At 37.8% G+C, this 240,908-nt stretch overlaps 1 protein-coding gene across 1 annotated transcript; it reads left to right on the forward strand.

Moving 5' to 3' along the window:
* Positions 1 to 34,250: 34,250 nt before the first annotated feature.
* LOC112992380 (fibrillin-2) lies at positions 34,251 to 215,372 on the forward strand. Its single transcript, XM_026115394.2, has 65 exons — positions 34,251 to 35,202; positions 36,250 to 36,332; positions 40,091 to 40,189; positions 40,454 to 40,549; positions 43,085 to 43,180; positions 74,567 to 74,764; positions 83,501 to 83,626; positions 95,536 to 95,661; positions 99,579 to 99,731; positions 100,499 to 100,732; positions 102,789 to 102,926; positions 110,351 to 110,470; positions 111,061 to 111,186; positions 111,851 to 111,973; positions 113,030 to 113,152; positions 119,369 to 119,521; positions 120,373 to 120,426; positions 123,698 to 123,823; positions 126,705 to 126,830; positions 135,860 to 135,979; positions 141,251 to 141,388; positions 142,727 to 142,777; positions 143,259 to 143,384; positions 147,418 to 147,645; positions 149,083 to 149,208; positions 151,392 to 151,520; positions 155,302 to 155,427; positions 156,167 to 156,292; positions 157,108 to 157,230; positions 157,365 to 157,490; positions 161,472 to 161,597; positions 162,469 to 162,591; positions 163,925 to 164,047; positions 165,804 to 165,929; positions 168,823 to 168,945; positions 169,333 to 169,455; positions 173,741 to 173,902; positions 174,949 to 175,017; positions 175,607 to 175,732; positions 176,932 to 177,057; positions 177,723 to 177,875; positions 182,158 to 182,226; positions 182,768 to 182,893; positions 183,848 to 183,973; positions 184,401 to 184,526; positions 186,186 to 186,302; positions 188,327 to 188,455; positions 188,745 to 188,864; positions 192,205 to 192,330; positions 192,719 to 192,871; positions 193,533 to 193,598; positions 193,887 to 194,012; positions 194,112 to 194,231; positions 195,080 to 195,202; positions 195,627 to 195,758; positions 197,146 to 197,271; positions 200,527 to 200,733; positions 201,517 to 201,642; positions 202,251 to 202,373; positions 202,524 to 202,640; positions 203,306 to 203,434; positions 205,167 to 205,286; positions 209,649 to 209,880; positions 210,572 to 210,743; positions 213,401 to 215,372. The coding sequence occupies exons 1-65, from the start codon at positions 34,976 to 34,978 to the stop codon at positions 213,773 to 213,775; spliced, it is 8,712 nt and encodes a 2,903-aa protein (XP_025971179.2). The 5' UTR covers positions 34,251 to 34,975; the 3' UTR covers positions 213,776 to 215,372.
* The last annotated feature ends 25,536 nt before the right edge of the window (positions 215,373 to 240,908 follow it).

Raw genomic sequence — 240,908 nt, forward strand, 5'->3', positions numbered from 1 at the left:
TTTGATGCAAACTAAGCCTGTCTTCCCATGATGTTGGAGTGACAGAATTCCCAGAGCAGTGTTCTGAAGAGTGTGTCTGTCCAAATTCACCACATCCTGCCTCTCTGCAGCATTAGCGCATCTTGTTCATCTAGTGAACAATGATGCTTTGCTGTCCAAGGCAGGTTTTGGAATAGAAACTACAACACGCAGTTGGGAAAGAGTACCTCTGTATTAGTAGCTAAGATGCAAAAATAATTATGTTAAGCAGCTGAATGAAAGAGAATCAGAAAACAGTAGTTTGTTAACTTAATAGTAGAAAGACAGCTTTAAGAATTTCTTTTTGAAGAGATACAAGTAAAGCAATATAAAAGATCAAGAGTTAATAACATTGATCTATTGTGATCTTTAGCACAGATCTTAAAATAGTTAATGGAGTTGGAAACTGTAGGTGTCAAGCTTCATGGTGGGAGGGAGATAAGAAAGGGAAATTTACTTGAAAATGGGAAGTGAGTACTACCAAAGCTAGAAATCCAAATTCTTTACCTCTGTAAAGAATACTTTTAACACTTAGAGGTTTTTTTTTTAAGCTTCTCTTGTGGCCTGACATTAGGTTTTTGTCCATTCTAGCCTCAAACTGGCACTGAATGAGTCTGTTCAAGAATGAGATGCAGTTTACTTGCATCACCAACTGCTTTCATGACTTGAGTTTGTGTCTGCATGATTCAATACTGCACTGTGTGGACGAAGTGGCCAAAGCCAGAACTAACTCTGTCTCTGCACTGTACTACACATAATGTAAATGTGCCCTTGGAGTGAAAAGCAAATTGCAAGTTATAAATCAAAGTAGTTAGAGATTCAGAGTTTGTGAATGTATAGTGCAGTATAGATTTTTACTATGCCTCTTGAGAATGAAAGAACACTTGTAATTTTATGTTCCATAAGGCTAAATTAAGTTTTATTACTCATTTCTTGTGAGAGATCCTGTTACATATTTTGCTATAATAAAACATATTTAGTGATATAATATTATCACTATTTTATTGCAGCAGAATGTGTAGCTGGACACTCTGGGGAGCAAGTAACACAAAAGCTTAATGAAATTTTAGCATAAGCTATAAAGGCTCCTTCAGAAAGAGCCAGGCCCAGTGTTTTGTTACTATGCTGTAGACCCAAAGCAAACTGGGTGTTGTAGTTTCCAGAGGGACTAATGAACTTGTAAGCCAGAAGTTCTGCTCGTTGGCAAGGGGAAATACTAAAAAGGAGACAACTAAATAAATAGTAGGATTTCAGTCCTTTGTAATTACAGACTAAAAAATTTATAGTTTTGACAGCCAAACTGGTGTGGCAACATTTTACTTTATTGAAAGTTGATGATCATCCACCTTTTCTTTTTCCTAGATTTTTAACAGGTCATCAGATGTGTAATGAATGAACATTAACGCTTTTAGACTATGGAAAAACATAAGATTTTCTTCTGTATGCACCCTACATTGTACATTAACATTGATTACTAACAGTATTTACAATGGTAGAGGTCACTGATAGCAAAAGTTTGCTAAGGATTAGGTTGCGTTAGTGAAAAGCAGTCACAATCACCTCTTACGTGAAACCGGATATCATACCAATGCTTTTTAATTTGATGGAAATGAATTAATGTAAACATTTTCAGCTTGTGGAAGGTTGCTCAGCAAGAAAAAAACAGGTGCTGTAACAATATTTGCAGCTGACCATACTCAAAAATGCAAGCTGAAACTGGGAATTAGCAGTGTGTCCTGTATTCAGTCGTAATTCCATTCCATACCGAAGCGAGGTGACTGAAAGGTGAGCTGCAAAGTCATTTAGGGTGCGAGGAAGAGGAGAGACTTCTGTGTTGTGATGTCAGAGAGGGATTTGCCTCTTCTGTAAAACACACTGGCCTCTAGCTATGCAGTAAGGACAGAGATAGGTACCGTTCTTTGCCCTAGGCCTTTGGAGTCCCTGTTTTCCTTCTCCACTTTTCTCACAGAATGGCTCTGTGTGTTTCATGGATAACCCTAGTTGTAGTTGCTGCTACAAAGTCTTTACCTCAGACCTTGCCAGATGGTGAGGGGATTTGGATAAGGTAATCGAGCAAGTAGATTTGTTTCCTTGACTCTATGCTTTACAGTAGCAGGGTACTATTAAAATCAATTTTAGAGTAATAAAAGTAATAATAACCAATAAATTGTATAAAAATAAATTTATATAATTTGCTTGGATTTTTATGGTTTCTTTCAATAAATGTAATGCTATTGTGAATCATATCAACCTCAGCCTGAAGTCTTTGACAACTTTAATGTAGCACCAGAAGTTTAACAATCCAGCATCTTGCAGACTAGAGGAAGCACTTTCCAGGATGGAAGGTTTTGTTGGCAGCTATTTATGAATGAGTGTCCTCTCTGGGCTGTTAGAAACAGCCTTGTCTGGCCCAAGAAAAGAGGAGTCTTTACACCGTCTATGACTTGAACCATTCAAAGCTTTAAACTGAGCGCAATACCTTCTGTTTAATGATGGTGACCACACCATGTAATCCAAGAAATAAGGGTGTGTGTGTGACAACTAATATGGTTCTGTGACAACTAATATTATTTATTGCTATATTATCAAAGATGCTGCTTGATGGCTGGTAATTTTTGCAATTCTTCTCTATGCAATTAAAGCTGAGGGTAGTTGAGTTTTATTTAAATTTGTTTGCTGATAATTAATATAAGGAAATCTAGTTGCTATGGTTGTTATATACTTAAGTTTTGAGGGTTTGGGTGTTCTTTTTTTTTTTGGGGGGGGGGGGACTGCATTAGTAATTGCTTCCTCTACACATAATATTACAGTTGGGAAGCATATTAGTAAATAAGTAACCTTAGCTGACTCAGCAAGATTTACCCAGAGACACTCATTTTTCTGTTACTGAGGGGGAAAAAATGCATTTCCTTCACCTGAAATTGCAAAAAGTCTTTAAATAGAAACTTCTCATACATAGTAAAGCTATTGCAAGTAGTAGATTGGTTCAGATCACCTTATTTTTGCTGCAGAGCTGTCCAGCTAGAAGCAAAGTCTTTCGGAGATGGAGCGGGAAATCGTTGTCATTACTCTGTTGGTCCATTCTGCCAGAACCATTTTCTTTTATGTTATAGCTGATATTATATGACTGACTTTGTGCAGGCAATTTGTACATCTTAAAAAAAAAAAAAAATCAGATTTGAGGCAAGATGTGCTGCTTGTCTGTGGTACCTATATCCTTAGGTCTGTCTCTGGGACAAGCAAACTGGCATATCAGTGTAAAAATGAGGCAAAGGGAGTATACCAGACCATTACAGCATTCATATATCTGCCGTATTGACTGGTCCCAACAAGTTGGTTCTGCTCAGAGTTTCTTGGATCTGTAACTCTAGATTGTCTCTATTGGATAATATGTATGAAAGGTGCAGGATCTCAGGAGTACCCTACGGCTCACACCAGTGTCAGAGCGAAACAGTTGTGTCTCTGTCTAAATCAGTCTCTATGTAGTGACCTTAGTGATATGATAAAAAGACGCTTATGATATCAAGGAATTTGGCTTTCTACAGGAGAAATATGGAAAGTAACACGTTTTGCAACTCTGTAAAAGAGTTTTTCCTGAAATGCAACCTCAAGAGATTAACGTAACCTAAAAGTTTTAGGGGTGCTCATTTGTTGTGACCACATAAGCTTAGGCAACTGTCATAGTTGGTGGAGCAAAAAGCTTCTATATTCCCATCATTTGCCTTTCTGAGGGAAATGAAGAAACACATGACATGTTTACTGGCTTGTGGTTAAAGTGGTTGCCTAATTTACAAGCAAAGTCCAAATCTGTTACGAAGGTCTTTCTGGATGAGTTCCACCTTATCCTGCTGCGTATTTTGTACGAAAGAAACTAATTCAGGAATATTCTATGGAGTTCATTTAAAAACACTGGTGCTTTTCCTTCCTCCTTTCCTTCCACCTAGGAAGGGAAGCTGCCTTAGTTGTCATGAGTGCGAGCCCATAAAAGTGCTGACCCCTTTTAAAGTAACACGAGATAATTTACTTGTAAGAATGAGTTACTTAATGTCTATCAGTAGTCATCTTTGTTTAGAAGTAACTACATATATGTCTGAAAGGGACCTTCTTTTCCTAATGAGGCAAAGTTTCCTCTTCTGGCTCTGCAAAACTGTGAGTTGAGAAACGTTCCTGTCAGGATGTCTGTTTTAACTGACAACTGTTTAAGCTCTTTATGGGTTTCAAAGCTTGTTATCTGTCACCGGGGAGATGGCCTAATGGGAACAAAATAAGCAAAACAGCTACACAGCAAAACTATCAAATGGTTTCATGTATGACTGCAGGTAACAGCTGTGTAGTAATTTGTGTGTACCTCATAGTTTGCCTGCAAACATATCCAAGGAACATACCTTTTATTTATTTTAGGAGATGGAAAAAAGGCAGCACTTTTTCAGATTCTAGCCATGTGGGGTTCTAAACTCATGCTAATGAAGGCTTCAAGAGTACAGCTCTCCTAGAGTGCCATTCAAACGTATGTTTGAGCTCAGGCTTGGTTGCTGAAATGTGGACTGTCTTGGCTACAAAAAAGAGTAACTCTACAGCAGCCCTGTGGGTACCAAAAGTTGTTGGTGTGGTGACACTATATTGTAAGGATATTGATTGTTTCTTTTTACTTGTTTCAGCAGCAGGAAAATTTTGACAAATAGTTGTCATTTTGTGCTTTGGAATTTGAATATTTTCTCAGCAGTAGCAAGAGTAATGTTGTATGCCTAGATATTAGTATATCCTCTGTACCTAAAGCTTGACCTCTGCTAGTAAGTGACATGTAGTGCAGTGTTATTGTGTGGTGAATGTACAAAGTGTACATGTAGCCATCTCTTCAAAGCTTCAGCTGTTATTTTCTCAGTCATGTAAGAGAGAAGCATGTCTGTTAAGGTTAGCTACCTTGCCATCAGCTTTGCCCTTTTATGCATACAATTCCTTGGGTAATCTTGAAAAACAACTTTCTTGGAAAATGTGGCCAACTAATTTATAGAAATATCCTTTCTCTTTGTTCATTAACCAAAAAAAAGTTAACTTTAGTATGACTTGTCACTATCAAGGAAGTTTGATAGGGTACTTAGATGAAGATGTCAGCAGTCAGAACACATGTAAGGTATTAAAAACTTGGATGTTTTACAAACTACTTTTATGGATAAACAGCTATAACTTCCTAGTAAGTAAAAATAATAATAATAAAAAACCTGCCTCATGCCCGATAGCGTATTTGGAATTAATTTTAGCTTTTCCCAGGAGTTTGAAAAGTTAGCAAGACTTTTCTTAGAAAACATAAGAAATAACTTATATTGTGTATGAATTAACGTTATATTTGCAAAAGGCAGCAGTCTCTTAGGGTTTCAAGTACTAGTGGGAATGCAGGTCACTTCTCAGAAAGCATAGCCAAACTTGGGGAGTTTCTTAGATTTCCAGACCCCAATGTTTGCAAATTCCACAAGTTTATTTGGAGTTCATGAACTATTTTGTGTATTATAATTAAAGGCATTGTTAGAAAGGTAGCTAGTTTGCTGGTTATTGTTTTGAAGTTATATACCATTAAATTGTTGAATTGTTCATCAGCTGTTGAAATAGCAACTTAACATAATATCTATATTCTTAAGATTGGAAATTTAGCTTATTGCTGGAATTCCATGGGAGGATAGTATGAATTTTTTAATTTCTTGTCGATCTCCTATGTATATATCCTTGCCTTGATTGTATCAAAACTCTCTGCTAATGGCTTCTCTATTTGGGCTAACTATTATGAACTGCATTTGAACACTATGACAATGGGAGAAAAGAAACCATAGGAGACTTTCATTTAATATATTATATTGTCAAAATTAATTGAGGGTGCACATATATCTGCATAACTTCATTTTGTGAAAGAGAGAAGGAGCCTGCCCCCAATACATTCAGTTAGAATCGTTTACTTGCTTTATCTCTCTTCTTGTTTCTCTAAATATATTTTTCTTGTTTTCATCTGGTCCTGATTATTCCTCCTTTGTCTGAAGAGGCGCGGTGCACTCTTTGCAGTTTCATTCCCGGATACCTCTTCCTGAAATCTTTACAAGTCTTCCAACGAGGTCAGAATCTGGAGCTTCAGATAAAGTTCCCAGTCAGTATGCTAAGGACTCTCTCTCATTACGGGAGTGGGAGATACTTGCTCTCTGAAGTCCCTGCTTCGACTGACCTGCAGCTTCTTACCTCTCTTATGGTGATGCCAGGAGGAAGGGATGCTGTAGATAGACTGACTGTGTCTCTTCTTCGCACACAGCATGTTGCCCAGCTTTAGTGGGGTCTGACTAGTGGAGACCGGGAAACTCTGAGCCCGTAGCCATGGTATGGCATTTTACACCCCCATCATGCAGGGGATTGTGGTCCTCTTGTGCATTCTGCTGTACAGTATTGTCGCTATCAACAAATCAGGGTTATAAATTATATTTAGAAGAGTAACTGAAGGGCATTTAAGATGCTGTGCTTCATTCCAGAATAAATTCTTGTGAGGGAATTTATTAGGAGTACTTTGTCATCATCTTCACTCCTTTGTGAATGTACAGAAGACTTTTTCTGGCTCATTTCGTAGGCTGTAAATGTTGATACTATAAACAAAGTTTCTTTAAGACAGATGTCTGAGGGACTCCACAGAAAAAGAAAAAAAACCCCTCAGATTCCTCAAGTACGTCTTAGCAGCTGCAGTAGTTGGCACTGACTATGAGAGCTGTGCAACATTAAATTTTATGGGTTTCTAAGCATTTCAGGTACCATTTCATACCATTCCATTGTATCAAGCTTTCCATTATTTTTGGCAGTACATCCTAAGGAATGTCTGCTTCATTCAAAAGTCGTGCTTGTGCCAGCCTCAAACTGGGGTGAAAAAAGGAAGACTGAGGGGGAGATGCATAAAAGGGACATCACATTCACCAGTCGTCCTTTATTTAAGGAGATGGTGATTCTTATGGCATGTTGAAATCACTTGGGAAATTCACTGACTCTATTTGCAAAAATTAAAGGCTTTTCAGAAAACTTCATTCACGTAATTGTGTGTGTGTGTGTTTTTTTTTCTTGGCTAAAATACTCATATGAATCTACACAGCACTTAGAGACGGAAAACTGGCTTCACTCAGTTTACAGAAAGAAGACAAAGTCAGCTTTGAATATCTCTATTACTGAAGCACCTGTTTTGGGCAAAGTTGCATAGTATAAGATTTTGGCTTAATATGTTTTGTAACCAGCTAAGCTGTGTTGGCTTGGATGATGTTCAAAGAACTCCTTTAAAGATGTTTCTTAGTTGTATGTCTAGACTTCAGCTCTGAGGTCACTAAGCAGCTGTATTTAGTAGCTATTGGCACACTTTGGTACTTTAGGCTGAAGTCTGAATAAGGATACCGGAAGGTAATGTACTGCTGACACTGCTCTAAACAGCATTCCTTTGACCAAACAAAGGGTTAATTGTGAAAGGGTTGTAGCTTGTTGCTGCAATCCTGCAGCAAGGTATGAAAATCCTTCTTCAGCTTAATTATACCATTGCCCTGCTAGGGGAGAGGGGGTACTGAATCCAAGCTCCTCTGGTTCTGGTGCATTAATTCTCCTGGGAGTAACTAGAAGTCACATATGCTTTGCCACATTCAGAGTTTAGGAGGCCATTAAAAGGTATGATTGAGTGGTGAATGGACAGGAGGGTGATGCATAGTTGAGGTCACAAAGTGGTGGCTTTTACTACCCAGAAAGGTTTGTATCTTGCCACTCTTCCTCCTGCTAACTATTAGCATATTCCAGGAGTAATCCTGTTGAAATCATTATGACTCTTCATATGATTATATGTCAGATTGTGTCGGTATGCCAGCACCTGGCCTGAAGGAAACAGAAAAACGTCAATGAGACACTTTTCATTCCAGTAATGAGGAAGAAAAAGGGTGGGTCTTGCTGTTAGAATAGCACAAGGACTGCCAGTAAAGTATTAAAATAATAATAATAATAGTAATAAAATTCTCTTTTTTCCTGATGAGGGCTGAGTCCTTGTCTCGTGCAATGGACCGGACAGACCCTAAGCAAGTATCAGAGGGAACAGATGCTATTCTTTCTTAAACCAGTTTTCCTTGCTTTATTAAAGTTGTGGTGGCATGAGGGGAAAATACATTATAATTTGTTCTCTTTTAAAAATCTCCAACATCTAGTTGTTATGTGCAAACAAATATTATTACTAATTTGAAAAATGCTAAGTGGATTTGTCAGAAGCAAAAATCTTACTGTCCTTACCTGTGTTTGTTCTATTCATAATTGATATTCACTTTATTTATTGGGTTTTAGAATCTCAAATAAAGGCATCCAGGAGGTTGTCTGTTTTAATTTAGTTTTTGAAATGATTATATTGGGGCAATTTCATATATCTTCAATACTTAAGTTATTTTAAATGTGTCAAGTTTTACTTATTTCTCATCTAAATGGATATATTTTAAGGAACCGTGGTTTTTGACGTATTGACGTGTTTTGCATGGTCAGTCCTTCCAAAGTATAGAAGCATTCAAGGAAGGTAACTTAGTTTTATTCAAAACTTTTCCCTTCAAAAAATTATATGTATGAAAATTAAAAATTCAGAAGATATTTGATTGTTACTGGAAAAAAACTGATACTTTCTATTAAAATAATAATCCAGATGCACTGATTTAGAAATACTGGCATGTTATCTTGTAAAGGAAGGATGTAGTCCCTCATTTCATGTGTCTGTTTTGCTTTTTATTATGAGTCCTTGGTGTAGATGTGGCTATATATCAGCCACATGTGCTATGTTATGGCCAGGGCCTTTGATGTCAGCTTTCCTATTCAGGAGTACAGAGGGACAAGATGAGTATTGAAATATTGCATAATATCCAGTTGAAATAATTTGGGTGTAACAAACTGTTTGGTATTTTAATTTCTGCCAAAAATTTGAACTTGCCAGTAAAGAAAAATAGGGGCGTAATTTGTAAATAAAACTTCCTGTAGGACAAAAAATGAGAATACTCTTTTTACCAGCTCTATTACAGTTAGTTGAGAAAGTGGAATTCCCAGAAGTCATAATGCTGTGCTAATGTGCATCTTATGCTTCAGTTGGTTACTGCAGGTGAGCTGCAGTGCATTAATATTAAGCATATAGAAAAGAATTTTCTTGATGCGAGAGCTTGTATGTGGTCAATATTTGATAGCTGCCTATTAAAATGATATATCCAGGATGGTTAGAGATGTGAAATTACTTCGGTCTATGATATCTATATGCATAACTTACCTGTTTTAGTAAGTGTTTTTATTTAAAACTTTTGCCAAAAGCATCTATAGAAAGCAATGGTACATATCTGAGGCTATGCAAGTATTCTGTAGTGTGTTGTTGTGCATAGAAATAACAAATGTTGTACAGAAATACCTTCTTACAGGTACAAACTCTTCAACTGAACAGTTTTGTGTGGCCAAGTTTCTGTGCTGGAAACGGCTAAGTGAATTCCTGTTATTTTTACCTATCTGTGAAAGCAAGGTAGTAGGGAGTAAAGAACCTGAAGAAGTGAATATTTGGATCCAATTACGTTGTATCTGAATTTCTCTATTTTGATCAGAATTTTAATCTCCTTTTGTAAAACAAAGTTTTTAAAAAGGAGAAAGACAAAAATTGCTATAGGTAAGAGGTGTAACAAAATGAATGAAGTTTGGAGATTTTAACCATAAAAGGCGGAATGTGTCTAAAATGTAAATCCATGTGTGTGTACAAGATGCAAATTGCACAAATTCTATTTGCACAAAAACAGAGGATCTGCATTTGCCCTGTATCCTGATGTCACTAAAGCCTGATCAGATCCCCTCTTTTTAGTAGGGAGATTTTGTCCAATTTCAAAACTGAACTCTCATGAAGTGATCCAAAACAAAGTTCAAGACTAGTCCATAAATTCTTTTTTAATAAATTTCTGAATAATATGCTTCTTGCAGGGCAATGCTTATGGAACTAAAATGTTGTAGTATTAATTATATGCAGTCACTCTTCAGATTTATTAGCCAAAGGTACTGTAACTTCGCTTAAGCTGGATCGTTAACTTAGTTGCTGGACCAGTGGCTCTCAAATACTTCGCACCAAAATCATTCTTAAACCTCAACATTTTCTATGCATCACTCTCCAACTTTGCTACAACACATCGGTTAAGTCCTGTATGTTTTACTGTTTAAAATAGGTTTGCAGGCCAGTTGCAAACTAGCTGCCATGGCCTCACAGATCAAATTTGGGAATCGCAGTTCTAGACCAACCTAGATTTTAATTCTTATTGTATTCTGCATCGTATTCTTATTGATGATATTCAAGAATATTGTATTCTTATAACTGCATTCTTTCATTATTGCAAAAGCCTTTACCTAAAATCATACTCCACCTACAAGCTAGGTAATGCCATGTAAGAAGTATTTATATCACAAACAATGTGCAGTCACCTCTTCGATCCAGAGCAAGTGCTACATTGGAATGTTTCTTTGAGTTGCTTCAATACTCCCTTTCTATACAACACTATGATATATAAACTTGTGCTTATGTCAAAGTGGGTAAACCTGCCTGCCCTCATGGAAAGCCAGTTCTCTTCCCTCAAACTGTGTAGCTGTGGAAGGGATGGACAGAACCTATTCCAAAAGAATGTAATGAGAACAAATGTGCTGTACTTGTAGTACAACAATATACTTTGTCTGAATTATTTCCTTTTAGATTAAAGAAAAAAATTGCAAAGTCACTGTGAAAGTGAAATATTTCTCTTCCCGAATAACATACTGAATCAGCTCAGTAGGTTCACTTCAACGATTAAACGAGACAGAAATTAGTGGAAAATTTTCTCTTCGTGTGACTTGGCTTTATAGAATTTATCTTCTGGATCTACATTAGAAATGTTGAGATGAAGCATATAGAAAATAAAACAATGTTCATTCTTTATGCAATATTTAGTCATAGATAACAATTGATACATATCAATCTATTAATACAGGAGATTAAATTATGGTCTTGTTGAATTCAATTGGGGAAAATTCCCCAGGCTTTTCTGGAAACAGAGCTTCACTTAAATCAGTGCATCATCAATTTAATCTTGTAATAGGCTGATTTTGAACTTACATACATGATGAAGTTTTCCATCCACCGATAATATGTTTGGCAACACCTGTAGCAACATAATCGGTGCTTTTCACATGCATGCAAGCTCTTTTCACTGGAAGACTCAGAACAAATAGCATGTAATGAGGGACAAAGAGGTAACAGTGACCAAACATGAGCTGGAATGGGGAATGCATTCTTAAGGAGCTTTGCTTAGTGGCATTAAGTGAAGCATGATTTCCAGATGCTTCTTTTAGTCCATGTTCCTAGTGAGCCAGGTTCTGATTTGTCTAACAGAAGGCAGTCTTTCTGCCTGCCTGACTTTTATAATTCTCTCAGCTGCAAGTTCAGGAATTGGTATAACTTGTTCTTTGAGATAAATACTTTCCTGCTCCAGAATTCTCAGATAATGCTCAGGACAAATTGCTAATAATTCTTTTCAAAACCTTTTTCAGACTATTACTTTATCTGTCTTTGTCAGAGCATTTCTGCCAAGCAGCTGTAGAAACAGCATGATTTGTCTGCATGACTGCAAATGTAACACAAAGAAATATAGAATGAAATGTCGGGGAGAGCTTTAGGGTTTTTTTTTTTTTTTTTTCCAGTTAAGATTTAATTGCCAAATGTGTAAGTGTCCAGTTGTGCCACCATAAATTCACAGGCCACTGTTAGCTATATCCATTTTCACTCTATAGCAATTGGTATTTTGATATAGGATAGAAATACTTATGTTTTGTAACAGAGGCTTAGCTGGCATTTGTACATACCAGACTTGAAGGAAGGCATAAGAATATTAGGGAAGGTGGCAAGGTAAAAGTATTGGTGGATTCTAGTTGCCTTTTGCTGATGATCTGTTTCCTTCTGTCCTAATGTTTATGCCAGTTTAGTGTGACTTTGATTGCCTAGTTTGGCAACTTTAATATGTGAGATCTGTAATTGGTTGCAAAACTGGCTTGAATATCTGCTACGATGTGTGCATTTCATCCATGCCAGAGGTTCCAGTTGTCCTTGTTCATAGTGTATTTCTCAGTGTCCAGCAGTGCATTCCCATGCACTTAGAATATGTGAGCATGATGGAAAGTACTGAATGTTGCTGACTCTAGAATACTTGAAATGCTGTTTTCAATGGAGTCAGCAAGAGCAACAGTTACATTGCACATATCCATTAATTTCTTTTAAACATGTCAAATTTTCAGAATTTTTACCCGTGAGGGGAAAATGTGGGTTTGTATGACCCTGTGTTCTTTGCTTGCTTTTCTTGTTTTTTGAAACTAAAGGAACAAATGGAAGACAATGTCATATGGGTTTGCAGTAAAAGTACACAGAACTTACAATAAATATTTCATATCTCACTTTCTACCATTTGGGAACAAAATTTATTTGTAGGTGTGGGGAAGAAATAGCAGATGGCTAATGGCTAGCCTAAAGAACACTTTTACTGGCTGGGTTCTTATTTCTTGCCAGAAGGGAGAAACTGAGTCTTTGGTTTGCAACAAACGAGCAAATAAATCGGTCCTCTCCAGAATCTGCCACAGTCTTTTTAAGCTCTGTTCCTTCAAATAAAAGAGGAATTTGATTGAAAATTCCTGACCACATGTTGAAGTTGGTAATTGATGGTTAAATAAATCTGCAACCTTTAAATGTATGATATATCTTACCCTAGCCATTGGGGGGATGTAAGCTACATCTCTAACTGAATGCATTTCAGTAACTTCTAGGTATGTAGATTCTTCTAAACAAATAAGTTGCAAATCTCTAAGTTCAGTTGTTTCAGTCTCTTCTGAATTCTGTGATATTCTTCCATCACTTTAATCTAGTGGCCAGTGGGTCCCACACTTACTGCATATCCCTGTCTTCTGGCCCACTTCATAGCTTTCCCGTTTGATGTCTCTAGGATGGTTGTGTACCTCTTTCTCATAGGTTGTCTTTCATATCTTACCTTTATGGAAGCTATGTGGAAGCTGCAGTCTGTCAGCTAAAATTTTTTCTCTTGCTTCAACAGCAAGCTGAACAATGTTGAGCCTTTGAAAATATCTGAAGATTCCTTTCAGGCAGATGAAGAAAATCTTGAAATAGGATTTTCATTCTGATTTTGATGAGTGCTCTTAATGTAGTGACAAGTCAGATCAATTTGAAAGTGGCTTATTAACTAAAAAAGGTATACAATTAGATGATCTTGGAGATACTGTCAAAAAAGCAACTTAGATACGAACCCAAGATGGTAAAAACTGGGTCCTTCTGAATTCATGTGATGACTCAGTGCAAGTTATGTTGTTCCTCATTCAAAGTGCAGTGGATCAAAAATAGCTTTTGTCATAGTCAGTTAAGAGGCTGAAGCATTTTGATTCCAGACTAAGTACCCAGCCCATACATACACAATATGGGCACTTGTTTAGTAAAAGGACCTGTCTGACCTAATGCAGGGCAAATATCAAAAATATCTTGCTACAATGGGACAAAGAATTGCTTATTGCAGTTGGAATAGGAAAGTGGAATTCATGAAGAAAGACTGAAAAAAGAGGTTGAATTAGTGAATTCCTGAAGAATAAATGGTGGAATTAGGGAGTTAGCCGAAATGCTGTCTAGGGAGCTATTAACTTGTGTATGGATTGTGGATTCATTTAAACTCATCAGTGATAAAGCATTCTTTAAGTTTTTGTTAGTTCTTATTTCACAAGGAATATTGAGGAATTCTTTGTTTTCGCTGTATATCATCTACAGTGTGGGTGGTGAGCTTGTTCGAAGTTAGATTGGGCCTGTTTGGTCAGTGCTGTGAAGCCATGCTGAACCCAGGAAAGCAATTTGGGAATGCTTCATCTTTTGCAGAATATTTTCCTCTCATCTGCTAGTACTCCTTTAAAAGGTGCTGTTTCTCTCCTGCTTTGTGCTGGATGTTAAACTCATGAATAGAGAGGATAAGAGGATGGGGGAGAATGAACAAAGTAATCCCTGCATTTCTCAAGGGCAGGTAGTGTGGGTATGTGACAACAGAGCTGTTTAGCCTCCTGCTGTGCCTGTGCAGCGTTTCCAGCTCTACTTACACAGCACTGCCATGTGCAATAGAGAAACATTCAGTATTTTAACTAGACCACAAAACTTCATGCATCTTTCCCAGCTTGTTTCATGTCCATTTAACCAGGTTTCATCTAACCATCAAAAAGAGGGCCTGCAAAATAGCGAATTTCCTGTATAGAAAATAATGTGCCCTTAAAACAAGCTAGGAGTGGAGATATATGACAGGAAGTTAAGATATATATCACAGTGCAAATAAGGAAAAAAACTGATGCAGAAGTCAGTATATTTTTCAATAACTTTCGCTTAAGCAAGAGACTGCAGTTTTCACAGCAGTTATTTCCTTCTTCCATTTTAAGCACATACATTGGGTTTTTTTCACTTTTTTGAACATTTTGTTTTGTTCTTCATCAACCACTTCTTCAGTTTTTTTAAATTCAGTTTTCTTTTACTAATTTCTTCATTCTCCTCACTCTATGCTGTTTCTAGTCTTTATTTTCCTTTGCATCCGTTTGGTGATGAGTCCATGCCGTAGGTGAAGCAAAAGGAAACAGACTATCCCAAGCATGGTGCAGTACTGTTATGCAGGTTCTTAAAGAGAAAGTCAAGGTATTTATAATTCTACAGTTTTAATACTACTTTTCTAAATGTTGAACATAAAATAATGAAATCTTGCCTTTTAAAAGGTTCAATGGTGAATGAATTACCATAAGTAGTTCATTACAGCAAGGTAAATAAATCAGCCCAGTTGCAGGTTTAAGATGGAAAAAGCTGTTCATCTTTGAGATGGATAATCAGTATGTGACAGAAAAATGAATGGTTTAAATAAATCTGATAGATTTTTGACTCTGTTAAATAGGTGCTGCCTTTTAGGGCTTTTCCATAAATAGTTTTCTTCTGGAAAGACTGGAAATATTTTTGTTTTTATTTGTAGGTTGCTTCTGCTCAAAGATGCATGTTTTTCTGGTTTATTGTAGCAGAATGGCATATTACTTTATCTGTTTGCATGAGATTATATCCCTTCAAAGTCTCATGTTGTGATCTCTCACCTTACTTCATTAGAAAGGACAAAAAGTATCAATGTAGTACTTCTCGCTTTCCCCCCACCCCCCCTCCAGTCACAGTAGAAAGGAGTAATTGTATTGCTTTCTGTATCTGCCTGTCTTGCAAGTAGAGATAGTGAACTGTGCTGGAGAGAACTTTCCTCTTAGCAGCTGGCATAAGCAAAGTATGGGGTTTTTTGGGGGGCGTATGTGGGGGGTTTGACTGTTTCAAGATACTGATGCTTCTTATAGGAAGAGCAAACTTTCAGTAACCCTTAAGAATATTGTAGTAATAGCCTCTTAAACAAGGGCTGAATATGCATATCTGCAGTGTAGCCATAGCTTTGTCTAGGCTCTTTTTTCTGCATAAGTACTAAATGCTGTATATCTGGGTGTGCTGAAGTTGGTACACAAGATCCTTTCTTAGCAGGATTTAAATTTGGCAACGGAGTGGATACAATGCCAGTTTTGATTATGGCTAGCAGAACTCACAGAAAACCCTAGCCAGTAATAATATCTGCCTCAAAGTGAGGGAAGAGGGGAAGGTACGATATGCATACAGAACCTAACACACTGTTCCCTAACGAGGTCTTTAAACTATGCTTTTTCTCTGATGTAATGTGTTGTAGTCCATTGTTCACAGAACACAGAAAACTACCACCAGATCTGGCATTAATACACCCTCATGTTTGCAGTCACAGTGGAAATACCAAAGAATCAAGACATGAAAACCAGACTTCACAAAGTAGTAGAAAATAGTAAGGAGCAATTCTACATTGGCAGTAGAATGGAGTAGGTGACCTATTTTTTTTTCCCCCATCATTACTTCTCTAATTTTTGAATGGGACTGAGCTACTTTCTCACTACCAAAAATGGTTCCTCTAGAAGAAGGCTGAGTCATATGAACAAACTCCTGTGCAGAAACTTGCCATTGCTCAGGCTAAACGATGGACTTCAATCTCCAGAGCTGTCATCTTGACCCTTTACATGCACAGATAAAAATTAGGTGATACCGTAAGTTAACAGCATGCAACTGTGTGGTAATATGCAGAATGAATACTTTTGTAGCTTGCACTTAATTTAAAATTCCCTGCTATAGAAATAGCTTTTGTATTTTGAAATTAAGTGTGTAGATCATAGGCCAGCAGTAATGCATAATTGTTCCCATCAGTGGTCACAGGCCAGTTGTGGAGTGCACCATCGGTACAGGAAATGAAGGTGCTCAGCACCATCCTAAGTCAGACCATAACGCAGTGTTACCCTATCACCCTCACTCCCAACTGCTCACAAAAGTTCACTCTCTCACACTTTGACTCTTTCTATGTCTTCAAAATTGTAGCTGACTGAGCCTCAAGAAAACATACTCTATGATTCTGGAGGACAGAACTGACAATGTTATACAGGGCTATCTCTCTAAAGCAGAAGTCAAACTATCGGGGATTTTAACACCCAGTAGACATAAGAGATTAAAAATTTATGAATGTTTAGTTTAATGTAACAAGTAACTTGCTGCTATTAGAAATTACTGCTCAGAAAGAACCCCCCCACAACTGTTTTGAGTAAAACTGAAGGTTTGGGATTCTCCTCTGTGTATGCATATTTCTCTACTTAAGTTTATATATTCAGGACAGTTATTCATAGTTCCTGAATTCAGTTACTGGAGACAGAATGCACTAATGAAATCTCATCTGAACTGGCTGTGCACTCACTATCTTAGATGATTTTGGGGTCAGTAAGACAGAAGTGATAAATGAGTTACAATGATTCAAAAGCAATAAATCCTGAGGTCCAGATGGGTTTTATCCAAGGTTGTTAAAAGATACTAAGAAGGAAGAATGTAGACTGGTGGCAGTAATCCTGGAAAATAAGATTATTGTGAAGAGGTTTTGGAAGCTACAGGAGGAGTAAGACTGACACACAAAAATGTAGTAAGCAAAATAATACAAAGTTACTTAAAATGCATGCAAAATAAATGCAAGCAATTTGCATTCGATATAAAAACGCCTACTGAAAACACAGTTGGGTAATAAATAAACCCTTCCAGAAGATTAGACTTAGGTAAGGGCATTCAATGGCAGATTTCCCACTTTGAAAAGGAGACTCCCTCCTCATCCTTACCCCCAATTTCAGCCAAGATCATCAACAAGCACTTCAAGAATGGTCAGTTAAACCCTGTTGCTGAGTCTGAAAGCGAGGTAACTGGGACCTTTCAGGATATTTCAATGAAAACACATGAATAGAAAGAAAGAAAAGGACCTTTGCACTGCTGTTTGATTTCTCTCTCAGTTGTACTGGTGTTCTAGCAAAGAGCATGCTTAACAGTTCTAGGAAACTGTATGTAGTGTCTTTAAATGAAGCATAGCAAAATCATAGACAAAGCAAAAATACAGGGATATTATTTGAAAAATCACAAAAGAAAATGGCAGAGATTCAGGAGTAGCTGTAATGTCTGAAATTAATACATTTTTGAAAAATGAATTTAAGTCTCAACAAAAGAATGCAACTATCTAAATCTTTTAGTATAGACAAAATGTGAGAACAGGTGGAGAGTGGATGATGCATCAATTAAAAAAAAAATGCAGTCTGAGCATGAGTAGATCTGTATTCCCCCACTAGAAGTCTGAAAAAAACTTGCTCTTTCTCATAGTTAGAACATGATTCTGAATCCATCTAGCTGTTGATCAGCGGCACCCCTCTGGTTCTTGGGAAAGCTTTGACAGGCTAAAAGGACCTTGCCTTCCCCAGCAAACAAAGCTTATTTCCCATGAAATATCCCAGGTCATTGTTAGTAGGTGATTAAGAAGTAAATAGGAAAAAGTGATAGGCATATCTTACTATAAAAATGAACATCATCTCCTGCTACAGAACTAATCAAAGGCGAAGCCACTGTTACCAAATTAATCTTAAATTTGCATATAACCAATTCAGAGTGATGTTAGCTCTAAGAATTTTTACCAAGAGGATCAGTAGATTGCTTTGAGGATGCTCACATGGGAACAAAGTCTCTCCTTTGCAAACTTTAGAAAGTAGAGACTGTTGGGAAATAAAACCCCAAAGGTATAAAAATATGCAGAGCGCTATCAAAATTCTCTATGTAATATTTAAAGACACAAAGAAAAATTCAAAAATAAGCAAAGACATTTACTAAAGAAATAATAGTAATTTTTTAATAAAAATAGCTGTAACTTCTTTATGTAATATCTGTAGAATCATAGGACTGTTCAGGTTGGGAGGGACCTCAGGAGGTCTTCAGTCCAACCTCATCCTCGAAGCAGGGTCAGCAGTTATATCAGACTAGATTGTTCAGGGCTTTATCCACTTGGGTCTGGAAACATCGAAGGAGGAGCCAGGCAACCCCTCTTGGCTGCCTGCTCCACTGCTTGACTGCCCCCAAAAATGATTTTCCTTGTATGCATGTCAGAGGTCAAAGCACTGTTGTACTAGTAAACTGAACAGAGATAATCTCTGGTCTGGAGAGCTCTCATGGCCTGTTATTAGCAATGAGAAGATGATTCTTAAATGAACTATGAGCCTTCAAGGGAAGATAACAGTAGGGAACTGAAGTTTTTAGGAGGATATGGTGTGAGCCAGGAAGAAGTTCCTGCCTGTGTTTTGCAGAGAACTCAGATATTTAAGAAAGCAGATTGCTGTGGATCTCCTTAATTCTCCTTAGTGAATGGCCTCCAAACAGGACAGTTCATCAGAAGCAATCCCTGCCCACCTCTCTGTTTCAATTTATGCCTATCACCTCTTGTTCTGCAAGCATAAAGGCCTTTTTCTTTAAGAGGTTGATACTAAGTTTTGTCTTTCCATTTGCAGTCAGGATTTTCAGTATTACTCTCTGGACAAATACAAAAAAATCTTCTACCCAGATGCAGCTCCTCAGCTTGTTACTCGTAAGGCTAAAAGAGTTTGGTTTGGGTTGGGTTGGCCTAGCTTACAGATATTTCAGTTTATGTATTGATCACTTATTAAGAATCTTAACTAATAGTTTATTCTTCAGTTTTATTTTGATTACGGTGATAAAAATGACTGAAAGAGCTGCCTGTCCTTTTTCAAATACTTAATCATGGCTCCATCAGAACACCTCTTACTGCCCTGTGTCTTTACTACTACTTCTGTGCATGATGAACAGCATCTTAGGCATCACTGTGTTTTCGGTTGCCTTCCTATTAATTTTAGCAATCTGAGTTCAAGTTGGATATAGAGTAGGGAATTGTGAATCCACAATACTGAACTTATTATTTAATTAGTTTAATAATTCTGTATAACAAATATTTCAGTGAGCCTGTCTGAGATGGGACATGATGAGAGTAGAAGACAGTAGCTGCAGTATCTAAAACAGGATTTCTGTGTAGCATTGATTCTCTACCTTTGATATATGGATCTGGTATCTGATTTGCATCTTAAAGACCTAAAATTAAGATAGGTTATTTTATGAATGTGCTGTTACCAGCAACATGATGAAATCTACCAGAAGTATAGTAGACCATATTCACAGCTGCTAACATTGCTTCTTTGAATTACATGAGCTGAGAGACTTCCCTGCAAGTCCACTCAAAGCCAAATCATTAATAGATAAATCTTGCTTTCTCAACTTTCAAACAAAATGTATTATTCGATCATGACTGTATCATAATGAATGGGTGTACTTTTTGGTTTGTAGGCCAGGAATACTATTCTGTAAGCCCTCACCTAGACACAGCTGCATGGCTTTCATATGTTATTTTCACCAGTAGGATCTGCTTATTTCTATGATTCAGTCTTCATAAAATATTCTCTTTGTGTACTTTGACTGAATATATTTCCTTAATGTTAGGGGAAGACTGTAACATGGTAAAGGCATGTAAAGTTAGGAAGAAAAACAAATAAACAAAAAAACCACCCCTCACTATTGTGACTAATCCCTGAAAGTTGTGTAGCAAGTGTTTTGGACAAACAGTGTCTTAAGTGGGATGAATCGCTTTCTGAATGTGCCCATCTCTTTCCTTTAACTGCAGAGGTATGGGGCCTCAATAACTTGATGAGACTAATCATCTAGCTTTTGGACAGTTAGAATAAGTGGGGAGAATCCCACCTAAATTCTGTAAAATGCTAGACGTTTACATTCTAATGAAAATCCCATATACTTTTATGGAAACAAATTCATCTTGGTTTCACACATTATTCTTCTGAAAACCATTGTTGCCAGGAATGAATTATTTACCCTGCTCCCTAATGCAGTTTAAATGTAAAAGTCTTTATCTTTACCCAGAAAAAATAGGGGTTTTACCCAAGGGGAAAACTAAGGAAAAGATTGGATACATGTGTGTTCTCATGATGTTAGCTATTTCAGAACAGTTTAATCTTAGCTAATAATTACATTTGCAATGGTTAGAAAAACAATTTTTGTACCTAGTTTATGTTGCTATGTTGTCAATGACATAGGGAATGATAATATTAGGGTAAGGGCATGAGGAAGCTTGGATTTGGGTGTCATTACATCAGCAAATGAAAAAGGCTTTAAACTACTTTTCCTTGACTCAGTGTAGATTAAATAATTCCATTAATGTTAATGAGAAGTAAGCCCATGCAATGACATGAGCCAATTTCTGCTCTCAGTTTTTCCAAGGTTGAAACTTAGAGTAACTCTAGTATTAAAGACAGTTTTTGTTTTCTAGATAAAACAATTTATAGCTCATCCACACTGTCTTTTTCCAGTTAATACAAATTCAATATGTATTGACTTCTCCAGTGTATTGTATGTACGTATGCCCCCCCCAGCAGTACGGATACTGCTGACAAGTTTAACCAAAAAACCAAAAACAACAACAACAACAACAACAAAAGAGAGAAAGTTGAGTTAGCTGGATTTGTGCTCCTTTAACTGAGTGGGGCTCTGGGGTAGCTGAATTTTTTAGTCATTTTAATTTTGAGTGTGTGTAGAAAGAAATTTAATGTTCTTTGTGCAAAGTATGATTTAATGGATTTAACATTTAATGGGAAATACATCCACTTTTAATAGTGGGAAGTCCAAATTCTGGCTATTTTCCTCCTCTTCATTTCAAACCAGTGGTTCAAAGAGAGCGTTCTGAATGAAAACCCTCCTCTACCAAAAAGTCTCATGCAGCCAGTTTCACTGGTAAGCTGTAAGCACAGTATAGCTAACACCTTCTGTGGTAGGTCATTATAACATCTAATTTTGGAGATCAATGCAAATTTGCCAGCCAAACTGTGTTCATGACTGTGGGCTGTTTATTGTTTTTGCATTAGCATTTAGCTGCTGCTTGGTGAAGTAAAGCATTTGCTCTCCGAAGTTTCATATTACAGATTTTAAGTACGCCACACTTGAGGGAATTCAGTAGGTGCTGGCATCATGCTTTTAAATCATCAGAAAAACCTGGAAATGGAATTAATGAAGTCTTCCAAAGAAACATGTCATATTGCAGTTGTGAAAAGAAATGAAATTAATTTATCCTTTCTTGCTCATTTAATCAAATGTTTGAAGAGTAAACCTTAAATTAGAGATTCTTCCCAAATGAATGAAAAAATATGAGGTGATGTTTTACAATTGTTTGATACTTGCATGCCAAGGAAGACAAGTTTATGCCATAGCCATATATTTATGAATGCAATCCTATGGATGGAAAACTTGTATTTGTTCTAAGTTAGCCAGTAGAGAGAGGCAAAGGGGGAGATGTACTTTCCTAAGAGAAGTATCTAAGATTAGTGCCATGACTTTGTTTCCTGAGGAATCTGTTTCTGATGAGCTGAAGAGACCCTAAAGGACTAGCTTAAACTGGGTACCTGACTCTTAGCCAGATAGCTAAATTTAGAATAGAAATATGCATTGTATATTATCCCTCAAGTATCTTCTATTACTGAAGCTCAGTTATAGACTGTAACTTTTCAGTAACAGCTGAAAGCTCTGTTTCTTTCCTAATGTTAGTTTTCTAATACTGTTGTCAGAGCGCTACAAAAGAAATCTGGTGTTATACTGGTCCAACTGAGAATATGTTGAAATGCCAGACATGGCAAATGCCAAATATTCTAGTCATGAGAATAACTTGTTCCTAGCTGTAGAGAGTTGGCCACAGGAAATGGTCAGGAGTCATTTCTTACAGTCTTGAGATTGTTCAAAAGTTTTAGGTTTCCTTTACCAAAAAAAAAAAAACAAAAACAAAAAACCCTTGGAAAAAGATTGGCAAAGATGAATCTTAAATGTTCTATGATAAGAAGGAAAATGTCACACTCTAAGCCCTCCAACTTTATGTAAAGACCTCTGTTTCTGGGTCTCTTATTGCTCCTTTCTATGCTTTGTCTATAGACTCTCTCTTCTCCAAAGAAATGTAGCCATCATTTCCCTCTTAGTTCTAGTCTCCTCATTTCACGTAAGTCTCTGTTCTTTAACTCAAGTCTGGTCTGTTTCTCTGACTTCCTGTTTCGGAGGTCAGGCTGTTAGTGCGAAGTCAGCAAGGGTAAAGGAAAACTTAACTGCCTCTTTCTCCCACTTCCCTTCTCCAAGCATTTTAAATAGGAGGGCTGCCGTGCCTGTTCAGGCACATGCACTCATCGTCACTTGCAGTTTGTTGCTGGCACTGTATATGACGTTCCATCTGTATGGCTAAAACTCTTGTTAAGGCTGTCAGCTCCTGTTTCAATTATGACATCACCTTTTTTATCTAGCGCTTTGAAATGCAATATACATCCAGAATGCTCATAAAAAGATAAAGATCTTGCATTGCTTCACTGGTTCCATATCCTGTGTTATATCAAATACAGGTTACATGGTCTTCATTTTCTAAAATCGTTGCAGTCTCACCTCTTCCTACTTACTATCTCTCACTGGGATCAAGAGACTGACTGTTGTCTGGCCTGTGGTCCAAACCTTCATTAACAAGCATGTTTGAAAACTTACTATGTTCCTCTATCTCTTGCTTGCTGTCTTCTTTGGAAAAATATTCCTGTAGATATCTGCAAAATATTCATTTTTTTTGTCATTCATTGCTCTTTATAATAGATAAGTAGCTATGCCACTTGCATAACCAATCCACCTGTCAAGCTTACCAATATTTCTTCTGTATAGTCTCTCCTAGACAACCCATGCCTCTTATATCGGTTGTAATGTTTTTGAGGTCAGAACTTTGAATGCAGGTATTCATACCAAGCTTGCAGAACAGAGTCTTCATCCATTAATAAAGCCCCTAGATGTCACTATAATAATAGTAATAATATCAAAACCAAAAATAATTGTAATAGTTTACAATTAAGATATTTAATGAGTCTCAAGTAACTTGATAAACAGATATCAATCAACAGATTAAGGAGAAAAAAAGATGTTTTGTAAGTTGTTTTCTGAGAATACATAGGGACTGTGTTCTTTCTGCCTTTGGCATTACCTTGATATGAATATTTGCTGTCTGAGACCCAAAAAAAAGATTCTAGAAAACATTTCCACAATTGCAGTGCTTCAGTAAAGGTAACTGAACTACAAATCAGTAAAATATTTTACAGCAGTGTGAGTTAGACTATAAAGACAAAGAATCTGTTGCATGAGAAGGTGGCCTTCCTGACCACAACCACAGTCTAAGTGATCGAAACATCCTCATGGTTTCAAGTACAAATTTTGTTTGACCTTTAATTAAAGACCACTTCTGTTTGGCAACTGACTTTTGCGAGTCCCCTGAGTAGTGACTTGAGAGGTTTGTCTGCACTCTGTTTACAAACAGGGAATCATATTACCAACTGTTGAAGCACAGACATCGCTAGCGAGATCCAGTACACAACATGGAAGGATGAGCATTTTGAACAAAGAAACTGTGTTGAAATCTTCATTCTTTCAAAAGTGGAATGTGATGTGCAAAGATAACTTCAGCTTGAAAAGTTTGTACCAGGTTCACCCAACCCAGCATATCTTGCCATTCTTCTATTATAGCCGTTTCCTTCTCTGGCCAGGTCTATGAATTTTCTCAGACTGAGATGATGGATATTGGATGTTTTCTACTGTCTCATCCACATATATTTTCCACCACTGAAAGTCTTTCTAAGGTCTGTGCCAATGGAAATCGGTGGAGGATGTGGCTTGGTTTTAGCTGCTGGTCTGAAAAACTCTTACATGGTAGTCTTAAAAGTCTTTGCCCTTACTCTGTGTAAAGCAGTTCCTAGGCTAAGGTAAGTATTATTACATTCTCTTCGCTCAGTCTTCTCAGTCCTAACTGAGAGGTTGATACTAAGTCCTTGTTTAAAAAAAAAAAAAGTGTGTGTGTGTGTGTGTGTATATATATTTATACATGCATAAAAACTAAACATGGTTTCTTCCAAAGCAAAGGAGAACATTTAAGAGAATAAAGCTGTTCATATTTCAGTATCCATGTTTTTTTTAAAAAAGAGGCCCAAGGGCTAGTTTTCTAGATTGTTTAAAATATATATATAATAGATATGAACCTGCATATTTGCCAATTCAAGTATTTTCATTTTAAAATGTCAGTGGCATGTTAAAAACAGAGCATCTCAGCAGAGATCCATGATCTTTTTTTTCTTTGAATGCAAAACACACATACAATCTGTGAAACGTTCTACCGTAGGCTGTAGAGGAAAGGGGTGTAACTAGCATTTCCTTTTCAGTCTGAAAATTTACAGGAATGCAATAGCACATCTGTATGGAATTAGCATGGCTTCTCTCCCTAATACATTTAGATTCATGTGACTGCACAGCTAGAGTCTATAATTTTGAGTCCAGATTTGTTTTACCTAATAACAATATCAGGACTGATTGTACCTAAGGGTCTAATAATTAAAAAGGCTAAAATTATGTTCTTAAGAAAAAAAATACAAAAGCAGAGACCGTTTCATAGTATTTTCCAGCCCTTGCATCTTTAGATATGCGTTTCAGAGATGTTGTTTAGCAGGCTATGTACCGAACCAAGTACTTATAATTGCAGAGGCTACAGATGGATTTGAGACCATCAATGTGCTTAACAATATCCTTAACTTTTTTTGTAAATCACATCAGAAAAATTTCTGCCAACTGTCAGCTTTCTTCTAGAATTTGCACTGGTGTAAGACTCATTGTTTTTTCTTCCACTGCTGCATGTGAAGAGTATGCCATGTATAATAAAAGATGTCATAATTACAATATACTGGCATAGTCCTCTGAAATTATTTTTATGTAATAATTGAATTGGTCTTGTTATGTATAGTGCCATTACAAATTACTGAAGCATTCCATAATGATTGGAAAAGTATAGTATATATTTATTTCCTGTATGTGTTTTGAGCACAGACCTTTTAAAATTGCCTAACCAATGATGGGAGTTATATGTATCACAATGTTGCTGATTTGAACCCCACATAAATTTGGCATCTGTCTGTTTAAATTTACAGAAGCGAGCAAAAGTTACCAGCTTAGTTTTTCATAGGTATGTGCCTATATAAAGGAACTGCCATGGTAGCAGTTGGCCAACTTTTTAAATTGTCTTACAGCTATCAAAGTTTACTTTTATTTATATTCCATAAACCTATTTGAATTTAGTAAAAATAAAGTAAAATTTGCTTTTAACATGCAAAAACAATGATCTCATGTCCATCAGAAAAGAGAAATGCACAAAAAATACAACAGAGAACCTACTGTCTTTTTTTTTGTTGTTGTTTAGAACAATTTTTGTTTCTCTAACACTACTGCTTAGTTTGGGGCTTACCAGAGATCCTTGAGACTGATGCCAAGATTGCTTCACTTTTGTGATTCCTCAGATGCAGTAACATTTATTAAAAAGAGAGAACATAGGGTTTAAGGAGTAATACAGCTACAATAACAGTTAGTACAAAATGGCATTATTTACAAGAACAGTGGAATTCAGATGGACTGTTTCTAGGCTGCACTCTTCAGCATTCTCCCAATTCATTTAACATCAGGTATACAGAATTTCATGTGTTGTCTTCAGTTAAAATTTTCTTTGCCTTTATAAGGGCATGCAGATGCCCTGAAGTGTAGACTGGATCCCATTAGACAAGATCTGTCTTTTCAGATTCCTAATTTGTGGTGCAATAGTCATGCTTGTAGCAACAACTCCTAGAACTTTACCACTGATTGAAAGGAAGAAAACTGTGCCTCAGTGCACAAAATAACTGTGGAGCAGGTCTTAAAATGCTGCGTATGTATGTATGTATACTTTTAGGTAGATAAACAGCGAGAAGAATGTAGATTAGAATATATGGCGTCATTTCAGTGAGATTTAGAATACTCAAATCTTTCCTTTTTGAAGACATTAAAGAGAAGCTGAGTCAGAAAATAGTGCTTAAAGAAACCTATAAAAGAACAGCTATTTTAAATCATAGAGCTATAAGATTATTAAAGTATTTAAATAATTAAAACCATGCAGTCCAGGGTTTAGTGCCAGATGAAACTTCTCTTGAATAACTGAGCCCTTTTATGTGCTCCACCTACAGACTCCCCAGGGTAGAGGAGTTTCTAGAATGAAGACAAATCAAAATAACTAGAACTATAGACCCCTTCCTGGATTCTGGGAAGTACTGCATCAGCTATGAGCTTTTCTCTAGACAAAACAGAATATCCAAGAATATCCTTTGTTTCTTTAGATTTTATTTAACTGGACTCATTTTAAAACAGTCACCAAAATGTTTGAGCTCTAGGAAGGGATGACTTCAACCTCCTGCTTCATTTAAGACATACGTAAAGATCTTATTTCCACTGCTTATTTTTTTGCACATAAAATCTGGTTAACTTTTTCTGCATCCAGAGAAAAAGAAGAACTGCTTCACTTTATTTTTTTCCCCCTCCCTCAGATGGATTTCAGAGTTTAAAGTAGGATTTCATTTCTGATAGCTGAGATTTCTAAATTAGGAACACTTCACTTTTCTTTTTCACTTAAAAATAAGTGCTGAGAGAGTCACCTCACACCTTCCCTTCTAAAAAAGAAATAGAATGGGATTTCATAGGCAAAACTATCTAGTTGGTCTGTGCTGAAGGGATATGCTAAGATATTCTCCCTTGTTTACATTCTCATCTGTATTGTAAAGGTAAAATGGCTGCCATGTTAAAGTTACGAATAATGTTCTCAAGAATCAGAGACTGCAAAACTAGATTTTCTTTTTGTAGCACGGAATCATTTCTTGTTTATTTGCATGGAACAGTTCTCTTTCTGAAGCACTTCATTCCTTAGTACAGTTATGACTTTTTGGTTTGGTTCAAGTTGATATCTTTTCTCTTAAATATCTTCCTGTTTTTATTTTATCCCCATTTAGTGTTTTGATTTAACCTTTTCAATAAGCTTTAGATAATATATACTACTTTTTTTGGTTTGGTTTGGTTTTTTTACATCTGCAGTGAAAGCATTAGCTCAAAACCACTGCTGAAACCATTTTTAATTTTATGAATAGTTAACCCTGCAGTTCTGCAGGATGACTGACGTATATGTGAGGGACATCTTCCTTTTGACTAACACTGTCAGAGTCCTAACTATAGAGCAACTATAAGCAAATTAATCATAAATGTGAATCAGAATTACATCTTAGATGGCAATAATATCCTTTATATGCAGTGAAATTTTATGGATGAACATAGCTATGGAAGAGATCATTACTACTTACTAGACTTTTGTTTTTCATTGAGAGTAAATTCAGATTTAGAATTACTTAGTATTCTCTCTTTTCTTCCTGGGCTTTTGTTGTTTACCAAATTACAGGCAAATCTAGTGATCGTATTTAAAAGAGGAAAAAAAGTTAGGCTGACCAGGCTGTAATCCCCTGGCTTCTCAATTCCTGGACAAAAATGCTGAAAAAGAAATTATTTAACTCTGAGCAAGTTTTTATGTGAAAACAAGATCAAAAACAACTGAGATGGACTTGTCAGGACCAGTTTGCTCAAAAACCAAACTAATTTTATGTTTTAGATACCAGGGCAGACAAATACAAAAAGAAAGACTTAATCTTCCTGATTCTAGTAATGTTTTTGATACTCTTTTATCTAACGTTCTCCCAAGAAAGCAAAAAAATCAGTCTAGATTAAATTATCATACAGCAGGTATATAACTGGTTAAAGAAAACCTATTGGAGTAGCAATTGATAGTTCATTGCCAAGAAGGAAATATATGTGTGCGTTTTCAGACAGATGCCTTCAACCCACTACTTTTCTATATATATATATATTTATATCTTTTTTTAAAGAGTGGATGATAGACAATGTATTCCATTTGCAAACTAATGCCAACCTGGAGGGAGTACAACTATCCTGAAGAACAGGATTAGAATACAAAATGGTTTGATAAGTTAGATAAGTGGCCTTTTTAAAAAAAGAAAAAAAGGGGGGTGAGTAGAATACAGTTCAATAAAGGGAAATGCAGGTTTTTGGTAGCAGTTTTATAGCAAATGATCTAAGTATTATGGAATACTATAAGCTAAAGTGATGCAATAACATCAGTACTGTTTTGGGGGTGAGAGGGAAGACAAGCACCCCGTATAGGTTTTAGAGTGGAAGATAAATGTATTGATTCCCTCCTTTGTGATCAACTTTGGCACAGTCTCAGCTAGAGAACTGTGAGCTTTAAGCACTTCCCTTGACTAAAGAGGTAGGCCCAAGAGAAGGATAAGAACAGCAAGAATGAGTAAAGATCTAGAAAAGCCTGGAAAAAGGAAAGGACTGGTTTAGTCTAGAGAAGTCCAAAAAGAGACAAACGGATAATCTTCAAATATGTAAAAAGATGCTGGAAAGAGAAAGCGAATCAAAGGGATGGGAGGTGGAGGTTAAAATATAGAAAGTCAGATTCAGATTGAATGTTAGTGTGTTTTTCTGGTATTTTTTGTGGGTTTTTTGTGTTGTTGTTAGGCAGCGGAACACTGGGACAGATTGCCCACAGCATTGTGGACTTCCCATACCTGAAGCACAGGTTAGATCTAGATGGCCTATTTGTATGAAATGGATCAAGTTGGTTGGGTTTTTTTTGGTTTTTTGGGTTTTTTTGTTTTGTTTTGTTTTGTTTTGTTTTTTTGCTTTACAGCAGAGAGGACTGATTAGAGGACTCTTCAAGGTCTTTTCCAGAAATCATTTAATTGTTTCTATGGTAAGGATACCAAAGAAAGACACCAGTTGAAGATTTGCTCCTGCCTGAAAAAAATGACTTGTCTTCCCCTTATTTTCATGTTTGTTTGCTTCATAGTTTTCAGTTCTTTTCTCAACTTCTGTTTCTTTACTTGTCTTCTGCCAATACATTCTTTCCTCTTTCTATTTTTATAATTTTTATTTGAGTCTTACAAGACCATTGCAGAAGAACAAAATTTGAGAAAGGTGAGAGGGATAAATAGCACACATTGGATGTGGTGGGGAAGAGGGAACAGCTGAAAGGAGTCAAATGGAAGGCTTCTGTAGTTAGAGATAATGTCAGTAGTGTTTTGAACAGATGTATGTAAAGTAAGGCCAGAGAGAATGAGATTGCAATAATGTAGATGTGAAATTATACCTGCAGAATCAGTTTTATCTTTGTAGATACTACAGCTTGAATATGAGATTCTGAAGGGAGAGAGGGAGCTAAGTCAAAGATGATATGGTCACAGAAGTGAGAACAGAAAGTTTACAAGAAGCTTTTTGTTTTGTTTTGGGCTTTTTCCATTGAAAAAGAGGAGGACAGTCTGCGCAGAACAATTTCAAAAACTCAGTACTCTATTTTGGCAATGTTTATTTTAATATGACAACTAAATGTTCACAGGGAAATGTCATAAAGGCAGAATGATATGTTAGACTGATTGGTGAGGGGAGGGGGGGGAAAAAACACGTCATCAGAAATGAGCAGTGTTTGTGAGTCAACAGCATACAAATAGTAGTCCAAAGGCCTGTCTTGTATACTTAGGTGTCTTAGTTCTTCCAGAATTTGAGTACCACTATGAAACATTTTCAGTGTGTTGTAGAACCTGGGAGCCTAGAATTTATTGAGAATCAATAGATATTTCATAATTTGCTTTATTTAAAAGTGGACACAGACCAACAGAAAGAGGAAAGAATATTTCACAGGCATTCCGCTCATCATGTTTATGATTTTACGATTTACTGTTTTCCAGTGTTTTCCTATTTCTCAATGTGCTCTGCCATGTTTAAAAAATGTTTGGTTAGAATAGTCCAAAACACCAGTGGTAAGAAGTAAGGTAAGAATATTTGCACTTCCGTCAAAATAAGGTATACTGAAATACTATTGAAAAGATTAATTTGTTTCACATGCAAGGAATCTGTTTTACACATCAAGTCAGTTATGTAGGTGGAACTTGAGATGTAATTAGAAAAGGAGGAAGAAAAAGCAAAATACTTGCATGTTCTTGAATGACTTGAATTTCTTAGTTGATGCTGGTCCCTTCCATCCAATTTTTATCATTTGAACCAATTTTTTATCTAGAACAAAAACAGACCATCTTGAAAGAGTAATTTGAGCACTTTTTCCTTGGAGGAAGTAGGAATGATTGCTTATGATGCCTAAAAATGAATGCCTCCAATTGTGTGTGATACGGCCAGGCACTCAGATCTGTCAGTTGCTACCAGTATATCCATGTGGAAGTACAGGCTGAACCAATCCTGCACCTTCACATACCGAAGTGCTTAGATCTGTAGGCTGGTGACTGTACCATACCACATGCTAAGGTCCTAAAACTAGTGTCCGGCCCTTAGCTGCTATAATATACAGAGCTTGTTATATCACTTTTACTGTAATGTCTTACCCATGCAAAAAGATGCTGTATTTTTTATCCTGTTGAAAAATCCTGTTAGTGAAGTAAATTCTTTCATGTGAAATATGTATTGTAATTTATATGACTTACACTTCCAATATACGGTCTTGGACAAAAAGATGGGCCCAATGCTGTAGTCTTTCCTTCGTTGATTTAAGAGAAACTTTTCTGTAGGATATGGCCAATCTACATTAATTCAGCTCTGTGAAAATAACATCACAGTAGTTTGGTTAGCAGCACGTAGAAGCAAAATTTGTTTCCTTAATCCTTACAGTCTATCACTGTAATTTTAGTACTTGTACCGATCTATTTAGGCATTTGTCATTGTTTGCTTTTAATGATTCAGGGGGATGAACAGGAGAGAATGTTTTTAACTGACAAATCAAATGTGGCCATTGAGAGACATCTACTTTTAAGACTGAAAGAAATGATTGTACAGCCAAGGAGTCTAGTTTACTTGGATCCTGTTTTAGCAAAGTGAAGTGTGACAATCCACATTTTTACTTTGTTTCCAAATACCAAAATAGTAGGAGTGCCCTCACTTAAAAATAACTCCCGCCCTTCTTTGGGAAGAAAAAAAGCCAACTACATGGGAAAAATGTGGATTCTAAAATAATCAGCATTAAAATAATAATTTTTCTCTGGGAATATTTTCTGTATGTAAATGTACACTTACATGTTACACTAAATATAACATTAGGAACTATTTTTATCAGAATTGGTGAGACTTGAAGTAGAACTTCAGCTAGAGCAAGTTAGATATCATTCATCTTTCTGTATCAGTTACAGTGTCAATATATTATGAAAGAATGAAAGAAAGAAGCTTCCATGAAAGCCTCCATGAAAGCAGCTTTTCTTTCTTAGCTGGGATGTAGGATGGGTGGAAAGTTCTGGGATCATCAAAATCAAACCCTTATTAACACTTGGCAAACACACGCTATGAGAACTTTTCTAAAGTAATCCAATTTCATCTTAGAAGTACTTTCAGTTTTACATTCTGCTGTTTCTAATGAAGAGCTGTATCCCTGTCTTATCCAAGAAACTATTTTAATTGTAGCACTAATCTATACTTGTAATATTTATTTTCCCTTGCTAATCCTTTTTTTTCTTGAGAACTGCTGCTAGTTAAAGAAGCCAAACTCTTTCACCAGTAGTTCTCTTCCCTTGACTACTAATGCCCTTTATCTGCAACTGTTCCAATTTTAATACATCTTATTCTAACATGGATGATCAGAGCATAAGCACTGTTTCAGATGCTGTCTCATTAGTGTCTTGCATTTATAAAAAATATTAATGCTTTCCTTTCTGATGAAAACAGCTCTCTTGGTAAGTATTTGATTTCTACCTATATTTACATGGTCCTTTTATATCACAACCTTACCAGAATTATTAAGACTCCTTGCAATTGAATATTGTGTAGTTCCATGTGCTAGTTCCTCTCAAATTTTGAGAAAGGTGTCATCTAGTCCTCCTCTGGTTTGACTGCACGCAGGTCTTTGAGTCTCATTTGCACCTTAATTGTGGTAGTTTCTGTTTTGATACCTTCAATCCTACTGACCAGCTGCCTTTATTCCTCTGCTCAATATCTTCAGTTTCATACTACAAACTAAAATACCCTAACTTTGGACCGTACTTATTTTTTCCCTAATTGCTAACTCATCTGTACTGCGTAACTGGTTCAAATTTTTTCCTCCATTGTTCTCTCCTCATTTTTTTGCTAAAGGTCTTTTGTGTGTGTGTTGGTTTCCTTTTCAAGGCTCTGTTTAACTTGTGGGAATTCTTTAATTTCTGTGCTTCCTGATACCTAAGGCCCTAAGCTTATCTCTGATCAGTCCTTTCTTTTTTTATTCTTTATAGGCTGTCTGCTTATTCATTGTGTTCTTGTTGAGATAGTTATTCATCCAAATATGCTCGGAATCCTTCTGCCTCTCCCTATCTCTGTTAGGAGCATCTTGTTCACAACAGCTTTTATGGCTTCTGATCTGAAGAAATGCCAGACCTCACAGATATTCATGAGTTTCCTGAACTCTTCAATCCAGTTGTCTTCGTTAAATAGTTCCTTCATTATAGAGTTCCCTTAATTTCTCAGGGTTTTATGTTTAAAGATTGAGATCCTCATGTCCAGTCTTGCTTTTGTTCATCCTTCCAAATTTAAACAAAATCAAATTCTGATCAGTTGGAATAGAGATATCTAAAGAGAGCCTCTGCTAGGGCCACTGGACCATCAAAGTAGGACAGTGAATTAAATAAGAGAATGGTTTCCTGACCTCTTAGCTAGTGGGGTTTATTACAGAGATGATAAAACTTGGCTCTTGCTTCTCATTCCAAAATTAGAAGTGCCAGATAATATGCATGCAAAGCTTTAAAATTTTTTTTTTAATTTTTTTAAGCTACTTGAAAAAAAAGTCTCATGGTTGCCACAGTACAGTGAGATGCTCAACAGTACGGTTGTAATTCAAAGTGATAAATCTTCTTAGATGATGCAAACAGATTGTAGTTCCACGGTGTTATCAGAATGACTGCAGGGAGCACTCTGGGACTTTCAGTTACTGAGGTGTCTTCATTGCTTTCGTTTTGCTTTGGTACCAGTACCTAATTATTCCTCACATCCAGGTAAATGCATTGGATTGAATTGGAGCCAAAAAAGTAAGGATGAAATTAGCCAAACTACTTTACTTTTTTTTTTCATTGATTCTTAAGATATGTATAGTCAGAGAGAAAAGGCAAAACAAAAACAAGCAAAACTTTTAAGGGTATGAACTGTTTAAAACAACCTGGTTAGCGGGCTGCAACCAACTACAGTTCAAATTCTGAGCTCTTGGTGTTACCTAGGTGTTTTGAAGAAAGTGGCCACTGTGCTGATAAATATCAGTGCAGGGGGTGAAATGATTAAAGAAAAAAAAACGCAAACCAACCCCCCCCCCCCCCCCAAACAGCACTGACTTTCTGCTTTACGCGCCCCAGCTTGGCGTTGGCGTGTGGGTCCGCAGTGAGGACCCGCGTCCCTCCTGCCTGCCCCGAGCCCCAGCAAGGGCGGCCGCGGGGCCCCGCCGCCCCTCACCCTCGGCGCGGGCCAGGCTGCCTCCGCAGGGCGGCAGCCCGCCGGCCGGGCCTCGCTCCCGGCCTTTTCTTCTGAACCCCAGCTGCCTCCGTGCGCCTTTCGCGGGAGGGGCGGCATGGGGCAGGCGGGCTGAAAAGGCGGGTCTTTCCTGTCGGTCATTGCACGGCTCCAAAGCGCGGCGAGAGCGGGCAGGAAAGGGCCGCCCTCCCCCTGGGGCCAGCTCTACCTGCGTGTGCTCCGCGCCCCCCGGCCCGCCGCCGCCGTCTCCCCCGGCAGCCGCCCGCCCGCCCGCGCGCCTCGCCTCGCCTCGCCTCCCCTCCACCGCCCCCTCCTCCCGCCCCACGTGTGCGGCGGCAGCGGCGCCCGCTCCGCTGCGCCCGGCTCGGCTCGGCTCGGCGCGGCCCCGCGGTGACAGAAGCGGCGGCGGCGCCGCCTCGCGTCCTTCGCCCCCTCCCCCCGACTCCCGGGGCGGCCGCGGCACCGGCCAGGAGGCACCGGCCCACCTCCGCCTGCTCGCTTCTCCCGCACGGCGAGCCAGCTGTAAAACCGCCGCCTCGTACTTGGCAGGAATTTTTGCTCTCCTCTTAGTCTATCTCGGCACGTTTCGTTTTTTGGCCTTAGTTATTGTTAATTAGTAATTATTTTATTCTTATTTTATTTTTTATCGGGAAATTCAACGTGGTCCTGTTGGATTTCCTTTTTCGGAAGGGGGAGAAAATCCCAGACCAACTTTTCTTTTCTTTTTTTCTCCCCTCTTTGGCGAGAGAGGAGGGGGGGATGCAACGTGGACCCCGCTGTTGGTATCACCGTGTCCTGCTGAAGGCTTTCGCGGCAGGGCCGGCTGGGGAAGAGAGAAGAAAGAGTTTCGTCTGCTGAAGCCTTCCCAAGAAGAGGGAGCGGAGCAGAGGGACGGCCGCCCCCAGCCCCCGGCCGCTGAGCGTTGCTTGCAGAAGGCGGTGCAGGAGTGGCAGCCCTTTTCCCTTCTCCCCGTCCACCTCCCCCTCCTCGTCCTCCGTTTTCCATCTGGCCAGCTGCAGGATGGGGAGACGGCGGTGGCTTTGCGTGCAGCCCTATTTCCTATGGCTGGGCTGCGTAGCGCTCTGGGCGCAGGGAGCAGCCGGGCAACAAAAGCAGCAGCAGCAGGTCCGCCCTGCGGGAGGAGCGGGCGGCATCTACCCTGCCGCGGAGTACCGGGAGGAAGGGGCAGGCAGCCCCGCCGCCGCCGGCCGCGTCCGCCGGCGAGGACAGCAGGATGTGCTCCGGGGGTAGGAACGCACCGCGCTGCGCTCACACCCCCACGCAGCCCGCAGCCGCCTCCCGGCGCGCTCCGCGGAGGCACCGCCGCCGGCCGTAGCACCCTCTGTGCCATTCCCAGTCAGCTTTAAACCACGTTAACTCTGCCCACGGCTACTTCCACGCAGCCCTTCCAGGCTGGCGGTCCCCAGGCACCCATCCTGGGCACCTCCGCCGAGTGCGCTCCCCAGCCATGCAATCTCTTGGCAGCAACTTTCGTGCAACCACGTAACGTCTCCACCCCAAAACTGTACCCGTGGTTTTCAGTTTTGTCTTGTGTATATGTTGTCTTTTCAGGCAGTTTATGATGAAGGAAATGTAATCGGTTAAATTCTATGTTTTGTCCGCAGCTATGAAACACAGTCTTATAGATAGTGTGACTATAGTAAAAGCAGTCATTTGTTTGCATATAGCAGAGTATGGGCATAAATTGCAAATAACAAATACTGCACATCAGTTTCTTATTCGAGGATATTAGAATATGAAGAGTTTGATGTAGACTTTACTTTGCATTTTAAGTGTTGTGCTGAATTGTTTTGTGCTGAGAAACTATGCAGAAAACTTGTTTTCCTAATGGTTTGGCGAGTTCTGGGTGATTTAAGTTAGTTTATTCATCTCTATGGCCAGTCATCCCTCTTGTCCTGTGTCACAGCAGCATAAAGCTAATTTTTATAGTAAGACTTTTAAGACTATATATGAATGTGGAGCCAAACTCAACCCTTGTGAATCTTCATTAGTTCCACCAGGGATGAATGTGGCCTATTGTTGCCTATTCTGCCTCCCCTCGTTATACTAAACATTTGAACTAATATAAAATAAAAGGGCTTAGAACTTCTTATAGTAGAGGAAGATTTTGTTCCTTTGGGGAGGAGAGTTTTTTTAGGCATCTTTGCAATACCATTTTTGTTTGTTTCATGTGGCCAGTAGATTTCTTCCCTTGTGTCTACTTAAAACTTTGGATTCTGTTTACATTGATTTATGTTTTTGTATACGTATTTATTCATGTGTCTGTGTGACAGGCCAAATGTGTGTGGCTCTAGATTCCATTCGTACTGTTGCCCTGGATGGAAAACGCTCCCTGGAGGAAATCAGTGTATTGTTCGTAAGTGTCTGACTTTAAGTTTTTACTGCCCTGGGCGTTATAATAAAAGTAAATATTCTTCTTTGAGTTCCTGCTCTGTTTAGGATGAGAAAAGAGAATTCATCTTGTAATTAATTTGGCCAGTTCAGTCTTTTGGCTTATGGTTTTTTTTTAAAAAAAAAAGAAAAGAAAGAAAAAAGTGATAGATTTACTGGGCCACATTTCCTGTAATTGAAAGATTGGCAAATTGTTGTATTTTGTTCGGTGTGTTCACAAGAGGCATGTTTCCATTTAGTTAAAAAGGGGGGGGGAATAAAAAACCTTCCATAAATCAAATAATCAACACCAATAACAGGAAAAAAAGCTAAAACATCCTCATATAAAGCAAATGAGATCTGAAGTTTCATAAAACTTCTGTGGTAGGCTTGGAACTACAATCAAATGGAAAACTTTTCTACATCTGGGGTGCTTAGTATCTTGCCTGTCATTTTTAGTTGTATTTTAATAGGTATAAAGCATGTAGATTGTTGATTACTGCCTGGTCATAATAAATACTGTGCTGACAGATCTGGCTGTTGACATGGCTTGGCAAGAAAGGGAAATCTACTGAATACCCTGCTTAGGAAACTTTGTCTACCTAGAAAGGAAATAGAAAATTAAGTAAGAGTTTCTGCCTGTTAGATAAAAGCTGTTATCAGATGCATGCTTTTTATATTCTTTGAATTTTAGTGCAAAACTGTACCTATTTATCTTACCATCTCCTCATTTGTTTTCTAGTAAGTATGTTCAATTTGGGAATTTAGATTCTAGGTTATGTTGCCCTTCGCGTAAGCAGTTAAGTTCTTTGCAGTTTGTTTGATGGAGTATTACTGACGTCCAGGACTAAACTAGGGAAGGAACGGGAGAAAAAACAAGATTTATTTAACCTAAAGGTGCTTATTGGCCTGTTTATATCTCTTCCTTTTACATGGCAAAATAAGTCTTGCTAATATTCCTTTTAACTGTGTTAGGTATCACTGATTTTCATCTAAGATTGACCTTAGTATTTCCATGCAAAGTTTAGCTATGTAATTTGGAGTGAGGAAAATGGCAATATCAGACCTACTGTGGACTAGTAGGAAATCCTCAGAATGTTCAACTTGGTATTTAACATCTTTTACATATTGACTGACTTTAATGTAAAGCTGAGTTTTTAAATGGATTTATGTTGCCTAAATATGCCATTAGCATGTAATGGGATTTTCAAATTCAGCGGATATCTAACTTGACTGAAATCAGGGAGAGAGAGTGATTTAGGTACTTTTGAAAATCCTATTTATCATCTTTAAATAGTGTCTCATAATGCTTATTAAAGATCTTGGGCTCAGGTTGCTTCTCATCCAGAATAACCTTTGACTTGCTATTAGTTTGTGTGCCCAAAGGACACCATCTAGCTCCCTTTTGACACAGTGGAGTTTAATAGTGGTTCTCTAAACTGCTTGAAGGGTGAGTAATTTGGCCAGGCCAGCAGTGAGATTGGCTTAGGCACTTTTGAATTTGTGTTTCTGGTGAAGGTTTAAGAGCATGAAATTCTACACTCATGTGAAACTTTTTTTGTGATGATGGTTCCTCTAGCTAGAGCCATTTCACTAGATAAAGCCTCCTGCGCAGGGGGAGGGACAAGTTAGGAAACTTCTTAGTGGAGATGAGTTGATTTTAATTAGTACAGATTGTAACTGGTGATTTTGAAGTAGTATTTTGTGGAGTGAGGTCTAAGAACTAGTAGTAAGTCAACAGGGAGCTATTCTGACTTCACAGTGTTTTCAGTTGATAAGGTGATAATGATTGCAGGTGGTCTGTGAGATGTTTATGATTAAAAGTAATCAGTTATGTAAAAAACCAAGGTCTGTCTGGATTTACTTTTTCCTTAAACAAAGTAAATTGTATTGAAGGAAGCATGTTTTAAGTGTACATCTGTTGTAGGACTTTCCGTTGATAAAGAGTTATGCCCCAACAGATAATAAACTGACAAAAGTGTCTAATGTAGACCTTGCATAAATCAGGAGATTGAGCAATCTTAAAATGGTCTGAATAGTGATTTAGGGAAAAAACCACTGATTCCTTGTGCTTGTCTAGTGCTCTAAATCAGATTCCAGCTTCTCGCTTTTAAGTCAACTAATGGAAAAAGCATTTCACATCAGTCAGTGTTATGTCTCTAATTCCAGCTAAATAGTGAAGCCACGCAAACTTTCACCTCTCTTGCCTTCACGTTTAGGACGTAGTTGTAGAGAAATTTAATGACAAATGTAGGTGATCCACATTGCATCTTTTTGATGCCCATTAGAATTCCCAGAAGAGTGATGTCAGTGGACCGCTAACACAGGTTTGTCTGCTTCTCTTTGGTAAAGAAAATGTGACACTCAGTTTCAGGGAGGACACAAGTTTACAAAATTTTGTCTAGTTTTATCATGTTCATCGTCGATACAGAGCTTCTGGTTTGGTGAGAAAAGGGTAAAAGGGAGCATGTAAATTTTTCAGGAAGCATATTTAAACTTCTGTAATGGAGCAATAGAATGGTTGTTTCCCTGTGAGAAGTGGATCTCATTTACTTATGTTTTACTAAATCAGAAGTGGGGTGCAGGCATTATGGGAATGGTGTTGTCTCTGCTTGTTTAATGTACATGGACAAATATTTTAGGCACTCAGCATTTTCTTGGCAACTTTTCTACAGGAGGAATTTGTTCCTCTTGTGACCCCCCCCCAGAACTTGAGATGTGCTTCAAGATTATTTAATTCTCTCAAAACTCCAGAGTTATTTACAAAGGAACTGTGCTTCTTGCTTGCCCGTTTGCTTTTCAAGGTGTCTCCTGCAAGATGCATACCTTAAAGACTCCCCTGTGCTGTACTGGCTCTTAATGTTCTCAGGCTCTCTTTCTGTGTGTTTGCTAATCCACCAGATTACTTAGACGTGTTCATTTGGATCTCATTCAAAATCTGGATTTAGCCCTTAACTCTTTCCTGGTCCTGTAGTTGCTTTGTGCAATGGAACTCCCTTGGCAGGTGAGCAGGTAGGGAAGGTGCGACTGATGCATCAGAGGGGTAGCAGAACGGCAGGCACATTGTGCACACGTTACACAGTGTAGAGAGGCTTCCCTGAGAACTTGATAAAATTAGCATCTATATTATAACGTGGAAATATTTGAGTACAGACAACCGTTTTTAGGGAAACTACACAAAATCTGGCAAACCCTGCATTTGGACATTGACTTAACACAAGAAAGCTTTATGTAAAAGATGGATAATCTTACAAAAAAGAGACCTTAAAATGCTTCTAAAATAGCAATTAAAAAAAGGCTATGCTGTAAACTGGGATTTATGAGCCATGCTGTTTATATGCATTCAAAACTCATATTTTTGCTAATTTTTTCTACGGGTCTTGTGGTCTAAAATCTGTAATTTTAATACTTTTACATTGCCTGTTTAATAGCTGACGTTTCTAATCAGGAATGAAGTTGATTATCTGTTTTTAGTGGTCAGACCACCATTTGAATAGGCCGTATTCTGTTTGTCCTTAAATGTATCACAGATAACTGAACTTTGGTACAATTGGTTTCCTTTACCTAACTTAATACTTCTGCATGTATCTATTAGATGGCTCGGTGAACTGAGAATTGTTTTGTTTTGAGTTGTATATTCTTTTTTTCAAAGAGAAGCTGTTAACGTGTTTTGGTATTTTTTTCCTGTAAATTATGATTAAGGTCATTGTTAATCACTGTGTTTTTAAATGTGTTCTTCCTCAGCGATTTGTAGAAATAGCTGTGGTGACGGATTTTGTTCCCGGCCTAACATGTGCACTTGTGCAAGTGGACAAATATCACCTACTTGCGGATCAAAATCTAGTAAGGCTTACTATGTTCATTTTCATGGGAGATTTCTTTTTAAGTAACTTTCCTTACGTTGCCACTTAAAAATAACTACTATGTAAAAACCTTCAAAAATAACTTGTCATTATTGCATACATATATGTAATCTATAAGGAAATAAGCGTGTTTAAATATAAATATGTATGGTAATAACTTATGTATGGTTTTTATCCCTATTTGTTTCCTGGTATGTTATTAACACTTTAACACGTGTATCTGTCTCTCTGGGTTCCACCATAGTGCAGCAGTGCAGTATCAGGTGCATGAATGGTGGTACTTGCTCAGATGATCAGTGTCAGTGCCAGAAGGGCTACATTGGAACTTACTGTGGACAGCGTAAGTAACTTCCTTGTTGCATGTCAAGTTAATAAATGTGTAAATCCTGCAAGTTAGCTTTGTTATTTTAGATAGGGTAGAAAGGTAAAAAAGCTAATATGCAGAAACATAATAAAATGAGAGAGATTTAGTGCTATTTTGGGGCACTGTGTTTAGCTGAAAGTCAGTTCATGTAAAAAGTGCATTTGGATTCTTCAAAATTCAAGTTAGGGATTGAATTCACCAAATAACTTTGGCTGGAAAAATCCTTTGGGGGCAATGGCAGTATACATCCCACTCTTTTTTTTCCCAGAAGCTCAGTAATTTTTCATTTGCTTTGCGGAATAGCTTTTTCATGTCAGAAGAGCAGCCTAACGACTAGCTCATAGCATGTTTTTCTGTTTTCTATTTGAATGAAGAAAAAAATGCGGTTCAGTTCAAGCTTTTGGATGCTTTTTTGGTATGGCAAGCAAGCTAAGAAGTCAGTTATTTGCACAGCTCTGCCTATCACAGGACAGTGTTGACAAGGTATGCAAATTTAGTGACCAATAACAATGACTAAAAGTTATGGAGATGAAGAAAGACTCAAAGACCTAGTGTATTCTGAGGGCAGCTGATTACTAATTAGCACACAAAGAGCACCTACGGAATAGACTGTGTAGAACATCCTTTCGTCTGAGTCATTTTCACAGACATTGGAGAGAGAGCAGTCTTGTTTGGGCTTTATTGCTGTCTGGATGAAATTCTCTGAAATTTTAAGTAATAATTGTAATCCTAAAATGTGGCTCCAGTGACAATCAGATTTACTTTTAAGTGTTGCTAGCCTCTTCCTGCTCATTTTAAAGTGTAAGGTCAAAACCGGAATGTTCTCAGCCAGGGCATACTTCCAGTGAATAAATGAACAGAGGTTTGAATCTTTAAACATTGACTCTAAAGTGATCCTGAAAATCTGCTCAAACTGTGGTGATTGGTCTCAGTGTATAGGATAGTTAAAATTTCAAGTAAGATTGAGAGTTTTACTTCTAGACACAGTATGGATTTGAACATCTGAAAAAATGTAAATATATTTTTATTGATTTTACTAAAATGTATTCTTTTGTTAAATCTACTGTTGCTAATGCTTTAAAAAATTTAAGTGTCACTGTGCATTAATTCAGTAATGTAACGCATGCACAGAAGTATTTTCATTTTTCATATATAAGACTTGCATTCTTGGAAAAAAGTAGTTCAGTCTTATAGTTCTTGATAAGAAGTGAAGCTTTATTGTGTTTCCAGATAACAGTACATTTTTATGTTTCCCATTGCCCTTTGTGGAGGCATGTGTGCATTTTTTTCCAGGTTGAAAGATTTGCTGTCTCTAGATTCCTGAGTTTCTTTCACACTGGGTACTCAAATACTTTATAAACCCCATCTTTAATCTGAGGAGACCTGAGCAGGAAGGCCTAGAAACTTTTAGACCAAAATCTCTCTTTGCTGTTGTTCAGGCCCACTTAAAGACAGTGGAACCATCTTTTAGGTGAAACATGTTGATTTGGAATGTGTGCTAATTCTGAACAAAGTTATGTATCCTGGAAGCAAAGAGCCCGAAAATAGATAGAATTGATTAAAGAACTTTTAATGATATTTTTCGAAGTAGCTGATGAAATGTCTTCCTCTGTCTTTCCTGGAGGCTCCGTGAAAGTACTTTTTGAAATAAAAAGTGAAATTTTGCTTAAAGAAATAGCTACATGCCTGCAATATCATCTCAATTTTGCAAGGAAAGTAGGAATCCTGTTAATAGTATATAAATTCAGAAGATTTCAGTGGTTTGGAAGGAGACTTCGTGCTTAATTCACACCACTGATAAATAGTGTGTGTTGGTGCACAGAACCATAAGAGACAAGGATATTCTTCCATGTGTATATATTGTGCATTTTTACCAAGAAAAAAGTAGTTTTAGTTTTGGTTGGTATCTTTTAGGAACGATGGTTCTTGAAGGTCCTTAAAGATATGTTAAACTGGTGATTCTTTTCCCTTGCTCTAAGCACCCTTTCTTCTGACCAGCAGTATCTATTCTGAGAGCTGAATTGTGTCTTCCTGCCTGTTGTTTGTAAGGGAATTCCTGTACCTTATGCCATTTTCATTCTCCCTTCTTGAATGGTTTGACGCTGTTGTGACTGAGTAGCTTTGACATAAATTAATGTATGCCAGGCACGAAATACTTGAGTTTATATTTGCTGACTTCAGTGATAGTACAAGTGCTTATGATTGTGAGTAGTGGCGTACAACTGTCTAATCTTTATTGCAAGCAGCTGTTTCATTCATCATATACACCAAAGCCTCTTAGCAGATGCTTAACTTAAGTGTATTTTTAAACAGGTGCAAATGCTACTGGAATTTGACCTGAAGAATCATTTCTATTGCTGATGGGTATTGGTGCTGGATAAGGAGATCAGTTTAGTCTTAAGGTCCAGAAAGAGTTAGAGCAGTTGAGGAAAAAAATTGATTTGTGAATACCACATGTGGGAATCTTTGAAATGTCATTAATTCCTTCTCCCCCCCCACCCCGCCCTCCAGCTGTCTGTGAAAATGGCTGCCAGAATGGAGGACGGTGTATTGGACCTAATCGCTGTGCATGTGTCTACGGATTTACCGGTCCTCAGTGTGAAAGAGGTAAGAGAAATATAAAGAAAGGAAATTATAAATAGGTATATGGTACAATAGTGCGTATTCCACATAGGTATTTTGTGTAGTGTATTTTCCAGCTGGGCCAGTAAGCTTCCAGCAAGCCATTTATTATTTAAAATTTTAGATAGTGTCTTCCTTTGGAGCCTGGCAGCAATGGTTCAGATTGACAAGTAAAGAGATGTCACAGTTGATAGGAACTTGAACTAATTTAGGCTGTGTATTCTGTTCGTATGATAGGTAATGTGTGTAAAAATGAGCTACATTTTGCTCTCAGCTATGTGAAATAATGTTAGGGCAAAATTACCAATTGTGCCAGAATTGCATAAGTGTAACTAAATGAAGAATTGTTTTTTCACATAATGCTGCTTCCTCAGGAGAATCTTGAGAAGTTATTTGTTCTGGTTAATTGTATCATAGGGGGAGGAGGTAAGGGGGGGAGGGGGAACCCAATTACCATAATATCTGAGATCAGTTCCTAAAACCGTTCCTATTAATGAAAAAATCTTAAACATGGCCTAACTTAAACTGCTTTTATGAACTGGGGGCTAAGGTAGTATATGATTTTAAAATTGTATTGAGAAATCTGTCAGCCGCCTTTATTATGGGCATAGAGATACTGACAGGGCCAGTTTTAATGATTCTAAACAATTTTTTTTTTTTGATAGTGATATGTGGCTAGCATACCAATATTTAAGGTACTAAGTCCGTATGTAATCATTTAGAATAAATCTGATTTCACTCTCAAAAAATGTTTTTGCTTGTTGCTTTCTAATAAATGGGAACACTGTTCATAGTTTGAAACCAAGAAGACTTCAGAAAAATAGTAATGTGGAACTGGTTAACTTTAGATATAATTACAGAATATATTCTATGTGCATCAGACAAACAAATATAACCCAAATTACTGTCTAATTAGAATGGATTTTTAATGAATGGATATACTATGGTTTGCTTTTCAAAACAATAATAAGAATTGTACCTCCTTTAATGTGAAGCTGTCAACCATAATCAAAGCTGATTCTGAAGAGTTTAGCAGAAATAGTGCTCTTTGTCTCTCTCCAGCTTGGCATGTTTGCAAGTATGAATTCTCATCAAAAGGGATTCTGAAGAACTGAGTGACAGGGGTGTGAAATGCAGAATACAAGAATATATTGTTATCTTACTGCATTAAAATATTCAAAAGATTGTCAAAATTTAGAAAATGTGGCTCATTTACATTAATAGAAGATAGAAAATGTAGGATCCTCATCTAACATCACATTCTTATTCACATCAGCGGTAGAAAAGATATCCACTCAGAGCAGAGAGAGACTTGTTAGAATCATAGAATAATTTAGGAAGGGACCTCCAGAGACCATCTAGTCCAACCCCTGCTCAAAGCAGGTCTAGTCAGATCAGGTTGCTCAGGGCCGTCTGCAGTTGAGTCTTGAACCACTCCACGGATGGAGATTCCACAACCTCCCTGGGCAACGTGTTCCAGCATTTGACCACCCTCACAGTAAAACTTTTTCCCTGATATCTAATCAGAATCTTGCATGTTCAAACTTGTGTCTGTTGTCTCTTGTCCTGTTGTTGTGAACCTCCAAGAAGAATCTGTCTCCATTTTCCATAGTTGTAGAGAGCAAAAAGGTCACCTCTTCTTAAGGCCAGACAAACCCAGTTCCGTCAGCTTCTCATAGGTCAACTGCTCTAGTCCCCTGACCAGCCCGGTGGCCCTCCCCTAGACTTATTTCAGTATGTCCATGTCTTTTTTTTGACCGGGGAGTCCAAAACTGGACACTGTACTCAAGATGTAGTCTTGAAAGTGCCAATTGGAGAGGAAGGATTATTTCTCTGGACCTGCTGCCTGCACTCTTCCGATTCAGTTCAGGGTGCAGTTGGCTGCCTTTGCTGCCAGGGCGCACTGCTGAGTTGTGTTCAGCTTGTTGTCTCTGAAGACCACCGTAATCCTTTCCTGCAGAACTGCTTCCTAGGTGGTAGGCTCCCAGCCTATATTGTTGCATGGGGTTATCCCATTCCAGATGCAAGACTTTGCATTTGCTTTTGTTAAACCTTATGAGGGTCCTGTCAGCCCATTTCTGTAACTTACCTCGGTTCCTCTGAATAGCAGCCCTGCCTTCCAGTGTATTGACTGCTACCCCCAATTTGGTGTCCTCTTGCTGAGAGTGCACTCTGTCCCATCATCCAGATTGTTAATGAAGACAAACAGTCATTGGCACTGGTCTTAATCTCTGAGGGACTGCACTAGCTGGACTTCGCACCGCTGCTCACGACTCTTTGAGCCCAGCAGTCTAGCCGATTTTCCACCCACCTTATTGTTCACTTATCCAGCCCATATTTCACCAATCACAGTCTCTCTATGTGAGACTGTGTCAAAAGCCTTGTTAAAGTCAAGGTATTTGACATCCACTGCTCTCTCCTTGTTAACCTCGCTGCTTTCTATCCTGAGGTGACTTGTGCTGTGGACAAGGCATGATTTGCTGTTGGTAATCCCATGGTGGCTGCTCCCAAACACTTTCTTGTCCTTATGTGTTTAGAAATGGCTTCTGAAGTGAATCCCATGTAATTTCTGTGTTTCAAATTCAGCTCAGAGACAGTGTTCAAAATAACATACAAATTGTGAAAGTATCTTGCACCATTTTAGACATTTGTTGACTGTGAAAATGGAAACAGATTTCCATGGTGATGAAGGAACTAAGTAAGTTAACCAACCCCTGGGAAAGCAGGAATTCCTATTTGCTATTTCAGGCTTGTTTTGCATACCCACTAGATGTCACAAGCAACAGAGAAATGTAAAAGATGAATTTGATTCTTTGTCTCTAATTGCTTGTTGCTTTCATTCTTAAAGCCAGATTTAAATTTCTATTCATGACTATTAGGTTAGTTATTGTTGTTATATCATCCAGCCTATCCTTTGTAGTACCTTCTTGTAAGCTGAACTCAGGGGTCAATTCTGGTATGTTTTGGTTAGTGTGGAAAGTAAGAAATATCAGTCTGTTAAGAACTTCAGTAATATTTGCAGCTGTTTTGAGAAATCTCTGTCTTCTTGGTAAAATGTGTATCTGCCTTCTAACTGAAATATAACACCACCAGGTCTGTGTATCTAGGATGGATTTTTAGAGGATTCTGAAGGGGTTGGATAGTGTTAGGCTGCTTTACAGCTTGAACCTTAGTTCAGATGGAGACAGACTCTGGCTGTGATGGTGGTTCAGAGTTTTTAGTAAGGATGGTTATACTTGAAATATTTCTCTTTCTTTAAAAGATTCTAGTACTTGTGGGTACTGCAGCTGCATTTGTGCTGTGTTACAGCATTGCAGTCTTTCTTGCAATTCATTGTGAAACTTCAGGCAGGAGAATTCAAACCACATAACGGATTTGAACACCTGTATTTTGACATCCATATTTCTTAGTACTCTTTGAAAGTCTTAGACTTAGTTTACAGAAACGTGATGTATAAAGTCTTATAGTAATATGAGATTTAAGTTACATTATATGATTATTTGGAAATTGAATTATTTTAATTAGAAGTCTCAAGTTCAGTTCTTGAAAATGGAGGTAGTAGGCCAGATTTGCTTCTGTTACCATCACAGAAATACAGCTGCTCTTACATCAGTGGACGGAACTAAGTAAAGTTTTGCCTAGTCTTTTATGCTACATGTTGTATAGACTCTCTCAGCTTGATCCTGATATCAGGATAATAAAGCTGTATCAAATGAATGAAGAAGGATGTATGAGGTCAGTAAAGTTCTGGCTTTGTGATCCTTATACAGCTTCAGTTACATGGTCATAATTCTTGCCTGCTCTGCAATAAAACATCATGACATGAATTGGTAATGTACAGTGGCAAATTGTTCATGTGTGGTTTTAGCTCATTAGACATTTTTAAAATAATGAAGAAGCCAATTGTGGGTAAGGTTTTATGATTTATTTTGAATAATGCATGCATATTAAATAGTGTGCTTGTCAGGTTAAATGGAAAAAGTGTACCTCATTGGGACATTGGTGCTACAATATGATAATCTAGTAGTGAGGGATTAACTTCTCCACTAACGAAAATATTTTCAAAACAAATAAGCAGCTTCTCTGTTTTTTACAGATCCCTAAGTCCCAGGTTTTTTTGTTGTGGAAATTGCTCAGTAGACAGATTCTAACCCATCAGATTACAAGAATTTATAAGGCTTCACTTTATTTTCCTTATGGCTAGTCTCTGTTGCTTCAATTTGCTTACTGCCTTTTTATGGAGGTGACTGCCAGCTTGAATGTTTTCTATATCTTTCCAAATATAAATGGCAAGCCATAAATATTCAAGAAAAAAAAAGTTATGAGTTCATATATATCTTTGTAAAACATTTCTTTTATAATGATTGGGAATGTTAATTTTATATGCTTTACATGAGCTGAAGTACATGAAAAATCTGTAAAAACAAACAAACAAACTAAAAAACTTAAAAGCCTGTTCTGTTCAATAGTAGTTTGTAATTTACACTTTTAGCCTAGTAAGATTGTTTTACAACAAGATGCAAAAGGCATTGATTTCTTCATCTATGGATAGCAATAGATGCCTCATTATACTTGACAGTAAAAAGGGCCTCTATAGTTCAATTTTAAAGTGAGTTTAGCAACGGCTCATAACTTTTTAATTAAAATTTTATAGTTAAAGGTTACATGAACTTCCCTTGCAAGCCACATAACAGTTATAAGAGATTTTGTTTTGTTTTGTTTTGTTTTTTTACATTGCTGTGTTTTAAATGCATACTTTTTATTGTTCTGTAAATTAAGTTCTTTTAAATTAGGTATTTTCTCCCTAATATAGAACATATGTAGCTTTCCTTCAGATTGGCCTCCCAGACTCAGTTATATGATAAAACGTGACTGCTTGTTCAGCTATCTGGGCTCCTAGCAGACTAATTTCCGGGCTGGAGACAGGAGGCTGAGCAGTAACTAATGACTGGCATGATTACAGTATTTAACTTGAGACTTGCTGCTGCTTTAACAAGAAAGCAGAACCTGTTTTGGAATGCCTGCCTTACTTTTTGTTTTTTATATATATATATAGAATTTATAGAATATATAAAGAATATATATTTTTTTATATATATATAAAAATATAAAAAAGACCTCTTATATTTCTTATCAAAACCTGGTCTTGTGGTCAGCTTCTCATCTTTGATTTGTAAACACACAAGATGCAAGCATTTGATTTTGTCTATTTTGTTTAAAAGAAGGAAAATTTAAATGCTGAAATGTTTCCCTCTTATGCACTAAAAAATAATTGTTAAAAAAAAGAAAAAGATTGATTGTAAAGAGCCCTCATCCTCTACCTGTGTGTAAAGGTAGTCTTTTCTAACATGACCTGTTCCTTTGACTTTCTCAAGACTGTCTGTATGAGCAAATTATGTTTGTATTTCTGCACACGGCCTGTCGTTTTTCTTTTTTAACTGATGATCTGTAGAGCTATGTAGCAGGAACAGAGTTTGTGGGGAAAAGCAAAGGTGTTTGCTTCACTCTTTATCATGGGTTAAAGGGAGGAAGAAGCAGGGGGTAAGGAGAATCCTACCACTATTTTAAATTTGCCTTCATCCCATGTAGGAGGAGGAGGAACAGTGCTGCTTGCTCTATGCCAGAGCATTTGGTGGGCTCGCTTATAATATGGTGGGAAGCAAAGGGTTTGGACTGAGTAGAAATGCATGCAGAGTTCGGGAGGAGCATCCTTTAGAAGAAGGGAAAAGACTAATGTACAAGTTTGGGCAGGTAAGAAAAGAGGAAGAAATAGAAATACAATAGTTGAGTAAAAGGCAAGAATTTTTGAAAGGGGGGAGCTTTTAGGCTGTTCTCAGGAAAACAGCTGTTAATCTATCTTGCCCCAACATTTTTGTCGGTATTCCCAGTAAAAGAGTTTGGATGTTTTCTCTGGGCTGTCAGAATTTTGGCATTTCTGTCTATCAAAGGAGCTGAGCGCCTCTACCTCATAATAGATGAAGAAAATCAGTGGTCGGGGTAACTGCCTCTCTATGGGTTCTCGCTGGGTTGATAGGTAAGAATCTCTGCAGGTGCAGTTAACTACTCAGTAGTGACCCTTCTCTGTACAAGGCAGTATTTCTTGTGCCTGCTCTGCAGTGCCTGCAGGAACTCGGCCTGTGCAATTTAAACGTTCCTAGGAGAGACCCCGACAGAGTAAGTGGAGGGGCCCTGTGGCTGGAGGAACAGGATGTTGTAGAGGATAGTGAATGTGGAGAGAATCCTGACATGACAAGGTGAGGGGCAGAGGACGTAACTGAAATAGAGGTTCATTATGTGGCGTAGAAAAATATACACGCGGCATCACCTTACATTCAAGATCAGTTGCCTTCATCTGACCCTCCCCTTACAGGCAAAATATCAGTGATCCTATGTCTAAGTTCAATAGAGGAGAAAAGAAAAAAAAAGATTTTCTTCAAGACTATAAGAGGATGGAGAAGTTAATCAGTGGAAAAGAGAAAGAGCTAGGAGAAGCAAAAAGCATATTCATGATAAGTGTTAAGATGTACAGTAGGTGAGGTAAAACAGAAAATAAAGAAATAGAACACTGTAGTAGAGGTTTGTTATGTGGGATTGGATGAGTGTGTGCGGGGGCGTGTATGTGCATGTGGGTCCCTGCTCTGAAGAGCTAACTAGACAAAGGAAGTATTATTACTCTCTTTTCCCTGGCCCCTGAAAGGCTGAGGCACAGCAAGATTGTTGCTTGTTGAAGGCTGAGCAGGAAAGCTTCTGCAGACTTAGCAGTCACCCAAATTTCCTGAGTCTCAGTCTGATGTTTTAACTAGGGGGTCATCCTTCTCGCTTTATTTAGGTAGTGTAAGACTGTGAAGATTTGCGTACTTCAAGAGTAAGGATAACTGAAAATATATGACATTTTATGAGAAGGCAGGAAGAAAAGTAAGTCAATAGGAAAAGTTTTTTTTAAATTTTTGCTGAACACTGCCGTCACATTATCCATCCAAGCCAAATATCAACCAGCATTGCTCTTTCCTTCTTGCCACAGGGCCATAATAAATTTTGATGTCCTGGTGTTTTGTTTGTTTGTTTGGAAGTGCAGTGCATTTCAGTGCACAATAAGTGGAATATTTACCTGCTGAACATGATTTTCATTCATTTTCAGTCTGCTTTTAAGCACTGGGAAGTGGAACATGTGATGTTGAGTTTCTGCAAATCTGTGAAGCTGTCGCTGGGGATCTGTTGATTAAAGAAAAGAATATTAGTTCACTGGCATAGCATGACTACAGAAGTCTGTGCAGGTCACAGGAGGTGTTGGTCACTGCTAAGATAAACACAGAGTTACACTGTCAACTTGAAATCTAGTCAACTATAAACATAAGTTAAAGGTGGTTTAAAGCGCAACAAAAATGCAAGTTTTCCATCAATTTCTGATTTTTAACTAAGTTTTCCTACCTCATTTTCTAAATTTTAAAAAACATGTTTGTCAGCTTTTCCCACACAGAATCGAAGGTTGATTGTAAGCAAAATGCCACAATGGTTGTGTTATAAAAAAGCTTCAATTTAAGAGAAAAATTAAAAACAACAACAACAAAACCCTCTAATTTCCTTTGGAGAGAGTAATAGAGAATACATTACAAACACTTGTGGTAATGAGAGGTTAAAACATTTTCTGACAGAAACATGACAATTATATATATCTTTTGAAGTTGTCCCCATGCCTGGAAGAGCAGAAAGATAGGTATCTGAATCAAGGAAATAGGTCAGACTGTCTGTGTTATAAGAACCTGCTAGTTACTTTAATTATTTGTTTGGGACTAAAGGTATCCTCAGAGCTTTAGAATACATGCAATTAAGTACAATCCCTGTTCAGAAAACTTGTTTTCATTCTGCAGGTTCAATCCTGAAGATAAATGCATACATGAAAAGTTTCTAGTGTTATATCACCTGGTTTAGCCATCCATTTTTATCTCCAATTTTATTTCCTTCTCTCCCATTTCACAAGTTGACAAATAGCTGCCTAAAGCAGTAAAATCCCCATAAGATGTCTACAGAGTATGTCTTTATTTCTTGTTGGCAGGTAGCTGAAAATTTCTCTCTTTTGGCTATGCAGAAGATTGAACGTTTTGCAGTTTTAAAAAAAGAGGTGGGCAATGCTGAACATAGTGTTAGCAGTAATGATTAAGAAAGTAGCATAAGCCCAGTATCTTCCTCCTGCTTCCCTCTTTTCCTTTCTTTGGTGACATCAAACTTTGATAGCTGGTATTTCTTCCCTCTCCCTACTCCCTTCTCCTCTGGTTATATTATCACTAATACTTTTGATCACAGTCAGCAATCTGTTAGATAAGTATCTGGAGCAATGGGTACAGCAGACAAAGTCACTTTGTCCCCTAATGCCGTTAATATTTAGCATATACTTTTAAGTTGCATTATAATTCTCATAGTGAGTTTAATGCATGTTGTCTCTGAATGCAAAAGACCAAAGCTGGTTATGCCGTTGTGGATCAAAAATGGTAGCAGACTCAGTGAGTCTGAACTCACAGTTCTCCCAGATGTAATGTGAGCACAGTCCCTTAAATAAGAGCTAAAGTTACTAGGAATGAGAGGAGGGATGCTTAAATTGATTATGAGCCTTCAAGGGAAGATAACAGTAGAGGAGCTGTACCTTTTAAAAGGATGTGCTGTGAGCCAGGAAGGAGTTCCTGCCTGCGTTTTGCAGAGAACTCAGATATTTAAGAAAGCATATTGCTGTGGATCTCCTTAGTTCTGAATGAAATGACTTATGAACAAAATTTTTCAGAAGTAACCACTGCCTACCTTCTCATTCAAAAATCCCTGAGAAACTGTTGTGAGCAGTTACAAGTTCCTCCAAAGCTGAAATGGCGGGGAGGAATACCTAAAACTTGAATTACTGTGTATCTATCTACAAGTAAAAAGGACAAAAATCCTTCGATAAAGCAGATTTTTGTTTGTTGTGGGTATCTTTTTTTCCATAGCTGGTTTTGAAGCACTTGATATCTTTAATAGTTTTCTTCTAGTTTACACATATGACAGGTTACTATTTAAGTGTTATAGATGTAGGGTTATTGCACTTCATTAGAAATAAGGCTGGAAATCATATACCTTTAATCTGGGTCTACAAAAGGAAGATGAAAACATAGATTTGAATAACCTCTTCCAGCTAATAGGAGAATTTTCACCGGAGAGTAATATAGAGCTCTTCTGCAACTTGAACCCCAGGAAAATTTTGTCACTTGAAGTCCAGGATCTAAAGGGGAAATGCCGTAGCCATACTGCTTCAAATTATGAAATAAATGAGTGAAAGAACTAGCAGAGTTGTTATACCCTGTGCTTATGGTGAAAAGGTACAATATTTTGATCTTATGTAGTTTTTATGTGTGTTTGTATATATATGTATATATATAAAATAAATATATGAAAATTAGCATTTTCCATTACCCGTAAGAGGAACAAGTCTAGGAGAGTACAAAATATTTTTTGTTTGATGCGTCAGTGGGACTTTGGCAGATGCACTTTAAAATAGACTACCATGTTCAGCATCTAGAGATGTTTCACTGAAACATAAAATGAAGGGCTGGTAGTAGAGAGCAACAGTCCAAAAAAAAAAAAAAAAAAGGGCAGGGAATGTGCTGTGGAGGAGAGGGAAGGTGACGACTTAGGAAAATTCTGTCATGTCTTTCATTCCTCTTCGTCAGATGCGTTAGATTATGAGTTTTCTTTTGAGTTAGTTGGAGCATGGGACTACAGGAGCTCAGCATAGCTGCAGATTGCTTTTTTGGAGCATCAGAAAAAAATCTTCAGAAAAATTTGAGGAAAAATTATTAATTCTAATAAAATATTTATTTAAAAATATCTCCAGAAAGTCAATCTTATTGGAGTTAGAGACTGCAGTTTCTAATTTTAGTTGAGACTGGGACGAGTGATAAGAAAAATGTATGCAAAATGTGGATGTGAAAGGCATTGTCTGGGAGTAGAGTGTGGGAAAGGCAATGTAAAATGTTTGGAAACTGCTGTTACAGAGGATATGAAGGGCTCTAAGTAGATCAGTTTGGGAGGTAGGGAAGAACGTCAGTTCCTAAGCAGCTTTGTAAGGAGAACTTTCCAACTGAAAAAAGAAACTAATTCATCTAACGGCAACTGCGTACCTAGGAGAGAGAGAAAATGAACATGTACAGCTAGATCACTACAAAATTGAGGCAATTGCCAACAGGGACAGTCTGTAACAGAAAAGGCGCAAAACCCCTTGAAATACTCAAGTGAACAGAAAAACTTTCATCTAATCTAGCAAGTGCTATGGTTTAGTATTGTTTATATGCACAGTGTATGCAGATTTAAGAACAGGAAAAACTGCAATATTTAATTTAAAGAACCCAGTTCTGAAGTACTGCAAAAATGAATACAAAAATAAGTTCTTAGCAGTTTTGTGTGTAGGATGTATTAGGACAAATTAAGACAAAGGGATGTACTGATAAATTTACAAATAGTGTGTCAGAGGAGGCTTGAGAGATCCACTGGGGAACTTGGGAACCTTGGAAGTTGCTTATTTATTTGCTATAGTGGTTACGAATGTTTGGAATTGATGTTTATATTGCCTATCAGTAGTTATGTTTAGCTTGGGAGAAAAACGAGAAAAACCCTACTTTTAGAGAGTTCCAGTTGAGAAATAATCTGAAACACTTTTTATGTTGTATACAGGTTTATGTTATGTAAGAACATCAGATGAGTGAAAAGAAGCTCTTGAAGATGACTGGACAGGAAGACATAGCAGGCGTGAGAATTGTCAGACAGAGTCAGACCAAAGCGCAGTCTAGCCTCGGATCCTGTTACTGGCAGCAGCCAACAGTAGGTGTTTAGCAGGAGAAGTAGTTAGTGATATTTCCCCAGAATGCTTTCCCAGAGTCAGTTAGTTTTGTGTTTCAGGATCTTTTGGAGCAAGTGGTAGTTTACTTGTTTTTAATACTTTGTTATTCATTTTTCTCCCGTGATTGCCATGAGCCTGGTTTGTCCCTTGCCCCATTTTCTAAGCCATTAAGGAAGATGTTAAACAGCATGGGTTCCCACACAGATTGCCATAGAACTCCATTCAATTCCTTCCAATGTGAAAACTAATCATAGACTCCTTATTCTTGTTTCCGGTTACTTACCCACAGAAGGAACTTCCTTCTTGTTTCACGTGGCTGTGTTCTCTTGAAGAACCTTGGCTGAGATCCATTTGGAATCCAGGTAGACTGTGTCAGCCTCCTTCTTTATAGGCTTGTTGATTCATTAAAGGACTTCAGTAGGTATGTAGGGTGTGATTTTCTTTTACAAGGGATATTATAGTCCTGCATCAGGTAAAAACCTGGCTGTTGAAAAAAGCAGACTTAGGGCTGGCTTCTTGACTCTGACTTTTTTTTTTTTTTTTTTTAATACAAATGGGTGTATGGGGGGAATAAAAGGGAAGGTACAGGAATTCTGTATTTTCTTGCATATCTTTTGCATATCAAATATATGAATTTTGGTGAACTCAATGTGATCTGACTCGGGGGGGGGAGGGGGAGCAGGCTATGTCTTCCTGTAACCTTCTGACTTCATCTGCTTTGTCAGGCTGTATTAATCTTCTTGTTTGTAAATTGCAGTAATGGAGTGTTTATATAGAAATAAATAATATTGGGGGGGGGAAGTGGCACCTCCTACAGCTCTTCTCAATGAACATGCTTTTACTGTTATTTTTATTGTTAATACCACATTTTTAAGGGATGTTTTTGTTTTTAGATGGAAACCTTTTATTTCTCCTTAGAATACAGCATGGAACTACCAGAAGATGATTTTCAGTATTTTCCAATCTATGTTTTATTAGAAGTCTTGACTGGATAAATCAAAAAGTAATTTATTCTCCCATCCTTAATTAGTCATTGACCTATATGCTGGGAGTATCCTCAAAAAGCAACTGTTGCAAATACGGAAACTGGACAGAGGCCATCAGTCCAAAGATCCATTGGACTGTAGCCTCAGAACATACAAATCATGAAAACAAACCAAATAGTTCCTAAAAAGTTCCCCAGACGATATATATTTATAGGGGACTTTTTATTTAAAAAAGGAAAGAAAAGGATATAAATTTCACTTACAACAACAAACTGAAAAGCAAATCAATTAATTTAAATTCAAATTAATAAAATTAAAAATGTAATTGAATTATTGGTGCAGCATAGCAAATTGAAAACAGATTATAATTTCATCACTATCAGATGTATCTAATCTAAAGTTTTATACAGCAGTTTCATACGACTCCAACAATGGTTAAGCATTGGTGTCCTGAGTTTGTTCTGTAGTCACAGTTTCAGATTGTTTCATAACTACAAATCTTGCAGTGTTTGACATACATTTGTATGCCTAATGAACCACTGAAGGGGGAGTTAAGCTTTGTTATTTCAGTTGTAACCACACGATAGTTCATATATAATCGAGCATCTGAATTCTTATATAAAACCAAGAAGTTTCAGCAGTGACAAATACTGCTATTCTGATAATAGTGAAGTAATGGTGTTCTCCTAATTATTACACCTTTTGAAGGTTGTGTGAGGTGATGTTGGGCCTGTTCTCTTTCCTCTAACTGCCAGAGACCTGTAACATTCTGCCTGGACTTTGCCATACCCAGGATGTTTTCATAGAAGGAGGTCTAAATGATTCTTTTAAATGATTGGGTGAACATTTATTATAACACTATTCATCTTATACAGTTAAATAGTTGATTTCTCTATGATCTGTGTAGTACAATGTCAATTCATTTATCTGTTGCTTTAGATATTGATGAACAACTACCCAGAAGTATTGTAAGCCTTCTTACTGCTCTTTTGCAGCAATATGAAATATATTGGTTCAATATTGAATGTATGTCTTGTGTAGTTACGACTTTTCGTTGTCTATTAAAGCTAGAAGAAAAAAATGATATTTTTGGACAAATATCTCTTTTAAAAAAGTTGATTAGCAAAAGCCTTTTGCTGAACTTTCCACTCTTCATAGAGAGGATTTTTCATTCTGAAATCACTACCTTAAATTAGCCACCTAATAGCTAATGATATGCGAAACGTTCAAAGGATGAAAAGCCCAAAAGAACAAGAAAGGAACGGTCAAAGGTAGTAATAAAGTGGGAGTTGATATATTCACTGTGAAGCAAAGAGCTGTTGAAAAGAGAGGAAGCAAAACAGTCAAGAATGAAACTGAATAGAATAGAAGCAGTATGGATAAAGGATAAAACCTGTGCCGGACAGGAATTGAGAGAAAGCATCTTGTCAAGTCCCATGGAAAATGAAGACATTAGTGTGTAAGATCAGTTCATAATCAAGTGTCAGCACCATGTCATTTCACAGTGGTAGGGCACTACAAGTCTGCTGTAACACTATTGGCATGTGTGAAAAAGCTGTAGTAAAAGAATTGGCTGGAAATCTTCACATGCTGCTAAACTCACTGAGGCGTTAAAAGCAGTGCAGTAACATTTTTAGATAAACTTCAGAGAAAGCAGAAGGGAGGTTAATAAAATCAGTTCTTGATAGTTTTAAATTGAAAGTGGAAAAAAAGAATAGGTAATAATCATCCTTAATAGAAACGTAGTGGCACAGGCCTGCCTGCTCCGCTCTGAACCTTTAGCTGTTGTGTGTGCACCATTAAGGACACGTACAACCTTCAGCATGCAGCTTACTGGTACTGTGATATTCTTGCATTCTTTTTATTTTTTTTCTCCTTTGTGTTTCTTTTACTACAAGTTTTCCAGCATGCTCAGTTAATATGCTGTAGCGTGAAGAATGAGTTAGCTTTTGAGCCTAAAAGTAAGATCAGACTTCTAAAGAAAATGATGATGTGAAAGGTTAGATATCACTTTAACTTGCAGATATGGCTACTGTACATCTGCAAGGTAAGGGCAAGCCTCACTGAGGATCAGAGCAATTTTACCATTAGCACCACAGCCACCTGCTCTAGAGGAGCAGGCTGTAAGAGGCAGTGGGCTTATTCAGCAGTTTCACAACTGAGGTATGGACTTTATTTTCTGAAAAAGAAGCTGTTGACTATTTGTGTTGTAGGTTACCAGGCAAATTGGTACTATGGCTACTTCATCATCTTCACATTCAAGTAAATCTTTCCTTATGATTGTATTTTTACTGTGCAGCTGAATACATGATATGGACTTTTCCAACATGTTTACAGCTTTGTATTTTATGTTAGCTTTCAGCTGATTTTCAAATAGGATATGGTATACATTATGTGTCCTAAACAAATGTTTGATGACAAAAATTGCCTTGCTGCAGTCAGTGGCTTAATAAATACGGTCCGCTACTCTTCCTCAGGATTGAGGAAAGATGGAGAATTTAGTGATCTGTAACAATGTGGTCTCTTCTCTGCTTGTTTTTTTTCTCTTGGGAAGCAGGTATGTAATGCCATTTTAATATGAGTACAGCATTAGAGTAGCTAACATTGTCTGCCTAGAAATACTATTTCTCATCTGTCTCACATTTTATGGATTCTTAGCCTGTCAGAATCAAGTAAGATTAAGCATCCTGATTTTTAAAAGGTGATGAACATCCACATCTCTTACTGACTTTAATAGGAGCTCCAGGTGCTTCTTAAAATTCAGACTCTAATATAACTAGCAGGCTTGCAGAGTATATCCAATTCATTGTGCTTTCAAAGAGTGCAAGTCAACAAGGAAAAATATATGTGCAGCTGGTGTCCAGACCTTCCCTTCATACCTTAAAACTACCAAATGAAACTAACACTTTTCCTCGTGTAGGAATCTTTGCTCTCTTTCTCCCTTCTAGATAGCTGTAATCCTCTGGGTTCTGAGAAACCCATACCTTCCATGCCTAAAAAGAAGCATCTTCCTACTGGCAAGATAATGCAGCCCTGTAGCCTGCTTTTTCCTTTCTGCTCTGCCATTTCCTCCCTGATGTTTTCCCTCATGTTGGGGTGGGGCACAGTAGGCTGTTTCTGTTCTTCTTTCTTTACTTTCTGTGCAGCTGAATAGTTCCAGGATGAGTGTGCCATTCCTCAGTTCCCCCTGCATTACTCTGAAGCTGTAGTTTTGTTCATTTTGTTCTTAGGACTGACAGTAGGTGATCTTTGCCTTTGAGCTAAAATTTTGCTCTTTATCTGCTTCAAGACTTTGAACTGTGTCTACTCTTGATATGTTTGAAACCTAGCTTATATACTAGATATAGGGAGTATTTTTAGATTTTTTTTCAGCCTTTATTCTTTGCAGCATGAAATACAGGAAAAATAGACAAAGAGAGTCGTTGTTAATTTTTGACCTCATTTCTGCTATTTTAAGTGATGGATCATAGTGTAATGTAGCTTTCTAGACATTGTACTAACTGACACATCATGTACCTTCCTCACACTTAGCAGTCTGGTGCCCAAGAAAGTTCATTGCTTCTGAGTATTTGTATAATGCAAGTTTAATCTGAAGTATCTACAGTAAATGGAAAATTTAAGAAAGGCCTCCCAACTAAACCAAAAACATCTGAAAATAATAAAATGTAACAATGGAAGAGCCTTTTTCCAGTATAAAAATTAGATCATTTGAAACTATAAAATGTTTTCTTTTCTGAGAAACAAGTCTGTTTGAAACCCTGGCTGATTGAAAAGTTGGAGGTCAGTGACATTTTAGGCATGTGCATAAAAAGGTGTTCCTTCTCCATTTTGGAGTTAAGATATATAATGCAAAGTTCTTGATAGATTAGATATAATTTCCATGTATTTACCTAAGATTTTCACTTTTTTATGGTTCTATAGAGCTTTGGTTTCTGCTTTTAATCCCCTTTTCCAGACCCTTTCATTTGCTTATTGTAAATTCAGATTGTGCTGTGCTACTTTGTACTGCTCTAGAGCTATAATGATCCCTAAGGCCCTTGGAATCTTGCCAGTGGAAGAATTTTCACAACAAGCTGCAATTACTGTTTTATTACTGTAAAGCGACTTAAATTGCTATATATCCCTACCTCTTGCCCACAAAAAGGCATTTTGATTAAGACAGAAGAAGAGGCTTGAGTAAGTGATGTTTATGATTTCTGACAGTTGCTGGAGCAACCTTTCACAATCATAAACAGGTGTAGGTAAAATGATTAATGCTGTTTTAAATTTGCTAGACATTAGCTTGCTCACAGATGAACCAGGATCATAAACAATATAAAGCTATCTTTTTATGTCCCCTTGGCAAGGTATCGAAACACAGTTCAAGTATGGCACTGTGAATAGCTGGAGTTCTTTGTTCTTTTCTGCCTAGAGGATCATTTAACTTCATTTCTATTAGTGTATCTTAGATGATGAGAACTTTTATAATTTGATGAGTATCTTACAACGTGTAAAACACTATAAAAGTCTTTAAACTACAGATCTTCTCATTAGGTAAGCAAAAATTTTGCTAAGCAAAGAACTTTGTTTTGTTTCATTTTCTGAGCCAGCAGCTTTTTAAATTGATAGGGTAGTTTTCTTCTCATGGAATTGTATTTCAATACATTTCTGATTTATTAGTGTCAGAAAATGTGCTCCAGAGATGTCCTTCTATTCCTGTATTGTGTACATTTCAGAATTCCCTATTCTCTATTGCCAGTCCTCTGCTGAAGTTAGTCTGCTTTTTGTCTAAATTGAATACATAAAGTTCAAAATTATAATGAACAGAGCCATAAGCACAGATATTGAAATGATAACTGCCTATTTGTGAGGTATTTAACATCATAATAAGCAGTATGTTTTTAATACTTTCTTACATTTCATGGGTGCTTTAAAAATAGAACTGTGCCATGTTTCGATCTTTATCTCTCCTCATGCTTTACACATTAATAAGAAGAAAACAAATACAAGAAAATGCACGGAATGGATTAAGAGAGGAAACATGTAGTGACTACCTATAAAAGATATGGAAGAAACTTGATACACAAACTTGGACCCAGTCTAGCTATATTGAAGTCTAATGGGCAGATTTCTGATAATTTCAGTAGGGTTAATTAAGCGTCCTGAGGAGGAAAGGAAAAACCTTTGAACATAGGAGATAAGACTTTTCTTCTGCATTGTTTTCTAACATCATTTGACAATATACTGACATATAGACGCTGATTTAAGCATACTTAGAGGTGCTTTCTGAAGGAAGAGCTGGGGAGAATGATACTTCTTACTAGACTGGTTTATGTAATTAGACAAGACATGCAAGGCCTGAGCCTTTTTAGATGTGATAAGGGGACCCAGATCCCAACTGCTTTTCCATTTTTCTTCAACCATGTCGGCTTTGTCTAATGACTTATTCTACTAATTCTTTACTAATTCTTATTTACTAATTAAATAATTACTGATTGAGAAGTAATTATTTAAAGATACTCTTCTGATCAAACCAACCAGCCAGCCAACCAGCTCATCCCCATCAACAGTGCTAATTCTGCTTTAAAAGTTGGAAACATGAAGTGATAGAAATCTCAAAACGACTAAAGAGGTGTGAAGGGTGCGTGTTTGTCCCTTGAATTTTATAGTTTTAAGTGAGGGCTTAATTTATGCTTTGTAGTCATATTTATTGTTAATGTTAAAAAAAAAAAACAGGAAATTTTGAACCATATTACATAGATGAATAGTTAAGCTGAAGTTGCTTCATAGCAGAAGAGGTCATACAGGAAAAATTGAATCTAAAAAAGCAAACACAGGCCTTTATTGTTAGTGTGCAGGCAATTAAAATTTCAAATAATACAGCAGTAGATAACTTCACGCTTTGGGTAGGCTTTGGAATTCTCATTTTGTTTTTTCTAATATTGGTAGCAAGTTTCTTGTAATGTACAAAGTTCGATTGTCTGTCTCATACTGAAAAAATTATCCTGCCAGACTTTGGAACAGATGGGAAATTTAGACTTAGAGCCAAAAGAAAAAGTGACACATTGTCAGTAGATTTGGAGAGAATTTTATTGTCAGACTGTTCAGACTTGCAGGGTGTGTTGGTAACATTAATTATGTAATTGTTCTGGGTGTTTTCAGGACTGTAGTTTCTGTATAATTATTCCCAAAGCCTTACGCAAGACTGTTCAAGCAAGAATGTTATAGATATGCTAATACAGTTGACAGTTGCATGTGTAACTATATGTTTACACACATATATATGAAAAATATATTTTATATATATTTATATATAAATATGTATATTCATATATGCTTTTACTCAGAGACAGGCAGACACATATTCTATGTCACTGCCATCACACAGAGTGGTCTCAATTACTCTTTTAGAGACCATGAAGAAGGTCACCATACAACCCAATTGTAGAATTGTTGTTTTACTTAGAGTATGTGTGTGCATATTCTATGTATGCACGGATGCCAAATCAAGAAGGTTAAAAGAGGACGTTGAATATTCCTTTGTTTTCTTTTGAAATATTGTACTGGGGTTCAACACTTGAGCAAGAGGTAAAGGTGAAAAATATGAATACAGTTTAATAATGCCTGAACACCTTTCGAAAGTAGGAAATAACAAGGGAAATTTGAGTTTGAGAAGTAAGAATTGGGAAGATATTTTTCAATTTTTTTACTTTTCCCCTACAGGGCATAGTCATTCAATATAAACCTCATATTTGTTTTGAGTAAATAATAAAATAATATAAAAATGTCTAAAATGTCTTTTTTAAATAAAAATGTCTAAATGTTGAGCCCGCAGGATCAGTGTGGAGGACATAAAACTGTGTGTGACTCTGGTGAATTTCTGTAGTTGGGGCTAGACAGTGTTTTGCATCCAGAACCTGCAGATTGCCTTAGATCTGCCAGATGTCAGATACTCAGAAATAATTTTCTTTTCTCTTTTCTCCTGTGTGTTCTGCACTCTCTCGTATTTCTCACTATGTGTATTGTGCTAACAAATTGTACTCTGCCTGGCAAATTTTCTCTTAAAGATGAGATTTTACAAAATGCAGGAGCTTGTAGCAGCCAGTTGATCTAGTCTGAGGAAATACTAACTTTGGAGTATCTTTACCACTTACTTCTGGTGAGGATGAAACGTGTAGTGCATATGTCCTTCCTCTTTGCCATGACTTCATCGCCTGTCTCTCTGTACAGCTTTCCCCCTCCATGGAGTGCCCTTCACGAGGCAGATAGTGTTGCAGTCATTCGTTGCAGTTGTGCTGGCGGAGAGATGAGGGTCTTCTGTCTCTGCAGGTTCCCAGGGAGTAGTTGCAGCCAATGAAAACAGACTTTTTGGGTTCAGTCCTGCACTACTAAATCTGGCAGAAATCCCAGGGAAGCTACTGGGAGTTTTGATTAAGAACAGAATGCAGATTTAGGGTCACTGTTTTGAATTTAAATATAGATCTTCCGCTTTTGCTACCTAAACGCTGTAGCACTGCCCCAGTGTATGAAAACCCTAAAGGGAAACTGAAAAGTAGAGGCTAGGAGATCATCTTGAAACAGTCAAAAAGTAAGCGTTGTGTGACTGGTGAAAAGTATGTTGGATTTTAGAATTTAAGTTTTAATGATTTTGACAGTGAAGTATGGCACAGCAATTACGCATTAGAAAGAAAACTTTTAATTTGAAACTATTCTTAAATTCAAAATGAATTAAATATGAAGGTTTAAAATTCTTTAAGCTTTATCTGCTTTAAATTCTCAACCATATCTGTCCTCATTAGCATTGGCTGGGCAGTGTCTTAAAGGCTATGAATACTCTAGTAAAATTGTGGAGAAGAGTTATCCAAGTATCATCAGGGCTATAGTTTTTTCAAGCCAATCAGTAGAACATAGCTCCCAGGCTTGAAAGATGCTGGAGTACTGTAAGAAATCTGGTTTCTTCCACTTGAAAGTAATAGGTTAGTATATGAGAAATGTATAAGGTATTTCTTAATCGAGATCAGAGCTGAATCCTCTGAATTAACTTTTATCGTATTTTTTGGTTGTTAAAAGATACACTGTTTTATGGTGTCCCCTTGAAAATATTGTATACTCCAAAGAGGTAGATCTGTGGTGGGAGTTTCTTTGGTTTTAGTTCAGCAAAACAAGAGATCTGAAGAACAGGGAACTATGCTTATGGCAGTCCTCTGAAGGAACCATAGTAAATAGTAACTGGCTGGGTTTTTAATGTATTATCAACTGCAGCAAAGTATCAGGATAGTCTAGACAGTCATCTGGGGAAATGTGTCTTGCAAGGTAAATATGATGTTTTAAGAGCCATGTATGAAACAGTTATTTTTTTCTTTTTTTTCATTACATTAGCCAAAGAATTCAGCTGCATGTCTGTGGTTTTTATAGAGCTTCTGATCTGCTAGGGCTTTTTTGATCTTGCGTGCTTTTCTTAATTTACACAGGAATTGCTTCTGAAATAATTTCCCTCTGCTTCTTTGAATATGGATACATTTTGAAGGCCTTCTTAATGGCTTAGTGAAAAGAATACATTCAAGGGAAGAGATTCTGTGGCTGCATTAGATCACTTTTAGTCCTTCTATTTCTGTCTTACACCCAGCTTGAATAGAGGCTGCACTATGCATAATGGCATGTAACATCATTCTGCCTCTGGATTATGGCTGACTGGAGGCTAGCATGTAAACATCGTCTCCCTTTTTGTCCCTATTTTCTGACCTGACAGAGTAGTATGCTGGTTGCCAGAGGTTTAAAAAAAAATAAGCCACTTTGCCACTTACTACAAAAGTTTAAGTTATGTTTAGCTGCTTCTAAGTTTCACCAGTGTAGGAAAAAAATGTACATTTGCAGCCGTAAATTGTCCCGATTGCTATTTTGCATTTAGCTAACTGAAAAATGTCCCAATATGCCATGGTGAGATCAGAGTTACTGAGAATAATTAAATATTCACTGTGGACCTTTTCTGCAGACCTTTCTCCATGTGGGTAGTCTTAACTGGTATAAAGTGCTTCATTTTCATTAGTGGGATTGATTATTGGCATGAATAATGACACTGAACTCCAAAGTGACGGTTTTACACTACTTATTCAATGCTCCTAAAAGTTTATCACATCTGCAAACGTGAATATTTAAATTTCCTCTTTGCTGACAAGGGATTCTGTTCCTTTGAGGTTGAACTGTACTGAATAGCACTGATTTCCTGAAAAAAGACTGTAGAAGGTGTTCAATTCAAGTTTAAAGATTATGATCCGGAAAAGTCGCTTACTTTCTTTACAGGGATATAGCCAAGGCATTGGCTTCTTCGGTTGTTGAGATATGAAGGAATTCAAGGGTATGATATGCATTTCCTTGGCTTTTCAGAGTCCATGTTTTAACAAATACTATCTTTTTGTCATATGGGAAAATCTTGGCTTGTCGATGAAAACTGAATGCAGGGTTTTGTGCACAGGGCAGAGTTTCAGCAGAGGTGAAGATACTCCTTTGTGTCGTAGACGATAAGATGTCCAGCTATCAATCAGGCTGTAATGAAGAATCTTTCTGCCCTCCCATTGTCTACCTATGAAACTGTTGGTAGTATAGCACACTCTTCCAGTGAAATAAATCTGGATTTATTCTAGCTAAATTACCGAACCTGAGCCAGAATTTTACCTAAATATACTGATGGGCATTTTCCTTTCCAGCTTGCAGGAAAGAAATGGTGATAAAGGTGAAAATTGTTTGGGGAAAAAACAAAGTCTTGGATTGCTTTCTCTCTGCTGTGGAGGTATCTTTAGAAAGACCCTGATGTTAAAAACAGCCAGGAAGGTTCTGGTTTTGTTGTAGTTTTGTTGTCAAGGCAGCAAGGTACTGCTGGCATTTGCTCCAGTACAGATACAAAATTGACATAAGTGGTCTTACCCTCACTTGAGGTTTTTTTTAGTATTTTCTGGACTGAAGTCTTACCCTGTAGACTGCATGTTAGATAGGAAAATCTCTGGTCTCCCTTCCATTAGAATTGTATTTGTTTTCTTTTTGTTTTGCTTGGGGTGGGGGTGGAGGTTGGGAAATGGAACAGAAGAATTAGTTATTATTGGTCATGCAGTAGCTCTGAAGGACCTTCTGTTGTGGACCAGAGTGTCAGTATTCTGGGAATTTCTCTAACTCAAGGGAGAAACAGAAGAAAAGGAGGGAGAGTAGTAGGCAGCATGATGCACAGAATTCCTTAGCTGCTTTGAATTTGATAGACATCTCTGCTAAGTAAAGATTTGAGATTAATATTAGGATAGTAAATAAGAATTGCAGAATAGGGAACCTTACAAAAAGTTATTCTTTCAATTTCTTACTTCTGTGTACATCTTGCCCAGGGGGTAATTCAGTCTATAACTTGTTGTAATGGCGGGTGATGAGTATTTCTTTGTGTGTCAGCTTGAGTATCAAGTATTTGCTCATAGAGGTATTGTGTTAGAGTCCAAGATTCAAACTCAAATGCAAACTTTATATAGTAACAGTGGTTGTAGAATTGTAATGAAATATATACACATATATATTTCATTATAAGTATATACAAAAAGCTCCAAACAAACCCAAAGTGAAGTCTTTGCTAGAATCAAGATTGAGATTGTTATTTCCCAATTTTTATTCTACACAGTAACAGTCAGTGTGCAGTACTGCAGTTGCATATGGCAAAAAGCTTCTTCTAATTTCTCCCACCATTATTTTTTTTATTTATGGGTTTTATTTGCTCTCAGAAGCAAAATATTTCCATGTATCTATCTTTCTCTGCTTTTTGTGTGTAGATTTATAAAACACTTTCTGAACTGTGAGTTTCTTATCTAAGATACTAGAAATATTTTCTTTAATGTTCATGTTAATTAGAGAAAATTGCACTTTATTTCAGAAGTAAAGTTGAGTACTTGGTGCTTTTGCTGTCTTTTCCCATGTGCTTAGATGTATTATTTTTAATTCAAAAAATGAGCTTTCTGATCTGCAGATGATAGGAGACTTCTACTATCCTTTGTCTGCTTAAGCTGACATAATATCAATTATGTTAAAATGGGTGTGCAAACCCTGGAATGTTGTTTTTGGAAAACAGTTGCTTTCTCTGTTCCAGCAAGAGGAAAATGAGAATGTGCTTAGAATGGACATGACAGCGGTAGTGGTGGAAACTGGAATTTAGCTGAAAGCGACAAAGCCCACATGGACTGCTGCATTAAACATGTTTTCTTCTTTAATTTAAAGCTGCCTTCCACCCCCTTTTTAATTGCCATGTGTATATTAAGTTGCCTAATCAATCACAGGAGTTTGTGTGATGGAAAGTATTGCATCACAGGAGTCGGTCAGAAATGGTCGTGTGGGACCAGTAGAATAGCAGTAAAAATTCAATCTGAAAATTAAAGCTGTCAGTTGTACAAAAATGTTCAAGCCTTCAGAACATATTTAGCATGCATATTCAACAACTTTTTCAGCTAAGCCACTTTTCTCAAATATTACATATCAAATAAATTTTATAAAAATTCCTGTTTCAGAAGATGACCAAAGAACCTTTAGGGATCCTCTTAGGGATCTGTCTCAACTTTGTTGCATTATCCACAGTTTAAAATGTTTAAAAGACTTTTGTGTTAATTGTTGTATCTTTTATGTGGATTATAAACTTAATTGTATTAAATGCTTAATTAAGGGCTTGACACAAATTTTCTTTAAAAAGAGTGGAGGGTAGGGTGGCCAGACTTTACTATTCAGGCTTTGGTTTATGTGAACTGCTTAGTCTAAATAGCTGTACTGCCCAGAGACTATTTTTTCCAAGAGAAATTAATAGCCCTGCCAAGTCTCTTTCATTTTCCAAGAGACTAGCTCTCATTTTCAGCCAACAATCTTTTCTCCACAACTTGTTGGATGTCACCTTTTAAAAAAATGCTTTTTATTTATATCAAGCCTGAATCAGTATGATCCATCTAACTTCTTGTTCTAAAAGTTTGAAAAATCCCTTATGGCGGACCCTCAGTGTTGGCAGCTAAGCATTACTGCAAAAAGAGTAATTTTCCGTATTAGCATGATTAAAATATTGAAGGAAAAACAATTTTAGATAATCTTTAATAAAACAAACACATGTACCTTTGTAATGTTTAAATTTCTTTTTGCGTACTGTGGCTTATGATCTGCAGATGGTGAACAAGAAGGATAATATTTGCATATGCATACATTTCAGGTTTCTGGTCTGAACTCAAGTACAACTGTGAGTATTATCAACCCTTTCTTTCATACAGAGATAAAAATTAATCCAGGAAAAGCCCAGATTTCCCATTTTTCAGAAGCATAAAGTTTTTGGCGGGGCTGTCATGCAGAATGCAGAATCAGTGGGAGAATGGGGTGTGCCTTACTCTGCCGATCTTGCTGATTGTGCTGTGAGTCGCCGTTGTAGGAAGACAGAGCATGATGATGCTTTCAAATATCAACGCATCTCGGTTCCCATTGCAAAGTGTTTAACTGAGATCCTGTCTCAGAAGAATCAGTAATCAGGGACAAGGTTTTGCAGCAAGCAGCAAAAGTAGACTTAAGACTCCTGGAGCTATTTGAATGTTAGTGGAAAGTATTGGGAAATTTGCCACTGCACCCTATCAAAGGTGTAATAAAGACAGTTGCTGCTCCAGCATATTTCCTGTTGGAGCATCTTCTAGCAGGGTGTATTTTAACTTCAGACCTTTTCCAGCACAGACTTAATCGTTCTACCTTGGAGGTTCCCTTACACAAAGTCCAGTTTCTTGGACTTTCTGGATTTCATCAGGTGTGATCATTTTTCTTTTGGAAAGGAGTAAATTTCCTTGTGAACTCTAATGACAGATACTGCTTTTCCAGCCTTCAGGTTCGAGATTTGCCATATATTAAATTGGTTACCTAGTAATGCTGATGTATGAAATGGATTTTTGAGGTATCAGTAATAAAAAGCTGTTTACTATACTTCAGCCAACACAAAGAAGGGAGGGTGAGGTTGAAATGAGTTATTTTCTTATCTCTTCCTTAATTATTGCATGATCATACCTGTGAGAGAGAGGCTCTGTAAAAAGTCCTTTCAAAGGGCAAATTTGTTTGATATCAAAGTGAAACAGATTTACCAAATGTTAGGTTTTGTTCTTTAATTGCTGGGAAGGGAGGACGTGTTAGACCTCTTCATTAAGTCCATTACTCACTCCCCATGTGACTCAGATTGATCAACATGCTTAATGTTTTCAGTATGTGATTTTTAGGAAGAAAAGTATCAATATTCCAAATAGTTTATGGTTAAAAATATTTACTTGCAAAGACACAGTGCTTCCTTATTTTGTTATGGTTATGTGGAGTTTTGTTTAAACGAAAAAGATGGACAAGACTTCCTACTTCCTTCCTGCTAATTTTTCTAGCACTCATAGACACGAAATAGAGGATTTCTCAAAATATGTTGCTTCAACACGGCAGACTGTGTTCTTTTAGCCTTGTGGAACTTTTATCTAGGCTTTATGTAGGCACAGGAAAACTCCCACTGCACAGCCAAAAGTATTTCTGTGTGCGTAGCCAACAGGGCTTTATGCAGAAACAGTATTTTGGTTTTAGGAGCCTTTAGCTAAAATTTTAGTCTGTGCTTTCCTGTGAAAAGAAACTTCACAGTTTAATATTCTTCAAGATAACTTGTAATGGACGTTCCAAAATGTCTAGGTACCTTTTTCCTTTCCTTTTTCCTTCTGTTTCTTGTTTTCACTTTTTAGTTACCTGAGAAGAGGTAAGGATGTCCTGGTCAAGAATAGCGAAGTAGTTTTCACCATATGAAACTGTGGAAGCTAAGACGACAAAATCCAGATAGAAGTTGAATCTGTATATGTGTATCCAGATATCTTAACATTTTGTCCTTAATAAATATAAATTGGGATGTTAAACATTGTGTTTCAGGGCTTGAGCTAGTGCGTGTTAGACATCAGGGGGAAACTTAATGTGGCAGACAGATTATCCTATGTCTACTTACAGCAAGCTTTTTACACCTTCAACTGAATCATCTGATTTTGGCCAGAGGTACAGGAAGAAAAACAAAGTAGGTGGATCTTGGGTCATATTCAATACTAGAATGCTTATGTTTCTAATCCTTGTGGCAGACTCCTTGTAAAGCAGCCTTTTTAAAATTACAGTTAGAAATAGAATTAACTTACAATTTTTTAAAAAGGAATTAAAAAAGATCCTGAGAACACTGATACATCTCCCATGTAGTCTATGTGAATACAGAATGCACACTTCTATGAAAGGATAGAATGCTGGAGTGTAGTTCAAAATTAATTTACAAGTGTAGTATGCTATTTCTAGTTTTTATGTCAAAGCCAAGAAAAATTAACTCTCTTAAAAATTAATTATACTAACAATTGTGATTGCTGATAAAGGTTGCTATTCTTTAAGTCATAGTGCATGTTGAATATTGTTTTCTGAAGTTTGAAAAAAAAATGCATAACACGTGTGTGCTGAAAATCACTTTCTTTCACCAAAGCAGTTACCCTTTCTAAGCAACAAATGATTTATAACATATGTTCTAGCATATATTCTTTTTGGCAAAATTATTCCGCAAGGCAGCAATGCTTGGGAAGGAGCAAATGAAGATTATTGATACAGAAAGGATGATTGATTCATAAACTCAGGGATTTTACGGTGATTTAAAGTTTTTAAGATGAACCATTATGATAATTATGATAGTCTGATTAATTATATAGAAGAGACTGTAGAATCTCACTCAGTAATTGCTGAATCAAATCCACAGCTTCATTTAAAACTACAGAGTATTTTCTAGAACGGCATCTAGTCTTGATATACTTGCTTCGCATAAGCAAAAATATATTATGTGACTAATTGCTTTTATGTAAACAGTTATAGTTTGCTTTTAGTCTGGATATGCCTTCCTACAGCTTCTATTTTAAAATCTCATTTATGGTTTCCTCTTAGTTTGGAAAACTAACCACTACTGGGACTCTTTCATACTTAGAGTGTAGTCAAGTCACCTTTAGACTTCATTCTGGATAGAGTGGATGGATAAGGTTTTTTTTTAATGGATGCAAATTTTTAATTATTATATTGTTTTTAGTATTATAAGCCATGTTTCTGAGACCTTAAATTATTTGTCTGCTGCTTTTATAATTTTTCCAGTTTTCCAACATTCCTTTTGATGTGCAGGTGCCAGAATTGGGCAAAGAATTATTATTGCCCTGTGCAGAGATCGAGTTACTTTCCTGTTGTGAACTGCAAGTGGTCTGCTTCTGAATCTCCGCTTCTGTAGCCCAAGGTCATGAGCCACACATTCTGCTAGGAGATAGGATTGTTGATTATATGTCATTATCCAAAAGTAATGGGGATCACTGCATTTTGGGTTGAATTAATTTTTATTTATAAACCTAACTGAAAGTTAAATAGTAGTTCAATTTGCTATTCTACAATTCCAGTTGCAATAGTCAGACTTTCAAATGCCATCCTGCAGATTTCTACTGATGGAAGTTGCTTGGTTATAGAACTTGAATGTTAGTGCTTTTGCCTTCTCTCTTTATTAAGGCACAAGTAAGTACATACATGTAGGTGTCTAGAGCATGTATTTCCTACTTAATAGGAAATACTAAGCAATCAGGGTATTGGTATCCTCCTTCCTTGCTTCTAACTCATTGCTTGTTCTCCTGAACAGGCACTTTTTCCTCTGTGGTCTGGTTATATTCTCTAATGTTTCTCTCAGTCACATCTTCCAAACTGGACTTTTCATTATCAGGGTAGATAGAATACACACATAATCATTTGAAGTCTTACAGGAAGGTAGTGGAGGTCAAGTATACTTCACACCTCAGACTTAAGCTCCAGGTTGAGTCTTGTCTGCTAGAATTCCAAACTTCTTAGCATGGATGGTCTTCGTCCAAAATACCTCTATGGAACACGAACCTTTAAACAGACATGCACAATTTGTATTTCTATTCCAGTTGTTCCATGTTATCCAGGACTGGTTGTATATAAAAGTGTGCCTCAAAGAACAGATGATATAAAAATGCAGGACTGTCCAGAAGAACTGTTTTTTTCTGAATAGGAATTTCAAAGTCAGCTAGGATGTTAAGTTTAGCAGACTTGGTGAATACAAGTTTTGGAAATTTTAGAGATACATAATAAATCACTACTTGAGTTCATTATAGTTGGCATTCACCCATGAAGACGGCACTCTGTTTTTAGTGCATGGATCCATGTTTTTAGTGCCTGACTAGCCACTGCACGTAAGTCCCGCAGACAGACTGTACATTGAGTAGCCCTCCAGGAGTAGACCCATGCATATATACTGATGCAGAATACCGCTTCAGTTGTAGGACAGGGCTTGGTGTCCCCATGAAGATCTGTATGGATCCTGAGATGGTGGTGCCTTGCACAGCTGGAAGCCTTACTTCCCTTTTGATAGTACTTATATTTTATCATGGGACCCTTAGTGTTGCTAATGACTGGTAAATAGTCTTTTAAGGTTTTCCCATGCACATCCCTTTTGTCTTTTTCACCTTCATGTTTTTGAGAGTCTTACTGATGAGGGGTCTAAAATCAATCTAAAATTTCAGGGAAGAATTCAACCTTTATTGATCTGACTGCAATCATCACTTGGGCAAAAATAACCTGCAGTAGGCAGGTTATGGACAAACAGTTTTCAATACATAGAGTAGACTGTGGAGTTTTCCAGAATCTGTGCATTATTTGTACTTCAGTCATTAATGAAAAACTGAAATAACTGAAGTCTTTTTAATCATTTGTATTACTGTAATGTTAGCAGTGTATGTAGCTTATTTGACGTTAGAATGGGAATCTGCTCATTGAACAGTTGGTGGTAAAAGCTTTTTCTGTGCATATGAAGATCATTATTTTTTCAGTGCAACATAGAGAATATTTTTACAGATGATAGTAAGTAATAAATTATAATACAACTATTTGTGAAAGGGTGCAATACTGTTTTCCAAGGATGAAATACTGTTGTCATTGAATTCAATAGTCAGATTCCTATTTGCTTTTACTGGGCTCAGGATTTAATTCTATTTCTTTCAGCTCTTAAAATCTGAACAGTTCTGTTTTTCTTCTGGTAGCAGTCTGACTACTGATGATGATTTGCAGGTCAAATGCTATATATCACATATTTCCCTCAATCTTTGTGACACCTGAGTAAACTTAATATGAAAGAAGTATACAGTCATAATCTATGATGGAGTTTTTTCCTAACCCTCACCACTTAACTAAAATCCAGATGAGATTACTGTGAGCTCTTGGAATTTAAACCTCTTATGGATGGATTTTTTTTTTTTTGGTTATTTCAAATATTTGTCATTCTTACATGAGGCTATAGCGTGATGAGATTGCTGTCTTCTGCTATCAATTGTCGGGATCTATATTTTATGCTAAAAGTTTAGCTTTCTCGGATTTGGCAAGGCCCTTGGAGTTGGTTAAACTGAGATCACTGTGAAGCTGCTTGTGTTCCAGTATCTTGGAGGAAAGATCACTGAAGCCTTTTTTAATGTACAGGACTTCCTTTTTAAAATGTATGTGTTTTACCAAAAGAACTGTTTCAGTGATCTCACGAGCACGGGGGAAACTCAGAGGTGTAACCCTGAAGATTATTTGCTAATGAAAGTCTAACAAGATTAAAATACACAATCTTTACAAAGCATTTGAAAACTTTCAATCTCCTTTTTTTCCTGTAGATACTTACATGCATGCTTAACTTTACGTAATGCAAACAGTACTGTTGCAATTAACTCACAATGTGTTTAAATAACTGTGTGCAAAAGTCTTTCCAGGACTGCTATCTGAATGAAACTCATTAAAAATGGGGAGCAGAACACTTACTTCTCTTTGAGTTAATTTTAAGAGTGTTATCTCTTAGTGCAAAGAAAACTTAAAGTTGTTGTAAGTGGACAAATAGTAAGATTGTAAGAGAGTGGTAAAAATACTGGGCTGTGAGGAATATGCCACTTGCTGAATTGCAGTTCTGGCTCCAATATAGCTTATGACAATTTTGTCTATGGCAATGTGGGGTGATAGTGTTAGTGATAAATTTTTTGGAAAATATAAATCACATAACAGTGTTTTTCATGATATCTGTTATGTATTGGAATTCAGATATATTTATTGCATAAAATTACTGTAAATAATTATTTTCAAATTTCAAAAGCTTGAAATTTGGACTTTACTGAAGCGGATGGAAATTTTGCCCTTGACTGCAGAACATAAAAAATTTCACTACAGGAGGCTTAAGTTAGCTGAAATGGAGCTCTGTTAAAGGGGACTATTGATGACCTGCAACAATTATCTTAAATAGCTTCTTGCCACACAAAATGTTCCGGTTTCAAAATGATCTGCATTCAGGCCTTTTTTACAGGTTTGGAAGTTAAAAAGAGGTGTCATTGGAAAGACAATTTTCTCCCTTTCTAAATGTGTCAAAGCTCTTATTTTTGCTTTTTTAGGATAAAAGTATCAGATTATTGAAAGCATCTATTGTCCCATTTATAAGTCAGTTGTGAGCCCAACTGCACACTCATGAAGGGGCAGAGGGCAGAATGTGAGGCAGCATTGAAATCTGTTTTCAGTAGGAAAAAGAAGGGAAAATAGGCAAGGACAACAGGAAGAGCAGCTATAACCCCACTGTTATGCCTTCTTTCACATGACTGAGTCTGAGTGGAAGCTTTGCACTTTCTTCTTTTCTCCCCTCCTAAAGTTTCCATAAGGATATGAAATCTGGCTCAGAGCAGCCATCTGTTTCTCATTTGTTCCTAGAGAATTTCAGCTAATTGTTGTCTCCTGTTTGTGTTGCCTCATAAGGTCAAAATCTCCCTCTCTTTATACAGATTGAACCTCAATGAATTAACCATTTACAGAAGTTTAGTTTTTCTTTATTTATATATATAAAATATATATATATATATGAATATATATATGTATACTATATTCAGTACATTCAATACAGCTTGAATAGGCTGTATTATTTCATGTTATTCCTCTTTGAAAATAAATGATACACCAATTAGTCCTAAGTAGTATTAATTTTTCAGTAAGCATTCCAGCAGGAACGTTGTTTCTGTGGCAGTTTTTGGCATGGACCTGATTAATGTGAAGTGAACAACATGTGACTTCAGTGGTCTGGAGTTCCCTCTCATGAACTGCCATAAATTTGTGTAGAAACAAGTAACCCCAGTTCCCTGCCCTGGTTTGCTTAATCTGCCTTTTTTTTTCTTTTTTTTTTTTTTACTCTTTCAGTAATGGATTTTACTATGTGTACTGTCACTGCACAGATCAGTTTTGGGGTGCAGCTGCCTTTCACTGCTTGCATTTATCAGAAAGAAATAAACTGAAAGACTGTGATACCCTTGCAAAAATGGTTACCTTCAGTGGAAGGTGTCATGCTGTTTCTGTAAGCAGTAACATAACTTGCATTTCCAGGTCCTCTTGGTATTTTATTAGTACTGATATATACTGGATTAAAAATGGAGTCCTTCTGTAGTTATTAGTGTAGTGACTCATAATACAGTGATCTTTCCTCTTTTCCAGATTATAGAACAGGCCCATGTTTCACACAAGTTAACAACCAAATGTGCCAGGGCCAGCTAACTGGAATTGTTTGCACGAAAACCCTCTGTTGTGCAACCATTGGACGTGCATGGGGTCACCCCTGTGAAATGTGCCCTGCTCAGCCTCAGCCGTGTCGTCGTGGTTTCATCCCTAATATTCGTACTGGAGCATGTCAAGGTAAGCCTTCTGGTTTAAGTTGTGCATACATGTTGTGTTGCTGATACGCATCTTGAAAGCCTCACGTCCACTTAAAAAAAATTGCTGTTTTCCTTGCGTGCATTCTATATTTAACTTTTCATAAAATTCTGATGCTTCTAAATTTTAGCTAGCGTACATATAGAATAAATCTGAAGTGCCTAGAAAAAATGAATGCCAATCAAGAAGTCATAAATACAGAGCACAAAAGGGACAGAATGTCTGTTGAGCAGAGCCGTTGGCTAGTGCAGTAGAGCACCAGTAAGACAACTGGATTGTGTTGCTCTAGCCTTTAGCTAGGAAAAGAACTACATACTTGACTGTAAGGAGAAATTTGCTGTTTCTTGTTACTTGGTAATGTTCCTTGTGAAAGGCATTGGCACTTATTACATAGAATTTTTTTAAACCCAGAGTTTTGATGAAGCACTCAATAAACCTTCTGTTGGATACTCTGGATTATTTAAACAGGGCTAGAAAAGTGAATGAAATAGGAAGGGCTGCTGTTTTCTCTATTTGAATTCATAAAATGTAGCTTGAGAAAAGGGAAAACCTTCTTGCCTTATTCATTATCTCCTGCTATGGTGATAAGAGACTTGCTGCTCCTCCCTTGTGTCGTTACTCCAATATGGCTATCCTGAAAAATAGATACCTGTTCTACTATTGCTGTTTGGCTAAATTTTAGAACAAACTGCATAAAGAATGCAATAACACTGGATAGCAGAAATTCCAAAGGAGAGCGTACTACTTCTCTTGTTACAAATTGGGGCACGACGTCAGTTCATAGGCTGTTTTGCCTTAGAACCTCCCCTACGAGCAATAGAAACCAAGTAGGCAAAACGCTAGAATGCATTTGCATTTTCTATAATTTGGCCCTAAGACACTGTTGGCAATCAGTTTCTTGACTGAGTTCTCAGACCTCAAGACACTTTTGTGAGACACCTATCGACAGTGCAGAGTAAGTTTAGTATTAGGGCTGAAATCAGGCATTGTAAATCAGCACGGTTCTTTGAGTTCCGATTATAATCAGTATAATGATACAAATTAATAAAGAGGACCAGATTGTTAATTTTGGAATAAATTATTAGAAGTTCAAATAATTTTGGGGGGATGTATTTTTTGTTTGTTTGTTTTTTGCAGAATCACACAGAATAGTTGGGTTTGGAAGGGACCTCTGGAGTTTTCGGTTTTCAGTTTAACAAATCATATATATACTGCTCTGTCTCTGTATCAGTAGCTTATGCCTTCCAAAATCTGTTTGAGGAAGCAGATCCAGGTTATTGTAGGCATTATATGCATAAACAGATCTCTATAATATAGCTGAGATAATTCTTAACGTAATGCAAGGGAAGTAATGAAGCTGACTAGAATGATTTGCTCTAAATATTTATGAAACTTATTATCTTGTACAGCGCTGCAGAACTTTGAGATTCTGTATTTACAAAATAATAAAAAGCATACCGTATCAGGCTTTGTGTGTGTTTATGTATGTGTGTATCACCAAGGATTGCTATCATGTAATTCAGAAAAATGTCCTGATTCAAGCAGATTTTGTAACTCATAGTGGTGTAACAGGTTTCAGGAGAACTGATCTTTTATTGCCTCAAGAGAGGACAAGTAACTTCCTTCTTTTCTCACCTTTATTTCCCCATACCTTCTCTTTCAGTGGTTTTTTTTTTCCCCCTTGTGTATTGCAGCATTACTCTTAATGCTACTTTCCCCTACATCACATGTGGCTTAAAATTGCACAAATCGAACAAAATCAATGCTTTGTCTGGAATTCTACTTCAGGGCTCCTGCTTAAGAGTTCCTGGTAAGAGTTCTGTGCTAACCTGAGTTGAAAAATGGAGAGAAAATTGGGATGATGTAAGATTTTTAATTCTTCCGAATTAAAACAAGAAAAAATTACCCATTTTGATTCTTCCTTCAATTTCATTCACACAGTGTTATGGTTGACCCGAAACTGCAATTGAAGCTACAATTGAAGCCAGTTCAGTTCTATAGAACTTCAGTATTATTTTAGAAAAGGCATCTATTTTATTTAAAATACATAATTGCCTTAAAACAACCATAAATTCCTTCATTTTTCATCATTTCATGTTTGCATTCCTGTTTCTCTGACCGTGCTGCTTTAAACATCCAATTTGTACTAGGGAGGAAGAATGCACTTTTCCTTATATGTCAGAAATAGGCCTCTGTCTGCTTTTAACATCTTATGCCTTGCTGTTCATCTTGAAATGATTAATGTGTTTCAAAAGTTCTTTTCCTAACACTATCATAAATAGGAACAGCGTATCGAAGGCATGGATGTTGGCTACAGTGTCACAATTAAACTCCTTTGGCTGGTGAAAACCTTGGCCAGATATAATGAACTCTTAAAACTTCTGTGCCAAACTGGGCCTGGCATAGCTTCTGGGACTTCATTGCAATTACATGAGAGATCAAAAGAGCTCTTCAGCATCCATGCCCTCAAGAATGTTTTTAATACTGTTTTCTTTTTCTGCCAGCTTATTTTGTGTAGCAAATATTTTTAAGTTATGCAGTTGACATCATTGCCGAATTCCACTGAGAAGCATAAAAACAACGTGGTAGTCTACTTTATATTGTGGATGAGCAAAAGAAGTTTGAACAGCCATTGTTTTTACCACTTTTTTGGCATGTTACTACTATCTAAGAAGATTTCATTGTATTTAAGTCAGCAGGAGTTAGTGTGATGTTACCAGATGATGATATGGCACGAACAGATGAATAAAAGTTAAATCTTCTGGGGAGAAGAGAGAGGAAGAGTTTCTTTGTTCCAAGAAATTGTTACTTTTACTTCCAACAGTCAAGACAATTTCTTGGAAGCTCTGAGTACCTGTAGTTCCCACTGACAAAATCTGTAGTATTTGCAGGTTGACAGTATGCTATATACTCCGTCTTGATTTGTCAGAGCACTCTAGTGGAGGTGGCACTTGACACTCTAGAGGCTGTTTACCATTCCAAACTCCTTGTTAGGATGTATAGTCTGTAGAAATAAGCTGAAAGATTTAGCTGCAGTTAGGTATGAGAATTTAAAGAGAGGCGATACAGCAGTGTTGTTCACAGGGGGTCCAAAAAAATACAAGCTACAATAGCTGGGTGAGGTAGAATCTTGAGGGAGTTAAAGGATATGCCAAAGAGCCAAACTGGGCCTGAGGCACTTGCTACCTTATGGCAAGGAAATGGTCAGAAAGGCAAGCAAAGAGATTGATCTGAATAGAAGGAGAAATGGGGGTAGATCTGTGACTTGTGCATAGACGGAAGCTTCAGTAATGTTCACAGGTGAGATTACATGGAGATCAACTGCGAAGAAGAAAAAAGAGATGTCAAGAATGGAACTCTGGGGAGTATTACAAACATTTTTACAAATGTGGAGTATCAGCAATTCAGGAAACTGTTTCTCCAAATGTGAAAACTGCTATCTGAGGAGGCTTCATTCAGTGAGATAGAAAAGTCAGAAGAGTGTGGTATTAATTAATTTCTCTAAGGACTGTAGAAACAAATACAGGGATCTGGTTAATATCGTCAGTACATCAGCAGAATGAAAGGCACTGACATAACATCAGACTTACAGAGACTTCTATTGAAGGACCACAAAAAAACTCAGCATTCAGTAAAACTGTCTCTTTGATGCATATTGATTAGACCAGATCTGTTCAGGACGTAGTTTGACTGTACAATTCCCTGGCGTATTTGAAGTGAATGCTCACATCTGCACAGAGCCGAGTTTGGGAGTCAGTATGAACAAGCTGAAATCAATAGAACTTGCAAGCCTTATTATTGGAGAAAAGAGCATAATTTCAGTATCCGTAAAATAGCAGAGGTTTGACAAGGTTTAACTACAGATTATGAAGTTGCTCCTATTCTTCACTGAATACGTATGTTGCATGTTGCTATCCTGGTGTATTTTACATGGCTCTTTTAACAGGAAAATAGTTGAAAAGGTGGATGATAAACCAGCTTCCCTTTCTCTGTAGTCAGGTCATTTCATTTCTAGCTTCCCATTCATAAATCACAATGTGAAACTTCCCAAATTAATTAATTTTTTTCAGAATTAATTATGTTTGCTGAGTACTGTGCTTGTATAGAACGTTATTACTGTTATTTTGCTATTACTCCAAACAACTAATAAATTAAAGAAGCAAAATCAAACAAAATTCAGGTTTTCTTTTCAACAGTTTCTATTCATCCATTGCTTAAAAAACAGGATTTGTAACTGTTCAGACATCCCTCTTCCCATGAATTCAGGCAAGAGGAACTTAAGTGTTCCACTTTAAAATGCTTTATTGCCATTGCTACACGCCTGTAGGAATAGCGTAATGGCAGAAATCCTATGTGGGACATTTTCTCAGTTCCTCCCTGCATTCCTCAACAGTCCATTTCTCAGCTACACCCTTTCCCTTCAGACAGCTAATTTTTTGCACTAAGGAGAGAAAAATAGTCCACAGCTGAATAGCTTTTGAAAATATGAAGGTGGTTCTTCCCGTTAGCATTGCTGACACTATTAAGAAAATAAAGCTATTACAGGAGATAATATCCCCCAAAACGTGTACTATAGTAAGAGCAGTGTGCACTGGATGCTGTAGGCCCTGAAATAGACTGAACAGAAGTGAGAAGACAGGTAAAATTTCAAATTCATAATTCAGAGCAATAGATAATAATTCTTAGCCTAGTGTTTGGAATTAATATGCCTAATTTAGTGACGATATTGACAGTCGTCTCTAGGATGCCATTCCGCTGTCGTGAAGATCAATATTACGATAGAGGGATATCAAGTAAGCTTATTATTTCTGTGGTATGTTTATATTTGTGGTATTTCTCTTCCTAGGATGTAGAGGGAGAAGCAACACTTTTACACTATATTGGTGACCATTTTGATTTTGAGTTCCCACATGCTGCCAAATCCATTGCAGAAAATCTCCCCATACATATTTATAGGTAGAATTCAAGGAAACATTGGTATTGGGGATGTTGTTATTATTTTGAATAAAGTAGGCCATCTCACCTAAATTTGGGTATAAAACCTGTCAGGATTTGTTTTTCCTAAGCTTTTTTGTTCTTCACAGTTTTCTGAGAAACTGTCCACTCATCAGAAAGGGAAGCTGAATTTGGCTGTGTTTTCAAAGGTACATGTTTAAAGTTAGCTGTGCAAATCCTGCAGGCAGTTACCATTTACGGAGAAAAGTCTTTGCAAAAGCAAAGAACCTTTTTTCACTTGCCAGATAATATCAAGCCCATGAACACATGGAAACATTCTACCTAATCTGTAGCATATTGAACCTCTTGGTGTTACAGAACTGTATCTAAAGAGTTATTCATCTTATTTTGTGCTTTTGGCAAAAAGTTTATTGTTTTAATTTGGCTGGGATTTAAAAGTGTGAGTAAATGGGTAATTAATAATTCTAAAACTGCTGCATGGCTAAGCCTGGCTGTCAAAGATGTAAAACAGTAAATAAAAAAAAGTTTGATTTCAAATTTGTTGTATTTTCAGGCAAATTATTCTTGTGTCTTAAAATAACATTTAGGAAGCAATTCATAAAATATGCCTTTTTAAGAGAATGTTTTGTCCTTTCTAGATTTTCTCAATTCCAAAAGGCTAGGTATGTTACAACAAACTTGGATTAACATGGGAAGGCATCGTGCTTGTTGTTATATTTATTTTGTAAGCTAACATTGCATTTGAATGTATTAATTCCCTTTCCATTTAAATATGACTTATAAAATTTTCCATTTAAGTTAAAATATAAGTCGCTGCAAACTAAGACTGAATTTAGCACAGAAGAGCAAGATAGCTAATGTGATTCAAGGATTTGCAAGATCTCACCTTATATAGTGAGACCATTTGTGTTTTCTTCGCTGGACAAGCAACGCACTGTGTTGCCTCAGTGCGATTGGCATTTCAGGCTTCAGCAGAGCTTGGTATTTATTTGTTCTTTTAAAACCATAGGATTTTAAATAGAAGTGAATGAAATCATTAAATCTCAAGAATTTAACTTCAAGGCTTCACTGACACCTTTTCTGTTTCTGGAAAAATTCATTTCCTGCTGTTATTCCAATTAATTTATTATTATTTGATATCTTCGACTTACGGAACAGTGAAAGATACACGTGAGAGAGTCAAACAGATCCTTCTTTGTTGAAGTAAAGGCCACAAGTGAACTCGGATATTGCTGTTTCAGATAGTTGCTGCTATTGGCAACATCAGTAAGTTATTTTTAACCACTGATCTCCTGACACAGTTGGCTTAATTTAAATAAGCATTAATAAATGACACAAGGCAGAGCCATGCTGAATATCTTGAATGTGTTTTGATGTCCAAGGGTCAAAAGACAAAAATGCCATATTAGCTGTACAAAAAGGAAGTTACTGGTTGGGCTGGGTGTGATTAAATGATGAAACTCATCTTCTATCTAGATATTGCTAAATCATGTCCAAATTCATTAAAGTACTTCAGGACAGAAAGGCTTGCTTTCCAAGTAAATTAATCACACCAAACACTAGTTATTTAAAAGAAAAATGGTTCCAGAAAGTTTATGCCTCCAATAAAGTTCTTAATTCATTCACATCTAACTGATGCGTTTGGACACTGTGCTGTGCTAACTAGATCAGCACAGCTTCAGGAACAAAATGTGAGCATTTCCAGCAAATGTACTTAATAAGTCCAGTGATTTTAAAAAAAGAAAAAAAAAAGTTGCATTCTTCCTTCCTATAAGAAATTATGTCTGCTTAAATGGGAAACCTGGTGACTGAGCAAGCATATATTGTATGCTTTATCTATAGTACAAACACCAGGAGTAACAAGGCTGAGGAAATGCCAACGTCCACTAGCACAGGTGGAATTTCAGTGTCTTTAAGAGCTTCGGATAATGAATATCGTTCTGAAAAGGGTACTGTGTTCTACTATTAATACATTGCCCTACCCCATCTGTATCTTTATTTTTCCTACTTTCACAGTGACAAAGAGCTGGCTGTGGGCAGGGAAAAGGGTAGACAAAGCAAACATGAAAGCAAAGAGGAAAAGGATACTTTCTTCTGCATTTTAAACAATGCTTTACCAGCTACTTCATTTAGTAGTGCAGGCAAGCCAACAGGAAAACTGACTGAAAATGAAAAATAGGATAACAGTTAAAATTCTTCATTCATTTGGTACCTAAAGGCTTTAAATGCATATGTAAAACAGAAAAAATGATAAAAGCATTTAGGAAAAATATTTTTCAAAGTATAATAATCCTAAACAGGTGTTTTAATCAAAGTACAGGAAGGCATGAAATAAAAGTGTGTCTTTTAAAAAGGCAGGGTATTGCTTTAACATTATAATTAAATTCCATATTTAATTGTAATCTGAGAAGAGAAAATGCTAGAAAATTGACCTCAACACAGAAGGAAGTTGTGTTTGGAAGCTCTGTGACCTCTTTTTCTATGGCTTATAAAGGACATTCTCTTTATTTCTGTTTCATACTGTGGACAGCTAGCAGAAGATGATGATTTTTGCCTCTTCTGTGAAAGGGTAAACTGTTTGACAAGAAAAATTACTAAAAATCTTTCTCACGAAAGAGCTTCTGCAGTTTTTGGAACAAAACTTTCAAGCTTCCACTTCCGTATGTGTATTTAGAAGCATGTTAAATTTTGTTGTGAAGGAATTACTACAGATGTTTAGTTCTGAGCTCTCTGATAGCTGTAGATTAACTAAACTTTTAAAAGACTAGCAGCTAGGGCTATTGAGAAGCTAGATATCCAGTTATAAATAAGTATGCATGTATGTATGTATGTGAAAGCTACATTAGTCAGAGGCCTATTCTCCCTTTCTTTTTGTACGAAGAGTTTCATTGTCTGCTTTAGCACTGGTTATTTCACAGAGTACTCTTAGATGCTCTGTATTATTTTAACTGCCCATTAGCACTTACACATTGAGTCATGTGATAGTTTTGTATAAAAAACTACAGAAATACAGGATGTTTTATGTATAAACAAATGAGAGTGGGGAAGAAACACAATTTGAAGTGGAAATAGCACATATTAAAATACAACTGGAAATTACTGAAAGTAAGCTGTAAAGCAAGACTGGCAACTGTATTTTTCCAAGAGCATTTATTGAAAGTCAGTTGAAAGTCCAGCCTGAAAAATATCTGTCTAATTCTAGTCATTCTTATTACTTCAGTAAATATGGTCTATGCAGATTTTTTGCAGTACAACTTATTCTGGTTGAATGGCACGTATTTTGTATTTACTTCCATAGTTTGATTTTTGTCCAGAAAGAATATCTTGCAAGAATTATCACATATAGTTAAGGTGGATATTAGGGTAGTCCATATGTATGGATAGAGGTGCTTTCAAAATAAGAATCTGCATATGTTGATGACCATACATAAGGAACAATCTGAGGGCAAAGGATACCAAGAGTAAGCAGTATAAATTTGACTTAAATGAACTTCTTAAATATTTAAAACTATGGGAGATGTAAGTCATTACATGGAAAATTTAAAGCGTATTTGGAATGGAGTAGTACATGTATGAAGGTCAAAGTCATATTAGTGCTGTTACTGTCACATCATATGGTGGTGGTGAATTGGAGAAATGTGCTGAGGCTTGTTCTGGTTATTTTTAAGAATAATTTCAGATATACAGCTGTTTATCTATCAGTAGGAGGCCTGTCGAGATTTTGTATTTTATGTCAAATAATCTTCTTTTTTGTCTTTGTAGATGTTGATGAATGCCAAGCTATCCCAGGAGTCTGCCAAGGAGGAAATTGTGTTAATACAGTTGGTTCTTATGAGTGCAAGTGTCCTGCTGGTCACAAACAGAATGAAGCAACTCAGAAATGTGATGGTAAGTGAACATTATTAGAGCACTTACACAAAATGTGATCAAGTAAAGCATCACTCAGTAGTATTTTAGAGTTATCATTAAAGCTGTTTGGTAATGAAAGAAAAATTTCTGAACAGTTGCAATGGCTGATCTGGATAGCCATAACAACATTGTTCTGCGCTTTGCATTCCTTCATGTTCATCATCTGTTTCTGTTTTGTTGTTCATACTTTTCATTAGAGATTTTTCTGTCCGACTTGTCAGATTGGGTAAACACAATGTTTATCCTGTTTCTAAATTTAAAAGTATAGATAAAGTGAATCTGCAAACAGCATATTACAGTAACCGGGCTATTAGGATTTTGTTCTTTCAGAAGTGTCCAAAATATTCTAATATGGGTAGATAGCATCAGCCTACTGACCACAGTATGAAAAGCAAATATGGCTGATTTGGTGACAGGTTTAAGAAACTACTCCTATGTACAATTTGTGTTGAAGAAGAGCTTGGGTAAATAAAAAATACCTAGTAAATGTCCTTTTTGAGATGCAAGCAGGGAGCTGTGCTTTATTTTACAGATCAGATTGAGACTGAAACACTACAAGTAGGGGAGGTTTATTCAGTAAATACATTGATTTAACGAACAGCAAAATCCTGTGTAGTTTAAAGCAATGTAACAGAAAAATGGTGAGTTCTTGTGGTTTTGATAAAGACTTCACTGTTATAATTTGAGCTGTTCATCTGAGAGATACTGCAGTAGTTTGCATAGGTTAGATATTTATGGCAGTGAAATTTGCAAGAATTACATATTACCTTCTGATGTAAATCATTGTTTCATGATTTGAGTCAACTTGCCGTGCCTTCAAAAGAAACTAGAACCATGGAAGTTTATCCAAACCAATCAGTGAAGATCCTTTCATATTTAAATTACATAGGTAAGAAGACTGCTTGTTCAGGGCTTTGGCTTCTGGATGGGCAGCAATTTAAATATGCTACCAAACTGTATTATACTTGGATTCAGTTTCAAACAAACACATGGTTTCTAGCTTATTTCTGAAGTTGCCTCGGAGTTTTCTTTAGTTTTGCCTACAGTGCAGACTTCTGTCATGTTTTAGGGGAAGCATGTGTATGTCCTCTTCTAAAAACTCTGCAAGAAACTGTTTACAAAAAATAGATCTACTGTCATAGAAATAGAGCTGTGAAGGCTTTTCTTATCATGGCTGAGGAGAAATAGAAGCAGCTCATGTGCGTGCCTATGCGTGGGCACATGTATTTATGCATGAGTGTGCTGATAGATTTGAAGCATATGCACAGAGGTTGAGGGCACTGCAACCAGAATAAAGAGGGTACAAGAGGGATGCAGCAGGGTATGTGCAGGTCCATTTGAACCATTTTGGAAGTCAGGGAATACCAGGAGCTTTTTTGAGACTCTGGGAGAAAGAATCTCTCCTATCTTGAAGAACTGTGTAGAGCAGTAGAACAGTATGGCCCCATCTCCATAACCTTTTGTATGGTCTAGGGAGAAACCAGAAGGCACCAAGTGGGAGGAAGAATCCTCCAAAAGAAGATGCCTAAAATGGGAAGCTGTAATTAGACCCACTTCCATTGGTGGAATTAGATCCAGGACATCTTACCAACCTGGTGCTAAATGACAACCTGTGAGGAAAAGGGCTAAACATAGAGTGGATGGCACATCTTAGAAAAATCTTTCATTTTTCTGTGGCAGACAGAATGGGAATGGAATCATAGGCAAGATGTAATGGGATTTTCCTTGCCAGGGAACAGAACAGGAATAAGTACCTGGGTAGGATACAAGAGACTGTAGGCCCTCCCTGAGGCATCAGCATACAGGAAGGAGAACTGTAATTAGAGAAGAAGGAGGAGGGAAGGGGACTTTGTTTTTCCCTCACAATCCCTCCTTTGGGATTGCATGTGTTGGGAAAAGCAGAAAAGAGGTAACTGAAACAGTCTCAGCTGCTGCTGCTGGTTCCAGAAAAGAACATCATGCTTATGAGCCTGTGACTTGAAATGGCTGCTTTCTCCTCTCCAGCTATGTGGAAAGAAGTCAAAGGACCAAGCATCCCTTTCCATCCTTCTCTAACTGCTAAAATCTCAGTTGCTGGTTAGTTGCCTGCACCTGGGTTACTGGCTCTTTAAATTCACAGTTTCCTTTTTGCTTTCTTGTTGGGTGGTACTGGCCGGGGTAGCAGCTGCCATTTCTGTGTCTGCATATCACTTGCCATCCATGATATGTTTAACTCCAGGAGAACTGGTGAAGCTTGCAGGACAGAAAATAGAGAAGCCCTGAACTGTGATTACTGCTCTTATGTGGTAGTTGGAAACTTAGGTGAGGGGAAAGGATAAGAACCACTGTTCTTGAGAAACTGTTGCCTGCTATTCAGCTGGAGGGTCTCTTCAGTGCCATCAGTTGGTAGATGCTCTGTATTGTCTTGCTCCTGTTTCATGTGATCAGGGCAGGGTGGCTTTAAAAGCTATTGCGTATCAACACATGAAAGAATTCTGTCAAGGCTGGAGCTGAGCAACTTGTCGCGACAAATTCTCCTTCTTTTCAAGGTGGATTGTCAAAAGTTTCACAGTGTTTTAAGTCAATGTTCTCATTGCTCAGGATGTCGTAGAATGTATTTAGAGGAAACATTAGTAATAGCTGAATCAGAATACAAAGTAGTAATAATCCAACGCTTGTTTCTATGTACTTTTTTCTGATAATGGGCTCTAATCATTTGTTAAGGTAAATTGGTAATTATTTTTTTAACTATTACGTGTGACTTAGTTTATGGCTTTAAAGATTTATAACAATATTTCTGCACAGGCATTACGTATTAATTCAGACATGGTGCTGTACTAATATGGATATGCAACTTACAGACCAGAACTAAGTTGTATCCCACCAGCTCAAAGCACAGGCAGAGTGAGCTTAGGGGCTATCTATAGCCACCTTAAATCCGTCATGTATTTGACATAATTCATTTAGTTAGTATCTTAATGCTGTCATTAGCTCCTAAGCAGTTCACTTCTGTAACAGTGGCTACACAGCATTTAGCAAGTGAATAAACATCCACTGCTTTATATTTTCTTTGCATAGCTGGCTGTTTTTACCATCATTTTTGTGTTATATGGGATATGCAACTACAAATACTGTTATCATGGTTTTGAAAAATTCTGGCAGTACAGTTTATCTTTCAGTACAGTTCAAGCCTAGGTTTGATGAATATCAGAACATAAACTCCACAAAACTCAGAAACATTTGCTTGTAATCATACCACCAAAGGTAAACAACTATGGGGAGGGTGGGAGGGAAGGAGGGAGGGAAGCAAGTATTGAGTATTTTCCAAAGTGCAACTGTAATGTCTGTAATTCCAGAGAGAGGATTTGAAATTATTAGAACAAACTATAATCAACTCCTCATTTCAAAGTGGAAGCAAAGATAGCTGCAACTGCTAAACAAATTTGTAGTGTATTTGATTGTGTTGGCAATGTATACCTTAGAAATGTATGCTTTGTTGCTGTTGCTCATCTTGGCTCCATGTTTTTTGCAGTACAACTTTTCCTGGTTGAATGGCACGTATTTTGTACCCAAAAAATGTAGGTCCTCCATGATGCGTGTCAGGTCCATACACTATTCTAAAGTGATAACTTTAATATGGCATGTCAGCTGGATCTTAGATTTATTGTGCTAAAAAAAATTCATCAGCAAAATAAATCAATATTAGAATAAATAATACATGCAAATACTGAATATTTTCCAAAGTAGGTAAATCTGCAACAAGATTTATTGGTTTGAAAAACTCATATGGTAAATCAAGTCTGACCAGCCTCGTTGCCTTTTATGACGAAACCTAATAGCCTTATAGCCTTCTCTGATGAAAGCACAGATGTCATCTACCTTGACTTTGAGGCTTTTGACGTGGTATCCCACAGCATCCTTGTGTGTGAGCTGGGATGTTATAGTCTAGATGCATGGACTGCTTGAAGGATGAAAAACTGGCTGGATTGTCAGGCTCAAAGACTAGTGATTAAGGGTTTGTACTCTTCCTAGAGGTTGCTAGTGGAGTTTCTCAAGGGTCTATCCCTGGATCTAGCCTGTTTTAACATCTTTATTAATGACCTGGAGGAGGAGGTAGAATGCACTGTCATCAGTTTTGCTGATGACGCGAAACTGTGCGTGGGGAAACAGTCAATACGCTCTTGGACAGGACTGCCATTGAGAGGGACCTAGGCAGGCTGGAGAAATGGGCTGATGGGAACCTCAAGAAGTTCAACTGGACAAATGCCAGGTCCTGCACCTGGGACAGTCTTGATCCCCTGCAGTGGGATGCCGGGCTGGGGAAAGTGGTTATTCCGCTTAGCTCAGCACTCATTTCACCACATCTGGAATGCAGCAACAAGTTTGGGGCCCCCAGTAGGAGAAAGATGTCAATAAACTAGAGCAAATTCAGTGCAGGGCCACCAAGATGGTCAGTGGGCTGGAGCACTTGCCCTGTGAGGAGAAGCTGAGGGAACAGGCTTGTTCAGCTGGGCAAAGAGATGGCTTTGGGTGGTCTTAACAGCAGCTTTCCAGTCCTTGCAAGGAGGTCATCAAGAAGATGGAGCCAGGCATTTCTAAGTGGTGCATGGTAGGACGAATGAGAAACAAGGGGCATAAGTTGAAACCAGAAAACTTCTGACCGGTTATAAGGAAAAAAATGCAGTATATCAATAATTAAGCACTGGAATAGGTCACCCAGAAAGGCTGTGGAGGTTTTCAAAGCCTGAACAGACAAAGCCATAAGCAACTTGATCTGAATTCAGGATTGACCCTGCTTTAAGCAGGATCTTTGGTTAGAGGGCCTCCTAAGGTCCCTTCCAAACTTTCTGGTTTTGTGGTTTAAGATAGATTGTATGGTAATGCTTGAGGCTATATTTTTAATTAAAGATATTTATTATTTTTCTTTCTTTTTGCATGGTATGTATAATGGAAATGGAAATGAACTTAACTGTGAGTTCGGCCTTTGAGGACTATGGATTTGGACTCAGAAGGATTATGTGGTAGTAAACTTCTGGAATTGATTCTGATAAGATCCAAATTGTAAGGACAACCATATTGTACTCTTCTCCCCCTCAAAGTTAGGAAACTAAAATAATTAATATGTTCATAGAAAATAATAATTCAAAAGTTCTCTGTTGAAAATGCATTTAAAGCAGCTTTTTTCCAAAAGAGACTAAATTAAATCCATCCATTCTCAACATATAAAACATTTAAAAACAAATTAGATAATTTTTATCTGTTTAATCTTTTTAAAATACAAATTTGGGGGGGGGAGTTGCTTTTTTTTTTTTTTTTTTTTTAACTGATGTTTTAGGCAGGTTTTTCAGCCTAGTTTGGTCTGTGTGGCTTGGTGTTGGCATATTATTAGTTACTCTGGATGGCACTGCATACAAGTAATTGCATGTGTTTATATTGGCTGGTTGTAGATCAGAATTCTGTACACGTTACGTTTCTGCCTGGCATCAGCTGCAGTGTTTTGATGCCAGAAGGAGAACTTACTCCATGATATGCCTCCTTCTAGAATGGGTAGTTAAAGCATTCTTTGCATTCCGCTTTCTTAACCCATCTCCCTGAGAGCATCCACAGGGAAAGGCAAATATACCTTTAACACATATCTGGTTAAAAATTTGTGATGCTTAAGGGACAGTAAGTGGTAGAAGTGAAACATCATCTGCAGTCTGAAACATTTGCTGTTATTCCATAGTTGGGTAATCAGTGGTGGTGGATTTCCTGCTTGGCTGGCATCTTACTGCAGAACAGGTCATATGCCTTGGCTTTATTCCACGTAAGCCCCTGCCGCTTCACTCAGTGGCAGAAGTTAGATACTAATTAGTCCCTGGGCACAGCTTCCCCACAGAGGATTAAGTGGAGGAAGAAAAAAAAAACCCCAAAACACAGTATCCAGATTGTACTGTTTTTTAAATAACACTAGTGAAACTGTTACTTGTCCATTTCCCAGTGCTTCACAGCCGAGATGGTAATGCCAGGATAATACCATGATAATACCAGGGTAATGCCATGTGTAGATATTTCCAAGAGTGCTGCAGCAGAGAGTAAAAGCCAAGCCATAGTTCTGTTTGGCCTTTTTTAAAAAAAAGGCTTTGATAGTTTATAATCTTTTTTTTTTTTTTTTTTTTAACATATATATATAAAGGCTTTGACAGTTCATAATATCTCAGTGTGAGATTTATATGATAAAACAATACCCAGTCATTCAAACGATTACACTTTAAATTAGTGAGACTGGTAAAGTTAGTGAAGTTACTCAAGGGTTTTGTATATGTGGATTAGGCCTTTGGGAAAGATGCAAAGAATTGGTCTGCTATGAGTTAGAACCTGCATACCGAAAACTGGTTTAATAGAAACTTCATTGTTTTAATCATGATTTTGATGTAAAATACTATACAGAACTGGTTGTACTACTGAGTATTTTGCCCACTCCTTTCCCTTCCTTAAGTCTGGAAAACAAGATCAAATACAATTTGCTTGTTACAAAGGACAAAATCCAAGCTGGAGTCAGTAACCAGGCAAGGCTCCAGTTCTTAGAGGGAGAGATTGGAATCTTACATTGACTCTGCAGGCCTTTTTTGTTTAACAGTAAGTCTTCTGCTTAATAGGGAGGGATTTCAGATTCCCTGCTATAGCCTTTGGCCTTAAACATCCAGATGTACTTTTGTGGCTTAGTTTTTTTCTCTTATTTTTTTTCTTCCTGGAAACAATAACTAGAATAAGCAGGAATGTTCGTGTCATGCTTTTTGTGCCATAATGGATATTGTTAGGACTATGCCAAGCAATAAATAATTATTGTTTTGCTAGACTATTTGCTTGCATTATATTCCCATATTTCAGTAGAGATCAGTTAAAAGAGATGTATTGTGCTTACCAGATAAATTTTGAGCCTCTGATTACAGTTTACTGACACTAGAATTGCAGAACTTAATGGCAATTTTACATCAGTTAAAAATGTTTAAAGGATTTCCAAAACTTATGAGACCAACTTGTGTGTGCAAACGTGCATATATGCCCTCATAGGTAGAAATGTAAGTAGATAGCTTAGGATATTTGGGAAAATATGACCTTTAAAATTAACCCACCTCAGGGTTCTGACATTACTGCTTTTATTTATAAGTTTTTCTATATTCCTGATTTATAGACTTTCCACAGTATTAAGGACAAGTCTTTCCACTACTGGGCAAGTCAGGGAAGGATCCAAGGAACAGACACAGAATGAAAAATTTTGGAAAAGACTGTGACAAGGCTTGTACCAGATTCCAGATCTCCCAAGCATTAGACATGTCTTAATTAGCAAAAATACCTCTTTCTCTCTCTTTTTTTTCCTAGAAGTTTTGATCTACAATGTATTGAGTTCTCATTTTCTTTTTAGGACTGGAATACTGCCTATTTTTAGTATGTTGCCTTCCAATATTAGTGGAACTTGTGTGGAGAGGTTGCTCTGAGATGGATTTTACACAGAGGAACAGAGAGGAGAAACAGGCTTTCCACTGCGTTTGTCTGGTTTACATATGAGGTGGTCTATTGCTTATTTGTACCTCAAAGGTTTAATAAATGTGTCCTAATTATTCCTCTCAAATTGAAAATATGCCATGCTCCTTGACTAATTAGGTGTGATACCATTTGTAGTCAACAGCACTCTAGGAGGTCGGATCCCTCTCATTCTCTCCGGTAGAGGTGTGGTGCTGTGCTGGAGACACCAAAGGGCTCAGACTCTATGACACAGGCTGACTCTTTTTGCAGGGAAGCTTTTTAAAAAATACCATTCTATTTCTAGTTTTTCTCCTTTAACAAAATTTAATTGTACTGCGTACGTGTAATTCGGACTCTGTACTACAAGGTATTAGTATAGACTGAGAACATTTTCAAGGAACGCTTTTTCAGAATTCAGAAGTTGAGACCCCCTTTTCTGGTACTTCTAATTCAGTTATTCATAAAATCTTGCTTACTGTTGCAGTAAAAATCATGAATTCTGGCTGACAAGTAGCCAGGCTAGGTTTTTTGGCAGACAGCTCATTTATTAATACTCACACCTGCAAAATTTATTCCACACATTTTAAATTAATCCACACACTGAATGTGACCAGCTTTCCCATCTTAAGTGCGACATCAGATCTTTGGAGCATTTCCCCCAAGACTATTAATTTGCCTATTTTGGAGGGGGGAGGGGAGGAAATTGAGTAATTTTTTCAATCAGCTGTCCTAAAAATAGCTCTTTCTGAGGCAAAGTCTCAGAATTTCCAGGCAGAGTTGACGAAGATCTTGTTAAAAGAATTGCATATGCAAGAGCTAGGGAGGGGAAAGAGACAGAGGTTTAGGTCAAAAAACTAGTGAAACAAAAAAATCCACTAACTCGATATTGCTCCAGTAAATGAGAAGATTATTCTTTCACAAGGGTTCTCCATATTAATTGGTTACAAAAATGTTTTCCTCATCAAAAGGAGAAGACTGGAATCAGTCTTCTAGTCTGACTAACTGCCCAGATTTCAAGAAGGTACTTCCTCCGTTTCCAGCTCCCTGTCGTTCTTGGACAGTATTTGCGGGAGAGAGCCCTAGACTGCACTAAACCTCTGTGCCTGTAGCCAGGTGAGAGGGATGACCTACGTTCTGCAGCCCTGCAGAAATGGCTAACTGCCTCCTTCCTATGTCTTTCACTTGCCAGTGCTACGAACTCCACCTGCTCGTTACCTGAATAGGCTTTGTACTCTATGACCAACTAGTTTGGGATTCAGTTTCCTTTGATAGAAGATCAAGTGTTGTATTCTTGTAATAAAGTTAACTGCCTTTAAAATAGCAAGTACCTGTGCCAGAGTGAAAATGAATGAGAAACATAGTTTTCAAGAGCCCGCTATTTGGAGTGGTCAGATTTTTATAGCTCTGTTTTTTGCTATTTGCAAAGTATTTTGCTATTCTTTTGTATAAGAGCTACTGTTGCATCTCAATTATAAAAAAAATTAAACAAACGCTATTAAAACTGCAAGATTAAGACACACTCTCTGGGGAGGTGAGTGAGTGAAACATGCTTTCAAAATGTGACATGGCTAGTTGCTAGCACAGATATTCTTGCATTTCATTTGCTCAGGTATCACTGGTGGCAGTTGCTACCAGCTTTGTGCCATCCCATTCATTCAGACAGCATTTCCATGCTGGTTAATATCTTTATCAAAGTTTGGGTGCCTCTGAACTTTACAATTGGTCTTGAATATATTTTTGGAACCGCTACAGTAGTAAGGAAGAAGAGTAGTGTAACATTTCCTTTAGATGGAAGGCATACTTCAAGAGATGGCAGAATAAGGGAGATTTCTTGCAAGAGCAGCCAGGGTGTCTGCCAACATGAAGGTGTTGCTTTCCAGAAAGAGTAAGCTCTTCCTACAGAATCCTCCTTTAGTCCAGTTTTCTTGCCCTTCTGACAAGATGTTTCAGACTTTCTGTGCGTGTGTGTACAGAAGATGATGTTCTTGTTTAAAAGAGTTATAGCTTGTGAAAAATATGCACTACATGAAAGATCTCAACAAGGCATGCACCAGGTTCCGGTTCGGTTTTGATTTACACACATGGTTTCATTTCATTGGATTAAATCAGATGGTAAGCAGTTCACCACATTATATATATTGTCTTTAATATAGTAAAATTATTGCAAGATTTCAGAGATTTCCTGGGGGATTATTTGGTTTTGATTTATACCATCATTTGGAATTCTGGAATCTCTGCAGCAGTTAGCTATGAAGTCTTATGTGAAAACGTTATTTGCTTTGATTTACCAAAAATGACCCTTTCTTTCGTACATGCCTAAAAAGTACAGATATCTAGAATGTGGGGAATAATTATCATAATTTCTTAACTATTTTAATGTAAAATTCTAAACTTTTGGAGTCCTCCAAAATGCTTAAATAGTCTCATTAAAAAGATACAGTTTTCACTTCCTCAGATTGCTCTTCATGGTGTAAGACAAACAACAAAGGCCACAGGGTACTTAAATTTATAAACTACTTTAACAATTTGAAGCAATGTTATGTGTAAGACAAATGGTCTTTGCTACAATGACACTCAAAATGACATGACAATTTTCATGGTTTTTTTTTTAGTGTGTGTTCTATTCATACCTTTGCTTTAATAACAAAATGTACTTTTTCACACAAAGTGGCATTGTGCAAAACTTTGTTTTCCTTCCTGGTACTTGAATGTCATCTGTGGATTTATATCTAAAGGGAGTTCTTCATGTGTGGATCTTCCCATGGTGGGGCGTTACCTTTTAATACAGTCCCTGTGCATGCCAGATCTCTTCAGTGTCCTTCCTTTGTTTTAATTTTCCAGTGTGGAGAGTGTAGTGGGAGTAGAAGCACAGTATTCATCACGTAGAAGACCCCTAAGAAGCAGCATAGGCTGGATTTCCTCGGGTAGTCATTCATCTCAAGGGCTTTTCTAGAGTAACAGGGCTAAGGAAATGATAGGTCTCTGTAAAAGTGCAGTGAATGGTCTGTGGGATCTCAGGACTTCCTTTTAGGGAACAGAAGGACCTTCTCAGTGTCATCACAAGAATATTTCTGATGCTTTTTCTGATGCTTCTCCTGCATTATTTGCCATGAGACAGATAATCTGGGTTCAAAAAGCTGACTTTTTTTTAACCTTGTTTCGCAGAATAAAAGAGTCTTAAATTGATTTTGCACCCAGAAGTTTAGAAACAAGTTGAGGCAAAATTATCTGTCTATGACAACCTTTGGGATTAAACCGAACAAAACCTATGTTATCATACATTCCAACTGGAAAACATAATTCATCTCAAGCTAGTTGGAAAGTTGGCCCATGCTTTTCAGTGTTTTCTCAGAATTCCTCCCAGGTTAAACCTGGGCCACACTTCACATTTATTGAAAGTCACTCAAAAAGCAAGTGTACAGAGGTCACTTAAAAACAAAATTAGGTTCCTAAAATGACTCTAAAAATATTCAAATATCTAAAGATTGTTACAGCAGTATAATCAAATGGTTACTTAAAATAGTTCCTTTTTATATATGATTATGACACTTATAATAATTCCCATTGGCATTTCTTCCATTCTGGCTTGCTCCACTGTGCTTCACACCTTTAACATTATAGTCAGACTGCCTCCTCCTATTACTTCTTATTGCCTCAGCACCTCCCTGTGATTCAAATGGGTGCTGAGCACCACCCCGTGCTCTCAGTTCTGTTACAGAGTGCTCTAGCAGCTTCTCGTTACATACAGCAGCTCATTTATGAACTTGATGACATCTAAGTTTATATATATTTATATGCAAAATGGAGTGTTCAGATGAGACCACTGCTTTCAGTTGGCGGAAACATTTGAATGGATTAAAAATAACTGAAAAAAGTACAAAAAAGACATTTGATCTGTACTTCTGAAGAGACTGGCCAAAATAATATCTACACTCAGAGTGTTACAAGAAGGCCAGAAAGTAGTTAGATCTGATGAGCAAAATCTTTGTGGTCACAGAAGCTCTGAGCAGATGCAGAGCTGTCATGCTTGGCTGCTATACCATCTCCCTTCATTCAGCTCAAAAGCACGATGGATATTTTGGTATCACGTTGTAGCTGTTGCAGGTTTCCTGGTGATCATGCTCAATATGTGTCATTCAGAGTAAGTCCCAGACTGCTCTAACATGCTCTAGGACTTGGAGCGGTGTGCAGCTCGAACATGCAAGGAAAGCCTCCATTAGCTGGCTTCAAACTAAATGGCTTGCAAATGCTTCATTGACAGCAGCTTCCAAACAACTGCAATGCATTATTAAATCTGAGCTGAATAAAAATTTCATTTCAAAAAAACCTTTTCCCTTCTTATTTTTAAAGCAATATAGGCAGGTGTTTTATAATTATCCTATCTTTTTTCCTTTTTTGGATAGATATTGATGAATGCAGCATCATCCCAGGAATCTGTGAAGGTGGTGAATGTTCCAACACCGTGGGAAGTTATTTCTGCATTTGCCCACGAGGATATGTCACATCCCCAGATGGCTCCCGCTGTATTGGTAAGAATTCCATCTGGTAGGCTTCTAAGGCTCTCAAGATTCATAGGGCAATTTTATAGGCAGCAGCAGAACTTCTGTCCCAATCGTCTGCCATTTCCCCAGGACGTCATTATGTTCTGACTGCCTGGCATCTCTGCCCCAACTACTTAACATTCATAACATCCTCCTCTGGTGATTGCCCCTGCAGAGACCTTTATCTGGCTTGTAGATGCCTATATGTAGACTGTATTGTAGCCTGCAAATTCCTGCCTTAGATCTGGATTTTTGTAGAGAAGAAGCAATGAGTATCTCTGTTGTATGGGCAAGCATGAGAAATGTTAATCACATTTCTTTCTCAGATCTGCATTTGATGAAATCAAAGGTTAAGCTCACTTTCATTCTAAAGGAGTAAATATCTGCCCTTACTTGTTATTTCAAGTTCCATCTCACATAGTTTAAATTAAAGACCAGCATTGGGCATGTGTATAAACTTAGAAGTCATTGAACAGAGTATATTGTGTTGCTGCTAATTTGGATAGAGTGGATAATAAAACAAAGCAAATAATAAATTTCAATAGACTGCAGCTTTTACAAAACAATTTATTTAAAACCCATTTCTATCTTACAAAAAAAGCTGTGTGCTTATTTTTACATGCGGTAATGCATGTTACAGATCTTTTCAGTATGCTTCTTTTTTACAGCTGCATGTGTGATGGTATAAACCATGTTGATGAGTTAACTAAAAATACTGTGTGCCTGGTTTAAGAAACCATTAACGATTGTTTTAATAATAGTGTTTTTGTAGCTCTCATATGGTTCTTCCTATTTCAGATTTCTCAAAGCACTTTGTTCTCATGTTATAGAATGGAAAATCTGAATTATAGGTAACTAATATGATTTGCCAAAACATCCAGCAAGCTAAAAGCAATACAAGACTTGCAAGTGATTTCACATGGATAATTTTTTGCACAGTGTAGTCAGTTTTTGTTATCCATGTTCATTTTAGGAGTGCCAAGCTTCAAATATATTGTGGCTGGTCTCAGAGATACTGAGAACCTATTGTTTCCAATATCTTCAAAATCTGTGGGGGCTTTGGCATGTTTTACAATACAGTTTCTAAAATTAGCTCACAAAATCAATTGCGCACAAATCACATGCCCTAGTCTGCTGAGGGAGACCCTTATATCACAGAGATGCATTCCCTTAAATGAACATGTGTATGAAGGTTCCTGTGCTCTCAAGTGTTTACACTATTGGAATAAAATTTGTTTGCATTACTTAGGAAGAAAAAGGCAGAATGAAATCCTTATTAATATGGATTACTTTCTTCTTCCCTCTTTAAGACAAATATTTGCTTTTAATCAAAATATTGAGATATACGTAGTTATTGTAATTAGTCTCATGTCTTTCTAAATTTGTTGAAGATTTTTTCCTAGTCAGCACTGAGGAGTATGACAGTAGAAGATGTAGCATATGCCCTTGGAGGAACTAGGGTATGATAAATACTGACATGTTAATAAAGAATAATTTTCACATTGCACAAATAAAATTTTGGTTGTACATTCAGTCTACCCTTTGCACATACATGGTTCCACTGAAACTTATTAGAGCTGGAGACACATTCAAAGGCAAATCTAAGTGGGCTGAATTCTTTCTGGCTTATTAAAATTCCGCATTCCTTTGTTTAGTTGTGAAGATTACCATGTAAACATACAATCCCTTATATTCTCTCTCTATGAATAATAGTTATCCACTTCCAAGCACTCACTAGAGCTTATACCAATACTGAAAATATTCTGCTAGGAATAGGTTTTTAAGAGAAGACTGGATGCCGTTTCTTCAGTCAGACGCAGGTACACCAAGGAAAAATAGATTAAATGAGAAAGTTACTGATGTTCATGTTATGTTAAATGTCTCAATTTTTGTTGTAGTAGGCTTTTTATATATTTGCATGTACGTTCTATTTGTGTTTATTTGTGTTTTTTGTATCAGCCCTATTTCCCATTAGCTTGAGCGGTCTCGAGATGTTATGTGTATTGCTAATACACTGAAGGTCCGACTTGAGGGAAGTCATTGATCTGTCTGCAGCTCAGTTGTTTACATCTGCAGAAGGGGGATTAATGGTTTTTTGCCCTAGCTCTGTCCTAGGAAGGTGGCTTGAATGGAAGAAGCCTGTTAAAGTGAGCACAGGTATTGCAGGGGGACCCCTGGGCCTCTTGTCCTGAAGTTTAAGATGTGTGCCTCACTGGCAACGCCTGCTGCTGCTTCTTGGCCCACCCAGCCCCTGCTATTGAAGCATTCATGTTAAGCACTGTCATATCTCTTTAACCTTCTAAGATTAGACAGTCAGAGCACTTTTCAAATCTTAATGGTTAAAAAGTTTGCAATTGAATGAATAATCCCTTAACTTTCTGAAATAAGAAGCTGGAAAGGAATTTTTTGCTGTCCCCCATGCCTTTCACAACACACATTTTGTAGTGCTGAGCTCCTTGTCTTACATTCTAGAGCCTTTTTCAGTAAAATCTTTTGGTCTTTACTTTTTTTCCCCCTTTTTTAAAGCTGAATAAAACTTCCTCTTTTCAGCTGAATTGTTCAAAAGACATCTTAGACATAGTTCTTAGAGTGAAGTGAGGGCCCATGATCTCAAGAATATTAGTCTTTAAGATTTACATTCTTGACCTTAATGATTGTTTGTCCATGTTGCTTATGTGGATTTAGGTCATATTTCAGGTTTCTTATCTTCTACTTCTTCTGTACTATGTTGTTCTTATTAAACTTTGAAAAGACTTTGAAAATGAATAGCTGATTTCTGTTGTGCTTACACATTTTTTTTCTTCAAATACTGTTCATTTCAGTGAAATGACTCATGGGAAAAGGTTACACTTGATATGAATTTCACAGAAATGAAGTGCATGGTTTTATTTTCTTTCTTGTATACAATTGCCTGTATATATTTGTCTTGTATGCCAAGTTGATTTTGTTAAACTGTTCAGTTTGGAGCTTTGAAGTGAACGAAGCAAAGGGGACTTAACACATTTTTTCCAGGTGCCTAGTTCTGGATACTTGCTATAGCCATTCTGAGATATATTTTTTAAGCTATAATGTGAGCAAAAAATTACAAATGGATCAATTCAGTATTTTTCCTTTAAAAAAAAAAAGAGCAGAAGTTTATTATAGTATAACACTGGTGACCAACATGATTTTTTTCAAGTATTTTGTTTAGCCAACTGAAAATATACTAATTGTTTTATTGTCATCACACTGAAACATGTACTTTCCACCCATTTTTGATTGTTCAGTAGCAGAGTGGGCTATGGCATACAATATTTAGTTGCTGATCTTTTTTTTCTTATTTTTATTTTTATTGGCTTAGCCTTGTTCTTACACAAGCGGAATAATTTTGTGCTCATTCCAGTGATGCTATTAGCAGGTGCTATCCACTATGATTAAGGATAGATGTGAACTAGATTGAATCGGAGTTTCCTTACTCAGCAGTTTCTCTGAAGAAGGGGCTATTTGCTTTCTTCTAAATACTAATCCACAAAGTCTGAAATATCTCTGTGTGGCATCCAAGGGATTTTTATTCCTTCCAGTGTTGCTGCACTGGTCTTTTACCAGGCCACTAGAGGTAAAAATATGTAGTCCATTCCACAAAGTAGTTTATGAAGGGAATTAAGAGTTTGTTATTACTGGAAGGAAAGATGAGTTTGACAGCTACATTCTGGATTAATGCAAGATTAATGCCACTGAAAATATGTGGTCCTGCAGTAAACCAAATGTGGAATGGGTTGGTGCTGATCAACTCTCATAGTTGTTGGTGTTTTCTTTTTTTAATACAACTTTTTAAACACTTTAGCGCTTACGTGAAATGAGTAAGGGAAAGACATACAGAGACTTCATTTTATTGCTTTTGGTTTTCTTTTTAAATTAACGTCCAGATCAGAGGGCAAGTACATGTTTCTCCAGCTTGATAAATGGTCGCTGTGCACAGGAACTTCCTGGGAGGTTCACCAAAATGCAGTGCTGCTGTGAATCTGGCCGGTGCTGGGCCATTGGATCTGTTCCAGAGATGTGTCCTGTTAGAGGATCTGGTGAGTGCCTTGTTTTGTTTTGCTGCTTCTTGCCGCCCATTCTAGTTGGGATGGAGGTCACTGGAATATTTTAGATGGCTTTAAAATGTAGGCTAAAAGTAAAAAGAAAGTCAAGAATTACATTATCATTCATTCTTGTGTTTTTAATGCGGATGTTTCCATCTGTGAACCATTTTTTTTCCAGGTCCGTTATTATTTGGGACTAGTTTCTTTAACCTCCTTTTGTTGACATTGGAAATAGTTCTTGGGAAATGGGGAAGATTTTGTGGTCAAGCTTGAAGAGGAAATGACTTTGAGGGTCCATAGTTCATTTCGATTTAAAGGAACAGCTGCTCTCTCCATAAAATTTCATGTTACTTTGAACTGGAAATGCATCAGTATTTCATTTATTCTTTCAACACTTTGCTCACATAACAATGTTCCACATCCCTGGTGAAATGCATTTTCAGTCTATCTATCCCAAGATCTCTGAGGGACCCGGGGGTTGCAGTGCTCTTGGCAGTGCACCAACAAAAAGGTTTCAGCAAATAGCTAAGCGTAAATTATAGTATTTCCTATTGTTATTGTGAATGTTCTTCCTTAAATAACACCTGTCACAAGTGTGGAATCCCCTTGAGTGTAGGAGTGGAAGAGGGAATATACAACATTAAAGAAATGAGAAGCCAGTATTGTGTTTTTGCAGTACAAAGATTTATATGTTCCTTATAAGCTGACTTTGGTGAAGGGTTGATTTACTCTATGCCTTTCTGTGCTTTGTTGTTTAATAGATGAACACCGCAGACTTTGCATAGATGGAGTTCCTGCTGGAGGTGGTTCCAGGGGTGGCGGGACTGGAGGAAACGGATTCCTTCCCGGTGGCAATGGAAATGGCTACGGCCCAGGAGGAGCAGGATTCATTCCCATCCCTGGTAGCAACGGTTTCTCCCCAGGTGTAGGGGGAGCAGGGGTAGGAGCAGGTGGTCAGAGTCCCACTGGAAATGGTCCAATAATTACTGGGCTAAGTAAGTATTCATGTTTTTGAGACTTGTTTTCTTCTTTTTTTGGTTCCTCCTACTTTTTCCTTTTTTTTTCCTGCTCAGTTTCTAGTCTGGAAATGATACAGTGTCCTTACTACATAAAAATGTCTTTGTATTCAAACACATATAAGGTACTTCATATACTTTTAAGAAGTCGATGCTTTAGGAAGGTTGGGAACCCCTCCCTGCTTTTTGTTCTTCTTCATTTTGGTTGTAGAGTAATTTTCTTGAGCCTTTAGCAGCTTTCAGGATCTCTTTTTTATGAATTAATTTCACTTACCAGTCATGTTTGCCACTATTTAGTGATTTTCCCATGAAATTGTATGCCTGTGTGACCTCAATCTTGCATGACTGCTCTAAAGACTGACTGAAAGTCTGTAATTCTGTAAAAGTTTCTAAAAAACTGACTGAAAGTCTGTAATTCCCTTCATTCAGTAAAGGATATACATTCAGTTAGTGTTCATGTAGTACAACAGCCAAGAATGTAGTATGTATTTACCACATCCACTTCTGTAACATATGTATTCTATGTACTTGTACACATAGGTTTTATTTTAATGCTTCAAACCTAAAGCAGCTTTGGCTACCAGGCATTAAAAATAGTAAAAAGATTCAAATCAAAGATTTTATTTATTTTTTTAGGATCATCCCCTTCTCTTCCTGCCCATACGTGGGTGTTCCTTCCTTCCCTTGTCAGCCAAAGGTCAATCTACCTATTCATTTTTAATCTGGGATTCTTAATAGAGCAGTATCTTAGCGTATTTCTTACTGTCTTAGTTTATATCTTCATTTCATTCACATCATTAAGGTGTGTGATCTTAAAACCTGTCAGTTCTATAGGAAGGCATTTCCTGCTGTGAGGAAAGGGAGTTGTTTTGCTTCCCAGTATATATGTAACACTTACTTCCAAGACCTGGAAAGTCTAGCATAGAAGACTTTGAAACTTCTCTGCGTGTGTGTGTGTGTGCGCGCGCACGTGCACATTTTTACATAGGGGAGTTACATAGGGTAGTATGTGTATATGTATCATATTTAAATATTTTAACTTGGAAAACATGCTTTATTTTTGGATTTAATACTTGTTTTAAACTTTTACTGCCTTTAATTTTGTTTTCCCCTCAGCCTTGCAAAATTGTGGTGGCTCATGTTCTTCAGAGAACTAGTCCCACTTCTCTTAAGTGAAGCCTTACAGTATAGTTTTCAGTTACTTAGAGACAATATTCATGAAGGTAGCATGATTTAAATGTTTTTGTTGATCCTCCTGCATTCGACACCTTTAAATTTTGTTTTTAGCAGTCTCCTAATGGTAAGATTTTTATATCGAACTATCATACATTACCTTTATGTCGGTTTATCTACTGGTAATATCCACACCACACATTGCTTTCCTACTTCACCATGAACCTTTGAATTTTTGCTTGTGCTGTGCCTTCTGATCTGTCTTAGTTAGCACTAGTAAAACTCCAGATTTTGAAGTATTTTCAAAAAGCCAACAGCATTTAAAATAAACTATTTGCTTTCCTTGTTCTTCCAAGGATAAAACATACCCCTTCTGCAGACATACTGCCTTGGCTCAAAGCCCAAGATGAATAATATTCAGAAGGATGTCTCACATGTATAAAGTTATTTATAACATGTGTAAGTGCCTGCAGGATCAGAACCATTTTCAATAAAATACAAGGAGTATTAAGACAGGTATACCAAAAATAATAAACTCATAGGAACAGATTGCTTCAGCTTACATCCAAATGGTGGTCTATTCATGAGACCACTAATGATCTCATCAATCTAAAAGCATAAATGGTAAACTATAATCAAGACTGTTCTGTCTCATGTGTTTTTTTTTGTTTCTGATAGCTACTTGCATATGTTAGTTTACTGTAAAGTCAATGGATAGTGCTTGGAAAAATGCTTGATTTCATGGATTTATTTTTGCACCTGAGAACATACTTTTTGAAGTCTAATGTAATCTTCATATTTACTTCTATTTGAACATATGAATATTTTTCTCATCTTCTGCTTTTTTCTTTTTTTGCACTAGCAATACTCAATCAGACAATAGACATCTGTAAGCACCATCCCAATCTTTGTTTAAATGGGCGCTGTATACCAACCATTTCCAGTTACCGATGTGAGTGCAACATGGGATATAAGCAGGACGCAAATGGGGATTGTATTGGTAAGTGCACATTTCTAAAATGGTTTATTCACTTTTTGAATACTAATATTCTTCAGTTTTATACCTTTGATCCAGAAAAAATTTATGTGCATATTATTCTTCCTCCCTATATATTATTTTTAATAATATTGGTCTTGTGAAGGAGAGTCCAGGGATCATGATGAGATTACTTATACTGGAATAATGTAAAACCTTCATAAAAGAGCTTTTCCTGTTTGTCTGCTGCTTTAAAAATCTTCACTCACAGATATGGGTATTGAGTATTACTGTACTTCATGAGTATGGTACATTTTTGTCTTTACCTTTAGTGAGTTAAATTCTGCTCTCATTTACTCATATGTTATGCTTGTGTAACTCCCTTGCTGTCAGAGGAGTTAGTCTCAAGTTTATCCTAGATAACAAAGGACAGAATTTATGTTTTACCTACTTGTAAATATGAATGACTTATAAAACACGTCAAATCAATAATAGAATGTATTAATTCACTTTTGGTTACCTTTGTATTGCTTATTAAAATACTGAATACTAACTTCTTATAACAAGAGCTGAATTTGGGATTCTGTGCTTTTGTTCAGTTACTATGGACTTCAGTCTTACAGTGTCAAAGGGTCATCAAGGATTTCAGAGAAAAAAACAAATGTGGGAGTGTTTGGGTGTTGTGTGGTGAAGAATTTTGTTTGCAGGATATATTTTTGTAACCATCTAGGATCCTAAATAGAAAGCTCTGGTTCTATTTCTGATTGAACATTAGCCTACTGATTCTTTATAAAGAGATTTGAGATCTGTGAATGAAAAATATCATACAAGAGCTTATTAGCTATAGACTTTTCTGGCTGAAAATGTGCATTTAGAACTTGTTTTCTAGCATGCCTGTGGATTAAGGGAAAGCACAGAAAAAAAAGGAGCACAGAAAATTACAGCTAGAAGAGACCTTAAAAAATCTTCTGGTCCAAGATGAGGCAACATATAATGTGTAAGTGAGGATAGAGGCAAATTTTGAATTGCGTGCAGCAGAGCGGGTATCAACCAGCAGCTGGAACCTCAATGAGTTGCAAATTCTTCCACTTCCCACTGTATTGCAAGCCTGGCATCAGGGCCTCCCCGGCTAGGCACCCTGCCTTCTGCAGAAGTGAAATGTGACAGCTGCTGCCTAGTGCTTTTCTTTGGATGCCACTGTTTATTACCGCCTTTAACCTCTCTGTTTTCCTTTCTCAAATCAACTAGATACACCACTCCTGAAAGTTTGCTGTCCCCTTAGCTAGTCCATTGTGCCACAGGGTGATCAATTATACTTACATCATTTCTGACAACTGTTTGTATAACTTGTTCTTAAAAACCATCGGTGATGGAGACTCCACCGCTTACTTGGGCAGTTGCACGGCCAGTTTCAGTGCTCCACTAGCCACGCTGTCAGATAGCTTTTTCAAACTTCCAGTCTAGTTTGAATACAATTTTGCAAAAACATCAGCTCATTTTTTGTTCTATCCACAGTGTATGAGGAAAGCAGCTTATTAGCCTGTCTCTTTGTATATATCTTTTGTGCATTCGAAGACTGGTATGGCTCCTTTTCTGCGTGTCCTCTTTAGTATAACAAGCCTAACTTTTTCAGCCTTTTTTCTTTAGGTCTCTGACCCCTGGCTGGGAAAATCAGGAGCTTTATTCTTGTTCTGCATCCTTGGGCCTCAGGCAATATTGTCAGTGAGGAGTGGGAGTTTTACTATAAGTCTGCCTTGCTAAGAGTATGGGTATTCTTTGTTTGTAGTATATGGAGAATCCTGGCACTTTTGTTCCCAGCACTACATTTTGCATCACTGAAATTAATATTCTTAACCATGGCAGACCTCAACTTTTGGGGAACTGTCTTGAAATATGCTGAGCATCTTCTGAAAGCTGGTACCTTGAAATAATGTATTTTAAGACCTCAGAAAACCTTGGGAGACTATCTAGTTTGATCTTTTGTCTAACAAAGTTTCACCAATTTATTCTAGATCTAGTTTACAACCTCTCTTCATATTCTGTATTCATATTACTTGGGGGCGAGTTGAAAATACGAAGCATACTGCTGAAGCGTACAGATGTTTGTTAACTATTTGTTAACATGCATTATATTTATTACATTTTTATAATTTTTGTTTTCTAACTTTAAATGAAGGAACAAAGGTGATTACTGGCAAAAATATGAAACTACAGCTTTTACAAAGGTAGCAACTGAACAAAATGAAAGGCCTTTCTAAACTATACTCTTTTAGGCAACCATCCTGTGTTCAGATCATTAAAGAGTTGTGATAAATAGCACTGCAGTAGAGTGTGGTTGTGATAAACACTTTGTGCCTCTAACAAACTACTCTGCATGAAGAAATACACCAAAATAACAAGAGAAGTGGTGGTAAAAACCAAGGCTGAATACCATGAAGAGCCAAAGTTTCACCTGTCTTTAAAATCCTTTCCTCCTAAGGTGAGACAAACTTTTGACTGAGCTACTTTGTACTTCATATCAGCAGTTAGTATAAAGGTGACATGATGCAAATAGTGATTGATTGACTAATACTTGACTGTGGCATATTAGATATGAATGCTGTTAAACTTGCAGAGCCCTTTTTTAATTTGCAAGGCATGGAATATAAATGGGAATAATAAACCAAATGCACGTATTGATAATGCAGTATATGTAAGTTAAGTGTCCAGGAAGAAATAAATTGGGGAAAACAAACCAAAGGAAATCTTGGCACAGGAAGTAAGGGTAACCCTCAAAGACTTAGAGGTAACTCGAAATTAAATACAACCTAATAATCCTAGGAAATTTTAGGTCAGGGAATGGCTCTTTGGCCCTAGGTTTTAATGAATACCAGCTTCTATAACCAGTAGCACAAATTACATGATACAGTCCATTTTGGCTTCCCAACCTGAACAGCCAGATATTCATTTACTAATGTAATCTGGGAGTGGGTTTTGGTTTTAGTCCAGAATAGAATTTAAACTCTATGGTTGGGTTTACTGTGGAATGCTTTACTTGCTCTGTCTTTGTGCCCCTTGATAGGTTGCAGCAAGTAAAGCTACGTGGATTTCTTCTTTAATATAAGCTCTTTAAGCTGGAAGAAATTGTGCAGGAAAAAAATCAGTAGGGTGGCCATCTGTGATTTGGGAGGCCTATCGAATCTACATGCCTGGCTGATAAAGATGATTGACAAAAGAATGTAACGTGTTTAACAGCCAGCTGGCCATTCTGTCCCTCTCTCTTCCGTAGAGTCACGCTGTAGGTTACTAGCCTGCCATTCACCTTCCACTCCAGACCACTGAGAATAGTGAAGTTATATCTGATTTTCAGTTGAGGTAAAAATTCATAAAAGCTGTGAAAATAGATGGATGAGTTTGTGGAAATAAAAATTGTCGTCCTGCTTGATTCTCTAATGCGTAGTTACAGTGCTGAGGAAAAAGTGTGTTTGCTTAGGGAACTTAGTCTAGGCTTCATAATGCAGGACGAAAATAAAGACTTCAGCTGTCTTAACAGAAGCAGAAGGTGCTGTGCCACCTATAGCGATGTCCTAGATTGAAAGGAGGAAAAAACACAAAAGAATGGCTTCCAGGTAGTTTGAGTGTTACTTTGCCTATTTTTTCCTGGGTGAAACAAATCTCTCATGAGTAATTATTTTGACTCTGAAGTCGTTTGCATTTTGAGTAGCTATTCGCATTCAGGAGACATTTTGTAAGATATGTTGCTATTGTCATCACAAAGTAAATTTTTGCCAATACTTATCTTAGATAACTCAGCCTTGTTTCACAGTTATTACCTAATTGAATTCTAGAGAAATAGTTGGAATATCTTAAATGCCACATTGAACTGCTGATTTGTGAATGGTAGTTGCTATAAATCACAAAAAAATTTGCCTTGGGACTTTAAGCAGAAACTTAACTGTGAAATTTCTGCATGTAATGATATATATTACATTAAAGGCTTGCTCAAATCTAATTTGGATACTCATTTATGGAAGAACAGGCATGGGGCATTGGAAACAGTTACATCTCACCGTATGGGATAAGGTTAATGATAGAGGAATGAACACTCCTTCCATGCTACTCTATCTCTCTCGCTCCCTATGTCCCAAGGAGAAAGCTAGAAATTATTAATGATTCTTTAATGCAGTTAAAGAAAAGTCTTATTTCAGAATGATCCTACCAAAACAAAAAAGAACAGAGTTACGTACTGCTTTCTGACCTCACCTTGTATTCTGCTGCTTTCGTGATGGAACATCGCCTAGTGCAAGAACCGTAGGCAGTCGTAAGTGATCTGATGCAGATTGGTCAGTCCCTCTTCCCAAATTGATAGGCAACTGTATTATTATTATTATTACCTTTCCTTATTTGATTCTATTCCTAAAAACTCTGGATAAAACTGTAGAGACTTTGAAAGTGGCAGCAAGCCCATAGCTGTGTTGTTTTGGGTTTTGTATTTGCAAAACAACTAGAATTCTGTATTTCAGCTTCTGATACTTGTCTTCGAACTCAGCACAGTCAGTCTTAAGGGGGCTTTTGAAAGTTCCATACTGTGTCTAGTGAAATTTTGACGTGTTGCAGATGAAACATTGAAAAGTGGAGATATGTGTGGTGTAAGTGGTGAAAGGGAAATATTTGATGCCAAAGAGGGGTGTAGTGTGAGACAATGAAATGGGTTAAATATATCTGTCTCAGATGTTTCCTGTTTACCCTGCTGGGATATGCATGCTTGCAACACCAATTCAAAGCCAACAACTTCTTTATATTAACACATATTTATCATTTCCCTCTTTTATCAACAGCTTATAAAAAAAAAGAAAAAGAACATCTTAGGGTTCATATTTTAAATAGAAATTGTCTGATGCACATGGCTTTGAGGATTTTCTAGGCTTAAATCGGCTATTTCATAGAGGAATGTTGCATTCCTACTGTAGAATTTATAAATTAATTTGTAGTGAGATCTATTTCTAGCATGAACAGATTTTCCTTAACAGTTTAAGCAAGTTGAAGCCCATATCCCTATCCTAAAGAAGTCATAAATGTCATCCTCTGTAGGAAAACTAAACAAAATTGAGGAGTGACATATCTATTATTTATAAGTTCCTTCTGTCCTCCCTTGTATTAAAGCAAGATAAATGTACAATAGTAGCCACTGGGATTAAGACACTTAATGAAATGTTCCTGCAGAAATGTGATTTAGAGATCTACAGTTGAGGACTTTGTTCCGAAGGAATTATGTGTGATTCTTTTCAGCTCCATATACTGGCTGAGCACAGAGCCACAGTGTCCAGTCTAGCACCCAGGAGAACAAAGCATCTCAGTGGCTGGGAACTGCAGAGAAGTGTGACAGCAAGAAGCTATTTATAAATGCATACAATCTCCTGCAGTATAAAGAGTAGTAAAGCTTACTCAAATATATGCAGGTAGCCAGGATGAAAAACAGATACGGTTACTGTTTTCTTCCTTATATTTAACACTCTGCATTTCTCTTTTCTTTATCTTGCTTCATTCTTGTGGTTTTACTGGAGTGGTGTTATCAGCTGCCAATGCAAATGTGAGTGAGCCGAATAGGTTTTTGCATTAGAGGAGGTATTGGATTCTTCCATTTCGCTTGCCTTTATTCATTTAACTGTTTACCCAAAAAGGTCTGATTGTATCTAGGCTGGTACAACACAGTATTGCTGTACAACACAGTAGTGTTGTAAATCAGCTCACTAAATGATTGATTTGGGTAACTCCAGATCTCTTTGACATGTATATGAACGCTGTGCGTTTTAACTGTGTGTGCATTCACACATTAAATCCTGTGAAATGTGCGGTCTTGTTTATGCTTTAATTAGAACAAAACTAACCTTTCGCCATTAGCTTTTGCCATTTTTAGATTCAAGTCATCCATGGTGTATAACGCTTTTGGTACACATTTATTTAACAGATAAATCTGCTTATAGGTGTAATTTCTCATTCTATTCAGTTATTTTGAAGATCTAATGAAATAAATTTTCAAACTAGACCTGATAAGGGTTGAATACAAATGATCAGCAAAGCTAAGCCAGGGGAAAACCACCCTGCTGGTTTTCCTGAATTTTTGATGGCTTACACTGCAAAATGCAGGGTAAACTTGTCATTACTGAGAACTGATCAGGTGTGGCCTGACTTAGACCTCGCTTCCTATGTCAGCTTGTCAGTAGAATGGTTTCCAAGAACCCACACAAATCAGCCTCGGCTTTGTGATATTAAAGCCCATGTAAATGAAGAGACAAGGCCATTTCGGACCTATACATGAAATGGAGGGCCTAGTTGGGGGAAGAGGTCGAATTAGCACAGGTGAGTGGCAGAGAAAGTGCAAAAATATGTACAGGGGGATTTCATCATGGGATCTATTCAGTTTGGAAGCTGTGAGTGTATCTGTAACAGAGAAGCTGCTCAGGCCGTCCTCTGGTAGCTGCAGGACAGACTGCTGAGCAGGCGGTCCCCCCTGCCAGAACAGAGGGCTGCATTTACTCTGCTCCCAGAGAGGCAGTTAGGATTAAGGAAGGCAGGGAACAGGGACCTCCAAGAGCTTTACAGATGGATTTAGGGGAATATAATTGGAAGTAACAATCATTGTTATTTTAGGGTTGGGAATAGCCAGGCCAGGCCAAAGTAACAGCTGACTCATTGCAAGCCAGTGGGGATCAAATCTGGGAAGGGTTCTTGAAAAGATTTCAGAGCTATGTGTCAAATGGATGAAGTTTCTGAGCAGTTACGTAAGACTTAAAGGGGTTAAAGTGTGTTTAGTTATACCCAAATACTAAAAACATTTGGAAAGCAGAATCAGGTACATTATAGGGAAAGGCTAGGTTAAATCTGGCATGACTCAAATGCAAGGGCTAGGGTTGAGGATGCAATGGGGCATAAATAACTGAGATGTGTTATACAGTCTGTGGTCTCATTAAGAATCCCTCCTGCTGGTTTGTGGGCCCTCCTCACATTTCTACAATAAACTCTCAATTTAGTAGTGTGTTTTTTGTTTCTAAGTGCCATGACATCTGCTTTTAAATGCCAGTTTTTTCTTGTATTGGTGTTATTTCAAAGCAGAATGATTGATTATTCAGTTAGATGAATATCATATTGAATAAAGAATTGTTTTGTTCTACTAGGCAACTGTCAGATTTCATGCCTCAAAACCCTCACTGGTATTTTTTCTTCTATCTTTCAAGATACCTATAAGTGATGCAGTAGGATTTCATTTCTTTAAAATATGGCTGCCTATTTATACTAAGAACAACTGTGTGCTAATAAGAAAGTAGTGATTTTGCACCAAGAGTGAGTTTTAAGATTTAGCATTTGACTGTTAATTGCTGTCTCTTTCAATTAGGAAATTCTAGTTGAAAATGAAAAAAAAAAAATTGTTGCATACATTGTGAAGTCTCTAACATCTGTGCTTCCAACAGATGTTGATGAATGCACATCGAACCCGTGCTCTAATGGAGACTGTGTCAACACACCTGGTTCCTATTACTGCAAATGCCATGCAGGTTTCCAGAGAACTCCTACCAAGCAAGCTTGCATTGGTAAGAAAATTTGCTTCGTGTTTACTGATTTTACAAATGGTCTGACCTCTTATGTCAGATTCTGTTGGAATTCAAAAATAGTTAGTAATGTTATTTCAGTAAATCTCAACAGTTATATTAATGAAGTTCTAGTTCTGGGCTACCATTGCATTTGTTTTGTTGATAAAATAGTCATTTAATTTGTTGTCTTTGACAATTTGTTGTCCCTTCCATTCTGGAATATCTCTTACTTGCCAGTGTGTTCCAGTTGGGAATTCTACAAAAATTAAGGAAATACAAACCTGTCATACTAATAGGCTATTTATATCTATATATATATGCAGATGAATATGTGGGTAGGTTTTTAGAGGTATCTATCATGTAATTGTTGAGCATCATTAAAAAGTAGCATTTATTGTACAAGTCTAAAATAATGTTTATTACATCTCTCATGGAATAAGAGTGATTTCTTACCATCTTTGGGAAGGTTTTTTTCTAAGTAATATTTAGATAATGTGCCAGCATTTTTCAAAGCAGTAATTGTCACTGTATGATATTTTATCTTATCAGTGGTAATTATCTGATTATGTGATTTCTTTTTTTTAATTTAGATATAGACGAATGCATCCAGAATGGTGTTCTTTGTAAAAATGGCCGGTGTGTAAACACTGATGGAAGTTTCCAGTGTATTTGCAATGCTGGCTTTGAACTAACTACAGATGGAAAAAATTGTGTGGGTAAGAATTCTTCTTAATACTGGCAGGGACTAGCTTTGTGATTCTAGAAATTGTACTTCATAGTGCTTTTGATCATTAAGGATTACATTTAGTGAAATAAGATCTGGCATGAGGTGAACTTACAGCCTCTGCAGTCAAATAGACACTATGCGGAACTGCATGATTCCAAAGACAACTTGAAGTGATTTCTGTTTCTGAAGCTACATCTCTCATCAAGAGACCCAGGTAACGACCTGCCCCAGGAATAGCATTTTTCCCTAATGCTTCATAGGGAGTGTTTTGTATGTCAGCACTGCTGAAGAAATTCATGCTTTTGATTTGGCTGTACTATGTCACAGAAGCTTCCTAGATAAACAGTCTGTTGCAACAAGTTCTGAAATCCTTCATGTGATTGAAGCTTCTTATCCTTTCAGCTAAGAAAGAAAAATGCACCTGGTTCTTCCATACCCAGTCTTGAAATATGCACAGTAATCGATTGAGATTAATTGATCAGATTGAGTAATCTGATTGAGACGGGTGAAGAATGTTGCTGCTTTGTCTGTAGACTGAGAGCTTGTCAAATACTTGATCAGAGTTACTAGAAATTAATCTTCAGATGAGAGAATCTTTGCCACATCTGTCCAGTGTGTGTTTATACTGTGTCTTATGCTGTGTCTTTTTGCAGACCATGATGAGTGTACCACTACCAACATGTGTTTAAATGGGATGTGCATAAATGAGGATGGGAGTTTTAAATGCATCTGCAAACCAGGATTTGTTCTGGCTCCAAATGGGCGTTACTGTACTGGTATGTAGAATTGTGGGGTAACACATTAAGACAACTTTGATTGAAACCAGCTTTTCCTGTCCATTCATTCATGCAAGAATGGCAATCTTTTGTCATATGGATTTAATATCATACTAATACTTTTCTAGGTTATTACAGTAGATATTTTAAACTGCATAGAAATAAGTCTTTGAATTCCAGAACAAAATAACTGAATTATTTAGTAGTAGTGTGAAAGCAGCAATAGATGATAAATTGGCTTTTGAAACATCTTGGAGTCATCGAAGGTTCGGCAAAATCTGAATGCCTTCATGAAATGGTAAAGCGAGCAGCAATGTCAGAGGTTTAAAAGGTTTGAAAGATACTACATTGATAAGCATACACAAATACTTTTTCCACATCGCTATTCTAGCAGTCCAGAGTCCATAACATTTAAGACAATGTATCTGCCATACAACATTACAAACTTTTTAAAGCGAAGTCATTAAAATGTTGCATTAAACATTTTAAGAGTGGAGTCTGATTTTGCTTCAGCTAAAGTGACCTGATAGAAGATACCTATTTGCCACCACTAGAAGTAGGTTTGGGCTTCAGTCATTTCTGATAGGTGCAAAATCATCTAAGTCCATTGGATTTTTGCTTTGAAGTTGAACGATTTGTATTAATTGTGAATATCTTAATGTGCAGTCACTTAGATAAAAATTGACCATTAAAAAGGTCTTTGAAATGAAAATTTACCATTGTAAAGTTATGCTGTGATTAATGCTTCCTTAACCAGACTTTAAAGCAAAGTTGTAGTATCGTGAGATGGAGGAAGACAAGGGAGAAAATTTGTCACTTATTTTGCTTATTGTGGAGTATGAAATGTCCATATAGTTTTTCTGAAAATTGTCTTAATGCACAGCTGGAATTTTATTTAGTTTAATTTTAAGGTAAAAATTCATTAGAAATAAAACAAGGATACATTAATGATTCCTCAGGTATCACAAAGATATTAAGCAATGCTTTAAAAACATTAATTGTAAACTTAAGCTTAAAAGCTGTGAACAGATTGTTGAGTTGTGTTTCTCCTGACAGATATTGATGAATGCCAGACATCAGGAATTTGCATGAATGGTCATTGCATAAATACTGAAGGATCCTTTCGGTGTGAATGTCCACCTGGCCTGGCCGTTGGAGTCGATGGTCGTGTGTGTGTAGGTAAGGGAGACTCTTTTCTCATTGAAAAGCAAGTGTTGTCAAATTAAAGCATCAGGTTATTGAATGAAAGAAACACATTAAATGGCATCCTTTTCATTTATGCTAACATCAGTCGTAGAATTAAAGTGATTAATCACAGAGGAACTGTTCTCCCATAAAACTGGTGTGTTTGGCTTTCATTCATGTGTGTATATATATGTGTGTGTGTGTGTATTCACTTCTGCATCATTCATTGCAAGTCACTAAAGCAAGTATATTTTTTGGTTGAAACACTGATATTTTTGCACTCCCTTTTTCTTTTTTTCTAATATGAAAACATTTTATTCTTTCTGTACTGTAGTGTTCAAAACTCTAGGAGGAAAAATAGTAAAAACTAGATAGTCTTGTTTCTGTGAGCTCAAATATCATTATTAATAACTATTAGAAAATCTTGCATTATGATATGCTCTAAGCTTAATGTTAAAAGGCAAGAAGCTTAAATTTTTCTGTGAAATCAGACTGGCACTACTTCTTGCTTACTTGTTTTTTCTACAAATTAAACTTACAATATGTCGCTTCACTCTTCCTGGCATTTCTCTTTGTTGAGAGAATTGTTTTGTGAGTCTCTTCCTCGCTAGTCTACTGATTAGCTGCAGCCTCTTATCCCCTCACAAATTACTAGTTGACAGTTAACAGGTTCTTCACCCAAATCTCACCAGGAGTGTTTGCAAGCTATAGCATAGCTTCTGTGCTGGAACTCCCCCAAGAAAAACGGAGCATTTTGAACCTGATGAAAAATAAAGACGGCTAGAGGGCAAGAGGTATTCAACCCATTATTTTGTGCTGATTGCTATTGATGAGGGTACAGAGTGATGTGCATGTTAAAAACATCTCTGAGAGCAATGGATATGTGCTAGGGATTGTGATACTGCAATGTTTTTAAACCAACTTTGGTTTATCCACAGGGTATTCCATCTTCCCTTTCTCCTGTATATCAGAAGATCACTTCTACTATGTCTCTTAAGTTTCTTTTCTTTTTGCGTATGAACCTATCTGTCATCTCATCATTTTGGTGACCCAAGACTGAGTCCATGGATAAGCATGGTGTGCTGGTGTTCAGTTTCAGTAGAGGAACATGCTTGTAATGGGGCATCCTCGAGTGAAGGGTGCACGTCTAACAGCAGCACAGCACGTTAGCTTCTCTTTTGGTACTGACCTTGTGTGCTAGATGCTGCTGGTAACTGAGTAATGCGGGCTGGTACTGGATCAGGCCAGCTGGATATGTCATGATGTCCAACAGGTTCCTGGAGCAGTAAAGAAGTCCCATGCAGCACTGCAAGTGAGCAAACCATTTGCCTAGCTGTGCAGTAGTCAGATATGTTAACCAGTTATATGACTGTTACTGCTCATACATGAGACTTAGCACGTATGTCCTATCTGCCTGTGTCTAGGTCAAGAAAAGTCATACTTCATCCTAATATTTGGAGATCATCTCACAAGAAGGGAACGCAGGATACTATGTCCTTGTGTTACTGTATCATTCCATTTAAAATAAAATCTTAAATGCTGCAGAAGTTCATCACTCTTTAAATTAAAATCTAGTACAGAAGTAACTATGTAAGCTGACCCTTTCTGTTATCAGTTCGGTTTAATAAGCACATTACTAAAGCTTTAACTCACGGCTTAAAAAAAAAAAAAGTTTTAGCCAAGCACCTTTGTAGACTCTCAACTGTAACCCAAATATCTGGTGGTGTTTTTGTTGTTTTAAATAAATGTGTTTTTTTCAGTAAGCAAAACTGTACTAAGGGTTGAACCAACAAAAACAAGGATTGCTCTCTCAGATGTAGTAGCCACATTGTTTGGGTTTTTTTTCTGATTTATTAAATGTTTGGAGAATAGTAGTGAAAAAATCATACACAGCGTGGAAAGCCTTGGTGTACTGTTTTTAATAGAGGAATTTCACTCCTTAGTGGCACAGCAGGAAAACCAGGTTTGAGTACAAGCTGTTCAGTACCTTTTGTGGTCCAAGTTGGCCTCATCTTTACCTCTGTCAGTGATACAGCTGTAAAGAATCAGTTCAGTGCTCCATTTTCTGTGTTCCCATTTACCTATTGCTTCCACAGTTGTAGCAGCTAAGGACTTCAATAGTTTGCTGTCAGCTGTGAAGAGTGTTTTCATTTGAAAATGTTCAACTCCACATGTCACATAGCTTTAAGATTTACCATAAATCCTTACATTTTCAATAGGAAATATCCTTAATATGGCAAAAATCATGAGACAGAATCATGATTTATTTGGAAAATTCATTTTAAAATGATGATGTAGTTATTCCAGGCATAAAGTAACATAGGAAATTTCAAATACTGCATAACAAAAATGTCCTCATATATGACCTTCAAAACACGATTTCAGAGCCAATCTGCTGTTCAGAATTCTTTTTTATATATGCTGTGTTAGCTACAGGAATTCTCTGTCTGGCTATTCTGTCTCATACATTGCATGAGCTAAATAATATTTTTCAGACACTCTCCTGCTAGAAATGTCTGTAGTCTGAAAGTTAATAAGTTACATGGGGCTTCATTTTAATAGCATTCCCACAAATATGCTAGGCAATTAGCAAAAACATAAAATGACAGAACCTACAGTCCAATTCTGTCACTCTCACTTTGAACAATAATTTATTTCATGAATAGTGCCGTTGATTCTGGTGGGACTATTCATAGAATAAACTGCTTTTTTATTTAACATTAATAAGTATGGCAAAATCAGGCACAAGACATCATACAAGTTTGGAAAAAAAATATGTACAGCAAAGGGGAATATATGCTTGGAGAAGGCCAGCTAGATAAATGCTTAGAGCCAAGCTAGTATTTGCAGGCATTTCAGGTTTGCCTATACCTCTGTCTGTAGCTTCATGCTCAGATACCTCAGCTGTGTGTGTGTGTGTGTGTGTGTGTGTGTATCTGTCACCTCAGAACTTCAACTGAGCTATTGCTGTAGCTCTGTGTAATGTTGTTTATTCTCTACTGAGGTATTTTTAATTACGATTTAGTCTGCACTTCTTATCTCTGCTCAGAGCCATAGCCATCCAGGACAAAATAGCTGAGTCTTCTGCTACTCTGATTTTTTTGCAGAACCATGCCCCAAAGTACTGTCTTGAGCATTGCACAATTCTTCTAAAGCATCTTGAAGGATGCAGTGGCTCTCACTGAGTATAGGTCAAACACTTTGCAGCCTTACAGACCTTGGCCACAAAATACTGTGCTGACAGAGTTGCTTATGCTGAAGTACTACACTACAAAATTTAAGAGTCTGGAAACACATGACCAGAGGATGCTCCAGGAAACAGTGGAGTAGAAGCCCAGGAATGGGCATGCTGTTACACCAGCACCAGTGCTAAATCCTGGCCCACAGCACGAAATAAGATCTCTAGCATTCTGAAATTGGTAGGCCAGGACAGATCAAACCCTATACGGAGAGCAACGCAGGTCCATCAGTGCATGCTGAGAAGCATCAAGACACAGGGAAACTGAGCATGGCCAAGGTGCCTTCAGTAACTTAGCCATGGACTGAGCAATGGCTGTCTTTCTCATCCTTGATATCAGCAGAGGGAGTGCAGCCCAGGGAGGACTTCTGTGCTATCCTGCTCAGGTTCTGGAGGAACCAGTTTTTCATCCTGCGTGGGCTTTGCAAATCACTGCCATTCATAACATGGCAGTTGCTGTGATGATGGCGAGGCTGTGGAGGAGACTTGTGGCTATGGCCCTTTTTGTAGGGCTGCTTGATGGGTCATTGGATGCACACTGAAGCATGTGAGTTGGCAGAGGTCTAGATGGGGATTTATCAGGGCTCATGGGGCTGAAGATACCTACCAGTGTTAATTTGATTACACCATCGAGCGTTGTTTGGTGCTGGAGTAACAGCATGCCTGATCTGGGCTTTTACTTCTGCAAGATGGTGTTCCTAGATCCTTGTTTTTTGTGGTTGTAGCACTTCAACGTGAGCAAATCTGTCAGCACTATAATTTCCGGTTAAGATCTGTAAGGCCATGCTGTGGTTGACCTCTTCTCAGTAAAAGCCACTGCAATGCTTCAAAATACCTTAAAATGCTGAACTGCAAAGATCACAAATAGGCCCGTTCTGTGCTCTCTGAAAACAGTGTGCTCCAGCACAGAGGGGAGCCAGTCTGAGAGCCAGACAAATCTCTACTTCTCTTCATCACAAACAAATCCTTCCCTCCCTCTTGCCCCCCATCCTTCTTCCCCATGATAATCACCTCATTTTATGCCACTGATCTGTGTACTCTTTTTCCATTAGTCAGGCAACCCTACCTAAACTCCCTACACTTCTTTTTGATATAAAATGCTTTTTTAAAAAGCACTTGCTACCTTCTTATATTTAGTGCATCTGTGGCTTCCTCCAGCTGCTTCCCAAACTTTGCATCTTTAAAGGCTGCCTTTCATGCTTTCCACTCTTTTCTTCCCTGGTGCCAGATCCTTCACTTGAATTCCTTCTCCATTCTCTCCCAGGCATGTAGATAGGGGGATGTCTTCTCTTCTGTGAGAGGATAGTGAGCCAAGCCCCTTTATTGATGGCAGAGTGGTATCTGGATTTTCTAGAGGTGGAGGGAAAGGGTGTGGTACAACTAATGATTTTGCAGGGTACTTGAACAGGCATTACTTGTGCAAAAATAATTGATTGTTGTCGAGCATAAAAATCCTTTCCTGCTGTCAAGTGAAAGCAAATTGCATTGGCTTCACAAAAGCTCTTGGCAAGAAACGAGCCTTGAAATCTGGGCCCCATTTAACCATACTCCAGAGCTGTCTGTTCCATGGGAGACCAAATGCAAGAGAAAATATTTATATACAGGCTATTCTGTTTTATAGGAGCCAGCTTATAGTGGTCAAAGAGCAGGCAGAACACAAGGAATTGCCAGTTCTTATTGGGATTGGCACAGGATATTCATCCACTGTAATAAGCTTTTTCATGCAACCTCTCCTCATTGTTTTGGGGCCAATTTTAAGTAGGCATCTATCTGGATTCTGTCAGAGACCTCTCTGTTTAAGTGCACCCAGGCTCATATTCAGGCCACAGTGCATGGTTTTACTGGGAGATGGACAGGGATCATAAAGACAAGCCATGTTCTGGCCTGATCCTTAAAGATACCTGAAACACAGGGTATTTCTGTAGTTCTCACAAGTGCCTGTAGAAGTACAGGAACCAAAACTAAGGCTGTTTGCCTCCTCTGTATCCAGCAGTTCTCAAACACAATTTTAGGTGGAGTACCAACTCGCATATTAAAAGTTGTCCAATATTAGTCTGTGAACAAAAAGGCGTCTAACCCTGGAATGACAAAAAGAAAAACACCTAAAAACAGTCTAAGAGAGATTCTTGTAAGTCCTAGAGTAACTATAACACAGCAGCAGATGGTGATAACCTTTAAAGGTAGGGCTAAAAGCCTACCTTTGGAGGAGGCATCTCACTGCTACTTGGTGGTGAAGCCAGCCAGTTTGATTTACCTGACTCAGTCATGGGATGAGAATTGCAGAATTGCTGTTGCTGAGCAGGTGGTGGGACTTTTTTGATATCCTACCCCTAATCCAGTGTTAGTGCCAGATTACCTTTAACTCTTTTAGGACTAACAATCTCATATAAATGTATAAATGCTGGTCTCAAGAGCCTGTCAAGATTGCATTTCTGTTCATGGTCTGTGCATATAGTAAGAGGCTATAGTCCTGCTTTTAGAAATAGATAGCATTCCAAATTACCAGCACCTGGTTGCTGGTGATTTATTCTATATGAAGAAGCATTTTGGAAGTAATTAAGAGTTCTGCGTGTCCACGTTATGATTGCAGGGCTTCCCAAAGGGAATGCGGAGTCATGGCATGGTGATACAATACATTCTTTGTTTCTTATTGAGATGCATGTTGATGGATTTACAGAGTTGCTCTAGAGTTGTGGATCACCTGTGACAGGTCCCATGGGATGCTCTTAAGTTTGCCCACAGTATCCTAGTTTAGGTGGTTTTAAAGTGCTCTGGAGAGTGCTCCAAGAGCTAACCTTTGTGAGAACTGGCCTTGAGGATGCCATCAGAATTGTAGTAAAGTAATGCAGATGTAGCCAATATAACCCTTTTATTGAACAGGATCTTGCTTTTTAGCTCCCTTTGCAATAGTATGCATTTATTTCACTTGGAGCCTAAGGACAAAAATTATTTCTTTGCTTGCTCTTTCTTAGATACTCATATGCGCAGCACATGCTATGGAGGCATCAAAAAAGGAGTATGTGTCCGTCCTTTTCCTGGTGCTGTGACAAAGTCTGAATGTTGCTGTGCCAATCCTGACTATGGTTTTGGGGAGCCATGTCACCCCTGCCCTGCCAAAAACTCAGGTAAAATTTCGTGTTTCTTCTAATAAAACAGTGAGCATAGCTTAAAAAAAAAGCAGGTTGCTTATTTATTTAATGCCTTTAAGAGAAATGAAACTGCCCATTCTTTCTGGAAATGTTTTTTTTTAAAAGAAAATCTCTGGTGTCTGATATTGAGCGTTTATGTATTTTTGTATATTGTAACATTTGAGGTGAAACAAGTTCCAGAGCTGGCCAAACTGTGACAAAAGTTAAGATGAAAGCACATGACTATGACATGGATGAAGCTGGGTCCCTGAATTAAGTTTTGGCTATAACTAAAAAGTACAGATTTACTGGCAAAGGTATCTGTAGATTTCCTAATCAAATCAGTCCAGTTTAAAAGCGCAGGCCATTTTCACTTTAGAAATCTCTATTTTGTCTTATAAGAATCAGTTCTCCAAACAAACCTAGGGATCAATTTAAAAAAAAATGACTTGTAAATAGAACTCAGATCACATTTTGGGTGATAGTTCTATTCAGTTTCACTTTCTGATATTGTAGAAGCTGTTTTGAATTAAGTGAAGTAGAACTGGTATTGGGGTTGAAAACAATAACTTGAGACAGTACAGTCAAGACTAGAATGGAATTACGCTAGTGCTTCATTCTTATTATCAAATTTCATTTTTGTGTGTATGTGAAATTTCAGGATAGAATGGTACTAGACATATAGCTGTATTGTCTACAAATAGTTACCTATTTCATGTGAATGTTGGCGTTTCATTAGTTACATTGTTCAAAAATCATTTTAGAAAAAAAGATCAAGTGGATTTGGTCAAGCACTGCAAATAACATGTTTTTCTCTTTTTCCTACCTCTCTTTCTTCAACTGAGTAGCTGAATTCCATGGCCTGTGTAGCAGTGGAATAGGTATTACCGTGGATGGACGAGGTATGTTGCATTTTTTCTTTTAGTGTAGATGAGTCAAGGTTAAAAAAAAAAAAAAAAAGAACGCTCAGAATTAAATTTTTCTGTAAGATGCTAGAGACAAACTTTTCCCTCAAGATTAACCTGTTGCTTTTAACACTTTCATTGCTTTCTTAAAATAAAATAATTAAATGATGTCCAAAGGAAAAGCTAGAATTAATTCTCTACAACATTTTTTCTGACTCCAAAAAGAAAACGTGTCATGTCTGTTTTAAATGTCTGAGCCACATGTTTGTTTCGAGTAGGCACAAGTCAGGTCTCTCTTACTTTCGGAATGACAGAAGTCACTTACATTGCAACTGTTCTTCTGTCAGCTGGGATAATAATGGAGCCTTTTTTTCACTCCATACCCAGTATTCAGTACATGGACTCTTTCCATTGAGGTATAATTTCTCTGGTGAACTGGAGTTGGAAGGGAGCTTAATACTACTAGTAACAAAAAAAAAAAAGATACTCCTAAAAAAAATCCTGAAAGTCATTTAGTTTTAGGAACTAATTAGTATTTAGTAATAATTGTATTTAGCACGATTGTAGTATTGGGAACTCTGAAGCACCAACTCCTTTTTCTGGCTGCACAAAGAGGAGGATTTTGCAAATACTAGCTGAGCCATGTCTGAAATAGTTGGCTGCGCATGTGGCAGCTGCCAAATAAGTAGAGTGGGTTGAAGAAGGAATGGTGACACACAATGTTATGATTTATTGCTAGCTAGTACTCTGATGAGTTAATAAAGTGGCAGCTAAATTAAAGTGCATACTGTATTTTTGCATGCATTTAATGTGTATAGCTTTTTCTTAACACAATTGTTCTTATCCACATTAACATTAAGACTTCTATTCAGTCCAGCAGGAACTGAATGAGACCCTCTGCTGCTATGCTTAGTAGCAGCCTACATAACTTTTAAAAATAGTGCTGTAACCAAAGAAATTCTGTTTCTATTCAGTATGGTAAGTGCGTAGGCATAGTTTTATCTTTTTGGATGAGCTCATTCTTTCATGTCTTGCTAAGCTCGTAAGTAATTTGAAGTGTATAGAGTTTGTAAATTCTCTCAACTTTTGCTTCAGTGCAAGGTCCACTAGATTCTTTTTGGAGAGTCTCTACATCTCACGGAGAACTAATGGCAGTGCACCATAATATCATTTTACCAACAGTGTCTGACTAAGAGAATTTGTATGAAGTCTGGTAGGGAGGTTATGCATTCTGTTGGGTACCTCAAAAATATAATTCCTCACTAAGAACATAAAACCAGTTTTTGATCTCCATAAAGTGGATGATGAAGACTATAATCTCTCTGGGGTTCATGTCTAAACTAAGCCCCCCTTTTTTTAGGTTTCTAAAGGAAACTAGTATTCTTTGTGGGTCTTGCACAGCAGTCTTGCAGAGGATTTTCTTGCTGCTGCTTCTACCTCTACTTATGGCCAGAGACCTTGTTTACCAGTTCCATTTCCTACAGGAGAGGGATAATGATCCCACATCAGATGCCTAATAATAATTCTGTTGTTTTTCTCATGTTTTCTGATTATCAAGGGTGAGTGAGAATACACTTTGTCAATGGAGGTCTTGTCACAGACTTGTTAATTTAACTGCAGGGCAAGTCACCAGATACCTACTCCTCTCACTCAGCTTGTGACTAACAAGCCCAACACCTTCGTGTCTTCACATGAGAGGAATCTGGACATAGATAAGGACAGAGATCTCACTCTCTGCTTCAATATGAAAAGTAAAGAGAAGGGCTAGACTTTCTTGAAGCACTGAAGTGATAAGTGCCTGATTTGTCCCCAGGATACAAACGAGCTTTGTAAACTACAGAAAACTTTGTGCTTAAAGGAAAACTTAAAGCTGAAAATATTACACTAATTTATATTTTCTTATGAAATTTTCAGATGTCTCATAGCTTTTCAGCTTAATCCAGAGATAGCGTGATTTTTCCAAATATGTTTCTGAGTAAATGTAAATCATAGGGAAGATCCTGATCTAAACTGCACCATGATTAAAGAGGACCATGATTAAGTCCTTTATAAAAAGTTGAGCAGTACAAGTGTAAAATAAGCACTTTACGAAGTCAAAACTAGGTCAGCCCCCCTACTGGTCTTTCCAGTGTTTGTGAAGGGAACTGTTTAAAGTAATGGGCCTACCATATTGGAAAAAATAACTGAATATTGAAAAACCCTCTTTTCCTCGGAGGCAAAAAAATTATTAAGAATAGTATGTTCCTGTTCTTATATGCATATTTTGGAATTTTCCAACTATAGCAGAAGTTCTATATGGGACTGTATATTTAGGGAATGTATCTCATTCATCATCCTATTCTGTCCATCCAAGAGAAATTTCAAATTTCCACTGAGCACTATAATTTCTGTAATACTGGACTGAATATTTTGTGGTATTGACCTATGCATCAGCAAATATTTGTATCACCTAGTAAATTCTAACTTCTTACCTAGACCATTAAACCGTGGGCACTAAGTGCAAAACTAGATATTTTGCATGCTGGTTTTCTTACGTACACGTAGTGTCCTATAGATTTAGTTTGGAAAGTATGTCTGGAGGTCACCCAGACCAGCCTCCTGCTCAGAGCAGGGCTAACTTCAAAGTTCAGTCAGGTTTCTCAAGGTCTTGTCCCACTGAGCTGGGAAAATCTTCAAGATTGGGAGCTCCCACAACCCCTTCAGGCAACCTACTCAAGTGCTTAACTGCTCTCACGGGGAAGAATTTTTTCCTATGTCCAGAGAGAATTTCCCTGTTGTAACTCCTAATTTGTCTTCTGCCCTGTCATTGTGTACCTCAAAGAAGAATCTGACTCCACCTTCTCTGTGACCACCTGTTAAATATCAGAGAACTGCTATTACAGCTCCCTCTAATCTTCTCCTTTGCAGGCTAAACAAGCCCAATTCCCTCAGTCTCTTCTCACATATCATGTGCTCCAGCCCCCTAATCATCTTAGTGAACCTTTGCTGGACTCTTTCCAATCTGTTGGTATCTTTCTTGGATTGAGTGGCCCAAAACTGGACACAGTGTTCCAGGTGTGGCCTCGCTGGTGTCAAGTGGAGAGGAATAACCACTTCCGTCATCCTTCTGGCTATACCACTGCTATAACCGTGCTCTGAATAGCAGTCCCGACCTCCAACATGTCAGATGCTCCACTCTGTTTGTCCACGTCTATCACAGAATCATAGTTTTCATACCTTTTGGTATATGGTTATTTATCCTTTTGTCTTCTGTGTTGTATTAATACAGATATTAATGAGTGTGCATTGGATCCTGATATTTGCTCCAATGGAATTTGTGAAAACTTACGTGGCAGTTATCGTTGTAACTGTAACAGTGGCTACGAACCTGATCCTTCTGGAAGGAACTGTGTGGGTAAGTTGCTTGATTAGTTTATTATTGTCAAATAGCTCATTGCTAGATTCATACTAATTTGAATGGGTAGAATGTTAGGTTGCAAGGAAGACATCTACTTCTTACAGCTATAATGAAAACGCACAAAATCTTTGGTGAAACTACTTTTCTCAGTCATTGCACAGCCAATATTTTTACTGGTATATCTCCCAGTTATTTTGTTTTTGTTTTTAATTACTGTTTGTCTGGAAAGCGTAGGCAGGAGATATCACTGCAAGTTAGAAATTAATTTTCTCATATGCATGAATGCATTTGTGTACATTTTAATGCATACTGATTGTTAAGAGCTCCTAATGTGTGTCCTTTTCAGGGTTGGATGATAATTTGCCAAGATCTGAGGGTCACAACTTAGCTTAATAAAATGTAATAGGTGACTACCATTATCATAATTAATGACAGCTAGTGGCCTATGTACACAGTCTTTGCGGTAGGCAGTAATTCATAATTGTCCCCAAGTTCCATGAGTATAGTAGAATGGATTGCTGTGTGCCGAATCCTGTAATTTCTTAATGTTTCAGCTTGCGAAGAAAGCAATGACCCACTCTTTGAATTTCCCAAGTCATGGCTGAACAGTGGGCTCAAGCCCACTCTTTTGTTCCTCAGAATGCTCCCTCAGGTCGCCAGTGTATAGGAGCCATTCACTTAAAAGCCTTTTAGTTGTCAAGTTGTTTATAGTTTGGGTTAGGTTCACACCAGACTTCATTATAATATCTAGATACATTTTCTGTAAGAGTTTAGGAACACCCAGCAGAAGATGCGCACATTATACATTTCACTCTTTATATAATTAACTTTATTATTCACCTATTTCATATCATATGTGAAATTCAGTATTTTATTTCATTTGGGAATTCTTATATCAGAACAGTAAGTATGTAATACCATAGGCACATTGTACAATAATACAGCTTATAGAATCAATATAATTTTTAGCAGAAAACTGAAGTATGAATGTATTTGCATAAGTAACTAATAGAAATATATCCGAACCCATTAGAAAGTTTTAAGTATCGTCATGCCACCTGACCTGTTTATTTTGGGGAATTATTGCTCTTGACACTTGAAGGTTTACTGACTTACCATTGGTCTTTGTGGTCAACAAAACCGCACCATTCTTGGTAGGGAAAACCTGGGCTATTAATTGTGGTATAATTTTAATACCAAACATTCCTACCTCGTGATGCAAAGAAAACATAAAGTAATAGAAGTGTTTCTTTTCATCTGCTTGACTTAAGGAATTTTACAGCTAATTACTTTATAAAGGCCCTAAATATGACCTTTTGGCAGGAAATGCACTCCTGCAGAAAACTATCAGTGGTTTTTTTAAATAGTTTGTATAATATTCCCTTTTCAAGTTGATTTTTATGGCATGGGATTTTATTTATCTAGTTACACTTGGGATTATGTAAGTGCTAGTATAGGTATAGGTTTATTTAATTATATAACTAAAAATACAGTATACTGACTGTGAGGATACATTTATTCTTATATATGAGAATTTTACTCAAAAGAATTTTATTGTTACCACTCAGATAAAAGTACCTTAATTGTTTTGAAAACAAGCATTGAACAAGTGTCATGTTAATTTTAATAGTGTTTGGGGGTAGAGGGCTGAAATATTTTAATTAAAGATAGAGGTAAAGAGCTGCTAAGAAATAAAATCGGTCATAGACAATGCGGATAATATTTTCTCCCTTTTAAGTGTTTTTGGAGCACAAATGGCATCATTCTATGTTCTCATCATGCTATGCATATCACAACAGATTACAGTCCAAATCTGAAGTTTAACTGCAACTCTGTAAGGGAATAATATCTTTGTAATACCATTAGTTTGAGTCAAAGGATCGCATGACAGCACGCTGAAAATAAACATTAATCTATTTTTCTTCAAAACATCAAATTCCAAGTCTATTCCCCTTTATTTATTTAAAATTAGATGAGGTTAGATTAAGGACAGCTCAATTGAGAAGAGCTCCATTACAGCTGCCAAACTTAAATTTCAGAGTCATTGTATGTCATTCATCATCTGAATCTTAAAGAAATTTATAAACATAGCTTGCAAAATCTAGCAGGGTTGCTAAACTCTTCTCACACCAAAAGCCTTCAAACTGTAATAATACTACTTTCTTATTTTTCTTTTTTTATTTTTAAACTTAAACTCTCATAAAAAATTACTTTGAAGAGAACAATTTCAGGTGTGATGTTCAGTTTGGAGAATCAAACAGTCAAAAGATAGGAGAAACTGTGAAGCAGGATAAAACATTTTTGTCCTGTCAGTATTATTGTATAGCCGTAAGTATTTGTGATGTGGTAGGAATCAAAGGAAAGACAGTTAAAATCATGATTTTATATTTTCATTTTCCTTTAAAAAAAAAAAAAAAAGAACTGTGATAATGAACAATATTGAAAGCTTTCTGTTACCCGCATTTACAGCTAGTCTAAAAGAATTTCAGGGAATGGTGTTAATTTCTGAGTTTTTCCTGTTCAGTCTGCTTGATATCCTAGTCTTAATCCTAGCTTTTTTTTTAGTTTAATATACCTCTGGAGGGTAGGTATATGTGTATACTCTGGAGACGTTTGCAGTATATGGAGTATATAATTTAGATTTTAGCACAGCCATATTCCTTTCATGGATTATGAAACCCATTTTTGCACAGAAAACAGGTTGCTGGTTTCAAAAGAAGATAGACCTTAGTGAAATAGTGTTGCTGATAAAGCAACTATAGAAAACAATATCTGGCAACATGATTGTTGCTGCTGAAAGCAACAGAGGCTACTTGGGGAAGAGAAGGCAGCTCAGGGTATTCGCTTTCATTGATGCCTCCAACTGATCTTTTTCCAGACATTGATGAATGTTCAGTGAACGGACTGCTGTGTGATAATGGGCTCTGTCGAAACACGCCTGGAAGTTATAGCTGCACTTGTCCAAAGGGTTACGTGTTCAGCACTGAGACAGACACGTGTGAAGGTGAGAAATTTGTGAGTTGCAACTTGCAAGAGCAATTTTATTGCTCATTATATAAGATTAAAATTAAATGGTCAAGAAAGGATCAGGATAATGGTAAAAGCCAGAGAAGAAGACTGGGCTAAAATAAAGCATAAGTCATTGCATTTCTCTGTAGTGTTTTTTTTTAGTATGCCGAGTCTTGACAATGAATTTCTACCCAAGCAATGAGTTCATTTTTATGTGAAATATTTTGCTTTCTTTAGACAAGACATTTTGAAGTGAATATAAAAGAGAATATGAGCTTACCTTTGATCATGAAATGGAGAGACCTGGTTTATCATTTAGGGAAGTATGTCTGTTTTGATCAGAGTCTCTGCTTTCTAGTCTCCTTTCAGTATGCAGTGATAGTTAACTCTAGATCAATTTCTAGTACTTGTGATGTTTAGGAGATGTTTGAGTTCTGGGATCTGGATATTACTGCCTACTGATATTAAAATTGTCCTTTATTTTCACAATATATATTCTCTAAGGAGAGTTACTTTCCTAATTTGCTAGAGGACACAGATGCTAGCTCAAAGAAAATGTTACACTACAGAAACTAATGGGAAGTTTGGGTTATGAAACAATTTTAAGAAAGGCCAGGACAAAAAAGAAGTTGAAATAGATGCATTAGCTTTTGTCTCATTTTTTGAATAGCATTCAGAGTAGTAGGATTTTGCTAGTCTTCTGCATTATTTGTGATTTTGTTCCATGATATGTAAGTCTCAATATTACTATGGAAAGAAAGTTTCCATAGTCAGTAGTCTTGTGCTGAGTGAATGATCTGGAAGTTATAATTCTTGGTTTTGGAATACCTATTATATGAACAAATGTCATCTTCCAGATTTGTCTGGAGCAGCAGAAGACCTTAGTATCTTCAGCTGCTTGCAATTACTGATCAGCCAGAAGTTATTGCTGCACAGCTAAACAAACAAAATGGAAAGTGGAAGCACTCTTTAAACCATTCTTACTGTGTAAGATCAGTCAGGTTAATGTAAGCCATCTTCAATAGCAGCGTATGCTGAGCGAGCTAACTTTGCACTGAAGCAGGTGAGGAATGCTCATGTGTTCTTCGCCGGTTTTCAGCAGAGGAGTGGAAGCAAGCAACATGGGGGCAATAGTGTTTTGAATGTCTCCAACTGTTTGGAAAGTGAACATGTGCTTACACTCAAAACATCTCACGAAATGGTTCAAATTCTGGACGGATCAAATCATTCACCTCTTCACCCCTTCCTTTCAAAAGGAATTATGTTCCTTTATATTTTAGAGCATGTGTGTTTCAGAGGCCACTTGTAAAAGTTAAAATGTCTTCTCTGCATATATATTAAAGATTACAGATTAGTAGCACTTTCTCAGGGCTTTTCTTATGTCACAACCCATGGATTTGTAGTGTTCTTTTTGCTATGTTGTCTCAATGCCTAGTATCTCTGCACAGTGCTCAGACGAAATGCTTTCTTCAGAATGTGTCTGTAGATTTGTAGCTGTGAAGATGGCTTACTGTGTTTCTTCAATGTGCAAGTGTTTTAAGGAATCTTCTAGCTATAGAAACTGGAATAAAATTACAAAGGGGAATTTTAATTATCAAGATGAACAGGCCATCAACTTCAAAGCAGGACACTGACCAAAAGTTAAATGAATGTGATGCCAGAATGCAAACACTCTAGCCCAAATCATAGGAATAATAGTGCATGCAGTTTCAAGGTGAGCAAGTAAATTTATATTTTAATAATAATAGTAATAAAGGGGCTCAAAATGAGGATTTGATCAAAACTTTGTGGTTTCATGATCACATTAAGCCACCGGTGTGACACCGGTGAGGAAAAAAGTGATCTCCTGGACCATTGCATATGTTTTCCCTTGTGCTAGCACAGATGCTTGGATCATGATGTAGTGAACCAGCTTGGGGAGCCCATTATTTTTTTGTCTCTTTTTTGTGAGGAGGTGACTTGGGATGAGCATGAGGGAGGGTTATTCTGGAGTGGAAATGAATTCACTAGTTCGTCTGAATGACTGGTTCACTAAGGAGAGGGTGATTTCTTTAGATGGCATTGCCAGCTGAAAATGGCTGCAAAGCCAAGGAAGCCACAGTACTCCCCACCACCCCCAATATTTTTTTTACAGTTGGGGTAAAATAGAATTTACAGGAAAGTATAGATACAAGAAGAGAAGATATTAGTAGAAGTCTCAATAGCATCTCCTCTCTTAATGGCACCTTAGATCATTTTTCTAAGGAATGTGGCCACTTTTATGTTTTATCTAAGTGAATCAGGTACGTTCCCAATATTACCAGTTTATTATCATGTGTGAAAATATGATTAGTGAACTAGTACAATTTGTTTAGACTGACACAGTACAAAGCTTGTGACAGTTGGCTTGTAAAACAGGTACCCCAGTTTTTCATAACTGGAACAGACCTGAACTGAAGGTAGAAAATGCACACAAAACCTTCTTTAAGTGGGTTGTTACATAAATTTAAATATATTCTATCATGAAAGATTAGTTACTAGAATGGCCATTCAAGCTCGTAAGTAAGGCTATTCGGATTTTTGTTTGTTCTTTTGGGGAGATTTTAATGCATGCATTTAATCTCATTTTCTTTTTTAACTAGAAATGTTCACATTTTTTAGATATTCTTAAAAGAACATGTATCTGTACATATTTGCAATATTTGTACTGTGACTAGTGCAAAGACTAATGAAATAATATAATTTAGTATTCCAAAAGATGCTAGAACAGTATAGCTCTGGCCTTGCCTCAGCTCCCTTTCATGGTGGTCATCAGGTTTAGTTTGTTACTGAAAAGGAGGACACTTTGCTCTCTCCTTCACAGAACAACAGTTTTGCTTTTCTGAGCAGCATTTCTGAATCCCGTATGTCTGCTGAACACTGAGTGATGATAATATGAAAGGGCATGAATGCTGCAGTAATATTTAAAATAATAAAACTGTGTTCTGTTAATTTTAAGAAAAATCTGTTTTTTCATTTCCAGAAAAAAACAAAATTGATCATTAACTAAAATTTCAGATTTGTAAGAATATTTTCTTTCTGAACATTACTATTTAAATGTCATCAGCGTAAAATACTTTTTGTTTGTTGTCTCTCTGCAACAGAATCTGAACGATTTTCAGTTACTTTAGCTGTTGCTACGTGTATTAACTTACATACTTGGGTTGTGAAGGATCTGTCATCTCCATCTTGAATCTAGCAGTTAGATTGAAATGTAGATTTAGCTGATCAGGCAAAAAAAAAAGATTCAGGAATGGTTTGGCATAAAACTGTCCGTAAAAACTATAAAATCTATTACACTTTTTCTAAAGTTGAGTGGCTTGGCAGTTTGAGGAAGAAATTCATCTCTTTCCATCCAAATTCTGTTTTCAAAGAAACACTAAGTAATTCACTTTGGAGTTACAGGCTCACTAGTTGTGAAAGATTGCTCTAGACAGTAGCTTTGTGTTGTGTTCTGAAATTGCTCTGATGTGTATTACTCACCAGTACATTTTTAATTAATATGACTGTCATCAGTAACCATGAAGAAACAACAAAACCCTTTGCTGTTTTCATTTATAGTTCAATTGAAAAATTTTATCAATTCAGTGCTGGGGGGTACAAGGGGGAGTTGTTTGAGCCTTCAGAGTCTGTGAAAGTTGAAATTTTTACAACAAGCTCTGTGGTTTAGATTGTGTTTCCAGTGACATAACTAGTTAAACGTAAACCAGATGTGCTTTGAAGTTTATTTCCAGGAATGTACAGTGGACTGTTTCAATTTTTGTTCCTATAGCATTTATAACGTACACTCACTTTACTTTAGAAAAAAAGTGTTAAGAAAAATCTCTGGTAAATATTTTCATATATAGTTGCTTTTTATTTTGAATATAAAGCAGTACTTAAAATCAATTTATTTTCTTGCTCACTGTTGTTAAAATTAGCATTTAATATTGTTATAAGAGGATGTATGGAAACAATTTTTGGAGTTTGTTTACATTGTGCATATGATACTCTTTTGCCCTGATTCAGCAAAGCGCTGTTGGTGGAGTGCATTCATCCTTAAATATTTTTTTCTGAATGAGGGTTTTGGGGAGTAGTCAGTGCAGTGTTACAAATATGTTAATACCCGAAAGTATGGGGCTTTTTTGTTTTTGGGGGGTTGGTGTTTTTTTCTTCTTTTCTTTCTTTTTTTTGGCTAAGATAGTGCCAAAGCATGTCAAATGCAGAAGGTAATAAACTGTTTTTTTTCAGGGTTGGGGGCCTAGAGCATAGTCACACAATCATTTTAGAAACAACCATACTGATTCAAGAAGTTAATGCGTCCAGATGTGCATATCCCAATCCTCAGTGAAAGCTCTCCCTGTTTCTAATGCATAGAAAGAAATTGGATGAGCGTTTCTTCATCTGTGTCAGGGCAAAGTGAGATGAGGAAGAGTATGGTTCGGTGATGCAGCTTCCCCCTTGCCCCATTCTTGGCTATATGCTTCTGCTGTTCTCATCCCAGAAAATGAATAGTGAATATTTTTCTGTAGGATCCATGAAGGGTTGGCACTGGCAATTAGGGAAGGGTTGGAACTGAGACTGGGAGACAAAGGAAGAGGAAGGGATGGGAGGGGAATGTCCTTGGTGGATGGCAGCAACCTTATAGACTGACTCAGCTGTATTGTCAAGGTACGTATTCAGTTCAACCTTTAGCTAGGATTTAGACTAAGTCATCTGACTTGTTTTGAAATGGAAGTTCTCCTGGTGTAAAAAGCAGAAGGGTCAGGTCTGACTACAGTGTATTATGATTCTGTTCTTCACCATTTTTGCTGGATGCTCGATTTGAGTCTTTTTTCCTCCTTTTATTTGCCTTTTGCCAGAGAATGAAAAGCATATATATAGCCCATTAAGTCAGGAGATCAGCTTCTCTCTTCATAGAGTGTTGTACTTTAGATGCTTTGGTCCTTCCATCTCTGTATATTCACTTATCATTAGTCTCAATTTTGGGGACTTCCAGCTGTGGGATTGTAGTGAATGGTGAGAAGAATGGTTTAAATTATTCTACATAGAGTTATAGAAGGATATTTGACTGCGTCCTGAAGTATTTTTTGTTAGGTTCAGGTCTCTTGTTAACTCTGAAAACCAAAATACAAGATGTGCTTTACTAGAAGAAAATTGCAATTATAAACTTAGTGAAAGGATCAGGGAGAGTTAAAAGTAGGCATAATAATCTAAAATATTTTACCATTATAAGTACAAAATATTATAAGTTTTATGCATTTTTGATCTTCTGAATATGATTGGAGTGATGTTTGGGATGGTGGTAGCTATCTGCTTACATAATGTTTGGTCTTGCACACTGGTTGTGTACATGCACATGTGTCTTGTTGGGCTACCAGTTAATATCATGTGACACTTTCCGTGAAAATCTCTTACTTTCCGTGAAAATCTCTTACTTTCCGTGAAAATCTCTTACTTTCAGTTTTAAATATCTTTGCTGGACTTTAACCATTCGACCTGTAAAAAAACATTTTGTTCACTTTTAAGAATGGGTGGCTAGCAAGAAAATGTTTTGTGTATTTAAAAATGTGTAAAACCTGTGACCTTTTCTTTAAAAAGCTGCAGCCTCTCTGTACTGTTGCAGCTTGAAATTTCTTGGGGTAGTTTTTGTGTTGGGACGATGTCTCTTTATTCATCCGAAAATCTGCTCATATTTGGCCAAGTTATAAGTCTGAGTTCACATGTGCTCCATGGAGACTTACTGAGCCCCAAAGATTCTGTGCCAGTGATCACACTCTGTTCAGCATGGGGATTTCCCTGTAGTTACCCCTTAGCTGAAAGTAGAAATCCTGCTTTTCTGTGTTGTATATGGGTCCTCTGATGGACTAAAGCTGATGCTATGACAAGTAAAAAGTTGTACTTAACAAGAAAAGGCAATAATAGGACAAGCTGACTGACCTATGCTTGCAAATAGTTTCAGATGATCTAAACTGATGGTGCTGCAACCATCTCTTCATCTGATTCAGCATGGAGCTTGTTCGAGAACCTCTACTTATCCAAAACAATCCTCTAAAAAATAATTGGTTTTCAGCTGGTTTAGTTGACTGAATTGATTTGCTGTGGGATCAAATGGGTATTGATAATCAATGTGAGGAAGTGGCAGGTGTGCATCTGGACCGACAGACAGTTAGAGTTAAAGGGATGGAAGATGGACCATGGTAACCCTTTATCTGCCTTAAGCTGTTGTGGAGTTTCTCACCTTGATGCAAGAAGTTGGAGGAGAAAATCAAGGCAGATATTTGTGGGGAATAAATGTAGTAATGCGTTGGACTTCATCCTTTGCAGAAATTGTGAAGTGTGCAGGTAGAGGAAACTTTGGCCATCTTTTTTATATGCTAGAGTGTAGCTGTTGAAGGTAGACTTCACTATGGCCAAATGCTGGAGTCTATGGCTATGACTGATGACTGAGGAAAGCGAGGAGGAGCACTTGCTGTTGGCTGGACAGAGCATCATGCTGTACAGAAAAGCAGCAATACAGGATCTGATCAAAGATCCCTTGTGTCCTGGTGTTAAGTATAACAACAGAGCAGGCATACAATATTATTTTCCACAAATACTTTTTGAATCTCGGTTTGTGGTTCAAGGACTTCCTGAGCCTGAAATAGGATCTTTGCATTTACTAAATCTCAGTGGATTTCTCTTACATGAACTTGTCCAGTCTACTATTGACTCATGCAGGGTTTTAGCATTCTAGGGCAAGGATTTCCAGTTTCCCTACACATTATGTGAAGAACCGTTTCTTTAGTTGTTTTGTTACCAACGTGCTTCATTTGATGTCCCTTTGTTGTTGTGTCATAAGAGACAGTGAACATTTGATGCCTTTGACAGGGAGAAGCTACGTATAGCCTTAATGTAGTTCACCTATCCTTTTCATTTTTTGTCTCATTTTTTAAAGCTAGTCAAACTGCTGAAAGCAAGATGGCAGATGGAAAAGAAGAAAAAATGTATCTTTCTCCAAAATCATTTCTATACTGAGACTTATTCAACATATAGTACATATTTAAGATGACTTCTGTGCCTCAGTGTGATCTGTTTCTAATCGTGGGAACAAGATATATGATTTCTCTGTAAAAGCAGCACAGACTACTCTCCGTTACCAGGTATTGCTGGCTAGGGAAAGACAGGCTAGGAAGTCAGGGTGCATACCCTGAATAATAAAGCTTTGGGTGATACAAGTGTGAAATGTACTTATGGGGAGGAGAAGGGACGCAGAGCAGAGAAACATTGGCAAGCTCTCCAGAGGGCCAGCTTGGATAGACAGGGGCTTATTTACTGAGGTTTAGAGCAGGCTCTGCCAAAACTAAGATGGCTTTTGTAGATCTACTTGAATACCTCTGTGCTGCGCTTCTCAGCACATCAGGTTAGTACGTGAGCGGTGCCAGACCCATTCTGGCCCTATACAGCCCTATTCAGTGCTGCACTTGACTTAGTAAGCTCACTTTGGCTGTGGTGGGCAAGGACTGAACCTGAGATAATACGACCAACTGCCCAGTACAGGCAGCCCTGGACGCTGTGTATGTGTGTTCATATAATGCTCTGCCTTGTTGTAATAAGCTCTTACAGTTTTGATGTTTCTGCATCTGTGGTATGATTAATGTGTAACCTGGATAATCTACAAGTTTAGAGTTGACTTCACTAACATAAAACTCTGTCACTATTCAAAAACCTGCTGGCATCCAAGGACAAGTCCTAATCACACTATGTAGGTAAGTAAACCCATTAACTAGTGGGACTGTGAAATTTGGCCCTTGAATTAAGTGCTTGCTTTTGGGATGAAGAGAGAAATCAGTTTCCTAAGTTTTCTGATTTCTAGGTATTTTCCATCTTTTTTTTTATAATACATACGTGATTTGATGAGTAATTTAAACACACATTTTTTCCTATGACCTCAAAATTCCATGAAAGAATAAATGTCTAGTGAAATGCAGGCTTGATGCAACATAATGTACCAGATAGCAAATTGTACCTTTTGTGTGATTTATTCAGAATGAGGAGGGTATTTTGGTTTATCTTGAAAATGATCCATTGATGCTGTTAGTGTTTCCCATGATTAACTAGATGCTGCATTAATCTGTAGTTAATTTACATCAGGCTATTTTAGTTTATGGATCTGGCATTATTGCTTAAGCACTGCTAGAGAACATAAGCATGCACTTAAACAGTTTCATTTCTGGCCCGCCGAAGGAACTGTCTGGTTGGATTAGAATGTATGACTCTAATTTAGGATCCAAATCAAAAAATGAAATTGGTTGAGTTCAAGAAGTGGTGGATATGCATCCGCAATTGTTCTTTGAAAGAATTTGCTAGTATTGTTTTAATTTTAAAACTAATTTTACTTTAAAAAAACAAAATCAGAAAATAATACTGTGAGTAGGGGTCCTATTCTTGCATGTGAACAGTCTTAGAAAACTCACAGGAGCAAAAAGTAGGAGGAGTTAGTGGCTAGAGAGAAGTACCATTTACAGTATTCCAGTTTCAACTCATTTCTTGAACACTTTCCAGGACTAGAGAATCGCAGCCAGCTTTGTAATATTTTGTTTCTGACAGGGTTTTCTTAATTCTTCCAAAGCCTCCTGGAGCCATAAATGACAGAAACAATAAGGCCTTTGTTTGTGCACAGCATATTGTGGCTGCAGTACATTGCTTTCCATGAAAGAAGAGTTTTGATTCCTCGCAGGGCGGTTATAATTGATGCTGGAAAACTTTGTAGTCCAAGTTCTTGGAAGTTACTGTCTTTGTAGAAAAGAGACATTTAGTTAACGCTTTCAAAATATGTGCTCCCATACACGTGCGCATACATGCTAACTAGCTGTCCCAACATCCTTTGTATGTCATGCTTAAAAAAAAAAAAGGAAGAAAGGAAAGAAAAAAGCCAAGTATACCAGACATTCTGGCAAATCCTGGTCCACAGCAGCATTTATACTGTATAATATTTTCCAGAAGTACATTGCAGTCCTAAAACTATCTTTCCTTTCTGGATTATAGATATAAACGAATGCGAAAGCAGCCCGTGTGTCAATGGTGCCTGCAGGAACAATCTTGGTTCTTTCAATTGTGAGTGTTCGCCTGGCAGCAAGCTGGACTCCACTGGACTAATCTGCATCGGTGAGTCTTCTATTTTTTTCTTTTTCTTTCTAACTTGAAAAACATTGATCACATTGGTTAAATAAGCAAGAAAATAATGTGTTCTGGTAATTTCCCCTTTGTAGAAGACTACAACATGTCTAGTCACATAGTTAAGACTGAAGAACGGTTTGGTTGTTTCCATGAGAGACAAACATAACGCGTGTGGATGTCCTAATTATGGTGAAAGTGGTGAATTGCTAGTATTGATTCATGGGAACCATTGGGGAGATTTTATTATTAATAACAATTATTGTCATTCTCCCAGAAAACAGGGCGTGAGTAAAAGCACAGGTGATTAGTCCGATACTTGAGAATTTGCAATTGTAAAGGAGAAATGCCCATTCAGTTCTTGGGCACTGAGCGACTTTTAAATCTGAGATGAGAAAGCGAGTGAAACTGGAGGAGCATCTACTCAGATGAAGCAGGTGATATGAAAGCATGTGGCTTCCGGGATTCAGGATGTTCTTCATAAACTGTGAAGACTGGCCTTCCCAGCTATAAGGAAATGACTGTGGCTTCTGCATTACAGCACAATTTCACACTAACTCTTTTGTAGAAAGATGATAAATAAGGGAGAGTAAAACAGGTCTGGATTTATCAGGATCCCTGTTTCTAGAGCAGTGACATGAGTATGTATATATATTTGTGTGTGTGTATTTATCTATCTATATATAAATAAAAAATGTCTGTGTATATACATACATACATATATACATATAAAAAAATATTAGCATCCTTTACTAAGAATTCTATAGCACTGAAGAAAAGCAGAGCACCACAGATTTTATTAGAGCTAGCAACAGCAGTTGTATGCAAGATGTCATTGGCATTATCTTTGGCAGGAAAAATGAGGATGTTGACAAATGGCTTCTTTTTCTGGCCTTTCCAAGAGATCTTAAAGGGCTGAAGACAACTGCCCTCGTCAAGTGCTCACAAGCTGCCGTTGTTTCATCTCATTTATATAGCATAATTTAAGTCATTGTGGGATAAGTTGGATTGGAGTGCCACTGGTGTCTAGATGATGCTGATTTCTAAATCTTGGTTTTATTTGATGTTGGTTTTGTCTGGTGTCCTTGGTTCAACTTCCTTGCCTTGCCAAAATTTCCTTAAGATAGGAGATTGCATGTAAAGACTCATGTTTCCATCTAATGGTAGAGTGTGCCCACACCTTGTTAGCATGGTTTATAAGTGAATGTTACTTCTGTACCTAAGTCTTCTCTTAAATTTCCGATAGCATCACTGGCTTGTACAGTTTAGCATTGTTTTTGTGCTGTTTTACATCAGTATGTTTTCTCGATATAACCATACTAACTTAGGCTTTTTTTTGTACTGTTTATTTTTAATCTTTGTCCTGTTATCACATCCAAAGATGTTATAAGTTCATTAAAGGCCTAATTGTAGCTATGGTCTAGATTTACTTTATAGAGCAATTCCACTGGAATGATTACAGAGTGAGGTCTTACTCAGCCTGAGTAGGAGTGGTGCATAAAACAAAATGTAAACAAAATAAGCGTTTGAACAGTCAGAGTAAAACATTAAGGACAGGAGCCACCGTGAGCCTAATCATGTAATCATTCATGTTGACCAGCATTCTCTCAGAATGAGTTTTCTGTGCTACAAGTGAGAGTATGCTAGGACAGAAAGATTCAAAGTACAGATAAAGTTAAAAATAGGGATCTATACAGTTAGAGTCACATTGTATGATGTTTTACCTTGGCAAAATTCCCATTGGAATTGGTAGTGATGAAAGAAGGGCAGAGTGACGTATTAAATCATTAGTAAGAGGTTGGAGGTTATAAGTAGTTTATTATGTGAAAAATTTACAAAAACTCTTTTCAAAGGTATGCTGTTAAATCTCTACGATAGAGAAAGTTGTGTCCCCATATTACCTCTGCAAAGGCTTGTATACTGAGTGTATTTGCCCTAATTTTCTTAGCTGCTTGCTCCTGTAAAGCACTATTCTAGCATCAGATATGAAGAGAGTGTGCCAACGTAACAATTATACAACTAAAATGGTTTTCTGGTATGGAAATAACATGAAAATGCATTCTGTTCTTCATAGGAATGATGAATCAGAATAAGGTAATATAAAAACACAAATGTATCAGCTTGATTCTGACCCCTGTGTAGTTTTACTTTGATTCCTAATTTGCTTTGATGTCAGAGATCAGAATCAGTCCTACATTATAAGAGTAGTTTTTCCTCTTTCTGTCATGGTGATGATCTAAGTTATTTAACTTTAATACAAATTTTATCAGTAAAATCATATGGCAACAGTAGCGTAATAAAAAAGATTAACATAGCATGACTATTAATTGTCAATTACAATTTATTGCTCATGTGTTTGCTTTGCTAGTTAGCCTTATTGCTGATTTGCACTGTTGTCTTGCGGATTCAAGTCATGTCTGAGGCACATTAGACTTATTTTGTATAAAGAAGTTGCAGGGCTGATGGACTTTATTTACTCGGTTTGTGGACAGAGGACTTCGGTCTGCCAGTACCTCTGATTCCTTTGCTCGGTCTGCTCAGCCTCAGGGTTGTGGAACTGAGTGGTTTGAGCCATTTGCATCCATACAGCATGTAGAAACTAAGCATAGATGTACGCCGTTTGTCCCTTTCTGTGAACTTCAATAGGTAGAGGAAAAAATGACTTGTTCCAATTACGGCAGGAGTTCAAGTCACAACATTTGGGCTCAGAACCGAGCTCAGACCTCCAGCGGATATATGAGTTTAAGTTCAGCAGTTACTGCAAAAGCATTCAACAAAAATCTTGATTTATGTTGCATTCCTTTTGCTTTTACATCGACATGTTTGCAATACTGAGGTTGCACTCTGCTTACGTGTGAGGAGTGGAATTGTTTTTGAATCACACCTATTGGTGGTACAAGTGCTACATTGCCATTTTGAGAATTGCACATACATAGTGCATTTATATAACGTACGTAGTGATCCTGCCAATATTTTTTTTTGAGATATATATACATAATGTTTGCTTTGTATGCACTTTTCGGTCAATATTTGTGGAATTCATACAGTAGGCAGTAGGACAAAGCAGTAGGCTGCCATCTGCCTGTAGTATGCATATGTTCTTCAAGTCAGAATCAAAGGGATGGGAGCAGCAGAAAGAATGCTTTGATGCTGGATAATAAATAACTTTCTCACCAAAGAAAAAGTCACAGTGACTGCCCTTTGTAAATTTTGTCTGGACAAGAAGAGATTGTGTAAAATAAAGGAAATTAACTCATAGCCTGAACAAAGATAAGACAAGTGGACTTTGGCAGGATAATCTAGATGCAGCTGGTGTGAGGAAAGTCACCTGCTAATTTGTATAGTTTAAATCATTTTTGAGATATTATTTTGACTTTTTGGACCTATAAAGTTGGCTACCAAAAATGAATAACATTGTGTTCAAGGCATTTCTAGTGAATGAAGCAATGGAAGCATTTACATTTTGATAACATAAAGCAGAACCATTCAGTGTATGGACAACAGCCCACATTCAGCTTAAAAGAGCAGTTGAAGGGCCTTTACTCCCTGTCCCCCTGCAGGTCCCCCAAATGTGAGACATCTGACAAGAGGGCACATGCCTGTTCCATGACTAGCCAAGAGCAGATGCTGTCAGTCACTTTCCGCGTTACGTCTTCCTTTAGTCTTATAATAGTGGTCCTCTGGGGATGTTAATGCTCATCTAGACTATTAGCTAAAGGCAGATTGAGGACTGGGAAAAATGCCTTATGCACTCTTCCCTGCCCCTCGTTGGTTTGTGCACTTGTTTAGTTGTGGTGTTCTGCTCCACATGTCTGAGACCAACATTAATAATAAATAAATACAACTGTTCTACACTTCACTATTCACAAAGTACATTGCCCAGTTTCTAGGACTGGTTCCAGTCACATTCTTGGGCCACATTCTCCTGTTACTTAGCCAGAGAATGGTTGTACTGTCTGTGATCTAAAGAATTTTATAACATGCCAGTTTTGAAGACAAGTTCAAGTTGTTTGAAAAAAGTACACTGAAATGGTTCCATCTTAAGCTCAGTGCTCTTAAACATAAGGTATCAGTAATGCCAATCAACAGTACATTATAGATGGTCTGACTTTTTTTTTGCATATATTATACTTAAATCTTAAAAGCCAAATCCTGTTCATCTTGCATTAGTCATCTCATTAAATTCATCTGGGCCATTTGCTTAGCTTTGAACTCTGAGCATGCACATGCGTTTAAGCCTTTTCCAAGCTGACCTCCAAATCTGGGTTAGATCTTTACAGACTGCTTTTGCTATGTGGTCACAAAGATTGTTCCCTGCTTCAAGGTACATTTTACCATTTGAATGTGTGAAATCACTAAAGGTACTGAGCATAAGTGCTGTAGACAGAACTTTCAAAAGTGCCCACCTGATTTAGGACCTAACTTCCGTTTTGAAAAGTGGCTTAGGCACTGGAAGTATAACTTTTAAGACTTCAAGATTTAGGTACCTAAAAGAGAATTTCAGAGGATGTCAGGCAGCAGAGCCAATGTGCAACTGAAAATCTCTCCTCTGCTCAGCGGCTATTTAGCCTGGGCAGCAGTCAGGAAGTGCTGCTTGATTCGGTTGGACGCTGATGGTAATTAACTTGTCTTGAGCTGCTGTGGACTCGCAGCCTGGGAAGCCGTTTCATGATTCGGGAATTTGGTGTGCTGTGGCTGAGTCCCCAGGAGCAAAGAGCGGAAGATAATCCACTAGGCACGTTCAAAGCACACCTAATACACCAGCAGGGCTGGACCCCTAAAAGAATATAGCTCTCCCCTGTCCCCCATTTTTTCTTTTTTCTTTCTGACAAACTTGCAAGGTTCACTGACTCGGACAGAGGTAAGGGCACCTGTATTTCATAACCTAGTGGTTTAGCCAGTCAGCTGTGAGGGGGAGTCCCAGGTTCTGATCCCTGCTTTCATTGATATTCATGTATTTTAGGTTGAATGACTGCTAGATGAAAAGAAAAAAAAAATCCGTGGTATTTGCTGTAGGACCTCTGCTACCTGTGGAACCTGGAGTATAAAATGCCTCTAGCAGTGCTCTCTGTTGATCACTTTTAAGTGATCGTGCTCTTCCTTTCTTCCCCTTCTAAAATAAAATGTGTATAAAATGATCCTGATGGATGTCTTACTTTAAAAGGTGGGCTGTGTTCCCTTGGTACTCTGGCTACCATTGGGTATGAGGAGATGCCAGTTCTTTGCTGTGACAGTTCCATACTGTTTTCTGTTCTGCTGCAGATAGCCTGAAGGGGACATGCTGGCTTAATGTCCAGGACAGTCGTTGTGAAGTCAACATCAATGGTGCTACACTGAAATCTGAATGCTGTGCTACCTTAGGAGCAGCATGGGGCAGCCCCTGTGAGCGGTGTGAATTAGGTATGGTGCTGTGCTTTCATATCCTGCATCTTTTGGGAGAAGAGTGGATGTATCAGTAGGTAGATTCTCATCAGTGTATTTTTTGTAAAAAAAAAAAAAAAATATATATATATATATATATATATACACACATATATATACATATATATATACACATATATATACATATATATATAAAAGGATGTCTTACTTAGCATGTCTTGTAATCTCCACCATCTGTGGAGCTATTTTCAAAAACATAGTTTGTGTACAATTATGTGCAGTTACTCGTTACAGAGTAGCGCTACTGTTTGATCATGGGGATAGGGCTAGAGATTGGGAGCAGGAATGCTAAATGTGCACAGTAATTTTTGGAAGAGAAATTTTTTGGAAGAGACACCGTAAGGGCTGAATAATGCCACTTGAACCAGCGTCGGGATATTTTAACCTTTGGTTTTTAATTGGAACAACTGCAGGCATGTGTATGCTATCTTAACAGACATGATGCAAAGAACATTCAGCAGAGCTCTAACTGTGCAGTGCAGCACCAAGCAAAAGACACAAGTTTGGACTCCAGGAAGCAGCATGGTCAGAGTAGGCTGCTACACTTAATAAAGAACTAATTAGCTCAGACTGGGTATATTCAGCTATAAATTTTTCTATTCTAGAATTGGCCGAATTTCAGCAAGCTTTCATATCCCTACAGCATGCTACACTTTACATTTCAGGCATGCCCTAAGATAATGTCATTGCTCAGATCCTTTATGAAGTGAGAGTGGAAAAATTGCCTTTAGTGATAACTGGCATCACTAAAGCTCTAAATCTTCAGGGAACTCTACAGGAACTTCATCTTTCAGAAACATTTGAGTACAGATTTTCGGGTAGATGTCTGCATATCTTACTGGAAATTATTTTGCCTTGCAGAAGTTTGCATATGCTGGCAACTGAGATGGCACTCTTATTGCTACACAAATTGTAAGAAACATAACAGGCTAGAGTGAATACAGAGAGAGCAAAGCATTCATCCTGCATGAGTGGTATTTGTATAAAATAAAAAGTTGTCATAATCTCCTTATCTGCCTTACAGATTGACCTGATTAGATGCTGAGCATTCTGGTCTCTATCCAAGAAAGCACATAAGAAAGTAATTGATAAAGATCTAATTTCTTCAGCTATTCACTTGTTTCAAGTAACACGTATGAGTCAGTAGTTTTCTTGACTGAGGTTAGGGCACTTACCACCATGTACAAGATATTAAAGAGTGTAGGAAAACTGCAATGGTGCATTTATTTTTAAATTATTTACTCTTATGTTTCTATAATTCTGAAGCAATGATAAATCTTTTTGGCTTGATTCCAGACGCAGCTTGCGCAAGAGGATTTGCCAGAGTTAAAGGTGTTACTTGTGAAGGTGAAGTTGTTGCTTCTTACTCAAGATGTCATTTTTTTCCTTCTGGAAATGGGATAAAGGGAATTATGTTCTTTATTTTTCTGTTGGGCATAATCATATTGACCTGTGGTAACTGCCATCACAATTATTGACTGTTAGGAAGTGTTGAATGTTACACTGTTTCTTGGAGGATATCAAGAGAATACAAAGCAGATGGAACTGCTCCTTCAAAATGTATTTAATCCTTCCTCTGAACCATTTCCAACATCATGCAAGAAGTCTTACTTAGAAAAGAAATGTGTCATTTTTATGCCCAGTGGCTTGCAGATCTTGAAATTGTCCCTTGAGATCACTGGGAGCCAGACACTTGTCCTAACACAGTATGCATGAGAGTGTCTTGCTTTCTTTCACATAATTTAAATTCTCAGTAAAGTTGTAGCTCTCTGCTCAGTAGAGGTAGCATGCATCCTGAAACTTCTTTCCACTCTTCATTTCCCAACAGATGTAAATGAGTGTGATGTTTTTCCGGGGGTCTGTCCCAATGGGCGATGTGTTAACAGCAGAGGCTCCTTTCACTGTGAGTGCCCTGAAGGCTTGACGCTGGATGGAACAGGGCGGGTGTGTTTAGGTAAGAGCCCAGTCACCTCTGCCAACTCTTTAGTTGTGTAAAACAATTGTCTAATACCATTTTACGTGTGAAAGGATGTTTTGTTTGTTTCTGAATTGCACTGTTTCTTTAAGTGGTTTGTGAAGTGTATATGTTTTAATTTATGCCTGCTTAAATGTCAAACTCTTTCTGCCAGTTCAGGAAAGAGTTGTTAATCACTTGATGGAATACGAATGTTTGTGTTCCAGCTCGTTTTCACTGCAGTGCGAGCTATAGGTACTGTTGGAGTCCTGCCCTTACTCTGACTCCCATTCACAAACAGAAATGCGTAGCTCACTGGGAACTAGTTAATAAGCAGTTGGCTGGGCAGCCAGGAGCTTATAATGTAGTGTAAATTGTGCTCTTCTCTACTGCTAACCCAGGCATTTTTGTGAAACTCGGATGCTGTTTGGTAGCATGACTGTTCTGGCACAAACAGTTCTGTTCGAGGAAAATCAACTTGAGTGTAGATAAAGAAAAGATTTCATCTTGTTGTACAATGTTGTACAGTGCATTAGTGTCTTACACCCACAGAAGGTGATGTCTGCAAAGACAGTAGTGTTCTTTACCAGGAAGACTTCAGGTATAAAAATACCAAAAACCTATGTAAATTAAAGAAAACAAAAATATCCTGTAGCAAGTGTAGTTAGTGTTATTGATCTGTTAAGCTTTTTGTGTTGGCATGGAAATAAGGAAAGAGCTAAGACTTAATTATTGAGGTTGTAAGATGAAGGCAATCAGTAGAAGAGATTCCCCACAATTCCTACACTGTAACTTAGCAGAGTGTGTTCCCCTTGGCAATTTTGTATCTTTTCTGCAACTGTTTTTTTTTTTTTTTTGGGGGGGGGGGAGTGCAGGAGTAAATGTGTCCTAGTGCTTATTGCAATATTGGGTATTATAAAAAGCCATATTGCTGTAAATTGGAGCAGTATGTGAGTTATTCTAATAAAATGACAATGTTTGTCAGTGAATATGCTGATTTGCTTTTTCTTTTTTTTAAGGTGCAATTCTGCCCTGGTGCCCTCCTAGAGAACCTGTATATATTTTTAAAGCTGAGAAGCTATAAAACCCATATTCAGATGCCACAAATTGTTTATATGGTATTAAATATGGCACACTTAGTTTAGAATGACGTTTCTTTATAAAATTATGGGAAAAACCCTAACCATGGATTTATTATGATTTGTAATATGTTACATAAAAGTGTGTGTGTGCTTTAACTGAAATTATTTTGTGCCATGCTCAGCTTCTTCCTCTAGGAGTTCATTGTTTTGCAGTACATCTTTCAGACTGCCTTTTTCAAATCTTTAGAAAATGATAGTCAGAGGTGAAGAAAGATACAGACAAGGAAGTGAATTTTTACAATAGATTCTGGAATTCATGTTATTTTGTTAATCAGTTCTGAGGAGTGTAAATATGTGAATACTGGCAACATTTGATTTCTTTTGAGAAAGCAGAACAACAGAGCAATTAAAGTTTTTCAGCCCTTGCTTCATGTCAACCAAGAATTTGCCTGCTCTCTCTTTTGTTTTATTGCCACAATGGTCACATTCCTCAAGCAAATTCAAGTTCAAGCCAGCAGTTTTCATTTAATTGCACTATGCCTAAGCAGTAGATGATACAAACAGTTACTAGGTTTTTCAATTTTTTTAATGTTAAGTCTAATTTTAATGTATAATTATAGAGACTTTTTTAAAAATAACCAGAACTTTGAAGAGGAGCAGATGTGTGTAATAGGTATAAATGTCTAATAGAAAAGAGAAATAATTCGAAACCAAGTCTGCCAGTATGCATGTGTCTGTTTATGTATGCACATATCATAAGCCATTGTGCAGATTAGGTTTTACTTGCATATTTTTTCCCATACTTAGTAATACCCTTGCCAGCCATTGTTGTCTGTGGTCATCAGCCCTGCATTGCTTCTCAGTGAGAAATTTGATAAGAAGTGTGAATTTAGGTGTGCTTGGTATAGATAAGGAAAGGCTGAAACAAAGGAGCCATTTTCAAGCAACATACACAATTCCGTCACTCTCAAACTCATGTTCCACTTTCAGATTTTAATAAAAAACTGTCCTTTTATATTACAAGACATATGCCTTCCCTTATGCTACATGAGCACTTTAGACTATGTGATGTATTTCTCAAATATGTTTATTTCCTGCAGAGTCCACTACAGTGGTTTTAGTGAAAACAAATATTTATTAGCAGTGTATTTGCTGAATCTCTTGAAATGAAAATAAATATGATCTTAATGTGGAATGGTTTACAGGAAACCATGAGTATTCTTTAAACAATTTCCACTTCTTATACTTGTTTCTAAATTGTTTAACTTAAGATGTGCATAGAGTAAATTTATATTGTAAATCTGTACAACTTTGAAGGACTTGTATGGAAAACAGTTCAGCAGCTCATCTGTGTTATTTTTAGATCTTGCCTCTCCTCCAAAGCTTTTTGTGCGAAGCATTTCAAAGAGTTCTGTTAGGTTCGCTAAAACCTAACTTCCAGTCCAGTATATCATATGAAAAATGAATGCCATGTATTTATTCTGAAAATACAGCTTTTTAAGTTACGTTATCAGACACTGCATTATCCTTATGATCTTCCTTACACACCAAAATTCACTACGTTTTCCTGGGACTGTGTACTGTTTCTTAAAGTGTGAATTCTGTTCCTGTCAATCTCAATGAAAATCTTCCCCTTGGTCTCAGCGGGAATTGGACTGAGGCTTTAATGATCAGTGACCAAAGGTCTGTTTTCCTGAAAAATATTAATTTGGCTATTGAGCTACAAACAAGACCTCTTGCAAAGTAAGTTTGTAGGAGAAGTGAGAACTGGAGTAAATACAGTGGTATAAACTTCAAAAAGTTAAGCAGTCATTGATCCTACCCGGCTACCTGCACTGAGTGAATTAAAAGCAGAGATGTTGGTGGTGGAGAGTAGACATGTCCTGTCTTGCCTCCACTTTTTCAGTGCCAACCGATCTCCTAGGATTTTTTTTGATTTTTTGGGTTGAACAAATACATACAAAATCTGGGAGTTTTTTGTAGTCTGTATGTGTGGATGTCCTGGAGATCATTAAGCTACCAAAAAATCTCTGTATAAATGTCACAGACATCTTCTGTAGCTGTAATCAACACTGCCCGTTTCCTGTTATTGGTAGTATTTTCCAGATTTTTGGAATTTGGGCATAGAATTCTCCTGCATTGCAGAAATTAGCATGTAGGGACTTAACCACTGGCCCTCGGCCCTGTTTTTTAATATCAGATTTTTATTTTAACAAGTATAAAAGTTCTTCCAAATTTTTAAAAGACTTAAACTATTTTTGTTTTGATGGAAAAATGTATACAAATTAATGAAAATTGTGAAACGTGCTGATGCTATCAGATGGGTTATTATTGGTGTTTTTGGCTGTATGTGGAATACAGCAAAGCTGATGTTCTGTATGTACAGACCAGTGTGTGATACTTTTTACTGGCACACTTGGTTAATCTGTCTTTTTGTGGGCTTACCCTATTGCAAATGGGACCCTGGAGTATGACCATAATTAAGTTTTCCGGAAACCATATTGGTTTTTCCTGCTATCTAGTTTTAAAATAAGCCTAACAATGATCAGCAAAATGTATTTTTTCTGCATTCCATGTATTATTAATGGAATATTATAAACATAAGGTAGTTGGGTTTTGGTGTGTTTTTTCCCCCATAAATGCAGGTCAGTTTGCCAGTTAGAATTCCTGATGTGGTAGAGAAGTACGTATCTCTGTCCTATCAAATACACAAAGAAACCTAAAAATCACATTCACATCAGTGACACAACAGAGATCTAGAAACTTGCCAATAGCGCAGTATTAGCAACTTCAAACGACTCCACATCATGCAGAATTGTCAGTCTTGAGCAGAAATCTGTCTCCCAGAAACTAAGCCTCATGCATACATGTACATCAGAAGTAGCTACTTTTGAAAAACAGAAGCATGCAGCAAAGGGTAAAATTCCCCTTTCCTTTTGTAAAATGAGCAGATATCCGCATGGAGCAATGCTACCTGAGATGGGACGAAGATGAGTGCATTCAGTCTGTGCCTGGCAAGTTTCGTATGGACGCTTGCTGCTGCGCTGTGGGTGCTGCCTGGGGCTCCGACTGCGAGGAATGTCCTAAGGCTGGCACCAAGGAATATGAGGCTCTGTGCCCCAGAGGTCCTGGCTTTTCCAACAGGGGAGATATCCTAACTGGCAGGCCGTTTTATAAAGGTAAGAAGTCATTTTTGCCTAGTGGGTCTAAAGATGAGTCACATGTACATCTTGGTGTATATTCTAGGTAAACGCCAGAATATGTATCTGCGTTTATTACGTGCTTGAGATGGGAGATATTGTAGAGATGTTTGCCTTACAGAGCTAACAGTACCGGTAGGAAACTCAAAACTTGCATGGTGTTCAGGAGTGTTACAGGAGCCTAAAAGGAAAAAACAAGTATGAAGTTTGAATTTGGTAAGGAGAAAAAGGAAATGGCAGTGACATGACTGAAGATAAGGGAGCTCAAATTATAAGAATAACAGAAAAAGTACATCTTTTTTAAGGTACTGCTTTGCAAAGACTGAACCGAGGCTAAGAATTGTGTGAAGTCAGGGAGTTTAAGATATAAACATAAAAGATCACTGTGATTTGACCAGAGTTCTCTGAAAGTGAGACTGGAGAATACTGTAAAATCTGCAGAATTAGTACTAACAAAGGGATTAAAACTAAAGGAAGTCTGAGATTGCTCTCAGATTCTGAGGGCAATGGAGTTGCAGTGATAGAGAAGCAAAAACCTTCTGTCCCTGCTATCCAGTTGTTCCTGTCTTCCCCACCCCAAAGGGTGTGAAAAACGAAACTGGATAGGTTGGAAAATGGCTAAGAAACCAGATCTGAGATACTTTTGATGACTGAGATCTGAGAAGAAAACTTAATTTCTCTGTGTTCAGAAGCTAAGGTGATCCTGAAATATTTAAATGTCTGGTTTATTTTTTTAAAAAGATATTTTCAGAAAGGTTTGTCTGAAGTATGTCGAGTTGCTTGAGTGAACTTTAACAGGTTGGCACTGTATTTCACCATGAATAAGCTCTGATTTTCAAGAGTTACTATTCTTCTCAAGCCAAAATCTGAAATTTCAGTGCCAATTTACTAAATAAATAAGGATTTCTGTCCATGCCATGACTTTTGTAAGGGTTTTGTGCTTGTTTCTGGTTTTGTATTTGCACCATATTTTCTTCTATTAACACTGATACCCATGAGATAGAATTTTGTCTCTTGACAGATTATTCTCAGGTAAGGACATTCATCCAATAAATTATATTCATGGACTACAAGAAAGCCCGTTCAACTTTGTAAATCCCCTTATAGGCATATGAGAGAGGCTAACGTACATGAAGACTCTTCTTTTTTATGTCCAATGAAAGGTCCTTGCACAATCAGTGTTATCCCAGCTATCCAGCAAAACGGATTTAGGAAAGGTGAAATATTTCACTTGAAATTCTACGAGAGAAAACCTATCCTTCTATAAGCTGGCACAGGAAAACTGTGTATAACTATTACGTTAGAAGCAAAATGATGCACAACACGCATTGGTAAGAAGGAACAGGAAGTTACCACTGAATGAAGTGTATTGTTAAGCATTTAAGAAATCTGTTTTCTTTTGTTTTTATTTTATAGATATCAATGAATGTAAAGTATTCCCTGGTATGTGCATGAATGGTAAATGCAGAAATACAATTGGAAGTTTCAAATGTAGATGTAACAGTGGGTTTGCTTTAGATATGGAAGAAAGAAACTGTACAGGTAAGTCTTCTGTTTCCTCCAGTTTTTACAAGAACTTGTGCTTGTTGCATACCTTGGTGATCTGGAAATATACTGTCCTTCATTTCCTTCACTTTTTAAAAGCTTTATCTTTGTGCAGAATGGTCAACTTTCTACAAGTCTCCCTTTCGGAAAGTTCTCTAATAAATACAACTTTCTTCTGATACATGTACCTTAGAAATTTGATAAACTGCTGTTAAATTTGCTCAAATCATGTCCTGTCAGTACAACCTGAAAAAACAATAAGGATCACTAGCAAAGTCAAGTTCAATGTTTTAACATACCAATTAATTTAACTTACACTCTTCACTCTCTAGACATTGTATTACCAGATGAACTGAGAGACTTCACTGCAAATTAATTTTCATTTAGACTTGATTGCCAAGCACACACATAGGCACCACTGCAACTCTGACATTCAATGCAATGTTCACTCAAGAAGAGACATGCATTTAATTTAAAAGGTTAATATTTTGTTCTTTACTGTCTGGAAAAACTGGAATTGATAGTTTTCTGGTTATGAGAACCTAGGTGCCTGCATTGTGGGTGGCTCTGTGCTGAAAATGAAGGAGGTTTTGTTCTACAGCTCAGGAGCCTGTAAGTGTGTCTGAGTAATACAAAGTGTGGGTGGTAAGGCATGTGAATTGAGGTTGGTCTGGATGTTAATGTTGCCCTAACTGGTGATTTCCTTGTTTTTATAGCGATTGCATTGATGAGAAATGCGTTGAAGCAACTTTATTTCTAAGTTAACAAGAGTAGGTCAGAGAACTTCGCCCTACAAAGCTTTTTTTTTTGTTGTTCTGTTTTTCATTGAAACTTTGTTCTGATGAAAGTGTTCCACTGAGCAGCCTTAGAGACTCAGTTTTTATTAAATGGGAGACTTTTTGTGTTTTAAATTAAAAACAAAATGCTTTATAAAGCCTATAGGAGGCCAGATATTCTCTGACTCTCCAGGCCCACCACATGGATTGCCATCCCACAGACCTCCACACATGTGTACATGAGGACTGAACTGTCCTTGCCAAGCAGAAACCTAGCCATGGGGAGTGACACAGAGGGAGGGAGAAAAGACTCTCACACATGTGAAAAACGGCACTTATATTTGTTTGTACTTTACTAGTTTCCTGGAGCCACTTGCACAAATCAGTCTCCGGGCTAGCTCATTGCCTCATACATACTGATGCCTTTTGTGCTCTGTTATTCCTTGCTCCCTGGACTTGCCCAGTGTCAGAAGCAATTCTATGCTCTGTCCTGGACTAATTTTGTCACCATTTTAAGCACTGTTATTTTTGTTCCCTGTGACTTCTCTTATGATTTGAAACTCTTCAAAAAACTAATGACACAATAGTGAATGGAGCAGAAGGTAGAGGGTGTATTAGAGAGCATGAGACAAAGAAGTAGAACAAGGATGCGATACTGGATGAGCAATAGACTATGGAAAAAGAGAAGACTGGAAAAGTGTGAGGAGATAGGGAGGAACAGGTTATTCAGCTTTTCTTTCCAGCCTCTCCTTCCTGATCTGTTTCACTGGATCCTATCCATACTACAAATTCCTCTTGAGCTTCCTGCCTCACTACCAAAGAACGCTTCCAAACCAGTTTTTCTTCTCTTTTTCATCTTCTACAAATTTGCTATGGCTTTCCAGAATAAGTTGCATTCAAATATAACTAATAAAATATACAAGCTATAGGGAAGCCATGAACTGTAAAGGTAGCTTTCAAAGGAGTTATTTTAACTTCATAATTGCTAAAGGAAAGGATAGAAATAAGTTTGTAATGCTACTTCTTTAGAAATAACTTCATAAGAAGTGATTTAATATCAAAGTCACAAGTCATTTGGTACCTTCATAAGAATAATTCAGAATGTATTACAGTTGCTGTCCTTAGCAATGTGACTGTAAATTGCACTTAATCGAAGCTTACTTGTTGCAGAGTTTACTCTCTAGGTGAGAGATCTGAAGGCATTGCATTATGAATCTTTCACAAACAAATTTTTATGTAATCATCCTTTTAAATTATAAATGAAATATGTATTTGTCTATTGCTTTATACACTATATCTGATTTCTGTGGAATTCATTTACCATGGCCTCATCTTCATTTCTGTGAAAAGCAGGATAACCTTAAACTCCGTTTGATTTTTCTCCCTCCATTTACTATAAACTAGACATTGATGAGTGCCGGATCTCCCCAGACTTATGTGGAAGTGGTACCTGTGTCAACACTCCTGGAAGCTTTGAGTGTGAGTGCTTTGATGGTTACGAAAGTGGATTTATGATGATGAAAAACTGCATGGGTAAGTGTTGCCAGCATGACCTGGAGTCCTTCCATTTGCTGTACAAAGCCTTACTCTGTACTATACTAAGTTCTGCACCACTGAACACTTTATATACATTATTATAGTGATTTCATGAACAAATGAGACAGATATGCAGTTTATAGGACAGATAACCAAACTATGCATCTAGCTTTGATTTTCTTTTTACTAATTTCATTTATGCATTTCTGTATAGGTAATTTTGGAATGTCAGCAACTACGCATTCATGTAATGGCTAATGAGTTATCAAAAAACTTGGTTAAACTAAGAACACAAGAATGGAATTTCAAAAACAACAAGTGATTTAAGTTTCCTTGATTTTCTTAGGCCTTAAGATAATCTGAGAGTGTTTTCTGAAAATGGCATCTCTTTAAAGTGTCTGAAGTTGTAAGAACAGAAATTGAGGTACCAAAAGTTACTAGCTACCTTCAAAAGTCTTGTGAGGTTCTTCTGCATACACCATGAAAATGAAATCTGAGATTTTATTCTTGGATGAATCCTCTTATCCCTATGTTGCAAGATCATTTTTATTACTATGGCTCAAAAACCTCACTTTTTATTTTTTGTTATGCAAATATATCTTTGATGATAAAGGCATATATGATAAGGCTATATAAAGAAAGCAATGCTTCTTTGCTCAGGGGTTACTGAAACAGAATCAGAGAGGCTGGAAGGGACCTTTAGAGAGGGTATAGTCCAACCTCCAACTCAAAGCAGGGCCAGCTAGAACAGGTCTCCCAAGACCATGTCCAGTCGAATTTTGAATTTCTCCAAGGATGGAGATTCCACAAACTCTCTGGGCAGCCCATTCCAGGGTTTGACTACCCCCACAGTAAAAAAAAGTTTCTTCTTTTGTTGAAATGGAATTTCCTGTATTTTTCAATTTGTGCCCTTTGCCTCTCATCCTGTCACTGGACACCCCTGAGAAGAGTCTGGCCCCATCTTCTTTACCCCCCTGCCCACACCTTCCATCAGGTATTTATACACTTTGATAAGATCCCACCTGAACCTTCTTTTTTCCAGACAATTCCAGCCTTTTCTCATACAACAGATACTCCAGTCCCCTGATCATCTTTGTAGCCCTTCACTGGACTTGCTCCAGTATGTCCAGTATGTCTTTTTTGTACTGAGGAGCCCAGAACTGGATACAACTTCCAGATGTGGCCTTACCATGGCAGAGTCACTCTTCCTAAACCAGCTGAGGGATGCTATTGTCCTTCTTTGTTGCAAGGACAGGTTGGCAGCTCACAGTCAACTTGGTGTCCAGCAGGATGCCCAGGTGTTTTTCCGCAAAGCTGCTTTCCAGCCGGTCAGCCTCCAGCCTGTACTGGTGCATGAGGTTACTCTTCCCCAGGTACAGGATTTTGCATTTCCCTTTGTTGAAGTTCTCAAGGTTCCTGTCAGTCAATTTTTCCAGCCTGTCAAGGTCCCTCTGAATGATAGCACAGCCATCTGGTGCATCAACCACTCCTCCCAGCACAGCCATCTGGTGCATCAACCACTCCTCCCAGTTTTCTGTTGTCTGCAAACTTGCTGAGGGTCCACTCAGTCCCATCATCCACATCATTAATAAAGATGTTGGACATTTACTGGCCCCAGTATCAACCCCTCAGTACACCACTTGTGACTTCCAGCTGGCCTCCATGATGCTGACCACAACCCTTTGAGCCCAGCAGTTCAGCCACTTTTCAGTCCACCTTGCTTACCTAGCGTGTGCTTCTTCAATTTGTCTATGAGGATGTGATGGGAAACGGTGTCAAAAACCTTGCTAAACTCAAGACAGACAATATCAGCTGCTCTCCCCTCATCCGCTGCACTAGTCATTTTGTCATAGCAGGCTATCCGGTTGGTCGGGCATGGTTTCCTATTCATAAATCCATGCTGGTTGCTCCCAGTCATCTTCTTGTCTTTCATGTGTTTGGAAATGGTTTCCAAGATTATTTGCTCCATCACCTTTCGAGGGATTGAAGTGATGTTGACTGGCCTGTAGTTCCTCAGATCCTCCTTTTTGTACTTCTTGAAGATAGGAGTGGCATTTGCTTTCTCCCAGTCCTCAGGAACCTCCCCTGACCACCGCTACCTTTCACCTTTCAAAGTTTATTGAGAGTGGCCTCGTGGTGACGCTGGCTGACTCCCTTGGCACCTTTGGGAGCATCCCATCAAGGTCCATGGACTTGTGTTATGTTCAGTTTGTTTTAATGCTCCCTAACCTGATCCTTCTCCACTGCGGGTGAGTCTTCATTACTCCAGACTTTCCCACAGGTCTCAGGGACCTGGGATTCCTGAAGGCTAATGGTAGCAGTAAAGACAGAGGCAAAGAAGGCATCGAGTGCCTCAGCCTTTTCTGTATCCTTTGTCGTCTGGTCTCCCATCCCATTCAGCAACAGGCCCACATTTTCCTCAGTCTTCCTTTGACTGCTGATATACCTGTAGAAGCCCTTCTTGTTGCCCTTCATGTCTGTTGTCAGGGTCAACTCCAGGTGTGCTCATACAGTGTCTCTATATTCCTCCTGGGTCACCTGTCCCCGCCTCCACCTCTTCTGTGCTTCCTTTTTATGTTGGAGTTTAGTCAGGAGCTTCCTGTGCTCTTGACTGAACTCAGACATGTAATCCTGTGGTCCGGAAGGCCATGGCAGGCTTGATTTCCTGCACATTGAGATGGACCGTCTGACATCTTCCAGGCTCAAAAAGTCACTGCCTGAATCACAGGTGAACGTAACAAGGAAGCTAAGCCATGAAAGCTGAATAGCCTGCATGAGGGACAGAGTACAGATGCAAGCAACGTTTCTCAGAGATATATCATCTGAGGGACAGAGTCAAGGAAGCAAAATGTCAGGTAAGGAAACAGAATAAGAAGATAGGAAATGAAATTACTTCTTCAGGGCCTTTTGTGAAAACTAAGAAAGGAAGGCATAGTGTTGGATAGAAACATTTTGGAGCTGTGAGGATTATGCAAGCAGGAGTATATCAAAGAGATGTTTGATTTTGTCATCAGGTAGTTTCTCCCCTAATGTGATTAACCTGTAGGACCCTTTGATGTCTTTCCTAATCTCTGAGGCCGGAAGAAAGTAGCACTTGTCTGTCTAAATAAACAAAAGTCTCCAGTTTCAAGGATAGCTGGCCATAATGCTTTCTGAGACTGAAAGTATGAATGTATCTTGAACCTTGAATGTCTTTTGTTCATTTTTCTGTTCATCCATGACTATAGTATTAGCTCTTTTTATCTGTTTTGAGTCAAATAAGCAAATTTCCATTATAAGTTGTAGCAAACATGGTTCTCAACCACATATCCACATACGTGGTAGTTATCAAATGGAAAAGCTGTTTGGTTAAAAGTTTACATGCACATCTCTACTACCTGCATCCACAGCGAACAACGGCAATGCATGAATAAATGGGCTTATAGTTGCCTTAAGAAACCATTTTTTTGAAAATTACATCATATTAATACATTGTTCTAAATGGTGACCAGCTAAATAGATGTTGTCTTTTCTGGTTTCCTATTTCCGTTAGAATATTTAGTTCTGAAAGATGAATTTCTCTTTTTGCTTGAGGGGAAAAAACTTCCTTAGAGTCTAATAATGCATGCTTTTTTGTTTGCATTGTTATGCAGTATAAGGAAAGGAGGAGCATTGCTTCAATAAAACCACCCTTTTATTTGTGATCTCTGGATTTTGAGTCACTTGCAATGAGAATTGCTTTTCCCTTTGTTGCTCCTTAGTAATGGTTCTGTACTTGTTTATCACGGTTTCTTTTTAGATATCGATGAATGTGAACGCAACCCTCTGCTGTGTAGAGGTGGCACATGTGTGAACACAGAAGGTAGTTTTCAATGTGACTGTCCTTCGGGACATGAACTGTCACTATCACGTGAGGAATGCATAGGTAAGTTTCTAGTAAGATTAGCAGTTTTCAGCTTTCTAAGAAGAGGAGTCATTTGTGCTGTGGAAACTTCTTGTCACTGGCAAGAATGAAGCCTCAGGAATATCCGATAAAAATTAATGCTCCTCCTTTATGTGAATACCTTCAAATTAAAACCTTACAACAGATCCTGGAAAATCTCCAATGCCCTCAGTACTGTTGACTTCAAAGAAGAGTATTTATCAGGGCTTTTGGGGGTTGTTAAGCAGCCCAAAGGACTATACCACTCATGTTGGCAACTTTCAGTTAAAATATATAAAAGCACAAAGCGAATTGTGTTCCTACAGGCACAAAAAAGTGGTTTTGTCACTTAGTGCAATGCAGCTCTCCTTTTTGCACATACTTCATTGAAGTGATGAAAAAAATGTAAAAAGCAGGTCACCTCTTGGTTTTCCATTTGGTGCTTATTCACTGTAAGAGTTAGTCTAGAACAGTGGACTGTAGTTACATGAACTATTTCTGAGAGGGTGTGTGAAGTTAATGTTCACAGACAAGAAACTCAGAAAATAAGCTTATTGTCACTGGCTTAAATATGCTATTCAGATGTCCATACCTTGACTGAACATGCTAAGAACAAGAAATTGTAACCGTGTGGAAGCCGCTGGTTTAAAATATTATTACTCACCCTCATTTCTCTGACATTTGTATAGTTAGAGTCAGCCTTCTGAATGATAAGAAATTGTTATGACCAATTCTTTTCCAGATGTAAATGAATGTTCATTAAGTGACAGTCTCTGCAGAAATGGCAAGTGCGTGAACATGATTGGAACATACCAATGTTCCTGTAACTCCGGATACCAGGTCACTCCGGACAGACAAGGCTGCATTGGCAAGTGTTGTATAGCTTCACTTATGTGTTTTTATTTCAACATGTATTTTTTCATCTATTCTTATTTTCGTTTCATTTCATTTCATACTTTCCTTCTGAGACGAAACAGAGCCATCTTCTACTATTAGGCATATCATGAACCGTCAGGGACCCCTCTTTAAAAGTATTGAGAAGGGATGAAAAGATTGTTGTTCTATTGAACTCTGTAGAACACTTGGAGAAAAAATACTCTTATGATACTACTTTATTACAATCAAGAGCTTGAGATAACATGCAGAAAAGATTGTTCAATTTTTTGATCAAAGCAACAGAGCCCCATGCATTGCTAGTTTTTCTTTCACTTTTTCTCCTTACTGCATGCATTTCTAAAATCCTAGAGTAACTTAGACTAAGTTATGACAGCTGTCAGCACATTGACAAGAAGAAGAGAAGGTGTGGGCAGTTTTTTATTTGTTAGTTTTGTTTATTTTTTGCAAAACTATAAATCTGAACTGCATTTCAAGCTTTCACGAAGCCTTAATTTCTCAAGGGCTTTTCTTTCCACATGCTGTCTTTTCTGCTTCTTTTACATTACTAGTAATACATAGCAATAAAATCAACAACTAAAAGGCAGCTACTTGCTCCTGTAGATAAAAATGCAGTTGAAAGAGGGAAGGCTGAACAAAGTGTAAATCAGAGACTGTGGAATGAGAATAAAAATTCAAAATCATATCGCTGATAAACTGATTGATCCGCCAAGTAAAATGGCAGGAGAAGGTGATTTTTCTTATAGAAGCAGAATTGCTAAATAACCTAGTACTGATGATATTTCCCAGATATTGATGAGTGTATGATAATGAATGGAGGCTGTGACACCCACTGCACTAACTCAGAAGGCAGCTACGAATGTAGCTGCAGTGATGGCTATGCTCTAATGCCAGATGTCAGGACGTGTGCAGGTAGGTTTTAATATCTTTATGAGAATTCATTAAAAAACAAAAGTTCAAGAATCATCTTTCTGCTAATATGAATATGGTACTCTTTTAGCCAATTCCTACCTGTGTGACAGTATTATTATCTGCTTTTATTCCAGATATTGATGAATGTGAAAACAATCCAGATATCTGTGATGGCGGACAGTGTACTAATATTCCAGGGGAGTATCGCTGTCTCTGTTACGATGGATTTATGGCTTCTATGGACATGAAAACTTGTATTGGTAAGTAGCTGTATGTACCAAATCTAGTCTAGCTCTAAAAACTGTGCAGCTAATGTTTTATGATTTTATGCTGAAACTCTGAAAGCAGGTTTAAACTATGTATATAAATTACAGAAGACAAAAGATCTATAGACTTTCCTTGTCTATCAGTATAGATGTTAGGAAGGATCCGTAAGGATGTTAGGACTTATCCATAAGGATGAGCCAAGTCATGGAATTCCAAAAATAGAAGTGATTTAATATTGAACTGTATAATTCCTATAAAGCATCACTACTGAAAAGAGATTATTTGGTTGCCTCAACATTTTTTTCTGTCTCTTTTACATTTTTAGCATCTTCCCTCACCTACCGAAACTTATCATGAGTGATTACAAAGGAAATTAAAATGAAAAGTATTTCCTGAACTTAACCTGATCTTAGTTTATCTTGGTGTTTATGTTTTCTACAAAGTTTTATGTATTTTATATTTTAAGTTTGGCCATACTAATAAAATCATTTTATATATTTTGAACATCTGTCAAACAAACCTTTCATTACTCATTTTACACATGCACGTACGCACAGACAGACACGCGCTCCGAGGAGAAAGTAGTTAAAGGAAACGCTGAGCAAAGCTGTCCTGACCTGTTTGTGCCTCCTTTCCTCCAGAGTTGAATCTGAGATTTTCTTTCGCTTTCACTTTTAAGTCATTCCAGGTTCTTGCTTTCAGTTTGGGCTCATGCTCCATGTTTACCTAACCAACTTGAAAGTTAGAACTGACCTTTTCAATGAGTTTTTCACATTAGTCATGTTAGTAGCTATAAAATGAGCTAAACTATTTTCATTTTATACTGCTTTTAACTGTCCTTCTCTTAAAAAATAAAAACTACAGTCTAAGGCTAGAATCTGCAGTGAGGGAGTGTGAATTTCTGCCATATATGTAATTGTTTTTCTTGCTAGCAGCATCATGCAGCTTGTCAAAAAGTCTTTGTGGTTCATTAAAGTTTCTTGCTGGAACTAACACTACTTTCATCCAAGTACTTGCATTTCTTCTGTAGAAATATTTGCAATATTTTGTATTTATTTGATAACATGCAAAATTAGATGCGCTTTGTTATTTAACTGGTGTAAAATCTGAGCTTTTTGAGTAAGGTCAAAACATTGACGTAGGTATAATTGATGATAAGACCATGCCTTAAGTACAAGTTTTTAATCAGATCTGTAATTATAATCCATTTAGGTCTCAAAGCAGGTAAACGCTGGAATCATGTTAAAGCCATGTACTATAATTGCAAGCCTATACTGAAGATTCAACATGCAGTATAAGAATCTAAAACACAGCTTTCATACAAACTGCATTATCTTGCTTTAGGAGGGGTTTTCTTCCTAATGGAAAGTTTTCATCCCATATGCAACACTCAGTGAAACCAGGAAGAAGAGGGAGCCATAAACAGCAAACTTATCTCAGTCTTGAAGCTGCTGTCTGCATCAAAGCAGCAAGTGCTGAACAGTCACACTGTTGAGGTGCCTGGGAAGGGAGTCTGGCACAAGAGCACTTCTACACTTGTGATATGCCCGTTTTTCCTTGTCACTTTTTTGTCCTTTTATGGTTGTAGAACAGCTGTTCTGGTTGTGGCTTATGACTTGTTATTTCATCAAAGGTCTTTTTTTTCCCCCTGCAGCCTGACTTCTCCTTGAATGTTGCCCTTGTGGTGACTTTCTGTTTTTGCATGTGTCAGAGAGCTCCAGGTTTTGGAGCATTTCTTCATAAGGGCATATTCTCGTGCGTCTGCTCTTCACCTCTTTCCCAAACTGACTTTTCAGCAGCACAATTAGGAGAACAGTTCTTGACCTTTCCTTTCACTCACCTCAGCTTTGAGAGACAGACTGTGAGCATTTTGATTTTTTCCCCCCTCTTGAAATTTCTTTCACCTCCTTTCACAGTCAGAGTTTTTGTTTGTTTGTTTGTTTGTTTGTTTGTTTTGTCAGCAAGGAATTATAACACGCTTGGGATCATTAATAAAGATCATCTTCTAGCTATCCATTTTCCAAAGGTAGAGCAGAGTGATAAATACAGGTCCGTGCTAAAGAGCTGCCTATAGTCAATAGGCAAACACTCTCAGAAACATAAATGGAAGTGCCATAGCTACTCTCAAAATATGATCTTTCACTCCAGTAAGAAAAGGGGCTGAGAGTTTCTCAGCTGTGGTAAGAGTCCCACGTCTGACTGCTTTGTAGTTCAGACATGTCCAGTGAGATTCTGGGAGAAACAGGTCGATCCTCATGTTCCAGGGGAGTCTCAGCAGAGCAGAACTACAGGGGTAAGTCTGCAGCTCCCCAGAAGCTGAGGAGATTTAGAGCGTGGAAGCTTTCATCTGCTTCCTACTGTTACTACTGAATGTATTAGGAGATCTGAGGTTGTTGTCACGTGAGTGTTTAGAAGACTGACAAATCAGGCCAGTTTTAAATTGTGAAATTAAATTTTACTGAATTCATTCATTAATAATACAGTTACTAATGGTCAGTTCTTACACAATATTGATCATTATCACCAAATATACAAAACTCTTAGTCTTTAACAATCATATTCTAAATTAGCTGTGAGCATACAGTACCACGGAGATGATGCCATGCGGTTAGCATTGGTGTTTGCAGGCTTTGGCAGTTCTTGATTGCAAAGGTTAAGGTGATCAAGCTCGAGAACATATTGATGAGAAAAGTTAGAACTGAAGTGTGCTTGTCATCTTTCTTCTCCAATTTTCCTCAATTATGTTTTTATGCTATTGCCCCCCTCCCAAAAAGAGCAGGCCCCTGTGCTCCGGATACAGCTTATCTCATTTTCTTGTCTTGCCAGTCATTCTTCTGGTGTATTCGGGAGGATTTCCTGCCTATTTGCAGTCCCTTGTGCTTATCTTGTCCCTGCTCCAACAACTTTTGTTACTCGGATGCCTCCTACATGTAGCTCCACCCTTCATTCTTTGCACTTTTGATGGTCACATTGCTCATGCCCTTATGCAGTATGGTGCCTAGCCATGACATCGCAGTGTTACAGAATACTTATATTCTGTTGCTAGTTATGCTATTTTAGTATGCTTTTATTGGGGTTTAAAGCAAGCTAACATTAATTATATCCTGATTACACTTTCAATCAATAGGTATCGCAAGCCTCTGTTTCGTCGACATTACCATATACATGCCATTTTACCACACCCAAACAACTGCAAACACCAGAAATGCCTTTTTGTTCTCAGTACAACAACTCTCTTCATTATCATAGCATGATATTATTATTTAATATCATTTTGAGGGCTCTTTGAGGATATTGGATAGTGTATTTGAAAAGTTCTTGGGACATGTGGCCTCACTGTAGTGTGACTCAGAACACATTCGTATAAAATTGCTCAGTTAGTTGCTTGACAGTTATCTGATTTTAATCTATTTTTCTGCCAGTTTCATTATTAGACAAGATTTATTGTCTTTCATGTATTGAATTCTAATTAAAAACTGCTTTACTTTACTTGTTTTTATTTTTTGTGTAACTTTATCTAATCATATTCAGAGATATTAAACATATACATGTATCATTAATTTTAAATAGTGAACAAATTGTGCAAATTGAAGCCTGTTGATATTTTGAGACAGAAAAAGTAATCAATTTACTGAATACATGTTTATTTGGAAGAAAATTGTAGCTATTATGATGGAGAGCTTATTTTTAAAGAAGCCATAGAGTGTTTCTTCTAGGAGGTAATTGACTTCATAGTCTAATAATTAGCATTTCAATCTAATTAGAAAATATTGAGCTGATTGGACGGTAGATTCATCTTTACTTGTTTTTCTTTTATTTGAAAGAGTACAGAATGGAATGTCTGAAACATATTATGATGAAGAATAATAAATGACGTGTCAGGGGGTGGAGGACGCTTCTGATGTTTTCAAGACAAAGTGTGCTGTTAAAAGACAGTAATGTTCAGCTAACAATGAAATTGTGTGTGCTTACAGATGTGAATGAATGTGATTTGAATTCCAACATCTGTATGTTTGGGGAGTGTGAAAACACTAAAGGCTCCTTCATTTGTCACTGTCAGCTAGGATATTCAGTCAAGAAAGGAACCACTGGATGCACAGGTAAAGCATTTTTCTAGCATATATGTCATAGTGTGCATGTACCTTCTTTGGCTTTTATGTAAAATATATGCATGAGTGTTCACAGACAAATGAGAGGCTGTTATTTGTATGTATGTATATATAATAATTTGACTACATTACATATGTCTGCTGACATGGATTCAGAAGTTTGGAAAGGTATGCTCCTTGACCGCTATCAGTGTGATATTAGAAGTCCTTTCTGTAGCTGTCATTTTACAGGCAAAGCTTTTATCAGAACAGGAGAACACCTGTGGTACCAAATGCAGTTTGAGTGGGTACAGCTGCATTTGTATTAGAAATATACTATCAGTACTCCTATACTGATTAAAAAAAACCATTTCTCATGCATATTTTAAGTATGAACACAGTCAAGTTAAGGTAACTTGGAAAGAACTCATCTGTCAACTAGAGTTGCAGGAATTGACTTACAGTCTAAGAACAGGACAAAAGAAAAAAAGTAGAAGAATGAAAAAGATAAAAGGTAATGGAAGATGGTGGAAGATGTGCCTTGTGTATACAAGGTCTCACCACATTTTTGGATGTATCAAGATCAGCCTATATTAATGTGTCTGAAAGACAGCTTTAATTTCACACTAAGAAGCAATTATATGAAAGCAAACTAATTTTAGCATGTTTACAAAGAACAAAAATGAAACTAAAATTTCCACTATTTTTTGTTAGTTTATAATAGAAAGTAACTTGCTTTAAACTGTTATACAGTCTTGTAATTTGTTTTTTAAACAGGTGTATAACTCTGCAGTGACATGTTAGAGGAACATCATTCGTAGAACTCCAGTGCTCCTATGTATTTGTATTGAGCTTTACTAATCAGTTTATTTTGTGATTGTAGATGTGGATGAGTGTGAAATCGGTGCTCACAACTGTGACATGCATGCCTCATGTGTCAATGTACCAGGAAGTTTCAAATGTAGTTGCAGAGAGGGATGGGTTGGAAATGGCATTAAATGTATTGGTAAGTGTGTAAAAAAATTAAGCTTTTCTCTTTTTTTAGTCCAAAGCATGCAATGTGACCATGTGATTACTCCATTAGAAACAAAGTAGTATTCTTCTACCTACCACACTCTATTAATGAGAGGTAAATAAGATCCTTATATTTCAGGGGTTTGCTTTTTTTAAAGAAAGAATTGGTTTTGTCTTAGAGGCATGTCTGTCTAACATCTTACTGAATTAAATATGTATTTTATGAAGTATATACAGCTGCTAGAATGTGCAAAATACAAAGTTCAGTTAAAAATAAAATAGATTTTATTTTGTAATTTCCTGCCAGTAAATTACTACTTCTGTCATTTAATACTATTTTTGTAAATATCTTGTAATATATCTATTCAGATATATTAGGCAGAACATTTTGGAATCTATGGAAGAAGAGTTTCACATAAGAATTAGGCTTTATTGGTGTAACATGTAAAAGATAAAAGTACTGTATTACGGGATTTCATTGCAGGCCTAAGATTTTTAAGCCATGTCTGAAGAAAAAAAGGAAAGACTTCATGATCTTTATTATCATTATTTTATTAAAGAGATGTGAGATACTACTAAAAACGACCCACTTCAAGGAGAAAAATCGGAAAGGTTTTCCTAGTAGTATATTCATAGTTAGACTAGTTCCTTGATACGGTATGTTAATTCAGAAGAACTCCTTACAAATGGGTGTGGATTTACTGGTCACAGGGTAAAAGAAACCATAAGCTAACCCATAGCACAAGGTAGTGTGAGAGGTGGTCCTGAGTCACTCGCCATGCACCTGCATGGCTGCTTCCATCAGATCAAGCTGCATTTGCCCTTTAGGAGCAGGAGAATCTCTTTTTTTGATCCAAATTAGCATCCGTTCAAGTTGAGGAGAAGCTTACATTGACTTTCATAGAACTTGGGTTAGGCTGCTTGTGAATGATTTTATTAATTGGTAAAGACTCACCAAATGTTTGACAGGTTTTCACCGTACCATATTTCGTTGTTTTATTTTTAACTCATTTTGATTCCAAGTTCTTTAACGAGATATTAACATTCAAGTAATGGTATCAGCATTTACTCTAACGGTCAGCTGAATGCCATCTGTTGCTTGGAAATATTTTCTCCAAGCCCATACAATATGGAAGAAATTTTAAAGGAAGAAATTTTAATATGAAATCATTGTGTATTAACCAGCTATCTTTTCATGAGAACTTAATGCATCTCTGGAGACATAAATCATCTTTGCATTTTGGCCTTACAGCTTGACAGTTCATTGTAAGCAAAGTATATTAAGTGCTCTGTTACTATTTGCATTCTTTTGCCCCGATGTACAGATCTTGATGAATGCTCCAATGGGACTCACCAGTGCAGCGTGAACGCTCAGTGTGTGAACACCCCGGGGTCATACCGCTGTGCCTGTGCAGAGGGTTTTACAGGGGATGGATTTACTTGTTCTGGTAAGAAGTTTCTGTAAAACCTGATTTGTCACCGATTGTTTCTGTTGTTAGAAAGCTTTGCAAAATTAGATCTAACTCCAAAGTGCAAGAGAAAAATGGTAAGAGTATCTTTCAAGGTGAATATTCTTTCTATATGCTGTGGAAATACTAATGAAAGCACCTGGCACCTCTTTTGATTTGTATGCCAAATTGGGCTGATATGTTAGGGAAAGCTCCTGTCTGCTCTTTCCTTCTCCTCCTCCTCCTCTTCCCCCCAAACAGCCAGTGCATATGCTGCTTTCCGCAGCAGGTTCTCCAGCCAAGAACACAAAGCTCCAGTTCTCTGTTTTCTATGACTCCTGTCTTGTAGACAGGGTCTGTTTTTGGCAGGGAAGTCATCATCTATTTTGCCTTCACTATGCTAGTTAGAACAAGTTTTAATCATTAACTTAGTTTTTAAAAAAATATACAGTTGAAAATATTGCCCATTATCTCTGCACTTAAATTTGGTGGTAGCTGTTCACTATTTAAGAATGAATTTTGTTTAGCACGCAGCAACTGATTCAAAATAACCTGAAGTGTAAAAGATTATACCAGCTTATATAAGCATTAATGCTTGTGCACTGAGTTACTGTGATTTTTATCACTTGTGGAGCAGAGATGCAACAATGTCTCTGCTCTTGAGTTCTAACATGTTCTGTTATGTGGGCAGTACATCCAGTGGTTTGGAGGGACGCATGATAATGATATCGAAACACCTAGGAAGTAATTTCAATGCTCTTGTTGGCTAACTAGGAAATTTTAGGTCAAAATTAATTTACATCTTAAATAGATGCAGTCTTCTCTCTGATTAATATTGTCAGTTTTTTACTGCAGAAGTAGGATCTTCAGATATTGTTTATGTATTTTAAATTGGGAGGTTAATAAACAAGAACTTTCATCCCTGCTATTGATACACTACGTTTTCAGATTTGCTTCTTCTTTAAAAAAGTCAGATTGGATTGTAGGTATTGAGTAATAAAATGAAGGAAGCATATTGAATACTTTTTTTTGAATACTCTTTTTGGACTATTGGAAGTATATTTGACAAAATTATGAGTATTTATGATGACTGCAATGTAGTATCCCTTCCCTATTCATTCTGCTTTTTATAGCTGTCAAAAAACTTAGAAAACTCTAAACAAGCCATGCCATTTTAAAGGACTTCTGTTCAAAGAAATGATTGCAGAAAAACATCAGATAAAAATCTCTTTGGGGCATACTATAAGACGCCCTAGCAGTGTGCAAATAGTACTTGTACATGTAATGTTTATAAGATTCTCAAGCAATATTGCCCAAAATACATACAAAAATAATTTTCTACACATGGTTCATGTCAGAAAATGTGCCTTTTGAATGTGTTTTGTGTCAAAGCAGTGTAGCAATATATACCATAAACAAAGTTTTCTGTAAGCAAAGCATTCAGACTTATTTATCAAAGCAATTTATTTATCAAGTGAATCTGAAAACCTTGCATTGATTCAAAATTTTTAAAATCTATTGATGGAAAGAAAAGGTAAGGAGTCTTAACAGGATAAAAAGAGTCATTTTGGAAATGGCATTATATTTGTTTTTCTGCATCCTTTCAATTTACTCCATCTTCAGGTGTATGGTATGTCGCATATCTTGTTTTATGTCAACGATACTTAGCAGTAGTGTTGCTTCGAATGGCAGGATAAAAATAATTATATTTTGCTAGTAAAATATGTAGTGTTGAAAAAATTTCTCTTTCTCATAGATGTTGATGAGTGTGCAGAAAATGTTAATCTGTGTGAAAACGGACAGTGTTTGAATGTCCCTGGTGCATACCGTTGTGAGTGTGAGATGGGTTTCACTCCAGCTTCGGACAGCAAATCTTGCCAAGGTAAGTCACCAGTACTTCAAGCTCATTTTCTGAGTTTGGATTGGCTGCTGTAAAGGAAACCACAAGAAGTTTTGGAAGGACGTCAGCCTGGAAGCAGAATACTCAGCACATGCTTCACATATAAAAGTAATTTCTTCAAGCAAGGATTATTTTGCAGTGTGAATTATGTTGAAGGTAGCTTTCATCTCTTTATGAAGTTTTCCTGGCCTTGGTCCAAAAATCCCAGAGTAGAGGTTTGGCTCAGTAATTTTGTTTTTTTAACCATTTCTCTTATTTTTGTCACTAGTGAATAGTGTGTGGAAAATACTGTGCTCATCACTATTTTATTTAATGTGTTTACATAGGAAATATAAACTGCATCAAGTGACCTCATTTTTAAATAAATGTTTTCAGGAAATTGGAAGTAGGCAAATCATTGCTGTATTTAATGAGTTTGTAACACTCCTTAAAAAGTATACTTGAGCTTTTTTATCATCATCCTTTCTCTCTCAGTATTGTACTGGATCATCTGAAGCAGAGAAGGAATGATGCTCTTTCTAGTCCAGTTCAGCTTCTGTTTCCCGTTGTGCTCTTATTGTCTTTTTTTGTTGTTGTTTAATATAAGACAATTGCATTTTAAACTAAGTCTTTTTAATTGATGCTGCAAAGCTTTTTAATTTATTTCATCTTTAATGATGGAAACCTCATAACCTCTTAGGAAATTTAAATTCTTCATGAGACGTTAAAAACAGATTCCAAAATGTACTCTCTAAAATTCAGTTCATAACTTGGTGTGTTCAAACAAACATGCATGTATGTGCATGAATCAGCTTTCTAAGAGTAGCACAATTGCAGAGGCTTCTGAAAAATCAGCTGTGCAAGTCTTCTGGTCAGATGTATTATAGTTATCAAGTATTGTTAAGTGTCTGACTTAGTGAATTTCTCACTGCAGCTCATTTAGCCATTTTATAATCATGCCAATAAATAACAATCCCCCCAAATATATCAGTCAATCGGTATTTTGAAAAACAAGATTCTAATTCTTGTGGCAGCAATGAACCAACATTCAGCTTTTCAGCTGGTCCATAATGATGCTCTGAAAAATAAATGGGAGAATTTGGGAAAAAACCTTGGTATATTGCTGTGTTTTCAACAGAAATCTGAAAGCATTCTTTATATTAAATTATGCTGTAGGAAAACTAGAAGACTTGGGTGCTCAATACCAACATATATTTAAAAAAGAATTTTGAGAAGAGAGTAATTTGTCCTATCAGTGGTGACTCCTGGGCTGATTTCTGCAATGAAAGAATAAAATCCAAAGCTTGGAATTGATACAATAATTATGATGTAATTAGTGATCCAGTTTCTTCCAAAATGTCCTTGGAATTTCAATACACTAGCTTCTCAATGATACTTTCCTTTCCATAAATTTATAAAGCGTCATCTTAACACAATTTATGTTTATGACCTGATTTGGAGGTCATTCCATGGCTCCACAGGTCCTTAGAAACGTTCCTTTCCACTTCAAATTTATTCAGGACCACTGGAATTTAGGCCCTTATCCTATATCTAATTTTCCCTTTACTCAAATAATTATTCCCCTTGCCCCCGAGAGTTACCAATTTTTGTAATGTTCCTATAAAGAGGCATTATATCACTTCACAAGCTTTGGTTAGGGTAAGCAAGCCAAGCTCACAATAGATATTTCATTACTCATTTTAATATCCTTTTTTTACACCTATTCCAATCTTAGTTCATCATTCTTGAACAGAGAACTGTACACAGTATTCCATATGAAGTTTTATCTGTGCTTGGTAAAACAACACTAACTCGTTCCTGTCTCTTCTAAAAATAGCTCACAAATGCATGCTAGAATTGCATTAGTCTTTTGCACAGCTGCTGTGTTTTGGCAGCTTGCAGGTCTTGCAATCAAACAGTACCTCCAGACTTTTTTCTTCTTATGTTACTTACCTTCAACTTGAAGTCGTTTATAGTTTGTCTCTGAATGCATGAGTTTTCACTCTGTCCTGTTATATTTAACTCCCCTTCTAGCACTGTAGTTGAAAAGGTTATTAATTTTTTTTATATTACTTGGACTCTGTCAGCATCTTTCAATTTTATTTCATCTTCAGTTTTCACAAGCATACAGCCAGTCCTTTACGTGCATTTTAGCCCAGTGATACAAAAATACATATTAATGTTGCACCATTGTGTTTTTGTACTGCGATACTTTTTGCTTAGCATCCCGTGCTACTAAACCACAGAAGATATACATGAATGCAACACTGATTTACTCTAGTTTACCCATTCTATACTAAAGTTGTTTTAACATAGGCTTGATAAAATCACAGGTAATTCTTATTGCCTCTATTCCCTTCACCTATATTGCCTTTCCAAGGAGATACAATTAACTGAGGACACCTAGTCCATCTCCTTCTTCTAAATATAATTCTCCCTGGGAATAGTATTTTGAAAATCTTACATGCCCTTACTAATAAGTGTTGCAAACTGAGCTAGCAAGTGACTGGTCCGTTTGTTACACTTCAGTCTACTTAATGCATGTTTTGAAAGGCACTTACTGGCTTTTTGATTTAGCTTTCATTTGGAGTCCTGAGAATTCAGTTTTCTACTGTTACTTTGCATATTTAATACAAATTGTGAAAAGTTTATTGTATCAGGTAAAGTTTATTACATCAGGTAAAACAGGAATATGTAACGAGTAGCATTAAGAATGCCTCACAAATCCCTGACTACAACTTTCTAAACAAAAACTAGTGATTACTCACAGATGTTACATCTGATGGGGTTTTTGTGAGTCACCTGTGTCTTTATTTGCACTTAGCAATACAACACACTATTATAATACTGTTATGGTAATGATACACTACTTACTGTTCTTGATGTATTCCTTCAGATATCGATGAATGCTCCTTTCAGAATATATGTGTATTTGGTACCTGCAATAACCTACCAGGAATGTTCCATTGTATCTGTGATGATGGGTATGAACTAGATAGAACTGGGGGAAACTGTACAGGTATGTTTCTTCTATTCAGAAATAGGTCAAGACTTGAGTATTTTTTTTAATTGTAGTGAGTTAATTGAAAAATGAGTCCATAAAATGTGCATTTTGTTCTCTTAGAACAGTATATACTGTGTATTCATTCTCCACTAAATACGCAATATTTATAATTGCATGGTTTGGAGAAGAGTAAAGAACGGAATAAAAATAATGGTTTCTTAATATGTAGCTATGTAAAGGTTATTCCTAAATGTTTGATAAATTGTTAGTGGTTCTTTCCTTCAATTTCAGCTAGAAATAACTTGCATTTGAAATGTTCTTGCACATTTAGTCCTAAAAAGTAATATGATTCCTCTTTTCTGTCCAGTGAGCAGATTTATCAATGTAGCCTTCCTGTTTTAGATATCGATGAATGTGCTGATCCCATTAACTGCGTTAATGGTCTCTGTGTAAATACTCCTGGGAGGTATGAATGTAATTGCCCTCCAGATTTCCAGCTGAATCCCACTGGAGTGGGTTGTGTGGGTAAGTGAAAGCTACCTGAAGTATCACTGTGGAAATTGCATGAAGAAACCTGTTGCATGGATACTAGATGTATTAGACATGGGTAATTTGGCCTCTTTTCAAAGCCAAGGGGACCATATTGATGCAAATGAGGATAGCAGGATTCAAGAATTATATTTCCACATGCTGCATATGCTGTCATATAGTCTTTGAGAGATGGATTTAGTTATTTTAACTGCTTAATGGAGTTTATAGTTTCTTTAAAATACATCTTTCTTTTATTTGCCCAAGTGTATTGTTTGTGTTACTGGTTCCATTCTCCTGATAGTCAACAATTCTCATTTTAATAATTAAATTTTTAAATCCCAGACTTGCCTTAGGATTGATTTATGCTTTTTCTGAGATAGATGCTCAATGTTTGGTTCACTGTTTAGCTTAAATCTAAACTTGAATTAAAACTGCTTATGGCAGTTGGTTGGCTGGAAACAAGCTGCAAAAGATGCAATTCACTGTAGTGTAGGTAGTTTCCTCTGGCTTATGCAGGCTGAAAGTGAATTTTCATTACTTTTTTACCCTTGCCACTTGAGATAGGACTGTCATGTGGTTACAGTATATACTAGCAGTCAGTCTGTATTGGAGAAGGGAGGGTTGAGAAGAGGGGCGATGACTCAGCTATAACGCTTTGTGTCTGTGACCCTTTGTGTGTGACTTGACTTGGAAAACAGCCTTTTTATTTTATCGTCTTGGAAGGCAGGCTCTGCTAAGTTTGTACTTAGATTTTCATCCATTTTCTAAATGTTTACAATATTACTGTAGTGTGATGTCAAATAAATATATTCTAAGCAAAGCATTTGTGAAAAAAATTCCTTCAGAGCAGATTTTGCTGTTCATCTTTTCTATATTTCTCCATTTTCTGTCTTTGTATATTCTCTGGTGCTTCTGTAGATGCTAGAAGCAGGTCGCATTTAAGAGTTTCAGATGTCCACAGTCTTGACCAATTTATTCTAAAATCTTAAGCTGAAATTTTTAAAGAAGTTATGTAATCTATTCCTATTGAACTGGAAATCTGTTTCTATCTCCTATAGACTCTTCTGAAAATGCCTGCCTCAATAACTTTCTCTTATGGTTGCAGTCTGACTTAAGCATTTGGCTTTGCCTCAGCTGAAGACTCGGTTGGAGCACTGAAATCTTGCCTCTTGTGCTCCGCTTCTGCAGCATGTAATGCTCAAATCCTGATTCTTTCCTACCAGATGCTGTGTCTGCTAAGTCCTGCAAACCATGAACCGTGACCAAGGTTTTAAGAAAGAAGCTTATGAGAATGGATTTCCCGACTGCTAGCTGACTTCTGTTTTGCTGAATAATGAGGGTTTGAGTTGGAACTCTACTTTGGGACCAGCTGTCCCAAAAACATTTTGGGCAGGAGTCCCAGGTTTCCTCAAGGAAGCACTCCACAGTGGAGGGCAACCCCCTCAAGGGTAAATCTAGCAACTCTAGAATCCCAAATGACAGAGCGAGCTCCCTCTCTGAAGAAAAAAATGTTTAGTAAGAAAGGGTCAAACTATTAAGAGCAGTAGTTGACCTTTAATAAGAAAGGTCAAAACTTCTTTGACCATTCTGCATTTCTGTCCAGAGGAAATACTGTAAGAGCTCTGTCTCCTCTAAAAAAAATTGCATTGTTACTGGCAATGAAATTTGTGCCACTTGCTGGTCCTAAATGCTGATGGGCGGAGTGCCAGCTGCCAGGGCAAGTGAGGTGCTGTAGGTGATGCACCAGAGCACAAATTCAGCCTTGCTTCCAGCAGGAGGGAGATGTCTCTGAGCTCACCACTTGTGCACAGAGTGTGTACCTCGACTCCAAGCAAAGCCAGTTTGCACTAAAGCAAACTCATACCACCAACAGTTCCTCCCTGTAGTCACTTGGAAAATAAAACACAGAGGCTAGCAGACCTCACCAAGAGAAAGGAGAGTTTCTTGCTTCTGGAATGCACAAGTTGTGCTGCAAAAAAGTTCCAGAAACAACTTCTCAGAGGACAGCAGCTTCTGGTTCTCTTCAATAGCACTGTCTCTTGCATGCTTGAGCAAACAAGGAGGAGGAATTTAAATTCCAGTTCTTCTCAGAAGTAACAGAAATATTGCCCTTGGCAAAGAAGAACATGGTGCCTTGTCAAGACAGTTCACACAAAGAGCAAACTGAAACCTAAAACCCGTGACAGACTCGGTATCAATAGTCTGCTAGAGAATTTCGTGCTCTGCCTTCTTTCCAATGACTATCATCTCCTATTGTTTTTAATGGGCCTGAGGTCTTAGGCTGAAGCCGTCTTCCAGAATGGTCATTGTTTTTCACTTCTCTCAAGGAGAATGAAGCCAGATCTCTTCCTGGCTTCTCTTAAAAAGGCAGATGTCTTGTGCTATTGCAAATGGAGAGGAGCACGCAGTTCCTCTGAGACCAAGAGGAGGTGGGTGTTTGCAGAACATTTGGGTTGTTTCAGCTGAAGTCCCCAGTGAGAACAACAGGGCGGGCCTGTTAAGAAGAGGCAGTTCATGTTACCTTCTTGTAACACCGTATTATTTTTTAGCCTTAACAAATTGTAAAACTTATATTTATTACCAGTAATCTTTTAAAAAAAAGGAAAGAAAGAAAGACTGTACGTCTAATATATGGTGGTCAGTGATGTCAGGCAAATCTTGCCTCTAGAGAATTAGGGAAGATATCCTGCTTGGAGCTTTTTCTTTTCTATCAGAGGCTCAGAGGTACAAAATAACTATTTGTGCCTTTGCGGCTCAATTCTTAATCAAGTGTTTTAGCTCTACCTCAGTGACCATTTATGTTGAGATATTGAAATTTGTTGTAGAATATCTGGGGCATGGAATATCAGGAACGTACTACTATTTTGTAATCTCTACTACAGAGCTAGTACACTGTTAAAACTGTGCAGAAAAATTCACCCAAACTTGCCTATTAATGCTTAAATTTGAATATATTTAAATTATTTGGGAAGTTTAAAGATGAAGAATCAATCCTATTGATTGATTTCAAGGGTGCTTACAACAAAAATTCAGTCTGAAAATTTATTTGAAGTTGTGTTTTTATGCTGTACTTGCTTAACTAACCAAGCTGAAACAGTGAACCTTGAGAACAACCAATTCTTAGTAATCCGATTTTCTTTAAGCTTTCTTTTTTTAATAGATATGTCCCAAACGTCAGCATAATTTAAAAGGCCATGTTATATCAAGTCATTTGTAAAGCTCTGAAGATTTCAAAAGTATGAAATACCCACATTTATCATACTCTGTTCATCTCATTCCATGTAAAATTCTAAGGCTGTAGTGCCTGGTCCTTGCTGCAGGCCATAAGTTAAAAATGTGATATCTCTTGGTAAAATATGCATTTGTGAGATCATGCAAAAATAATTTATAAGTTTCCTAGTGATACCATTAACAGAAATAGTTTTGAAGAAAATATACAGAAAGATACTTAGGCCTTCAGAGAATGAATATATCAGTTTTTTCTAGAGTGAGTTTCTGCTCTTCTGCAGAGGCATCCTTCAATAGCACGTTATTCCATAGGCATGCTCTTTAAAATTACAAAGTTAACATTGAGGAAATTAGTGTTTCTCTTTAGTTGTTTTCCATTTATAAAAAATGAAGAAATAATCTGTGCAGCAGAAAATTCCTAGCTTTACTTCTCTTAGCAAATTCCCTACTCATTCCACCCATGCTAGCACTTGTCTGAATAAGTTATAGTTCGAGTGAACTAATAAACAAATTTTCCTTAAAGCTACTGCGCATTTCAATCATTTAGATCATTTGTTTCAATACTGCAGTAATAATTTTTGGAGAATTTCTTTGAATGTGGAAGAACTCTTCCAGTTACTTGATAGATGGGACTTCATTCTATAATTCCATAGAAAAATGTTTTTAAATTCCCGAAGGAAGTCATAGCCTAGTCACAAACAGGATATGGAGGAGAACTACCAAGAGATAACTACAGCAAGATTTCTGATATTTTCTGGATTAAAAGACTGGGAAGGGTAAAAGTGCTACATTAGAGTATGGTGTGGCTTCTTAAACCACTTTAAACTGTTCTCTAGCTATTCAGGAGACTGAGGCTATTGCTTCACCCTGCCATCTCTCAAAATCAGTAACCATCAGTGTACGTGAGCATTTTCAGCTTGCCAGTGACTTTAAAAGAATGAAGTAATCTTGGTTTCCTGCTTTTAGATGTGGAACTTTAAAATGAATGCCTGATGTTACTTTGTCCAGACCATTGGGTACAGCTGTGTAATCCTACATCTTTTATATGTAGATAATCGTGTTGGCAATTGCTACCTGAAGTATGGCCCACGAGGGGATGGGAGCCTATCCTGCAATACAGAAATCGGAGTTGGAGTCAGTCGTTCCTCATGCTGCTGCTCTTTGGGAAAGGCGTGGGGAAACCCCTGTGAGACTTGTCCCCCTGTAAACAGCAGTAAGGAAATCTTCCTTTTTTTCTTCCCTCATACAGCAAATGCTAACAAGAAATTAAAAAGTATTTGAGATATTCTACTGTATAAATTTATCATTAAAGGAACTGATGAATTACTTCACAAGGTTGTGTTCTGGCCCAGTTGTTGGAGGGGGATGCAGAGGGTGTGAACTTTAGTCTTTTGTGACTGACTTGGAGCCTATTCTCATGCTATTGAAATCAGTGGGAACTTCAGAAGGTGCTTCCCATTGGACGAGGCCCCTGCACTGTGGGTAACTTTGGGCACATCGTTTAACTTTGCTTGGCTTTACTTTTCTCCCTGGAAAAAGAAAAGAAAAGGTATTTGCTGATAATTTTTTTAGGGGCCGATGCGCCTTAGGAATCTGAATAGAATACATGCATCTGTTAGGAATTTTTATTTGTCAGCTCCATGTTGGTAGGGAAATAAATTAATAGTGCTTAGAGCTCGAGTCATGCCTTTAATCTGGAGAACTGCAATAGTTGACAAAGGAGAGTTAATATCTTTGGGCAACTATTTCTAAATCACTCCTAAGTACTTTTAAAAATGTTTCCCAGTGATACTTACCACCTCTGTAGATGTTTGAGGTTCTTTGAATGAACAGTGCAACAGAAATGTTAAGCACATTATGTTTAATAATATCATAATAGCATGAATTCCAATTTTAACACTCATATATTGTAGAAAGAAATTTTACATTAAAAAAATAAAACTCAAAGTGGGGGATATATAAATACCTTTATACAGGCACCGTATGCAGAAAGCAATGTTCTCCCTTCCTATGGGAATATCCCTGGCTATGGTACTCTTTTAAGCAGGGCTCTCAATCTTACCTTTGTTTTCTGCAGAGGCTAATGCACTTGCTTTATGCACTGTGAATAGACTAATGAGGGTAGAAAGCCAATGAGTATATGGGAAAAGAAGCCTTAAAAACACAAATGGAATTTTAATTTCTGAAACTGTGTTTCTATTATTAGGATTTTCTTCTTCAAATAACTAATATTCTCTCTTTTATTATATTTTACTTCAGCGGAATATAATACTCTGTGTCCAGGAGGGGAAGGATTTAGACCAAATCCCATCACTATTATTTTAGAAGGTGAGTTCATCCTAAATGAGTAAGATGGTTGGCAATAAACAAAGCGCTGTCTTTGGAAAAGTCTACGCAGAAACTAAATTACGAAGAAGTTGTTACATTTAACTGCAAAGCAAAACCTGTGTATTAACGTGAATTAAACAACATGATGAAAAGGAGTATTGTAAAAGAACCTTGAAAAAGTCCAACAGTATTTCAGTAGGAAAATGAATTGTTGCATACCTTTTGTGTGTCTCCTTACTTGAATTGGCCTTTGAAATTGGCCCCTGAAGAATAAGTCATTTATTAAAATTATAGCTTATCAGTGGAAGGTTTAAGTTTCAGGAAATATTCACTGGACAAAGAAACTCTGGTTCCAATGAGCGTGCAGGAATGAGAAATTAGATGCCAAATTCCTGTAAACAGTAATGGAAGTTGAACTCCATGTGCTCATCAAGCTGAAATGTGCTCCAGAAAAGTTAGCTGAATGCTACAGAATGAACATCTCATCCATGCTTTCATGAGCTGTAATTTAGAGCAAAAAAAATCCATGTGACAGAAGATGCTAGTTGGTTAGATTTCAGGGGATATATTATTTTTCTCTGTTTTTCAGACATTGATGAATGTCAGGAGTTGCCAGGTCTCTGCCAAGGTGGAAATTGCATCAATACTTTTGGCAGCTTCCAGTGTGAATGTCCAAAAGGCTACTACCTCAGTGAAGAGACAAGAATCTGTGAAGGTTGAGTCCCTTAAAACTTTATTCTCTAACACAGTGCACTTACTCTGAAAAAAATGTGGTTTTTAGCCTTAAATCCATAAAATGGATATGGTACCTTATCTTATCTAAAATCTTCTTTAAAATCATTGGTCTTTAGTATTAGTGATATGATTTAGATAAACCTTGAAATGTTACATTTGAACATACTAATATTTATTCTTATATATTAGATCTCAGGTAGGTATGTTAAGGTAAGGTGGTATTCAGGATTTCTGGGTTCTCATTTCACCACCTAATATTGCCTGCTAGTTTCATGAATTTTCTGCTATTGTAAATGAGAGAAGCTGTCCTCTCTGTGACAGTTCAGAGTAGCAGCTTAACTTATGCAGTGTGTTGTAAAGTTAACAGTGTGTGTAATTTCTGTCTTCCCTTTCTCTTTGAGAATTGTCATGAATGTTAGGCCCAAAAAATGGAACTAGCAAATAAGCTATTTTAGAATGTCGTAAGTCAGCTTTCCATTCTTCATTCATTTTGGCAGAAATAAATTTGTCGTCTTTCAAAACAGAACATATGAATTCTGTGGCTTTGCTAAGCTTTGGTGAAGAAAACAGACAAAACTGGGTTTGCAGTTAAATTGTTTATAAATGGGGGGAATAAAGGCTCACATGCCAAATGACTGAAAAAAGAAGGACCCAGACTAGAGCAGCAAGGTTATGTAGTTACTCAGCATGCATATTTCTAAGTAGCGTACTTAAAACATACATGTATTTTGCTTCTCATATGGGAAGTGGAAGTGAATTTTAAAGGGCGCTTTTAAAGAAAAAACAGCCATTTTCTCAGTGGAGCAGAGAACACATTAACAGAAATGAGAAGTGACAATGACATTCCTATGGAAAGAGCACCCTACTGAGACATTAGGGCTCACATCTTCTCTGGAGCTGATGAGGCACAAGATGCTCCAGTTTCACTGGTACCTTTAGCAACTTTAATTAGGGTGTTTTCTTGCAAAGATTGGACTCAATTTGGCTAATATCACTTAGCAGCAGCTATTACAATAGCTGCTTAATTCAAATCTGAGCTGTAAATTCCAAACTATCCTTTAAATGAAACCTTTATGTTATCTTGAGGTAGTTTAATGTAGGTATACTTCCCAGAAATATTTACTGGGGCTTGGTCCTCCTGTCGTTTTGTTAACTATAGTGCTTTTGCTTGGTCTGTAGATATTGACGAGTGTGTTGCGCATCCTGGAGTCTGTGGTCCTGGGACCTGCTACAATACCTTGGGGAACTACACCTGCATTTGTCCGCCTGAATACATGCAGGTGAACGGAGGACATAACTGCATGGGTATGCAAAATATCTTATTTACTCGATATGTCTGCTTTGGAGATAGACTTTGGATAGACTGCTTTGAGGCCAAACTCTGTGCTTAAAATTTCCTTTTTGACAAGGCTGATTCCGAAGTCTTTCAAGCGTATTGTCAAGAACACTGGACTTCACAGCATTGGAGTTGCAGATATTCACATTCTTGAAAAGTTGAAGTTCTTGTGTTGCATTTTCCTACCTTTAACTCCCAGACAGTTGTGCCACATAATCAGGAAAGAGATCCCAATGGCTGACATGCAGCGTTTACTGCTCTTACTCTCTAACAGAACTCAGAAGTAGTTTTTCAGTTTCACCAACCATGTTCAAATGCTACGCCTTGCTAGACAAATGGATCCGGTGAGCATCCACATTTTGTCTCTGTTTTTCGGGGGAATTTTTCCCCCCCCTTTGCATCTTTGAATGAAAAATAATAATCTGTAAATTTCAGACAAATATTTTAGGTAGGCCTAATACAAAGAGAGTAGATGACTTCAATCTTTATGTTATTTTTAAATGCTCTGTGCACATGCTCAGGTTGCATTCAGAAGCCAGAGTTAATGAATCAGTGTTTAGATCAGTAGGGGGGTTGATATTTATTTAGGTGAGTGTGCTGGTTACTTTGTAAGTCATTCTTACCTCACATCTAGACATGAGAAAGAGCTTTTGCTACAGAAGCTATAATGGCACCTCCTGTGAGAATGAACTGCCCTTCAATGTGACCAAGAGGATGTGTTGCTGCACATACAATGTTGGCAAAGCCTGGAACAAGCCTTGTGAACCATGTCCAACTCCAGGAACAGGTAAAACCTATCGTAATCATCCCATTTTGTTACTTTCTTTGCTTATCTATTCCTTTGACATGTTAGCTGAAGTTAAAATTTCAGCCCCAGAACAATATCTTTGCTGTTGTCCCAAAGCAGAGTGACAGTACCCTACTGTCTGTCACTGGCTGGACTATTCTGTCTTGCTATGCTACATTCTGCTGTTGTAGTGTTAGGAATAGGTGTTTCTTCCACTCTTTAAGTGAAAGAAATAGTCACTCCATACTGAGTGGAAAGATGCAGCTTGACTAGTGGCATGATTTTATAAAATCAATCTAGAAATGAGTATGCTATGGTCATCTTGTCCTTTCTTTCTAGCAAATATTAAGGCTTTCAGAGGGCTTATATGGACATAAAGTTACTTTCAGTTATATAGATTTATGTAAAAAATCTACTTTTGTGTCAGTGGGAGCCACCAGGGCGATAATAGTTGGCCATAAGCAAGTCTTCTAAATACATGACTGCAAAACTCCCATCGCTAAAGCCATCAACTGGAGGTTTTTGGAAAAGCAGTCACCAGGCAATAATAGTGGAGTTGATGATTCAGACTGACAGAGGATGCTTGCTGGCTGGTGTGTCTTACAGGATAATTAATTTAGGAAAGTATAATTTAGTAAGTATGTAGCTGGGGATACATTTCTAATATCAGAGCAAACTGATCTCTGTCAGAGCAAAAGATTATGTTTCATTACCAAGTGCATTGCTGCTCTGGAGCTTCAGTCATGCCCCACATCTGACTGTGTCCACTCAGTTGCTTTTGCATTTCCTCTGCTGAAGATGATGAACTTGCAAAAGCTCAGTAACCACAGAAGTGTAAAGGAAAGTAAAACTTCCCTTTTGTAAGGGAAGAGAAAATAATATGGTAGCCAGTCCTTTGTCAGTTAGTCTTTGTGGAGTGGCTTGCCTGGAATGGAGCACCCTGGAAAGAGTCGATAAACTCAACTCAGGAGAATCATCGTCAGGAAAATCACCACCTTTGAAATCCAACAGTATTTCTCTCCCACTTGTAAAATAGCAGAGATGCCTAAATGAAATAACTGTTTAGTGCAAATATGTTTTACTGTGTAACTGACTCTGCCCCAAGCTAAGTGCAACTAAACCCATAGCTCTGGTCCTGCATCGTTTGTGGTGTTAGTGTAAGTAACGTTATCCTTTCATTCCACCTGGTTTATCCTGGTGATGTAAGGGAAATGGCAGATAAATTAGGAAATGCTGTCCCCCACAAGTAATTAGGAAGAGGAAAATGGCATTGAAAAGAAAAATATCCTTTTCCTTTTCTTTCCTTAAGTAGGAGTAGGGAGAATGGAAGAATGTTGCTGGCAGTCAGGAATGGAAGATGGAAATAAGCTTGAGGGAGGAAGTACATGATTGCTATCACAGAGAGCTCATAAAATCTTTTCTCACAGTCATTTAACTCTATGCCATAAAATTGTAATCATGATGACAATGCAATGAGAAAAATACAGCAGTGTAATAGCAGGGATTTGCGCAATTAATGTTCTTGGGTGGAATTCTCCTTTTAAGCTGGTAATGCTGAAGTTCTCAGAAACTTGTGCAGCTTTTAAAAATTTGTGAAAACAATTCCACTTGGGCAATCTGCAAGCAGTTACAGGGTTAAAATATTTTCTGTTGGGTTTTGCCTTGTTAGCTCTTCGCTTTTAAAGGCCTTTACTGTATTTGGAAACATTGTTGAGCGTCTTTCACTATGAAAAGAGATTGTGCGAGGGATCAAACACAAATTCCAAGTGTAAATGGTTGAATAGCTGCACTTATGTGGTATAATCAGTATGTTCTGAAATCTGGATGGGGGCTGCACATCACAGACAAGGGTTATGATACACTGACCTTAACCAGCTTGCCGAAGTGAGCCCAGTAGCTCATTAAAAGCATTATTCTGCTCTGATGAGAAGTATATTGTTCCTCTATATGAACTTCACATGCCAGTGCATTTGCATTTTTTTCTTTGAGAACAGTGCTCTCTTTTCTTTTTATAAATTTACATTGAACAATTAGTCACTGTTTGATGACTTTAAAGATTATATCATTTGGTTTTACACATTATACAGATCATATTCATTATCAGACATGCCTAAATAATCAGAAATAATAGTTTTTGGTTTATTTTTTTTTCACCCTAAGGAGTGGCAAAAGCCACTTTGCCACTAAGAAGAGACCAAATATTTGTAGAACTCCTTCATGGTTTGATCATTTTGGGAGTGCTTGAACTCTCAGGGAGTGTTTTTCTTGTTATAGGACCTGTTATATGATCCTGTTTTATGATGCTATGATCTTTCTGTGCCGTAAAAATGACATAGTAATAAGGGCATGGTATTTGGAAATATTTTTTTTAAGTCATGGTTGCAAAGTCAGGCTTTCAGAAAGCAAATCTCTGAAGTGCTAGCTTATTATTAGTTTGGCACTGGGTATAGATGCATTATGATTTAATTCTTATCTAGTTATTTTTCTATATGGTACAACTGAAAGAAAATGAAAGAACTCCATTAAATGGAATGCATGGCCTACGTAGGTAGCATGCCATAGAGATAGAAACAGGTCAAAAGAAGGCCTGGACCCTTCATACCTTATTCTCGGTCCTCCCAAACTTGACCTTAGGCATAATCACAGGAGCAGACTGTCATCATCCACAGAGCCAGGGGAGAGAACATGAGGCCCTCTTTTTACCTAGTATCTGTTTTTCATGTTTATTTACTGACAACAGGAAATGTCATAGATCTGCCTGTAGAAAATAACAGTTAGAAGGAAAACCTCAAATCTTACACATCCTAGCAGAAGCTTGCTGGATGATAAAACACTGTAGCAGGAACCTCTAAGACTCAGTATTCTGTAACACAGAACTAACATCAGTGGGCAGAGACTGGCTTACCCTACAGTCATTAGGCAGTGGAACAGAGAAAAGAAGAAAACGTTGAGGTTCAGGTATCTTGGATCCTGTTCTCCTTCAATAGAAAATAACAATGAATTTCTGAATGTGAGAAAAGAGATACTTATTTTTCTATAAGATACATTCCCAAATCTCATTCTGAGCAACGATCAGTCTACGTTTGCTGAAATTTTAATAAATAAGAACATTTGGTCTCAGAGAGACAAGAATTATTCAAGATATAACCCCAGTGATTTTTACCTTGGCTTAGTGCCCTGCAGGTATAAATATCTACCACATACCTTGGAATTTTTCATTAATAACAGTATGGGAACTTGATATTGGAAGATCCTTACTGTTTTTCTGGAGATTTCGAATGCCAATATGATTTAAAAAAACGCTGAACAGCAGCTGAGTGTTTAGTGTTAGCAAGCGCATAGTTAAACCACTCGTTCATATGGGTGGTGCCTACACACTGGAATTATTTTGGCCCCTCAAACAAGTGGGATTTCAGTACAAAATGCTATCAAAAGTCATGTTTTTGCAAATTCAACATAGTGAAAAATAATTACAATCCTGTTATTTTCCAGATTTCTGTCTGGATCAAAATTTCTCACTGCCTTGTAAATGCGTTGCATGATTTTTCTTGCAAGCAGTGTTTTACTAGTAAAATCACATGCTGACGCAGCTACTTTTTAAGAAATTTTGTAGTAATTTAGTTTAGTTAGAAGTAGTTATTCATTTTTCACAACCTGCAATAATTAATGGATTCCATAATAGTTAGAAAAAGGTACCTGTGCAGAAGTAGCTGATTTTTTTTTTCTCCATATGCTGCAAATCCATTCAGCAGAAGTTGTACACCTTTCCTGGAAAAGAGGATGTAAGATGAGGATACTAAAACAGAATGCTCTTTTGAAGGCATCTTTTTTAAAGCTGAGCTTCCCTTCTGCTCCCCGTGTCAGAGGAACTAAGCTGCAGTACTCTTTGCAGAAAAGAACACAGACAGTATTGTCAAAGAAGGCTAGGTACGGTTGAGTTACATTTATTTCTCCATTCTGAAACTGCCACTGCAGATTCTCTCTATAGATGCCTAGAAAGCAGTAATAAACATTAAAAGGGAAGTTATAGGTCCCATGTAAAACAAAAACTGAAGTTCTGTCTTTTCAAACAAAACATTTGCTCTTGTGCCAAAGTCTGCAGAGATTTGAGAAATTTGCATTCTTTTGTTGGCAACCTGAATTTTCAATATGGTTTGTACAAGAGGCAATGGCTTCTCTCTTCTGAGTAGATTTGGCTTGTATTGGCTTTTGAAAGCTGAGGCATCTTACAAGTAATTCTTGGGAGATCATTAAAAATGCATTTTTCCCTGTTTTGCTCTAGCGGAATTCAAGAACATATGTGGGAATATTCCTGGCTTTACTTTTGATATTCATACTGGAAAAGCTGTTGGTAAGTTTAACTAAATATTTTCACCAAAAAAATACTTTGCCCAAGTTCTTGCCACAGTATAATGATGCTAAAATGAATATGTCATATAATAAAATTCTAACTTCATTGTGGAGAAACAATGATGACATACATTGTGAGAACAAAGTTAATGTACTTTGTTAAAAATATCTCTGATTTCTGTTTTTGGATTTCCATATCTTGTTAGGAACTTTTGCTCCTCCATTCTGGTTCAGGGGGTTGAGTTTTAATGGATAACATAAAAGGTTCTGGCTTCAACAATTTTGCAGAAGTTATCTGCATATTTGACACAGTTCTGTATCTTGTCTGACTTAAAGTATCACTCTGTTCTGATCATTTCCTGAACTTCACATAATTTACTTTCTCGCATAACAGGCATATGTTTAGTTTTATATCCTATAAATAATTTAAGTAAGTTAAATGGAACTTCTCCAACTCAGTTTTAAGTACAATGAAATTGAGAATCCCTGCAGTACAAAAAGCCACGGAGTGTTGTATTTTGACTAGCTCATCGCACTTTCAGATATCGACGAATGTAAGGAAATCCCGGGAATCTGTGCAAATGGTGTTTGCATCAATCAGATTGGCAGCTTCCGCTGTGAATGTCCCACTGGATTCAGCTACAATGACCTGCTCTTGGTCTGTGAAGGTGATTCAAAGTGACGTTATTTTCTATTGAGTCCCTATAAGCATGTTCATCTTAAAGGGAACAGAAATATTTAATTGTTTTTCAAACTCTTAAGATACAGGCTGTAGGCTTTCTCACAAGTGCTCAAGTCTATAAATGAGTTTGGGATGCATTTATCTTTAATATGTATACACATGCACTTACTAAATTTTTTTATAGTTTTGTATTGTTACTGCTTTTGCTTTCAGGTAACCTTAAGTAGGACCAGATTTTTTTTTTTTTTTCCTCATTTTATGCTCCAAATTTACTTTGGGGAGGAAATTTAATTCTTAGGAACAAGTTTTCTTGATTTTTGCCTTTGTGTCTTCTTCTGTGGCTTTATAAGTAAAGAACTGCCAGATATTCATAGATATGCTATGTTTCTGTTTTGATGCTACAGGGGAATTGGAATTAGACTGATAATGCTTTCTATTTACAACCTAATCTGGAGTTTCTTTCAAGCTAGTGGTGAAATTTTATCTGCTCTGAAGCTAACAGGAGTTTTGTCACTGGCATTCAAGGATCCTGTGCTGACATTTGTGCCCTAGAACACTAAAATTGTGCCACTTACTATTTTAGTTCAAAACACTATTTTGTTTAAAATATATAAAAGCACAGGGGAACAGAATTTATTTTTAAAAAATTTCTTTCTTTAGCCAGACCTTTAAAGTTTCATCACCACTTCAGTGCATAGGAAGTTGGATTCATAGGATTTGATTTCCTCCTTCACCCAAACATGTTTTATTGATGAAACTGTATTGATTTTGCTTTCAGTTTGCACTTATGATAGCGGAAACTCAAGGTCAGGATCTTTTCACTTTGTTGAAAACAACCTACAAAGATCAGTCCTGCACAGGACTCAAAATACAGTCTAAATTCTAGGCAGAAATAACTATCTTGTGGTTTCTGATTCCTGTGTGACTCTTGATATTTCAGATATTGATGAGTGCAGTAATGGAGATAACCTCTGTCAGAGAAATGCAGACTGTATCAACAGTCCTGGTAGTTACCGCTGTGAATGTGCTGCTGGTTTCAAACTTTCACCCAACGGTGCCTGTGTTGGTAAGAAATCAATTGATTTTTCTAGTCTGTTTGAATTGGTTTGTACATAAGCAACAGTACATTCTTCGTTCTCTTAAAGTGCAAAAGAATCATTTATTTTCTGTTGCCGTGCATGTTTTGCCATGTGTTTTAGGTACTAGCTTTTGCTTTATAGTTGTGTTTCTCTGTTCATGGGAAGAAAAGAGAGGGTACAATTTTTAAAGAACAGTCTTGAAGTATCAACCAAATACTAACAGTAGTTTTGACCTCGAGGTGTGCAGGCAAGAAGTTCCTCTAAAATGAAGTTTTGTTATGATTCAGGTTTAGCTATGGATAATTTTGAGTCTGGCTTTAATAATAATAACAGATTGTAAAAACATGTTTGTGTAAAATGAATGAATAATAAAAGTCAATAATGTGTACCATCTGTTTTATATTTTTCTTATAGATCGCAATGAATGTCTGGAAATTCCTAATGTTTGCAGTCATGGTTTATGTGTGGACATGCAAGGAAGTTACCAGTGCATATGTCACAACGGTTTTAAGGCATCCCAGGACCAGACCATGTGCATGGGTATGGAAAGAAAATGCTTTTGTGCTAAAAAGGTGGAATGAATCTGGATTTATTAATTGTATGAGGGAGACTATAGTGATATTAAAAGGCTGATTCGTACAATCTTGAAATTCCATGAAGGAAGTGTGTGAAGTTGTCCTTGCAGTAATATATGTCAGTTGGGGGAAAAAATCGCAGTGTTCTGGGGGATAGCTCCGTATTACGGAAGAGTATGGTAACCCCATTTTCACAAAGAGAGTGATAGTGACTCATTTGAAAGAGAAGTTTGTAGATGATATCATGGAGGGATAGAGTTTGGAGAGAAAAGACTGATTTTCAATTATTTAGAGTTTTATTGAGTTCATGTTTCATTTTAAAAAACGCACACATAACTTAAATCTATGCTTATTATGTAGTCAAACGATGACATGATAATGATGATACTGAGAAAAAAGCACAGAGACTGTTCTTTTAATGTCTCACGTTTAATTCTGAAGTGTTTTTTAAAGAAAAGGTGATGCATATATGAATTCAGTTCTCTTAATGTCTTTGAATAATGTTTGAGAAAAAGTAAAAAAAAGTTTTTGCTTTTTGAAATAACAGTCATGCAAATGTCAGCTCTACAGAGAAGTTCAGTGTTCTCTAGAAATATAGGTGTATTTCGATTTCCTTTTTAAACAGACATTGAAAACCTCTTCACATCCTGTTACATATTTATATATGCCTTCATCGTTCTCATATTTGAACTGAATCATATTCGTCATACTGCCTGAGGAGGACACTTGGGAAAGTGACTTGTATTAACAGTACAAAATTTCCAGACCATGGTTACTCAAAATAGTATCTCTAATAATTCTAAACTGAGTTTTTCTAGTCTGAAATACAAACCTCGATAATGATAGGTTATGAAAAACAATCCATGCAACAAAATATTTACCTTCTGTAAATAAATAAAGATGTTTCAGGAAGTCCACGGGAAGTCAGATCCCCGTGAAACTCCAGAAATTCCTAAAACACACAGTAGGAAAAAATACTGAATTCTAGTGCTTTTAAAAAAACTGATTCATCCAAGAGCTTGTAAGTGGTCTCTATATTTGTGGATACACTACTGACAAAATATCGTATTTACATGTATAAACTGACCTGTGAACAGGGACGTATAACTCCTTGACAGAGGCATTTTCAACAGGTTTTTATGTGCATAATTGTAAAAGGTGTATATAAAACTTAAGACAGTTTCAAGCCTGTCTGTGATGCTCAGTCCATTGTACTAACCATTGGATCACAGACATGTCTCACAGGTTTAAGTTGTCTGGCAGTGCATTTGCAAGTCTTGTTTCTACTAACTCACTCCTTGCATGGCACCCTTTAAAAAGGAAAGAGTGTTCGCAGGGAAAATAAAAGGAAAGAATGCCTCAAGATACTGCACACTGCACTTATTTTGATCTTTGTATGTAGCAGTACTTTTTATTAAAATACAGATAAAAAATAAATATCATACATAATGTTTTCCTACATCTACCTAGGAGCTTACATGCAATATTGTAAAAATCAGCATTAAAATGTGACAGATGAAAGGAGAGACGGAGGTTTACAGTATTGTCTCCATGTCCACAGGTGTCACGTTAACACATACCTGGGAAAATCAGATCCAACATACAGTTTTGTTTCTCTTTGCAGATGTTGATGAATGTGAACGCCATCCATGTGGAAACGGAACCTGTAAAAACACAGTTGGATCATATAACTGTCTGTGTTACCCAGGATTTGAATTAACTCATAATAACGACTGTATGGGTAGGTGATGTAATCCAAACTTCACTTTCATTGCTGCTGGCTTGGTGTGCCAGGGAGGTTGCATATAAAGTTAAAACTCAAACAGAAAATAGTTCAGGCTACTAAGAAAGGTAACTGAGCACAGTAACTGATACAGTTACCTGCCTTAGAGATGAATCGTTTTTATCATTTTTTAGATACTTCAAAATATTTGCTATTGGGCAGCTTGCAAAGATATCAACCCTACATCTCTCAGGTCACAGGGGCAGCCTTACCTTCCCTGATGGTTTAATGCAGCCCTCACCCCTGTCAGGTATCCTGGGGAATGGTAGCACGCAGCAGTGCAGGCCTCTGACACTGCTGCCTCTCCTCGCTGTTGGCTCTGTCAGTCCCTGACTACTGGCATAGTCCAGAGAGGCCACTGGCAATAAGCGTAACCTGTATCACAAAGGCAGCGTCGCCTCATGCATTCAAAATCATTTATTTCGCTGTATCACTTGAGACTCATGCACAGTGTGACAGAGAAAGTAGACTGGCAACGAAAGAGCTGGCATAACTAAACTCCTAAATCTCCTGCTCTCCCAAGATGAACTTTGCTTACATAGAGGCATTGCTATTTCCTGTTCCCCTAAAGCAGAGGACAACAGAACTATTGATGGTTTTGGACAGCTTAAATTCCAGGATACATGTAATAAAGAAAACTAAAATCTTCCTGGACTGAAGAACAGACTTGTAAGTCTCTGGAGATCCTCTCCTTTGTGTGAAGCATCAGCCAAAAGTAAAAAGACTTTACATTCCTTCCTGCTACAGAAAGAGACACAAAACAAAGTCTACTGATTCCTTTCTGTATCAGGAGAGAACTAAAATATTATCTTAAGTATTTTAAGTCCTTTCCTTGTCAAGGAAAGAGAAAATGCAAAACTTGCTCAAGAAGGAAAACAAGCTGCAGCCAATGAATGGCACCATTTGCCAAGGAGTTCGTTTCCTCTGTGCGGCAGTACAGCTGCCAGTCTGCTCCCGGGAGCATCTGGTACCTCAGTGCTCCAGGCTCTGCCTTCAAGGCGGCCACGGAGCCCAAGCTGACTCATAGACTTGGCCTTTTGTTAACACTCCCCTTGACAGTCTGGAGAGCCGCAGGGCTTTTCTCCAAATTACCCCAGTCATTCAAAGGCAGCGTTGCCCATCCCAGTGTAATACTCTGTTGAGGTATTTGTAGTTGTATAACTGTAGCACAGAAGAAATGCACTATGGAATAAACTAGTAACACAGGAACTGCTGTACTGGCTCAGGCAGGAGGTACATCTTGTTCAGTAGCTGTTACTTAATGCTTCTGAGAAAGACTAAAAACCTCTGTAGCAAAAAACCATGTTAACCGTCAAATTCAAATACTGCAAAACAGTAAAGTGTAAGTTGTCCTTACATCATGATACTCATCCAGCCTCCTTGATGTTGATTTGTTCTGACACTTTCTCATATGTATTTTTCGCTTTGCAGTCTTGCTTTCAGTTTGCATTATTAAAGTAACTCTGTAAACTAATAAGCATTTTCAAACCTCATTTACAGAACAGTTGTGAGAGAGAAAAATCAGTCTGTGGAAAGCAAATGACATATTCCAAAATTTGAAAAATGACAAGGCAAGTTTTAGGGGAAACTCGAGCACATATAAAATCCAGATAAAATCCAGGACACTCCATGTAGCATTTTCCTTTCTGTGTCTGGAGTTAGTATCACACAGTCACTTGGCAGCAATTGAATGTCTCCAGATGCAGTAGCTGAGGTAATGCTGCAAGTTTAAAAATTGTAATACCCTGTAAAGAAGTGTTGTTTAAATAGAACATATACCTTAATGCACTTGAGTGAGAGTTACTTTCCACGAGCCGTCAACTGTTCCCTTGCTGCTTCAAGATTTACCCTTTCCATGGAAATATATATTGCAACTTGAGCGTTTATAACATACTGTATAAACTGAGCCTGCTTAGACATTCTAATGGTTAAACTCTTGGTGGGACTCAACTCTCACTTGTGAAGTTTTTTGTTTTCTACAGATATTGATGAGTGCAGTTCCTTCTTTGGCCAGGTGTGCAGAAACGGACGGTGTTTCAATGAAATTGGTTCCTTCAAATGCTTATGTAATGAAGGATATGAACTTACGCTAGATGGCAAGAATTGCATTGGTAGGTATGATACCACATGGAGAAGCTAAAGTACTGCTGAGCCGAAATAATGTAACTGCTAGCCCCTATGTAGAAGGAAACGTTACAGTCTGCATTTCTAAGTTTAAAAAACAATTGTCAGTGACTTTAAGGAAAACACAATAGAAGTATCTGGGTTTTAGAATGCTGTTATTGATCTTTATGAAATTAAATGCCTTAGATCATGAATAGCACTGTTTTCTTCTGCAAGAATAATGCCATGAGAATTACGTAATTCTAAACCTTTTCCAATTCCATTTACTCTTCTAAGATATTAACGAGTGTGTGGCACTACCCGGTTCATGCTCTCCTGGTACTTGTCAAAATTTGGAAGGATCATTCAGATGCATCTGTCCACCAGGATATGAAGTGAAAAGTGAAAGTTGTATTGGTAAGGCGAGTTGCAATTGTTGCTTCTGGACAATTTATCAATGAGAGAAAAATATCTGGTGCTAACTTGTTGGAAGGTAAATGTACATTTATTGATGATGGTGAATTTTGCCCTCCTTAGAAAATCACGAGGACAGGGAATAAGTAATTAGAAGTCTTCAGGAAAAGGTTTTAAGAATGGAAGGCAAGATATTTTCACACTGTGTTGAGGGGAAAGTGTGCAAGGATTCTGTGATCTTCATTAATGCAAACTGAAAATACTTAGTCTTGCTGTTCAAAAAAAATCAGTGTTCTTTTGGCAATCTTTTTTCCAAATATCATTGATAAAACACGTCAAGCTGTGTCCTGCATTTACATAATGTTTACAAAAAAGGCAGGTTTTGGCAATCAGTTTCTGGTTTCAGAGGACTGTGACCTTTAAAAATGTTGATAAAACTATTGAGCTTATGGGAAGAGTTGCTTAAATAGGTTTCTTCTAACAATTGTCTTATGATTTGCAGTTTTGAATAATGTGTCTTAAGTGCTAAGATTCATGGGAGGGAAGGGTACAGCAGCCCTTTTATCAGTTTGCATGTACTTGTTTTTTCATGGAAGTATCTTTTAAAGCCTTGCATATTGTTCAGGAGCTAAATATGACAGATTTTTCTGTTGTTTGCATTAGGGGCACAGGAATGAATTAAGCTTTGGTGTGGCAGGGAATTAGGAAAAAAATTAAAGTTACAGCTCTCTCTTCAGCAGAGCAAAGCAGAGATCTACTGCGAACTTAGATATTTTTATGTTTAAATCAACTATGTGGGGCACTTGGCAAGGAAGGTGCACACTAGTTTTAGACAGCTGACCTAGAAGCCTTAGGTTCCTGCATGGTCGGTGGACAGAGTAAGAACCTGTCTCTCCACTGACTATATAAAGAAACCTGGTTCTCAGCTTAAATGACTTAGCTAGTGCGAATACCCCCCCTTTCCTCCCCACCCAACTCATACTCAAAACTCCCAGTAATAAAGGAAGAGTTTGTCCCTTCTGCAGTATGGACTGCAGAAAACACTGGTGTGGATTTAAAGATTTGGCCTACAGCCGCCAAATCTGTATCAATCCAGGAGCAAAGACTGGATCGCAGGAATGATTTTGAATTTTTTTCTTGAACAGCATTTTCTAAGCCTGAAAGTTCCCTCATGCCTTTGTATCATACTGAAATATTCAGTTTGCTTGCCAACTTTATGGTTTCTTTTGGCAGCTGCTGTTCCCACATTAGCAATTGTGTTTGAGATTAATCTAAATCACCTAGTTGTAAAATCGTGACAATGAAAGCTTTTGGTTCCCCAGGAATGTTACTGTTTATGGCCACTTTTAATATCCTGACAGTATCTCTTGAGGTTTATGACAGCACTTCAGTGACTGCCAAATAGATTTTTGCCAGAACTGAGGAAAGGGCACTGAATCACATTCTTTCTTTCTTCATTCTGCCATGTTCAGAAAACTGGTAGATAAAATTCCCAGAAAATGCCTACATAATTTTAATCAAATGTTAGTACAATCACACATGATTATCGCAGCCCTTGCAACCTGTTTTCTCCCTTATTTTCTATTGCTCTTATGTGCAAATACCTTAGTAAGACTCTATTTCTTAAGTCTGCAGTGGGATGGCTGGCAATAGGTAGATTACTTTTTGAGCTCAGGTTAGTTAGATGCAAGAGAAAACCAAAACAGATGGGAGCCAAGGAAGAATTGTCAGTTTTCAGCTTCCTGTTTAATGTATTACCTTTCGTTTTATGGGGTATGGAAGGGCGAGGCCTCCTAGTTCCCTTCCTGTAATCTGGTTAACAGCCTGTCTGTCACAGCCATGAAAATGGTTACTACCACTAGTCCCAAACCATTCATTACAGTAATAATCAGTCCTTCAAAAGAGCAGTTTTTCCACCCCATTAATGCAGTTGAATTGCTAAGCTTTGCATAATATATTAGCAACTGCCACAGTAACTAGGAAAGTAATTACCTTTCTTTACTGGAATAAGCTGACTTAAAATGCTTCGCATTTACCACCTAGTAAGAGCTTGTCCAGGGGAAGCTACTGTGCTTTATCTGGTATACCTAACAGTAGCTTCTGAAAATAGGACTGCAAATAACATTTTTCAAAAGTAATGTCACAGAATTCTACTCCAGCCTGACACCTCATTCTACTTAGCTTTTCCTAATGAGAAGACTTTATTTCCGTTGTTTCCTTATCTGCTAAATATAGGTCTACAAAGTATGATACTGAATCCTAGAAAACGGATGGGATATTAAATGGACAAATTCAAAGTCTGATAAATACCAGGAAAAAAAATGACACTACTGATTTGCAGCTCAGCATCCGTGAAGCTTACCTTCATGGAAACCATCAGTTGCTGCCTAGTTTCATTAATATCAATATAGATACTCTTGACAGAATATGTATAGCACCACAGGTCGCTGTGATGTCTCTTTTAATATCCTTTACTAAAAGATTTGAGGGGGTTTTGTACTGCACATGTAGCTTTGAAGATTTTTTAAGGTACACTTTAGAATTTATTAAAGTAACTAAGAATTAGTTTAGCAAAGCTGGGGTTTTTTGTATTTGTAGAAATAATAGAATAAACTAAAATGTGGTTTAAAATAGATGTAAAAAATTAAAGGTCTAGTTAATGTATTACTTTTCTTACTCTGTCTATGTAGATGCAGGACATGTGGGCACAATTTTATTTAATATAAATAACAGATGCCTATAATCTTAAATTTTGTTTTCAAAGTTTTTAGTATTTATAAAAAGATCTTAAATTTTCTAAAAAAAAAATCTCACATGTAGTCATAGCAGCATTTTCTAAATTATGTGACAGGACAGGAATTGTTTTTAAATGATGTATCAACAGTGGCTATTAAACTTTGATAAATACAAAATGTGTGTCTCATAGGCTGCCCTCTACTATTATCTACAGTTCCATTTCACAGTTAGTCAATCAGCATGAAATATTATACCTTTAATTACTAAGTGCCATCAACATACAAATTTTTTAAAAATTATTCTTTAGATATTTTATGTTTACAGAGAAATATTTTTCTTCTCATAAAGATGTCTTCTGTTTTAGCTTGAACACATTTAACATTTATATTATAAACATGACAAAACTGATAAGGGTATTTGGAAAAAGGCAGTGTCAGTGAAACACTAATCACTCTTTCAAAAAGGTGTCTTTCTTTAACTTTCCCTCTTTGCTCTTTCATATTTGAGGAGCACCTCTGGTTAAAGTAAAATAAATGAATAATGTTTCTTATTCAAGGAATTCACAGCAGATGGGATTATGATGAACTTTATCTCCTTTATTGTACAGATATTAACGAGTGTAACGAGGACCCCAACATCTGCCTCTTTGGCTCCTGTACTAACACACCGGGCGGTTTCCAGTGCATCTGTCCCACAGGTTTTGTGCTGTCTGATAATGGCCGGAGATGTTTTGGTAAGAAGTTTACTGGTAAAGGAATGTTGTAACTGATGCTAACAGATACTCTGTAAGACGCAGTTCATCATGGAACTCTAACTGTACTAGATCATAAAGGTAGTGTAGTTCTGCAGACAAACTGAGTGTATGTAGCGAAGATGCTTCTGGCTTTCAAGGCCAGATGGGATAAAGCCCTGAGAAACTTGATCTGCCCTCACAGCTGCCCCTGCCTGCAGCATTAAATGACCTCTAGGGGATTCCTTCCAAACTAAATCCTTATGAGGGCTGGAAGATGCTTTCAAAATAATAAATACAGGCCTATAGCATCATTCCTTTCAGGATCAGACACTCATTGTCCAACCAGGTAGCAGTTGCTAGTTCCATATACCTATATTTTCTTTCTCAGATACCCGCCAGAGCTTCTGTTTCACGAACTTTGAGAATGGGAAATGCTCAGTGCCAAAGGCTTTTAACACCACCAAGGCAAAATGTTGCTGCAGTAAGATGCCTGGAGAAGGATGGGGTGATCCCTGTGAGCTCTGTCCAAAGGAAGAAGAAGGTACAAATCAAGATTTTAAAATAAAACTATTTTTAGGTGGGAGAAAAGAAAGAAAGAGGAGCACATTTATGTTTTATGTTTTTTGATCAGCATAAGGCTAAATCTGCTTGGCATTATCTCTTACAGCAATTTTAGCATCATTTTGAGGTCAAAATGCCACACAAGTTAACAAGAGAACAAAATGAACTAAACAGAAGAAACCACAGAAAAATGGAAATCCTAAATTATTCTTTTCGCCTACTGTGGAAACAAACTAGTAGCCTCTAGCTATAGATCTATCCTGCTTTAGGCAAAGCAGAAGAGAAACATGGGTCAGTGCCCAGAAGAACTGAAGCAATCAGTAGTCTTCAGTCCTTGGTTATCTGTGAGTTCCAAGTAAACAAAAGGGAAAAGCATCAAGCGAATACATTGCAGAACAGAAGCTCAATGCTGTCCAGAACTTTTACCCAGGCTTAGAATTAATGTCGCTTCTGGATTAAGGAAGACAGTGTAACAGCCCTGATTTATTGTTTTAACTAACTACAGCTAAAAGAAAAATGTGACACACACAATGTCTGATTTTGGATGGCTTTTAACCATTTATTTAAAGTTCTCTCTCTCTCCCTCTTTTTTTTTTTTTCTTCTTTTTTTTTTTTTTTTTTTTGGAAATGTACTTCTACAGTTGCTTTTCAGGACTTGTGTCCATATGGTCATGGAACTATTCCTGGAATTGACGATACCCGTGAAGGTATTCTTTTTCCTGATAAGTATAAATAAAATTTTTCCAATTAAAACTAGATCTGGATATTATAGTATGTATGTGATAACTCATTCCCTGCAGCCCAGAAGTAACAAGAGACTGACTTTTAATAAATGTGGACCATAAAGAAATGATAGGCAGACTAGATTATCCTTGAAATTGCATGGCTAGGGACAAAAGTGAGGCTTTTATTAATTTTTAAGAATTGCCTTATTAAGACTTGATACAGATGTGCATAAGCTAAGATGGGGTTGTCAGTATCTTTCTACTTTTTAGATGTTAATGAATGCCTTGAAAGCCCAGGAATTTGTTCAAATGGTCACTGCATCAATACCGACGGATCATTCCGCTGTGAGTGCCCCATGGGATACAATTTAGATTACACTGGAGTACACTGTGTCGGTATGTCCATATTTCATAAATGTTAAGAATTCTAACACTTGAATTTAAAACACAATTTGGCATGTGTCCCAGTTCTCTTCAGTTTTCATTTACTTACAGATACTGATGAATGTTCAATTGGCAACCCATGTGGAAATGGTACGTGCACTAATGTGATTGGCAGTTTTGAATGCAACTGCCATGACGGATTTGAGCCAGGCCCAATGATGAACTGTGAAGGTAACTTGTTTCCTCCTTTTTTTGCAAGTATCTTTCCATCTTGAGTATTCAGATTATTTTATTAACCAGACCTCTGGTGCTATAAGAGCTAAGAAGAAAAAAAAAGTTTCTCTGCCTGAAATGTGTCACTGAGAAACAATGTCCTGAATTCATTTAAGCAGCAGCAGTATTTTTAGTTTATCAATCACATTATTTACCAGACTGCATATACTGTGGTAAACCATGTTACAGTGTTCAGCTGTTTGCTGGAGAGAAAAAAAAAGATATGACACTAATCATTGGGTCCCCCAAATATCCTTATAAATACTATGGCTAACCAATGCAAAAACACCTGAATTTGCAGAGTGCTTTAGGTACAGTAGTTCAGTTATGCACTACCCTCCCACCACCATCACAAGTTAAATAACAAGCAAATTATAATTAACATAAGAAACTGAAGTCAGCTGACTGGTCCATCCTGTCTAGTATTACATCCCCTCCAGTCAAAGTGCTATTATTTCAGGACAGCATGCCGTCATGACTATTTTCTGCAGTTCACACCTCTCAGAAGAGTTGTGGATGTAGGGGAAATACGAGGTAAACTGGAGGGAACATCACTGCAGAGTGGGTTTAGTATCCATTTATGGATGTGTTGTCAAAGGGTCTGTCTAGTTCAGTCTTGCATTTGTTGGTACCGTCTGCCTCCAGCCACCTGTAGCAGCTCAAGAAACACATAGGCAAGGTTTTGGGTTGAATTACTACATTTCCAGTATTCTTTAGCTGACAAGAGAAGTGCAGGTATTAAAACATTTCCCGGTGATAGTTTTAAAATTTAATAGAGCATGATGTTTTTGTTCCTTCCTGTTCAGATATAAATGAGTGTGCTCAGAACCCCTTGCTCTGTGCTTTTCGCTGCATCAACACTTACGGTTTCTATGAATGCACATGCCCAGCTGGCTATGAACTGAGAGAAGACCAAAAGATGTGCAAAGGTAATGACTGAAATATAAACTTTTCCCCAATTTGTGTCACCCAGTACTGGTCAAAGCATAATCTGAAGTTTTCCTGTGCGTCTTGCATTCATCCTCTCAGTGAAATGTAGCAAACAGCTGAGGAGATGAGGATTTACTCTTTCAGAACTCTCCTGAAAATGACCACAAACTAGTGCTCTGCATATCCCTTGCTGGGGAACGTAAGGACAAGGTGGGCCAACATGCTGAAGTTCATCTTTAACACGATAAGATGCTACAGCTCACAGAGATTAAGACAACTGTGATTACGCATAGCTCTCAGATTACTTGTTAGTGCTTATTAGGACAGTCCAGATGTCCTTTTTCTTGAGGACATACTAGTTGTCTTCAGTAGCTGAAGCTACTGAAATAGATTTCAAACATAAAACATATATATTTTTTCCAGACCTAGATGAATGTGCTGAAGGCCTCCATGACTGTGAATCAAGAGGCATGATGTGCAAAAATTTGATTGGTACCTTCATGTGCATCTGTCCTCCTGGAATGACTCGCAGACCTGATGGAGAAGGCTGCACAGGTAAAACTTAGAAAGGGAAGATGACACCTACTGCAACACAAAAAGAAAAAAATACACACACACAATACATACACAAATAATACATATGCGTGAATTTTTTACATGGATATATATAGTACAACAAGAAAAGAGCAATTCATGAAGTCCAGATCAGACAGGCGATGGTGCCCAGCATCTTAAATTGTACTACTCTGTTCTAAGGTTTGAGCCTTATCTTAATATATAAGTAGCCCTGAACTACTGCTAAGAAATGTTTCAGAACAAAAACTGCTTCTGTTGTACAACAAAATCAAAAAACTGTTCAGAAACTTGTCTGGATACCTAACGCTTTAAATCTAACAAAAGAGACCTCATCTGACAAGAGTTAAACAAGACGCAAAATTATAGTTAATAAAAAAAACATTAACAGTGTTTACAAATAATGTTGCAGGTCTTTAAAGAATTAAAACTGCAAGATTCCAAAACAACATATAATTGCCACCAACAGCAAGCAATGTAGAAAACTGCCACAGTTCAAAGTAATTATCTTATCTGAGAGTAAAGCTGATTACTTACATATATTTTTAATACAATTAAATTTGGGGGAAGGGGAGAGGAAGGGTAGTCATATTTTGGCAGGTAAGATATTTTTCTGCAGAGTAAGAAACCCAAGAGCATTCCAAAGTCATTGTGGAGAGAAGTCACTGAGGCTATCATCAGTTTAAAAATAAATTCACTTTCCTGAGTGTTTTAAATGAGAACATTTTAAAAACAGTGATCCCTCAGCAGGAGAATGACTTTTACAAATCCTGCTTAATTTATTCAGGGGAAATAGCTTGTATAACAAGAATTTTGCCTTTTTACCCATGTAGGGCTACCTTTAAAGCAACTGAGGTTTTTTTCAGTTTTATTTTAAGCATCTACGGAGGTGTGTAATTGCTTACAGTTTCTACTCCGTTAGCTATAGGAGAAATGCCCTGAGACTGTAAACTGTTTCAGGCAAACAATTAATTGACTGAAACATAACTGAATGCAATAGAGGTTAAACGTGTTCTTTCTTAATTATTACTAAGTGAATTTATTTATTTTTATTTATTTACTCAAATCAAGCATCTCTTCTGGTTTTAAGTGTTACTCGTCATGTGAAAGTTATGACTAGAACTTGCTCCCCTGCAGATGTTTCTCTGATTCTTGTTTTAACTTCCAGAAAGTGTATAAAGATTAAAGCTTTCTTCCTAGGATATACTACAGGAGGCATTGGATATCTTTATTAGGAATTACTCAGTTGTTGATTTTTTTCAGTTATTGCAAGTATTAGGTATATATTCTGAATATATTCTAAGAGTTCATACATTTTTCTTGCAACAGTAACCTGATACACATCTGTGCCTTTTGTATTTTTGTAAAGATGAAAATGAATGCCGTACCAAGCCAGGTATCTGTGAAAATGGTCGCTGCATGAACATTATTGGGAGTTATCGATGTGAGTGTAATGAAGGATTCCAGTCAAGCCCATCAGGCACTGAGTGTCTTGGTAAGTGCTTCTTTGGCATATATTTCATGCTAAATGAAAGAGTATAAACCCCATACAAGGATGCAGAGCATAAATTAGGCTTCTGAGTACCTAACAGCTCTCTTACCTACAGAATTCAAATAATGATCCTCTACAGGAATGAGGAACATGTTGAGGATGTCAACTGGGTCTAGCAATCAGGAGCCTCACCTAGGGCCATCTAAATCCCAAAGAGGTTTAAGCATAAACATGGTGCTGAGCAATATCATCTAGACAAAATGCAGTTTTTTTGCAGAAGCAGCAGAATTCAGGTACCCTAGGTAAATCAAAAACTGAGATGCATGACAAACTAAAGGGCTTCCATATTCAGGACATCATTTTAAGCATCACAGTACTGGAAGCAGGCATCCAAGTTTTTTGGACCTTTAATGTAGGCAGCAATTATGAATGCAAAATACTAGGATTTCACTCCCCCCTCCACCCTCCCAAAAACAAAACCCACTGTAAGAGATCTTAAGAAGTTATTGAGGCAAGCCTGCACATTAAACACTGAAAAAGGCCTTTGTATTCATCAACCTGTATTTCCTTTTTGTACTGTAAAATTCTGTTCCCTTTTTAATCAAACAATGCAGCTGCAGAATCTTATATTTTAATGATTATTGTTAAAGTGTAGATACTTTAAAGTGCCAACACGTGAAACTGTAGGAGTATTTGTTAGCATTCTTGCATTAAAAATACTTAGATATTGTCTTATCTACGTACTATATAATCAGCTCCCCATAAATTCTCATCAGTAGCATGCCAATTCCATGACAGAGCAATAAGATTCAAAGTTCAGGGCATTTCCTGAGGATTAATGACCAGATGGGAAGAGGATGCCACAGGCCATTAACTGCAGCTAGTCATTAATGCCAAGGAAATACCCTGCTTGGAGTTCATTATGGCTTGTTTATATTGAGTATATGAAAAAAACATTTTTCAAAAACAATGCTTTGGGCAAGTTTGCGCATTTCTGCTTTTCCTTTAGGCCTTTCAAGGTCAGAAATGACCCTGAAAATCAAGTTTGCCTGAAAGCAAGTCTTTCTTCAGAACTAAAGCAGAAGCATAAAGTCTCATCAGATCACTGTTTTAAATATATTGTGCAAACCTTTATATTCTGTTCAGCTTAAAGAATATTCCACATCTCAAATGGTGAGCAAAGCATTATATGGTCTTCAGGTCAAAACATACATAAGGACCTGCACAGTATACCTATTTAGGAGAACAGAAATTGATCTCAATTCATTACTTTTCATGCAAAACATGAAAAAAAAAAAAAAATCTAAGTAAGTGTTAGCATGTACGATAAGAGGCAACAGTAAAATTCCCTGTGACAGTTATTTTGCTACTTAAAATAGCTTGACAGAATTAAGATTGCTTACCTGCCCGTAAACTTGGGTGTTCAAGTCTTATACAACTAAGTTTCATTCAACTATAATCTCTCTTATACAACAGCTAATCCTCAGAAGCAGAGAGACTCCAAAATAGCAAGAATTAAGGAAACTTAACTGTGAACATAATGGTCAACATCTTAACTCTCAATAGAAGACTGAATTAAACAGGTTCAGAAGTGCTTAAGTGATTTAGACCAACAGCTACTGCATTTCCTAAATAGCTTTGAAAATTTAAGTCTATACTTACAGTTGTTAAAGCCAGATTATAAGTAATTTTTTTTTTGAGATCCCTTTAGCTAAGCAGTGGATATAAACTACCATTGAGAAAAATAAAAACAAACCAACAACATACATTCCCACATTCCAATTATATATACTGCATAGTAAACCTGCCACTTGCCTTTTTTACCATATCCCGCAGTCTAGTAGCTTCATGGAAACTGTGACATTGTCTCATTCAATGTCATAACTCCAAAATTCATTTTAAACTTTTATGTAGACTGTGAGATAAATGCAAATGTCCTATTACAGTGGATATAGTCAACCAAACGTTGCTACAGTTATTTTAACATAAATTAGTTCTGTAACTTTTGATGGGAATTAGACTTCTAAAAATAAAATATAAAAAGCTTTTAATTACTCAGGAATATTTCCTAAGGAAGTAAACACATTTCCAAACAAATTAAACAGATTTCACCAACTCTTGCAAAATGCTACAATCACAAATACACTGTCTCACCAAGTGACACCTTCAGTGAAGACAGTCTTCTTGTTACCTGGCTATGCAAAGTAAGTTTTGCATAAAGGCAAAGACCTCATTTTTACCTGATTCATGTAAGAAATCTGCTGGTTCTACTTCCCTCAGACTTCTAAAACACAAAGTCAGCAGACTGCTGAGGTATGTTCACATTCTGAGGGATGTGAAAAGATTTTAACGTCATTTAGGCGACATTAAGGGCTTCTGAAGGCTTTAACAGAAAAAGCGTAAGATCTTCTACTTAAAAACACAAACCTCTGTCAACCCATAATTGAGAATGTGTCCATTAAAATTAACAAAGATGACAGGTAGCATAATTATTTAGAGAGAGGATATTGTCTCTGCAAAGAGTTTCCATATGCACTAGAAGCTGGCATCTCTCCTCTCTTCACTAGCCTGTTTGAAGGAAACTTGTAGGACCTCAATGGCTCTGAAGTTTCAGACCTCTTTAATGTTTGGTGGGTATTAAACAAGAGGTTCAAAAGTTAAGAAAAATGGATTAAGAAAGGGTTAGATAACATTGTGGCACTACAAATCTATTTTTTCTTTTTAATAACCAAACAGAGTGCCACGAGAAAGGCACCGAACTGCACAGAAACTTAAGCGCTAAGGATTCTGTCATTTAAACCACACCAGTGTAATTATATTGCTGAACAGACGCACTATTTTGGCCAGTAAAACAAGCAAACAGAAAGCCCAACCTTACTGTAAGTAAATCTCTTAAGCACAAACAAAACATAGGCAGCTTAAGTGGGAGCTTAGTTTGGCTTACAGCCCATTTTACTATCAAGCAAGCTTGTCAGGGATACCCCAAGGGCACATCTTTCCTAGATGTGTAACTCCTATGAGACTTAGGCAGCTACTGAACTTCTGAGATGTCCAGAATAAACCTGGAAGGACAACAAATTATCAGAAAACACGACAAATTTTTTGAAAGGCTAAGTCAAAATATACCTCACAGCCTCTTTGCTATAATCTTACAGCACTTGCACGTGTTGATACAGAGCCAGAATAACATATCAGCTGTTCAGTGGATCAGATGTTTAACTTCTACTCTTTCTTGACCTCTCCCCTTCTCCCTTGCAGATAATCGCCAAGGGTTTTGCTTTGCTGAAGTTTTACAGACAATGTGTCAGATGGCTTCAAGCAGCCGCAATCTTGTCACTAAATCTGAGTGCTGCTGTGATGGAGGCCGGGGCTGGGGTAACCAGTGCGAGCTCTGTCCACTTCCAGGAACTACCCAATACAAGAAACTCTGCCCACATGGACCAGGTTATACTACAGATGGAAGAGGTATTTGCACGGGTGAAAGGAGGTAGAAGAAGGGAAAGAATACTCTCACATATTTAAGAAAATGCAGTTTTCTCTTTGAAGTGCCTTTGAAGAATTTCCTGCAAAATGACAGAGTTTGATTTTTCAAATGTTGCTGAGTGACCAGAAATTAAAAACACCTTTAAACAGTAGCTACAACAGAAATACTCACAGCTGTGCAGAATTTTTAGGGTTGGGATCTAAAACAGGAGGCATCAACAAATAAACAAATGCTAGAAGCCATCCCAGAGCTTTTGCATGTTGAAAAGTTACACACATGGCAAAAGACAAAATCAGTTGGTGTTTGTCTTACTGAATTCTTTACAGTTACTATTTCGATAGAGGGAGCAGAAACTAACATATTTTTAATTGTAGTGACAACTTTTTAAACATCATCTAATCAAGTCTTCAGAAAATTCACTTACACAGTTTTTGCATTTTAAGTTAGCAAAACTGGAACCTGATTACCCACTAAAGTAGCAGAAAACTTTTGGTGCAGAGAACAATAATGAAAATTTGAAGGATGTTTGACTTTTGGTTCTGGCCCATTTTCAAAAAGAGAATCATGACAGTGAGGAACTGGAAGAGGAGGACATTTCCCCCTCCGCCCCCTTTCCAGTATCATTTCCATAGAATTAAACTTGCTTTTTTCATTCACTTTCTTATTCAGAAGGAGAATTCAACTGCACTGTCACATTCAAAACCAACACCAATGAACTTCTACTTGTTTTTTGAAAAATGACATACTTAATATTTTCTGTACAGATATTGATGAATGTAAGGTCATGCCAAACTTATGTAGAAACGGACAGTGTATCAACACCATGGGCTCCTTCCGATGCTTTTGCAAAGTTGGGTATACCACTGACATAAGCGGGACAGCTTGTGTGGGTAAGATTCATCACCGTAATCCTCGATTTTTTTTTTGATTGGTATATAATTACACAGTGCAGCTCTCAGTCAACCTCTCTAAGCTCTTGTATCATAGCAATATTTTTTGTCTCTTTCCCTTTCTTTCCCTTCTTCTGCTAATACACCTTTCTGCTTTTATATACAATTTTGCAAATTCCAGCAACAGGCTATATCAGCAATATTCCTGCAGTAGAACAAGCATTGATATCATCGGGACAGGAAAATACGTTTCAGATATGTAACCATTTTGACCGACAGAATTCTTCATTGCTTCATGGGCGACATTTTGCCACTTTCCTATTGGTTAACACAAATATACTATGGTATGCCTGAAAAGAAAGGTTTAGTCCTTAGAAAAAAATACTAACATCACTGTCATTCCTTCTGATATATTACTGCTTCAATGAAGAGACTCAGTTTGCCACTGTAGTTGTACTACTCTATAGAAAAAGAAAGAGAAACCCTGGAAAAAAAAAAGAAAATGGAGGACCTTTTCCTGCTAGAATCTTTCTTGAAAATAGTGCCATTTAGGAGACTTCTTTTAAAGACAGTCAGTGCAGTAAATACTTACCGCTTTGTCTCCTTAGATCTTGATGAGTGTTCCCAGTCTCCTAAACCATGCAATTTCATCTGCAAGAACTCAGAAGGGAGCTACCAGTGCTCGTGTCCCCGGGGCTACATCCTTCAAGAAGATGGAAAGACATGTAAAGGTAGAGTTATACACAGTAACTTTAATTTTGTTGTGCTTTGACTTAACAGGAGATAATTTCAAAGTATGGTAATTTTCACACGTTAGATTAAACGCGATTAAGTTATTTTTTGTTGAATTTTCTTAAGATGATAACATCTTTTACTTTCAGATCTTGATGAATGTCAAACCAAACAACACAACTGCCAGTTTCTCTGTGTCAATACCCTTGGAGGCTTCACATGCAAATGTCCACCTGGTTTTACTCAACATCACACAGCTTGTATTGGTAAGAAAAACATGATAGTTCCTGCATCAGTTTTTCCTATAAGAAGGACATTCTCAATTCTCATCCCTTTCTTTTGCATTATATAAACAGCATTAGTACAGAGCAATAATGTCAGTAGTCCAAAAATCTAATTTTGGAAAGCAGCAATTATAGCTAAAGAAAAATCAAAGTTTATCCATCGTTTGTATTTTCTTGCTTAGTAAACAGTTGTATATAGTTAATGCATGTTATTATATTTTAAGTATAACCACATGGAGATATAAGGGGTAAAATATTAAAATCTGATTTAAAATGTAGTTAAACAAAAACAGACTGCTTCTTCTTTAATAGATACAGATGCCTTAAGCTCTTGAGCATATATATAAATCTTGCCAACTGAAACCATTCTAGTTCACCTAATACAGAAGTGCAGCCTTTTTCGCCCTGTCAGGATTACATACTTGGATCTTTTGCACTCATAACTGAATTACAACTTGCACTTCCAATTTATTAAGTACTCATAGCTCTGCATGAGTCATCAAGTCATCTGACATTTGATTGGTTACATTTTCAAAACACACTTTTGCACCTCTGATTTTCAACCTCTAAACAAATGTTACATGGACATGCCTAATGTCTTACCCCAAGGTCTACCAACTTTCTTTTCTATCCTCTGCATTTTTAAGATAACAATGAATGTGGTTCTCAACCGTCACTTTGTGGATCAAAGGGAATTTGTCAAAACACTCCTGGAAGTTTTACCTGTGAATGTCAGAGGGGATTTTCTCTGGATTCTACTGGATTAAACTGTGAAGGTAACTAGCAAAGGTCAAATTCTTTTTCACTGTGCAAATCCTTACTTCTGTGTCTAGTGAATCCTATGATATCAAGGACAAATCACAGCAATAAAACAGAGTGGCAGACATAGTAAAAGTGAGTATCAAAAAAAAAAAAAAAAAAGACTTCAGAAATTTTAAGCATAAATGTATAAGAACAGACTGCCCAAGTCCTTTTTTTTTTTTTAACTGTAGATTAGTATACAAAATGATTATCCAGTTGAAGTCTCAAACAACTGTTTCCAGAGTTGTTTTAACTTCATAGTTTTATGCATCTAAAAGTCCAGCTGTTTTCCATTTTTCTTTTTCATTCTTATAAGGTCTAGCACTAAATACAACTCTCTACAATTTTTGTTTTAGCTAACTGTAATCATTCACCTGAAGCACCTAAAAATAAAATTCTGAATTCCCTACTATAAATCTTCTACTACAGAGATACCAATAGAGAAGGGCAGTTCAGTACAGTTAAAAATACAAATTATATGCTTAAGCTTTGGCCAGTAAAGATGGACAAAAAAGGGAGCCCAAATCAGAAAATCTCTATGCGAGAGTTCCAGCATCTTCAGTGGGCCTCGGATTTTGAACGAAGAAGAAATAAAAAGGCAGTATTAGGCCATCTGGCTGCTGAGATTTATAAATGCAGAGGTTTATTTGCACAAATCTATGGCATCTCCATGTCTTCTACCTTGACAAACCATTTAAAACAAGAGTTGATATTTGGAGCCTATTTCTAGGCTAACAGTGCAAAATAAACACAGACAGGCTTTAGAAAACAGTGTATTTTGTCACGTTTATTTCTCATAAAGCACATGCATCCTTCCTGTGTACCTCACCCAATACCTGTGGAAGAAAACACCAAATTACACATGCCAAGGCATTCACAAGACATACATGCAAGTAAAATGTCACAACTGCTCTGTCATTATTGATGAAAGGACAGCTTCCAGTTCCTGGCAGTATGGTTTTCTGGACCTCAGGCTTTTAGACAGCCCAATTCTGTAGAATTTGCTTCAAATTACAGACAGAGTGTAGCTTAGAATCTGTGATGTCATGCATGATTTTTTTATTTTCTGCTAGCACTACATATTGTACCTGATGCATTAGGCTGCTTACAGTAGCTTGGTAGGTATGTATTTCTTATAGCAGACACCATTTCAGATGACTGTTTTGGGGGGTTTTTTGTTTTTCGCTTTTTTAAAAAAAACTTTGGTGGTTTTCTCCTTCATTTACTCATGCCTCAGAGACTTTTTAGATAGCTTTTTCTTTTTAATTGGCAAAGATGAACAACGGCATGACCTCTGGAGTTGGTATGTGTTCCTCACATTTGAACACTTAAGCAATCCTGAAGACTGGAGTCCTATTCCTACATAGCTGGTTTGAAAACAGAGATCCAAAAACATTCAGATTCTAAATACTGTATCAAAGCAACATCCTACACAGTTACTAGGAATAGTGTTTCCTCTCCAAATCTGACTAAGGTAGTTAAGGTTCAAAAGCTGCAATTATATTACTGACAGAGGTAAAGAACCACTGCATGAAGTGAGCTTAAGGCTTTCCAAAAGACTAACCTGGATGATAACTCCATCTTAGAACAGTACTGTTCTGTCATAAATACTGATATTTAGATGACTATGATCAAAGTAGAGTAATATATTTGGCAACATGTATAATAATGTCTTCATTCATGTTCTACTCCTCTCCCCATGCAAAGATGTGGATGAATGTGATGGAAACCACAGGTGCCAGCACGGCTGTCAAAACATTCTGGGTGGATACAGATGCGGATGCCCACAAGGGTATATTCAGCATTACCAGTGGAATCAATGCGTCGGTAAGGAAACAAAGCGCTTAGAATACATTGAAACTGCAAAGGTGTCGTAGTCATTACAGTGACAACTACCAACTGGGGACAAGAAGGAGCAGAGGCAAAGCTTTTACAGACGCTGGACACAGAAATTTCCCTCCCCTCCCCGTTCCCCCTACTACTCCCAATACCCTTGAATGACACGAGATAAGGCAACACACTTGTCCTGTTAATACTGTATGACGAGGTGTTTTTCCTAGTCAGCCTTACATGCTGACTCCCTTCTCAGAAAAATCCTCTTCTTAGAAAGGTGAAAAGGTATTCACTGAGTTCCTGATGTTATGGAAATTAGGCTTGTCAGCCACCATAACAGGGCCCGACCCTAGGTTCCCGCAGAAAAGTTCAGAGCCAAATCAAAACAAATTAAATTTTAACCATGCGCGTGCCATAATTGCAGCTCGAGCTGGGTGCCTCCTAAGAGGGACCCTAACATAAACAAATCCTGGGCAATTATAGCTTTCTCAGCTTATATTTCCCACCGCTCACGTAGTAGTTAGACCAATAGTAATTTTTTGGTCTGGGGTCTCCTGCTCCTCATTGGGTCTCATCGTCATTCTGAGGTAAGCTGTTTTTCTCCTTAATTTTGTTTTTTGCGGTCTCTGATGACGGTTGTACCTCTGTTTTTGTTGGGTCTTACTGTTTTGTCTTAAGGTCCTGAGGAGGAGGTGATTCTAAATCATAACAATTAACACCGTCCCAGCAGTGAGATAAGGCTTTGTCCCTCAAGGTCCTAATGCCCTGCACTGGTCTTATTTCAAAGCCTTGACACCCTCCCTTTCGGAGTGTGAGACGCATTCCTGCAGACACCCTCCCTTTCGGAGTGAGAGACGCAGGAATGCAGACTGCTTGTAACTTCCTTATCTTCCTAGCTTGAACCAGCTCTGAGGCCCTTTTCTTACTGGACTAAGTAAAAGTTCATTATTTTATCTAAGTGCGGCCTAAGGCTTCAGCAAATTTAGCTACTCATGCTAAGCAAATTTTATATAAGTTGTGCTATGCGGCTACCTCTAGACAGTTTCAGTTCACTATTCTTTAACACCTGAAAAGCATCAATACAAACACCTCTGTTGGAAAACAGGAAAAAAAAAAAAATCAAAAAACCTTCAGCAATAATCAACCCTGCCACCATTCACATTTTTAGAATACTACAGGATAGCATCAATAGTGAACAGAGGGAAGGAAAAAATATCAACATGAACGTTAAGAATGTCTTAGTTTCAGAATACAGTCTTAAGGCCAATACTAGTTTTCTCTAAGCAGACTACAGGGAAAACAAATCAATCAGCTCAGTAGTTTTCTTGCAGGTTTAGCTCATTCATTTTATCATTTCTTTTCTGTGTTTCAAGAACTTGGCTAACTTAGTTACCAAATGGAATGTGGGAAATTAAAAGAAACTCCCCCCACTAATAACCCCACCATATGCTGTTCACTAAGTGCCATAGCAACATATTTACTGTTTCAAGTTTGTTTTCAGCAGTTTTCATAGCACTGTCATCATCAGATGGTGCCTGTGGACACTGCCATAGATCCCTTTTAGGATCTATGGACAACCTTACATCCATTTTAAACATGCAGTTTTCCCTGAAGTCCCATCACCACCACACCTCACTTAATGCTGCCCTCCAACAAAGTAAGCAAAAGAACTGAGCAGGAGGCGGGGAGCCACACAACACCCAACTCTCACACAACTCCACAACAGCTAAAGTCTCTGAATATACTGGACAGTCCTCAAGAGAACATGTCTTCTGTTAAGTGCAGGGAGGAATGCTAAAACATGCTCTAATGACATTGGTGAGGAAAACAGCTATAGGGAAGCGCATCCTTGCCAAGACAAATGCAACATTACCAATGCCAATTACCAAATGCACACGATCTTTCATACAAGAAACTCGCTCACTTTTCACAATATCTGGACCCAAATCAGTCACACTGCAATTGACACAGAAAGAACGCCGGAATACATACAAATGAGAAGGGAAGAGATAGGGGAAAGACTATGAATTAGTGGTAACACTTCAAAAAAGTAAATTTTATATATCATCACGGTACAATACACAAAAAAAGTTCAGTATAGTATTAAGACTGAAACAAACATTTGCAGATGATTATCGTGTAACAGCTAAAGGCCAACAGCAACATAAAACGCTTTCATCAAAAGCTAAAGAAACACAAGAATTCAAAGGAAAAACCCCAAAGTATGCTAGTCTGTCAGACTATGTTTGACAGAACATACAAGAAGAGAAAGAAGCTAAACAAACTAATATCAAAGCAAGACAAATAGTTCCAGCAAAAGAGATCACATCAGACATAAAATAAATATTATCTGGACTCACACTGGGATCTAGCATTAGATTAGGAATAATACAGTCCCTTCAGAGAAGGAACAGCACTAGTTCAGGCATCTGGAGTCCTTACAGCAGGCTTGATGAATACTGTAGTCATTTTGATGAAATCCCTTATGAAATGGCAGACCAAGAAATAACAAAATGCAGAAGAGCGGTCATAGGGGGAAGCCATAAGAGGTCTACCGCAGCGAAGTCCTACCTAAGTTGCTGCATCCTTACGCGATATCTCCAATTTGTAAGTAGCACACAAACCCACTTCAAAATTAAAAACAGGAAGGTAGTAAATAGCAGCTTGACTACACTGAGCAAAGCTGCAACAAGCACCAGACAGGAATGCCTTCTGTCACCCATGATCTTCATAATGGTAGGAGACCGACAATGGGAAAATACTAAGTAGGAATTAGAGGAGATCCTGATGGATCTCATGAACAACAGGACAGTCTGCTTTTACAAATGATACCTACCACCATCAGAAGCATTCAGGCCAAAGCACAGATCTATAAAGGTACAATTTAAAATAGGAAGGGGGGGAAAAAAAAGTTTTGGGAGGTAGTGTTTTGAAAGTCATAATGTGCAGTAAGTTATTCAACTGACATTAGAAGAGGCTGAGTACTGCAAGTATCTGTAAGCATTCTTTAAGAAGGGAGGAAAAAAAGTCACTTTTGTAAGTAAATTAAATCTTGCTTTTCAGTTAACTAACTTTTGTATATTTTTGTAAGATTCTGTGCGCTTAAAGGTAGGAGAATTTGATACTTAACTGTCCAAACCTTCATAATCAGCTTTAGACAACTTGTTAACCTCAGAAAACACTTGAAAAGGATACCACAGAAAGTGTGATGGCAACAACAGACATCAGTGCAGCTTCAAAGTAGCTGGGTAAGAATATTATAAAGGCAGGACAGACAGATGGACACATGTGTGTGCGCACACACACAAAAGCGGACTGAAAAAAAATTGGGGAAGACAGTAGACCGGAATCATCAAGGGCTGAAGCTCTGAGGCAAACCAGACAAGTTATATGGTGGTACAGAAATGAAACACAAGTCATCATAATGCTGTGAGAAGTGGCGGAGGTAGCTGAAAGACACGGCTAAAACAGAAGGGGGTTGGGGGGGGGGGAAGGAATGAAGAAACTACACTTCAACGAGAATGGAAGCGTAACCGACTTGCATAATGCCCACTTCAAATTTAGTGGTAGCCTTGGCAGCTACTGTTTTCACACCAAACTGAGTAATCTTGCAGTTAATACTGCAGAGTAATGTTCAGGAGCTCTGCTTTCTTCTCCTGGCTAGATACCTGGAGGGAATCCTCATCTCTGTATAAATACCTGTAAGATGAAGATAATGCTTCCTTTTTCTCCCTCTTATCACTTGGGTTGACTATTTAGATCATCTTCCCCCTCACAGGACCTGTAATACATACTTGCAGCATAAAATTAACTTCACGCCATCATGTTAAGTGCCCAAAAACACCATCATGGTCAAAATGTGACTGGGGTGCCAGCTTGTTTCCCATCTGTGAATCTCATCTGGGAGTATACCCTGCCAGGGAAAAGTGTATTGACAAGAAGCCCCAAGCACTAGAACAAGAAATACGCCCTGGAGGAAGGGGAGGTACTGAGCATCTTCAAACACATCTTCGGCTCAGCTATGCATCTTTGGGACCTCTGGCAATGTACTTTCCCCTCAGGAGATAAAGCTGTGAGGGTTGATGAGGTCAAAGATGAAGCAAGCTTTCCGTTTCCATGCCACCCTCACCTAAACTCCTGCACACTACACCCAGGGCTGGAGAGGGGACACAAGACATTAACATGTTAAGATGGGTCATGTTTAGCACACACAGGCCAAGCCCTGCTCAAGACTTCTGCTAGAGCCACAGAACTTACCGCTTACACTTACATATTAAACTTACACTTTGCAATGTCATGCCTTTCTGATGTCTATCCAGATCAGAAAATACCAATATACTTTTGTTTGCTTACTAGATGAAAATGAATGTTCCAATCCTAACGCATGCGGCTCTGCTTCTTGCTACAACACGCTCGGAAGTTACAAGTGTGCCTGCCCATCCGGATTTTCTTATGACCAATTCTCAAGTGCATGCCACGACGTCAATGAGTGTTCTTCTGCCAAGAACCCCTGCAATTACGGCTGTTCCAACACTGAAGGTGGTTATCTTTGTGGCTGTCCACCTGGCTATTACAGAGTTGGGCAAGGGTGAGTATTTCTTGTGTAGTTCTCAAGAGAGACACATTCAGAGGGCCACAAAAAGTTTGGGCAGTCGTCAGACTGAAGAGCAGAAGTGCCAATGAAGGACAGGCTCCTAAGTCATCCTTTCCATTGCTTTTGTGCACAACCTGTATAAGCTGCATATAATAATCTGTAGCAGTAGAAACATCAGTATTTGTATAAGCAGCACAGCACCCTCATTTTACATCTAGCATACAAGCAAAATTAAACAATTAGTTCTGTTCTGCCCCCTCCAATATTAGCGCAACAACTCCTTCACAAATCTGCTAATTGAAGAATGTTACTACATAAGGAAAGGTACAATCTTCACTCAGATAACTAAGAGTGCTAAACCATACCGATCAACCCAAGAAGTTAAACCAAGATTTCTTCCAATACCTTTATTTCAAAAGTCAGGGGAAGCTGTTTTTTGGTGTTCCTTCACAATATCTGTAAATTGAAAATTAGAAAAGCCCACAGGCTCTCAGCCTAACAGCCATATTTGGTTGAGCACATCACACTACTGAGAACAAAATTCATTCACAGACCTCCTTATGAGGGAAGGGAAATGGAGGGGAGACAGACCTTGTGGGACAGGTTACACACACTCGCTTTCCATCTAACGAGAGAGTTCATAAAACCGAAAGAAGTCACTAAAAGAGTTACTTTTAATCAACAGCCACTGTGTCTCAGGGATGGGATTTAACAAAGGCCAGTACCTGCCGCTGGATGGAGATGCTGATGAAGAGAATGCTTTGTCCCCTGAAGCATGTTATGAGTGCAAAATCAATGGCTACTCCAAAAAGGACAACAGGAAGAAGAGAAGTGTTAACAACACTGTACATACTGGGGTAAATAAACACTGTAATGTACTTGGAGGTATATGTTCAAAGATAGCATACTCAATGCTGTCAGAAAGCGGAGGGAGTTTTATCGTAGGCCACATTCAACAGCCAGAGTATTCTTCTCCCGTGTCCTCCCTGATATTTTCACGCTTATGTCCTGTTGGCAGGAATGATGAAACAATTAGAAAGACATAAACAGTTAGGAATAACTGTACTTTTTAAAGCTTGTAAAGAATCCTTTGTAGTGTGAGATGTGGTCTAGTTCCTGGAAATATCTCAAATTCAGGGAAGTAAGTTTTCCATAATTACAGAAGCCTAGGACACTGATGATGTCTGCAGTCTGTTCTGCTGTTGGCCTGTGATGCATCATATTTATGATACCTTAGATCTCAAGTTTTATTTTCTAGGAGGTTGGAAAGCATCTTATGGTCTGGGACAGCTAAATAGATCTGCTTGTAGCAGACTATTATAGTCTAAACATCTGTTCCATGGTTACTCACAACTGAGGGAACTGGACTCCATGACAACTGATATACTTAAGCCTAGATTTGCAAGATCACTGAAGGTATTTGAGAATTAGACTTTAGGCTTGAACATTTCTTACTGCTTTTTGCAGGCTTATGAAAATAAGTAATGGGATACTCATGGAAGGCCAGCAATAATGTTTACGCCTTTTAGATGCCCCCCCCCTTTTTTTTTAAGTTAAAATGAGTATACCTGTGTACATGTTGTTGGCATTATCTGTATGATACAATGCTGTCTTGCAGCACTTAGCCCAGGTCTTGAAAGCTGCAGTGATAACAGAATTATTCTTTGGGGTGGGGGAAGAGAGAGGAGAGAGAGATTTTCCCTTTAGTTTTGCAAGAGGATCTGTGCCTAAAGAATACAGCAAGAGGATTCTGTTTCTTACCAGATCCATTGACCAAGTTTCTTCAGGCAAACCTTCAGCTAAAATGGCAAGGTATACTGACCACAAAATTTACATTCAAGGAATGGGGAAACAAGTCTCCTTTCTGAAAAGATAAGGACTTGCAACAATCCAGAGTTACCACCACAGTACCTACTACTATGCACGCTGCTGCCAGCAAAGCCAGTTCTTGTCTTGGCAGAATTTCTAAAGAGGTCAGCAATCCTGTAATTCCTGCTTTAAAGGATATAGTGTTGGCACTTCGAATCTAAATGTTTGACTTCCTCATACATATCCACAGTCCACACAAACATCCCTTTTCTTTCCTCTTCCTACTGGACCTGTTCCACGTGGAATTTAAGTATTTCACACATCTTACCAGAACATGGTAGTTACACAGCCTTCACCTGAGCAGGGCAAGAGCTCAAATTCCACAGAATATTTTAAAAGCAGCGGTTGGAGGATGGGAGGGAGGGAGGAAGGAAAGAAGTACCAATCAGAAACTGTTATGTACTTTGAATTGTAGCACTAAGCTGTTCAGTTTCTAGTGCTCTAGCACCAGGACTACCTCAGCAGTTTAATAAAAAAATAAAAAATAAAAATAAATAAAAACAACATACACACACTTTCATGTTCATAAAGCCACATGAAGAAGGTCTCATGACCATGATTTGTATGGGCTGCAGTATTTAACAAGCTTTGGTAGTTGCTCCCATCCACCGATTTTCCTTGCTTTTACCATGCATTTTTAATTATACTACATAGCAGTACACATATGTACTCATATGTGACTGGAATTCCCTCAGGGCAAAATCCTTTCCCATCTTTACGGCTGCAAGTGGATCCTGACAAATAAGCTAGATACCCACATAGTGTCCGACTTCCTAAAGAAGGCCACAGCCTATGCTTTTTCTGTAGCAGCACTTCCCAAAGCTGCTTCTTGTTAGGGCTTTCATAGGAATGCACTCATTCTCACCCCTGGCCCCTAAGTGTGCTCACAGCCAACACATCAGGACAGATTCACACCTGCAGCATAACTATTCTGAAGCACTCATTAAAATTATAATATTAATTAAAAAAAAAAAAAAAAAGACATTACTGATCTGCCAGCAAAACAACTGCAGGAAGTTTTTCTTCACTTCTCTCCGTGGTCAAAATAAGGTGCAACTGGACAACATGACATACCAGCCATTTATGCAGGCAGCAAAGTACACAGCAGTTCTCTCCTTACTTCAATTTCTTTTTTAATCACTGTACTCCCCCTGACCAAATGCAGAGCCTAATTGTTTGCAGAAGCCACAATTCAGGAAGACTGTTTTACCAGAAGTTTCAGGGACAGTATTGTGGCGAGGGTTCTATTTTATAATATTACACAGTGAAGCACATAACTTGCTCAATAAAACAATATAGTGCAGTAAGGGCTATAGAGAGGCACAACTAAACATATGCCTCTTCTTTACACGGACTTTTTGCAAGCATGAAGTTAAACAGAATCCGAGAAGAAACTGAAATCTGAGCCCCTCCATAGACTTGATACTGTAACTTTAATTATCCTGTTAAGCCTGTGTGAGAAACCTTTAAGATTTACAGGGTGTGTTATATGGAATCAGGCAGTTCTCCCAGCTGGAAAGGATTTACAACAGCTTTTTTTCACAGTTAGTTTCAGAAATGCAGAAACTGTTAATAATCATTTATTATTCCTCTCTCAATGCAATGCTCCTCTCTTGCTCTAAACTTGCTTTCTTCTTTACTTCAGATTGAGCAAATTAGCTTGGAAAGCCTAGACATGGATAGTCCTTTGAAGATGAGAGTCAACATCTCCGGGCTCAATGACAAAGAGCACATCCTAGAACTTATGCCAGCCATAGAGCCCCTTACCAACCACGTGCGCTACATCATCTCACATGGCAATGAGGATGGCATCTTTCGAATCCATCAGAGGGAGCGACTCAGTTATTTGCACACGGCCAAGAAAAAGTCAGTGCCTGGAACTTACACACTGGAAATCACTAGCATTCCTCTATATAAGAAAAAGGAGCTAAAGAAACTGGAAGACAGCAATGAGGACAACTACCTCTTAGGTGAGCTCGGAGAAGCTCTCAGAATGAGGCTGTGGATAGAACTCTATTAGCCCTCTTCCAGCCTCAGTCCAGTTCTTCAGTCCCTTCTGTACACCTATTTATCCATCTGAGCATGTCTGCTTTCCAAAAGCTTTGAGAAAGTCACTGACTTTGGGGGGAGGGGGGAAGAGGGGAAGACCTCTTTCTTTCCATCCTGCCGAGACTGCAGAACCACCCTTGCAGGAGGGGTAACTTAGACTCCGCCATGGCCAAAAGTTTGATTATGATGGCGACCATGGTTACTGTATCTTTTATATAACCTCAATTTAAAAGTATATTAAAAAGCTAAAGTTCGAGGGGTCATCATATGGCACTAAATGGCACAAAAAATGTGAGCTATTTTTTCCTGTTAGCAGTCTGTAACACTTTGGGTATTTTGCTATAGTTCCTAATTAAAAATATAGATGTTTATTTATTTTTAATGCAGTAATATATGGAGAAAGTAACAAATTATGTAAACAAAAGGGAAACTTGGTTGTTTTTCTTTAGATTTATAAATTTGAGCTATTTTAGAGGTGCTTTCTTAAAAAAAAAAAAAAAGAAAGAAAAATTCCAGTAGATTTGAAAGATGTTTCCTTTCGTATTTGTGCCAGTCATCCAAATAGCATACAAGTAATTTTAAAAGGTATCAGAACTGAAAGAGCACTATAATTCATCCTCTAGATATTCTAGAGTGCTCTTGCAAAACTCTGAGTATTTAAAAAAGTCTTAAAGGACAAGAATTACAATATTAGTCTCTGCAAAGATAATGTTTCACAGCAGGTCACTAGGATTGTATTCTGAATCAACCACATCAAATACTGGAAGCTGAGGCACAACCACTGTAGCAAAATACCTTGACTGCTTTTAATACCATTAGAACTGCAGAACCAAACTGTACTGTACTTCCAATAACCTCAAGGAACCACACATACCACCACAACACCTCATTCTCAAAAAAGGTGCTCTACATACTTGCATTACTGTAGGCAGCTGAAGAAAACAAGTCTCTCTTTGAAGGGAACGTCTGATGTTTCATACTGTTTGGTGCTGGCTTGAATTAATGGTGTATTTACTAAAAATTGAGAGCTGTATCAGGACTGCCATATGTGCAAACTAATTATGCAGCGAAAACAAAGAAAATGTGTATTTGAAATCCATTTGTTAGAAGTTTCATTAATACTGTAGTTATACACCGTACGCCTCATTTTATCATAGCTTATTTTGTAAGAAAGATGTTTGTACAATGAGTTGACATTTAGTTTACTTTAGTAATTTTTTTAAAAGATGTTGTACCATTATGTGTTAAGTGTATGTCTCAATGGTGCTTTTTTGACAGCTGGTGCCTGTAACTAGTCATGTAACAGAATCTCATATGTGAAAATAACCGAAGCACATGCTGACTCCAGGTTTGTTTCAGTTGCATATCAATGCTGACCAAAGATTAGCATCAAGTTATACTCAGTGGTTGTTCTTTTATTTTATTTTCTTCAGTTTGGGTTTTTTTTGACAAAGAAACATTGTAAATTTTTAATCAAATGTTTGTAGGAAAAAAAGTTTTGTTTGTAGGTCAACAAAACTTTGTACGTACAACAACACTTTTCTTGCAATAAAGCTTATTTTGGGGTAGTGGGTTGTTGGGTTTTTTTGTTGTTGTTTTTGGAAATGTCTGCGTTCGTTACAGAAAAATCAGCATCCAGCTGCAGACCTGGAGAGTTTCACTGACACAGAAAAAGGAGCTGTATAGCACAAACTTTTCTTCTGCCACTTACAAGTAAGGTTATTCAGCACTTACTGACCTTCCTCTGTCAGCGCAAAGCTGAAACACAGCCATTAAACTGTCCTTACGCAGTTAGATCTCTGCCTCAATTCCATCAAAAACCACCATACATTAGATTCAAGTGCACTGACCTGACAAAAAGCTTTTGCTTATCCACATAATGAAAACAGTGTCACCATCACAATTTTGATATTTCAGCTCTAAAAAAAAACCAAAAAAACAAAAAACCATACATTTAGGAGTAAGTACAGCATAAGACTTCCATCCTAACTAAACACCAAAGAAACTGCTAACACTTAGTAATATTAAGTCTTAAAGATGCAATAAAGATATTTTTGCTAGCAGGCAGTCTGCTGCTCGAGTGCCCTTCATCAGATACACAGTCAAGCCTGGTAATGCAGAAATGCTTTAAGAATGCTCCTTAAAGCATTCAAGGTTGCTACAAAGACCTTACTAGAGAAAGTTACACAGCCTTTTTATTTCATTCTGAGTTAATGGAGGGGTTATTTAATTAACGGCCACTACTGAACATGTATTTTTGTCACAGCAATAATAGCCAGATAAAGGGAAATCGGGATCAATAGAGCATTGAACTAAAATGCAAAATATTTGAATTGTCTCATTTCAGATGTATTCCTTGATTTAATTTTATAGGTGGATATAATAAAAAGATAAAAACATTATGCACCAGCAGAATTAGCCCTGCATATTGCTGCTCTTTTGAAGGGGTGACACTTTAAAACTTAATTATGTTAAAAGGCAAGTTCCAAGTCTAAGGATCTAGTAACTGGATGCAGTACATTTGCACTAGCAACAGGTTTCTCTAGAGGACCAGCCATACAAAAAAAAAAAAAAAGGTCTGTGTTCATAATACATGTGTTCATAATGACAGCCAAATAACTACCTTCACCAACTAAATCAGTATCAGCTTAAAACTGGTCTCCCCCATGTTTTCAAAGAATGACTAACACAATTTGCCTGCCACCCTCTGCTCTTCCCTAAAATAGTCATAAAGAAAACCACAAGTTTTTAAGCAATCATACACTTTTAATGCCATAATTCCTGATTTTTTATGATTCTCATAACTACTGACTGCCAATTAGACAGTATCTGTCAAGAATGATGGACTTATTTGCCTTGGGTATTCCTTGAAGCCTACACATGTATTCAGATTTGTCTGACATTTAATAATGCATCAATTTAAATAATGCCATAAGAAATTACCTGGAATCAAAGTTCTCTGACACTACCTTCAGATACTGTCATGTAAGTTTCATCAAGGTTCATACCTGCTTCTGGGTAAAAGGACTGAAGTCCACAGAAATAAAAAGTCCTTTAGAGGTCCGACACTGTAAATATATGCAGCATGGCAATGACTTCACCACTCTAACAGCTACTTGCCAAGAAGGCTACTCTGTCCCAATGGGAGCTTTCCAGGAAATGCTTATTGCAAGAAAAGCCAGCAGAGTGAACGAGTAGAGCATAGCTCTGTGGCCAGCTTTCAAAAAATAGAAAATAGCAACACTTTTGTAACAACTCTGCCCAGGCTACAAGTTTCAGAGGAGTTTACCAGTATAGGGAGATTCTTTGCACGTTCTATGAGCACTAAATAGGTTTAAAGGGCCAAGCACAAATCAGGGTTACAGTCTTTTTTTCTAAATAAGGAACTACAATCAGATCCACCTGTGTTAACTAATGATACAGTAAGTACAATTAAAATTTATCCCTTCACTAGAAAGACAATATTATCCTCTACCTCCTTATAATGCACAGGACAACTGTGCTCAATATTCACAGAAACGCCCCTGGTTTCACATCCGGGTGAAAAATCTCAGATAAAGGAAACAAACTAATCCCACCTACCCCCCCCCCAAACAACCTAGCACTGTAAATATTTGGATACCTATTTCTCCATATTACTGTACCTCTAGCCTTTTCATTTCTAAGTATTTAATGAGAAAACTGATTACACATGCACAGAAAGAAGATTAGTGCTCCAGCAAGCTACAGAAAACCAAAACCTGCTGTTAACAGTAAACTGAAAATTGGCTTGCTATTTAAGAGTATGCAAGAGGTCTCTTGACAATCTGAAGCTATGCTTGTAGCGAGTACAGGTAACATCTAAGGCCAGCTCTTGCCAGAGGGGATGCAGCACTACAGGCTACGTATGCTAGTAAGTTTCCAGTGTGGGTGCAAATGCAGAACTTGCTTAGGGTATCCAAGATGACCAGATTACAGGAGCCTGCAACCACTCTAATGCAACTCAGATACAACCTTATGGCAAGACTTCCTTAATGGAGAACAGAAACCATCATTTCTTGAGTCCTGGCTCCACTTTCAAGCTCTCTTCTTCTGACCCAGACTTTTTCTATAATATACGGGTTCTTTCATTTTCCTCCTCCCTCCTGTTTAAGCAAGAAACAGGCGAGTGGATTCATTTCAGTGCCACTGCTCCACTTCATCTGTATTTTTAACAGTAATCTGACAATGTCCGTTCCCCACCAAGAAACAATCTTCTTACTATCATACTTCCTCGCCATCATTGTTTAAAAATATATATTAATAACATAAGATTTCTTTTCAGAAAAAGTGTTTTGGTTCTTTCCAGCTTTCCTGCAAGGACTCAGTCACTCAGGTCTAGATCTGAACATCAGCTATCCCACCATGCAATTCCTAAAGTTCAGCATCATTTATCATCTTCCCATAACATCGCCAAAACCCGTCAAAAATGCATGCCTCCTTTTCTATCCCCAAATGCTCCAAGGTGTTTGGCCTCCATATATGCATTAATGCATACAAGAGCCCTCCTCAGGGCTCTTCCTCCTCCTTTGAGCATGCCTCCAATTCAATAGACAAGGCAGCAGGTACCGCTGAGCCCAAGCGTCCAGTAATTATTTCTGAGCACTCCACGTCCTTTCTTGGTAGCCACACTTCTTAATCTATCCAGCAGCAACACCACAACAATTCTAATAGCTGGTGTTTCACATTCCTTCTCTGACAGGAAGGCTGGGTTCTTCATCTAGCATTCTAAAACGGAACATTTTTCAAAGGGGGCTTATTTGACTAACTTGGGATCACCAGTTAAATTTTCGTTTAATGGATGTGGCCAGCAGACCACATCCTGCCTTTGTGCTAAACCCAGAAAAGAACTGAGGAGTAGCAATGTACTGCAAAAACTAAATATAGCAAAAATCTCACTGCCCCGAGTGTGTCTCTTAATTCTTCCCATATGTTATGCATGAAGCCTAAGCACCTAGACTAACCAATGCTGCAAGACAGACATGTTTTAAATTCAACTCTTTTCTTGGCCTTAGGAGCTTTACTCTGAGGGGATGAAGATTCACAATGCTAGAGTCATATTGCTTAAAGTAGGAGAGAAGGAAAAACTTGAGATGGTAGAAGGACATTTTATACCTAAAGCTAAGTTTTAGTCCCTCCTGCAGCTGTTCACATATTTGATGGTAAATCACTATGGCAGAGGTAGGAAATAAAACCTTAGCTCCTATAGCCTTACAGGATATTAAAGCCACATTGATGGAGGAGGATGTTTCGCACCTGACCTACGAGGTTTATTCCAAGAACGTCAACATGGGTGACCAAAGAAACATTTAACCTGTGGATTAGGACAGGACTTCAGCATGAGCAAGGTCTCATTGCTTCAGCTTGTCAAGAACGACATGTTTCTACCCACAGCTAAAAATGAATCTTGAGACCCCAGCAGAAGCAGCTGGTGTCATGCAGTTACTTCAAGGCCTCCAGAAGTACTGGCTACCCAAACAGTGATTTTGAGAACTAGAACTCTGAACTGCAAGGCAAAAGCAGGAGTTCAGCAGCACTCCTGTATGTGGAAAAAGCGTCCATGACATACTGCGGCATACTCTAAGCAGAAGAACCAGAGCGAGCTAACCCTGCGCTCTAACTTGAGAAGCTACTCCTAACGAATGACCTGGGGAAGAAATTATGAATGAGTGACAGGGTGAGCATCACGCATAACAACTGGGAAACACAGGCCTCTTCCTCAAAAGGTCAGAACTCCAGTCATAGGAAAAGTAACTGAATATGCTGAGACATCAAAACTGCAAAGTATACATAGCTCTATAGCAACTTTCAGCAAGCAATACTCACATATTTAAAACTGTAACTATCCTCACCATTTTAATAGTAGGAGTATTAGAGCATATGAAAAGTTAAGACTGTCAAAGTCCAGGCAGGAAGACTACCAGATGGGAGCACTAAGTTCCTTGTGTATTTGAACTAGAGAAGAGAAACAGAAGACTATCAGGTTTTTTGGTGCACAATACATTTTAAAATCCTGTCTAAGGGAGATTCTTACATAAAGTAAATCTGAAGGACTTCTATTAAGTTTCCATTAACAGCAACACGTCATCTATCTTTTCTCAGGCATTATTAGTGTTCTACTGATACTCTATACTTCATCCCACAGCATTTCTTGCCCAATATAGACAACAAAATCCTGCCACCTATTCAACAGATTTGTCCACGGCAAGTCTACTAAGAAGTTGCCAAAAACAACCCCAAAACCACAAGAACTCCAACTCCACCCCATAAAAACCAAAGAACATGCACATGCATGTACAGCCACACACACACACTCACTCTTTCATGCTGTCAACTAAATTAACTGCAACAAAGAAGAAAACTGAAGAGTTGCTAACAGTAAACCAAGATTTTGAATTTCAGGCCAGATGACAAAACTGACATCCAAATACCTGACACACACTAAAGACCTGGCTTCCAGTCTAAAGTCTAAGAATACATACACCCTGAAGATGACAAGACCCCCAACACAAGGATATTTATTTAGCTAAAATACTATATGGACTCTCTAAGTGAGCTAAGTATAAGGGCCTAAGCCTGGATCTCTGAATTCTGTAAAACCTCTGCCATAGCTCTAGGGTTTATTGTATCCTGTGCTTTTAAAGCTGCATTCATCACTGAGAAATGAGACACACACAAAGGGAGAGGGTATCAAATAACTACTGACACACACAGACACACAAAGGGAGGGGGGTATCAAACAACTACTTTCAATATTAGATACTACTAGGCCATGCTTTAAGCGTACATTCTTTTTACTGCCAGCCTCCATTAAAGTAGTAATCTCCCCACTAGTTAAGTATTATGAAAACATTTTTTTTCGAGTAACATTAGTTCCAAGATAAAAATCAACACAGATATCATAACACCCAAGGGCACCAGTTCCATTGCTGTTCTATTTCAGAAAAATCATCTAGCCGAAAGCTAAAAACAGGCAAGAACTAACTTGTTAAGAAGCCGCCAATTCAAAAGCCTGCAGAGTACTTCACCTCCACACTTAAAGGGGTCTTCCTTTAAAGGTAACTGCACAATCTCTCCCCATGCACTCAAAGCTTCTGAAAGCCATATATTCATAAAACCTTGAAATAGAAAGTTACAGGCATCTGAGACAGGAAACTTAATAATGAGAACACGTGGGCAGTGTGGCTCCTACATGCCATCTCTAATACTTCAGTCAGGGTGCCTTAACAGGCACAGATGAGGCATGGCCAGAGTCACCTAGAAGCATTTCAGTTTAAGGTCAACATGGAAGAGTTATTTAGCATAAATACAACATATCTAGTATGCTATAAAGAGGCAGAAAATTTACATCATCATTTTATGCATTTTTTTTTCACCTGGGTGTGTGCACAATTAACTTGCAATTGCTTTTCTGCAAGGAGGTTGGGGGTTAAAACCCTACAAACAGTAACACATAGCAAATGATCATTCAAATACCTGTGACACAGATCAGTCCAGAGACTGGACCGACAAGACTGAACTGCCTTATTTTTTGGAACATAAGTGGTGTGGGAAACAACCTTCACTACTTTGGTTATAAATCTTGCTTAAGGAAAGCCAACATCAATCTTCCATGGGCCATCTCTCTTCCCTCACCCCAAAACCTCAGGAACATATAAAAGGACATGAATCCTTTCTTAATCATTGCTTCTCCACCCAGCCTCTCCAGTACATTCTCTAAAATAATTCATTTGCACACCCACACTGCATGACGTAAAAATAATTGTGCAGCCTCGGAACTAACTTAAGTAAATTATACAATGCCTGCATCATGCATTCATTCCATATTACATCCCTTTCCCTACAGTATTCCCAACATCCTCAAAAAACCTCTGGTTTCTCCCACATGCTCTGTGTCCTTCCACAGCAATACCTCTAGCCCCTAAACAATCTGCATCTCAGAGGTCTATAAGAACATGTATAGCATGCAGAAAGGTGAACTGTTCATCAACTGTTCATCACCTTTTCCAGTATAAGAGCTAAAGCATATCAAAGAAATCTAGCAGGTCCAAAATAAGAGGTATTAGCTATTGAGTAAAGGACTGAGTTGCAGAACTCCCTGCCACATGATGGTGTGCTCGCTAACAGTCTTAGGCATTTTCAAGGGAAGATGCTTAAATTCATAGAAGATAAATCAGCTGGAATACATTAAATCCCAAGATACATCTATTTTATCTCAGGAAATTCCCAAGCTGAGAATTTTTGAAGATTGGTAAGAGTATTTTGGAGAACTTTCATTGTACAACCGCTCTCCAAAATTTTTTTCAAAGGCAACCGCAGATGAAACAGTGGTTTGACAATGGAGCTGCTTTTCAGCACTCTGTGCCCCTCCCCATGAACATCCTAAGCCACCCCTGCATCAGCCACACCATAAATACTATATATATTTTTTAATCTTCTCCCAGAGGTACACACATGCAAATTTATTAATGAGATAACTAAGAGCTCAGAAGCTGGCTAGCTGCAGCTTTGTGCCTGCTGCTGGGCCAAACAAATGGTCACATGCAGCATCCTGATCTGCACCTGAAAAAACTTTATGTTGGCCTAAATAGGTGACCAGCTGACAGCTAGCTAAGTCAAACTACAAGCGTTTGCAAGTACCATAGCAATATGAAGCTACTCCAACAGCAAAGTGTGTCAAGAATGAGCTGTTTCTACCAAAAAAAGCTTACATTAGTCATTCTATTGAGTAAGAAAAGAATGAATCACATTTCCGAATGTAAACAAACAAAAAACTACACACCAGTGCATGCTTTGCTCAGCCCTAATACTGCAGCACAGACATAAACAGAAGCTGCGGCATGTCTCAAATGCAACACAATCTGTGTATTAACACATTCACAGAAAGCACAGACCAAAAGCAAAACAAAAAACAAAATTAACATGAGAACAATTATTTTACTAAGCAAAATTTATTTGATGAGCCAAAAGCAACAAGCAGAATAAGAACATGCACCCTGCATAAATGAACTGAGATACTAACACGCAGGAGCAATAGGACTTACACACCCAGTACTGTAAGTAATACGTTTGATTGCAAATACAGAAAATGGTGATACTCATCAGATAGAGAATGTTTGAGCAGCAATTGCAGTTCCTAGGATTTGTGTTTAATCCAAGATGTAAATAATGGATTTTAAAACAAATTGTTATAGACCTTGTACTCAAAAATTCAGCAGACCCAAGCATTTATCAAGTTTGGCAATTAACAAGGACAACAAAAAAGCAGACCCAGATTAAGAGGAGAGGAATATGCATATAAAAGCATCTCTCTCATGTAGCACTGATTAGCAAAGTTTGTGATCCCTGCCTTTCTTCATCTAGAGCATATGTGGGGGGTGGGAAAGCATGCAGAGCTGACAAGTTCCAGCCAGATATGCCTCCTTCCCTAATTCCTCAAAAGGAATATGATTATATACAGAGAAGGAGAATCCCTGATGTTCTCCTTAATATCCACAATACGGACTCCTGCGTGCAACCGAACAAACAGAAGACTACTGCTGTGTGAACATATAATCAATTATTTCCATTGTTTCTTACGTGAAGAGAGAACTGTCCTAAAGCTGAGATGATATACACGTATGTAGGTATTTCAATTGATAGCCGTTAGTACTATAAAACAGAAGCAGGATCATAACAGAAGTTATAATTCAGATTACCATCATTTAAAATTAGCAGAGTGTTTTATTTACATGTTCTACTTCAGAAAACTTGCATCACATGATAATCATGATATGGACTATAAAAGGCAATGAAAGGAATTTCCCCAAACTGGAGACACCAATACAGTTTTAAAATAGATAAATTATTGAGAAACCATCCCTAAACAATTAATGATGACGCGAGTCAGACATGAGATATTTTTGAGATGAACTATGTAGGAAAAACAAAAACGAAAACACACACACCTCACACCGCCACTTCCTCCATCTTCCAACCTGGCTTTCAATATCATATAACCTTAATATTATATATGCAGGCTCTCAAAACCAAGATTATAACGCCATAATCAATCTCCCTCTCAACCCTACTGACCCATATTGCCTAATGCATAGCCCCAGCCTGTTCATGCATCTTCAACATCCAAGCTGTCCTGATCTTATGGGATCACAATCTTCAACTTCAGAACTAGAATGAACTCTGCAATTGCAAACCACCAGGCAGTCACAGAGCTCCTCTCTTTTCCTATTTAAATTACTCATGGAAACACTAAACTAAATTTGGGGTACACATTTTTGGAAGTCATCATACTGCCACTAGTACAACATGACTGGTCATTTTAGCTTAATACATTCATTCGTAAGTCTGCTGTGGTCATTCATTTTCCTCCTGTGCATCTTCTCATCTTGGCAAAATCCTTTTCTAAGTGTGAGATGTGATCTCCAATAGCTTAGGCCGCTGCACACATTAAGATTACTTCTTTCAAGGAAGACTTTGTGAATTAAGAGTTACTCACCCAGACAGTCAAGCTAAAAAAGCAAATCAACTAATAGATCTGCAGGAAACTTCCAGCTCTACTAATAGCATCATCCTGACGCTTTCACGACAAAAGCATGCTCATATGACCTTCAGTTAAATCATTTGTGCCTATCTTTCCTGAAGACTTTTTTTTCCCCCCCCCTACAGGAAGCCTACAAAACCCATGAAGTTTCCACTTCTCCACAAAACACGTGGGCACACTGGCGGCACAAACTCTCAGCTGCCATAGAGCTTAAAACACATCCTGCTGGACAGGCACCCCACAGGCCCCCAAAACCACTTCTAAGCTTAGTACCACATGTTCCTGTTTCAGTGTTGAGCACAGTATCTAGAACTCAAAAAAGAAATCTCAGCAACCTATGCAACAGTGAACCTACAAATCAACCAATACCTTTAAAGAACATGATTTGAACAGCTCTCACGCTATTATTTTTGTCCTTTTTGCCACATTAACCAAATAAAATGATCTGGCCCTTGACCTGCATTTAAGTAGATACTTACAACTCCCACAATACTAATTGTTTCAGCTAATTGTTTCTACAACTACCTTAGGTACATCAGTATCATTAACCTTGTGTATTTAACTGTTCAACACTTATTTTCTCCGTAAAAATCATTTTCATGCATCTGTTTCAAATTGATTCTGTGATTTCCATGCATGTCCCTGTCTCCTAGTATCTTCTTTAGAATGAAAGTAGTAACTAGGGTTTACATCAGCTATGCCTACTAAAACCTATACAGTTTTTCCCACATTGGAAGGGAAGGTTAATAAAAGTATTATTTTAAAAGATACCAGCTTATATACATCAGTCCTAGCATCAGCTTTTATTGCCTTCATATCTTTATACAAGCAGTGGTGAGAACAGAGCATAATCACAGTGGCGTCATTCCTACCACAATAATCAAGCCCCTGTCAGCATCTCCTAAATAAAATCCTATACTTGGTCTTGTCACACAGCTGCAGTGGTGCTCCAAAACAAGCATACAAGACAGATGTGGAAGCATATGTGCTCCTTCCCTTTTCTACTCCCAGTGGTGCATCAGCTCATCAAATGCCTAATGATTACAAACAGAAGTAAATTCGTCTACTGAAGAATAGTGCATTCAGACACAGATCAATATAAAAAATAAACCAAGTTGGCTGATAATACCATTAATACCCCTCTCCCACTTTTAAAAATAAGTTTTAGAAAAAATACTTTTCAAATGGTCAAGAGGAATCTATTTCTGGATCAATCAAGGTTTTCCCAACTAATCTTCGAAAATAATTTTGAATTCTGACCTAATGTAAATGCACATCCTTCTACCAAGTCAGTAACATATGCTCCTGCTAACAGATTTAGAGAAATTTAATTTAGCTGCAAAACTCTTCTAAGAGAAAATAAAAATTGTTCTAAGTCACAAAACCAAAATGAAATATAAAAAACACGAAAAGATCTTATGTTAGCTCCGAGACGAAGTTAATGGTTAGAGATCAAGATATACCCTGAAATACCTGTCATTAGATTTATGGATCGTAGCGTAAACCATAGTTTAGAAAAGACAAATTAAAAAACAAATTAAACTGATCAAGTACAAAAAGATAGTAACAGAGAGCTGGCCTTGAATCAGAGCTCAGCTTCATCAGGACAGCATCTAATATAGCACACGTAGAATCTGCCATGGAGTAATGCCAGTATACCAGACACCCTGTTAACTAAATGGATTGAAATTCCTTTGCCTGCTTACCATATGATGCAAACAAACACTGTTTCTAAGTATCTCACAGAATAATAAGGTCCCTTCAACCCTAATGCAGCTGTTTTCTGGCCAAACAGTAGCTGTCCTGGAATCCAGTTTTAAAGCCAGGATGAAAGCAGAAGAGGAGAGTTTGAAGGGAAATTTGATAGTTATAAGTCATTTTTCAACTGGTGAGAACACAGACGTAAATTTTATAAATGCGCCCACTCCAAAAGACAACAGTTTGCGGAATATAAAGCTAACCACAGATGAGTCTTGTTCCCTCCTGAATGGGGCAAGTTACATCCACCACTTCCTCAGTCTAGCCTCCTCGCCTAAGAGGGGAAGCAACACTTGCCTCATGGAGCACTGAGCAGAATACGATAGCATTACTCACAATCACATTATTGACACGACTCCAACATGCTGTAAAACATGTCTTCCCTCCCTTTCCTCTTCTTTTTGAATGGCCTGAACCGGCTTGTGTGCGCATGTATTTGTATTTAACACCCTGTCTATTCCTAGATGTTCTCCAGCTTCTTTCAGTGAAAGGAAAATCAAATTACCCTTGATCAGGACATATGCTCTTAAGGGAGGCACAGTCCAGAGGAAACATCCAAGAAAGACAAACCACAGTAACCAATGCTTGAATTGAACACAACCAAACCAAATAATTAAAAAGGTTTCTTTCCCAAAAAGTTACACTTAAAAACCACCAAAACATTGCTGCTTGTCAGACAAAAAGCCAGCAAGAAAGAACATAAAATGGACCTCAAATATGTACGTAACTTGGTATGGTTAATACGAAAAAGAAATCCTTTTGTGGAAAGCAGTATTTTTTTTTTAATAATATTCCTGAAGTTTCAAGACTGATATCCACAGAAAATTAGGTCATACCTATTTGTCCACAGACATGCAAATATGTCTGTCAGTGCCAGTTTTACCCTCTATACTGCTCAGACAACACTCCCCAAAACTAATCCAAAAGAAGCATCTTCTAGACATGAAAAGGAATTACTCTTAACGCTTTCAGTCATTGATCTCTCTTCAGATTAACAAAAGTATTATATTAAGTAAATCTTTCCGAAACAGTCATCAGCCTTTCAGGAAAGCTACTACTCGGTTTTGCTACCTAGCAACCTAGCTAGCCACTCAAATTTTCTAAATATTTCATTTCTGTTTTCAAACATCAAGTTAAAACAATTGTCTCTGGATTTCCCAGCGTCAGGATTTTTCCTCTATATTTCCTCATAATATCCAGAAGTCTCACCTACAAAAGCAGCACATCCACCACCAAATCTCACAGACACTGAAAGACCCCACTACATGCCACTATGGCAGCATATCAAAGAACTACGCATTCAGATGTGGAATGTGCTCTGTATCAAACAAGCATACATGGACGAAAGCTGGTAACAAATGCAACCAAGAATAAATATTCTCAAGTGACCAGGAGTCTCATAACAAATAATATATATTAAAAAAGAGGAAACATACTCCAGAATATGCTCCACGTTCACCATCAAAACCCACAACAGCACTTTCAATAATGCAAGGAATGTCGAGTATTCCACAAACAAATGGTTTATTATGAAGAAAAAGGATGCTAAAAAACCAAAATCTATAAAATGCTATATGCAGCTCCCTAACGTACTATGCATTTCTCAAAAGATTTTTAGTGTGCATAAAACGTGTTTGTACTCTCCACACACTAGTTCTGATGGAAAAGGGGAAAAAAAAGAAAAAAAAAAAAAGGAAAATCATTCAAAATGTCAGACTGATTACCTCTACTACAAAGTTCATTCCTTCCGTTATACCCTCATTCTAATAAAAGTCCACATCTGCACTTCCAGGTATTTACCTTTAACACATTTCTCAAATGACTTTTAATGTTCATTTTTCTTTCCATGCAAGACCTCATCTCTCTCCAAAAAGAGAGGAAAAAAAATGACAAAGTAGGTGACAAAGGCACGGCTTTCCCCCTCTTCACAGGGGCAAGAGTTCCTTATTCAGTCTGCATTCCTCATCCATTTACCCCAGTCATCTCCCTCGTTCCCTCCCCACACCCCTGCTTAGCCTCCGACTTTCCAATTTTCTCGCACCAAAAGACATGCGCTCCACTGATCTTTAAGCCCTGTTCTACCTTCCTTTCAAACTTAAGTGAATTAAGTGTGCCATTTAATGTTTTCCCTCTAAACATTCCCCTCCATCTTTGCAGTCACCTCAAACTATTCCAGACAAAGCTTATGACGACCTCTCCAACACAGAGCTCAGAATCATTGAATCTCAATCAGAGGCATCCACCTCTCACGAGCCAGCTTCAACACATTACCTCACAGCTACTCAAGCAACAGACTGATCTAAATTTGCCCTTCTCCAAAGTCTAGACATTAATGCCTCTAACACTTTTGCAGGTGACTTTTTCACTCTTCTAGGAGAATACATACAAGTGTTTCAGAAACACACTTGAAAATGAGATAGACAACTGGAGGGAGCCACACAATCACAGGCTCTAGTGCTTACAGGATATTTTAAGCCCAACAATGTAAGGAGGACAATATAGCAGGACAAATGCAATCCAGGAGATTTATTGAGTGTATTGATCATTATTTCTTGACACAGAGAGTCAACAAGCCAGCTAGGACAGACTCCCTGCTGGACTTGTTCCTCACAAGGAAGAATGGCCTGGGTATGCAATGGTGAAGAGCAGTCTCAGCTGCAGTGACTACAACATGGAGTGGAGTTTAAAATCCTGACAGAAGCAATCAATATAAGTGGTAGAACTACAGCCCTAGACCTCAGGAGCACCAACTTCGGCTTGTTCAAAGATATGTTTGGCAGGATCCCGTGGGAGACTGCTCTGCAGGGCAAAGGGAGCCAGGAACACTAGCTGAACTTCAACAACTACCTCCTAAAAAAGCAAGAACAGTCCATTCAGCTATGTGGAAAACAGAGCAAGCATAGCAGAAGCCAGCATGGATAAACATGGAACTCCTTCCTAACTGAAGTCAAACACAAGAACACAGAAAGTGGTAGTGGGACAGAGGGATACTAATACACTGACCAAGTGTGCAGGGCTGAAGCCAGGAAAGACAAAGGTCAGTTGGAGCTGAAACTAGTGAGGGATGTGAAGAACAGTAAAATGGGCTTAAGTACACTTGCAGCAAAAGACCAAGGAAATAAGTAAGTCCAGCAGGATGACCAAGATGATTCCAGAGGACTAGAGCAGAGCATACAAGAAGTTCAGAGAACTGGGTTTGTTCAGCCTTAAGAAGAGAAGGCTATGGGGAGATCTTTCTCTTGTCTTCAGTAACCTCATGGGAAGATATTCTTCTTGGTGGCGCACAGCAACAGGATGAAAGACAACAGACAAGTTGCAACATGGGAAATTCTGATTAGGATTAGAAAGTTTCATCACGAGAGTTGTCCAATACTAGAACAGAGGCCCAGAGAGGTTGCAGAACACACATTCTTGCACATGTTCAAAACTCAACAATGCCCTGAGCAATCTGATCCATTTGAACCTGCTTTGAGCAGAAATTTGGACTAGATGACCTCCGCAGGTATCTTCCAAACCAATTTATTGTGTAAGTCTGAAAACTCATGCAAAAGAGCCAAGTATCTTACAACACGACACATTTGGAATGATGACACACAGAACAGGTACATTTGCAAAGACAGAAACCAAAACATAAATTAATACTGGAATGCTTTGACTGGAACGTCATTCTGGGACAGAATGAGTTTTCTGTAATGACATAGTGATTTCAGGGTCAGCTAACAGTAAATATAGAAAAACTTGGGTCTGTTTTCTGGCTAGAGAGGAAGCCCAATTCCCAAAGATGTTATGAATACTCATAACTTTGTGGGGTTTTTTTTTTTTTAATCCTTTGGAATTATTTGCATGATGGTGACTCCCAGGTGCCACTCAAGAATAAAGTGTCATTCTGCTAGGTACAACCCACATAGCAAGAAAGGACCTGCCACAAGACCCTGCAATCCAATTAAAATAAAGACACCACAAATAAAGAGTGCTTAGCTGGGTTTGGCAGGTACCTGCCAAAACTTGAGGTTTTTCCCCCAATAAACCCTACTATAGCTGAGATAGTATTATTGCTAGTTGAAAGATACACAATCATTTTAATGAGAACAAAGACTCTTAAAATTAACAACACTCAATTGTGCAATTGAAAGTAGAATGAAATTCTATATGAGGTTAGCCAAAATCCCATGGGAAAGCCCACACTTTATTCTGTGGTTAGCCTTCATTTCATATGTTAATACTGTGAATGGCTGTTGTTGGTTGACTCCGTAAAATGTCATTTCCTTTGAGGTGCAGGCTTCTGTTGGCAGGAACCACGTTTTGATCTGCTATGATTTCTAGGTTACCGGTGCTTAAATTACTGTTTTAGTACAAGCAACGATGCTTCGCTTTTGTGCTTATGCTTTCGCAGTTTACAGCTAATGTTCTGATCTTTTCTTTACACCAACTACTCATCAGAGTTGAATTACATTAAATAGACTGACATAGTTAGAAAATAAATAGGCAAACACTGAATTATCGGGCACATTCTTTTGCGCATATGGCCCTTCCTTGCTTCAAATATGTATTTTTATAATACAGTTCTACCAGTTAATCTATGTAATCAGTAGAAGCAGTACAAAGGAATTGTTCAAGAGACCATACAATTCAGAAAACTGTGGTTAAAGCATCAGACCAGGCAGCTTGGACTGACAGAATAACTATATAGGCCTGGAAGAGAGGATGTTTCAAGGCTAAATCCAGCTCTCTGATTTCTAACAAAAAGCGCGTGCAAATCCTTTACTTCTGACTCCATTTTAACATCTGTTTAGCAGAGACAAATTTTACTGCTGAGAGATGTTCCAAGATTTAGTTATTAGTTGTAAAACACTTTTCAACAGAGTGATAAAGTTATTCTCAAGCTTAATAAGCTTCAGAATGCCAAATGCTACAGTACTCAGTCTCCCCCAGTGCTTTAAACAGCCAGAACCTATTCTATTCAAAAAAATATTTTGGGATGATAGGAGACAAAATTTTTATTTTCTCGCTCCTACCTCTGTATTGGTAGAAAGCAGTTGGGCATTTCTCTTCCTTGTTTCTTATGAAGCAAGGATACTTTGCTGGAATGCGACAAATCACTCTGAAACTAGACAGGACCTATTAGTCAAACTATTTTGTATTTAAAAGGTCTCCTCTTTTCTCTCTGCCTAGGACTTTCAGCCTTTGGCTCTCCCAGGTTACCACAGCTGGAAAGAGCCACTAACAGAGAAGCAAGCCCCACCAAGTGCTTCATGGAATGGCAGCAGCACCCGAGATGCTGTTTGAACTCGACAGGCAGCATCTCCATGGAGATTTCTATACCCTTTAAGACAAAAATGCAGTAACCCTCCCCCCCAGGAATAAAAAAAAATTGTATATGAAGAGTTAAACAGTGTTTATTTCCTTTCCTCCAATCCACAGACAAAGCTATAGAAATATAACATAGCAGTATACTATTGTGCTGATATGCACTAAATTTACTCAAAGCACTAAACATCACTTAGCCAGAAGAAACAGCACAAGAAACGGTGAATGTGTCTGACGGGACAGTCTAATTTACTACCCGAAACACCGAAAGACAACAGTGCCACCTAGTGGAGTTATTGAAATCTGAATTCCTCGAAAACTATCCACAGAAAGCCTTCCCTGTTTCTTTCATCACTAAAAATCAAGTCTTATTAGCAGGCTTTTAAAATCATTATTCCATACAGGAACTGAAGGACGAGGAAGAGAAGGCCCCTGTTCCCACAAACTTGCACACTAGAATCGGATCTGACTGCACTTTATCAGGGTCTATTTCCCCATAGCCACCCCCTGCTCGGGGGCTTGGAGGGGGAAGGAGATTTGCTCTAGCTTTCTTAACTCCAGACACTATTGCTATTAGATTCCTGTTAATATCGTATTTTCCAAGATTTCACTTAAGTGCAACAAAAACGTATTTCCAACACACACCAGAGCACCTTTCAGGGTGGCAGGTGAATGGAGTTAATACTTTTCCAGCTAATAAGTGTGAGCAGGTGAGTGAAATTAGTACTTTTCCAGATAACTGCAGGTGTTAAATTGGCAAGCTGCTCAACGGTTGCAGAACAAACAGGCAAAACTACAGCCATATACCCAAACAGAACTAATGTTAAACTTTATCCAACCCACAGAGGATCTAATGCATTAAGAGAAGATTTAGACATTTCCTTCCTAAGGAGCATATAAGTAAATGGACGTTTTCCCTTTCTGCGGCCGTTTACAACCCGTGCTCCCTACCGTGAAGAATCCACAATCGGCTCTCTACCGAAGAGCGGCTAAGGAGGTGTTACAAGACAACCCTGAGAAGCTCAGAAAGAATGTTTGAAGTAGGTAGATTTGGATAATTTCTATCTTAGATAGAATTTGCTTAGCATGAGTAGCCGCACACTTGCTTAGCATAAGTAGCTAAATTTGCTGAAGCCTTAGGCCGCGCTCCTAGTTTGTTAAGAAAAGGCCTCAGAGCTGGTGCAGGCTGGAAAGATAAGGGAGTTACAAGCAGTCTGCATTCTTGTGCCCCACTCTCCAGAAGGGAGGATGCCAAGGCTGAGAAATAAGGCCTGTTTGGGTGCCAGGACCTTGGGAAGCAAAGCCTCCTCTCACTGTTGAAACAGTGTTAATTAAGGGGTCTGGATTATGTCCTCTTCGTCAGGACCTTGGGAGATAACGTCTACTGACCTAGCTGGGGCAGTGTTAATTGATCAGGACCTTGAGAAGCAGGGGTGGGACCCAGGGAATGAAGAAATCACTAACCAATCAGTGTACAAGGGAAAGTCGCAAATCTGGCAATTTGTTTGTATAAATGCTACCTGAAAAGTTGGGGGGGGTGTGCTCGATTTGTGGGAGACCACCGAGCACCCAGGCTTGCGCAACTCTGAAATAAATAAATAAATGTCTCTCCTGAGTGTGTAATTATTGGCTCATTGCACACCGGGCAACGAATCCGCTTTTCGGACAACAGTTTTCTGGCGACCCAGGTGGGACCCTCGCTGTAAAGCCTTGCCCGGATCATCTTGCCAGTTCCGGCAGGGAGACGCTGCTCATCAGACTCCAGCGCGCACCGACCGTTTTGTTCGGGGACTCCGTGAGCACCCTCCCTGGTCGGAACAGGTAAGCGACTCAAAGGTGCAACGCAGTAATTATTAAGAGACATTGCATAAAGGGTATGATACAAGGGTAATTGGTTGTGGTAACCAAAGGTAAGCTTTGTACACGTTTGGACAGTGACGACTGGAGTGTACGAAAGCGTAATTGGTAAGAACGTTCTTTTAAGGGTGGTAATATGGGAACAGGACAATCTGTGGGGGTATCCTCCTGTTCTCCTTTAGGATGCATCCTGAAACATTGGAGAAAGTTTGGTGGGAATCCTTTAACAAGGAGAAAATTAAAGGAATACTGTACTCAGTGGTGGCCAATGTATAAACTGGAGGATGAGGAAAAATGGCCAGAAATGGGAACGCTAAACTATAATACAATCTTGCAACTTATGTTGTTTTGCAGAAGACAGAACAAATGGGATGAGGTCCCATACGTAGATTTGTTCTTCTCTCTGAGAAATGATCATGAAACTAGAAAAAAATGTAAGCTATTGATCTCTGACTCAAATGTGTTAATGATGATGGGAAACAAAGAGAAAATGCCTCGGTGTTGCTCTGCTTGTAGCATTGGGAAAAGATGTTTAAAAGTGGGTGATGAGGAAGAGGATGTACAATTATTGGTCTCTCCGGAAAGAGATCAAGATAGTGTCGATAGCAGAAATAAGGGAAGTGAGGCATGTAGCCCAATTGCAGGCAGAACTCGGGCTACTCGGGCTCAACAAAATCCTGTGATTCAGGCCCCGCTGCGTCAAGCAGTCGGACCAGACGGGATGCCTGTGTATGTGAAGGTCCCTTTTTCAACTACAGATTTAATGAATTGGAAGGAGTCTGCCGGGTCGTACCGAGAAAATCCAGAAAAAATGTATCAATCCTTTAAAATGATAATTGAAAATCATAATCCAGATTGGCAGGATTTACAGGTGCTTTTAAATACTTTGCTTTCACCTGAGGAGAAAAGAATGGTATTAGATAAAGCTCAAGAGGAAAATGAAAGGCAAAATGCCAGAGACGGACCAGACCGTTTTATGCCGACCCGGGAACCGGGTTGGGATCAAAACACAGGGGCAGGCAGGTTAATGACTAAACAGTACCAACAGTTAATACTATATGGGGTAAAGCATGGAGTGCCTAGGCCCAAAAATATTGCAAAACTATATCAAGTCGCACAGGGTAAGACTGAGGATCCCTCTGCATTTTACGAGCGGTTATGTGAAACTGCCCGAAAATGGACAGACTTGGATCCCGAGGACGAAGCAAATAAAATAACTTTTACTACATTATTTGTAGGACAATCAGCACCAGATATAAGGAGAAAGCTTCAGAAAGTAGATGGTATGTCGGGGATGTCGATATCGCAATTAATAGAAATTGCATATAAGGTGTACAATAATAGGGAAGAAGTGGAGAGAAAGGAAAAACAAAAGGAGAAACCGAAAGATAAGAGGCAAAATGCTGCAATCTTGGCAGCTGCATTTGCCCAAGCACAAACTCCCTCTCAGGGAGGGAGTTTTCCGAAAGGACAAGGACGTAGAAGAGGGTATAGAGTAAGAGGGAATTTGGGAGATGGAATTCCGCTAAGGAGAGATCAGTGTGCAATTTGCAGGGGGAAGGGGCACTGGAAAAATGAGTGCCCGAAGAGACAAACAGATCATTGGAAACCTGAGTCTGCATCTGTTCCAGAGGCAGATTTGCTCATGATTGGTACAGAGGATTCAGACTGACGGGGACCGGGGGTTGAGGAATTGGATTCCCCAGCCGAACCCCTGGTTTCAGTAAAGCTGGGGAACGAAACAGTTAAATTTTTAGTAGACACTGGAGCAGCATACTCAGTACTAAATAGTTGTAAGGGACCAATGAGTAAATTCTCTATGCCAGTAATTGGGGCCACGGGAAAGCGAGAGGTTAAACCTTTCTGTCAACCAATTAAATGTGAAATAGGAAATAAAGTGTTAACACATGAATTCTTGTACATGCCAGAATGCCCATTACCCCTAATGGGGAGGGATTTACTGAATAAACTGGGGGCACAGATAACCTTTGATCAAAACAAAGTTAAGGTGCACATTCCACAAAGAAACGCCTGGAAGGCACAAGCATATATGTTGCAGAAAGCACTGGATTCCGAACAGGTGGAGGATGGACCAAGTGAAATTCCCTCTGAAGTAATGGACGCAGTAATCCCTTTTGTGTGGGCAACGGAGAAACCTGGAAGAGCCAGATGTGCAGAACCGGTAAAGGTGGAATTAAAACAAGGAGCTAAACCGGTAAGGCGAAAACAGTATCCCATGAAGTTAGAGGCCCGTGTTGGACTGGAGCCTATGATTAATAATTTCTTAAAGTATGGACTGTTGAGAGAATGTCAATCCGAGTACAATACTCCAATCCTGCCTGTAAGAAAACCACATTCACAAGAATATCGTCTAGTACAGGATTTGCGAGCTATTAACCAGATAGTGACTGATGTGCACCCGGTGGTACCCAATCCATACACTTTGTTAACAACGATAAATGATTCCAACGTCTATTTTACAGTATTGGACTTAAAAGATGCTTTCTTCTGTATCCCTTTGGAGGAACAAAGTCAGCAATTATTCGCCTTTGAGTGGGAAAGTCCTACAACGAAACGCAAAATGCAGTTGTGCTGGACAGTACTCCCTCAAGGATTCAAGAACAGTCCTACAATTTTTGGTAATGTACTTGCAAAAGAATTAGAATTATGGCAAGGTAAGAAAGAGACCACTACCTTATTACAGTATGTGGACGATATCTTACTGGGGGCAGACACTATTGAAGAATGTAGAGAAACAACCATCAGTTTATTAAATTTTCTGGGAACAGCGGGATACAGGGTATCTCGGAAAAAAGTACAGATCATGAAGGAAAGCGTAATCTATCTAGGATTTGAAATATCCCAGGGGGAGAGAAGATTAGGAATCGAAAGAAAAGAAGCGATTTGTCAGATTGCCCCCCCAAAATCAAAAAGAGAACTCGGGGGATTTTTAGGAATGGCTGGGTGGTGTCGCCTGTGGATACCTAATTTTGGATTAATGGCAAAGCCTTTATATGAAGCTGTTAAGGGGCCGGGAGACTTGCTGGAGTGGACTCCAGAGTGCCGAAAAGGATTTGATGAAATCAAGATTGCTCTCATGAGTGCCCCTGCATTAGGACTTCCGAACCTAACAAAGCCATTTGAGCTTTATGTACATGAGAGAGGGCACCAGGCTTTGGGAGTGCTTGTACAGACTTTAGGAAATTGGAAAAGACCTGTGGCTTATTTTTCAAGACAGCTGGATAAAGTGAGTGCAGGGTGGCCAGGATGCCTCAGAGCAGTTGCAGCTGCTGTGCTGTTAATACAAGAGGCACGGAAATTGACATTGGGACAAAAAGTGACTGTTTATGTGCCACATGCTGTTGCAGCAGTTTTAGAACAAAAAGGGCATCACTGGTTATCCCCAAGTAGGATGGTGCAGTACCAGGCAGTGATACTTGAGCAAGAAGATGTAACCATGAAGGTGTCTAATACCCTTAATCCGGCATCTCTATTACCAGTCCATGAAGAGGGGAGGTTGGCTCATGACTGTCTGCAAACTATTGAGCGAGTATATTCCAGCCGTCCAGATTTGAGAGATATTCCGTTGCAGAATCCAGACTGGGAATTATTTACCGATGGGAGCAGTTTTATAGTAAAGGGAGAAAGAAGGGCCGGATACGCTGTTGTCACTTTGGAAGGAGAAATCGAAGCAAGATCGCTACCAGCAAATACATCTGCCCAGAAAGCAGAACTGATTGCTTTAACCCGGGCTCTGGAATTATCAGAGGGAAAACGAACTAATGTGTTTACAGATTCAAAATACGCCTTTGGGGTTATACATGCCCATGGCGCAATTTGGAAAGAAAGAGGACTGCTATCTTCTCAAGGGAATCCTATAAAATACAGTAAGGAGATTATGGGACTACTCAAAGCAGTTAATAAACCCAAAGAAATAGCAGTAATGCATTGCAAAGCGCACCAGTCCGGACAGACTGACATAGTTAAAGGGAACAAAAGGGCCGATGAGGCTGCAAAAAGGGCAGCATTATCCATGTCAGTGGCAGCCTTAGTTCCAGAAAGAATGTTAAAAATGGAAATTCCAGTATACACTGAAAAAGAAAATAAATTAGCAGAAATACTGAAATGCATAAAAACTCCCGAGGGATGGTGGGTGACATCTACTGCACAATGTGTGGTAACTTTGCTGATAATGAAGAAGCTGATGAAGCAAATACATGATAGCACCCACATGGGAGCCGAGTCACTTGTTGAAACAGTTAAAAGATTTGCTGTGGGAGTCAGTATGCTAATAATTGCAAAAGGTATTACACAAAAATGTGAAATCTGTCTTAGAAATAATCCCAAGATTCAGAAGAAGCCCCCCCCAGGGGAAGTAAAAAGGGGCTTTACGCCCGGGGATTACTGGCAAATTGATTTTTCTGAATTACCAAAATGTAATGGATATAAATATTTGTTGGTAATTGTTGACACCTTTTCAGGATGGCCTGAAGCTTTCCCGTGCCGTACCAATAAGGCCAGGGAGGTAGTAAAAATGTTATTAAAAGAAATTATACCAAGATTTGGGGTACCAGAAGGGTTTTCTTCAGATAGAGGACCTCATTTTATAGCAGAAATAGTACAGCAAATCTCAAAAATACTACAAATTAAATGGGACTTACATACCCCCTGGAGGCCACAATCCAGTGGAAAAGTGGAAAGAATGAATCAAACCATTAAGAGACAGGTAGGAAAATTGTGTCAGGAGACTCAGATGAAATGGACTGATGTTTTACCTCTGGCATTATTAAGAATCAGAATAACCCCAAGGGTTAGGGAGAAAGTTAGTCCATTAGAGATTCTGTATGGTAAACCTTACACTGTAAATTTAACTGGAAATGAAATTCAAATGCACGTTAAGGGCGATCAAATTTTAAGTGATTATCTCTTGTCTATGGCAAAGGTTCTTACTTCTCTCCGTAGGTACATCCAGTTAAGATCTCCTGTACTTTTAGATTCACCTGTACATTCATTCCAGCCAGGAGATCAAGTGTACCTTCGGACCTGGAAGGACGAGCCGTTGGTAGAAAAGTGGAGGGGACCGTATCTTGTACTGCTAACAACAAATACTGCTGTGAAACTGCAGGGAATTGATTCCTGGATCCACTACACCCGAGTGAAAGCAGTACCTCGAGAGACGTGGAAAGCTGAACAAGTTCAACCTTTAAAGTTAAAAATATATAAAGATATTTGAGTTGTATTGAAAGCGAATCGGTTTTAAATTTAGATTGTATTCAGGAAAGAATTGCTTTAATCTGTTTGTTAGGAATAGGGTTAATATTGTTGTTATGGTATCTATGGTATCTGTGTAAAAATGATGTTCTCCCAAATAACCAGGAGAGAAATGTGGTGGTTAGTTTTTCTAAGTTACCTGAGCCAAACAATTAAAGGGAACCAGGAAGGATTTTGGAGCCATAATCTCCATTTGGAAGTAATTACGAAATCTATGAAGATAATTAACCAGAAGGATTGCTGGGTGTGTACCCACTTCCCTGAACATTCTAACAAGGGCTTCCCCCTAATTGGAGTGCCTCTTAATTTTTCCTTTATGGAATTTATGAAACAGATAAGAAATGATAGCAATCAAACGAAATATAATGAAACAACCGAACAGGAATGGGAAGTCCAGAGTGTGACAGGAGATTATTATCAATGTGTCCGAAGATGTAATAATAGTAATAGATGGTGGGAAAAAAACTGTACCCTATGGAAAGCAACCGATCAACTGTACTGGAGCCATTAAGGTGGGAGGTTATAAAAATTGCTCTCATATACCTGAAATAGGTTATAAATGGCCAAGTAAGGAACTAAATGGGTGGCATGTTCCGAAAGGTAGTGGATGGTATTGGTTGTGTGGGAACAAGGCACGAAAAGTGCTACCTCCTAATTGGTCAGGGACGTGTACTTTAGGGGCAATAATCCCTAATGTTACTATAAGAAAAGAACTAAGTAATAAATATCAAAAATCCTGGCTAAGAACATTCATGAGGAGACAAAAGAGGGTCAATAATCCTTTAATAGATCGACCTACTAGGTTTCAGTCATTCGTAAGGTGGCTGTTCCCACAATTGGGAGTGAGTGAACTTGAAAAAGCAATAGTAAATATTTCAGCAGTTATTGAAAAAAATAGGGAATAAAACCTCTGATGCCATTGCAGCTTTACAAGAGGAGGTTTCAGAAATTGCTAAAATAAGTACCCAAAACCGAATGGCTCTAGATATGTTATTGGCATCTCAGGGAGGAGTATGTACAGTAATAAATACTAGTTGCTGTGTATATGTGGATCAAAGCGGGAGAATTTCTACCGATCTAAATGAAATCTGGAAGCAGACTGAAATCTTACATGAGGTTCAGAAAGATGATACTTCTTTCGGATTTGAAGAAATATGGAAATGGTTGACTTCCTGGTTCCCTGATGTGAGCTCATGGGTTAAAAAAAAATGTTTAACAATTCTAGGATTGATGCTAGTAATTTTTGTATGCGTTTATGTAGTGATTCAATGTATTTCTAAGTGTTATATGAAACTAATATGGGAAAGATTTTAAAAGAGTGAGACTAATATGAAAATGATCATATAAGTCTCAAAGGGGGGAATTGTTACAAGACAACCCTGAGAAGCTCAGAAAGAATGTTTGAAGTAGGTAGATTTGGATAATTTCTATCTTAGATAGAATTTGCTTAGCATGAGTAGCCGCACACTTGCTTAGCATAAGTAGCTAAATTTGCTGAAGCCTTAGGCCACGCTCCTAGTTCGTTAAGAAAAGGCCTCAGAGCTGGTGCAGGCTGGAAAGATAAGGGAGTTACAAGCAGTCTGCATTCTTGTGCCCCACTCTCCAGAAGGGAGGATGCCAAGGCTGAGAAATAAGGCCTGTTTGGGTGCCAGGACCTTGGGAAGCAAAGCCTCCTCTCACTGTTGAAACAGTGTTAATTAAGGGGTCTGGATTATGTCCTCTTCGTCAGGACCTTGGGAGATAACGTCTACTGACCTAGCTGGGGCAGTGTTAATTGATCAGGACCTTGAGAAGCAGGGGTGGGACCCAGGGAATGAAGAAATCACTAACCAATCAGTGTACAAGGGAAAGTCGCAAATCTGGCAATTTGTTTGTATAAATGCTACCTGAAAAGTTGGGGGGGGTGTGCTCGATTTGTGGGAGACCACCGAGCACCCAGGCTTGCGCAACTCTGAAATAAATAAATAAATGTCTCTCCTGAGTGTGTAATTATTGGCTCATTGCACACCGGGCAACGAATCCGCTTTTCGGACAACAGAGGGAAGGCAGGCTAAACACGAAGGAGCACAGGTAAGGAAGCAGCCGTCGACACTGAGCAGCCAAGGCCTAAAGTGAGCACCGCCACCCAGCAACGGCAGCGCCTCCCCGCGCCGCCGCCGCCGCCGCCGCCGCCGCCGGGGGCGCCACGAGGCTGCCGCTGCCCCAGCCCCGCCAGGCTGCAGCGCGGGGCGGGCTCCGCTCCGCGCCCTGTCCGTGCCTCCACGCCGGCGGGCCCAGGCCTCCCCCGCGGGAAGCAGGTGCCTCCCGCCACCCAGCGGCGCCAGCCCCCGGGAATACGGCAGGCCTACGAGCG

This window comes from Dromaius novaehollandiae, chromosome Z (genome assembly GCF_036370855.1).
Source record: "Dromaius novaehollandiae isolate bDroNov1 chromosome Z, bDroNov1.hap1, whole genome shotgun sequence".
NCBI classification, from domain to species: domain Eukaryota; kingdom Metazoa; phylum Chordata; class Aves; order Casuariiformes; family Dromaiidae; genus Dromaius; species Dromaius novaehollandiae.

What these genes read in the sequence shown, in the direction of transcription:
- LOC112992380 (XM_026115394.2), top strand. Translation starts at nt 34,976, where the DNA reads ATGGGGAGACGGCGGTGGCTTTGCGTGCAGCCCTATTTCCTATGGCTG. An exon ending in GGAAGAAAGAAACTGTACAG is followed by an intron (nt 149,209 to 151,391) that starts GTAAGTCTTCTG and finishes ACTATAAACTAG; the next exon opens with ACATTGATGAGTGCCGGATC. An exon ending in GGATGGATTTACTTGTTCTG is followed by an intron (nt 164,048 to 165,803) that starts GTAAGAAGTTTC and finishes TCTTTCTCATAG; the next exon opens with ATGTTGATGAGTGTGCAGAA.